Source organism: Rhinolophus sinicus, chromosome 3, assembly GCF_057876585.1.
Source record: "Rhinolophus sinicus isolate RSI-liver-muscle chromosome 3, RSI-T2T, whole genome shotgun sequence".
NCBI classification, from domain to species: domain Eukaryota; kingdom Metazoa; phylum Chordata; class Mammalia; order Chiroptera; family Rhinolophidae; genus Rhinolophus; species Rhinolophus sinicus.
The window spans coordinates 102,926,846-103,204,993 of record NC_142503.1 but is presented as its reverse complement, the minus strand read 5'-3'; the positions used below and the strand labels follow the sequence as shown (position 1 = coordinate 103,204,993).

Genomic DNA, 278,148 nt, shown 5'->3' with positions numbered 1-278,148 from the left:
CAATAATAAAATGAAATGCAAAAGGGCAGGAAGACTGTCAGGGAGAGGAGAGGGTGCAGAGAAGATGTTGCCTGTCTCCTGGGAGGGCAGCCACTTGTTTCTCCCCAGGAGTGGATAAGGAAAGCAGCAAGGACACCATGAATGGAGCTGGCGCCCAGGTGCAAGAAACTTGACTAGCAACCAGATCCATAAAAATGGATGATAGCACTTGGAACTGAAGTAAAAACATGAATTAAAACTTTCCAGGACTCCGGTTGTGCATGTAACCAGCTGATGGTATGGCTACTTTGAGGACTGTTCCAAACCCCCTTCCACAAAGAGTGGTCAGGGTACCCCAGGAAGACTGGAGATGAGGAGAAGACCAAGCATATCTGGGATGACGGAAGAATTCCTGAGAACTCTTCTGACCCCCTTGGTAGATTTAAAAACAAAACAAAACAAAACACCTCTTAGCACAAGAAGAGGACGAAGCATCCGCAACCTGATAAAGGATATTAATCAAAAACCTACAGCAAATGAGTCAGAACCATTCCTTTAAAGTCAGAAATAAGACAAGGATGCCCACTAACGCTACTTCTTTTCAATAAGGTAATGGAAATCACAGCCAGCACAGAAGAAGGAAAAAAAAGATATTGGAAAGAAAAAAAAAATTCCTAATAAAACATAAGGCAATTAATACAGAGCTGTCAAAAATGTATTGAAAATACACAAAGAAGCAAAACCATCATTATTTGCAGAATATTATTTGCATAGAGAAAATCCAAGACAATTTTTGTTTACAGTAAAACACTTAGAACTAAAAGTAGGGAAGGTGAAAATAGTCAAATAGCAATTTCATTCCTTTATAGCAGCATTAAATACTTATAAAATATAATTTAAAAATACAAGCAAAACCAGAAGGCAAAACAAAAACTAAACTAACAATTAACTAAGCATAAACCTAACCAATACACTCCATGGCCCTTTAATAGAGAAAATTATAAAACACTACTGAAAGATTTAAAAACAGACCTAAATAAATGTAGATTAAGTAGAGATATACATCATATTTATATGTGGGGAAACCCAAAATTGTGAAGATGGCAGTTATCCCCAAATTAATATCTGCAATCAACATAGTTTCAGGGAAAATCTCAATAGGGTTTTCTGTGCAACTGACCAATTTGATCCTAACATTTATATGGAATAGTGAAGGATCAAAAACAGCCAAGAAAATTTTGGAGGAGAGACTCCCCCAACCAGATTAGTATACAGCTAAGGTAACTAAGAAAGCGTGCTATTGGTATAAACACTGACAAATTGAAAACCCTATAGAACAGAGAGCCCACCCTGTCTACGTCTGTGTGGATATTTGATATATGATAGAGGTAGAATTTTGAATTGGAAGTAAGTGGTGCTGAAAACATTGCTTATCCACCTGTAACAAATTAGAACTGAGGCTCATACCATACACAAAAATAAATTCCAGATGGATTAAAGACCTCATTATGCAAAGTTAAACTTGAAAACCTTTAGAGGAAACTATAAAAGAATATCTATCTGACCTTGGAAGGCTGAAATGGCGCAAGAGCGGTGGTCAGTAGATAGGTCACTATGATAGGTGGGTCAGTATCCACCAAGAACAGCTGTGTAGCAGAAGACTCCAGAAGAGCCATGTTAACCACAAGGGGCTAAGATGAGGTCCCAGGTAACCCTTGGGATCCAAGTATGGCCCAACAGTAGGGAGAGGAGTCGAAGCCCTGGGGTAGATGTGGCGAGCGCTTCTTTATAGGCTAAAGGGTTGGGATGGTCAGAGATTGATTTATTTTGGCCTACACAAATAAATAAACATAAGACTTCTATAACTGAGGGTCATCGCTCCCATCTATGTCTATTATAAGGGCAGATCTTTTTGTTTCCATTGTTTATCTAGACCAGAGCCTACTACACAAACGGCATTCTACCTTTCCAGTATATGTTAAATGAGTGTCTGTTGACTGTTGAATGAAACCCATACACAAAGCAATTTGCACAGGACCTGGCGCACAGACATGCAGAAGTGGCTCTGGGTGCCGGTGGGAGAGATGTGAGGTGAGTGGAGGACCTCACAGACTATCCAGCCAGGGCTCAGGCAGAGAGTGTCTCCCTGATCAAACGCAGGATGAGAGTGCAGGGTAAAAGGGGAGCTCCCGCCTCCCTCCCCTTCCCTGACTCCTCTTATGCGCACTCTCTAAAGTGCGTTGGAGCCAGAAAAGTGACAGGAGCATATCCATTCACAGAGGCTGCGTCCCCTGAGATGGCTTCCCCCACCTCATCAGTATTTGCTTCTATTTCACTAAGACAATAGACACATATGAACATGTGGTTTGCTTTACTTCTTCCCCAGGAGCTGTCAGCTTGCCTGTCAGAATTTAGTCTTGCAAAACCATCAGTGATGAGAAAATACTGTGGTTGGTCGCCTTTGCTTGTCGCCTCCAACAGAACTGCAAGAAAAGCATAGATCACATCTTTTCCTCCCTCTCCACCTGTAACCCATCCCCTCTCCTCTCCATGTCCCTGCCATGGAAGATTGGCCTCTCAACTTCCATTCTACCTTCTTCAGGTTAAAGAGGTGGAAAAGCTAAAAACTATGTTTCTCAGACTCGTTGGCAGCTAAATTCCTGGATTCAAAGTAACTTTCACCAATACATGGACTCAAATTGTACTTGGAAGTAAGAAGCGAGGGGGAGGCCAGCTTACTTCTGCTAGTAGTAAGCAAGGTTGAGAGTATTTAGAGGCTATGGCAGCAGCTGGACTCACCACAAATCTCTTCCCAAAACATACCTAATTCCTTGTATTACATCTTTTTCTGCATAAAATACTTAGAGTGATTTCCATTTATTGCACAGAACTCATTGATGCACTTATCCTCTCCTAGATCCCCTGACATTTCAGTTCAGCTCAACTCAGTCTGTGCTGCCCAGTCCTTTTTTTGGAGCCAGACCTACTGCCTCCCAGGTAAAGACTCTTGTCAATCTACTTTACCTTGCTCTCAGCCCAAACATCAGTAGTGCAGTTCAGAAAGGGTTAAGCAGCACAGCTGAGAGGAGAGTATTTCTGGGTGGCTGGGTCAGCACTAGGGCAGGTGAAAAGGACTCATCTTTCCCTGAGGACGCCAGCCCCAGCTGATGGTCCAGGCCACGTTAGGAGCTAGGAGAGGAGAGTTGACCCTGCTGTGCTTTCAGATGGAGTTCCTCTTATTTGCCTGCTCTATTTCACATTCTCTGCATGGCCCTTCTGGGCCTACAAGGCCTGGCTGGTGATTTGTATATGAGATTACTTCTCAGCCAAGAAGAGAGCTACCCAGAAGATGTAGAGTAGAAGCCATATGGATCTTGTCCATATTCCCGTGTCTGGCACAGGGCCCGGCTCCAGCAATACTGATTGGTCATTTGTTGAATGAAGGTGGAGTGGTCATGTATTAAATGACCAGCCTAGGAGGGCTGTTGGGGGAAATGGAGCTGGGAGCAAGATGGGCGGGGCTGAATAAAGGTCCCATTCTTCACCCTGGGAGTCCAGGATCAGTGTATGGACTGTGTAAGCCACCAGTGTTTGGGGAAGGGAGAGATCAGTGTGGGCTCTCTGGTCCAAAATATCACATTTGAACTGAGTCTTGAACAATAAACAAGAATTGATCAGTGGGAAAAGAATGGAGACATCACAGCATGGGCAACGGCAGTGATGTGGCAAAACTGACCTACCTATTTGCGGGGCAGTGATCAGTTTGACCTCAGCAAATCATTCATGTTAGAGTTCAGATGGCGTGTCTCTCTGCCCTTTCTGACACAGCATTCTGCGGGGCTTTCCCAATGCTGCCCCCATCACAGAGGCTACTGCAGGGCGAGTCCTGCCTCCTCCTGGCGCCCCACCCCCTGCTGACCACGGGGCTTTGCCGAATGCCCTCTGACCATCAGACTCCTGTCAGCAGTATTCCTCCCGTGACCATCTGGGTTCCAGATGACACTTCTTCCAGATGTCCTGCTTGCATTTTTACACGTTGAAGCACACTGTTCCATCCTAGCTAGCCCATAGGCTCCACCCCTTCTGCATTTGGTCTCCTGGGCCCCTTATATTTTAGCAACCAATGTAATTATTGTGCTGTCTACTTAGTTTTCCTGGAACTGTGATTATGCTCAAGGTATCACAAGGCTTTTTACAGTAATTACTGGGAAAAGGCTTGCAGGGTATGAGCCGTGCATGTGGAGTGAGCTGTAATCTGGCCCTTGGACACTTCAATATTAAAAAGCTCTCCGACTGTGCCTGCCTTCATTTGCATTTCCAAATGTTCAGGTTAGAGGGCCTTTCCATTGATTGAATAATGGGTTAATGGCATTCACTCTCTAATTAAATCCAGAGTGTGTCTTTGTGAAAGTACACACTTCGTAGTCTCTATCTGGATCATCTAATTGCATTTTGAGTGTGCCATGAGGGCTGCTTTGAAAAAGTGGCTGTCCTGTATGAGGTAGGAACTCTGTTCAAGAGGGAGAGAAGCAGATGCGAGAACACTCAGAGGCTATGTAGTGTATAACATAAGACTAGGGCGAGCTGGGGCCTGCTCTGTCTTGTTGGCCACCATATATCCATGCCTGGAATAACGGCTGCTGCTGTGCTCAGCATTGGCCCTGGATGCTCAATAACTAGTCCTTTAAGAAATGAATGAGTGAATGAATGAGTGAATGAATGAATGCATATTTGCACCTATGTTGTCATACTGACAACCCGGAGGGATAGTCTGCTTGTCATTTGGATATAGTTTTAATCCCATATTTCAAAACATGGGATTAGCATAAATTGAATCTAGAGCATGAGAAGGTTCTGGATACAGGAGAAGCTAGGCTTAAGCAACTCCCACATCTCTTCAAATATATGCTCCCATAACGAGCCTTCGGTTGTGACTAGGTAGACCATCTCTCAACCAATTCTTGCCTTCCTAACTGTCGTCTCACTCCTATACCAGTTATTCCATATGTCAAAAACTTTTATATAAAATCCTCTTCTGATGTCAATTCTGGCTAATCTAAAACATACTGCTCCCTCTAGCTTTGTAGCTCTACACTTAACTCTAATATTTCTTTTTTCTTAGCTGTAATAATAATCCTTAACTTCAGAGAAAGGCTCTGTGTTATGGTGGGGAAAGTATTCTGAGTATGTCCACTACAAACACTTAGACATAACATATAACAAACATTTATTTTAAACGCATGGTCAAGCTTACAGGAAAGAAAAGGGAATCTTTCATTAGCCATCGGGGAATTCGAATCAAAACCACAATGAGATACCATTTTACACCCACTGGGATAACTATAATAATTTTAAAACAAAACAAAACAGAAAATAACAGGTGGTGGTGAGGATGTGGAGAAATCGGAACCCTTGGATATTACTGGTAAGAATGTAAAATGGTGCAGCTACTGTGGAATAGTTTGGCAGTTCCCTGAAAAGGTAAACATACAATTATTAGAAATGTGAACCAGAAATGGCTCCCAAGAGATTTAAAAAACACATGTTCAAACAAAAACTTGTATACAGATGTTCATAAGAGGATTGTTTATAATCACCAAAATCTATAAGCAACAATCAGCTCATGATTAGATAAACAAAGGTAGCATAGTCATGCAATGGAATGTTGATACACTTATCTAGGCTACGATTCCCTCCACAAAAGTTGATAACCAGGTGGGTATACTGCATACAGCTCCGTCTTCTAGGAGGTCTATGCCTTGAGTGGAGCTGCACGTGTCAGCAGTCCTTTTTTGAACCACAGCAACAAATGAAGACATTCCATTCATGAACTAGATCCAGTTTTTTTCTGCCTACATTAGTTAACAATACTGAGTTCTCCATGAGCTCTTCGGTCTGAACTGAGGGAGAGGTTTTGGCGCAACAGAGGGAGGTGGCATGGAGATTTGTAACACCTAATAGTATAAACGATTTGAACTCTCCAGTTTTGTTTGAGCTAAATTCCACCATATGATTGATTGCTGCTATGCCCCTCAAGCTTATGCCTTGGTGGATGTGACAGGATCTGATTTAGGAAGGTCAGATCCAGCTACACAGTCACCTGATGTGCCTTGGTCAAATACTCAGTCCCTACCAGGGCTCAATGACATGCTAGGAGCAGTTGCTTGCATGATGGATATCTCTCTGCTCCAGATAGCATAGCCTCACTCCAGAACCTTAACAGTTTGTGCTGTTACTCTCCTAACAGAACTTGCCAGAGATCCCACCCCTACAGACCCCTTATCTATCACAGATACCTCTAGCCCCATTGGTTCTGCTGGGTCATATGACCCCGGGGTTTTTAGCTGCTGCCTGGACCTGCTGAAGAGCCCTGTCTTACTTTAGGCCTCGCTCAAAACCAGCAGCCTTCTGATTCATCTGACAAATGGGATCAAACAACATTCCCAGCCATAACATATGCTGTCTCTAAAATCCAAGGAGACCTACCAAGTGCTTTGTCCCTTTTTTAATGCTAGGGGGTATAAGGGGCAAGAGTTTCTCCTTTACTTTGGAGGGGGTATTCCAGCATTCCTCAGACTATTGGACACCTGAACACTTCATGGGTGTGTTAGACCCCCTAAATTTTTGTAGGATTTATATCCCACCTTCTGGCACTCAGGGGTCTTACCAGGGCTTCCAGAACACTATCATTCCCACTTATCAGCTCTGATTAATGTGGTTTTATCAATATAGTGGATGAGCATGAAGTTCTGTGGAATGTCAAGATGATCTGGGTCTCTTTGGATTACACTGTGAAAGAGAGTAGACAAGTTAATCTAGTTCTGGGGCAAGGCTGTGTGTGTACTGCTCTCTGTCCCAGGTAAATACAAACTGCTGTTGATCCACTTTCCTGATGGAGATTAATAATAATGCATTCATGGCAGATTTCCAGGCAAGATGGCAGAGTAGATCAATGCTGTACTCATGACCACATCAAAATTACAACTAAACTATAGAACAACCATCATTGAGAATTGCCTAAAGTCTAGCTGAACCAAAGTCCTACAACTAAGGACATACAGAAGAAGCCAGCTTGAGACTGGTAGGAGGGGTGGAGACGTTCAACAGGCTGGTCCCACATCCACCTGTGACCATTAAAAATTGGGAGGGATACCTCAGCTGTGGAGGTTCAACCTGGAGGTGTGACAGGGGACCCACACCAGGCTCCCTACAACAGGCTCCCCAGCCCAGGATTCTAGTGCCAGGGAGAGAAGTCCCCATAACTTCTGGCTGTGAAAACCAGTAGAGATTGTAGCTGAGTGAGACGGACCATGCATGGACTTACTCACTGATGGACTCACTTGCTCTGTGCTTTAGAGGTGGGGCAGCAGTTCAAAAGGCACCAGGGACATATGGAGAGGAACTGAATTATCTGGCTTCAGGGTGAGGGCAGGAGGAGCAGCTTTCTCCCAGACGGAGGAGCTGCCAGAAGCTTTGTTTCTTTGTTGAGCCCTTCCCCCTCCCTGCATGCAGGTGCAGGCAACCACCATATCTGAGTAGCTATCAACTTGGCTAACATCTACCCCACCCTGGTGATTCCCTGAGACTCTGTCCCCCCAACTTTTGGGCAAGCCGAAGACACTTCCAGTTTATCCGTACAAATGGCCTGTCTTGGCTCATGCTACAGATGTTCCTAAAATCTCTTAAAGGTTCACAAACACACAAAAGCAGCATCTGGCTTCGGCATGTGCCATACCTCTGGCTGAGCAGCCCTACGCTTGGCACTAGTGACAGCTGGCCTTGGTTCATGGCTTGGCCTATTGAGGCACCTCCAAGCCCAGGGTGGGCAGCAACCATCTGTGGATTGCTTTGTGAATAATGCCAGGTGGCCCCAGGCAGGGCACAGGCTGCAGCTGAACTTGGCCTGCAGTGGGTCAAGGAGCCCTGGGGCTGGCATGCCTGGTGGCCAGCTCTGGACTGAGCTGGAGCAGAGCATCACCAGGCCACCTCCAAGGATGACACACTGAAAGGGTAGATTGGGCAGGCACCAGAGCCCTGCTACAGTGAATCCTGCTCCATAGGATCAGCCCCTGCACAACAGCTCCTCCACTGTAGTCACAGCCAGTCCTCACAACCAATCATCCTGAGGGTAAATCCCTCTCTCTGATGTGCAAACAACAACCAAGGCTCAACTAAAACAGCAGGGCACACACAACCCACACAAGGGACACACCTGGAGCACCCAGCTCTGGTGACTAGGGAGATGGCTCCACTGGGCACCAGAGGACTCCTACTACATAAAACCACTCTACTAAGACCAAGAGGCATAGCACCCTACCTAATGCATAGAAACAAACACAGGGAGGCAGCCAAAATGGGAAGACAAAGAGACATGTCCCAAATAAAAGAACAGAACAAAGCTCCAGAGAAAGAACTAAACAAAATGGAGACAAACAATCTATGCACAATTCAAAACATTGGTTATAAGATTGCTCAGTGATCTCAGGGAGAATGTCAACAAAGAGATAGAAAATATAAAAATGGAGATAGAAAATGTAAATAAGAACCAGTCAGAAATAAAGACTACAATAACTGAAATGAAGAATATATTAAAGGGAATCAACAGTAGATTAGATGAAGCAGAGGATCAAATCAATGATTTAGTCAATAAAGTAAGAGAAAACACCCAATCAGAACAGCAAAAAGAAAAACAATCCAAAAAAATGAGGGTAGTTTAAGGGATCTCTGGGACAATATCAAGCACACTGACATTCGCATTATAGGAGTACAGAAGGAAAAAAGAGAGAGCAAAGAATTGAAAACCTATTTGAAGAAATAGTGATGGAAAACTACCCTAACCTGGTGATGGAAATAGACATATGAGTCCAGGAAAGGCAGAGGGACCCAAACAAGATGAACCCAAAGAGGCCCACACTGAGACACATCATAATTATAACCCCAAAAGTTAGACAAAGAGAGAATCTTAAAAGCAGCAAGAGAAAAGCAGTTAGTTATCTACAAGGGAGCTCCTGTAACACTGTCAGCTGATTTCTCAACAGAAACTTTGCAGGCCAGAAGGGATTGGCAGAAAATATTCAAAGTGATGGAAAACAAGGACCTAAAACCAAGACTACTCTACCCAGCAAGGCTACTATTTAGAATCGAAGGAGAGATAAGGAGCTTCCCAGACAAGAAAAAGCTAAAGGAGTTCATCACCACCAAACCAGTATTACAAGGAATCTTAGAAGGACTTCTTTAAGATGGAAAAAAAAAAAATCACCTACATGAATAATAAAATGGCAATAACTAACTACATATCTATCAACAATTACCTTAAATGTAAATGGATTAAATGTTCCAACGAAAAGACATAGGGTGGCTGAATGGATAAGAAAACAAGACCTTTAAATATGCTGCCTATCAGAGACTCACTTCATATTAAAAGACATACACAGACTGAAAGTAAAGGGGTGGGGAAAAGGTATTTCATGAAAATGGAAACAACAAAAAAAGGAAAGCTAAAGTAGCAATACTTATACCAGATAAAATAGATTTTAAAACAAAGGCTATAACAAGAGACAAACAAGGACCTAATAATTCCACTTCTGGGTATTTACTAAGAAACCGAAAATACTACTTTGGGGAGACATGTGCATCCATATGTTCATTGTAGCATTGTTTACAATGGCCAAGATGTGGAGGCAACCTGGGGTGTCTGTTGATGGATAAATGGATAAATAATAGGATGGTACGTATATATACAGTGGAATATCGCTCAGCCATGGATGGAAATGGGTTCTTGCCATCTGTAGTGACATGAATGAAACTGAAGGGTATTATGCTGAGTGAACTATGTCAGACAGAGAAAGACAGATGCAGATGCCATGTGATTTCACCTATATGTAGAACCTAAAGGACTAAACAAACAAACAAAATAGAAACAAATTTCATGGATACAGAGAACATTTTGATGGGTGCCAAATGGCAGGAGGGTGGGAATGAGTGAAAGGGGGAAGGGCTTAAGAAAAATAAATTTGTTGTTACAAAGTAGTCCTAGGGATGTAAGGTATAGCATAAGGAATATAGTCAATAATATGGTAATAACTGTGTATGGTGTCAGACGGGTACTAGATTTATCGAGGTGATGGGAGAGGGGTTGGGGCACAGGGTGAAAAAGGTGAAGGGATTCAGAAAAAATAATATAAAATTAAAAAATAACACATTCACTAGCTCAATAGATGCATACCATGTTCTGTAGGCTGTGTTGATTTTTCAGTAAAGATATGACATTGGGCACAGTAGCTGGGATTGGGCCCACTACTTGTTTAAGTTTATGATAATCCACCATCACTTGCCTTTAATTAATTTGAGTTTTAGATCCTTTAGAGTGGCACTAATTTCTGCTATCCCACCCAGGGTACAGTATTAGTTCTAATTTACTATCTTGGTCAGGGGGCAGTAGTTTAAGGTCTTCTCCTTGGCCTTCCATACCATAATAACTCTTAGCCTACAGGCTAGGGAACCAGCTCCTAAGTATATCTATCTCAATGAGGCATTCAGAGACTGAGAAAATGGACTTGGACCAGGACTCCATGTAACACCTGGACTCCATATGCCCCATCCCTAAGCATGGGGACCATGATGGCATCTTTGGGTCCACATGGCATCAGTGTCAGCTGAGATCATATCCAAAAGCCTTCAAAGATCTGGATACTCCCCAGCACTCAGTGTACAGTTACTCTGATAAATGTCTGTGGGTCCCTTTGGAGAGACGGCTGGGAGAATATTTGCTGGATACTCTTGATGTGACATTGTAGGGTTCTCAAAGGGATCTAGCCTCCTTCAATCAAGTGCTCTAAAAACTGGCTCAAGTTCAGAAAATGGGTGAGAAATTATGATATTTTCCCCTTGCAATCAGACTTCTGCTCACCCTTTCTGAATCTATTTTGATCTTAGTAGTGAAGCAACATCCTCATTGGTTGTCCGGTTATCCCCCTCCCCCTCCCCCTCCAGAAACATTGTTGTCCATCAGTCATTATCCCGATACCCGTGGATCAAGACCCGTGATTTCCATCTGGCTTTGCCGTTCATTATGGTAGTTATACCCACATTGCCTTTGCAGTCAGGTGCTGCTTCCTGGCCTTTCTATTCCAGAATTCTGTCATCTCATTGATACTAGCGACCCCAGTGCATCAACAGCATGTCTTACGATCAATCCTTACGATCAACCCAGAAGTGGGGTGAGCTCCAGGGCTGATTTTGTTCAGAGGTTCCGCAATGCCCCTGTGCCCTTCCTGCGCTCTGATCTGCCTTCCAAGGCTCCAGCTCTCCCCCAACCCTGGCCTACAGGAGACAGACACCACCGAGCCCCCTCAATAGCATATCCCTCATTACCTTAATGAAGGAAGTGTCTGCTGCGCCTTCCCAGGAAACAGCCAGCTGGAGAGCTCTCTGGTATTACCTCCTCCTTAATACTCTGCTAAGGGATCTCTGCCTTGTTTACTATAGACTATCGCTGTTTCCGAGCTTCAAGGAGCCTCAGTATAGTGGGACAAGCTCCTTCTTGCCAGGATGTTAAATTTGAAGTCATGGAAGTATCTCCACATTATTAAATCTTCCATACCAGCCTTATATTCCAACCTATTTTGTCCAGAAATCTTGAGATCCATCCCACATGTGTTTTTTCATATGCGTGCCAAGTTCTGCAGCTCTCTTAAGAGATAACCCTTTTGTTCCATTGCAAGAATAATACTTCCCCACTGAGCCATTCAGAGACCTGACCACAGTTATCTGTATAAGGGTGGCAAGCGGGGTCGGGCCATCCTCGCAGGCTCAGAGGACTCCAGGTTCTCAAAGCCGTCTACCCAAACATCCCTATCTATGTATCAGGGTCCTGATCTCACCTCAGCAGAGCCCTGATTTTAGCACAGACTTGTCAGGGCTGTGAACTCATCTTCCTTTGCAATCAAATGTTGACCTAATTTTTAGCACAATCTGTCCTCTAGCTGAAGGGTCACATTACACATTGCCATGCAGGCTCTATGGCCTTCACAATGCATCCTGATTTGATAGTCTGATATCAGCTTGCTCTGTTTTTCTTTCCAGTTTTCTACAGCAGTTAATAGCAGCCAACCAACTTTGCTTTCAATTGCAAGAAGTAGAAATTCCAAACTGTCTTGAAAAATAAAGGGGATTTCTTGGCTCACATACCTGAGAAGGTCAGAAGTGGGGTGAGCTCCAGGGCTGATTTTGTTCAGAGGTTCCGCAATGCCCCTGTGCCCTTCCTGCTCTCTGATCTGCCTTCTAAGGCTCCAGCTCTCCCCCAAGCCTGGCCCCCTTCATGGTGCCAAAACGGCTACAGAGTTTCCAGCCTTTGCATCTATTCACCAGGCTGTCCCAGAGCGAGGACCGCACTCCTGGCAGGTCTTTCAGAAGAAGAAATTTCTTTCTCATATGCATGCCCTAGACATCTGATGCTTGCATTTCCTTGGGCATAGTGAGTCACATTGCCATCTCAGAATCACTATCCTGATTATCTCAGAATAAGCAGGGCCCACCATGGGCTACAGTAGGGAAGGGTAGATACCTGAAGAAACGCCTGGGTATTGCTTACTGCTGGCTAGACTGCTAACAAAGAGTGTACTTAAGCATATTTCAAAGTTTTACAATGGACTGTGTTTCTCTGGGAAGTTTAGAAACCATGAATGTAAATGTATAAATAAATGTATTATACACCAATGTATACATAGAGAATACATTTACTTAGATCTATAATAAATATGTTATTATGAGCTCTTTTATATTTGTAATAATAATGTTCTATATTCAGGAAAAAGTAACAAACCCCTTTCACTAGCCTTTTCCAGAGTAACATATAAAACTAGGCCAAAATTCTGAAATCAGCCTTAACCTGATGATACAATTAGGGATCATATTGAATGAGCAGAATGGCACAATTATCAATCAATCCGAGTGGTCACCCAACCAATCAGGGGGTCACTGGCCATTACACTGCATCGGTGACCTCCACCACAATTGTGGTTATGACTTACAAGTTACCGTCAACTCAGAGTCTCACATATAACCATCCACTCTGCCTTCAGCCACCAGTTCTGGGCACCTCGTAGCCAGGAACCCTCACTTCCACACAGCTGGTCACTGTGCCAGGACAAAGGGATCCCCACCGCCAGACACACAGCTTCCAAGGAGGTCAGAACTGTCCTTGTCAAACACCAAGGGAAGTATGGACTACAGAGAACAAAAACAAAACTCAGCTGAAGCCTCCCTGGTCCTCTGCTGCATTTAGTGAAGAGAGATGGCATCAGGATGAAGACAAACCAGTCAAAATGAGCTGGATCATTTATAGCTGTGCCACATTGGACAAGCTACTCCACCTCGCCAAACTTTGATGTTCACATCTATAAAATAAGTAATACAAGTTTTGCCTGGAAAATTGGTTGTGAACATTTAGAAGTAGCGTAAAGTAAGTGTCTAGCTCAGTGTTTGGCACATAGTGGGGAGTTAATCAATAAGTATCTCTTATTACCGTCTCAAGGGACTGGTTAAAAACCCGCAAACACCCAGAGGCTTGCAAATGTCCTTGTAGGAAGACTAGCTCTGACTTCTGAAGTAAGGGAACTCAGCCACTGGTCTCTCCCCCCATTTGGAGGCTTGAACTATCCATTCATCCACGCTGCCCTGTCTCTATAAATAAAGTGGGCTGACAGCCACTAGTGCTGGAAACAACTCTTCCTGAGCTGGATTTTCTGACAGCTCAACTTCCACAAGCTGTTCCCGAATTATTTCAAGGGACATATTACTGCCAATCACGTACCCGTGCAGTGGACTACCCAGGCCTGCCCTGCGCCAGGATCATGAGAAGGGCAGGGGCAACATTTGCTTCTTGGAAATTAGCACACCAGTGCATGACTTATAAAAGGAAGCTGAGAAAGGACTGAGATGCTAAACGAGGAAAGGGAACTACTTTTACCAAGAACTCTCTATATGTCAGGCACTGTGCTACCTTGCTCAATCCTCAAAAAAATAAAAAAATTAAAAAAAAATAAATGCTAAGAAGCAGGTAATGAATTCCCACCATATAGGTGAAGAAATTGAGGCTCAAAAATGCTAACTAACTTCACCAGGTGGCAAGCGGAAGAGCTGAGCTTCAAACCTAGGGCTCTTTGACTACAAGTTTCTTCCAGTATTTCTCAGAAGTGGTGCTATTGGTAATTGGGGCAAGACATTTTTTATTGCTTAATGTTTAGTAACTCTTGTCCCTGGGCATTAAAGGTCAGTAGCATGCCCAGATCATACAGCAACTAAAATTGCCTCCACACATTTTCAAACCTCCTCTTGTGGAGGGATGGGATACCCCAGGCTAAGAGCCACACGATAGATGATAGATGATAGATAGATAGATAGATAGATAGATAGATAGATAGATAGATAGATAGATAGACAAGATACATAGGTAGATAGATAGATGATAGATAGATCTATAATAAAACTATCTGTAATGTTAATAGATACTTCCAACAACGTGCTTCAGAGCAGGATTCTGGCAGAGGGTAAGAGGAGAAAGGGAGTGTAGCAGACATGGCTGTGTGCTCTCCCCAAGTGGGGAAATGCATTTGTGAGTCTGGGCATGTGTGCTAACACTCCCCTATGCACAGAACGTGCATTTGTGTGCGGAGTGCCCTTGAGTAGGCACGGGAGTGCTCAGGGCCCAGGCACCCAGCCCCCTACTGTCTTCCTCCACGTTCAGTCTCCTCTGTCATATGGAGTCCCCCTCCTAAGTGTACCTTACTCCCATCCCTACTACACTGCTCCACCTCAAACCTCTTCATCTCTCACCTAGACTGCTGCCACGGCTCTGCCTCTAGTCACAGATCCCGGTTCATTCTGTACACTGCTGCCGGCATGATCTTTCTAAAGGTAAGTCACACCACATCACCGTCTAGCGCAGAATTCCTCAGGCACTGCCATTGCCTACAGCAGCTTTAGAAGCAGACCCTGTGTCTAAATGAAATCCTCAAACAGAAGCGCAGTATTCATGCAGATAAATGCAGAACTGCTCTGTGGAATTATGCAGGCTCCTTAGCAAGGCCTTCCGCCGGTCCCTTGCCGGCCTCTCCAGCGTCGTCCTTTAACACTACAGAATCAGCGTGGCTTGGTGGCTAAGCTCTAAGACTGTAGAACCAATCTGCCTGCTTTCCAATCCTTGCCACTTACTACCTGTGAAAACTTGGGCGCGTGGTTTTACTTCTCTGTGCTTGGGTTACCTTGTTAATAAACTGGGGGCAAATAGTACTTCATGGGGTTCTTTTAAGGATTAGATTAGTTTATATTTGTGAAGCACTCGAAACAGTTTCTGGCTCATATTAAGTGCTCAGTAAATTTTAACTCTGATGACATTTTTTATATCTCACCCCAAGTTGCCCTAAACTTCTCCAAGTTCCCCAGAATGCTATGCTATCAGACCCTCCATTACTTTGCATGTGTGTGGGCAGGGCTTGGCGGCAAGACCTGGAGTCATGGGGCTACTTGAGCAAGGAAGCTCTATTCTAAGGACACATGTGGACTGGATCAGGCATCGAAAAGCTACTCAGGACCCGGGCGGACTGAGTTTCCTCTTCTCTTGGAGCACGGGCTTCATGTCCTGCTACGCTTACTGAACAGTGTAACCTGTGCTCCCCAACTTCTTGAGTGATCCAATCTGATGGGCTAAAATCAGTTTCCAAAGCCTCCTAATCGGGTAAAGCCCTTTGTGCTCAGGGCACTGTCTACCAGTCAGGAGGCCACCTCTGGCCCAGTTAGTGGCCACTGTCCTTCAAAGGACGGCTTTTCTTCTCTTCTTCCCTGAGCCAGGCCCTGTGGATGAGACGGTGTAGCTGGAAGGGGCCTCAGAATCAATCACGCTTCTAGCAAAGCATCCTGTGGCCTCCACCGGAATGGCCTCCTTCCTCCTTCTCTGCTCGGCAAACTTATTTACCTCTCAGGTTTCCACTCCAGGACACCTTCCTTGGTCTCTCTTTCCTGATCCTCCCCAGGCAGAATTGGGCACTGTCTTTCCACGTGCAGGACCCGGGTACCGCCCTCCACTGAAGGCCCTGTCTCATTGGCATCTGTATTCTGTCTGGTCATCTGTTTTGAAATTGCGACATAATTGACATGTAACATTGTATAAGTTTTAGGTTTAAAACATGCCTGTCTTTTCACAAGATTTCTTTATGTATCTCTAGCACTTGACACACAGTGGGTGCTTAATCAAAATTTTATTAGATGAATGAAAGAAATCTAGATATATATGCAAAAGAAGGTACATTTCAGACAATGTTTGTTTTCTTTGCTGAAATTGTAACTTTTTTGGAACAAAGACAAGTTCAACTCAAAGAGGAGAAACAGATGTGTTTTCTGTGACATTTCCAAACTCTCCCACACTATGCAGAGGCACAGTTGCCTCTCATGTCTGCATTCTTTGCTCTCACCACCTGGAACGTCCTTCAAATGTCTTCATGTCCACCCCTTACTGTCAACCTACTGAACTACACTGTCAACTTTCAATGATCCCTCACAGTTCACGTCTCCAGGAATATATCCTTGACCTCTACCTCCTATCCAACGTAGATAGTGCATTCCTCCCTACTCTGTGCTAAGTTTGTGTGGTGTCCTGTAGTTGCTTTCGTTACGTTTATCACATAGAATGGAGATTTATTTTCTTATATATGAGGTCTGACAATTAAGTTCGCGAACTCATCCTAGAAAAAGTGCTAGTACCTCATTGCTGAATATCACTATGGTCACCTTCGAAGTCCTCCCCTTGGGAAGCTATGCGCTGACACCAGCGCCTACTCCACCCTTCAAAGCAGTTTTGGAACTCTTGTCCTGGAATGGCCATCAGAGCTGTCATCGTATTACCTTTGATGTCTTGAATGTCATCAAAATGACTTCCTTTCAATATTTCCTTTATCTTTGGGTAAAGAAAGAAGTCACTGGGGGCCAGATCAGGTGAGTAGGGAGGGTGTTCCAATACAGTTATTTATTTACTGGCTAAAAACTCCCTCACAGACAGTGCTGTGTGAGCTGATGCATTGTCGTGATGCAAGAGCCATGAATTGTTGGCAAAAAGGTCAGGTCGTCTAACTTTTTCATGCAGCCTTTTCAGCACTTCCAAATAGTAAACTTGGTTAACTGTTTGTCCAGTTGGTACAAATTCGTAATGAATAATCCCTCTGATATCAAAAAAGAGGTTAGCAACATTGTTGCAACAAGTTCCCGAACTTAATTGTCAGACGTCAGACCTCACACGTGTCTTGTTGCCTAGAAAGGAGCTCATTAAGAGCAAGGGGAGGGCCTTATTCGTCTGTATAGGTCCTGTTCACCCAGGATTGTCCTTGGATTGGAGTAGGTGCTCAATATATGTTTGCTGAATGAATGAATGAAGTGTTCCAAAATAGCAAAAAATCCCCAAATCTTTTAGCTTAGTCTTTGAAATGTGATTTCTTGCTGCAGACCACCTTTCTTTGTGTTTGATTCAGACTGAAGCTACTTCTTTTCTCTTCTCATAGTTTTCAGATTTCCTGAGCACATTTCAACTGACTGAAGGGGGTGAGGGGATCCAAAACATTCACAAATGTGCCACTGTAGACAACCGAGACCCACCATAAACCTTCTCACAGTGTTTTTTTATGATTGCTTTGCCCAAACAAGGTCTCAGTACTCACATTTGGGTAAAATGTGAAATTCCTCCACCATCCCTGGTTTCTTCATGCTTACCCACTTCTTTTCTACCTTTCTGCCATTTTTAGGTCTGACAAATGTGCATTATGCAAAATGGCTAGATGTCTCTGCAACGAGCATTTTTAAAGCAAAGAAAAGGCTTCTTCTCAATGCTGGTTAGCTCAAAAACACTGATTCCTCACACCTGCATGAAAATAAATTCCAGGTGTATTAAAGACCTAAATGTGAAACCAAACTGTAAAACTATGAGAAAGGAAAAATAAGGAAATATCGTTATGCACTTCCACAAAAAGAAGGATTTCTTAAATAAGATATAAAAACACAATCAGTAAAAGAAAAAATAGATTTGATTGCATTAAAATAAAATTGAATTATCATAGGCAAAATCAGAAGACAAGCAAACACTGAAAGAAAATATTCATGACAAATTTAACAGATAAAGGATTAATATCTAGAATATATGAAGAACTGCTATAAATCACTACCAAAAAGACAAACAAACCCAATAGAAAATGGGCAAAGAAAATGAAGAAGCAATTCTATAAGAGGAAAACAAAATGGGCAATTAGCGTATGAAGAGATGCTTAATTTTATTGGTGGTCAAGGAAATGGATATCAAAACAATAATGAGGCTCTATGTTATCGGTGAAAATTAAAATCAGACAACATCAATATTGAAGAGAATGTGGAAAAATGGGAATTTTCAACAATGGGCAACAATGTAAATTAGTACAACCACGTGATTGACACATTAACTTGCCACATGTAATTTGGTAATTTCATATAAAATTGGAAATGCACACATTATGTGACTCAACAATTCTACTCTTAGGTTTACACCCTAGAGAGTAACTCACACATGGTCATATGGAAACATACAAAAGAATATAACAGGATTTTTTTGTAATCATGAAAAATCTGGGAACCTTTTACGTAATAGCCTAAATTTCCCCCAAACAGAGGCCAAGACAAGGGCTTGCATGCAACTAGTTTATTTTGGGAAGTGATCCCAGGAAATAGAGGTGGGGGCTGGGAAGAGTGAAAGAGGGAAGGAGGAAAAGCCAATCCAAGGATGTGTATCTGGCTGGTCACCACTATAGGCAACTCCAATGGGACTCCATACCCCAGAGATTTCTTTTAAGACCCACGTAGAAAGCACTGTAGAGTTCTTTACTCCAGCAACAACAGATGAGCACATTTATCCATGGACTCCCAGCTTCATGGTCAAGGACTGCACCAAGGGTTAACTCTGTCACATTTCCAGGTTTTCCATGTGTCAGAGTGGCTAAGCAGGGTCCCACTCGCGCTCCCACACTCTTCTTACTCCTTTTATGTCCTCTGTCTTTTTGCCTTTTGGTCCCACTTTTTGGGAGAGTTCCTCAACTTTATTTTTCAATCCTTCTATTTTATTTTGTATTTGTCCAACATACCTTTTATTTTCTGACAGCACTCTCTTTTCTCTAATTGCTGCTTTTTTCATAGCAACCTCTTCTTGTTTTACAGCTGCAATAACTTTTCATGTCTCTCAAAAGGTTTTAATTATCTTTTTTCTTCTCTCTGTTATCTCTGTTCTCTGGGGTCATTTATCCTTTCTTATAGTCTCCTTACTATGGTGGAGATTTTTCTCAAATGTCTGATAATATTAATTGTTGGTTGTTATTTAATAGTGAGGCACTAAAATAGCAATTGGAGCTACATGGTAGGCTGGGCTTTAGAACTGGTGAACTTTGCTTTAGGTTATCAGATAGGAAGTGTGAGTGGTCCCCAAATGCCACATAAATAGGTGTTATTCACTTTCTTCATGAAAGAACCTTCTGCCTAGGGAGAGATGCCCTGTGGTTAGGTGTTCTATGTTCAAGTTGTAAGACGCTATTCCTTTCATAGACTTTCAGTTAAGCCATCTGTTTTGACCCCCACATCTTACACCTACCCTCGGGATGGGGATACATGCCATCTCTGCTGGGGTTGTTGGCTTTCTTCTAGACTATATCATTCTCCTAGTATGTTCCAGGCTGCAGCTTCCCTTGCTCTAATCTATCAGTTACCTTCCTCATGAAATTTTCTCTTTGGAAACTTGTTAAAACCTCTTTCACTTTGCTTTGTGGTCATAGTCCTTTTTTTCTTCTTATGAGTTAATATCTACACTTACTAATATGACAATACATTTGGTCTTTTAAGTTATTCCTTTGTCTTTAATATTTTTTTGATATTTTACTATATTGATGTTTCACTTTATAATGTGATCATTTTTCTGAGATGTGTGTGTACTATGTGTGTGGTGTTTCATCCGAGAACTTGGATATTTTTTAGTATAATGTTCTACTTGATAACTTGATAACTCTAATTTTATATAATATAATTAATTCTAGCTTATAGCAAGACTTTAAAAATCCAATCTGATAATGTTTTTAATAGGTGAGTATAATCTATTTACATTTTATGAATATGTATATGTTTAAAATTTTAGTATCAGCTTATGCATCATTTCTTTTTTTTTTTGTACTTCAGGGAGGGATTTAACACAAGGAACTGATTACAAATGTATACAAAAACCAGAAAAACAAAAAGGAAGAAGGAATGATGCCCCCAGACGAATACTTCGTCTTCTACAGCTGGAGAATCAAAACCGGGAAGGTGGTGTTATCAAGAGCCCAGCAGTCTGCATTCTTGCTGATACTGCTCTGCATCATTTCTGTTTACCATTTTTTCTTTATTCTTTCTTTCTGTTGATAGATTATTTATTTATCCCAATCCTCCTTTTTCAGTCTACATATTTGGAAGGTATAGATCATACTTTCATTTTTTAGTAGTTTCTCTAATTTTTTAAAACATAAACACACTTAATTCCTCACTTTTCTAACAAAACTGTTATTAACTATTTCAATCCTACCTTCAGACATTGCCATAATTTTACTACTCTGTGAATACTTCTCATCTTCCATTGTATTACACTTCTCTAGAGTTTCCATTTTACATTTTTATCACAAATAGTATCTTTTTTACTGCCAATAATTAAATTTCTTTACATTTTAAGCAAATTCCTGTGCTATCATTAAAAATATTCTCTAATAATTATTTTATTTGACCGAGTGTCTGGGAGTATAAACTCTCTTAGTTATTATGCTGAAATTTTACTGTTTAAATTGAGCACTGAATTAGTACATACCAAACTATTGTCCTAGGGGAAATACAGGGTTAGGTTCCTGTGAGCTTTCGGTCACAACATTTTTATCAACCAATAACTACATAACCTGTATAATGTGTGTTTCTGTTTAAAGATACCCTTTTTAACTTATATTGTTGATCCATGAATATAGAACTCCCTGCCCACAGCACAGTAAATAAATCATGTCTGAAGGAAGCTTATCTAAAACACACATTTTCTCCATAAGGCACATCACAACTCCCTGAGCTTAGGAACCCTAGGTACCACTTCATCATCATGCTTGGGGGCATTTTAAACAGTGACATCACCAACAAAAAACACAGCATTGCAAACCGTGTGGCACTAGGTAGACTCCCAAAAGGACCCTTGTTTACAGTATGAGAGCTGAAACAGTGAGGCCAGGCAGCGCCTTGTTTGAACTCAGCTGGGACCATAAGCATCTGATGAATCAAATTTACCCCCTCAATGCATATGTCTGGAAATGACCACAAAGGGTGGTGTGTCCTGATTTGGAGATTACACATACATTTTAGTGAGTAGGAAAATTCGCAAATATGGAATCTGCAAATAATGAGGATTGAGTGTATGTATAACATAGTGACTTTTCACACAATTCAGGCATCCACGTGAAGCAAGACATGTAGGCTAGGAAATTGACAACCTCCTCCAGGGTACAAGCGGTGCTTCACTGGTTACAGTAGTAACAAATGAATGCATCCAGTACCTGCAGCTGCAGAAAAACAGGAACCACTTTCTTCCAGCGAGGCAGATCCCTCTGACCGGGGCCTGACATTTAGCTAATTATAATGTCATTATAATCTCATTTGCATTGTGGTTACTACAATGAGATGTTACCAAAACCTGTCCCCAGGAGGTATAAATACCATGATCAGGACTTCCTGGGGTGACTCTTCTCTGAGTTCTCCAGCACATTGATTTTCAATGTTACTTTCACTTTCCTGCATCTGTCTTGCTCTTGAATTCTTTCTTGCGCAGAGACAAGCACCCAATCACTGCGGCTCTGGGTTGAGTCCTCTCTTGAGCTTCCCTGTGAGCCTCTGAAATAAAACATTTCCAGCTTCCTTTTGGGCCCTCTTCGAAGGATAACCACTGTCCTGAAATCTAACATCATAGATTCGTTTGTCTGTTTTCACATTTTATCAATGTAAGCATGTATTGTGTACTCTTGTGTCTGGCTTCTTTCTTCAATATTATATTACTCATCTATGTTGTTGCAAATCATAACAGTATTTATCATTTTAAAGCATTTCTGTCAGTCTGCTATGTACAATTAATTTTGTCAGAAATGAATTCATTCATATTCCTATTGTTGCTTTGTTGTCTTTCCTAGAATTGTATTTCCTCATGTGTTTTAGACTTCTGATTTTCAAGGTCATTTTAAGGGAATCTTTCTGCTTCTTCATTTTTCCCCTTCCTTTCGAGTAGTGGAGTGGGTATGTGGCTGCCTTCCCCTAACTCCCCAGGCTCTAGTCCAGAACCAAGTCTTACAGGGCTGTTTCAGCATAACTCCTCTGGCAAAAACTTGGGGCTATCCTGTCTCAGAACCTTCAGGAGACTCGACTCAGGTTTTGTTCATGAGGCTTTGGCTATCCACCTGCCTGCTTAGGTCCCTATTTTCCTGGAAACAGTTACACCAAGCAGCAAAGGAGCAGCTTTTCTAAGCCCTCTTGAAAGGAATACCACCCCAATCCAGCTCCTGGCTTCATGCAAGGAGCCTGACTCTCGTCTGTACCTTCTGTGAAGCTGTTTGATTCCTATTTCTCTGCTGGTCAGTCTCATATCAGCACTATCTGGTTCCAGACCTGGAGCCCAGCATGCTCTGGCTTCATCCTTGCTCACCATTGTGGATTTCTGGTCCCAGAGATGCTTGCCCTGTCTTTTGGTTATCTCTTTTTATATTTGACCTGTCATTGCTATGTGTCTGGAAACGGGAGAAGTTGAGGAGGGAACTTAACTACACTATCCTGCCTGGATGTCTCTACTGCTTTGTTTTATCAGAGGATACGTAGCAAAGCCATTTTTATTCTGACATAAATAAAGTACTTTTCAAGAGTCCCCACTGAGATGGAAACAACCCAAATGTCCATCAATTGATGAATGGTAAACAAAATGTGGTATATCTATACAATGGAATATTAGTTATTCCATTATTTACCTATTTAACCATTAAAAATAATTACTGATACATGTTATACTACATGGATGAACCCAGAACACATTCTGCTGAGTAAAAGAAGCCAAACCCAAAAGGCCATATGTTGTATGATCCTATTTATATGAAATTTCCAAAACAGGCAGATTCACAGAGACAGATAGTAGATTGGTGTTTTCCAAGAGCAGGGGGAGGGAGAAACGGGGAGTGACTGCTCGTGGGTGTAGAGTTTCCTTTTGGGGTGAGGAAAATGTTCTGGAACTAGATATTGGTGATGGTTGTACAACAGTGTAAGTGTAGAAAATGCTGCTGAATTGTACACGTTAAAATGGTTAAAATCATGAATTTTATATTATGTGAATTTTATCACAAGGCAAAAAGTCTCCACCCTTCTGTACAGTTTCTTATGTGCTGCTGTTTGACTGTTATCCCTCCTTCTTTGCACCAACACAATACCAGGTTCCTACCTTTATTGAGCATCTTTCACATTATACTGCAAATTATTTGTCGTTGTGTCGGTCTGTCTACCAGATTACAAGCATTTTCAAAAGAAGAGCTGTGTCCTGTTCAGATTTCTCTGTTACCTTGCTTAATGTCTGGCACTGAGTAAGTCCAAAAAGTATTTGCCGAATGAATGAATGAACAAATTAGCTGAACTCAAATGACCATTCAAACAAAATTTTCACTCTTTCTCTGGGCCTCTCAATTTATTGTTAAAATTATTCCCCAGGGAAATTTATTTTCATTCATAAGCATATTGTGATGCCCTCAGGACTGAAGCTTTCATTCAGTGTGAGGAAACAGGACAACCTCCCCCAGCCTCTCTGGGCCCCTGTCGTGCGAGGAAGCCTGCAGGGTCTCTGGTCCCGCTCCCCATACAAGAACGCAGGATATGGTGAGGCCAAAAAGGAACACCCACGGAGCCATAGGCAGGGGAGTCATACCACTACGGTCTCACTGGAGGCTGTGTTCACTGGACGTGCGACCTGCTGTCCCTTTTGTCTGCAACCCACCGGCGACCCTCTTTCACTCTCCTCCACTCTCCTCGGCTCTCCTTCGTAGCCGCAGCAGTTATATTAGTGGCTCAATGGCTACAGCTGACGGCCAATCAGTCACAGCTGATGGCCATCTACTACCCGAGCCAGCACCCCTCCACGTGAGGCCGAGAGCCTGTAAACTACTTTCTGGGGCTCTGCCCCCACACTCCACCCCTACAGGTTCTCGCCTCACAATCTACGTGACAAGCGTCTTCCGCGAGGGTCCCTGTGTCATGTTAGCCTACTGACACCTATGGACGAAAAGAAACGGTAGTCTTAGGAACCAATAATGGCAAATCCCTCCCATCTGGGAGGATACATGCTAGCTTTTTGTCCTGGGAAAGGAGGGTCGCTGCCACTGGCACCTTTCCCGGTTTGTGGTACCAGACCTTTATGGCAGTGCTTGGGGTCCCTTGCATAGTTTCAACATGTAACAGAACAGGGGACCCCATAATAGGCCATAGTGAGAGCACATAGTTTCCTCGCAAAATCATCCCGGTATCGGGACCTCTGTATACTACAGTCACTTGAGGTGGCCACTCAGCCACCACCCCTGGCGTCACTTGCAAATCATGAGTCAAACCGGCCCCCCATGGGGCTATCAGACCCAACCACCGACAGTAGGGGCTTTTGACCTGCCAGGGCCAAGTCCATTGCTGCCGTTCCCATGCTTTCAAGCATGTGGGTGCTGGCAGCAAAATGTTCCCATTTCTGCCGTAGCCTGGCTTTAACAGAGTCTCACTGGTGGTAACTTGTAATTGAATGGGAGCGGCCGTTCGATGTAGCAGAGCTTCTACTGGCGCGGGCCCTCCCTTCCGTGGTCTCTCATTCAGGACTCTCAGGACGTCCCATAGACGCGAGGCCCAGTCACGCATCGTGGGAGGGTGTTTTGACACCCGGAGACCTTGCTTCAAAAGCCCATTATAACGTTCAATCATGCCAGCTGCTTGTGGATTGTACGGGGTGTGAAACAACCATTGCACGTCCATCCTGGCAGCCCAGCGCTGCACTTCTTGCCCCGTAAAATGGGTACCCCTGTCACTTCCAATGACTTGGGGGCGCCCATAGAGGGCGCACAGCCGTGTAAGGGCAACCACTGTATGCCGCTGATCCGCAGCCGGACAGGGCCAAGCAAACATCAACCCCGTAGCAGTGTCCACTGCTGTAAATGCATATATCGCATTGCGGGCCTTAGGCAGGGGTCCAATGTAATCCACTTGCCAGCGAGTGAGGGGCACCCTCCCTCGCGTAATCTGCTGTGTCTCCCAGGGGAGCCTCCGCCTTTGGGGGCTGTCCTGGGCACAGACGGCACAGTCATAGCAGGCATCTGCTATCTCCTGCCATTTCAAAGGCAGGCCCCAGCGTCTGCTCACCTGCCACATGGTTCGGCTTCCAGCGTGCTGCAATTTCCTATGCAGCCAATGGGCCACATCAGTGGCAGGAGCCCGCTCTAACCATCGTACCCGTGCTAGGGCGTCTGCTTCATCATTACCTGGGGACACTAAGGGGGAGTGACCTGTGACATGCATTAAGGTCACCTCCTTTTTCTGCCCTAGGTCCCAGAGGTCCTGCCACATGGCTTGACCCCACAGTGGACGGTGTCCCACCAACCAGTTTTGGTGTTTCCATGTAGGCAGCCACAACGTTAGGCCCCGGAACACCGCCCAGCTGTCAGTGCAAATAACTAGGGGCCCAGGCTCGTGGCTGATCACCATCCACACAGCCCGTAATTCAGCCCACTGGCTACTCTGGCCCGTCCCAGTATCAAACCAAATGGTGTCTGTTTTGGGCTGCACACCAATAGCCGTCCAAACAGCTGCAGCCCCTCGGCTAGAACCATCGGTAAACCAGGCATCCTCAGGTACTGGGGACTGTCCTTCCCTGTAGGGCGAGGGCTCCAAGTCCTCCCCTCTAGGCAGAGCACTTGGCTCAGCCTGCGCTACAAGCTCCACAGGCCCCAGGACCTGTTGTAGCTCTGTGCTCAAAGGGCTTGAACTAAGGCTGCTACGTTGCTCCAAGTAGGCACCCCACTTGGCGAGGGTGGTGGTCTGTGCCACCCCCGTTTTGGGTCCCTGGGTCCACGTACGGACCCACCCCTGGACAGGATACATTGTTCTAACCAACACGCGTGCCGTTCCTGTGATGGCTTCTGTGGCCACTAGGGTTGCATACACAGCAGCCAGCTGTTTCTCTATTAGAGAGTAGCGGACCTCCGCTTCTTTCCATAATTGGGACCAAAATCCCACTGGCAACCGGAGACGCTCCTGCCGTTGCCAGAGGCCCCATCCGTACCCCTCTTGGGTTACATGAACATCAAGTTCAAATGGGCGGCCGGGGTCCACTACTTGCAGAGCCTGTGCCTGCTGCACTGCCCGTTTTGTGGCAATGAAGGCTTGCTCTATAGCCTCTGTCCAATCCCATGAGGCCCCCTTTTTTATCATATTGTACAAGGGCCTTGCCATTTGTGCTAAATGGGGTACAAATGCCCGCCAATATCCTAGCAGACCCAAATACGTCTGCAGTTGGGAGACCTTGGTCGGCCGGGGAAAGGCTTGTATTTTGTCAATGATTGCCTCAGGTATAACCTTTGTCTTACCCGACCACACAACACCCAAAAACTTGACGGATAAGCCAGGGCCTTGGACCTTTTCCTGATTCACCGCCCAGCCGCGTGACTTCAGGTGGCGGAGAAGAGAGGGAGCTGCTTGCTCTAAATCAGAAAGAGAATCTGAGGTTAACAGAATGTCATCAACATAATGGAACAAGGCCACAGAGGATGGGTGATCCCACTGTGCCAAATCCTGGGCCACAAGCCCGTGGCAGATAGTGGGGCTGTGCAAGTATCCTTGCGGAAGGACTTGAAAAGTCCACTGATGCCCATCCCACGTAAAAGCAAACTGCTCTTGACACTCGGGTGCAATGTCAATGGAGAAAAAAGCATTGGCCAAGTCCACTACATAGTGATATGTCCCCAGGCGGACAGTCAGACGATCCATTAAATCATGAATCGAAGGCACTGCAGCGTGCAAGGGTGGCGTCACCTTATTTAACTCCCTATAGTCCACAGTCATTCACCAGGTCCCATCTGGCTTCTTGACAGGCCATACTGGGGAGTTAAAGGGACTGTGCGTTGGCCTCACAATATGTGCCTTCTCCAATTCCAGTATTGTACGACCAATCTCCTCCTGTCCTCCTGGCAGGCGGTACTGTCGCACTGTAACCACGCGCCAGGGCTGTGGCAACGCTTGAGGAGGGTGGTGAGCATGCCCGCGTGTCACCGCTTTCACCACCCGGATCCGGAGACGGAACTCTCCTACCGACGTCTGTAAGCTGAGGCCATGTAGCACGTCCACCCCTAGAATATACTCCGGAACGGGGGAGACATAAACCTTGTAGGTACGAGGAGGGAGCCTTCCTATACCCAGTGGTAAGGAAACGGCTTTCACAGTCACAGTTTTTCCCCCGTAGCCATCAATGCAGACTGCTGGTCCGGGGAACAGTTCTGGGTTCCCATAAACGAGACTGCAGTCAGCACCAGTGTCAACTAGAGCCAAAACCCTCTGTACATTCGAAGGGGACCAATGTATGGACAGTTCCACGTGGGGCCTCCGGTCCCTGCTCGTCCCCTCTGACCGGGTACCTTGGCCCCACCCCTAATCAAGCTGCAAGGGGTCAGCCTCAAGCGGCTGCATGAAGTCCTGGAGGGACACGGGTCGCGCTTTGCCAGACTCCTCCCTTATGTTTCTCCGGAATTGTTGTTCCGGACGCAACTGTTTCCAAAGTTCAAGCATTAGTGCGTTGGGTTGTCGGTCTATTTTCTCCTGATCAACCCCTGCTGCCACGAGATCACGCCACATCTGTGCGCGTGTTACTCTCTGAGGCCCGCGACCTCGCCCCTTTACCTTTGGTGTGGGCTTCCAGGTCTCAACTGTGCGGACCTCCTGTCTTAACTTCCTTCGCCTCCGGCTTTCAACATCCCCTAGGGTGGCCATGGCAGTTGTAACTTCATGGATCCGTCGCCCTACATACGGTGTAAGAATAGCAACCAAGGATCCAAAAGCACTCGCAGGTGCAGTGTCCAAAACCAGATCTCTCATGCTGGCAGTAAAAAGCTCGTCATCTGGGCCCTGCATGTTGAGGTTAAAAATAGCATGTCTCATACCCATTTCACGGATTATTTGCGTAAGTTCTGTATATGACTGCCACTGACTCACAGTGTCTGGCAGCTCGCCAGCCTCTCCCCATATTGTGCGTACCGCAGCCGTGAGCCACGCCATTAGAGAATGGTTGCCCTGGTTGTTGGCCAACCTATGGCAGTTTTGTAACCTTTGTCGCAGGGACGGATGCACTGTCACGAAGGCTAGCTTTTCCATCTGGCCTGGGGAGCAGAGAATGTTGTCTGCTCCCTCATCCCATAAACGTAAGAGCCAAGCCGAGACTGGCTCTCCAGGGCGCTGTCTGTACCGCCTCCCCAGCTCCTGCAACTCAGTGGGAGTGTAAGGGGTGTAGGTAGTGAACTCAGTCACAGCTGGGTTGCCGGCAGCAACCCCCCCGGGGCCCAAAGGTTGCTCACGTTTTACCCTTTGCTTCAAGATTGGCCGGGCTTGGGGGTTGGGAGCTACATTGTCTCCACTTGCTTCCTCCGCCTCTGCCTCAGAGTCTCCACCTTGGGGCCCCTGTTCTAACAGGCGGACCCGGGCTTCCAGCGCGTCCAACCGGGACACCTGGTCAGGCACCTGGGCCACTTCATTAAGCGCATTTTCCGTGTTGAGACTCAAAGCCGTGAGGAACATCCAGCCCACGCGGCTGGCTGTAGCCTTCTCCTCCTCCGGCAACTGCTCAGCCAGAGCCTGTAGGGCCCTCTCCGCTCGCCGGAGAGCCGTCCATGTCCTCCCACCCTTCCTTGGGGGTCCAACTCCTGAGAACAGTGGCCACCGGACACCATACACTGTGTGGGGGCCACACATCCTCCTGCCCAGAGTCAGACGCCATTCCTACCTGGTCGGAATCCTGCTCACCCTGCCAGGTGTCTGAGTGGGTGGAGGCCTCGGTGTAAGATGTCCACAACTCTAGGAGCCCACGGCAGCAGCAGATCAACAAAAGGAAGACGACACTTGCTCTGGCCAACAGGGCAGAATGCCATCTGGAGGTTTGAGTCTCCCAGGTAGACCGTGCCTCCCATTCCCGGTGTCGCTCTTCACGGGCCTCCCGAAGCTGAGCTTTTACATGCAAAAACTGCTTCACCATCCTTCGGTAGGCCTTGGCCAGCACCACACCCTGCTCGCTGCGCCATTTGTCGTGCGGGGAAGCCTGCGGGGTCTCTGGTCCCGCTCCCCATACAAGAACGCAGGATATGGTGAGGCCAAAAAGGAACACCCACGGAGCCATAGGCAGGGGAGTCATACCACTACGGTCTCACTGGAGGCTGGGTTCACTGGACGTGCGACCTGCTGTCCCTTTTGTCTGCAACCCACCGGCGACCCTCTTTCACTCTCCTCCACTCTCCTCGGCTCTCCTTCGTAGCCGCAGCAGTTATATTAGTGGCTCAATGGCTACAGCTGACGGCCAATCAGTCACAGCTGATGGCCATCTACTACCCGAGCCAGCACCCCTCCACGTGAGGCCGAGAGCCTGTAAACTACTTTCTGGGGCTCTGCCCCCACAGCCCCCCAACAACTTGGACTTCCCAGCCTCTGCTGGGAGTCAGTCCTAACCTACATCTGCTGGGGGTGCAGTCACAATGGCTGCAGAGTCAATTATTCAAAATATTCTCAACAACTAAGCTCAGAAATGCTTCTGCTGAGTCATCCTCCAGCACAAAGTGTTTTCTTTCCGATGCTTTCATCCGTCCTCTGAGGCATAAATTGCAAACACCGCAGCCTAGCTCTGCAGAGGGGGTTAAATGACTTCACCTGGATCGGGCAACAAATGATGGAATACGCGATGCATGAAATTGGAGGAGACTTCAGAGGGGTCTTCCCACCTATGCTCCTGTTTGACTGCTACGTATTTGCAGGCTTCAGGATTATAAATGTCCCAAATATACCAGCTATCAGATTACGATTTTGTGATACAAAAATTTCTTCCTTAGCTTTAACTCTGAGTCTTTATGATACAGCTGAAGTTCTTCCAACTTGTGTGGAGATAAGGATGGGAAAGAGTTATTGACCATTTCCCCAATGGTAGCCCTATAGCCCATCCAAGTGATTTTTAAATCATCCCTTTCACTCTTCCATATTAAAATTTGCAACTCTTTCATTTAAAAAAATTGAGAACCTACCATATGTCAGAGCTCTGGATTCCAACATAAATAAAATATAATCCCTCTCTTCAAGGCATGAGTTCATAATCTTTCTTTAGGGTTTGCTTGAAATTCTTATTTCTGCCTCTAAACCAGCTTTGTAAATTTACCAGCTGGCAAACTTTTTTTTTTTTTTTTTTTACTTAGCTTATTATTCTGCGTGTTTTTAATAAATGGGAAAAGTCAGTGTCAACCTCTCTTCGTGTTGTGCCAATAATCAGCAGCCTGGGACAGGTTGGGATTGTCTGTGCCCAGCCACGTGGAAATCCTTTCAATGACCTGAAATGGAGACAAAGTAGAAACGTGAAAATAATTGCTCTCTCGCAGTGAGTTAGAGTTCCCCAGAAGCACCCCCTTCTGACACAGCTGCCCCAGGTCTGACATTATGGAGACACCACATCTGGCTTGACTGATGCAAACATGGCTTTTCTGGGAAACCCCACGGCCACCATCAGTTCTCAATCACTCTGTGTGGTCCCCAGAATTGTTGCTGAGGGACACGGCAGGCAGAATAAGGATGCATACTTCTCTCTGATCTAAGAGACACTGAAGCCATCTCTTCCTTTCCTGACTCAGTATCCCAGGGAGAGGGGATGTACGGGATGCCTGGTCTGCTTTGAAAGGGATGTGCTAGGATGCCAAAATCAGTCCTGCAGCCCGCCTCCAGCGGTGGTGCTCACAGCTCAGGCAGCCAGCACCTCTGTCATTTAAGCCACCTGCAAAGTAGAGTTACACGGTAAAAGGATTTGAGAGCAAGAAATGTTCCATGAAGTAAATGACCTCTTTTTTCTTTTTCTTTTTTTAACTATAGGGGCTAGGTTTGTTTTTGTTTTTTTAAAACTGGTCAGGGTCTCCTAAGAGGGGGATGTGTTAGCTCAGAGTCACCGGTCATTCGTTAGTCCTGATACAAGTGCTATTATTCTGTGTGACTGGTCAGCAAGGCATTTGAGGGTCTGAATGACAGAGCGACCTCTCCTTCCTCTTAATGCCTTTTGGATCATCTTCTTGTATGTAACTAACATCTAAACATCTAATGGCTAAACATCTGCCTTGTTTGTCACTGTCTTAGTTTGGGTTTTCCCAAAAGCTGACCCTGGGACAAAGATTCAAGTGCAAGGAATCTATTTGAAAAGTAATCCTGGGAGACACTGCTAGGGGTGGTAGACAGGGAAAGGAAGTTAGTCAAAAAGGAATCATTACCAAGCAAGTTACATCATGGTAACTGGAGCCTGATCCCACTGGTGAGCTCTGGGAGACGGGGCTTCATGCAAATCTTAGAGTTATCGCACCTGAGGAGTGAGGGAATTGGGGTATTTCCATCAGTCATTGGTTGAAGGCTGTTCCTGTGTAACTTAAATTCTATAACCCTATGGTGAAAATGAACCTTGATTCCTACTTCATTTCACACAAACAGTTTAATGCAAGGAAGAGCATGTGCCTAGATGTAAAAGTTAGAACTATAAAATACCTGGAAGAAAACATAGGAGAATACGTGTACAACCTTAGGGTAACCAAAGAGTTCTTAGATAGGACACGAAAAGCACTAATAAAAAGCACCTGAAAAATTAATAAATTGGACGTCACTCAGAATGAAATACTTCTGCTATTTGAAAAACATTGTTAAGAAAATGAAAGGGAAAGTCATAGAATAGGAAAAATACTTTCAATACACATATCTCACCAAAAACTTGGATCTAGAATATGTAAAGAACTCCTACAAATCAATAATGGCAAAATATTTGAACAGACACTTATAACAGGATATACAATGGCCAGTAAGCCCTTTGAAATGGGGCTTAACATTATTCATCGTCAGGGAAATGCAAATAAAAACCACAGTGAGATACCACTATACATCCACTAGAGTTGCTAAAACTAAAAGGACTGGCAATGCAAATGACAGAAGGACAACCGGAACTGTCATATTTTGCTGGCAGGAGTGCAAATGGTACAACCACTATGGAAATCTTTGGTGTTGTTTTTTTTAAAAAATAGAGTTAGAACCCAGCAATTCCACTCCTACATATATATAGAAGAATAAATGATAGCACATATCTACAAAAATTTTCATAGCAGCTTGAAAACAAACAAAAAACAATCCAAATGTCCATCAACAGGTGAAGACCAAATTGTGATATTATCATGCAATAGAATGTTATTCAGCAGTAAAAAGGGATGAGCTACTGATACACATAACAACATGGGTGAAGCTAAAAGACAAAATTACACTGAGCAAAAGAAGCAGATATAAAAGAGCACATTCTGTGTGGTTTCATATATATCAAGTCCAGGAACAGGAAAGCTAAGCAATAGTGATAAAAATCAGACCAGCAGTTGCCCCTGGGAGTTGGAGATTAACTGGAAGGAGAAACTCCTAGGGGAACTTGGGGCTTCTGAAAATGTTCATTATCTTGTTTTGGATGGTTACTTGAGAACATAGGTGTCAAATATCACCTGCCTGAACATATGAGATCTGTGCTTTTTACTGTATAGAATTATATACCCTAAGAAATATTACAGATTTATCTTTAAGACACAAACCATTACAAATAGGGAGTAATTTCCTCCACATTCTGCCTTCCCACTAGACTGCAAGCTTCAGGAGGGCAGAAGCCACACGTGTTTGTTCCCTACTGCATCCCCAGCACCTACAGCAGCTGAGAACTCTTGAATGCTCAAATTGCATTTTTAATATCGTAGGGGATTTTTTTTTTGGTTTTTTTTTAAGAGCCTCTGTCATAAGCTGTGGCTTTCTATCTCCCTTTGCAGATATGATCTGTTCTTGGCAGATGCTGGTGGCCCCAGAAACTCAAGCACAGGTGCATTGTCTAGGAAGGGAGCTTGCAGGTGGGAACGCAGCAGGGCCCCGGGTGTCCTTGGGCAGTGACAGGAGTCCAACTGCGAGTGCCATCTGCTCCTGTGAAGGGTGTCTGACAGCATCCGCAGCCCTGGCCCTGGAAGGTGAGCGCCTCTGAGACCGAATGTCAGACTCTCGCTCCCATCCTCCTGCCTGCAGGGAGCCATAGAAAGTCATTCTAACCCTGCAAAAAGAAAAACCAACACATGTGCCACTTTGTAATTTACCTAGCATTTCCCCACATCTGATCTTATTTTTCCTTCCCTATGACCCTGTAAGGTAGGTATTTACTAACCCTATTTTACAGAGAGGTTAAGTGACTTCCCCAAGGTCACACAGCTGGCAAGTGGTGGAACAGGGATGGAAACCAAGTTTCTGACCACTTACTACTATATTAAATGCAGTACTGCTGTGTCACGTAAGGACCTTCAAAAAAGGTTTCTGAAATCTGACCCCTTCAAGCTCTACTGGACTAATGGAAACATAAGTAACAAATATCCCTTGCCTTGAATGCAGTTTATTCTATATGCCCCTGAAAGATTAGCCTGTCTGGACAACCATTATAATACTGCCACTGCCCTATGCAAATATTCCAAGGGGGGAAAGGGGTGGTAGATGAGGGAAAAGGGGATCAAATGTATGGTGATGGAAAGAGAACTGACTCTGGGTGGTGAACATACAATGTGATATATAGATGATGTATTACAAAATTATACACCTGAAATCTATGTAACTTTGTTAACCATTTTCACCCCAGTAAACTTTAATTAAAAAAAAAAATTGTTGGGCCAGCCTGGTGGCCCAGGCGGTTAGAGCTCCATGCTCCTAACTCTGAAGGCTGCCGGTTCGATTCCCACATGGGCCAGTGGGCTCTCAACCACAAGGCTGCCGGTTCATCTCCTAGAGTCCCGCAAGGGATGGTGAGCAGCGCCCCTGGAACTAAGATTGAACACGGCACCTTGAGCTGAGCTGCCGCTGAGCTCCCGGATGGCTCAGTTGGTTGGAGTGCATCCTCTCAACCACAAGGTTGCCGGTTCAATTCCTCGAGTCCTTCAAGGGATGGTGGGCTGTGCCCCCTGGAACTAGCAACGGCAACTGGACCTGGAGCTGAGCTGCGCCCTCCACAACTAAGATTGAAAGGACAACAACTTGACTTGGAAAAAAGGCCTGGAAGTACACACTGTTCTCCAATAAAGTCCTGTTTCCCTTCCCCAATAAAATCTTAAAAAAAAAAATAAAATTGTTTTTCCATGCTCCTCACTACCTACCAACTAAAATTCACTCTCCTTAGCTGCTGTTCAGTGCTTTTCTGCCCAACTCACCTTTGTGGCCTCATCTTCCTTAAAAACCTTGCATTCTGGCCCTATGTCACTCTCTTCATCTCTACAACTTTGGCTTCTCAACTTGCCCTCCATACAGAATACCGGTTTCTTTTGTATTCCCTGCCATTCCTATTCATAGATGTTTACTGCCTCTGAATCCTTTGAGCACGTGGTTTATACCTTTCACGTGGCATTAACTGTCAGGTATCGTAAGTATCTCTCCATCTTCCTTATTAGATCCTGAGGTCCTAAAAGGCTAGATGCCTGCCTTACCCATTTCTGTAACCCCTGTGGTGACTAGCATAGCTACACACTGCTGATATTTAATCAGTCATGTGTACAGTGAATAAATTATCACCTCTCTAACCATTGTCTATGCATTTAATACCCTTTGGCATGCATAGTTTTAAAAACTGTGTGCATTATAACTTTAGTTTATGAGTTTGGTTAATATAGCCTCCATCTTCTGTATACATTGCTTCTGATTTGACACAGACTGGATGAATACTTAAATTCTTTGCAAATGGGGTGGACACATTTAGAGATTGTGACGTCCACAGTTCTACTCTGGCTGTGTACTCTTGGACAAATCGCTTGTACTCTCAGGACCTTATATTGCTTCCATGTATTCAATGGGGGAAATAATCTGTTTTGCTTCTTTAATTCATCACCAAGGTTATTGGGAGGACAAATGAAATAACAGATGTAGAAGTGCTTCGTCGACTATAAATCACCCGGACCTGTCATTTAGTTTGACTGGGGCACACTTTTTATTTCTGGCAGCATCCCACCCACTTGCTCCTCTCCTTTGGAGAGAACGTGACGGTCTGGAAGCAGTTACGTCCAGGGGACTGCAGGAGGATGAGGAAATAACCCGAGTTCCGGAATGGCGGGTGGAATTGGGGCTGTGTTGTGGTGGGTGAGAAGTGGGCAGGGACGTTGTCATCTGAAAGGTGGCTGTGAGGAAGACCACACTTGTCCAGACAGCATGGGAGAGCGGCCTAGTCCAGCGTGTAGAAATTACAAGGAGTCAGCCAGTTTTTTGGAAATGCCTCAGCGCTGGACGGTGACAGGGGCTGCCTGAGGGAAGGGGAGGGCCTGAGTGCTGCAAAGGGGATGGCCAATGACCAATGATAAGCGGCACGGCCCTGCTTCAAGGTACAAGTTACCACCTCCAGTTTGCCTCAGAGGAGAGGAGCACAAAGGACAAAGACACCCACAACCCGAGAGCCCCCTGCAGGAGCTTCGGGGCCTTCCCATTGGCTTGCACTAGACGGAAGGGTGGGCCTTGGGTCATCTCGCTTCCTGATTGGTTAGCTGCGCTGATTAGCAGGCGCCCGCAGCTGCCTACGCCAGAAGGCTGGACATGGCGGAGGCGGGAAAGGAGCTGTCGGGTCTCGGCCTTCCTGGTGGAGACGCAGTGCAGTGGCCTTTGCAGCGGTATGGCCGCTTTATGCCCTCGGGCACGGGAGAGCCACCTGGGTCTGGCCTGGAAGCTGGGATGGCTTCTTCCCCCACGTGGAAGGTGAGGCCTGAGAGCGGGAAAGACCTCGAGGCTCTTAACCCCCTCCCCCAGGAAGGAGGGAAGACAGGCCGCTGTCGCCACGCTGCTAGTCCCCCAAGGCCACACGAACAGGAGGAGGTGACACGGAGGGACTGGCAGGAATGGTTAGCCGATAGCTAACATAGAACATGAGTAGATGCTGCAAGGGAGCAGCAAACATTCATATATTCAGTAGATATTTATATAGAGCATCAGTGATGTTTTAGATTTTATTCAGATGGCTGGGGATGTATCAGTGAAGAAGGTATAAGTGGTCCCTCCCCTCATTTATGTTTTTAATCTAGTGGAGAGTTTATCCAAAAACCATTATTATGTAAACCAGTTCCACATCCCTTGTGTGGAAGGGGGGGTTGAACAGTCCCTAACCAAGTTGTCAGGCTACAGGCAGTCAAGCCTTCACACAGAAGCCGTCTAAGTTTGAGCCCTGGCTTTGCCACACAATTTCTGGGACTTTGGTGAAGTTAGCCTCTCTGTACCTTGTTTATCTTAACATAGAGATCATAATAGTACCTACTTCATAAGATTGTTGTATTTTATATGTATATATATGTGTGTATGTATATATATTATATATATATATATATATATATATATATATATATATATAATATGTATATACACAAATCACCTAAAACAGTGCCTTGTATAAAGTTACATGAGGGTTTGCTTTTATCACGTTTTTGTCCTATGTTCTGTTTTAACACCACAGGTTGCTAGCATTCAGTTCCTTTTGGTCTAGTTTGGCTCTTGCACGTGGACCCTGGGGTTTTGGCTTATGCATGTGAGTGTGTGTGTTGGTGTGGTCTGGGCAGCAGTGGGTAGAAGACAAGTAAAAGAAACAAATATTCCAGGCAGAGGATCCAACATGTTCCTAGGCCTTGCACCTGGGGAAGCCTCAGCATGTGTAGCAGACAGGAAAAAAAAGAGTAAGGCGGGGGCTTATAGAGAACACAGGGAATAATAGCGTGAGATGAGGTTGTCTGGAGAGGTAGGCAGGTGCCTTATGAACATTATCCTAGAATCAGTAGGAAGCCACTGATGGGTGTTAAGTAGAAGCATTTCCATCTTTGAAAGATCACTCTGGCTGAGGTGTGGAGAAGAAATTGAAGGGGAATATGAGTAGATCCAGGAAGATGACTTAGAGTGCTATTGCCATGTGGTAGGCGAGAGATGATGGCTTAGACTGGAGGGCGGGGGTGAGAGTGGAGGATGGCAGTAGAGGTGGGAAACTGGGCATATTAAAGCTACATTTTGGAGGCCAAAAGAGAAGGACTTGGAGACTGACTGGGTACAAGTGGTGAAAGTAAAGGACTCCTGGGTTTCTAGCAGGAACAGCTGGGTAGATGGTTTGGGGATGGGAAACATTGAAGGAGGAACAGTGAGGGAAAGATCCAAGACTTCAGTTTTGAATGTATTGAGTTTAAATATGTTTATGAAGCATCCAAGTGGAGCTGTTGAATATGTAGTTGGATGTACCGGTCTAGACTCAGAAGAAAGACCTGGTCTGGAGATGTAAATGTGCAATTGGCATGTCAGTGTGAAGGGGATGCTTCTAGTTATGAGATTGTATGAGATTCCAGGACCAAGCCCCAAGGTAGCATTTGTAGGTCAGGTAGAGGAGACACAGTCCTAAAGATTGACAAGGGACAGAGTTGGGAGGCAACCAGGAGAATGCAGGTCCATCGAAGCTACCAAAAGTTATTTCAAGAGGGAGAGAACAATTAACTTTGTTGAATGATGCTGCAAAGCGAGGCAAAATGATGACTAAGGCATGTCCATTGGGTTTAGCAACATGAAGGTCTGTAGGTCTTTACCAAGAGAAGGTTCAGTATTGGGAAAAGGTGGCAGCCAGAGTGGTGGGCTGAAGAGTGATTTAGGTGAGGAAGTGAAGCCAGTGTGCACGGACAGTTCTTCTGAGGGACTGGGCTGTGAATGTGAGTAGAGACAGCTTAATGAATTGCTCACCAAATTCTAGAATATTAGAGCCAGGGGCACTATTTGAAGCTTGAAATCAGTATATCTAGGACCACAAAAAAGGCATCAAATACCTAGTTGTACTTTTGTGGAATGCTGTTATATAGGCTGCAAATGCAAAATGAGGTGAACAAAAAGTTAAATTCAAGGGTGACTAATCAATAATAGGATCTTATTTAAAAACTGGGGATGTTTGAGGGCATATGTAATTTTTGAGACTGCCCAAGAGATTCTTTGATACCTTCTCTTAACACCCTCCAAACCCTTTCTCCTCAGGCCTCTGGGTGGGTGCATTGGCTCAGAGGAAGCCAGTAACTCTTAGATTCTTATCCTGCAACCCAGAGGCCATGGGCATTTGACCATTCTAAGGAGTTGATTGTTATTGCAATTGTCCCCCTTCTTTTTGCAAAGCTCTTCATAATTGCTTATACAGAACAGCACTTTTCAACAGTTTTCAAATGTTTGGCATAAAGCCACGGCTACAGTGAAAAGAGATGAGGTTGGCTTTTGCAGTGCTTTTGAAAAGTGAACATTTGTACCTTCCTTTGAATCTATGCCGAACCATCCTACCTGCTGGGATCAGTTTCAGCCTAGGTCTGTCATTTTTTTTGGAGAAACGAAAGAGAAAACAAGATTTGTTCTATTTTATGTGCACTGTGACTATTGTGCAATAGTAATAATAGAAGATGAGCTATATAAAGAACTGCACTAAGTCCCATGTGAATTTCTTATTTTAAAAATATGTGCTACCTACAGTAAAAAAAATGTTAGGTAAAGCATAAAAATATATTGTTGTGGAGGGCAGAGTCATTCTGGTCATTGGTTTTCTCTAGGGAACTTTCAGGCTCAACCTTGGTTGAACCTGTTTTGAGTTTTTCTTTTTTTTTTCTGAAATTATGTGAAGAATCTGCTCCTAGTATTTTAGTTGTTTAATTACAGAGAAGACTTTCATCATGTGGCCATATGCTGAGGCAAAAATGTTGTTGACTCAAGAGAAAAAATGACTAGAACAACGAGACTTTTAAGACGTGAAGTCCTAGTTGAGAGGTTAGGTCAAGTCTGGGACACAAATATTTTATATAGACTATCTAATATATATGTGTCTATTGATTTGATTTATTCATCTGAATTGAATTATTATTATTAAAATGTACTATCTGGAGACAAATAAACCACCATTTGGAAGCAAATAAACTTTTCGTGATGCTAAAAGAAAGAAATCAACGGTTTAGTACTATGCTACTCAGACTTCAGTGTGTACAGAAATCACTTGGGGATTTTTTTTTTAATGCAAATTCTGACTCAGTAGGGCTAGTATGGGGAATAAAATTCTGTAGTTCTAACAAGTTTCCAGGTGATGCTGATGCTGTTTATTCTAGGACCGCACTTTGAAAAGCAAGGGTTTAGAAGACCTTGAATGAAATGGGCAGCCAGGTAATCAAATTAATAAAATGAATGCGGTAAAGCAATCAGGTTCATAATGAATATGCAGCCATTTTATTAATGGGGTTAATATTTAAGCCATCTGTCATTTAAGTGGAATGAGCAAATTTTTGAAATACAAACTTGAACTTGATTTTAATTCCTTACATCTGTTAGCCCAGCCCTTCTGAAAAAGATGATCATAATAACAGATTGGTCCATTTTTGTGTTTTTTATGTCTGAATATAATTTAGTCTACTAATTCGAGAATAATTTTGAAAGGTGGTTTTAATTGCCGGTTGCTTTTAAAGTTTTACCACATTTTTCAGATTCCACGGATTTCTCAGATATGCCCTAACTGGTTGAACCTGACAACGTCCTATTTTCAATCTTATTTTCGACGTTTTATTTTTTTCCTTTCAAAAGGATAACATTCCTTAATTTTTATAGGAAGAATGTAAAATAATTGCCCTACTTAGAAATTAAGAAACAGAATATGAAGTGTGTACTTGAAATGAACTTTTAAGTGTGAGTTCAGCATAAGATATACTTTGGGTCTTCTTAACTGTCCTTTTTTTAAATTTTATTCCTAGTGCTTACATATTTTCTAGCATATGATAGGTGCTTAGTAAATGTTTGAATGGTAACTTCTCTGAACTTCCTTTATGATAATGTAATAATTATGACATGATAGCTACTATTTATAAGTGTTTGCTTTGGTACATTTCTTATAATGGCCCTATGAAGCAAATATGATACCCATTTTATAGGTAAGTGAATTAAAACTCAGAGAGGTTCAGTGGCTTATCCAGGGACACAGAGATAATAAGTGAGAAGAAAGAATTCAGACCCTGGTTTTCCTATCTCCAAAAGATGTGCTTTTAACCACTATGTTGTTTGTCTTAGAAGTGTTAATATTTCATATGGGGAATAGCAGTTCAATTATGTGTCTCAGTTATGTGAGGAATTTGGATATTAACATACAGGGTAAAAATGATACAAATAATAGTATTTTTAATGGATAATTTAAGATTCATTAAAACTCCATGATAATTATTATTTTTTGTTTTATTTTTTTAATTAAAAATTACAAAAAATTTTCAATTACAGTTAACATTCAATATTATATTAGTTTCAGGTGTACAGCATAGTGGTTAAATATTTATATAATTTATGAACTGATCCCCTGATAAGTCTAGTACCCACCTGGCATCATACATATTTTTTACAATATTATTGACTATATTCCCTATGCTGTACTTTACATTCCCGTCACTATTTTGTATCTGCCAATTTGTACTTCTTAATCCTTTCACCTTTTTTACCCAGTCCTTAACCCCTCTCTCATCTGGCAACCATTAGTTTATTCTCCGTATCTATGAATTGTTTCTGTTTTGAGTGTTCATTTATTTTGTTCATTTTTTTTTTTTTTAGAGTCCACATATACGTGAAATCATATAGTATTTGTCCTTCTCTGTCTGACTTATTTCACTTAGCATAATACCCTCTAGGTTCAACTGTGTTGTTGCAAATGGTAAGATTTCATTCTTTTTTGTGGCCTATATGCATTCTATATACGTATCACATCTTCTTTATCCTGTCCTCTATTAATGGACACTTAGGTTGCTTCCACATCTTGGCTCTTGTATATGAACTATCCTTCATTGTCTCCTGATATAGCCTTTGTTTCAAAGTCTGTTTTGCCTGATATAAGTATTGTTACCCCAGCTTTTTAAAATTTCCATTTGCATGAAATATTTTTTTTCCATGCCTTTACTTTTCAGTCTGCATATGTGTTTCAATCTGACATGGGTCTCTTGTAGGCAGCATATGATTGGGTCTTGTTTTTTTGTCCAATCAGCCACCCTATGTCTTTTGATTGGAATATTTAATCCATTTACAGTTAAAGTAATTATTGATATATTTGTAGTTACTGCCATTTAAAAATTTTTAAAGTAAATTTATTGGGGTGACATTCGTTAGTAAAATTATATAGGTTTCAAGTGTACGTTTCTATAATACATCATCTATATATTGCATTGTGTGTTCACCACCCAGTCAGTTCTCCTTCCATCGCCATATATTTGATCCCCTTTATCCTTTTGTACCATCCCCCTCCCCCATTACCCTCTGGTAACCACTAAACTGTGTCTGTGATTTTTTGTTTGTTTTGTTCTTTTGTTGCTTTCAGTTTTATATCCCACATATGAGTGAAGTCATATGGTTCTCAAGTTTTTCTGTCTGACCTATTTTGCTTAGCATGATAACCTCAATATCCATCCATGTTGTTGCAAATAACAATATTTCATCTTTTCTTATGCCAAGTAATATTCCATTGTATATATGTACCATATCTTCTTTATCCAATCATCTGTTGAAGGACACTTGTTTCCATGTCTTCACCACTGTGAATAGTGCTGCAGTGAACATAGGGGTACATACAGCTTTATGGATAAATGTTTTCAGGCATTTTGGGTAGGTACCCAAGAGAGATTGCTGGATCGTATGGTAATTCTATTCTTAATTTTTTGAGGAACCTGCATACTGTTTTCTATAGTGGCTGTATCACTTTACATTCCCACCAGCAGTGTATGAGCGTTCCTTTTTCTCCACAACCTCTCCAATACTTGTTATTACTTGTCTTGTTGATAACAGCCATTCTAACAGGTACAAGGTGGTATCTCATTGTGGTTTTGATTTGCATTTCCCTAATAGTGAAGTTGAGCATTTTTTCATACATCTGTTTATGATTTGTTTGTCTTCTTGGGAGATGTCTGTTCAGGTCCTCTGCCCATTTTTTAATTGGATTGTTTGTTTTTTTGTTGTTGAGTTGTATGAGTTCTTTACATATTTTGGATATTAGCCCCTTATTGGAGGTGTTGTTTGCAAATATCTTCTCCCATTCGGTTGGTTCTCTCTGTTTTGTTGGCTGTTTCTTTTGCTGCGCAGAAGCTTTTTAGTTTGATATAGTCCCATTCATTTATTTTTGCTTTTATTTCCCTTGCCTTTGAGGTCAAATTCATAAAATCCTCTCTGAACCCAAGGTCCGTAAGTTTCGTACCTATGCTTTTTTCTATACAATTTATTGTTTCGGGTCTTATGTGTAGGTCTTTGATTTGTTTTTATTTCGTTTTGATATATGGTGACAGATAGCAGACTAGTTTCATTCTTTTGCATGTGACTTTCCAATTTTCCCAGCACCAGTTATTGAAGAGGCTGTCTTTTCTCCATTGTATGCTGTTGGCTCCTTTGTCTAATATTATTTGCCCGTATATGTGGGTTTATATCTGGGTTCTCAGTTTTATTCCATTGGTCTCTGTGTCAGTTTTTTTATGCCAATACCATGCTGTTTTGATTATTATCACTTTACAGTATAAATTGAAGTCAGGGAGTGTGATACCTCCAGCTCTGTTCTTTTTTCTTAGGATTGCTTTGGCTATTCGAGGTCTATTGTGATACCATACAAATCTGATGTTTTTTGTTCTATTTTTTAAAAAAACGCCATTGGGATTTTGATGGGGATTGCATTAAATCTGTACATTGCTTTGGGTAACATGGCTGTTTTAACTGTTGATTCTTCCAGTTGGATAATACAGCTATTTTAACTGTGTTGATTCTTCCAGTCCATGAACATGGAATATTTTTCCATTTCTTTGTGTTGTCTTCAGTTTCTTTAATAATATGTAGTTTTCAGTATATAGGACCTTCACATCCTTTGTTAACTTTATTCTTAGGTATTTTATTCTCTTTGTTGCAATTGCAAAAGGTGTTGTTGTGGGTTTTTTTTTCTCATTTCTTTCTTTTTTAAAAAAAATTTATTGGGGTGACAATTGTTAGCGAAATTACATAGATTTCAGGTGTACAATTCTGTATTACATCATCTATAAACCCCATTGTGTGTTCACTACCCAGAGTCAGTTCTCCTTCCATCACCATATATTTGATCCTCTTTACCCTCTTCTACCACTCCCACCCCCCTTACCCTCTGGTAACCACTAAACCAGAGTGTCTATGAGTTGTCTGTGTCTATGAGTTTTTGTTTCTCAGTTGTTTGTCTTGTTCTTTTGTCGTTTTTGGTTTATATATCACATATCAGTGAAATCATATGGTTCTCTGCTTTTTCTGTCTGACTTATTTCGCTTAGCATTATAATCTTAAGATCCATCCATGTTGTCACAAATGGTCCTATTTCATCTTTTCTTACTGCCGAATAGTATTCCATTGTGTATATATACCACAACTTCTTTATCCATTCATCTATCGAAGGACATTTTGGTTGTTTCCATGTCTTGGCCACCGTAAATAAAGCTGCAATGAACATTGGAGCACAAGTGTCTTTATGTATAAATGTTTTCAGATTTTTTGGGTAGATACCCAGGAGAGGGATTGCTGGGTCATACGGTTATTCTATTCATAATTTTTTGAGGAACCTCCAGGGAGAAATTTTCTTCACCCTAAGCTAACCAATACCTCACATGCAGTCTCTCATGTGGGGGAACAAGGGAACAAAAAGCTAACAGACAAAAGATAATATCAGCCAATGAAGGCAGATTTTCCTAACATCTTTCTCACAGTCTTTGCTTTTCATCACTTTGAATATTTCATGCCAATCCCTTCTGGCCTGCAAAGTTTTTGTTGAGAAATAAGCTGACAGTCTTATGGGAGCTCCCTTGTAGGTAATTGACTGCTTTTCTCTGGCTACTTTTAAGATTCTCTCTTTTTCTTTAACCTTTGGTATTTTAATTAGGATGTGTGTCTTGGTGTGGGCCTATTTGGGTTCATCTTGTTCGGGACTCTGTGCTTCCTGGACTTGTATGTCTATTTCCTTTGCCAGATTAGAGAAGTTTACCATCATTATTTCTTCAAATAGGTTTTCAATCCCTTGCTCTTTCTCTTCTCCTTCTGGTACCCCTATGATGTTGTACACCTGATGTTGTCCCAGAGGTCCCTTAACCAACCTCATTTTAAATTTTTTTTCTTTTTGCTGTTCTGATTGCATGTTTTCTGCTACCGTATCTTCTAAATTGCTGATTCAGTGTCTGCTTCATCTAATCTGTTGATTCCCTGTAATGAATTCTTCATTTCAGTTGTTGTATTCTGCGTTTTTGACTGGTTCTTTTTTATGGTTCCTATCTCTTTCTGTAAATTCTCACTGAGTTCATCTATTCTTCTACCAAATTCATTGAGCATCCTTATAATCAGTGTTTTAAACTCTATGTCTGGTGGGTTATTTGCCTCCATTTTGTTTAGTTCTTTTTCTGGAGATTTGTTCTGTTTTGGGGACATGTTTTTTGTTTCCTCATTTTGGCTGCCTCCCTCTGTGTGTTTCTATGTATTGGATAGATCTGCTAGGTCTCCTAGTCTTTGGTAGGTGGCCTTATGTGGTAGGTGTCCTGTGGAACCCAGTGGTACGCTTTCCCTGGTCACCCGAGCTGGGTGCTCCAGGAGTGTCCTTGGTGTGGGTTGTGTGTGCCCTCCTGTTGTAGTTGGTCCTTGACTGCTGTTGGCCATCACTGAGTGGAATTGACCCTCAGGCTAACTGTCTGTGAGTTTTGACCGTGACTTCAGAGGATAAGCTGTTGTGCAGGAGTTGACCCCACATTGTGGGATATGCTGTAGTGGGGCTCTGGTGCCTGCTGAGTCCACCCTTTGGGTGTGTCATTTGTGGAGCTAATTGATTGGTGCTCTGATGTGGTCTGAAGCCAGCCACTGGGTTTCTTGGTTCTGGAGCCTCTTGAGAGGAGCTCCAATACAGACATATGTCAGTCACTGCCTGTGCCCAGGCTGGGGCTATCTGGTTGGAGCTACAGAGTGATCTGTTTTTGGTAGCTACCTGTAGTGGGCTTGGAGGCACCTGGGAGAGGCTATGCTGTATACTGAGGCCGACAGGCACTAGTGCCGGGGGCTGCTTAAGAAGAGTTATAGGGCACACCACAGACAGCCACTGCCTGTTTGGTGTTTGTGGACCTTTGAAAGATTTTAGGACAGTCAGCAGCATGGGCTGAGGCTGGCAACTTGTAGGGAACAGCCACTGAAAGAGGTTTGGGCTGGTGCATGGGTTAGGTAAAGCAGGTTCTGAGAGAATCACCAAGGTGAGGTGAGTTTGATGGAGAATCAGACTTGGTGCCCACCTGCGCCTGCAGGCTGGATGCAGATGGGGTCAGCAAAGGAACAATAGCATCTGCCTGCTGGCTCTGTGGGGGAAGGGCTCAACAAGGAACAACGGTGCCTGCCAGCAGTTTGGTCTCAGAGAGAGGTGCCCCCCCAGCCCTCGCTCTAAAGTCAGACAAGTCAGTTCCTCCTTATAGCTCCCTGGTGCTTTCAAGTGCTGCCCCAGCACTGGAACTCAGAGCAAGTTAGTCTGTCAGCGAGTAAGTCTGCTCTCGGGCCCTTTAAGTGGAATGCATGGGACTCCAGCAGCCCTTTCTCCTCTGGATGGAATCCTTGCTGATTTTCACAGCCAGGGGTGAGGATTCCTCTTCCTGGCACTGGTAGTCTGGGCTGAGGAGCCCAGTGTGGGGCTGGGACCCCTCACTCCTCATGGAAACCTCCATAGCTGAGAATTCCTTACTGCCACACGTGGGTATGGGGCCAGCCCGTTTTCTGTCTCTGTCCCTCCTACCAGTCTTGGCATGATTTCTTCTTTATATCCTTAGTTACAGGAGTTCTGTTCAACTAGTCTTCAGGTGGTTCTAATTTAGTTGTAATTTTGATGTTGTCATAGGAGGAGGCAAGCCCAGCGTTAACTGACTCCACCATCTTGCCTGAAGTCCAACAATTATTTTTAAAATAGTAGTTCTCTACAGGCCTTGTAATTGTTGTTTGGATGCCTGATGTTGTGTATTTTACCCTGTTGGGTACAGGATATTTTTGTATTTCTATAAATATTCTTAAGATTTTTTTTTCTGGAATAAGTTATCTGAAAACAGTTTAACCCTTTTAAGTCTTTTAGGCTTTGTCAGGTGGGATTAGGGTAGCTAATCTTTTTCCCATTCCTGAGGCAAACTCTTCAGAGTACTGTACCCAAAGTCCCTTAAATTATGAGGTTTTTCACTCTGGATAATGAGAACAGGCACTATTCCGTGCCATGCGTGAGCTTCTGGGATTATTCCCTTAAATCCTTGTAGGTGGCTCTTTGCCTAGGCTCTGGGTGTTTGCTCACACACAGGTGTGCTGAAGACTTAAGGGGTCTCTGCAGGTATCGGGAGTTCACTTTCTGTGTAGCTCTCCTCTCTCTCGTTTTCTGAACTGCAGACTCTAGACACACTGACCTCCCTGGACCCGCAACTCTATCGCCTCAACTCAGGGACCCCTTGCCAGGTTCTGCCTAGGCTCCTCCTAGGACTTCAGCCTGAAAACTTTTTCGAGAAGTAATCGGGTGCAAGGCTAAGGCTCACCTCCTTTGGTTGCCATTACTTCTCAGGAATCATGTCCTTTATTACATCAATCCAGTGTCTTGAAAACTATTGTTTCCTCTAATTTGTCTAGTTTTTGTTCATTTGTTTGTTTATTTTGGGCAGGAGGGTAAATTCAGTCCCAATTACTTTATGTTGAGCAGAAGTGGAAACTCACAGTGGGTCGGTCATTTGATTCAGTTCCACTTTGTCTTTTTCCCCTTCATCAGTTCAACATAATATTATTAAATTATCTACTGGGTACTTGGCATTCACTTAGGCACTGGAGAGGCTTTGTAACTGTCCTTGTGTTTCGTCACAATCTTAAATTGGGGCACTCAAGCACAGGATTGCAATAGGCAGGGCCTTATCCTTAGACAGTGTTTGTCAAGGTGTGTTGGGCAGACTACTTTCAACAGATTCTCTGGGGGTGCTTGCTGAAAATGTAGATTCGTGGGTCCTGCTCCACCTACTGAATCAGAAACTCTGGGGTGACTGTCTAGGTCAGTGCATCCTCATGCCCCAATTCTGAAGGAAGGGCGGGGAAGAGGGAACAGTTGACAAAGTAATACTGGTACTATATAGTACTTTACACTTTCGAAAGTATTTTTATAAACCTCTTCCCATTTAATTCTCACAACTCTTTAGGTCTTATTACCATTTTAGAGACAGGGAGCTAAGGCCCTGTGTGTTGAGCAGCTTGCTGACGCTTTACATAGGGAGTGGAAGAGCTGACTCTAAAACTCGGGCCCCCCTGAAGCCAGTCCCCATGCTGCTGGACACTGCTGCTTCTCTTACAAAGACCTAGGGTGTCATCAAGTGTTATTTTTTCAAGTGGCCGGCGAACGACCGGCGACCGACTTCCTCAGCAGAGGGAGCACAAGGCTCCTAATAATAGCATGGGCCAGGGAGCTGTGTCCTACACAACTAGACTGAGAACAACGGCTTGAACCGGAGTGGAGGAGGGGCGGCCAGAGGCAGAAGAAGTGGAGGGGGAGAGTTATTCTTTCGCGCAGCTTGTGGGAAGAGTGATTAGGTTATATTTTGTATTAGGATTTAGATGGGCTCTGAGTGACAGAAAATGTAAATTACAGTGGATTAAATGAGGTGAATATTTATTACTCTCCATGTAAAAATGTGGGACTGGTATAACACTTGACAGTGTCAGGAACTGCGGGTCTTCCTGTTTTGTTCCTCTGCCGTGCGTGGCCGTGATCTCACAGTCCAGGAGAGAACTGGAGTTCTGGACGGCTTGGTGCAGGAAGGGATGGAGACGTGGGCAAAGGATATGCACCTGCTGTCTCTGAAGGAAGTTTCCGGAATTAAAGCTCATACAAAGGAAAGCACCAGGTTTCGAGCGATTATGAAATAAGGAACTGTGGGGTTATGAAATATGACATTGTGTGGCTGAAGAGACGGGGGCTGTGCAGTCTCACGTGCACTGGTAAAGCGTTATCCCCATTTACAGAAAGGAGATTGAGGCCCAAAGGTAATGCATGATTTATTAAAATGTAACTGAAAAGTGGTTGGCTGGGGTCCCACATCTCTTGATTCTCAATCTAGTATTCTTTCTGTTTCAAAATACTGGTTTTTGTTACATTTTGAAGAAGCCTGACTGTTAGCCCTTATATGAGGATAAACTTGAAACTGTAAGGGAATGATTACAGATTAAGTGGGAAGAAAGGAACCACCGGGGTAGGAATATCAATGTGAGAAGATAGTTTGGTTATCAGTATGATAAGTTTATTACTATTACAGAAATAAATCTCTCTCTCTCTCTCTCTCTCTCTCTCTCTCTCTCTCTCTCTCTACCCCCCCCCCCCTTCAAGGTTTTTGACTCCAGTGAAGAATCTGGGTATCTTGTTCTCACCATAGTTGTATCAGGTCATTTCTTCATTTCCCAAGGACAGACACTACTGGTAGGTTTTATGCATATAGTTGAATATGCAAATTTCTTTCTTTATCTTTGTAGCTTTACATTAACTTTTGTTTCCTCACGCTTCTTTAGTCTCACTGAAATCCATCAGATTCAGCAAATAAGCATTTATGGAATGTTCTGTAACAGTGGGAAAAACATACTGCATATTGCCTGCCCTAAAGGGGTTTAAGGTTTTTGTTGGGAGTTGAAGTGGATCAAAGGATTGAAATTAACCAGTGTTGAAAAGGAGTCTTAATTGGGGAGATTGTGTTGAAAACAGGCTATATTTATAGAGAAATGTGTGGAGGATTTTCCAGATAGGGTAAAGAGCATAGACAGAGGAATAGATTTGAAGAAATAGCTAAAAGAAAAGTTGAAGCATGCTATTGTTACTTGATATAGCCCTCTATCCGACTCTAATTGTATAAAGAAGCATTTGGTCTTTATTCTAAATACACACCAATACTATAGGAAATTTTTGTAATGAAGAAATATATAAAAGAAAATAAGAATCATCGTGCTTGAAAGTTTAATTGGTATTTAGAAACAAAAATGATTGAGGAAACAAGACAATTATTAACTTCCAATCAAAGAAATTGTATAAGAAAGGAAATGTAAGGGAAGGTTATTACATCATTTAGTTGTGAATAATATCTACATAGATACAAATTTCTACAAATATTTACTGAATATCTACAGAGGCATAATTTAGTCATTAAACAAATATTTATTGAGCAATTGCTATATGCTAGGCATTGTTCTGGGTGCCCGGGATAGCAGTGAACAGCAGAAACAAAAATCCCTGTCATTGTGGTGTGTCATCATTCTAGTAGGAAGAAATAACAATAAACAAATAGGTCAAATATGTTTAAAAGACATGAATTTTTGGAGACTCCCTTACATATTGTATTATAAGTGATGGCAGCACCCCACAGTCGTGCACTGTGACGGCTCATCTCTCCATTAAGAGGAATAGTGCCTTATCCTTGAATGTGAGGTGACCTGCAGAGTCACCTTTGTGTTCCTGTGACTTTCAAAACTGCAGCCCTGGTTGGACTGTTTTGCTTTATCTGCCATTGTTAGAGTTTGTGCATCAGTTGCAAGAGATAAGATTTCTCTTCAGCTTCCAGTAAAGAACATTCCAGATGGTGGACTGAAGGATGCCTAGAACGCAGCTAGTTCTCCCTGTCAATATTGTGGGTCTTCGCTGAATGGTGACATTAAAGCCATTTGGCTTCCTCAGTCAACAGGGGGCCACCCTGTGCTTTGTCTCTGCACCATCTGTTTGCACCAGTGGTAAATGTTGTTATAAAATGGTAAAGGTTTCTTTGTATCGTACATATGGATAGAATGATTTTCGCACTGCAGTTACAAAACCAAGTTTATCAAGTTATAAGATACCTACTATGAGAAATAAGAATAACTACAATTTGGAGTAGGTTGCATATGTATATATAACGTAGATATTGAGTAATATTTTTTAAAATCTTCAAACTCTACTTAAAAATCACCTTTACTGAAGTATAATTTACATAAAATAAAATTCACTAATTTTAAGTGTTCAGTTTGATGTCTTTTGATCAATGTATATAGTTGTATAACCACCACCACAATCATATGAACATTTCATTTAACCCCCAAAATCTCCTCCTGCCCCTTTGCAGTCAGTTTCCTCTGCCTCCACTCGGCACCTAGTGAAACCGCTGCTCTGCTTTCTGTCATCATAGTTTTGCCTTTTCTTGAATTTCATATATATGAAATCATACAATACGTACTCTTTTGTATCTGGCTTCTTCCACTTAGGGTAACCTTTTTGAGATTCATCCGTACCGTTCATTCCTTTTCATTACTGAATAGTATCCCATTGTATGCGTAAACCTAATTTGCTTATCCATTCAACTCTTTTACGTTTTTTATTGGGAAATATTGGGGAACAGTGTGTTTCTCCAGGGCCCATCAGCTCCAAGTCATTGTCCTTCAATCTAGTTGTGGAGGGCGCAGCTCAGCTCCAGGTCCAGTTGCCTGTTTTCAATCTTAGTTGCAGGGGGCGCAGCCCACCATCCATGCGGGAATTGAACCGGCAACCTTGTTGAGAGCTCACGCTCTAACCAAGTGAGCCATCCGGCCGCCCCTTATCCGTTCAACTTTTGATAGACATTTGGGTTGTTTACATTTTTGGCTATCATGAATGATGTTGACACAAACATTTGTATACGAGCATTTATGTGAACATGTATTTTCATTTTTCTTTGGTAAATTCCCAAGAGAGGAACTTGCTGAGTCGTATGGTCTATCTGTGTTTAACTTTATGAGAAACTGCAGAACTGTTTTGCAAAGTTACAGTCCCAGAAGCAACGATGACAGTTCCAGTTGTTTCACGTCCTCACCAACACTTGGTATTGTCAGTCTTTTTAAGTTTAACTGTTTTAGTGGGTGTGTAGTGGTAGCTCATGGTGGTTTTCATTTGCATTCTCTTAATGACTAAGGCTATCGAACATCTTTTCATGTATTTGCTATTTGTATATCTTATTGATGAAGGGTCTGTTCATATCTTTTAACCATTTTTAATTTTGTCTTTTTATATTTGAATTTTAAGAGTTCTTACTCTGATTACAGCTCTTTTATCAGAAATGTATTCTGCAGATATTTCTCCCACTCTGTGGCTTGTCTTTTCATTTCTTAGCACTGTCTTTTGAAGCAGAAACCTAAAATTTTGTAGTCCAATTTTTTTATTTTTTTATTCATGCTTTTTTGTATGCTATTTATGGAATTTTTGTCTACTACAAGATTGCAATGACATTTTCCTGTTTTCTTCTGGAATTTTTATAGTCTTAGCTCTTACATTTAAGCTTATGGCCCATTTTGAATTTTTAGTATTATTTAATATTATTATTATTAATTTGTGAAGCTTGCCTTCTTCCCCTCAATTAAAGCAGTGTGGTATTGAAATGTGGAATATAATCATGGATCTCAGGAATCTACTTCTGGAACCATTGAGTTAATTGGGTCGGGGTTGATTTTTTTGCATGCAGATGACAATTGTTGCAGCACTATTAATTGAAAAGCTAGCGTTTTCTTGTTGAATTACCTCGGCACCTTTGTTGAAAATCCATTTATCATGTATGTGTGGGTCCATTTCTGGACCCTCTTTTCTGTTCTGTTGACCTATATATCTGTTCTTAGTCCAATGACACACTGTCTCGATTACTTTAGCTTTTTTTGTAATTTTTGACATCAGTGGTATAATGCCGTCAACTGTGTTATTTTTCAAAGTTGTTCTGGCTATTCTAGGTCATTTGCATTTACATATAAATTTTAGAATCAGCTTTTCTACAAAAAAGACTGCTGGGGTTTTGATTGGGATTGCTTTTAATCTGTAAATCTTTTTTTTTTTTAAAGATTTTATTGGGGAAGGAGAACAGGACTTCACTGGGAAACAGTGTGTACCTCCAAGACTTTTTTTTTTCCCCAAGTCAAGTTGTTCTTTCAATCCCAGTCGTGGAGGGCGCCGTTCAGCTCCAAGTTGCTGTCCCTCAGTCTTAGTTGTGGAGGGCGCAGCTCAGCTCCAGGTCCAGTTGCTGTTGCTAGTTGCAGGGGGCACAGCCCACCATCCTTTGCGGGAGTCGAACCAGCAACCTTGTGGTTGAGAGGACACGCTCCAACCAACTGAGCCATCCGGGAGCTCAGCGGCAGCTTAGCTCAAGGTGCTGTGTTCAATTTTAGTTGCAGGGGGCACTGCCCACCATCCCTTGTGGGAGTCGAGGAATTGAACTGGCAACCTTGTGGTTGAGAGCCTGCGCTCCAACCAACAACTGAGCCATCCAGGAGGCAGCTCAGCTCAAGGTGCTGTGTTCAATCTTAGTTGCAGGGGACAGAGCCCACCATCCCTTAGCGGGACTCAAGGAATTGAACTGGCAACCTTGTGGTTGAGAGCCCACTGGCCCATGTGGGAATGGAACTGGCAGCCTTCGGAGTTAGGAGCATGGAGCTCCAACCGCCTGAGCCACCGGGCCGGCCCCTAATCTGTAAGTCATTTTGAGGAGAATTAACATCTTAATATTGAGTCTTCAGATCCATGAACATGTTATAACTCTGCATTTATTTATATTTTTTATTTATTCTATTTTTTTATATACTTTCTCTCAGCTATGTTTTGTAATTTCCACGATAGGTCTTGCACATATTTAGCTAAGTTTATCCACAAATACTTCATAGTTTTTATGTGACTCTAAATAGAGTTTTATAAATCTCAGTATCTAATAGTTTGTTGCTTGTGTGTAGAAAGACCATTGATTTTTTTCATGTTGACCTTGTATCCTGTGATATTACTGAACTCATTTATTAGTTCTACAGCTTTTTGTAGATTTTTTGTAGGATTTTCTACATTGATGACCTGTTGTCTGTGAATACGTGATTTTCCATTCTTCCTTTCCAGTCTCTACACTCTCCCCCGTCGCTTTCCCCACAATACAGTGGCGAGGACATTGTTTGCAATGTTGAGTAGAGATGGCAAGAGTTGCCTTCTTCTTGATGTTAGGCGGAAGGCATTGTCTTTTCATCAATAAGTGTAATGTTAGTTGTAGGGTTTTTGTAGATACCCTTTATGAGGTTGAGGAAGTTCCCTTCTATTCTAGTTTGCTGAATAGGCGTTTAATCATATTTAATCTAGTTTAATCATGACTAGGAGTTGAAATTTGTTGAATGCTTTTTCTGGATCTGTTGAGATGGTTTCATTTTTTTAGTTCTGTTGATACAATAAATTTTTAAAATATTCATTTATTAACTGAATCAACCTTTATTGAAGAAGTATTTGATTTTTAAAATTATGTACATGTATAAGTGTGACGAAAATAAAAATACACATATCTTTAAAGCATTTTAACCCCTAAATTAAAAAAGTTTTTGTCAGCTCATGCAATTTATTCATAGTATTTTTTCTGTTTCATAAGAACCAAAACTTAGAAGAACAAACAGATTTGGATTATAATACATTTCAGTTGCAATTTCATGTTAGTATTACATTTATATACCCTCTCCCCTCATACTATTCTGGGTGGTGATATATTTTTAGAATTTTTCCCATAAAAGGTAGGGACAGGACAGCCATGGAAAGTTTTAACCACTTCCGTTTTAGTAGGGGAATCCAATTGTTGGCGTGGATTAAAATATACTATATTTGTACTATCACATTTTTGTGGAAGCTGCAAAACCAAAACAAAGTCATTTATTTCAGGGAAGCTGATTGCTAGGGCCCAGTGGCAGCCACCTCTGTGATATGATTTTGCAGAAGTCCAAATAGGTCAACAAGACTTTGGGCTTTCTGCTTGGACCTGGGCAGCTATTTAACTTAATTTCCCTTTAATTTCTTAGTTTTCTGATTGCCACCTCCTAGGAGATCCATGGGAACTCAATACTTCAGATTAAACTATAGCTTCGTGTCCAATAACACCAAAGGTTTCCATTTTGCTTGTTCAGTAAGCACCTGCATTCAAGTGAGGTAGTATTTCTTTGTGGGTTTGAGTTGCATTTCCCTGCTGATTAGTGAGGTTAAATATGTTTTCATGTACTTCTTGGCAATTTGTATGTCTTCTTGGGAGAAATATCCATTCAAGTCCTTTGCCTATTTTCTGATTTGGTTTTTGAGTTGTAGGCTTTTTAAAAACTTATAATACCTGTCCAAACATAGAACACAGTACACATACACCAGCTAGTGAATGTAGCTTCTGGGTCTCATGTGATTTCCTTCTTCTCCCTTGTTTCTTTTTTCAAATTAGGCGAGGTATGTGATGAGCACTGTGAGCCCTTTTCAGGGTGGGACACAGAGGCGTGGGGGACAGAGTTCTGCTGCTTGCTGTACCCTCAAGTGTAAGATTCTCCTGCCATCTGCTGCTTTGCTTCTTTGCTGCCTCTCAGTTCTGCTTGGCCCCTCCCCCCGGTGCCGGAGCTCCGGGTCATAGTGAACTGACCCCTCAGTGACTGCCATCCATTTCCCCTTTCTCACATGCTTTTAAAAAAATTCATAACTCCTTTTGTGATGTTTCTTTAAATTTAAAAACATACTCTGTTTTTAATTGTAATTCTGTAAAGATCCACCTTTTATCAGCATCTGCCTTCTCAGATCAGAGGTTCCAAAAGTCAAAGTCTCAAGCCAAGGTTCTAAAAATATCCAAATGGGGGTAATTATTTCCTTAGACTTTAGCCTCTATTTCTAGCCATTCCTTTTTGTCTCAGTTGGTTCTGATCCAGCACAAATGTCTTCACCTAAATAAAATTATGTCTTAAACACAGAAGTTAAATGATCTTGAGACTATTTGAATTCTGTTTTCTTGGGAAATATGGGTCGTCCGGGAAATGATGGGGTTCATAGTTTTTGTTTTGTTTTCCTTTTTACTTTTCACACCCAACCTAACTATTCTCCCAAAAGAAATTGTCTTACTGTTTACCAGTGAAAATATTATACTCCTAGTTAAGTGAAATTGGAACCTTCCGACACTAATTTTAACCTAGTTAGTTTTAAAAATATTTGTCCAAATCACAGTCTCAACTTCAGAATTTTCTGTGAGGAAAGATTTAACACAAACATTTAAAATCAAGCCATTCACTTAAACTCTTTAAATTAGAACCAGTCTTTTCTTTGGCCACTTTTTCAGGAAATATTGAGAAAGACAGAGCTCTTCATAACTTTATTATCACTATCTTCCCATATTTAAAACCATCGATATCAATGAATATCCCTTTGTGTGTGCGTTTTGTTATTTCTCGTACAGAGTTGGGTTAGCAAGAGTTGAAGCACTTCACTTATCTATTTTTATACTTTTCCTAATTTAAATAAACTAGCTCTTATGCATTACTAACCTGAAAAGCTGCTGACTACCCATCTGAGAGGCGTGTGACAGGGTCCTCCGTATGCCTCACACCGCTCTCATCTCCCTGGCTTCTCAGTTCTCCTTAAGAGTCTGTGATCATCCTCACCACCTTCGTTAGTGAGATACCAGTTAATTATGCCTTAGACTATCTTAACTTTCCCCCTTTAAATTATACATTGGGTTCAACTCATCAGACGTAAAAGAATAGTGTGTAGACTCCACTCTTACGACTACTCAGAAAAATACTCACATAACTGCTCTGATCTATCTCGTCTCCACCCAGACTTCCTCAGGCAGCAGTTCCCTCACTTGCCTTGCCAACACGCCTTCCAACACTTCATACCAACAAGGGTGGTGTGGTATGTCTGTGCCAGTCTCACTTCTGACACCAAATGATGCAATTCGGTGGGTGAAAGGAGAAAGCTCACTCATACACATTAGAGTTAGATTATGTTCCTTGCTTCATTGGCAAAGGGAATATAATCTTATTAGAAGTGAGGTGACCACACATGACTGCAGCAGATACAGGGAATCTCAGCACAGCTTTCCCTAATCCTGTTGTTTGATGACACTGGTTTTTGCCAGGCTCTGGAAAAACTCACCGTTTGCTAAACCATAACCCTTTTATACTTGTGACTTATGTTACCACACTGGAAACATTTATCAGTTAGCTTCTGGGTAAGGGAATGTTTACAAGTACTGGATTCACATCTGTGTTTTTTCCTAATTGAAAGCAGTCAGTGCTCAAGTGTTTCTGTGAGCTTTTCAGCATTCTGGAAATCCACAGTGTTCTTCACATTTTCTATCGGGATACTGAGGTTTTGTTGTTGGTATTACTGGCATTTTCTCTCTAGAGTACGAATACTTACTCTTTGTATGTTGAAGTCTTTTTTCTTGATTTGTCAGTGGCTTTTTAGAAAATGAATTTTATTAGCATATAACTTATATAGAATAAAATGTACTCACTGACTTTTGATAAATGTATACAACTGTATAAACCACCATCATAATTATTATATGAAACATTTCTTTTAGCCCCAAAATTTCCTCATGCCCACCTACCTCCATTGCCAGGCAACCACTTTCTGCCTTTCTGCTCTGCTTTTTGTCATTACAATTAGTTTTGATTTGCTAACAAAGTAAATGAGATTATATAGTGTGTACTCTTTGTGTCTGGCTTCTTTTACACAGAAAAATGTTTTTGAGAATTGTCCATGTTGCTGTGTGTATCACGTTCTCTTTGATTGCTGATTAGAATTTTATTTTATGGATTCACCATAATTTGTTTATTCATTCACCTGTTGATGGATATTTGGATTATTTCTGGCTTGGGGCAATTATGAATAAAGCTGCTATGAACATTTGTATACAAGTCTTTGTGTGGACATATGTTTTAATTTCTCTTGGGTGTAAACCTAGGAGTAAAATTGCTGGGTTCCATGGTAAGTGTATATTTAATTTTAGAAGAAACTGCTGTACTAGTTTTCAACGTGGTTGTATGATTTTGCTTTCCCAACAGCTCTGCTGGATAGTCCATATTGCTCTACCTTCTTGCTAACGCTTGGTATTGTCAATTTTTATAATTTCAGGTATTCTAGTGTTGTGTAGTGGTACGTCATTGTGGTCTAATTCTAAGTTCCTGGGAAACTGGTGCAGCGCATCTTTCATATGCTTCTTGGCCGGGTTAAGAAAGAGAACTTTTTTCAAGTTATAATTGATATGCAACATTATGTTAGTTTCAGGTATGCAACATAATTACTTGATATTTGTATGTATTGTGGAATAATTACCACAGTATGTCTAGTTAACATCCGTCACCTTACATAGTTACAACAATTTTTTCTTGTGATGAGAACTTTTTAGATCTACTCTCTTAGCAACTTTCAAATATGCAAGACAGTATTATTAACTATAGTCACCATGCTGTGCATTACAGCCCAGGACTTATTTATTTTATAGGTGGCAGTTTGTACCTAAGAAACAGAACATTTGAGTACCCATGAGCCTCTCTCATGTTCCCTCCTGCTCACTACTGTATACTACCCCCCTCCCAAAGGTTAATCACTATTCTGATTTCTGACAATACAGATTAGTTCTGCCTGTTTTTGTACTTTATATAAAATGAATAGTACAGGACTTGTTTTTGTATGTCTTCTTTTACTCATTATTATATATGAGTCTTGTCCATATTGTATGCAGTTATAGATTGTCCATTCTTATTTGGTGACTATATCACAATTTACTTGTCCATTGTGTATCCATGGGTGTTTGAGTAATTTTTAATTTTTAGCTATTAGAAATAGTGCAGGGACTTCTGATCAAGATGGCAGAGTAGATAGATGTTGTGCTCGCCTCCTTCCATGACCACAACAAAATTACAACTAAATTATAGAACTTATCATTGAGAACCACCTGAAGACTAGCTGAACAGTTATATCCCTATAACTAAGGACATAAAGAAGCCATGCTAAGACTGGTAGGAAGGGCAGAGACATGGAATGGGCTGGTCCCACGCCCACCTGTGACCATTAAGAATTGGGAGGGTATCTGGACCTCAGAGGTCCCCCCAGAGGAGCAAGAGGTCCCAGCCCCATGCTGGGCCCCCTAGCCCGAGACTCCGTTGCAGGGAAGAAAAGTCCCCATAACATCTGGCTGTGAAAATCAGTGAGATTTGTGTCTGGGGACCTCAAAGCTCCTGCACAGACTTACTTGCTCACAAACTCATTTGCTCAGAGTCCCAGTGCAGGGGCAGTGGCTTGAAAAGTACCAGTATCATATGGGGAGGAAATGAATTGACTAGCTTCAGGGTGATGGTTGGAGAGGCAGGGGTCAGGGTAGCTCTCTCCTGGACGGATGGAAGTGCTGGCAAGCACCATTGTTCCTTTGTTGACCCCACCCCCAACCCAGCCTACAGACCCAGGTAGGCACCAAATCTGAACTCTCCATTAACCTGGTTAACACAATTCACTCCATCCTGGTGATTCCCTGAGACCCAACACTATCCAGCTCACACACTCTGTCCAAACATCTTTCAGCAGCTTTTCCACACAAATGTGCTGCTTCAGCTCATGCTGTGCAGTTTCCTAAAATCTCTGAAAGGTTTACAGACTCCCAACAAACAAAAGTTTTGGACCAGATAGCTTCAAAGGAAATTTTACAAAATATTCAAAGAATTCATACCTATTCTTCTCAAACTATTTCAAAAAAATTCAAGAGGAAGGAAGGTTCCCAAACTCATTTTATAAGGCCAACATTACCCTGATATCAAAACCAGACAAAGATACTACAAAAAAGAAAGGAAAGGAGGGAGGGAGGGAGGGAGGGAGGGAGGGAGGGAGGGAGGGAGGGAGGTGGGAGGGAGGGAAGGAAGGTGGGAGGAAGTGAGGAAGTTATAGGCCAATATCCCTGATGAACATAGATGCAAAAATACTGAACAAAATATTAGCAAACCAAATTGAGCAATACGTTAAAAAGATCATACATCATGATCAAGTGCAATTTATTCCTGGGATGCAAGCCTGGTTCAAAATCCACAAATCAATTAATGTGATGCACCACATGAACAAAATGGAAACTAAATCATATGATCATATCAATAAGTTCAGAAAAAGCGTTTGACAAAATCCAGCATCCTCTTATGATAAAAACTCTCAGCAAAGTGGGAATAGAGGGAACGTACCTCAACATAATAAAGGCCATATATGGTAAACCCAGCTAACATCATACGCAATAGTGAAAAGCTAAAAGCTTTTTTAACACTGGCTGAAGAAGAATTTGTATTACTTTTATGTACAGAAAACTCAACAGTGTACGCTCAGCCCAGCTTGGTGGCCAGTTCTTTAGCCTTTGCCTTTTCCAGTGTGGCAATATGAGCCCCTGATTTGGGGCCCAGGATGTTGCCTCCCCAGTGACAACAGATCTCATCATATCTATCGTTGGAATTGGTCTGGGTAGCTTCCACCAGCTTAGTCAGTGCTCCCTTCTGAGTTAACCTGTGTGAAGACCACGTGATGCGCATCTTCCTGTGGACTAGGTGCCCGTCTGGCCTTGCCCTTGATAGTGCAGAAGGGAACCCCCGTCTTATGGCCCAGGGCAGGCAGGAAGACCACCAGCTCAATGGGATCACCTCCTGTGCTGTCACCAGCAGCTGAGCCTTCTCATTCCCCACCAAAGTGGTGACAATGTGAAGCCCTGCTCAGAGGACACATGGCCTCTTGGTGGGGACACCCCCTTTGCCGGGAGTTTTTTTCTCAGCCCGAGCCAACAGTCTGCTTCCTCACTTGCTTTGTCTCTGGTCTGTACGCGTGGGCCAGCTGAAGCAGCTGAGTCGCTGTCTGGCAGTCCAAGCCCTGGGTGAGTTCATTAATGGCAGGAGGCACTTTTGGGCACTTACAGAGAATAGCTCTTTGCCGCTGCAGCCATACCCTGTACCAGGGCCGTTTGACAAAGCGGGTGAGGTCCCTTTGGGGATGGATGTCCTTTCCAATGCCAAAATCTTGGCCTTTTCTCAAACGGGATTTACCACCTTCTTGGCCTTCTGCTTCTTCATGACAGCAGGGGCTGGCGCCACCTTTTCCCCCTTAGCCTTCTTTCCTTTCAGCATCTTGGGCAGCAGGAGGAGAATGAAAGCTTTTCTTTACTATCAGGGATGAGACAAAACAGTGTCACCACTTTTATTCAACATAGTATTGGAAGTCAACAGAGCAATCGGACAAGAAAAATATATAAAGGGCATCCAAATTAGAAAAGAAGTAAAACTATAATTATTTGCAGATGACATGATACTAGATGGTATATACAGAACCCTAAAGAATCCACAAAAATGAATTCAGTAAAGCAGGAGGATGAAATATCAATATTCAAAAATCGGTTGCATTTTTATGCACCAATAATGAACTATCATGAAAGAGAAATTAAGAAAGGAATCCCATTTACAATTGCATTAAAAAGAATTAAATACCTAGGAGTAAATTTAGCTAAGGAGAGAAGAGACCTGTACTCGGAAAACATAAGACATTGAAGAAAGAATAGAGAAAGATAACAAATAAATGGAAGACTAGACTGTGCTGATGGATAGGAAAAATTAACATTGTTAAAGCATCCAGACAACCCAAACTAATCTATAGATTCAGTGCAATTCCTACCAAAATACCAATGGCATTTTTCACAGAACTAGACCAAATTATTCTAACCTTTACATAGATTCACAAAAGACCCCAAATAGCCAAAGCTTTTTTGAGAAAGAAGAACAAAGTTGGAGTATCACACTACCTGATATCAAACTGTACTACAAGACAATCAAAACAGAATAAAAACGAACACATACATCAATGGAACACAGTAATAGAGAACCCAGAAATAAACCCAAGCCTATATGGTCATATTAATCTGACAAAGGAGGCAAAAATATACAATGAAGTGACAGTCTCTTTAATAAATGGTATTGAAAAAACCGGACAGACACGTGTAAAAGAATGAAAGTGGATCAATTTCTTACACAACATACAAGAATCAACTCAAAAAGGGTTAACGACGTAAATAAATGTAAGACCCGAAACCGTAAAACTTTTAGAGGAAAACATAGACAGTAAACTCTTTGACATCGCTCTTAGTAATATATTTTTTTGGATAGTTCTCCTCAAGCAAGGGGAACAAAAGAACAAAAAATAGAACTACATCAAATAAAGAATTTTTACACAGCAAAGGAAACCATCAACAAAACGAAAAGACAAACTACTGAATGGGAGAACATATTCGCCAATGACATATCTGATAAAGGGTTAATATCCAAAATAGACAAGGAACTCATACAACTTAACAGCAAAAAAAACCAAAAAACAAAAAAGTCTGATTAAAAATGGGCAGAGGACCTGAATAGACATGTCAGGTCATACAGATGGCCAGTAAACATGAAAAGATGCTCAACATCACTAATTATCAGAGAAATGCAAATTAAAACCACAATGAAATATCTTCATACCTCACACCTGTCGGAATGGCCATCATCAAATCAACAAACAACAAGTGTTGGTGAGGATGTGGAGAAAAGGGAACCCTCGTGCACTGTGGGTGGGATTGCAAATTGGTACAGCCACTATGGAAAACAGTATGGAGGTTCCTCAAAAAATTAAAACTAGAACTGCAATACGACCCAGCAATTCTTCTAGGTGTTTATTCAAAGAAAATGAAAACACTAATTAGATATATGCATGCCTATGTTCATTGCAGCATTATTTACAATAGCCCAGATATGAAAGCAACCTAGGTGTCCATCGAAAGAGGAATGTATAAAGAAGATGTGGTACATATATACAATGGAATATTACTCAGCTGTAAAAAAAAAAAAAGAAATCTTGCCATTTAAGTCAGACAGAGGAAGACAAATACCACATGATTTCACTTATATGTGGAATCTAAAAAAACAAAATAAATTAACAGGAACAAACTCATAGATACAGAGAACATTGTTAGTTGCAATGGGAAGTTGTGGGGGAAGGGAGAAAAGGGGGAAGAGATTAACATGTACAAATTGTCAGTTATAAAAGGAGTTATGGACATGTAAAGTGCAGCATAAGGAATATAATCAATAATATTGTAATAACTATGTATGGTGTCAGGTGGGTACTAGACTTCTATAACTTCGTAAGTTATATAAATGTGTAATCACTGTGTTGAAGTCCTGAAACTAATATAATGTATGCCAACTGTAACTGAAAAATTTTTTAAAAACTAATAATATTTTTAAAAATTAAAAAGTAAATAGTGCTGCTGTGAACATTCTAGTAACTATCTTTTGGTGAATACTTGTATGTATTTTTGTTGGGCATATAACTAGGAGTGCAGTGGATGACTTTGAAGTAGAATAGATGAATTATAGGACAGCACTTCTCATATTTTGATCTGCATATAAATTACTTGGGCTCTTAGTAAAAGGCTGATTGTGAATTGGCAGGTATTGGGTGTGTTCTGAGATTTTGCTTTTCTAACAAACTCCTAAGTGCTGCTGCTGCTGCATCGCTGAGGGACAGACAGGTCACAGGTTATTCCTTTGTTCAGCTCATGCTGCCGAAGAGGTTTCCAAAGTGATTGCGCCCAATTTACACTGCCACTAATAAGGTCTGAGAATGCTCCACATTCTTGGCAATGCTTGGTACTTTGTTTTTATTTTGGCAATTTTGGTAGGCGTGTTGTGATGCCTCATTATGGTTTTAATTTCTGTGTTTCTAATTACTAAGGAAATTGTGTATTTTTCCTTATGTTTATTGGTCATCCGGATGTTCTTTTTTGTGAAGTGTCTTGAAATCTGCTCATTTTTCTGTTGGGTTGTCATTAACGTCATTTTTACTTTTGCTATTGTTACATTTTTTATTCTATTACATTTTTCTACTATTGTATCTTTTATTCTTCTTATTTCTTTCTTATTTCAGCTTCCTATTTGCATCTGCCTTGCTCTTAACCAAACCTCAATCTGTTACCCTAGATCTGATCTTTCATCTTGTTTCAAAGAACCTGTTTTTTTTTAAATGTATTAAATTTCGTGTAGTGCAATTTTAATTAAAATTTACTTCTGTCTCCAGGTTTTTTCCCAAAACTGTATGCTTTTTTATCTGTCTCGAGTGTTTTATTTTCCTCTCTTATTGTTGTAGCAGAATGATCTCGTAGACCCAGGATGGTTTTTTCTCTTTCTTGTTTTCTCCTTCTCCTCTGCTAACACCCCACCCTGCACACCCGTTCTCTTTCCCCTCCTTCTCCTCTTCCTCTTTCTTCTTCTTTAACTTTTATTCATCCTTATGCTTGGAGAAGTCTCATCTAGAGTTGAATGTGTCTGCAATTTGTGTGGATGAATGCGTCTGCAATAACCTCACTGTCCTTGAATACTAATAGATTTTCCTGTCAAGTATTACATAAGAGACTTGGTTAATAGAAATTTACATTTCTGTCCATCATCCCAGAAGCCTGAGAGGAGTGGATTGGGAGCCTGTCGGGGGTGTAAATGTCTCTAATGTCTTCTATGAGGAATGGGTATTGTGCTAGCCACAAGGCCAGTTGTGAACTATAGTTATCCGTCTACCTTCCCGATACATCTGCCCACCATTTCTGGGAGAAATTCTTAGATTTCCTAGATCCTTGTTTGATATGCTGCAATGCACATCCTGGGCAAAGTTGCTTCCAGTACCCTTGATTGCTGTTGGTCATACGGACTCCAGATGGAGGGTTTCTTATTTTTCCCTATGGCCCACCCATTCCCTAGCTTCTTATTAATTGTGTTTTTGCCAGTATCTCCTCTGCTGTCACAACAATCCTTTCTCAGGAAGATAAGTCACTATTGGCTCTTGACGTCCTTCTTCTGTCCAGATCTGTCTTACCATGTCTTGCAGAAATTTTTCAACAGTTTTGTCATATGAATGACATCCATTCCTAGTTTCTAGCATTGATGTAGTTCTGTCCTGTTTGAGGTTTGTTTTAGCATTTTAATTGTGATGGGATGAAGGCGTGAGTTAAATGCCTCGATTTAAGATATTGTCATATCTGGAAGTATAAAACATTTCAGATTATTTTTCTGATTTTCTTGTTCCACTGAAACACTTTAAGCATTCCACCAAAATGTACCTTTTCTCACCACAGGGTAACAAACAGTTCAACTTTTGCAATTTCCTGTGGTGTTTGGAAGTTCATCGTACCTCGGATGAGGTTATGTTTTAGTAATTGGGTGATGGGCTGTCAGTGGGCTAGAATATCCAAATACAATTGAAGGCCATTTATGTAGATGAAAAGAATTCACTTACTACTATAGTGGATCAGACGAGTGAGGCACTGTACTTGGGCGGTCTTTGACCTGAGCTTGAGCTGCTTGGATATGCTAAGTGGAAAGTGAGTGCACATCTAGCTTCACTGATGTGGTAATAGCTCTGGTAGGGAATTGAAGGACTTATCCAGCCTGCTTTGTTTTTAAAACTGTGATTATACTTTTGTTCTGTGGTGCTTCATTGTGGCCTTCTGTGTACTCGTTATGCTTTCTTTAGGGACTGATTCTTGACAGCTTTTAACAGAGCTTCTGTTTAGTATTTAGTAAAACTTAGAAAATCTTAAACTCATGAAGCCAATAGTATTGACCATTTCTTCTCTTTCTCATCTTTTCTCTTTTCTCTAAAGTGAGTCATAACTTGGAGATAATGCTTTTGAAAGGAGATTAGCTACTCACAAAGAGAATAATTTTGACGCTTAAGACCCAAGAGCCCCCAGCCCCCCTCCTTTTCTCATTTCCTAACATCTCATTGCCAGACGTATTTGTGAGATTTTATAGATTATGTCTTTATTTTTAGTGCTCCCATTTAGTTTACTAGATTTGTAGTTTGGAAGAAAAGTACTTCTTTGAGGCTAAATTCAAGTTGCTTCTTGTGGCTATGATGAAAGTTTGCATCCGCATGTAGCTCACCAGTTATCTGTCTCATCGGCAATGTCATCAAAACAAAACACTGTAAATACCACAGTCTTAAAATTTTTTACAGAGAAAAATCTTTGGAAAAGTTTCCTTGCTTCTCTTATTATTTTTGACTGCGACCAAATAATTCTTGGTTTAATTTGCAGCCATATTTACTCCCCTCAAATTACTGGCCTGGGTTTAGTCCTGGTCCTCAGCCAGGCACCCGGATTCCTGCTCTTGCAAAAGGCTATGGAATTGAGGGTCTTTCTGAAAACACCTTGGGTATAAGGTTTCTTTCCCTCCTTTGTTCGTCTATGCTACTTTCAATTAGATCAATGTTACTTGGATTCTTTTAAAATGGTAAATCTTTTATTATTGTTGGAAAAAAGCTGTCATTTTTTTATATCACTAGTCATTAACTAAGGGGATATGAGCAGATTTTACTTTGACTATTACTACTTAAACCCTCCTTTTTAAACCTTTAAAATGATTCAATACTTGTGAATGTTTAATCCTTTGGTGGAGCTCATTGAGGAGACAAAATCAATACACTGGAAACAAAGAAAGTCTAGTTCCAAATGATGTGGTTTAGGTTATGAGCACCAAAGCCATAATCTTTTAGAAAATGTTTTGTTTGGAAATAATTTCAAGCTTACCAAAAAGTGGCAAAAATAGTACCAGGAATTCCCATATACGCTTCACCCAGCTTTCCCAAATGTTACCGTGTCGCGCAGAACAGTGATAAAAGCCGGGCGTTACCACTGACACTGTACTAACTAAGGTACAGACCTCGTCCTATTGCTCCAGGGGTCCCCTGTCCTCTTGCTGGCCCAGGGGGTCATGGCACCCCATATTACATTTAGTCGTCGTGTCTCCTTGAGTGCCTCCAACCTGGGACAGTTCCTCAGTCTTTGTCTTTTATGACCTTGACACTGAGGCAACTGGCCAGTCATTGTGTAGAATGTGTGATAAACAGAGAGTTCAGCCTTTCCCAGTTCATCGTCTCAGGAGGTACATGATGCTGATACGTCTCATTACCAGTACTGATCACCTTGGCCGCTTGGTTACAGTGGTATCTGCCAGCTTTCTCCACTGAGAGGTTACTCTTCTCCCCGTTGTAATTAATAAGCATCTTGTGGGAAGATATTGTGAGGTGTGTAAGTTTCCTGATTCTCATTGTCCACTTGCCCACTAATTTCAGAGTCCCATGATGGTTCTTGCCTCCCACAGTGATGACTGTGGTGTTTGCCAAATGGTGATTTTTCTATTTCCATGATTCTTTCCACATTTATTAACTGGAATTCTATTGTAGGAAAGGGCCGCCTGTTTCCCTCATTTATTTATTCATTTACTTGATTATATCAGCATGGACTCATGGATATTTACTTTATTCTGCAGATTATCATCCATTACTATTATTATTTACTTTGCCACTAGCACCATTTTATGAGTTAGAATATCAAGGTTCTTTAATTTCCCTGTGTACCGTGAAATTTAACTATAGGCAAAATATTCAACTATTCTCACCTTCAGTGCCCTCAATAGTAAAATGGAAATCACATCTGCCCTGCTGTATGTAAAATAGATTTGCAAACTATGAAATATGATATACTGGTAACGTTGTCATAATTTTGTTGTTAAATGCCTATGGGTGGTCAGAGAATAGAGGCTGTTTTCAGGGACAAACTTAAGAGTTAATTCCTTGAGACTGCTCACTTACTGCTATAGGGAGGACCGAGAATGGACGTGGAGAGAAACAGTTGTATGGAGATCAGAGGCAGAAGACAGCCAAGAGGAAATCGTAGACATACAGAGCAGCACACATTCTCACATTGTGCTGTGTACAATAAATAGCTTCCTGAATTCCCTAGACTATTATGCAATAGGAAATGTATTTCTTTGATTATTCGATTTGAAAACTCCCTTGTTTCACGTAACAAAATATGTTGCCAGGTTAAATGTGACTTATAAAAATGACATTAAGTTCATTTTTTCCTGCACTTAACCTGTTGTTTGCTTTGGAAATGTTATATACCTGGTGCGCTTTACTGAGGATGTGTGAAGCACGCCACACCGTCAGGCACTGTGAGTGTTATTCCTCTTGGCTCTTTGTCCAGTTTGCTTTGAGAGTCTTAGGTACCTGTGACAGCTCTGTGTGCAGGCGTCCTTGGCGTGACTTTGTCTTACTAAGTTTCTGAATCCATACACATATCCACTGCCCGGGATCATTTTTTTCTCCATCCTGTTTGCTCTAGGTATTTAGAGGAGCTATTGAACACTAAATTTGTGATTTAAGGTTTTTTTTGGGGGGTGGGGGGCAGAGTTTGTCTTTGGGGATGTAGCTTTTCTTTCTTCCCGTTACAATCATCAGGCAAAAAATAGTAGACTAAGCTGCTGAGTAGGTCAGCACGGCTGAGCATGGTGAGGTAGCAAATTCTAATGAGACCTCCTGACTTCAGCAGTTACTAGTGATGCGGATGGGGAGGAGAGAGAGCAGGATTTGAACTGCAGAGTCAGGGAAGAGTCAGTGAGTTTCCACTTTGTCCAAGCTTTGTGACTGAGGAAACCCAAGACTTGCCACCACAGCGAGCTTTTTTTGCCTCATGTTGAGGAACACGGCCAAGTAGAGGCGTGAAGCAGGACGCAATAAAGAACATATCCCAGTGAACGATGGCATTAAAGCAGGTGGCTGTTGTCAGTCGGCGTCTTCCGGGTTCCCTTACACAGCGAAAGAGTAGGAGACCTGCCTTGTTGTGTGTGTTTACAAAAGCTAGCAGGTATTGAAGCTATTCAAGATTGCTGTTTTATGCCAGTTATTTTGAGGACGGATGTTTTGTAAAATTCACAGACACATCAAAATCAACAATAAATACTATGGACTTCAAACATTTGACTTCAGCTTAGCTTTTGCTTTTAGCTCGATATTTCCTTATTTTTTGTTGGCCTTTGGCTGGTGACTTGTCTGCATGATGACACTCTGAGCTGTCCCACTGCTGTTCTCACCTGGTCTCCCAAGTGCCTGAAACTCTCCAGGTGACCGGGACATCTAGCACTCACGGAGCACCGGCCGAGCTGTTAGCGCTCTCAGTCTATTACCCTGAGTCCTTTTATTTAGTCCCACTGAAACCCCTTCAGAGGGGGAAATACGAGAAAATATTTGTAATTGCTGCAAGGCCATGTAGAGAAATTTAAATAGAAAAATTAAATATTCACCAGGAATTCAATTTGACCATTTGCTATGTCATGCAGCCCTGTGGGCTAAATCTCTCATCTGCGTTGACAAAGAACAACAGCCTAATTTTCAATAAATCATGTGAAAAACAAAGTATTTTTAACACTGTGTTCCCTTCATCTTTACCACCATTACCTCAGTTTAGGACCTTATTATCGCTCTTCTTTTTTATTAAATTAAATTTCTGTTTTGAAATAATTATAGACTTTTGTCCCTCCTTATCTCCTGCCAGGGTTACTTCAGTAACCTGCCTCTGATCACTTTCCTTTCTTCTCTTAGGTAGTGTCTGTACTGGCATCCGAATGACTGTTGTGAAATACGAGTCTCAGCAGATTGTTCTCTTGCTTATGAGGCTTCGTGGCTCCCAGCTGCTCAGGTGGAAGGAAGCCCAGCTTCCTTAGCGCGGAATGTGAGGACCTCACCCATCCAGCCCCCGCCTGGCTTCTCGGTCCTCCTTCCTGCACCTCCCTGGAAACTCTGTAGTTTTCCTTCTCATTCTGCTTTAAATATTTCTCTACCTGGCTCTTATCTCACTGTCTTGTTGTCTCCTATTCATGCTTTACGGCACAATTTAAACTTTTCTTATAGTTGTTGTCAAGCATACACAAAAGGAGAGAGTCATATAAGGAATCCCCAGGCATCCATCACCCAACTGCACATTAGCAGCAGTTAGCAAATCTTTCAACTTGTTTTTTTCAGCGCAGTCCTTTCTGGAGTCTTATGTGACCTCCCCGGGCAAAGGGAGCAGCGCCTTTCCTGTGTTCTTGGCACCAGGACCATCTGCTCTTAGAATGCTTGTAATTACTCATTACCTGTCTCCCTGTCTAGATGATAAGTCCTTTAAGGGTAGGTATCAATCCCTTTTTACGGGGTATTCTCTGTGCCGCGTGTAGACACTGACACATAACAGGCGTTTCATAAATATGGAAACTAATAAACCAACCTCATATCTTCCTCATTCCCACGTGCCATCACCCCATCCTCCCCTGCTTCCCAGAAATATATACATAAAAATACACATTTCTCCGCAAAGAAGCCAGAGACAAAAGAATACATATGTTCGAGAAGAGGCAAAACTAATCTGCAGTGACAGAAGTCAGACGAGTGGCACCTCTGGCCGGAGCAGGTGGGGACGTTATTGACTAGGTGAGACCGCGTGTGAGGGAGCTTCTAGATCCTGGACTGGTTCCAGCTTGCTGTGGGTGATGGTTAAATCTATGTGTGTATAAAATGTGTCAAGCTGTAAACTTATTTGTGTGCTTTGCTCTATGTAATTTGTACCACAATTTAAAAAAACAGCCTGCTTTCTTCAAGTATTTTTCTGCTGGTTCCCCATTTTTTGGTTACTCGAGTTGGAAACTGGGAGTTGCTCCGTATTCCTCCTGCTCCCTCTAAATAATAGCATTTGAATCCCTGCCTGCCTGTTCGCCCCAGCACCTCTGGCCCTAGAATGCACAACAGTCTGTGGATGGGCCCACTTTGTGTCATGACGGGTTGAGGGAGGGAGTCATCGGACTTACTACCCATTTGACAGGAGTCGTAATTTTGGGAGGCAGTGATTCACTGCCCAGAAATTATCTGAGAATTTAAGGCATGTCCATGACGCCATTTTCAGGACCTGGATAAAAATATCCATGTAAATGAGATACGACGTTTGGAACCAAAAAACACACCCAAAACACAACTTTTGCTGAGAGTGTATCTTATTGTAGCCTTACGTGAGGGTATAATATTCAGTCTAATTGAGTAAATGTTAGCTGAAATGTAAAAGAAACAAATTTTTATTACATGTAATGTGGAAGTGTTTACAGTCACGTGCCAGGTAACGTCAGCGACATGTTCTGAGAAGTGCGTCATTGGGCGCTTTCGTCATTGTGCGAACATTGTGCAGTGCACTTACACACCTAGATGGCACTGCCCACTACACACCTAGGCAGATGGTGTCGCCTGTCGCTCCTGGGCTACAAGCCTGAGCAGCAGGTTACTGTACAAAACATGAGGTTCAATCAAGCACCAGAGAAAATGATGCAATCGAGACGCTGCATGAGGCTGCTGCTGGGGTAGCACGGCATTCCGTCTGACAGCAAACTTTTGGTAAGTAGAAAGAGTACTCTAACGACAGAGACTGTAGTATAGTAAATACATAAACCAGCACCGTAGTCATTTATTATCGTGATCCCGTATTATGTAATTGTGTGTGCTGTGCTTGTATACGACTGGCAGCGCAGTAGGTTGTTACAGTGTCACACAAACATGGGAGTAATGCGTTGCATGGCTGTGACATCACTAGGTGACAGGGATTCTCCAGCTCCCTTACGATCGTACGGCACCACCATCATAAAATCCTCCGTCATTGACCAGCTGTCCTCATGCAGCACGTGACTGCAGGAGAATTTAAGGCAAGATGCACTTGACTCAAATATTCCTTGTCATTTTTCTTCCATTAGAGGAAGGGTAGTAAAAGTAAAAATCTGTGGAAAGTCCAAAATAAATGGTCAGACTTCATCCTGTTGGTCTATGCTAGTTTTATTATTGAGGAAAGGCAGAATTGATACATCTTTAGGCAAGCTGGTCTTGTTTTATTTTTCAGAATAAATATTTATCAGATAATCAGAGAGCAGGTGCGAAGATGCAGTGTAATGACGGGAGCAGTAAATACTTAAATGTACACAGTCAGTGCTGTTTACTTTCCTGTGAAATAAGTTTGATTACAATCATATTCTTCTGTAAATATGCTCAGGATTTAAGAGAGTTCTGTTGTAAGAAGTACAACTCTAAGAGTGATCTTAGTAAGGAGAGTAATTTTTGTTAACATAGACTCTAACATTTGTATGCATATCATTATTGAACAACAAATCTTACGGAAAAAGTAATGAAAATAAAATATCAGGCTGAAAACTTAATTTCCTCAGTAATATCATTTTACCACAATTAAGTAATAACAGATTCCATTTAAGGAAGTTTTTAATATTAAAAATTTGTCGGGCAAAAAAAATTGAAAAATTTGTTTCATCCTGTTATCTTGCCCAACTACTGATAAGTGGCGTTCTCTCCTTGCTCATGTCACATTCCTTCACTCCTCTGTACAGTTGTATTTGCTGTCCTCACCTCCTGGAATGACTGTTTTTTTCCTTCTCTGCCTGGAAAACTCCTACCTGTTTATCTTCCTCACTCGTCTGTTAGCTCTCACTATGTCTTACCTTTGAATCCCACTTACCTTCACAGCTCCTGCCATGTGGCAGGAGCCCAACAAATGTTCAAGAATGATTTCACGTTCAGCGTGGTTGTGGTATTCCTCATGTATCAAAGTTTTTAAATTTCTTTACACTTTGGTTTGACATTTGGTCAATATAAGTTTACCCATTAAATATGTATGTGTTATCAGTCAGATCATACTGTATGTTCGCATCCAGTTTGTCTCAAATATGCTAAATCCACCAAGATTCTTATGAAGAGTTTTTTGTCCTGTTGCTGTGTACGTCAGTTTTCCGACCATCTGTGTGGTGCAGGCTAGTTGGGATCCTTTTATTGTTATTCTTTTAACCAATGCCCTGGCCCTACTAGGACCTTTTCTTTTCTTATCCAGCATTCAGCTCCAGTTCTCCTCTTAACCTGGTTATAAATTATAGAAAATTCCTAGTCTACCTTGTAGCTCTCAGAACATTGCACTCCTAATGTGAAAAGGCTTTCTTTTTATTTTCATCTCTACCGATGGAACACTTGAGGAGGGCATGCCTGAAGAGGTGGTTTGTGCAGAGCGTCTTTTCTGAACTGACAGAATTAACATCCCACTGCTTTTTTTGTTCTTACAAGCAAATATTTTCATATTGATTTAGTTCTTTTATGCAGAAAACATATAGTAGGCTCCATATATTAAAGGTAAGGAAAGTTGTGTTATTTCTTAGAAGCTGAAAGCTTTTACTTTTTATATTTGGTCTTTTGTCACACAGTTTCTGTTAATGGAAGACAGTGTGAACTGAGAAATAGGACTCTGAATTATGACCCTTCCTTCTCTTTTTTTAAAGCTTTGCCATGTTGTCTTGATTCTACTGTTAATGTCAGTTGGTGTTGTCTGACTGTACTGAAACATAAGAGGTGGCATTACACCTGGCTCAGCTGGTTCACTGCATGTTCTAATTACTACCACTTGTGAAATCTACAAATTAAAAGTTTAAAAAGATGCCTGTGGTGCTGATAACATGGCTTAAGTGCCACTAGAAATCAATGCCGGAGAACATGCTACATTTAATAATTCAAGAATTGGATCAGAAATTGATGTGAACTATGAACAATGTGGATAAACTTGGTTTGATAAGGATTATAGTTTAATTCAACCATATATGTATATTTTTATCAAAATTAAATTCAGTCATTTGTAGAAGCATTGTTGTTACAGTTGTGAATATTTTGAGGGATAAATGTAAATGAATGAATGGGTTTTATGAATCCTGCCTTAGAAGCCTGAAGAGCCAATGAGCATGGCAGACCTAGAGGCCCCGGGAACATAAGTGATACAGGGCTGAGGGGAAGGTACTTACATAAGTCTGTGACTAACTCCATAACTCTCTGACCTCAGAATGGATTTTCTAAATCGCCCAGAAAAAGATGAAGAGATACTGACTACATAAAAGTGGAAAACTTTGGGCCGGCCCGGTGGCACAGGCGGTTAGAGCTCCATGCTCCTAACTCCGAAGGCTGCCGGTTCGATTCCCACATGGGCCAGTGGACTCTCAACCACAAGGTTGCCAGTTCAATTCCTCGAATCCAGCAAGGGATGGTGGGCTCTGCCCCCTGCAACTAAGATTGAACACGGCACCTTGAGCTGAGCTGCCGCTGAGCTCCCGGATGGCTTAGTTGGTTGGAGAGCATCCTCTCAAACGAAAGGTTGCCAGTTTGATTCCTCTAGTCCCACAAAGGATGGTGGGCAGCGCCTGCTGCAACTAGCAATGGCAACTGCACCTGGAGCTGAGCTGTGCCCTCCACAACTAAGATTGAAGGGACAACAACTTGACTTGGAAAAAGTCCTGGAAGGACACACTGTTCCCAATAAAGTCCTGTTCCCCTTCCCCAATAAAATCTTTAAAAAAATAAAGTGGAAAACTTTGGTATGTCCCACAAAATACATAACCAAACTAGAAAAATTTTTAAATGTAGGGAGGAAGGCCTTTCTAAATCAGATATCAAAACCCAGAATCTATAAAAGAAAAGATTGATAAAGTTTGCTGCATAAAAAAAATCAATGCTTTCTGCGTGGAGAAAATACTATAAACAGAGGTTTTTTTTAAAAGAAAATAAACATGACAACAGAAATAAATTTCAACTTAAGACAAAATGTTTACTTCTTGGATATATAAAGAATGTCTACAATTTCAATTAATAAAATAAATTATAACTCAATTATAAATGGGCAAAGGATATAAAGAGGCAATCCACAGAAATGGAAACCCTGTGTGTATAACTTAGATAAATACAGAGGGTGCCAAAAAAATGTACACACATTTTAAGAAAGGAAAAAACTATTAAAATTGTAATACTCAATATATACCGATAACAAAAGATGAACACAAGTCACGTCTGACTTCTGCAGTTACAAGAGGTGCTCAAAGTGGTTCCCATCAGCGTCCAGACACTTCTGATTACAGCGACCTACTGCTTGAGCAACGCTGACCAAAGTGTTCACTTGTATCCATTTTTTGGCACCCCCAGTATATCATGTATACATATCTGCTTTTGTATATGCGTAGAGTACATCTGCAGGTTTCAGTGGTTGTCCAGGAGGGGAACTGAGTGGCTGCAGGACAAAGACGGGAAGAGGACTTACTCTTTACTTTGAAATGTTTTTTACTATTGATTTTTTCCATTGCATATTAAATAGATATGGTATCTATATGTATATACACACACATAAGGGTATTTTATGTTAAAAGCCTAGAAACAATATTTAGAGCACAAAATGATGTTTTATTATAACAAAGAGCTCACACAAATTAACGAAGACTAGAGGGTCACAGCTAGGTGAGCAAACATCCACAAGCAACCAGTTGACAAAACAAGAAAACAGAATGAATAAACAAACATACAGAAATAGGTCCAGTCTCAGGAGCTCAGCATGAAGCTCAGCGGCGCTTTCGGAGGAAGTTGTTTCCAAGTGCCATCTCTGTGTGTCCCTGCAGCTTCCTGCACCTGCCCCTGTGGCGGCGCTTACTTTCTGTCTCTGCCTCTAAACTGCAAGCTCTCTGAGGTCAGAGAGTGTGTCTCTTGTCATTTTTCCCAGAGTCCGTCACAGTGTCTGGCACACAGAGAGAGGCCTACTTGCTGAATGAAGGAATGAATGAATGAACAGAGTAACTAGTGGTCAAAGATGCAGGTATTAAAATACACAATGTTTTAGTTTCTTTAATAAGGGAAAATTAAGTTTTAATATACAATGTGTTGATAAGACTGTGATGAAACTAGTATGCTCATACTGCTGGTGGCACAGTACATTGTTTCCCTAAAATGTTTTCCTCATTTGCCAATATTGTCAAGAACCCCCCGCCCCATCACAGAGCACAGTTGGTAACATTTAACTCACTTCCATTTCTCTGAATCTGTCTTAAGATGACAATCTAAAATATAAAAAAACTGCACATTCAGAAATGTTCATCACAGTGTTATTCATACGGGGGATACAATGGAGGTATCTATAGACCCACCACTGAAGTAATGCTTTTTTAAAAATTGTTGGATCCAATGGCAGGCATTAAAAATTACCCTCACGAAAATGTAACAGCATGAAAAATGCTTGTGATATAATAACGTTAAGTGAAAAAGGCACAGTTCAGAATATGTGTATGCTTTAATAACACAAAATGTAAAGAAAAACTAAAAGGAAATACTTTAAAATGAGAAAACATTTGGGGTGGCCGGTTTGCTCAGTGGTTAGAGCGCAGTGCTTATGACACCCAGGTCACTGGTTCGATTCCCTCATGGGCCAGCAAGCTGCGCCCTCCACAACAAGATTGAAAACAACAACTTGACTTGGAGCTGATGGGTCCTGGAAAAACACACTGTTCCCCAATATTCCCCAATAAAATTTTTTTTTAAAAAAAGAGAAACATTTGTTGTAAGTAAAATAATTTTAAGTACAGTGGCTAAAACTCTTCTTTCTAGCAAGTGCTTGCATGGGTACTACCAATATTTGCCTTTGATACTCTCTGATAGATTTTTTCTTTAGATATATTAATCTATTCAAACAACTTACTGTGTTATCTGTTATTATTTTTAGTATAAGTTTGAGAGTCAGAGATTTCTTTTTCAGTAGCTCTATAGTATGATTATATTATTTTTAAATTTAAAAATGTTTACCTGTCTCAGCAAATATAAAAAGATCTGTATTCCTACAGGGTTGCTGTAGTTATTGTCTTGGTGACGTTGCTTATGAATTCTGAAGATGACTTTTATGGGCTTTATAGACTAAATTATGTCCATCTCTAAATTCCTATGTTGAAGCCCTAACTCCCAATGTGATGGTATTTGGAGGTGGGGCCTTTGGGAGGTGATTGGGGTTAGATGAGGTCATGAGGGTCCTCATGATGGGATTGGTGCCCTTATAAGAAGAGGAAGAGAGACTCGGGCTCTGTCTGGCTCTCCCCGACCCCGGCCCCCCACCCGGCCCATGAGAAAAGGCTGTGTGAACAAACGAAAAGAAGGTGGCTGTGTACAAGCCAGGAAGCGGGTCCTCGCCAGACACCAAGCCTGTCGATATCTTGATCTTGGACTTCCAGCCTCCAGAACTGGCAGAGAGAAATGTCTGTTGTGTAAGCCACTCAGTGTATGGTGTTTTCGCAGCAGCCCACACTAGGACCTGGACTAACCCTTTGTGAATATGGGATGCTGGGGAAGGCACGTAACAGCTCCCTTTTTATTTTGTCTACAAACCACTTTCTTCACAGGGAACTGAACATAAAGACTAGTTTCTATAGCTTTTATACTACAAGTAAAATTAAGGTTCTGATTATTAGTGTTCTAAGTATCCAGGGCTTTAGAGAGGCACCCACCCGTAACCTGGAAAGAAGAGAAATAAATTTCCCTTTGAGAGTTAAACTGTAAAATCAGAGCATAGATATGTAAAGGTTTCCCAGGGTTCCTGCCAGGCTGAATCCTGAGGAACAGAAAGTGAAGGTGGAGCAGCAAAGCCTTGGAGAGCACAGTGACGCAGGATGTGAGGTGGGTTCTGGGCCAGGGCTTCCGCAAAGACACGTGCTGTGAGAGGCGTTGATCGGCTCCAGAACTGCAGTCGTTTTCTAAGACCACATCCTCCAATTCCATTGCACCTAGCATCCAGATGGGGGAGGGCACGGAGGGGGTGGGGCTGAGAGAACGTCATCAGAATGGAAGCGGCAGCTGTGGCCATGGACCTTTGTCCTAAGAGGTCCTAACGGTTCCTTAGGATTTCTTGGCAGTTCATGATCTTCCAGAGTCTGCTAGTTATGAACTCAATATATAGATGTTTATATACTTCACCCTTCCCACTTAGTCTTCTGTAGACCATATAAAAGATTTAGTTTCTGTCCTGAGAGAAATAGGACACCATTGACGGATTCTGAGCAGGGGAGTGATAAGACCAGTTGTGATTTTAGATAAAAACAATATCTCAGTGTAAAGAAGAGGAGGTGTGTGTAAGGTTAGGCAGCCTGCTTTACGAAGCTATTTTAGTAAATCAGGAAAGAAGATGGCAGCTTCTACCAGGGTGGAAAGAAATGGACTGATTGAAGAGATACTTAAAAGCTAAAATCAAACCGCTAGTGGTGGTTTGGGAATGGGGGCAGCGAGGGGAGAGATATGAAGGAAACTTCTAGATTTCTGGCTTGTGCAGCTCCACTGAAGGGGGCGTCATTCATTGTGGTTAGGGAGCTCAGCGAAGAGCCAGGCCTGGCAGCAGGTGTGTGTGTGTGACCATGGCTCTGGTTTTGCAGTTTGAACTGGAGGTGTCTTTGAGACGCTCAAGCAGAAATGGCAGTTCCACATGTCCTCATTTACTGTATAACAATTAACCTCATGGATCTCTGAAGGTCAGAGAGAGGTTTGCGCTAGAGATACGATTCGGGAATCATAGGTATTTAAATAGTAATCGAGGCTGTGTACGTGGTGAAGAGAGCCTGGGAGAGGTTGCAAAAAATGAACAAAGGAAAGGTTGAAGAGAATAAGGGAAGGAGCTGTTAGGGGCAGGAAGAAAGCGTGGAGAGTGTGGGCTCATAGAAGCCAGGGCAGGCATATTTCAAACAGGAAAAGGTGGATAGCCATGGTGAATACTGCTAAGACATTGAGTGAGAGTAAAATAAAAAATTTGTTAATTTGTATGTTGTTAAATGAGAAGATGTGGAGTTTTTTAAATTTATTGGGGTGACATTGGTTAGTAAAATTATATAGGTTTCAAGTGTACATTTCTATAATACATCTATTTATTGTATTGTGTGCTCACCACCCAGAGTCAGTTCTCCTTCCATCACTGTATATTTGACCCGCTTTACCCTCATCTACAACCCCCCTGCCCCTCTTACCTTAAAATGGTATGGAAACTGGACAGGGAAATTTGGATAGGTAATTGAGTTGTTTAAGTGAATTATGCTTGTCTTAAGCTATGTATTAATTAAATCTGGGGGGTTGCAAATCACAGAAACTCAATATCCTTTAAACAAATAAATAACTTACTGTCTCATGGAAATGAAATGTCCAAGGATAGGAGTGGCCTCTGGCACATTGAATCCAGGGGCTCAAACAATATGATTATCAAATTCTCTATCTTACAATATCATTATCTAATTCTCTGTCTCTCAGCTCTGCTTTCCTCGGAGGAAGGATCTCTCCCGGTGACCCCTGGCAACTTCAGGCTTCTCTTATGCTTACAATCCTGATTAAAAGAGTACTCCTTCCTAGTTCTAGCAAAAAATTTCATGATTGACTTGGATTTTACTAATTTGTATCACATGCTTATCCATAAATAATCACTTTGGTTTGAAGCAATTAGATACGCTGACTGGCCAGGCCTGGGTCCCCTGCTCACCCCTGGAGTTGAGCCCCGTAAAAAAGTAGTCTTGTCTGAGTCACATGGGCTGTGAGTAAGGGAGGGGTGGCTTCCCCAGAGAAATCAAGCTGTGGTCCCAGAAGAAGGAAGAATGCACGTGTGCTGGGCAGGTGAAAACCACAGACATCTGTTTCAGCTGTGAACGATGTTTGGGGCCCACTATGTATGACTACGTGTTTCTGCAATATACTTTGTAGGTAATCTTCTTGGCCTAAAGGAAGACTGGATCGATGTGCTACTATTACTTACAGAATGAACCCCTGGGGCTCATTTTTGTGGCTAGAGAAAGGTTGTAATTATTCTTGCTGCATGTGCGACTACTGGTTTGGGGAGCTGCGTAGTAATTAATCTTAAAGACACATTGAGACCAACAAGCACATGAAAAGATGCTCACCATCACTAATTAGAGAAATGCAAATCAAAACCGCAACGGGATGACACATCAGATACAAGAGTGACTACTGTAAACAACACCAACAAAACAAAATGTTGAGGATGTGGAGAAACTGGAACGTCGGTGGGATGTAAAATGGTGCACGACTGTGGGAGACAGTCTGATGATTCCTCAAGAAATTAAAACTAGAACTGCCATATGATCCAGCAATCCCACTCTGGGCTTGTATCCAAAAGTACTGAAAGCAGGCCGCCCGAGGTATTTGATACCCCATGTTCACACTACCATTATTCACAGTGGGCAACAGGTGGGAGCAACCTGAGTGTCCATCGACAGATGAATGAATAAACAAAGTGTGGTCTGTACACACGGTGGAGCATTGTTCTAAAAAAGAAGGAAATGCTGGCACGCGCTACAACATGGAGGCGCCTTGAGGACGTTGTGCTCAGTGAACTAACCAAGTCACCAAAGACAAATACTGTATGAGGTCCCTAGAGTAGTCACATTTATAGGGACAGGAAGTAGGATGGTGGTTGCCAGGGGCTGGGGGTGGGGGAAATGAGTTGTTGTTTAGTGGGTACAAAGTTTGTTTTGCAAGATGAAAACGTCCAGATCTGTTGCACAACAATGTGAATACACTTAATATCACTGAACGGTGCACTTAAAAAACGTTCAGATGGTAGATTTGATGTTATGTACCTTTTTACCACAATTAAATTTTTTTAAAAGACACATTGACTATTTCCATAAGTTATGTACACAGATGTTCCTTAAAGACTAATGTATTGTATTTCATAAGAGCCAAAGGCAAGGGGATTTTAGGGGTTGAATTTCTCCGAAGCTGTACCTAACACCACCCCCGCCCCACACCCTGGCCATGCCTCTGAACTCCGTGATGGTTTTACTTTGCAGAGGCGTTGATTGTATGATCCGTGAAGCTTTTTCCTGGTCTTCTCTTAAACAGTCCACTTGTGTTACATGTCATTAGTAACTGCCTTTTAAAAGAGTACTTTTAATCTAGTTTCTAGGACATTTGTAATTCATCATTATACTTGTTTATAAGAAATCAACACACTTGTATGCCATTGGACATTTTTTTCATTTATGCAGTAAACATCTATAAGTGCCTATGGAGTGTCATTTTAAATTTTTTACTGAAGTATAATTGACATATAACATTATATTAGTTTCAGGTGTACAACATAATGCTTCAATATTTGTATACATTGTAAAATGATCACCAAAATAAGTCTAGTTAACATCTCTCACCTTACAGAGTTACATTTTTTTTCTTGTGATGAGAACTTTTAAGATCTGCTGTCTTAGCAGCTTTCAAATAGGCAAGACAGTACTAGCTGTGGTCACCATTCTGTACGTTACGTCCCCAGGACTCATTTCATAACGGAACGTTGTACCTTTGGACCTCCGTCAGGCGTTTGAGTGTCATACGTGGGCTAAGGGATGAAAAGGTATGCAGTGTGTTCTTTGTTCTCACGGATCTCACTGACCAGGCAGCACACGGGACAGAGTGCTGCCTGTGACAACAGTGTGAACGAGATACGGGAACAACGAGAATGGGTCTCTCTTTCAGGACGGGCCACATATAAAGAAAGTCTTCTTAGCAGAGGTAATGACTGGGCTAAGTATTTTTTTTAACATATAAAAAATACGTAAGAAGAAACCGATGAATCACCATCATAGTGGGAGAGTTTACCACACCTCTAAATAGCCAATAGCAGAGAAGATGGAAATCAGTGCGAATGCAGAAAACGGAATGAAAGCATGAGCAGCCTGATGTGACTGGTGTGTGTAGACCCCGGGCCGTTCTTTCCTCGTGCACATAACTGAGTATTTGTTGGCCTAAGTAGTGCCTAGAGGAAATTTTTAAAGGCATGATAATGGTTTTGTGTTTATGTTTTAAGAAAAGTCCTTAGTTTTTAGAGATGCACTCTGAAATATTTACAGATGTCTGGATTTGCTTCAGAATAACGCGGGCAGTGGGAGTTATGGGTGTGAGTGAAATGAAATCATACTATTTTACTGTTTTCTCTACTTTTGTGTGTGTTCGAAAATCTATATTACAGAGATAAAAGCTGATCAATTATTTCAAAATAAAAGTTTTTAAAAAATCAGTTCAAGGGTCATTTCCTCTGGGCCTTATACTCGAATGCCTCTTTTCGGTGCTTCTGTAGAAACATGTAACTTGCCACATTGATTGTTACTGTTAAGTGGTTGTTTGTTGCATTTCCTCTAGGCTGTCAGTCAGGTCCCTCCGGGACTTGGATCCTCAGGAGTCAGTTGTAGAACCTGGCACAGAGCCTGGGACATAATAGATCCTTAATAAATATTCTTGGAACAAATTGTGACTTTTCCTAACAGCGTGGTTTCTAGATGTTAAACATTCTAAAATATAGTGCTCCTCCGGGTTAACATTATTCATTCATTTTATTTATCTTACTCCTTCCGAACAGGCTGTTGCACTACAAAACCAAACTGCTTATATATCCCTTGTAAGTCAGGAAAATTCAAACTCCAAACTAACGTCGGTTATTGAATGGGCATGTTCGTTTGAGCCGTCTCAGTCCGAGGCAGGCTGTTGTTTGTTTATCTTCATGCTAAGTGTGGAGACGTCCTCTGAGTAGGACGATTATTTCTCCTCCAAGCACAATACTGTGTATTTCTGAATATAGCAGAAATACTCATATTCAAATCCAAGATCAAAATCTAATCCTCAAACCCAGCTATAAATTATTTCTTGTTATCTACCTTATTGCTCCCTTTTATTAGCTTAATAAATAACAGTTGGTGATGATTATTGAAAATTTAATTTTAAAAAACCCCAGTTCTTTTGCTTGCTTTCGTCTCTCTGCATATAATCTTCATATTCTGTAGCAGCTCCTTTATCATGGATATGTTTTTCCTGTTTTCAGTGTAATTTGAACCTCACAAACCCTGAGCTCCAGGGAAAGTGAGTCAGAAGCAGAACGCTGAAGCTTAAGCCAGGACCTAATTTTTAAATAAATCACCTGGCACCTAAACACCTCACATTCATCAAGAAGCCTTTTTGGTGCTCTGGGCTTGGGGACGACGTGGATTGTCCCTGGTTAGTCATCAAGTTATTTTTGTAACCATGCTTTTCTATACTGTTTTCCTCTGAATCAGGGTATCAGTAGCAGGCATGAACATTTCCAGTTGTTCCCATAAAAGTAAAATGCTGTTTTCTTCAAAGCACTTAGGATCATATCTGGGTATGTTTTTAAGCCTAAGGACCGAGTAAATGCCAGTGAGGCCCGTGCTGCCCCCGGGCTGCCTGCGCAAACCGGTAGGTAAGGTCAGAACTGAGAGATGGCTAAACGCCCTCAGTGGTAGAATCAACAGCAAGGGAAATGGGTTTGGTTAGGGTGAAGGCGCAGGCAGCGTTTCCCCCATCTTTGCATGTCAGATTGTCTACATCTAATCGCTGCATCCATTGTTTAGGTCTTTTTCTCCCTTCTTTTAACCTTAATTACTTATGAAAACAGAAGCCAAGGAGGACACGGATGCCTAAAATGTAGAATGGAAGCTCATAATTTATAATGCTTGAAACCAAAAGCTCACCTCACTGTATATAAAAGTATGGTGTGGCGCCTCACCTTGGAACCACGTGGCATTCTGGCCACGGCGCCAGTGCCAGGGAGACTGTGCCAGAGCTGGACGGCATGAAAGGATGGGTCAAAGTGTGATCAGAGGAAACGGGGGTGTCAGGTATTAGCACTCTTTCTTTTTATTCAACAGACAGGCAAAATACAAAGATGCAAACACAGTCCTTGCTCCAGGGAGTACACGGTACCGTGGCAGCTGGAAAGCGCGGGCAGGGCAGCTGACAGACACGAGCACAGACGCTGCAGTGCACACCCCCCTGGACGGCTGAACTCAGTGCAGACTTGTTAGACCTGAGTTTTACTGCGTCCCCTGACACTGCTGACCGTTCTCTACTTGCGATTCTCGCCCCTCTTAGCTTCCACAGTGCTCTGTCCCGGACATGATTTCTTGGCATCGGCTCCTTTTGTCTGCTGCTAATCTAGCGATCCCTAGAGCAGTCCCCTCTCTTTTCCTTCCCACCCTGTACTGTCAATTCCCAGCCCTTTTCCCATCCCAGCACCTCCAAGGAGTATAGCAGACTATCATCAGTTAACAGTGGCTTTTACGGCAGTGATTTTTACTGGGTGGGGAACCAGTACCCCCAGAACCAAGGGGAGAAGCTCCTGGGGTGATTCTGTTGCATTGTCCCCTTGGGCAGATTCAGTGCCTTTTCAGCCTCTAGCAGAGTGGCCGGCCCAGTAGAAGCTCAGTGGTGTGCGGTGGGGACAGCAGGTGCAGCAGGTCCCCAAGCTGTCTGACTGCTGGGGGGTGGGGGGGCGTCAGCTGAGCTAAACTGATTCACCAGCTAGATCAGCCTTAAAGGAGACTCAAGGAGGTGTGTTTTCAAAGAGGTGGCTAGGGACATCAGTTATTAAACCCTGGGAACAGATGAATGGCAAGCAATTAGGTACACAGGCTTCTTTACGAAATCCCAAAGCATGTAAATGAAAAAGCTCTTTCTGAATCTTGAACATAATTAGTATAAGTCAAACGGAAGAAGTCCTGTGTCATTGGACAGGTAATACATTGGTGACCCTCATTGCCCCCAAGAAATGTTACTGGCACGAGATAATTTGAATAAAGAGTTTCCTTCTTTAATTCATTCACTCAGTAAAACTTATTGAAGCATCTTCTTGTGTCAAACACTACAATAGGTGCCATGTGAACAGTCGTGAGTAAAGCAGACATAGCCCCTGCCTGCATGGGGCTAATAGTCCAGTGAGAGATAGATGTTAAGCAAATAATCACTACGCGTACACAGAGAAATGCTATGACAGAAAAAAGGAGAGTGCTATGGGAAGGTGTAACAGGGTGACCCAGTTGAGATTAGAGGTAAATGAACAATGATTAGGGGCTAATTAAGCAAAAAATCCGGGGGAAGAGGCAGAGAAAAGAGATATGTGAAGTCTGAGGCAAAATGGTGTGGACGAACTGACAAAGAAGAGCCAGAAAGTGGTTCAGCTGAGGGGTGCTGTCAGCGAGGCAGGCCCAGCCGGTCCCCACTCAGCACGGCACTGGCTCCATCTGCGTGCTGCTGGCGCTGACCCAGGGAGGAAGAAATGGAACTAGTTATAATGTAGCCTGAAGGTACAAGATCCTGAGCTGTCGGCCAACTTTGCCTTGTGAGGATGGTTGAGATAAAGCTGAGTTTTAAAAGATGTGTGAAAGAGGAAGGCCAGTTCAGAAATGATCTGGACAATGAAATCAAGGTGTGAGGAGCATGACATGTTTGTGGAACTGCAGGGAGTGTGTGGTTCTAGTACAGGCTTTGTACGAGAGCTGGAGGAAACAATCGCTCCTGAAAGGCAGAAGCCCAGTGTGAGAGATGGATATGCACTGAGGAACCTGGGCTTGACCTGCAGGTGTATCTTGTGGCGGGGTGTGGAGGAGGGCATGACGGCAAGGCAGCGACGTCACCGCACTTTGGCTTTACAAAGACTACTCTGGCAGAAGCACAGATAGATTGAAATTGGGCCTGGAGGAAGGAAGATACTGCATAATTCTGGGGAGAACTGGGGGCAACCTGATGTGGCAGTGGCAGTGTAAATGGGGGGAAGGGTCACATGAAAGAGCTGTTTGGGGGGAGATCTCTAAGACTTGGGGAGTGAATGGTGCTGCGGGAGGAGTGAAGAAAGCAGGAATCGAGCATGATACTAGGGGGCCACTGTACACAACGTGGCCCATTGGTGACCATTGGTGACCAAAATGTTATTACGCAGCACGTGACTGTACACAATGTGTGTGCCCTCCCTTTCTTACACCAAAAGTCGTGAGCTGTGGACGTTGCTCTGTAGCTTGCTTTTTCTGCTGAACTGTGTGCCTTAGACATCAATACGTACAGAACCAGGGGCCACCTGTGGCTCCTGAGCCCTTGAAATATGGCTGGTCAACCAAAGACAGAATGTCGAATTTTATTTAAGTTTTGGTTTTAAGATGGAAGCAGTATAAAATATTTCACCATTAAACTCAACTCTATTGTTTTGGTAGAACTGCATTTCACTTTTACCATGGAAAATACAGCCTCCAAATTGAGCTATGGTGTGAGTTTAAAGGCTTAATTTACATATTGTTGTACTATCTTAATAATGTTTTATACTGTTTACATGTTGAAATAATTTTTGATATCTTAAATAAAATATTAAAATTTTACCAGTTTCTTTTTGTTTTTAAAATATGACTAAATTACATATATGGCTCAAATTATATTTCTACTGGGCAGCGCTGCTAATAGACCATCCATTACATTTCACAGTTTTATAGTATTCCAGTCTATAGGGTACCACACTTTGTTTAACCAGCCCACTATTGGTGCATACTTAAGTTGTTTCTAATATCTTACCATTAAAAATGCAGAAATGCTTGACCTTGTCCACACATCCCTTCATGCATATACCGGTTGATCTGCGAAATGAATTCCCGATATTGGGGTTGCTGGATTAAAGAGTGAATGCATACGTAATTTTGCATATGTAATATGTAATGTAATGAGTATGTAATTTTGGTATTGCCAAATTGCCCTCCATAACAGGTGGACCAGTTTGCATTCCCATCATCAATGGGTGTGAGTGCAGTTTCCCCATATACTGCCATTTATAGCTACAACATTTACCTGTTTTTGGATATAATAATGAGCAAATTGTCTTGCTAATTCCAAGAGAGTTTTAAGAAGAAATCACAAATGGTTTCCTAACTTCTTTTTCTGTTAAAAAAAAAAAACTATTAATGATAAAACTCTGAGAATCAGCATTTTGGAATTGATTCTTTTTTCTAATGAAAATGTCAAGGAATTAACCTACACAGTTTTCGTGGGCTGTACATTTTGATAGAAGTTTCATCATCTTCAGATTTAGGAACAGAGATTTTTGTGAGGGTTTCCATGGGTAAGAGACAGCATTTGCTTGTTTTCCAAGACTTAGAGATTTCTCAGGTTCCCACAGCAGCCTTCCCTGGCTGGGCGGACTAACATTTCAAGGTAGAAAAGCAGTGTGCACGCGGGTTTTCCACACTGTCAGCTTTCCAGTTCCCTGGGTTATTTCCCTAAATGCCGAACACCGTCTAACTTAACGGGCTGCTTAGCTGAGGAGATGCACTGACATCATTGGAGCCATCAGCTGCCATAGCCATTAGACAGTCAATGCTGTTTATTAAGCTGCAGAAAAAGATCGTCGTTCCACCTTTAGGACCCAACTGTTGTCCCTGTTTTAAGACTGGTGTGCCTGCTACTGCCTTTTTCTCTTTGCCTTGTTTTTTTCAGATTGAAATGAAGAACTAAACATTCGGCATCTGAAAACAAATGGCTTCATTTTTCCCATTCATAGGAATCCGAAAATAAGATTCTTGTGAAGAGAAAGCTCACTCTGTAGTAGGGATGTGTCAGATAAGTTAATCATTAATATAATGGAAAGCCTTGGCTTTCAAGAATGTAAGTTCCTATTTTGGCAAATTCTAGAGGCACAGAAGAGCATGATAGCAAATATGACTGGACATTTACTGTCTCTAATAGTTTGTCGTTTTTCAATCTGAAAAGATTAAGAAAAGGAATAAAAGGTACGGGTTGGTGTGGATCGTGCAGGAAGAGCACGAGGAAACAGGGACTCACTGGAGGGGGCGGCCTCGGCGGTGTTGATACTGTCGTTTCTACTGTGCTTCAATCAGAGAACAAATCATCAGACAGCTTTCTGATGGGACGCCGCTGCCCTGCAGCGACTCTGCATGTCCCGTTTTTTTTCTGTTGCTAATTTTGCTTAATTATTTTGTTGCAGGAAGGGTTTTCACTCATTGGTAGCAAGAACTGGTTGAAGATTGTAAGACGCATGGATTGTCTGCTGTTTGGAACGACGATAAAGGCAAGATGCTGTGTGGGCGACTGCTTTTGAGCATCTTCTCCGCTTCTGTGTGCGGATGGGGGGGTGCAGGAGCTGCTTTTTGCAGGAGAAATGGGGTCATCCCAACATGTCGAGAGGAGCAAAATGAGTGTTTGGCTTCTCCAGCCTCTGTGTGGATGGGCTCATGGCAATGAACAGTGCCTGTCAGAGGTGATTAATAAATACGAGACTGTGGTATATAACAGTGCTCTGTATCCTGTTCCGTTGTCATGGAACACCATGTCACAAGCGTTATACCACGGCAGTTCTTAGTCTTTGAAAATGTGATTTTTCATGGCTACATAGCATTTTACTGTTCAGATGCGCCATGATTTTGTTAACTAATCCCCAACTCTCACTATTATAAATATGTTTTGATTTTCATAAGGGTTTATTTGGAAGTCCTAGAATTGTGAACATTTATTTTGTAAATTTTCCCTCCAGGTAGGTTGTCCATTTCTACAGCACTAGCAATGTGTAAGAATGCTCGTTTATCCAAATCCTCTCCAACACAGTGGTAAAATTTAAATTTAAAAACTAGTTTCCAATTTGATAGGCAAAAATGAGCATCTTCCTTTAATTTGCATTTCTTTAGTAACTAATGAGAAAACATTTTTTGTGTGTTTGTTCGCCATCTATATTTTTTCTGTGAATCACCTGCCTACTGCTTTTGCCTAATTTTCCTCTTCAGAGTGTTTAGATACTGTACATATGGAGATTACATGTTATAGACATGTACAGTTACATGTTACATAGAAATATGTGTTTATGTCATTGGTGTAGATACATAATTATATAATATTCATGTATTGACTATATATAACATTGAAGTAATTTTATAATCTGCAATGATAATTGTATTTATTTGCAGTAGTTTACACTTACTACAGTGGTACCTCAGTTTTCGAACGTAATCCATTCCGAAAGACATTCGAGTTCTGAAACGTTCGAAAACTGAGGCATGGTTTCCCCATAGAAAGTAACGCAAAATGGATTAATCTGTTCCAGGCCTTTAAAATCCACCCCTAAAACTGCAAAGTTAGCATGAGTTTTACTATCTAATGATACCATAGATGCATAAAATATATGGCGTTCGTAAACCGAAATGTTCGTCAATGGAGATCACTGTACTTTCTTCACCGCACTAAATTATCTAGACCTTCCAGAACACGTAGTTACATAGCTATGGCGCTGTTCTGGATACCTCACTGACCTGAATGGGCAATAGTATTTAGACATTAAGAACACTTCTGGGGCGCGTGGCTCAGGTGGCGGTTGGAGCACTGAGGTCGCCGGTTCGATTCCCACATGGGCCAGTCATTGCAATGTTCATAACACCAGCATGGGCCAGAGAGCTGCAGCCTCTGCAACCAGACTGAGAACAACGGCTTGAATTAGAGGGGGGAGGAAAAAACACTTTTGGCTGTTGATTGAGATACTCTTTCAGTTATAGTTTATTTAATAATACTTTTATCAGGATCACATATTAAATTTTATCAAAAGCTTTTAGACACCTGTCAAGATATGGGTTTTTCCCTTTGATCTATTGACTTGATATATTAATATTGAACCAACAGATTCTGCTTTTTGCCTTACCTGGCAAAGCGTATCTTTGGTGTTTCTTGCCTTAGATGACTTTAATGAACCAAGTATTATGTAACAAACACCATTGTTTCAACTGACAAATGGAAGAAGTACTTTGAAATAAAATTTTCATTCCTTTAACAGCAATTCAAAATAACTTGAATTCTGTGTGGTAATGAAGATTATACTTCTTTACTATCTGGCTGAAATAAGTAGATTGTATAAGTTCTGCCTATTTGTACTTTCTTTTTTTCAGTAATTCTGATCAAAATGGTCATGTCAGATTGGCTAATAGTTGACACATAATTCCCTTTCTGAAGGAATTTTAGTTCAAAGGAGTAAATCCAAACCACTGTCCTCTTTACTTCTCACCCCAGTAACTCACTGAAGAATTTTTTCACGATTTCTTCTGGCCTAGGCTTTGGTTTCAAAGCAAAGAATGAAAGAAAACGCTGCAGTCCCTTCTCTGATGAAGTCTTTTCTCTGTACTCCCTCCCTCATCTTCTACAATAGAGGAAGTCACTACGCGAGGTGGGAGAACTGCTCTGGTTCGGGTCCTAGCAGTGATAGGAGACGTCTTCCAGATCTGAGCGAGGATGTAAAACCCGCAGCCAAAGCTGGTGGGTCTGTGAGGTCTCTGCTGACTCCTTGGCTCTCCGCCTACATGGTGCTGAGACTGTAACGTCAGCTATACAGCCTGTGGCTTAAGAATCTCCCCATGGCCAAAACAAGGAGACAAAGAAACGTGTCCCAAATTAAACAAAGCAAAACTCAGAAAAAGAACTAAACAGAATGGAGACAAGCAATCTGTAAGATGCAGAGTTCAAAACACTGGTTATAAGGATGCTCAGTGATCTCGGTGAGAACTGCAACAGAGAGACAGGAAACATAAAAATGGAGATAGGAAACATAAAAAAGAACCAGTCATAAATGAAGAATACAATAACTGAAATGAAGAATGCATTAGAGGGAATCAACGGCAGATTAGATGAAGCAGAGGGTCACATTAGCAATTTGGAAAGTAAGGTAGCAGAAAACACCCAGTCAGAACAGCAAAAAGAGGGGGAGAGATCCAAGATGGCAGAATATGCAAATGCTGTGCTTGCCTCATCCCATGAACATACCAAAATTACAACTAAATTACAGCACAGTCAACCTGGAGAACTATCTAAAGTGTAGCTGAACAGCAGTGTTATAACTAAGGATATAAAGAAGCCACGTCAAGACTGGGAGGAGGGCTGGAGACGAGAAATAGGCTGGTCCCACACCCACAACAGTTCACAGCAAATGAATTAAAAAGTCCTTTTTACTTTTAATTATGGCATAAAAATAAATCTCATCAGGATTTTCAATGTAAGTGTCCTTTTTGTTAACCCAGGGGCAAGTTTTCCATTGTGCTTATAACTCATGTTCAGATTTTTCCTGATGTTTTATCTTAGCTCCTTATGCACTGACCTGGCATTTCTGGCTTCAGATGATAAGCTCAGTTCTATCTGAGAATTTTACCAAAGGAAACGTGGAGCAAGGCTTCAGTCAGGCTGTCAGACAGCCAGTCTCCCGTTATTGCTTGGAACTACATTCCAAAGAAACCCTAACTGTCCAAACTCATTCTTAGGTAGACGCTACTAGACTTACATAATTGGTCTGAGATTTTCGCCCTGTTTATATACTTAATTGTCTGTTTCTGCGTATAATTTGTCATCTAGCTATGAGGTATAACTTTGAATGTTATTGTTTCTCAAAAGGTTGTGTAATTACAGAATCATGATAGAAATAGCTAATATAGAGGTACTTCATATAGCTGTCTTCATACAGAGTCTGTCCTAGGTGAGTTGGAAACAGCTTAGTAGTTGTAAACAATAAACCAGCCAAGTTTCACAAAGGAAGACACACTCTCACCAGACATTGAATGTGTTGTTCTCTCTTCAGTTCTTCCGCTTCCTCAGGGAAAGGAGCTGTCAGTGATACTCAGTCATTTGGGGATTGTTCATCCATGAGAAAAGTGGCTAAGGAAATGAACAGGCACTAACTAAAGAGAAATTGCAAATGACCAATCAGTATAAGAAAAACACTCAACCTCACTTGTAATCAAAGAAATGAAATTCTAAGTTAAAAATCTATGTTAACCTTGTAGGTTAAAAACATTTCAAAGCATAGGACTCCCTGGAGGGCACCGGGAAATGGGCACAGGGATGCTTGCTGGGAGGGAAGTGGTACCAGCCTCGTCCCAGACAGGATGGCTTTGGGGACCACGACACACGGGGCCTCTGAGCAGGCGAGTCTGTTTTCAGGCATTTGTGTACAGAGATGTGTGGACGAGCGTGCTCACCAAAGCTCCGTGTTTGTAACCGGGAGAAAGGCTGCAAGTAACAGTAAATGTTTGTCAGTAGGGGGTCAGCTAAAGGAATACTCTGTAGCCAATAAAAGTAATGAAATATACTTCTATTTTTATATTTATTGTTAAATAAAAAATAGGTAACAAGACAGTAGTGTAAAATATATAATATATAACCTATATATGACATATAATATAGTTATGTATGAGTAGATATGTTCTAACATACGTATATATCAGAATATTTCCTTTCCATATTTTTTCATTGTTGGAGGGGGTAATAATACTGGGTCACTTTTATACTCGGGGGAAAAATTAAATGAATTTAAAAAATGTAGAGACTCCAACAGTGACAGGAAGGGGTAGCAGTGTCTGTTCTTCCAAATGTGACATGTGGCACCACACAGCCATGGCAGGAGTTTGCTGTGACCTCAGCACAGGCTTTGCCTGATGGTTTTATCCAAACATTTGAATAGTGTGAACTGTAAACAGGAGAATCAAGGAATGTTGGCTTAGAGGAACTTAGAGGAGTTTGCTGACTGCGGTAAGATATATTTTGCCGTTAGCAGTGATTTGTGGATTTAGTAAGTGGAAAGTGCTGTCATTATGCGAAGTGTGCATCTGAATTTCTTTACAGAAGCAATTGAATAAAGGTACACAATACATACAATCCTATTTGGAGTGGCTTTTGTGTAAACTGACTTCTCTAAAGTAGGCAGAATATTATATTAGAAAAAGAGGAAACTACTTCCATTAAAATAATGGGTTTATTGTTGTTATTGTTACAATGCAGTCCTGTTTTTAAACTTACAATCAAATAAATGTGATGTAGTTGCCAGATTTAAAACTTTTTAATTGCATTTTTCACACCTTTGCTGATTAGTCAAGGCGTGTAACTTACACAGCAAATTAAAGGCCACGTGTGATTTGTATGGTCGTCTGGCCTCTAAGCATAAAGGACATCACAACTTATGAACGTGACATCCATGAGCATCAGGCTTGTTTTCTAAATTCACAGGCTTGTTGAATGTGGCATCTACCTCTTTTATATACTCAGGTGTAGAAAATTTTTCTGGAGCGAGGTATATGTGGTATTATCTTCACTGATTTTTCACCTAAGGAATTAAAACCTATGAAATCTTTATTCCAAAGGAAGAAAACACATTTATCTTTTGCTTCAGTCAGTATGGTCACCTCCTCAGGGCCCTGAGGGAAATGACTTTAGTATGAGGAGCAGCGCCCACAAGTGGGGAGAAAACGAGTTACTGCTGGCTCTCCTTCCCCACACCGACAGCCTAGGGTCATGCTCCTCACCCCTCCCCTTCCCCTCGGAGCAAAGGGGGCCACTCGCCTACAGAACGCACAAGTGAAGTGACACGACAGGGGTCACTGAGAATAACTTCTCATTTGTCACCAGGACAAGAGCCGCATGTTCCGGGTGCAGTTTGGTGGCGCGTCGCCGGAGCGGGCGCTGGAGCACTGCCGCAGCTGTGTGCAGAGCCTGGCCCAGTACACCGCGGTCCGGGAGCCCGACGGGGCCAGCCGGCAGCTCGGGGAGCGGGGGAGCCCGGGGGCGGGCCACGAGCGGAGCGCCGCCCTGCAGCACGGAGTGAGTAGGCTCGTCGGGCGGCGGCCGGTCATCGGGGGGCCGTGTCGGTTAGCAGGTGCTGAGAATACTGAGTGACCTAGTGAACGTGATCCTAGCAGGTCCACTGGGACGGGGGCCCAGCTGCGTTCTGCCTGTCACTCTGGAGCGAGGTGATCAAAGAACTTGGTGCCCATTTCCACGGACCCCTCCCTGAAACCTTTGCAGGGCTCCACAAAGCCCATGTAATTTTTGTAATACTATTAAGACATTTGCCCTTTTCACTTTGTCCATATTTGCGTTAATGGGACAAAAGCACTGTGTGTGAACCTGCTGTCACCTTAACCCGAACGAAGGCAGCTGTTCCAGCTGTGCCAGTAGGCGCCACATTCGTCACCTGTCACCTGCAGGAAGGAGCCTTAGAGCCCTGCCTTCTGACGGCCGGCCGTCCTGGGGCAGCACCTGTGTGACTGACTGGGCTGGCAGCTCAACTGGCCTGTCTTCGTGAAACTCCATCATCACTTGAAAGAACGGACAAACTGGTTATTCAGATTTGGGTATTTGGTGGATATTGTCTCAAAAATGAATAAAGTGGCCCTGTCGTTTCAGGAAAACAACTGATAGTACTTATCAACATGATGAAACAAACCTCTCAAGTAAAAGTGATTAATAGAATCTTGGATAACTTGTATGAGCCACTTGAGCTTTACGCTTCCTAACCCAGAAAACTTTTCTGATGGTGCTGTTAATGAATTTGATTTTCTAAATGACACAACAAAATGTTTCAACATTTGGAAGATCTGTGTAGTTCAGTGAACCAGTATTTTCCCAACGGCCAAATGCATGCTGCTTCAAAATCACGCATGGATAAGAGATCCATTCAAAGTGCAGAAGAGACCACGGGTTTAATGTAAGAGTTCGTGGCCAGGATTTCAAATTCTGTGTCGCAACGAACCTTTAAGAAACTGCCACTTGCTGAGTTTTGGTGTCATATCAAAGAATGTCCACAATGATCTGAAAAGGCTGTTTTGCAATGCTTCTGTCGCCTCTGCCTGTGTATCTTTGTGAAGCCAGACTTTCTTCATGGACTTCAGCCAAAGCAACATGTGTCAGCAGATTGAAGCAGAAAGAGACAGGACATTCCACCTGTGTTCCATTAAGCTAGACACTAAAGGCGTCTGCAACAATCACTATGATTTTGGTTTAGGAAATAGTTATTTTTCATAAAAATGTTTTAAGCATTAAACAGACGGTTTATTTTTAAATAAATTAATATTTAAAATTTTTGTTTTACCTTCTAACATAAAAATCAGATAGATAGGTGTCAGACAAAAGCTGTTTGAGGGCCTCATGAATTTGTAAGCGTGTAAAGGAGTTTGTGATCAAAAGTCAGAGAATCGTGACAGAATTTCTCCCAGGAGTCCACATTCTGGCATCCTTTGGCATGGTCCCAAATGCTACTAGAGTAAGCATCTATCTCTGCTTTTGGGATGAAATTCCAGTTTCAAGCTGAGTTTTTTATTTTCTACTTTAAGAAATCATTTTCCAAACATGGCTTTCCATCACTTTATTCTGTTAGGTCTCCTTAAACTCACTGGACCAAGAGAATTCATTGTTGCTGTTTTATCACCAAGTTTCTTGTCAATCATAATTTAGGGCAAACATAAATTTACATTATCATGAAGTCCTTTTCTTTAAGCAAGTGCTATATGATTTCCTCTTGAATGTGTTGTTTGCCAAATCAGATCTCAGTGTTTTAGAATTCTTTCCCTTCGTTTGTTTCTGCATGATCTTTTCTTGTGAAGGTGTCAACGCTAAAGCTGTTTTTCTTATAAACCCTGGTCTTGTTTGAAACATTATGCGTCCTCAGCCCCTGCTGTATTCTTTAAGGTCCCTCCCTGCAGCTGGGACTGGTTTATCGTAAGGTACTTTGTTGCTTATCATCCTTTGCCCTTTGAATACATGCCCATTTTTGTAGGTTTCATTGACCCGTTGTTAGATTCAGGTTATAGTACCCAGTGCATGGGGTGCAACAGGAACCCAATAGGGTCCCAGAATTTGGGAACTGGGTCTGGGCCTTATGAAGGTCATGAAGAAAAATCAGCTGCACAATTATCTAAATATAAAAAGATAAGCTGTAACACATGTAACAAATGCAGGCTAGCGCTATGCGCTCCAGCAGCAAATGAAGGCTCCAGCTCCGATTTTAAAGGTCAGTTCACATATCCAGGTAGAAATATCCCCAAAGGGGCTGGGAAGGGGGCTGGGAAGATGTCGTGTCTTCTCTCGATTCTGTATTCAGGGACTCCTCCAAGCCGTGGTTTGCTGTTCTGAGCAGATGAGAGCACTGTGCAAAGGCCATAGGCTTTGGAATCAAAACAGATCTAGGTTTGAATCATGGCCCAGTTAGTAGCTGCATCTCATACACGTCACTGAACCCCTCCTGTGAAATGGGGAGATTGAGCTGCAGTATGTGTAGAAAGCACCTAGGATGGCGCCTGGTCAATGCCTAAATAACACTATCCATTATTCCTCGTAAGGCCAGTCCTGTTACCTCTCAGATCCGCCTTCTCTTGCCAATGAACTATAAGCATCCTGGTCAGTTAGCAAGTGTTAGCACCGGAGTCCACAGGGCGGTAGAGGGAGTGCAGCGGCAGAGCAGAGAAAACATGTCACTGGGGTGCCTCCCCGGGGTGCAGACCTTGTGAAGCTGGGCCCAGACCCTGCTCTTCCTAACGTTCCAGCCCGAGGCGTGCCCGCAGCTGCTGCCCTGCAGATTTGCTCCCTCACCAGGTAGAGCTGTGGCCAAGTTCCAGACACCTCCTGCAGTCTGCTGTCATTTTCCCAATAACTATGTATTTCTCTAAAATAGTTTTTTTGCAGATCGAGATAATTTCATGTCTATTTCAAGTTCTTGAATCATTTCCTGGCTCATATTTCGTTTTTACTTTTCATCAGTTTTGTAATCTTGCTAATTGTGGCTTAACCAGGTGTTTCTCAATCTGAGAGGGCTTCTGGGACAGCCCAGACCATGGAGCGAGGGGCAGGAAAAACAGGAAAAAGGGGGGCAGTTCCTAGGTGAACTCTTCTCAGTTAGCACAGGTCTGGGGGGGGCTCCAGCTGCTGTGCACAGAACCCTCCTCCCTGTGTGCACTTGGTCTAATCCTGGAGCCCCCCGCCCCCAGTCGCAGGTACTTTGTCACATGTGGCTTCTGTTTAGTGTTGGTGATACACGGCTTTTGGTTGGTGTCTTTCCCAGTTGTTTGAAAAACGCAATGTTAGCTGAATTGATATGTATCCTACAAAAACATCAAATATCAGAGCTGGAAGAAAACACTAGGCATTAGTCTTTTATTTTTATAGATGAGGAAACTGAAGACAGAAATGGGTCTCACCTGAGGACTCCTGATTCGTTTCCTTTTTGCTCATTTTGATTTGTGAGTGACCTTGACTAGTTTTGTTTGTTCGTTGCTTCCTCTCTGCCCCCCCCCCCATTTTTGACGTGTCCAGACGAACTTTTCTGCTCATCCTTACTGAGTAGCACCAGTCAGCGTCCATGTAGGACCAGAAACAGAACCTGGCACTTGTGACTTCTGGCAGCTGCACACATGGCTGGTAGGCAGAGGTCTCTCCCGACACCACAGCTCACACCCAGCGCGGGACACCTGCCTGGAGACGAGCACTGCAGCTGCCGCTGCCCTGGGTGTCCTGCCAGGCCTGGGGGGGCTGGGGGAGTCTGAGGGGAAGCGGCGCTGAGCCCGGCCCCTCGGGCTCCTTCTATACCTCGTTCGTGGTTCCCGCCTGCGTGCTCCCCACCCGCCCTCACCTGACAGCTTCCTCTGGAACAGCGTGCACTCTGGAACCTTCCTGCAGTCGTGCTCGGCACGGCCCCCACCAGCCTGCGGTCCTGACAGGCCTCCATCCCAGGCCTCGCTCTCCTTCAGTCCCAGCTTCCGGTCAGGCTCTCACTGCTGTGGGCTCTGAGGCCAGACCTCTGCCTTGTCCTTTGTGGCTCCCGGCCCTCTGTCACCGCAGTGGCTAAGAAATCCCTCCCTCAGAAGGTCTAATAAGCTTTTTTTCAAACCCAGTTTTATTAAAAACATATGGTTATCTGGCAATTGTAGGGGATTTTTCCCTGCTTTGCTTTTTGGCAATGAGCTTGTATTACTTTAGTAATTTCCAGGTGACAAACCATGGTCATCAGAAGCTGGGCACGTGGTCCCGGAGGACACGTGGTCCCAGAGGACACGTGGCGTGGGGCAGAGGCAGCAGTAAGAGCCTGTCAAATATGGGGGAAGCCCTGGCAGAGCAGGAGCCCAACCTAAACTGTGCGTGTCTGTGCTGTGGACAGGGCAGCACACACATCCAGGGACTCCACCATCCTTCCTGTGTCTCCTCTGTGAGCACGACGCTTGTTTCCAGTTCTTTCATGGCCTGTTGTTTATGATTCTGCTCAGCTAGGCTCCTAATTGCAGGGTGTTTCCTTAGTGCCAGCAGCAGCCGGAGCAGCAGCAGTGTGTACCGGCCGGCACGAGCGCCCCAGGAAGGACCTCGGTGACCCGTGTAGCGCAGGTAGGGCCTGTTTCCATGTTGTTGTCTTGTCACGAAACAGTGATCCTGAGGCTGTGTCCCTGTTCACTCCCTCGTTCTGGACCAGCAGCCTGCAGTCTTACCGTACAGGACGGGAAGACAGGCCATCTTCCTCTGCCTGCTGTGACTACGTGAGGTGAGACTGAACTGTGCTCCTGAGGAAGAGGAGCTATGCCCAGAGTGTCAGCCTGTAAGTGGGGGAGACACAGAATTGATCGCTTTCCCCAAAAGAGGAATAAAGAGAAGAATGTCAATTTAAGTGAAATTTGGGGACTATTTTGAGAAGTTTCGGTATGAATGTGGAGTCGGATCATTGGTGGTTTCTGTAGGGGCAAGGTTTCAGTGCTGAGACCTCAGCGGGATGTGGGGAGACCCGGGGGGATTCAGCTGTCCCCACACACCTCGCAGCGCTCACCCCGAGTCCTGCAAAACCCATCCCTTCAGTCTGTCACCTGGCATCTGCTCTGCAGGGAGCTCAGGTCCCTGCTGCCTCACTGCCCATGGCGCGGACAGCAGGCGCTTGGGCCAACAGCTTACACTTTCCACAACACTGCCCATAGGAATATGGAATTCATCCATATTCAAGGATAAATTTCCTTTTTAATGTATCAAACTGTGCTAACAGTGGTATGAAAAAGAAAATATACGTGTTTTCTCTACCTGGCTTGCCACTAACTCAAAATAAATGGACAATCATTAAAAAAAAAACACAACACTTTCAAGGTTTCTTTTAATAACTCAGCAACTATGACAGGAAAGTGTACAGGCCGCTGGCCAGCGGTAGGGCAGACATCACAGGCCCGGTCTGCACAGGGTCAGAAGTTAGCTAAACCGGAGTGGTGAGCACAGCAGACGCACAGAAACACATGGAACAGGCAGGGTGTGATTCTGGCGATGGCTGCTGCTATAAAAGGTGCATCTTAGCCTGGTTTGTTTACACAGTATAGAAGAACCATGCAAAACACGAAAAAGCACCAGACTGGGAGCTCAGACATGTTACTTGTTTGCTCTCACCTTCTGGAAAAGTCTTTCTATGAATAGAAGTCAAACGTTTTGGAAAGCAATTTAGCAATACAGGTCCAATTTAATGTTGTATCTCACTACCTGTCCTTGTTTCAGCTACAGTCCTAAGTAAGGACGCTGGTCAGTGTTGTCTGCAGTCACAGAATTGGGACTCGTTCTCTGAGAGGAGAGAGTGGTTCCAATGTGGAATGACCGCAAGTGGGATACACATGCAGTCAGTGAAAGTGATGTATATCCCCATCTATTGACATAAAAAGACAGTCACAGTACATTAAATTTTTAAAAGGCTGCAAAGCAGCATGCATAACTTGATTTTTGTGGTAAACACACACTAGTTTGGAAGGAAATAAACGGCCACGCTGCCAGTGGCTCTGACTGGAGAACAGGCTCCTTGTCACTTTCATTCTCTTCCTTCTACCTCTAGGGAGAGTCTGACAAGCTGGTTTCAGTTGAGAAAAGTACACTTCATTGTAGATTAGAGTTCCTGGAGGGATGTCAGTTGTACAGTGCACAGCAGCCCCTGCCGTCCATAGAGAGGGTGTGAAGCCACCTACCTAATAGAATTCATCTCAGGAGTAATTAAGACGAACGCAGCAAAGAACCGAGCGTAGCTGGAGCCAGACCCCAGTCGTCGCAAGTGCCAAGCACAGTCAGACTCTTATTTGAACTCTCCTAATATTTAAGTATCGGCAACTTATTCAACTGGTTTTAAAACAGTGCAAATTACCAAAGACATACAGGTGGCAAATAAATGTGAAAAAATGCCCAACAGTATGTGACTTCATTTATGTGACCGTCTGGAAAAGGCACAGCTGTACGGTCTGGAGTAGAAGTGGTCACAGGGGTAAGGGCTTGACAACAAGAGGAGGCGGCATGCAGGGGTGTTCTGGGGGGTGATGGAAATGTTTTGTGTCTCGATTGTACTGATGGTCACATGTTTTTCTCTATTTGTCAAACCTCTTGGGCAGGACCAGGAACAGGCACAGGTGAGCTGTGTCCTTGGGGTGACCGCTCGTCTTTACATTCAGAACCTGCTTCCACGTGGTGAACTGCTCACACCCATTCCCCCACCTGTGAGGTGGGGAAGAGGAACTAAGCTAGTGAAGTTCACTCCCTGACAGGTTTCTTACCAATCCACTAAATGTTAGCAGGGTATGCTCCGTTAAAGCAGGGTCTTAACTTTGCAAATCATCTCATTAATACACTTGAAATATGTAAGGATACAAGTTTATCACACTTATGTATATTTGGAAACATTATGTAAAGGAACTCGGTAAAGCTAAGATGAGCAGTCATTTGTAATGCGTGTTTCCCCAGTCTTTCCTTAAGGCAAAGCTTTTCTGTGTTCTGTGGATCCGGCTGTGGCCTCTGCCTGCAGCCTCTAACAAGCTACTCTCTGGGCTCCCACAGTCTCTCCTGACATCAGAGGAGCTGCCCCTTGTCTACGAACAACCTGCGTGGAGCGTGGAAGGGTTAGGCCCCTTCCTGCGCCTGTGCCTCTTGGACCAGCACTTCCCAGCCTTTGTGGAAGAGGTGGAAAGGGAACTGAAAAAGCTGACGGGGCTGGGGAATTAGCACTGTGTATACTGAGAACTAAAGAGCTTGAAAGCATTGAAAAATACTACCTCCTTAAGATAAGAGAAAATACTACAATAAAGATTATTCCAAACACCTTTTATCAATGTTTTATTTTTAAAAACAGGTGAATCCACTTTTTTATACATCATTGCACTTCAACAATTACACGAAACACAAGCACATGCATCCACGGTTAACAGACCGTGAGAGCCCTGCCGGGTGAGAAGTCTACGTTCACCCCATAAAATCATGTGAAAAATAGTGTCAACCCCAAAGAACAGCTAGTTGCATAGAATACCATGCTAGAACATTTCAAGGTCACTGAAAACAAAAAGTAAATTATAAAAGTTTGCCTTAATTGAATGTACAATAAGGTTCAGCACATCTGTGCAAAAGGATTTAAGAATTTACATGATTTAACAAAAGAAAAAAGAATCACTTGAAAAGCAATCATACATATATACTGCAATTCATTGTATCATTCAGTGAACTGTCCCGGCTTCTTGTCAGTCATAGGTTAAGCCCTTGAAATGATGGATTTCAGTTTATATTACTCATCTTTATGTACCAGAACCGCACAATTTCCTCTTCTGACAACATACAATAAGGAATGAATATCAGCAGCTTAAAAATGAAACAAGCTTTCATTTTATTTTGGATTTCTCCCACCCCCAAAATATAAATATATATATATATATTTATATACTGTATATATCTGCAGGTTTGCTGTACTTTACAAAAATGCATCACTAGATGGCAGCAGTGCATTTTAGACGTTGGCCAATTTAATAGCTGCATTAAAAATGGCGCATGCACGAGCCAATCCTCATGGGGCCTTTTCACTTCTATTTAAATATTTGAATAAAGGAAAAGAAAGCAACATTCACAGCACATCAAGCCCAAAGTAGTTTACACCTTCTACACTGAAGCACTGTTTACAAGGTACCTGGCGCGGCCGCCCTGCGGGAGAGGCTGAATAAGGCATGCTTTACACAGTCACTGTGGTGCCGCTCGCTTAGAGGGGACAGACCCAGAGGTCCCAGCGGAAAATTTAGCAGGTCATGTTGCCACCAGTTTCAGGAACCTGAAGTACTGTGGAGAAAGAGTATTTGGAAGTTAAAAGGGAATGTGCGCTGTTGCTGAAAACCACACCAAGTGCCACACAAAACAAAGCTCTGTCTCAAACAGCACGCTCAGAGATGTGGTGTGACACTCGGGTCTCCATGCGCCCGGCTGGCAGAGGCGAAGGGGGGCTGACTGGCCTCAGGGAATAATCCACCTAAGGTGACAATTTAATCTTTCCCTCTTTCTAAGGCTATAAGGAAACCATACATATTCTGAAATGGCATTTATATAAATATGTGCAAGAACGCAGCTGGAAAATGCTCCTTTCCAGCGCGACACGGGGCGGACAGGGGTTCCACGGGTGCGGGTCATGCAGCGTGACAGCACGCGCCGCAGAGCGGTACAAGGTCAGCAGAGGCACATTCGTGGGAGAGGAGACCTGTAAGGAAGGCCATACTTACATTCTAAGTAGGACTTAATTTGTGTTTCTCTGGCGCAAGTTTTTATCTTTGTGATTGTTGGTAGAGTTGGTTTTCCTTTGGAGGGAAAATGACAAGAGTTAAAGTCAGTAGCACTTTTGAAAGAGTAACACATGGAAACAGGACTCTCACTTATGCCATCCCTAGTGTCCTCAGGAGTTTACTGCATGGTTCCCTGTGGAAACTGCCTCCACACCTTCAATCAACAGACCCTTTTGACTCCCATGGCAGACAGCATACAGCTCACTTTCCCTCTGAGCAATAAACTATCACCTAATTATTATAAAGGTGAGAACAGTGGTTCTTCTCCACTGAACCCCACTGTCTCTCTTCTCAAGTGATCGGAGCTACTCAGTTACAACAGGCAGCGCTGTGCCCTCTGCCTGCCTCTCACTCCTTAGTCCCCCACCCTAGGAGATTCTGCTCATCTTGGATTGATCCAAAATTGCAGTTCCATCTCTTGGATACACAGAAGTGTTAACGGGGCCACATAGTTGGTTTACACTATAGCCCAGCTTGAAATTAACTTGAACAAAACCTGAAGTCTCAGATATCCTGGTCATTTCCCCACATTATCAACTGAAGCAGATGGGAAATGCAAGACTTTAAACAGTGTTTCTGCACGGTGTTCCCCTTTATGTGGCTGCCACAGACTGTGCTGCCTGGCCTGGGAGTCAGACGGCCACCGTCAGCTGCTTGGCAGGCTGACGGCCTACACTGCACCGTTCGTTTCCGCTCACTGTCCTCCCCATCGTCTCAGCTACTCCATGTCAGTAAACCACACGAGCACAATAATTCCATCACAAACCATTGAATCAATGTTCAATACAGTACTCACATTGGCCCAGCTGGTTCATCGTCTACACAGGCGTTCAGGTTTTTAAGAATCCATTGGGAGACAGGAAAAGAAAGAAAATCGTGAGACTCTCTCTGCATACGGATCACAAGCACAGCAAATGGCAAGTGGCAGACATGGCTGTTCATAGCATTTACTCAAGGCCATTCCGTCTGGAGGTGCAAAACACTCATGGAGTTATTACTTCTAGATTCGCGTTTTTAATGGCAGGTATGTTGTTTCAATGGTTTTAGTTAACACTTTGAATGCTTGTCATGAAAAACTGCAACTGTAGTGGACAGATAGGCTGCAATATCATTATATTCATCTTGTCCCCAAGTTCCAGTGCTTCACTCTTAGAGAGATGAGAAGACAAACCAACATTTCAGTTGTAAAATCCTGCTGTTTGTTTTCTTGTGGTGAATGCATGCACCATTTTAGCTCAGTCCTGCGATACAGACGGATGTGTGTGTTCTATTCATTTAGCCACATCCTCACGTCCCCAGAGGACCTGTTCTCGCTGTTTTGTAATCTTTAAGGGAGTCTTCAGTCTGGAGAATGAGACTGAGAAAGGGGAAGCCACACAGTTGTACCCGATTCTGGGTCAGCAACAAGTGCATGCACCCCAGAGGGTGTTCTGACACAGGAGAAGCTGACGAGTGGTGACATCCCTCTGGAAAGACTTCAGATACACAGGCTCACGGCTGTACCCTGGCCAGAACCAGACCCCACCCAGGTAAGCCAGGAGGCATGTTTTGTTTGTTTTAATCAAAAAAGCTTCCATTATCTGAGTTTAGAAGCCTTCTTAAATTGGTATTATGATACTGATTTGTAAGTTTTTCTTTCCTGTTTCAACTAAGGGCAACTTGGTCCCCTTTAAGCAGGGATATAACAATGGTTTGTAAAGCAAAAAAGCCCACAAAGGGGAAGGAACCAGTAAATACTCTTAGTTGCTTCTTCTTTTACAAAAGCAGGGTGGACTAACTGGTTCAGAATGGTCCAGAAAACCTGTCAGCAGGATTCCACAAGGGCTCGGTGCACATGAAGCAGTATGGAGGTTACAGTCTCAGTGGAGGCGCCCGCCGCAGGAGCACGCATCAGGAGGAATGTCTGTCAGAGGGAGACATTGCTCCACCTGGTCCTTTGAGGGAGGCAACGGAGAGGCAAAGCCACCGCCAGCACACACAGTGACGGGAGCAACAAAAGATTGAAAAAACAAAACGAAACAAAACTAACCACAAACCAATGACTGATCAGCCAAAACAATAGTCTAGCGACACACCAGTGTCTACAGGATTCTAACAACAAAAGTACACTATCAAACAGAGAACAAATTAGGACTCAAGGACACCCAAGACGTCTGAGTGCTGTGCGCGGTGGAGATCTACAAAGACTGGTCGGTAGTAAGACACATGCCCAGCCTAAATCCTCCCTCGCCATGACACCCTAATGCTGTCACATCCCGGCCAAGCCAGCTCAGCTACATGCTAGCAACCAAGCACTCAGGGACGTAAAGGAGAAGACACCAGAGCAAACTCAGAATGGTTTTAGTGCTCTGGCTGTGTACCCAGAAATACAAAATGCTAAAGCAAGATAGCTGATTCAACAGTATCACCAATCTACTCCCAACTTGGAAAGAAAAAGCAGGGGAGGGGGAATCGCAGTAGCCAGGCTAATTCTCTTCAAAGCATGACGCTATCAGCACCGAGCCCAGCAAGTCACACCGAGCTCTCCTTCCCTTCGGAGTGGGGCTGCCCTGGTGTCTCAGTGGGGACGCCACTGTCCAGCCAACAAGCCGACATGCATGGGGCTCAGGAGGGGTCAGTGGGCGGGCAGCTCGGCGTGGCTGCCATGCCTGCCAGTGGGCGCAGTGGGGATTCCCACAAGTGTCTCAATCACACGAGCCCCTCCCTCATCGCTGTCTTCCCAAATCCACTTTCACATTTTCAAGGAGCAAAGAGCTTCATGTTTCCAATTTTCCTGGACTGAACTGCTATCTGAAGAAAGCACCACTCTTCCCTTACAGGTCAGACAAAAACCAACTTGACCCCTAACGGAAATCGGGAGAGAGGGAAAGAACAGAACTACAGAAAAAAGGTACAAAAATCAAAGTAAATGAGGATTAAACAGCAAACTGAAATCCAAATTAGTTGTGAAAGTGAATGAAGTAAACTTGAAAAGTGTTAACATTATGAACTGTGCACCGTATAGACTGAAGCGGAGATTAAACAAACTCCAAAAGCATGCATATCGCTCACTTACCACCATGTTTTAAGGGTTTGATGCAATTGAGGGGGGAAAAAAAAGAAGTCATAGTAACCGACAAATATCAACATACCCCCAAACCCTCAGCCAAAAGACAGCTGCTTATTCATCAATGACTGTTCTCTCCACCTGGGTGTTAGAGCCACTGGCTAGCTGAGAGGAAGAGGACCCCGGGAGAGGGGAAACAAGATGCTTCTGGAATCCATCTTACGAGTGAGGTTCCCGGGGGAGCCGCTGCACACACACATTTATCTGAATCCCGTCTTCCCAACGGGATGCACTCCAGTTCTCACTCCCTACACCCGCCTCAATCTGGAGGGGCCTCAGCTATGCCTAGTAGATAATGGATTACCTGAGACAGTATCACCTCCAAGAACATGGCTTTAAAGTCAAAAGGACCAGGAGTGGACAGTCTGGTCAAAGCTCCTTGCTCACGGCCATCGTGCCACTGAAGGTGGGGTTTTATAGTTTCTAAACACACTTAAATTCTGTGTGATCTCAGCAGAGTAGATTAATCAAGAAAGAGGAAAGCAGTTACTTCCAATTTCCTTCCTTGTTAGGTCCTACTGTATTTTTTCCAAAAGGTAACTTGTTACTGACTCAAATGTCCCCTAGTTAAGAGACAACGAATGTGTGTTGCACATCGTTTTAAAAAGTCGCATTTCTTTTTCAATATTCCTGACATGTTGGAAAGCTTCATATGTTACCAAATATTAATATTCTGCCCAACTAATAGATTTTAGAACATTAGAACAGCTCTTAATTCAAAGTGTCTAAGAGTCTGGATATATCAGAGTGACTAAAAATGACCCCCACCAAAACCTCAAATCTCGTCTCTACCCAAAGGAACTTAAAGGAAGAGCCCCTTTGACTTGCTTATAAAAATTATCCCCCTCACGTGAAAACAGAAAACTCTTTTTCATACCAGCCCTTTTCTTAAACCATCTATTTTTTTTCATTTGCGGTCACTGAAATGTGCAGTAAACGGAAGGCCCCGGCCACTAAGCAGACCCACACCCCATCTCTGCAGGAGACTGGGAAGGGGAGACTTGAAAGCACAGGCGAGTCTCTCTCTGGGTTCAGTCAGCAGGGCCGCCACACAGCAGGTGTGCTCCCAGTGCGTGGCCAGCGAGGAGCTGCTGGGCCGAGTCCTTCACACAATTACCAGTGAGTGTTTTCAGAGAATGTAGTCAAGAGGTAAGTAAAGTGAAAAAATGAAGCCCTTATTTGGGTCCAGGATTTACCTGTTCCTGAAAACACTGCAAGTAAAAGGTGACATGCAGATAATCCATCTCCAAGACAAGCCACTGCGCACCAGTCCCGAGACCCTCAGAGGCTTAACGGGACCTGGGTGCGCCTCACTTACAAGACGTGCCGAGCACATACACCCCAGCAGACAAAAAGACGTGGGCCTTTTTTTTTCTGGAAGCAGCGAAACCTTAACTCTTAAGTATTTTCTATGTGAGAAATCTAAAGCAATATCTGCTTTTCTAGTAAAATATATTCAGACTAAACTCTGTAAGTTCAAATTTGTGTTTTCATACCTTTAAAATATTCACTTAGTACTTTTCTAATAATGGGCTGAGTTACCAAGAACTCACAGACTGCCCAAATATGAATAGATTTTTATATGAATTTTTTAATATGAATAAAGTTCTGAACACACAATGTGATACATATAGATGATGTATTACAGAATTGTACACCTGAAATCTACTTAACTTTACTGTAAACAATTGTCACCCCAATAAACTTTTTAAAAAAAATCCAGAAAAAAAAGAAAATAAAAAAGTTCAGTGAGTCAGAAATAGATCGTAGGGCTATCTTGACAATAAAGTACCTATTTGGCAGAGAAAAAGCATGTCAGGCCTATAAAAATCCATTTTCACAATGGCATAAAGAAGTCAGCACAGAGCCAGATGATTATCTAATAGGTTAAACTTCATCACCTCTAAAACTCTGAAGTTCTACTAGACATGTTTTGAAATCACTCATTCCAAAAAGGAGTATATGCCTCTCTGTAAATATGGGGAGGCGCAGACGGAAAGAAAGCATATGTGGTAAGTCCGCTCCTACACAAGCTGCATTGGAGTTGAGGGAAAACTGGCCCAAAAAGAAAAAGCCACAGCCTAAGGAAAACTCACTGAGGAACAATCAACTTGCTGTGTGCTTGTTTAATGATTACTTCAGGAGAGCAGCAGGAAAGAGGGGGAGGCAGAGGAGGAGCTGGAGAAAAGGAGGCAGAGAGACAATGGAGGAAACTATGGGATGGAAACGCTGGCGCAGGGCAGGCGTGTGGAGAGGGGCAGTGGAGCCTGGGCCATACCGGCTGCCAGCACGGGAGTGGAGGGAAGGCAAACACTGCAGTAATTCCAGCATCCCAGATCTTTCACCCCAATTCAACAACAACAAAGTAAAGGCTGCCTGCATCATTCTTCCAAGAAATAAGGTAAGGGGGTTTACTTTGCACCTACCCTGCAGTCATGTCGTTTATAAAAGCAGGATTCATCCACTGTCTATAATTTAGCTTAAAAGAGGTACCTTCCCTCCAGGAAGCTGTTCAGAAGATGTGCCGGCCACAGCTGTCTCCTAGAACAAACTGGCCCCATTTGAATTCAATAGCCATGGAGCCTGATGGTCTTGCACCCCGGCTGGGGAAGCGGCCTGGTAAACGAGGGCTTCCTGCAAGGGGCCAGCCACGGCTCTGACAGGGACCAGGGACGTGCCCAGCTGGTGCCTCGCTCTGCTGACACAGTAGGAGCCTGTCTCAAAGATGTGGTTTTGAAGCCCATCTTTGCCTATTGCTACCTGACTTTTTGCTTCTCAACCTTTCCAGAGGGCTGAGAAAGGTGGCAGTCAGCAAAACCAAAGCATTCTGACGGGGACGGAAAAGGCCTTTTTAGGAGTGAGGCACAACTACTCCAAAGAGCCGGCGCTGGCCCCAGTCAGCGGGTTCTGCTCCCAGCTCTGAACAGTGCTCCTCTGCCGTGGGCGCCCAAAGGGTGGCAGGCCCGAGAACTGGCCACATATGAGAACCCGAGAAGGCAGTTTCACTCCACAGGATCCTGGGACCGCTCTCACGTTGCAGGCAACGGGCGCTTAGTTACAGATAGGGTTTCCAGGTGGGAATTCCTACCATTCTCAGGAAGTTTTTTCACTTTTCCCATTCCCAAATCCCAAGAAAAGTTGGTTGGGAAATCGGGAAAATCAGCTTCTTGAACCCAATAATACCCAATAAACGTACCACTCATATTGTATCTCTTAGACAGTTTTCCTATTTATCACTAAGGTTTCCGGGCGGGAATTCCCGCCCATTCTCGGGAATTTTTTTTCATTCCTGAATTCTGATAAAATTTGGTCAGGAAATCGGGAAAATTGGCTCCTTGAACCTACGTGGTTGGTAGTATCGGCCGTTACTTTGTGGAAACGATTCATCATAGAGAACAGAAAACAGTTTATATCTCTGAATCTCGGGATTCAGGAACGGGAAAGCGAAAAAAATTCCTGAGAACAGGCGGGAATTCCCGCCTGGATACCCTCCTTACAGAGGCCAGCCTGAGGCATGACGCCTGTCCCTCTCCTGCATTTAGGTCATTTGCAGAGGCAGCTGGAGGGGACCCCACCAGCGCTTCCCACTCACATTGATCATCCATCGTGTTAACAAAAATCCTTCACCAGCCTCGTACGATACTGACTCTACTTAGTGCAGGCAGAGAATGCAGAGCCGCGGAGAAGGAAGGAAAAGACGGGAAGTGGCTGCTGCTCCCAGAGGGTCCGAGTCCGCAACAGCCTTCATGGCTGCACTCTGAGGGAGCGCCACCCCTACGCAGTGCTCTGCCCTACACACAGTGGCCGCTGCCGTCCCACTGGTCAGCCAAAGGGACAAGGACAACTGTGGTGGCAGGACATGGGACCAGGGCATGGGCACAGGCCCAGAACGGCCCGACTACAGCTGGCATCGTACCAGCACCCAGCTCAGCCTCCCCCTTCTCTCTAGTGACAGGCAAGTGGCGGCAATGGCGGCTGGCCCATCAGTTTGGTTTTGCTGGTGATGCTACAGGGCGGGGTGGGGGGGAGCCAGTTAGGACCTGAGGTACCTGATACAGTCCGCCATAGCTCCTGCTGACTGTAACCACAGGATTAGAAACGGAACATCCAGAACAAAAATCATACCACAGGTTCCCAGGGTTTCTGATTCTGAGCGCGTCCAATAATCTAAGAGTCTTGCTCCCCCCAAAGCTCAACAGTTCTCCGGGCCTGCTGCCACGAGCAAGCCCTTCTCTGGTGCTAGGTCAGCCTGGCGGCGCCCCTCGGGCATGGACTCAGGCGGCACTGTGTAGCTGTCTCTGTCTTAAACATCAGACACTCTCCACCATTCTGGTCTGTGAGGCACAGAAAAGTCGAACGGTAGGTAGGCGCCAGCCGCACCTAGAACCTTGAAAACCTACTAAAGGAAGCAACAGAGGGAACCACAGGCTGGCCTGTTCCCACGGCTCTTCCCGAGAACAGGCTGGCTGAACCGGGGTCACACCACGCAACCCTGTGACAACCAGTTAGATGCCTTCCATCCACCTGAGGGCCGGGTGGCCTGCGATCGTGGGGTGGCTTCTAGGCTTGACTTGGGTGCTCCTTATGCTCACTCTGCCTGATGATCTGTCCTGAAGGAGCACAGAACTGAACAGAGACTGCCAGCTGCCCGCTCCCCACAGGGGTCTGAGGGCAGACGGGACCGGGCTTTGGAGAACACCCACATGGAAGGACAAGGCTAATAATTAGAGCTCTGGGTGGCGGATCCTCGGGGAGGCGATGAGAAACCAGTGTAAGATTGCTCCTTCTCTCCTTTTGGGACTGAATCCCAACCTCCTGAGAGTCCCTTCTGGGTGCTTGGACACCACCCACCGGACCAACCCCAACATCACAGCTGTTCTGTAGGGGTGCTCTTACCGTCAGGAACTTCATCCGGCCTCTTCCTCTTCTCGTACACAACAATGATCACCACGAGAATGATGATTTCAGCCAGAATTCCCAAGAAGGGCCAGAGCGGGGCCAGGTGGCTGCGTACCCTGAGGATGGTGACGGCGGAGTTACTGCCAATGGCGTTGGTGGCATTACATTCGTATTCACCAGGGTCTTCTGTGATCTGGAGGTTCATGATGCTCAGCTCGGTGTAGTTGTCTTTGCTGACGATGAAGAAGCGGCCAGAGGTGTTGACGATATCCTGCTCGGGGCCAGGAGGGTGAGAACACACAGGACAGTGAGGGAGGCCGAGCCTGGGCCGAGGGACGCAGTGCGTTCTCAGCAGGACACTGGCTGGGACAAGGGAGCAGTGTCTAGCCCGCCTCTGCCCCAGGAACGTGGCACCCTCATCACGACCTCTCCGCAGTATCAACACGCTCCTGACAGGAGTAAAGCCCCCGCCGCTGGTCCTCCCCACTCCTTCTCTCGTCTGAGAGAACGGAGGGCCTGCCCGGCAGACCTGGGAGAGGCTGCCTCCGCGCAGGAAACACGACTTCAGAGCCCAGCAGTGACGGTCACAGGAGAGGCTAGAGGAGGGCTGTGACCTCAGGCCTGTCTGATGACTTCCGGGTCAGCATAGCTACTTCACACAGGAGAAGTCTGGAAAGCCTCCTTCAACTTCCTCTACAAACAGTGCTAGGAATGCGCTCCTAGTAATAAGAGTTTCCCTTTCCGTACAGAACTATAGGGTTAAAGGAAAGTTTCTTCACTGAACGAATACTAACATACACTACGCTCTTCATCCTGAGAAGGGGAAGGTGAGATAGAACGGGGAAAAGTATGGCACAGAAATGAACGAGGAGGATGGCTCCAAGGCAGAACCAGACCTCCAAGGGGGTGGTTATGGGAAAGGACGGAAGCCCGACAGAGGGCACGTGGAGAGCACTGTGGGGCACAGTGAGTGGCCATGGCCAGAAAGACACAGGGAGAGCTTAAGAGCTAACATTTGAACTAAACTGTGGGGAAGGAGAGCTGAGCAAGGAGGGCAGGACTGCTCCAGCACGTGGGGAGGCAGATGAGGCTGCGTAACCGGGTCTGTGTGGAGCGGGGCTGCCTGCAGCGCCGCCGGCCTCAAGGGTTACTGCAGGGGAAAACTGACTCATGTGTCAGCTGTTACGCAACGACCAGAGCCTAGTCAGAAGGAGTAGAGAGGAAACGGGAAGATGGCCCGAGTGATGTCCAGCCATAGCACACAGCATGTCTTCACCTGAGTGTGCATATGGCTGAAATGGGAAACTCAAAGCCTTCAAAAGAGAGTTACTCTGTGAAACGTCAACTCTAAGCCTTGTAAAGCTGCCACCTTTCTCTACCCCCTGCTCTCTCTACTCACTCACTAGTTCCATGTCTTGCACTTATGACCAGAGGTAATTAGTGTCATCTTTGGCCCACACGCCCTCAATGGCTATTTTTTCAATACTATCATATGCAAGAAACTTTCACCTTTTCAACCAATGCATAAGATATTGTGTGTGATTTGTCCTACTGTCACGGAATTGATGGCTAAGGAGGGAGGCATAAAAATACCCCATAATCTTAAAAAAAAAAATGGCACAAACAGGTGGTGGGGCAGATAGCCCTTCCCGGGCTTATTGAAAGGGAGCCAGCTATCTTATCCCATCATGACCTAAACCACAACACCCCTCCCCAGTCTATAAATGAGGAGACAGGACTGGAGGTAACAGGAAAAGAGTTACACTTGGCTCTGTAGCCTTCCACCCGATAGCCAAGTAGAACAGGCACCAAGAGAATCACTCCAAGACTGGGCGGTACCAAGAAGAAAACTCTCTTCCTCCAGTGGGGATTTGTTCAGGCAGGAGACTATGCCTCTCAATCTGGGAGTAAGGATGATTGGGAGAGAAGGCAGAGCAGCCCACACTCCCACATGTGAAGTCATGCTGTTCCTGTTTCCTCCACGTTAGGGGGCCCCCGCCTTCCAGGTGAGCAGCTCAGAACCAGCTCCCCTATGGCTGGAGCTAAGGAAGCATCAGAGAAGTTCCCTCAGAGTTCTCTCATATCTGAGAACTGCCATCTAAAGAACTCCCACAAGGTCCAGCACCTGACTACCTGCCACACAGAGGCCAGTCAGGTGAGGCCACAGACGCAGCAACAACCAAGAGTGGACGATAAGAAGAGTCAGATGAGTGAGACCTGTCACCCTTGCCACCCCCACAGAAGCAGAGCCCAGAGACAGAGAGAGGACAATCCTCCATGCCCCTTGCAGGGGACAGGAGGAGAAACTGGAATGAACTGGACTAAACGCAAAGGAGTCCAACAAAGCTACAGTTTGACCAGAAAAGCAAGTTAGAGAATTGCGAAATTAGTGTCTAGAACAAGTTGAAAGCATTTTATTTCAGCACTCAACAAAGTTTAGGCTGTTCAACAAAATGGTTTTCAAAGGCATCAACCTAGAAATAGCTTTTCTTTTCCCCCTCCCCCTTTCGTTAAAAGTTTTGTCTCCCAAATGATATACAGCTTGAAAGCAAGAGGAAGTAATCATGTTTTATTTTAAATGTTTCTCAAAAGAGTTCATGGGCATGAGAACAGGAGAGACGCAAATCCCCACTGAGGACTCCCAATCTGCTCTGACAGAAACTCAAGGGTCCTCCCACCTGGGCCCAGGTAAAGCCAAACGGGCCCTTCCCTGTCAGCACCTCAGAATGCTGACTGTTTTGTTGATCTTTCAGGACCTGCTCTGAGAATACTCAGCACAGCATCGTCACCTCTCCATTCCTCACCCTCCTCTCCTTATTCAAGGCTCCTGAAATCTAGTCCTTATCACCACTTGACATATTATTGTTGAGAGAGGTCATGAGATGGGAAGGAAAATGGACTTAAAATATAAAACTTGGATTTGATCCTTGGTTTTGTCCCTAATTTATACCTGGTCTGAAGAGCCTGGATTAGGGTCCCTTCTGCTTCTGAGGACTGACTCCGGGACGCCTGAGAGGTACAGTGCTGGATGTGCAAGGCCTCAGTACAGGAGGAACGCATGGCGTTCCTCTGACAGGCAAGGAGACTGGTCAAACGCCATGAAATCAGAGAAAGTGACATTCTAAAGCTTTGCCTCTCCCAATACTATCAAGAGTCACGGCACAGATGGGAAAAGATGTTTCCTTTGACCAGATGTCCAATGTGTGAGGCGGCCTGTGGGCCTCGTCAGGCTGCCGCAGCTCCTAAGCAGTACTTCCTGTGCTCCAGGAATAGTCTAATAATTGTTCTCATTCCGTTGTCTTCCCCCCAGACAAGAAAGGTACGTTAAAAACACTTCAAGAACAGTATTTTCTTTAGGGTAGAATAGAAAAAGTTTTCAGCTTAGAGTTAGCTTCCAGTATCCTTCCTGTCTTGAAGGCAAGCAGTCTGTCCCTCATGAGACAGACAGCTGTAATGCATCATGTGCGGGGATTCCATGCTCGACAGCCTGGCAGTGACCTCCAGGTTCATGACTCGAGAAAGGGTGGCCTAAGCCAGGCCAGCACGGCAGTTGCAGCCACTGGCCCAAACATCTGAACCTCGACAGGAGATATCCAGGGTTCACAGACCCCGGGCTGCCCTCTACTCACCAGGGGCGGACCGTTCTTCTTGTGCCACACCCACTCTGGGTAGGGGTAGCCCACAGACTTGCAGTACATCATGGCATCCTGCCCTTCATTCTTGTTCTCGCTCCGTTTATGGCCAGTGATATCAGGGGCAGCTGTGAGAGAGAGTGTTGAACGGTCACCATGGAAGCCAACTCTGAACAGATCCGAGGCCCCACCTACTGCTCAGAGCCCGGCCCACCCTCCAGGTCAGCTTGGATAACATGCATTTCAGGTGACAGAAGAGCAATGGCACCAACCCCACCACTGCCCTCCTGTCCACTAAAGCAGCCCAAGCGGACACCAGGATTACCCCGTGTGAAGTTCCACTAATTGCGTAGGTGCTTCTCTAACCTACTCAAAGGGCACAGGCTCAACTGCCCTAAATTATGCCATCATCTCCTCTACCAGTCATGGTTTTTCCAAAACACCCACACTAACAATAATTACGAATTATGTCCAATGTCATATACTCCCTTGAGAGAATGAGGGATCCCTGAGATCAAACAACTAAAATCAAGTCCCGCTGCGAGGTATGTGAAAACAGCGAATGCCTGGAGAAGTTATCTGACGAATATCCATGGCCAAGGCTCTCCCGAGACAGGGAACCCAGCACACTGGCCTCCTCAAGGGCAAGCAAGAAATCCACAGGAAATTCAACTCGTGTCCCAAGAACTTTCATTAACAGCTTAAGAATCTGACTGGTACACTTGATTTACAGTAATCTCAATGAACCCCATCTTGGGGGGATTTCCTGACATGCCAGGGGCTGTTGGTCTTTTCTGCTTTTAGGGATCACTTAAGAAATAAACAGCACCTGTGGTTTAAAAATTAGGTAAGCGTCAAGGATCCAAGAAGCCTGAGATGGAGGCCAATTCTTTGAACCTGGCCTTCTTTGATGTTAACTATATTTTCCACCATACCTCACCAGTTACAGTAATCTGAAAGCAACACAACTCTAAGTAGGCCAAACGTCACTTTGTTGGCAAGATAGGAAAGAGAACGAATAGGCCTGGTCCCAGTTCCAGCTTTGCTGGTTCTTAAATTACTCTGGGCTTCAGCTCTACACCTATTATCAAATGGAGATAACTCTTGCCCCTGCCTACATCCAGTGTCCTTGGATAGATGTCAAAACGTTCGTTCTGGGACTGTAAAAGCCTGTGGAATTGTCCATCCCATGCTCCCCCGTGGACTGGCCTGGCTTTCCTGGCTTAAACACAACCCAAAGAGCTGCTTTCTCAGAATGCTTCCCGGGCCAGCCCCAGGAACCCCTGCCCAGGAAAGGACTGAGCAAGCCCTCGCTGTCTCCATAACCACTGCTTGCCAACCAGGCTGCTCAGTACCACTCAGGGGGAGGTGTTTTCTAGACAGGACGTTATAAAGCCAATTCCTTTTTGTTTTTCCAGGTAAAATTCCTCAGTACAGAAGGGAGTGGGTGAGGCTGACTTCATCCTGTGCCCAGCATGCCAGACGTCCCCCACTGCCACGGGGTCATTTCTCAGTCCTACTGTTTGACCTGCTTACCCTTCCTCACAGATTTCCTCAGCCAGTAAAAGCATAAGGAGCCTCTTAAGCACTCCAAGGAGGGAGCCCATGGCCACACAGTAGCTAGCACACCACCCTGGGGGAGCTGGGAGGCACAGGCGCAGAAGAGCACCGCACGCTGCCTCTCGCTGTGGTTCCCGCCTCTGACAAACATTTGCTGAGCACCCACTACATGCCAGGGCCGACAGCTATGGGGGAAGGCCTTTCTGAGAAGGCGAATTTTAACACAGGAAGAAAATAAGGGCGTAGGCCACTCATACATCTGCAGGAAGAACATGCCACGCAGAGGGAAAAGCAGAAGCCTGGAGGCAGAAGTGTGCTTGTTATGTCCAAGGGACGGCACGGCGGAGTTTGTCAGAAACAGTGAGCAAGGGAAGCGAGCAGGAGAGGCCATCAGCGAGAACGGAGCCGGGTCAGAGAGGACACTGTAGGCCTCGGAGGACGGCCTTGACTCTGAGTCAGCTGGGAGGGCACTGGTGAACACTCAGTGCTGGTATGGAAGGGGCTGTAGGTTTTACCAAGCTCCCACTGGCTACTATGTGGAGACAGCTGCAGAGAAACAACAGCGGAAGCAAGACCAATGAGGAGGTTTTAGGGTCATCCAGGCAAAAGGAGGGTGGTCTGGATGAGAACAGGAGCAGGAAGGAGGAGGTTCTGGATATTTTATAGGCTGAGTTCATGTATTTGTTAATGGACTACACGTGGGATGTGAGAGAAAAAGGTGTCAAGAATGAACCCAAGACTTGAAGGTCACGACCCGGAGAGGAGTAGGGCTGGTCTCCGTCTGCCTTGGTGTTTAGGAAGAGAACGCCACTAGGCACGTAACGAAGGAGGAACTTAGCTAACCCATGCTCACACCGTGCAAGCCTACAAGAATGTTTTCAGCGGTGAGATCTACTGCTGCTTTCTCCTCAGTTTAGCAAAGCAGCGAGTGAAGCTTAGGAATATCCCTTCCACCTGATGTACTCAAAAGAATAACGCCCTTGTGCCCCGGCCTTGGATGGTCAAGTATCACTCACATACTGCGCAGAGACACTAACCCAGCCCACAGCACTCCGCCTACAGGGAGCGATTAGAGCGACGACCACGTCAGCCTTTGGGTCAATGAAAACTTTCTGTCACTTCTCTCGATCCTTCATGGTAGCTGCTCAATTGGAAAGCCTGTTCCTGCCCGACCGGCTGAGCAGGACAGCAGGCCCACAGCAGGAAAGGCAACCAGGCTCTCAGAGCACATGTCAGCAGTGGTCAGAGAGGCACCTTTACGGCTCAAGGTCCACCTGTAGTGACTTTCAAATAGTCCACAAATTCTGACCTCTTCCCTTCAGGAGGTGGAGCCTAAGCTCCCTCCACTGGCATGTGGACTGGACTTAGTAACTGGATTTTAATAAACAAAACAAAGACGTAAAGGTGCACCAGCTCAGACACCAATTCACAAAAGACGAGGTTTCCTCCTTGCTCCCTGTGGGAGAGGTTAGCTGCCGTGCTAGGACGAGGCTCCAACACCTCTGCGGCCCGTGTCTGAGGCACGAAGGTCTCCTGGGAAACATCCTCCACCCCAGTCAAGCTTTCAGATGACTGCAGCCCCGGCCGAGAGCCTGACAGACCCTGAGGCAGAACCACCCCCTAATCAGCTCCCTCATTCCTGACCCACAGAATCTATGAGGTGATAAGTGTTTGCTGTGTTAAGCCACTACGTTTTGGGGTAATTTATTAGTCAGCAATAGATAAGAAAACATGGCCACCCGATGAAGCAGACATTAGTCCATTTTTATAGATTGGAAAACTCAAGTTTGGAAACGTGATTTAACATCTAAAATTAGACTGCTAGTAAATGGTGAAGCTAGAATCCAAATTCAGGCCCGTCTGACTCTAGAGGCCATGCTTTTTATACTTTACCATATGAGAGGGGAAATAAACCAAACTAGAAGAGAGTCCATAAAAATAAAAATATACAACATGCATTACTGGTAAATGCACAGCAAATTGCCCAAATGTTATCTGTGCTTGTAGATGGACTAGAACACACTAGACCTGCGGCAAGACTGAGTCCCCTGTTAGAGATTAACTACTCCATATATTATAACGTAAAGAAAAGCGCTCTGGACTTTAATAAATCAGAGAGATCTGGGCTCTATGGACACTATGACTCACCAACTGAGGAACCTAAGGTGGGTCACTTAAGACCTTTGAGTTTGTGTTCACTTTTGTAAAATGGGACTATTACCCACATACGTCACAGGTCTTGAGAGGATTAAATTACATCTGTATGTCATTCTGGCACCTAACTGAAGTTCAGGGTCAAAAATACACATTTAAATTAAACTATTTGTCAGGGCATGTAAAAGGCTAGGCTTAGACTCTGGCATTCTGAGTTCTAAGAAATCAAAGAGATGCTAATTATTATGTGTTCTCTCCTTGTTTGCTGATAAAAGCAGGACTTTGTAACTCTAATAAGGTTTAATCGGGTCAGATACTGACAAATCATACTGATTAATGGCCTACTGATATTGATTAAGGTGCCTCACCTCACATGGGCTTGCCATTTAGTAAGGAACTGCTAACCAGGTCTCACTGGGCTGAAGGCAGGTCTGAGGATCTGACACAGCAAACACTCCTTGCTTCCCTGGACCCTCTCAGGAGGCACAGACTGGTGGCAAGAATGAGGATAGATGTGGTGAGGAGGTAACAAAGAGACCGTCAAAGAGATCACAAACCCACTGGGAATAAACTCCACCTTTGGCCTAACACATTAGTTAATATATATCCTTCCAGCATCCTAACGAATGGCAGCGCAGGAGTTCCAAAAGACTTAGTCACCCAGCAACACCTGACCCAGTTTTATTACCTGGGCCTTGGGCTGAGGACAAGGGCATGTTCCTCAGTACTCTCTGTTGCCTGAGTGGCCTGCACTTAGAGCAAAGCATCCAGCTTCTCTGCCAGGCTGCTGGCTATAAAAAATGTCAACTTAGACAATGGAGGTATGCTCAGCTGAAGTTGATGATGAATACGAGGTCTGACAATTAAGTTCGCAAACTCCTCCTAGAAGTGCTACGTACCTCATTGCTGAACATCACTGTGGTCACCTTCGAAGTGCTCCCCTTGGGAAGCGATGCACCGACGCCACACCTAGTTTACCCCTCAAAGCAATTTTGGAACTCTTTTTCTGGAATGGCCATCAGAGCTGTTGTCATATAACCCTTAATGTCCTGAATGTTATCCAAATATCTTCCTTTCGAGATTTCATTTATCTTCGGGTAAAGAAAGAAGTCACTAGGGGCCAGATCAGGTGAGTAGGGAGAGTGTTCCAATACAGTTATTTGTTTACTGGCTGAAAACTCCCTCACAGACAGCACTGTGTGATCTGATGCGTTGTCGTGATGCAAGAGCCATGAATTGTAGGTGGAAAGTTCAGGTCGTCTAACTTTTTCACACAGCCTTTTCAGCACTTCCAAAAAGTCAACATGGTTAATTGTTTGTCCAGTTGGTACAAATAACGTAATGAACAATCCGTCTGATAATCAAAAACGGTTAGCAACATCGTTGCAATAAGTTCTCGAACTTAATTGTCAGACCTCATAAACACAACAGAGCTGAGAAAGGTATGGGGCTCTTACATGGACTGCTTATTTGGTACTCACTTTTCAAAGTAAATTCATAATTTCGCAACTCATCTTCCAAGAAATGGGTGGGCTGTTTCCAAGTAAACATAATGATATTGGATAGATGGTCTCTCTGCTTCCTTTATGCAAAATATCAAATCCCAAAGACACCTCATCTTTGCTATCAGCAAATTAGAGGTCTGGCTAAAGGTAGAGGGGAAGTTAAGATTGACTGCCAGCCAAAGGCTAAGCCCAACAAGCAATACGAGACTGGTCAAGATGGAAGCAAGAAGGGTGCTGGCTTTTGGCTCAGTCAGACTTTTCCACAGAGTAGGTTCACCCTGGGTTGTGTAGACCAGAGCAGTCTGGGACTTGTGCTGCCTCCTGAAGCAGGTGAGGCTTCTCCCTTTCCTGCAGGTGAAACCCCTGTGTAGGAGGCACTGAAATCTCCAAGACGGTGACCCTAACCTTGGGTGTACTACAAGCACCTAGAGCGCTTTGAATGAGCCTGATGCCCAGGCCGTATTTCAGGCACATCAATCAAACCTCAGAACCACGGCTCTAACACCGTTCCTGGCACCAGTGTTTGAAATCAGGGAACTACACGGAGGGGGTGTCTCGTAAGAGGAAGATGAGTGACACAAGTGGGGAGGGGCACCAAGGTGACAACCTCAAAGCTGAAAAGCTGACAGGACCACTAGGAAAGTAGCTTAGAAATCATTTCCTTCAATGACTCAGCCTCTCGTGTCCACTGAAAGGAACCACAAACCTCACAGAGCCTTACAGAGCCTTAAAGAGCATTTATCTCATCCTACTTCATCACACACGGGGCAGCTGAGGCACAAGGCAGGGAAGACTGGTCAGGGTCGCAGTGAGTTTAATGGCAGGACCAGGATTAGAGGCCATTTCTTCTAACTCTCCGGCTGAGGCCTTTTAACTGTTATGCGCAGAATACAGCCACAACGCTTAGTGCTTTGGGGCACGGGCTCTGGCCTGAGAGCCTGAGTGAGGCCCCTTAACTCTGGGCATGTCATTTAATTCCCCTGAGCCTCAATTTTGTCACCTGGAAAGTGGCGATAATAATATTTAGCTCAGAAAATCGTGATGATTAAAGGAGAGGAAAAGAACGAGCAATGCACCGAGCACAGTACCCGGCACACAGTATGTGCACAGCCATGTTAGCCATTCTTAGTCTAATTAAGGAAAGGAAGATCAGGGTAGCACCCTGAAGAGAGGACAAGAAGGCACAGGTATGGTTATCCGAGCTAAAGTTGATGTTCAGAATGTTCCAGCAGCTTCAAGAGACTCTTACGCTTTCAAAGAGTTTTCAAGTACGGCAGTTCTGAGCCAGTATCAGCTCAGCATCAGCTCTGACCTGAAGGATATCACAACCTCTAAGCATCCCCACCTGTCAAACCAGCCACCTACCAAACGAATAAACCGCTATGAACCTGCTCTGCTCGCTGGAAGTGCTGCACAGATGTGAGATGTGCATTACCACTCTTCACAGTGACATTCGTCCTCACGGCCAGTCTGAACTCGGACATGTCACGTGGCCTTACAAGTGACAGCAGGAAACAGGGATGCAGGGCAAGTTCACTTGTAGAAACACTAACAGTTACTCAGAATATTTAAACAGACAGAAAGCTAAGAAGTAGGGAGGACAAAAACAAGCTCCATCTGGATATCGGAGCCACCAAAAGATGGAATCTCATGGGCAACGCCCCGTGGCAATGATGGGCCTGAGACGGGAGACGCGAAGCCTCCGGGCACTGGGATGACCCATTCACAGCAGGCGCCGCACGGTGCTGCAGGCCGGATGGCCACCAAAGACCTTTTCTAAAAGCAGCAATAAAGCGCCAACCAACTCCTTGCTCCTTGGATTAGTCAAAATGGCCGAGGGATGAGGACAGGGCGTGAGAGTTGTGACAGGGACTTTCTCTTTTTATCCTTGCAAATTACATAGAAAATTTGTTTGCACTCATGAGCACTTTTTTTTTTTTTTTTTTTAAGAAAAGGAAGAAAAGTGAAGAGGGAGGGAGGAAGGGTTAGAAAGGTTAAAGAATTACAGGGACGGAAAATCCAACACCTATTCATTTACAAATGCTGTGATAAGGTGTGGAGTCTCCAGAACACACGAAAAGCTGGGGAACCATGCCTCCAGTTATCCAAGCAGGTCCCCAGAGAGGCAGGAGCAGTGGTCCCACTAAGTCTAGATACTGGTGCTGCTCTCCCCAGCCAGCCCTGCTCCACATACCTCCAGCAGATGCTCAGGTCACCTGCCAAATAGCTAAGAAATGTAATCCTGAACAGTAACAGTATCTCCCTGTTTACACAGTGCCTCATTCTCGTCCTTTAAAAAAGACAAAGGGAAAAAAAGAAACCCTGCTTGAGATACACAAGCTCTTCCTCACTACACGGCCACACTACCACCCTCCACACTCTTTGCTTGACAGGGGGCTACAGGCCAGGATGGAAACGCACTGCCATCACAGGTCTCTTCCCAGACATGTGGCCGTCCCTCTGATGCCTGTAGCCTTCTTTTCTTTGGCTTCTTTTCTTTTCTATGTCATATAATGTGACATATAATGCCTGGTCCCTGGCTAGCCCAAGTCCCTCACCCCCCACAGTGCTGAGCCCAAACAACCCCTCAGGGAGTCTGAAGTGCAGGAAAGGCCACATGGGGAAGAAAAAGGCTGAGTGTAGGGCAGGGGCTAAAGAAACACATACGAGCCTGTGCGGTCTGAATTACATTGCTCTTCTGAAATGCCGATTTACTTAAAACACAAATGAAGATTCTCAGACTCCTTTCAGCAGGGTCACTTATGTTCCCTGAACTTCTCTATTCTCCAGTATAACCACCTCTCACCTATTACTCAGCAGATTGTTCAAATCACAGCTATAAAAAGATAACTATCTCTTACCCCACCCTGGAGGCACTGAAGAAATGAGAGTTTATATAAAAATGCTTTGGGTCTCTCTCTCTCTCTCTCTCATTAGAGGACAGGGAAGAGGGAAAGACCAGACTTCCTTATGAATTTCCTGACTTGGCAGACTTACATATCTGTCCAAGCCGGTCACAAAACAGAATTCTCGTAAGGTCTACAGCTTTAAAACGAGGGCATCGCCACCTGCCCGAGCTTCCTCCCAGGGCTGCTGCACAAACCCATCCGTGCCCAGTGCACAGCTTCCCCAGGGCGAGGGACCTGTGAGCTGTGACTCCCTCTGCAAACGCGCTGGCTGCAGCCTCCTCTCCCCGCCCTCCAGATCACTACTTCATGTCTGCTCAACAGAACGTGCAGAACGATGCTCTGGTGCCACTGAAGCCCACCTTCTCGAGCAGCCAAACCAATGGCCAAACCACCTCTGTTTCCACTCCTGACAGTGCTGCTTAGAAATCATTAACGCCAAATCAATATGATTATAGTGAGGACTTTCAATTGTACGAAATTATCCCTTAGGCTTGGAGAGAACTATTATTAACTAGACAGACCACTTACCTTCTCTCACCCACCCTGTTCCCTCTGCACTTGGACTTGGTCCCAAAGGCTCAGCCTGGAATGTTGCAGGGCCTCAGGTCTTACATGGAGGAGTCTCCCCATGTAGCTCAGCTCATGCCGGTGGGAAGCCCTTGGCTGGCTGAGAACATGCTTTCTCACACCTTCATCCTCATGTTGAACACATGTGGCACTCCTCAAAACAGAGAGAAACCCAGATCTCTCCAAGAATAGCCACTGAATTAATCAAATCCCAGGTTCTCTGGCCTGTGTGGACTGGAGCCACACAGTGGGGGGGAGTGACTCAACCCCTTCAGGCGTTTAGAATCCAACGTGGAGGCAACACCGACGTCCTGTCAACTCCCAGTTAGGGCTGTGTCACCAAGACACTACGTGCATGTAGAAACACCATAAAAGAGAAACTTTGAATGTATCTAAACCTTTCTTGAACTTGAATTTTTCAGTCTTCCAAATGTTTTAAGGAACACCTAAATACCTGCTATAAAGGCCCTTCCTGTTTCCTAAGCTTATCCTTCCAGCCTCTAGGGACTACCCTGAGCATTTAAAGAACAAGATTGTGTCCTTCCTAACGAAAAACACCAAAACCCTCATCTCTTTAGTCTGACGTCAAACAGCAGCCCCCAACTCCCTATGGTCATTTTATAAAAAGGAAAAACACGAGACTGGGCATCAAGACCTGAGCTCTCTGCTGGCTAGCACTGCCACAAACTCACTGTGTGAACAGAGCAGGTGGTTTCACCTTTCTGGATCTCAGCTGCTTCTTTGAAATAACACAGGAAAGCTGGGATCAATGACCTAACTTAAGCAGCTCCAACTCTTATAATTCTATTGGTCTTTCTAGAAACTTCCAGCTACAGCCTCATTTTTAAGATGCTATGCACCCAGTTTCTATTAAAATTCTAATGAATTACCCAGAAAGTTTATGTTGATCCTGCACTGTCCTTGCCAAATCCTGCTGGACCACTGGAGAGACCTATGTAGCAATATTCAGAAGGCGCTAGTCTAAGAGCTTTACATGAGGTTGAACCATCTGAAGCTGCCAACATTCAAACATTTTTAACATACAAAAACGGCAATTTCACATGGTTCAATCTACATATTAACTATTTAATCCTAACAGAGCCATGAGGTAGGTTTTACAAATGAAGACATGGAAGCACAGGGAAGTCAGTAATCTGCAGTCACACGACGATTAGGTGATGGGGGTGTGGGTCTTAGCTTCTGCGCCTGGGCCCTAACCGTGACGTGATACTGCCTCCCACAACGGAAACAAGAAGACCTGCAGACGGGTCCGGACCAAAGCAGAGCTTAGAAGAGCGAGGCCCACACGCAGCCTCTGTGCTTGTACCTTTCACTTCGATGGTGGCGTTTGCTTTAGGAGCGCTGACGAAGTGATACACACAGTGGTATTCGCCGGAGTCATCAGCTCTCGGCTTACTGATCCTGCAGAGATGAGAAAAAAATCAAGTGAGGAAGCTGAGTACAGTCAAAACATACAACAAAAGGACCATCAAGGGATCCTGCTCTCCAACTCGCGCCCCTGAACCCATTTATCTCCTCCTAACTAAAGGGGGAACCCCCGCCCGTGTATCCCAACCCGTGAATGCTTTATTCCTGACTGGGTGCCAGGAATACAAAGGTGGAGTGATACATGGTCCCTAACCTTAAGGGGCTCCAGTCTATTGGGAGGAATACACGACAAAGAAGTCATCAGAACAGAGGGCTGTACAAGCACTCCATGCTGTCTTCATACAGAGGGTGGAGCTCTCAGGAAAATTTCTTGCTCACCTGGTGGTTCTAGTCAAATACACATAAACAGGAGAAAGCCAAATCTTTGTCTGAGCTTCCTTCCCTAAAGCCTGCTTCGAGAAATGCTCTTCTTCCTACCCTGTATTTTAGCAGCATTCCTTCAATAAGTCTACCCACTATCAAGACCCAGAGATGGCCCGGGGGCAAGGGGGTAGGAGGGGGGAAATCTGCCATCCAAACGGTAGCCAGAGATGCAGCTGAACTTTTAAGGACTTTAGACACAGCTAAGCCTCCAGGCACGGCAGGATCTGGCCCTGCCAACTCCTTAGCCCCATCTCAGCCACTTCCCAGCCCCTTCTCAGCCCCCATGGTCTCTTTGTAGTCTTCCTTTTTTTTTTAAGATTTTTTTTTTATTGGGGAAGGAGAACAGGACTTTATTAGGGAACTTTTATGTATGTCCAGGACTTTTTTCCAAGTCAAGTTGTTGTCATTTCAGTCTTAGTTGTGGAGGGCGCAGCTCAGCTCCAGGTCCAGTTGCCGTTGCTAGTTGCAGGGGGCGCTGCCCACGATCCCTTGCAGGAGTTGAACCGGCAACCTTGTGGTTGAGAGGACGTGCTCCAACCAACTGAGCCATCCGGGAGCTCAGCGGCAGCTCAGCTCAAGGTGCCGTGTTCAATCTTAGTTGCAGGGGCCGGAGCCCACCATCCCTTGCGGGACTCGAGGAATTGAACTGGCAACCTTGTGGTTGGGAGCCCACTGGCCCATGTGGGAATCGAACTGGCAGCCTTCAGAGTTAGGAGCATGGAGCTCTAACCGCCTGAGCCACCGGGCCGACCCTCTTTGTAGTCTTTCAATGTGCCAAGCTTGTTCCTACCTCAAAACCTTGACACAAGAGGGTTCTTTATATCTAATGCTCTTCCCGTCATTCTTAGCCTACCTCAACTCCTTTCCACAGGTCTTGGATTACATGTCACTTTCCTCCCACCCCTAACCTAATGACATCCCCTCCCTGACATTCGTTCTCATACTACACTGTAATTCTTCACAGCACTTATCACATCATATAATTATATATTTATGTGACTGCTTGATGAATGTCCGTTTTCCCAACAGACCAAGTTCTATGTGGACAGGCACACAGCCCGGGACCTGGAATACAGTAGAGCGATGAATACACAAACAAATGAACACAAACTCCGAGTGCACAGCTGTGCACAGATTCAGACCGAGTGACAGGAAGGGCTGTAAGAAGGACGTGTGACGGCCAGATCAGCACTTCCTCCAAATCCTGCACAGCGATCCCAAACAAGCTTGCTTGCCCTGCGGACCAGCTTCGCACAAGCTCAGTCCAGTCTGGCCAATACACACCCCGAAACGTGCGGCAAAGCTGGTGTGTAATTACAGAAAACAGAGAAACAACAGCCTCCAGATCAGAGGGTAAACATAATATAGCTCGTTTGGCTCAGTGGTTAAAATATACTTGTGATGGTCACCTCTCCACTGCACCAGTAAATGTCTGAGAAAAATTCCTAACCACGACCACTGACTGGCCCAACACATTTATCCATCTTACTGTCCATTCCAAAAAAGAAAACACAGGTTAAGAGACTCTGGGTGAGGAGACACTGCCCATCCCTAGGACGGCCTCAGTGTGACAGTCTCAGAGAGGAGTCAAGAGTCTTCTCAATTTGACACAAGTGCCTCTTAAATCAATATGCTCCCAACAGGAAAAAAAGTCAGCTGCTCTAAGCAAATGTTCCAGAATTTGAAGAAAGAGCAGAAGCTCTATTTTTAGGGCTCAGACTGACTCCAAGTTCCTTGAGAAGACTGGGGAAGATGAGGCCATGCACATCTTCAACTAGCTATTGGGAAGTAACTGAAGCCAACAGAAAATGTGCACTACAGGCTAAGCAGAAGCAGCGCCTGAGACTGGCCCTATGGCTGACGTATCAGGGAGCCCAAGGGACTCATCAGTTGTTATTCCACAAAATGTGTGAGAACACAGATTCCATGAAAAACTCTGACAACGCAGAACGCCCTGGAGAGCTTTAAATAAGCTGAGCAAATTGAGGTCTTTTATAAAGTCAGGCTCAAACTTTATAAAGTTACAGTTCAAAGCTTTGTGTGTGACACAGTACAAGACCCAAGAGAACCATGACTGGATGTCTGGTACCTTGAAAGAGATTTTATTAAAAAACAAACTTGTAAATTAATGGATAGACTAAGAAATAATGCCTTTTTTAAAAAAATTGGGGAACAGTGTGTTTCTCCAAGGCCCATCAGGTCCAAGTCAAGCCGTTGTCCTTCAATCTAGTTGTGGAGGGTATAGCTCAGCTCCAAGTCCAGTGGCCGTTTTTAATCTTAGTTGCAGGGGGCGCAGCCCACCATCCATGCGGGAATTGAACCAGCAATCTTGTTGTTTAGAGCTCACGCTCTAACCAACTGAGCCATCCAGCCGCCCCAAGAAATAATGCCTTTTATTCTACCCAACATCTCTATGGAGCTAACCTTTTCCAAACTATAAGGATATAGCTAAGGCTATATGTCCAATTTTGTATCAGAAGAAACTATAGTGGAGATAGATTAACTAACTTACCACTAAATAGTAATGTGCAGCAAAAAAACAACAACAATGACCTAGATTCCCGAAAAGTCAGAAGACCTTGGTTCTGAAACTTATTAGATACAGAATTTGGCCTTGAAAGCAGTCAGGTTATTTGAGTCTTTAGTTTCCTCACCCCCAAAAAAGGGAGGAGGATCCACAAATTAATGTGGATCAGTTAAACAAGGGGTATAAAATGATCTCAATTCTGCAAAATACTGTAGAATGCCCTGCAACCACTGGGCACACGTTGTTTCCTCATCTCATCCCAGTACACTCTTCCTCTGAGCTGCACCACGCTGCCAGGCAGGATCAGCTGACCCTTTTCCAGATCAGTTTTCAACCAGGAACAAACTATTCTGAAAGGTGAGGTGCCGTGTGTTACTAGATATTCCAAAAAAGCACCAAATCTTTGGGTAACTTCGGCCGGCTGGTAACTTCGGCCGGCAAATATCTCCCTTTCTTCAAGGGTATTTCCAGGCTACCATCCTTATTCCAGATTCACTAAAAGCCCTGATCCACAGGTCCTGTGAAGGTTGTGTTTATATTAAACACTCCTAAAAGGTAATTCACTAGGAAGCCCACCCAGTGGAAAGAACACTTAGGGTGATCTTACTCTAAGAGTCCTAAAGCAGATTTCAATCTGATTCCTCAAACCACTGGATCAAGTCAAGAGACCTGCATTCTAATTGTGACTTTTCTATCAACTAGCATTGTTACCCTGAGCTAATCATTCGCTATGTCCTCAGTTCCTCTATTGTCATAGCGAGGGGATCATCTACGGCTTGCCAACCTGGCTGAATCATTTGGAAATCGTTTATCGATTCCTGGGCCTCACGCCACATATATACTATTAGGCCCTCCAAAGGAGGCCCGTATATATCTCACGTCTGTCACACAGCATAATCATAGATTATGAACGTCAAGTAAGCTCCGCCACACTCCCTCCCATCTTCCCAGAATCTGCTAGCCTCTCACCTGTATTCCATGTTGCTGGCATTCTTACGAGTGGCAGTTAGTTCTACCCCATTCTTTGTCCAGTAGCTGTATTCCAGGACATGAGAGCTGGAGGTGAGGTTACACTGCAGGATGATGGGGGGATGAGGGCTGTCTTCAGTACGAAGAATGATCTCCTCACTGTTGACAATCCTCGGCTCTGTAATAAGAGTGCACAATGATAGGGGCCACAGCCTTCCATTCTCGGCAGCCCTGGCCTGAAAGTTGGATGGGGAAGGATGGGGAGACTAGAAGAAGAGGGAGGGCAGACAGGACCACATGAGGAATTTCACTTTATCACTTTGGAGAAAGTCAAGAAAGGAAAAACAATGATTATAAGCAAATGACCACTAGCGCAGACAACAGCCTGAAGACCAGTTGGCCTAGACGTGAAAAGAATGGGAGTATTACAGGTGCTTGTACTGGCAACAATCCACTTACACTTTTGAATACCACCGTTTTATGATATAAGAACCACCAACCAATTCGGCCTCAAATAGAAAACCAGGCTCCACCTTGCAGTTCTGAAGACAAAGTCAGTATCATTTATGTAACTAATAAACTCTCTACGGAGACACTAGGCTTTGGAACAATAGTAGCAATAATCAGATAACACATGTATGGGTTCGCCCACATTTAAATCTGATAAACCTATGGCAAACCAGCCATGGCCATTAATTATACAGAAAAAGACAATGTAGATCCTAAAAGCAAATTTCCTGTTGGAAATCTACTGCATTTTCCAAATTTTGCCGAGGGAAAATTCTTAGGGAACCATCAGTTCTCTCCAGCCCATATTTATTCCCAAAACAAATTTCTTTCAGAATTATACCTTAAAACACATTCCATTCTGAGATAATTAAGTAGAACTAGAATGCAACATGTGTTGGTATCATGGGCTCCTAAAATTTTCAAGCTGAAAGGCTCTCAGAGTTCATGGAATCTCACTCTTTAAGAGCTAGAAAAGGTAAAAAGCCTTCTGCAAGGCCACAATTATTATTAGTGGCAGAGCTTGGTCTAGAAAACACATCTGACTGAATCCTCTAGCCCTGCCCCCAACCCCAATATACCCCCACACCTTCCACCCAAGGGTAAGTTACATATTTTATCTTCTGGTTCTATCCTGGGCTAAGATAACCTGGGATCACAAATATTATAACACAATGGAAAGAAAATTTTTAAGGCACACTATATCATCCCTGGAAGGTTCAACCTTAAAGCACTTTGAATTCCATCATTATATTAAATTCAAGATGTTTCTGTGTCTTTTGCTGTTGTTGGTTATCTTTAATCCTTTCCCAAGCTTAGCTCTTTTTCCACTTTGGGTCAAACGTTTTCAGGTGAAGTCTAAGTTAGCCATCCTTTCCCATCCACAATTAAAGGTACTTGTTTGCTTGCCTGTTCGTTCCCAGAAATCCCAGAACTCCCTTCCTGACTTCCAACTTCCCTGTACTGGCTGCTTGCTCTCCCAGCCTGTAGCAGCTCACTGACACGGCCTGTGAGGCCTAAGCCTGAGGACAGCACTCTCTCCCGCCCTGGAACATGCTGTGTTCACTGAGCAGGGAGGGGAGAGGATGGAGAAGCCATGGACACGTGGAAAACGTAATGCCCAAGGACGTCCTCACCGAGGTAGCACCGCTGGCTGCACAGCTCCTATCATCAGAGAGGCGTGTGACAGAGGAAGCAAAGCCTCAGGTTTGCTCCATTAAACTGGTTCTCACTATTGTCCAATTCTGGCAGGACATGGTTATCTTCCACTCAGCACTGGTCCTTATTGGTAACACCAAACAGGGTCTCTATGTACAGATAATGGAGGCGTGGCAGCCACTAAGACAGAAGCAGATGCACGTGAGCACGTTAGCGCAGTGGTGTCCCAAGGTTTCCAAAACACACTGGACAGAAGCCAAGTCCCTGGGCCGTAAGTGGAGCAGAGCAGCTGGGAACCCTGCAACGGAAGGCGCACACACACCATCAGCAGAAAGCATCACAATTCCAAGGAAAATCAAAACCAAGCAAAACAAAAGAGAAAGAGAACCAGTACTCCACAGAAATTAAAAAATATAAAGGCAACATTAAAACCCAAACACACTTGCAGGTTTTTACTGAATTTTTATTACCCAATTTCATTTTCTGTCCCATGTGGGACCCTCCCCCTGGTTCTTCCTCTCAGGCTGCACTGAGAAAGGGCAGCTCTGAGGATGAGGCTGACAGCTTCCGGATGGTTCCGTACAAGGAGGCCGATGTAAAGCTGCTCTTACCTGTGGCGATACACAGGACCACTGCGCTCAGGGACATTAAGAAGTTGACGACAGCAACCTGGTGGACTCTCTGTCAAGAATTCTTAGAAGACAAAGGAAAGCGTTTGTGCCCTTAAGTGTTAAAGATCCAGGAGAGTCAGCGGGAAGCGAGTGGGCATCTGAAATAGGTTTCAATAGGATTCTGCACCCCAGGAGGGCAGTGAGGTCACCTCCTGTGACGGTTGTATGTGGAAACCAGTGCCAGACCAACCTCCTCGGCCACGGGCCACCTCTGCATTCTGCACCAGGATGAAGGTGGGGCTTTTATTTCTGTGGCCGAGCAATGCCCATGAAAGTCCAAGAAAGATGACCATTTAGGAGCTCAAAATTTACCTGCCACAGACTCCTCCTTAGAAGCGGGGGGCAGGAGACCCTCATGCTAGCCATCATTCACATGTAGAAGAACGATGCTATGGCCTTGGTCCCTAAACATTGGACACATTTTGCTTCCTGTCCTACGTTTCTCAAGGAGCTTTGGAGCAAAGCACTGCCAGTAGGTCATTCTTGGAAGACTTCAACGTCCCCCTGGAGGCAAATATCCCTGGGGATGCTGAGATAATAAAACGATCTAGTCAGGATGCAATTCAGGGTGTTTAAAAAAAAGGAAGCAGCAGCCTGGCTCTCTCCAAATTAAGTGGGGTTAACTGACTGATAGGAAGTCTGGGGAGAGACCCAACTAGCCAGGGTTTCATCCAACCACATGCAGACCCCTGTAAGAAAGGAAGCCTATTTCCAAGTACACCAGGGAATGCTGTATACTCTTGGGACTGGTAGGTAGCTACCCCAAAGTCTTATCTCCTCCTATCCCCAAGGCATGATCTTTAACTGTGAGTTTACTTGTGTCAGGCTCCGGGAATAAATATCAAATGCCCGGCCCAGTCCATGCCTACCAACTTCTGCACACCTCTGTGGCCACTTGGGTCATTCTGCTTTTATAAGGAAAGGAGCAAGGGGGCAGGAGAAGGAGGCGTGCAAGGGAAAAAAACTGTTAAATAAAAGAAAAATTGCTGGGTTAAAGTTCCCCATTTTCACACAGACAAAGTTTTCTTTTCCCCTTTCCAGAAGCAGCTTCTCTGATCCAACAGTGCCGACTGCAGCAGCCTCTTTGCTTCATAGGCATCTTCTGAGTTACTATAAAGGGCAGATAACTAATTTGCTGTTTTCCATATAACTATATAGATTCAGAGCCCATGTCATATAACCTACTGTGTTTTTTCCAAATTCCTCCTAAATGTATTTTACTATTTTTATTTACTTTCTCTAAATCAGTGAGTTCTTTAAGCCAGAACTGGCTATAGGTCTCTGGGTCCTTGAAGAGAAGGTGAAAAATGCAGTAAACCTTTCCGTTAACTAGAGAATTCCCTCCATTAGAATCAGGTCAGATATGGGACTAGAAGTCTCCGTGGCTGGGAGCTCGGCTCTGTGATGGCTTCTCCCTCCAGCTGCTCCCACCATACAAGCAGCAAGAGACGTCCCGGAAACAAAAGAGCCTTGTCTACCGGTCGGGGTTTCCCTTGTACCTGCCACCCAGATGAGGGCAGGACTCTGAGCCAGCCGCTCAGCTCACCCTCACCGCTCAGAGGAACAGGGCTGGAATCTACTTTCCTCTTTTTTTCAAGACACAAGAAGAGGCTAATGTGAGTGGCTTCCCAACTATTTCTGGGGTAACCAGCCTCTGGAACGAGGACACGGTGCCAACCATCAGCCCTCAGAGTCAAACCGGTTGTGAACAGGGATTAGATGCAACTGACTTCGAAACAGCACGATGGGTTCTAAGAACATACTTTGCCGCTTAGAGTCCCCTGGCTCCTCCATAGCAAGACGCATGGAGGCAATGTCAGGCTGCTGCTTTTCAGAGGACAGGAGACCAGATGGCAGGACCAGTGAGGAGCGTACAGCAGTGCAGGGCTGATATCAGAGAAGCACATGCCACTGTTTTAGAAAAGAAAGAGCTGGGACTACAGGAATATCCAAGCAACATGCCACCCGACAACCAACACACATCACCACATCGCATCCACGGTGACACCCCCATCACAGACAGGATGACACCGAGTCACAGTGAGGGGAGAGGCTGGGCAGACACAAACTGAAAACCACAGAGGTGAAGGCAGCTATTCAGAGAGCTTCAAACAGATGAACAGAAGAAATAAAAAGTAGTTAGATTGGGGAGAGAAACAAAACTAGAAAGGCACCAGAGAATAAATCAGCAAAAGGATAGCAGGACACCTACTACAAAATTAAAGGGGAAGGAAAGAAACAATTCAACACTACCCTGGTTTGACTGCCTGGTTTGGGGAAGTTTTGAGTGGTTTTTTTTTTTTTTTTTTTTAAGCCTCCCCAGTATTCCCTCCCCACCTCTTCCCAATGCAGATGATTTTGATTTTGGATAGTTACGCATTTCCCCAAGTTCTTTGTTCCTGAGGAGAAAGACACAGAGAAGGGGTGAGGAGTAAGGGAGGTAAGGAGGACGGCAAAGAAGGGAAAAAAAGTTGCCACAGATGTTTTCGTACACTACAACCAGTAGGGTCGTGGGTTTGAAAAAACGAGACAGGGGTGGGGTGAGTGGTCATAGCCGGGGAAGAGGGAAGGAAGCAGAAGGGAAGGGGCATCGGGCCACCTCTAAGGACTACAGTACTGCTACTGTAGGGTGCTGGACTCACTCTGCAGGACGCTTATGGTGGCCTGGGCTCGAATCCATGTTATGGAGGGGTTTTGCCTCAAGTCATTCCTCTTGGGGTCGTTGCTGGCCCTGCACTCGTAAGTCCCAGAGTCCTCCAAGGTGAGCCGGGTTATTCTCAGCACACTCACGCCGTTTGACCCGTAGGCGGTGTTTACGGTGACACGGCGCTTCCGAGCACCGTCCCACAGCTGTCTGAAAGACTCTGCTCGGTTGACTTCTGCGTACCACCACTGGATCTCTGGCGTGGGGCTCCCGACCACGTCACAGTACAGCTCAAAGGCGTCCCCAGTGAGCTTAGTTTCTGACATGGGCGACTTGACAAACCCAGCTAGAGGGAGGGGGGAGCAGGAATGCAGTGACAGGCCAATCAGAAAAAAAAAGAATCAACAGGTGTTAATAGTAATTTAAAGAAAAGAAAAAAGCAAATGAGTTGCAAAGAACAAAAAGGATTCATTTTTAAACTATGAAGAGACAGTAAATAGCATTTCATACAAGCTTTCAGAAGAAGAACCACCCTGGGAAGCTTACAAAGCAAAGGCAGGCTAATTATAAGCTGGGGCAGCACAGGTGCTGGCCAGGCAGAAGCAAGCCCTCTAGAAAGCGGTCGAGCAATGGGCCCAGCTGGTAGAAGTGAGCAAGTCTGGGGGCTCGGGGAAGCGTCTCTTTCCTTAAGGCACAAATCATTACCTTTTCAAACTCAGACAAGCGATGAAAGATAACCGGAGGTGGCAGTAGGTTTATCCGCCAAGTCAGGAATTCTCTTTTGGATGAACATTTTGTTAGAGACACAGTGTCTTTTGTGGGCCTCGATAAGAAGTAGTAACTGACCTACTGACACACTGTCTTGGGAGTTCAAATTTCAACTGAAAGCGGAGCAAACCTCTCTCTCCTGTAGGATTCCATCCTGAGTTCAGGTTCGATTTTCCCCACATCCTGTTCTTCCCTAGGCCTATTACCCACAAACCACCCACTGTCCTGATTAGGCAGCCTCCACCTGAAAGCAGACCCTTAGGCACAGGAGAACAAGACAGTCTGTAGTCAGAGTGAGAATTACTACGGGTGTCAGCTCAGGAGCGGAACCAACAGTAACAGCAACCCGACTATGGCAGTGAATGGAGGGACTATGCCCTCCATAATCCTGGAAGTCCATACAACTAGAAAATCCTCCTGAAAAGTCAGTCTTAAAAATAACTGTGGTACTCACAGACTCTCTTTACATAGTTTAGTTGCCTGGCTCCAAGGGGCCAGCTCAAAAAGAATGAAAAATGCATAATGATGAATTAAACTCTATGGTGAAGGCTAGGCCTCAATAACATTGCCAGGCACTGCCCAGTAATTAAAGTTGAAACCTACTTTCACTTGCCCAAAATTTGCTTGAGGTCACACTTCCATAAGACAAGGCAGCAACGGCAGAAAGTAAAAAAAGACAAAAACAAAAACAAATTCCAGGCTTACATGAAGAACTTCGAGTGGGGTCCAGAGAAAATGAAATCACAGTGCAAGCGTACAGTCTCTCAGTATTTACCCCGCCTATAGTTCATTCCGCATTCCTACCAGTTCAGGCAATGTCCCATGGTACACGGCAAGAAGCTAAGACACGGTAGGTACTGAGTGGCTGGGCAATTCCTCTTGGGACCAAGCCAGCCCCTCTGCAGTGAGCAGAGCATGGGGCCAGGATCTACCAACATCAGACTGAAAACACCCCCGAGGAAAGGTACGAATTAAATGAACAGTTTTCCTACAGTCCAGATGCCAAGGATGCAACTGGGATAGCTGCAAACGGAGGGCACTTAGTGGACAATTTTCTGTTTATACCCATAGCAGTATTTGCCTCTGGAGATAAACTTCACCCCATGGACCACCGAACCCTAAGGGAGGTACCCTACTTACTCAAGTAGAGGTTAAGACCTCCAAATTCATACTAGTCTTTCAAATCACACAGCATCCAGAATCCGGGGAAGAAGGAATACAGTGACGAACAGCCTTAGACTCAGTGCTCTGCTTTGGGAATCCATTCTAAGCTACCTCTTCAGGTCAGTGTCAGCTCCTTATAAGGAGCTATCTACCAGAGCGCCTAAGAAGCCAGGAAGATGTCCTTCTCAGAAGCAGGGCAAGTTCTAGAATTCCCCAGGAGACACCAAGCCACCGCAGGAAGACCTGAGCTCACTTTCAGGTAACATGGTACCCAAGGAGTCAGGTCTGAGTCTCACAAACCGCCACCTGCCCACCTGCCAAAGTCAATACCAACTCATATAGATGAAAAGTAAAGGAAGCTGGTTTCGTTCACTTCATTACTGGTTCAAAAACCAGAGAAAACTGGTTACCAGTCAATTTCTCAAAAGCAGTAGAGTTATTACTGTTTTAATCATACTCTCGATCATTAAGTGGAAATCACAAAGGCCCTTATTCTCACATTCTCTGTGAACTGGGGGAGCTTATGTCCTCTCAAATGCTGATTAGCTACTTGATTATGTTCTAGATATATCTGTTAGTGGGTTTGTTTTGTATTGTTTTCCTTCTTCTGAATTGCACTTCAAAGCAGACAGATTTAAGCCTGTTTCTCAATCTCCTGACCACCCTAATGAAAAAGGCATGCCTGCTAATGTGCCGAGAACCACCAAAAACCCATCCAATTCCAGTGGAATCACGAATCCCACCACCACACAATCCCTAAGCAGCGGAGGAACTGCCTAAGCCAATACCCAGCGCACAGCACTGGCAACACTCCTGAGGAAGAAGGTGCTGAGTCGCCTTGGTCTCATTTTTCACCTACATACAGGAAAACATCCTTTGAATTAGTAAATTATATGATGTACATTGCAACAAATTTATCTAAAAATAAGATTAAAAATCCTTTAAAACACTATCAGACATCTATCTGTGCTCTTTGAAAGCTATTATTATCAGACGTATTATCAACAAGTAACATATTTTCTAATTATGTGTTAAACAATGCGCTAAGCACTTTATCTCAATCCTCACAACAGCCTTGTAAGGTATATGCCATTATAATCCCCTTAAAGATGTGGGAACTAAGGCCCAAAAAAGTTCAGTACTTTGCCCACACTCACAAACTAATAGTGAAAAAGTCTGGCGTGGAATCCAGGTGCATCCAAAGCCAAAGTATGGTCTCCTAACACTTTCCACAACTACAATCAATGTGCCTTACTAGACTGGAAAAGTTGTTTGTAGTTATTTGAAAGTTGAAAATATTTTTTGTCACCACTTAAAATGAATTGATTATTTATGGCGAGGAAAAGTGCGGACCCTCCATTGGAATGCACAGCACAGCGTGATCACAGGCTCCTTAAAATTATAATCCTAGTAAAGAACGGAGATAGAGGAACAGAGTTCCTAATGCGCGTTGCGCATGTGTGGGGGGCGGGGGTGGGGGAGGAGAAAAGTGAGAAAACAGAAGGTGGTTCTGAAGCAAAACTTCCCCTAGTTCTGACAAGTCCATCGCTCTTGAGAGAGCTAGCTTCAGAGGAGGAGGAGTTTTAAAAGACATTACCACGTTTCCCCGAAAATAAGACCTAACTGGAAAATAAGCCCCAGCATGATTTCTCAGGAGGACATCCCCTGAACATAAGCCCTGATGACTCTTTTGGAGCAAAAGTTAATGTAAGAACCCGTCTTATTTTGGGGGAAACACAGTAGATGCATTTCTCTGGTTTTGTGGTCAGTGCCAAATGAATAAAGGGCGGGCGGCACCTGAAATTTCTTAAACCTAACATTTTACAAAGTGCTTCCACACACACATCACATCTCATTTTGTTACATAATTTCAGTTTCGTAGGGCAGATGTAGATACAGGTTCCTGACTTGCCCACCACCACGTAAGAACACAGGTCTTCAGCTTAGTCTACACTTCTTCCCAGCACACCACACTGCCTCTAAACAAAGTTAAGCAGAGGATTCCTTGACAGCTGAGCACTCACCAAAAACATGAAAATACATCTATTTCTTCTCCTAGCAGGAGGTTAAAGGAAAAAAACAAAAGCAACCCTGGGTTCCAGACCACTGCAACAAAGTATCACAATAAAGCCAGTCAAAATCTTTTTGCTGCTGTAGGGTCTTGCCCTCAATTTGTAAAAAACACAATATCTGCCAAGCGCAATAAAACAAGGTATGTCTGTACTGTGAAATCACAATTAGCAAGGGACAGTTATTTGTAGCAACCATCTATCTCATTATCCATCCAAAATTAGCTCCAATTCAGGAAAAGAGAACCAGCCGGCCAGAGCAGCAGCATCAGGAGGCAGGCAGCTCAGAGCCTGACTCCCTGCCCACCCTGTCATTACAAGGGCGTTCACACCAATGTGAGCCCTCACACAAGAGCACACATCTGCCTCAGGCTGGGAGGCCAGCAGAAGCATCTGTTTGATCTCTGAGCCAAAGGTCATCCAATAGTTTAGGAAACGCTTAACTTCAGAAAAGCCACCTCCCGCCCCTTCCCTGCCATCATCTCTACCCACTGCAACACTTAACTGGGCTCAGATGTCAGACAGGTTTGAGAAAAATACTAGCATCAGTGCAATCAGCTCAACAGTGATAAAGAGGGACACGGTGGTTGGTCCCTGGCTTGGGGGAGGGTGGCAGGCAGAGTACAGGGAAAAGCATAATGGAAACCTGCATAACTGGGGGTGTGGGATGGGAGGCAAAGATGACAACTAGGGCCAGCAACCAGAGAAAGGAGGCGCTCCCTGGCAGGAAAAACTGGATGTGTAAATATGTAGCTGAGAGTTCTCAGCAAAAGGGAACACGGAAGAGCAAACTGAGTCCAATCCCAAGAAATCTGCTTTTACATACGCCCTAAGGAAGCAAAGAACTAGCATCACTCCACAGAGGAGGGACCATCCGTAATTTTTTACAGCCAAAATTCTTTTACCTCCAGGGCAATCACTGTCTCCTTCTCTCTCAGCTTACTACTGCCAAGGCCAGGCCTTTAAATCTAGCCCGCTTTTGTCACCTTTCACTTTTTTTTTTAACACCTGTTACCTTCAAGCCCCTCTGTACCACTAATTCCCTATAGGTGGCTTTATGCCTCATAACAAAGAGGAACTGACAGCCAAGGACACAGGAGTATTTCCCCAGCCCCCATCCCCACCTCTCTCTCTAATCACGTACCTCAAAAAGAAGACTGAGAGGGACAAACTAATATTGTGGCTATGGGCACAGTATTTCAAATCTGTCCAAATAACTCCGAACAGCTACAAGGCTGTATACACAGGCTACTACACAGCCTGCCTACCTTTACTGTTAATTTAAGAAACAAGTCACTTACAACTATTCTTAACACCACAGGCAGGTCATAAGTCCATATGCACTCATTCCGTGTGTACCCAAAAGGGTAAGGCAGGCCCGAGGTGCTGCGAGTAGATGGAAATGGGGTAACCTCATTCGCTGCCAGAAGGAGGTATATGGGTCTGATCTCATGGATTAGTCTGATCTGTAGACAGAGATGGCAGCAATTACAAAGCATTTTCCCAATTCAAACCTATTCCTTTCACAGCTGCCTCTATCAGGCAGACATAACAAAGGCTTGGAAATTAACACTGTCCTCATCACTAGCCTCTAAACTCAGGCCCACCCTTTATTCTGAAATTATACCATCGCAACAGCTAAAGGAATCTGCCGGGCATATTTTAGCCAGCCTTCTGCTTTGGAGAAATAGGAAAACCGAGTTCAAAAGAGACTACGGTGTTTCCCCAAAAATAAGACCTAGCTGGACAATTAGCTCTAATGCGTCTTTTGGAGCAAAAATTAATATAAGACCTGGTATTGTATTATATTATATTGTATTATATTATGTTATACCCAGTATTATATTATATTATATTATATTACCCAGTATTATATTGTATTATATACTATACCCCGTATTGCATTGTACTGTATTAGATTAGATTAGATCCGGTCTTACAGTATAGTAAAATAAGACCAGGTCTTATATTAATTTTTGCTCCAAAAGACGCATTACAGTTGATGGTCCGGCTCGGTCTTATTTTCAGGGAAACACAGTATGTAGTTTAGTGATTGAAAGCAGGTCGCCTGGAGATACCATCACTGTCTTAGGCAGAAGACAAACTCTCGGAGTCTCTCCCTAATCTGCAGAATGGGGCCAATGATAGCGGCAACCTCACAGGGTTACTGTGAGGATTATATTAAATAACAGCTGAAAACAGGCCTGGCATACAGTAGGCAGCCAGTAATGCCAGCATTCTTATGTCTCCAGAGAGATGATGCTTAATAGGCCACATGCAGTAGCCTTCAGACTGGGAAGCAAAAACTTCACATCCAAATGAATTACAACTTAGAATTCAAACTTCTTCAAGAAACAACAAAAATTAACCTTAGCCTGAGAACCAGAATAGAAATACTAATTGCAAAAGGCAATGAAAAGAATTCTTCATTCCATCCTATCCTCAGAGCCAACTAGAATGGGGGGGGGGGGGATGAAAACAGCCACACGACTCAGAGAGTTAACAAATGTTATTACAGAGTTATAAGCGATTAAATCTGATATTATGAACAATGTGGAAAGCCAACAGGTAATGAGAGTAAAAAGAGGCAAAATTCTCCTTAAAAACAAAAAATAATAAACCCACCAATAACAAATCAAGCTGTTCAGCAATGCTATATGGGAAGATACTGAATATTAGGCAAGCCAAACTGTAAATTCACAAAATGTAAGACAGAATGGTACTTACAGGATTTTGGATCATGTCAGATTAGTTTTGGTCTAAAACGGAATGTCAGCTTTTACATCATTACCTCCATAACTTAAACCCTTGGAGCAGTTTCTTCAAATGGCAAGGATGCCTCCTACTTAGCACGGTATAGCGTGAGCCCTGTGCTACCTGTGGACGAGTTCTGTCTGTCACTGTAAAGCTCTATGCAAATGGCAGGTTACCTTAGGACAGGTGAGGGATGCGCATCTGTTAAGGCTGTTCTTCAACAAGGATTTTCACTCAGTCCTGTTGTCGATTCCTACCCACAGTCTAAGCATGATCTACCTGGATCCTTCGGTCTAAAAGTCCATGACCAAAACAAAGTTGTAAGTATGATAAAAAGCTATGTGCTTCTTTCATCCCAGAAAACACATACAAACAAAATTTTGTATATAATACGGGGTGTCCCAGACCCCAGATTATACAGCCTGAGTCTTGACTGTCCGGCTGTTGGGTGAGTGGACAGATAGCGGAGGCTCTCTCAGGCGTAGAGCACGCCTTACAGAGAAAGGAGCCGTGGTTTACAGCCTCTGGGTTGGATTCTTCAACTTCTTCAACCTCATGGAGAGAGTCACATGAAAAATGTATGTAGAATTACTCTGTAACCGGTGCAGCTATAAATATAATATAAGATGGCCTTTTATACAAGCACGCTGCTCTGCAATTTAACAGATGGTCTAAGCCAGCCTGGGTGTTCTGTTGAGGTACCTCCAAAGCCGTGTGGGAGAAAGTGGGGTGGTGGGGACAGGGCTCAGAGACTCGCACACGTCTAATTGTGCTTTTTCTGAATTTTTCCAGCTCCCAAAAGAAAAAAAGCAATGAAAACAACTGACCCAAAGAATTTCAACAAGTTTCAAATTGAAAGTGACATTAAATAAGGTAGTTTCCAGCAATTAATTTTAAAAATTGAAATTCTGGTTTAAAAAAAGGTCTTATGAAAACAGAATTTGACACATGATCTAAGCAATAGAAGGGTCTGGAAATTTTTAACAGCAAAGGAACAATCAGCTCAGAAATGACCCCTCACATTTCTTCATGCTCCAGGGCTCAGCAACACTTGCCTGTGACCCTATATCCTTGAACAAGGGCTGAAAACTCTACTTATACATTATTGATCAGAAAATCCTAGCCACTTAGTCTACGCTTTTAAGCTTCAGTATTAAAGACACTCCTTGAAACTAAACATTTCTGCCTCAAGCCAAGGAAGAATGAGGCATTTTAATTTAATCTTGAGCAAAGAAAGTGAGGCTAAATATAGATCAGGTCCCATTTGACTGTGACATCAAACTGACCATAACCTTAATTTTTAAAAACTAAGGATGTGTCCAATGGAAAAATACACAAACTGCTGTCAAACTAGTCTTTTTAGGAAAGTTTAGAAAACCTACCTAAAAACCCCACAAATAGTACTCCAGCTGTTGGTCAGCACACAAAGGGAAAGCTAGTTTTGCTAGCCATTAAAAACCAAGGCTGTCTCATCCAAAGGAAACAGACAAATGCATGTAAACCAGCTGTATCTCAAAGAGTGTTCTTAATGAAAGGTTTGGTTTTAAACAATGAAACCCTTACATATTTAAGGAAATGCTCATACAAGCTCTCTTGTCCCAAGAGACTGTCAAAAATAGCTGTGGGCCAATCTAGAATTACACCCAAATGGAACTCTGAAGCCAGAAACAATTTTTCTTTTGTGGGGGTAGGGGGTGTAGGGGGGAGGGAACAGTTACAGAGCATTTTAAAAGTATGCCTCAGCTGACCCTCGTTAGGATTTATTAAAGGCAAAATGAAAACAATATGCTAGAAAGGCTAAATACTCCAGTTAAATAAACCATTCTCAAAGCCATGGGTAATTACTAATCAAAAGCTAATCTCCACTAATCACTTTTTGTGTGAAATTCACTTGTCTATAGATTCAGTATAATTTTTGATAACAGCTCACTTCTCTGTCCCTGACAATATATCACCAATCAGGATTTAAATGTTCAAGATAACACAATTCAGCTAATTCTTCCAGCAAATAATACAACTCATCTCATTCTTTCATCCTCCTGTATCTCACAAGCATGATGAACACAAGTAGTCCAAGCTGATAGTCTGGATATAATCTAGAAGACATTTTAACTGAAAGAGGTGGGAAGCCCCTCCCCGACCTTCTTTTAAACAACCATTCCCAGAAGTCACAGTGTCCAATACTTTGTACACAGGAAAATTCAATCTTGGACTCACATCCCAGGATGTTGGTTAATATAGTCCCAGTCTTCCCAGCTGATGAATTATTTCCAAAATACAAATAGTTTACAGTAGAAACCACACTGGAAACTCTGTTATTATACATAAAAGGCAAACCTTTTCTTAGGTGGCAGAATCCTAGAATAGTGCAGACTGCTGGGCCCCAACTTCAGAGACTCTAATGCAGTGGGTGTGAGCGCGGCCCAGGAAAGCGCATTTCTAACAAGTCTGCAGGCGAGCTGCAGTGCTGGTCTACAGACCACATTCCAACAACTAACGACTTAGCTTGAAATTAACTTTTTCAGCTTTTTCAACAGAAGGAAAGTAAAGGCTCAGGAGCCATGTAGATATTTCTGAACTATATAAAGATTCTCCTAGTAGCTGAGTCTGTGTTCATAACCAAAAGAGGGAATGTAGCTAAAAAACTGTCATTCACTATGACTGCATACTGACTTTTATCCTGTATTTGTTCCATTTATCAATCTACAAATTGAAAGCATGCTTTTAACTCAATTTACCATTTATTAAGGGCCAATTTACTAAGGACTGTGTACAGGGACAATTAAAATAAACTTTGCTCCTAAAGAGAGCACAAACTTGTAAGACATGAGACAGAAAATAATTAAAATACAACTGATAATGACCACTTTTAACAGATGTACGAAAGAAAACAGAAACAGAAGAAATAACTAATTTTGCGGGGGGAGAGGGTTCATGTGCACACAGAAAGCTTATGCATAAAATCTGGGTCTAGCCTTGTCAGTTGTGGGGAGAGGGGAGGGAGGTTGCCCTTGCTCTAAAAGGAAACAGTTATAAACACAGTGTTGAGAAGTAGCAGGAATGAGTAGTTCTAGACAAAGCTGAAAAAATCCAACGTTTTTTATCACTTTTATATGCCAAGCACCTATTCAGCACTCATGCTACTCAGAAATATAAGATAGTCTATATAGTCTCAAAACCTCGTAATTTAGGGAAAATGACAAACATCCCATAGGCTAAGCAGCTTGAGTTTTTTTCTACAGAACAAGCTGTGTGACTGATCTGACTGGTGGCATTATGAAGGACGGATGAGAAGTAAAAAGAGAGTTAGGAAACTCCTTCAAGAATCCAAATGGAAAATGAGTCTGAACCACCGTGTTTCCCCGAAAATGGACCATCAGCTCTAATGCGTCTTTTGCAGCAAAAATTAATATAAGACCTGGTCTTATTTTACTATAAGACCGGATCTAATCTAATCTAATATAATACAGTACAACGCAATACTGGGTATAATATATAATACTGGGTAATATATAATATACCAGGTATAATATTCTTATATCCGGTCTTATATTAATTTTTGCTGCAAAAGACGCATTAGAGCTGATGGTCCGGCTAGGTCGTAGTTTCGGGGAAACACGGTGCTATTAGCCTTTACAAAGACTCCTTAACCTTTCATAAAAGCAGTACACACATTCGGTTCAAAGATAATCATGGGAAATGCTTTTTCTTGGGAAAAAGTTCATACTTAATCCCAACCAAATTTTCTCAACTTTTAGTAAGGAAAATGTATGCAATCTCAGCCTAAACCCTAAGGCTATCATCCCAACTCTCACCCCACTCTACAGTAGAGTACTGAAAAGCAAACAAATAAAAAAAGCCAATTTGACACAGGCCAAATGATTCTAGAGAAAAAGTCCACAGGAATAGTACCTCCTATTTTTGACTGTGATAAAAGTTTATGAAGTACTGCTATGTTTATGTTCTGTTTCCTACTTTTCTGGTCCTCTTCAATATTTCTGTAAAGATTAACCAGACATGGTTTTTGGAAAAATAAGACCAGCAACACCCAGGAAAGTGACCAAGAGATTCCCCACTTCAACAATGCCACGGAATGGGAAATTTCTTTTACCCCTCTTGGCCCCAATGATCTCTCAATTTAAAAAATTGAGGACATTCAATAGAACTACAGAGTCTTACTGTGAACTTTTTAAAAATTATGAAATGAGACAAATTTGACTCACCTATGGGCCATACTGACAATATGCTGAAATTGCAAACTTTCTCACTATTTTAAGTCACGACACTGGCAAAATTATTTAAATGGTGAAATTAAACAAATGAGTTCAAGGAATATTTGCTTTTACACACTGTTCGCCCCAAATTCTCAATAATTTATGTAATTATAATTCATTCCAGGAATTTCACTTGCATCCCCAAAAGGGGTAGTAACATGAAGAAAGTGTTACATTTAAACAGGACAAGAAAAAAAAAGGACACCAGCAAATCCTTGTGAAAACAATAAGCAATTTCACCCCACCTCCCCCATCCCATCCCCTCACACCCCTCTTAAATGGACACTTAACATACATTCAACTTGCTGTTACCATTATGGGGAACCTGGAGGTTGTGTTGTATAAGATCAAGCAACTAGAGTGGAGCTATCCCAGAGTAAAACTCCAGGTCAATTAAATTCCAATTCTAAACATAGTATATTTGTGATTTACAAACTTTTCCCAAGAACTCTGAGCAATAATTTTCTAAGAACCCCTTTGATTGTTAAATAACTGTCTCAAATTTACATGTTTCTAGTCCTACAAAGTACCTCCAAATTCCTGAGTTGTTTCTCTCTCTCTCTCTCTCTCTCTCTCTCTCTCTCTCTCTCTCTCTCTCTCTCTCTCAAAACTGATAAATCCTTAGCCCTATTCTCCTACATTCAGTATTACCACGTTTCCCCAAAAATAAGAGCGGGTCTCATATTAAGGTTTGCTCCAAAAGACGCATTAGGGCTTATGTTCAGGGGATGTCATCCTGAAAAATCATGCTAGGACTTATTTTCCGGTTAGGTCTTATTTTCGGGGAAACACGGTATTTCATAGCTATACCCCCATTCGCTCAAATAACTTCCCCATTAACCAGAATCTCTTGCTTTACTGTAAAGTACGCAGTATATAATCAAGCCCTACTTCCCTGATTTCAAATGGTACTATACAAAGATCAATGAACCCTAACATTTGCAAATGGTAGTTTTCTATTTAGTCTGAGAATATTATCATACCTAGTAAAATTATAAACTCAGGCACAGAACAGGCCAAGACTGTAGGCTAGCACTGACTCTCTAGAACGTATTATCAGGTACTCTCTGATACTGTTTCAGAAATTAATACCAAACTGCAGGGTAATAAAATGCTAGACATATCAATTTAAATTGTGACTTTAAAAAAGGTATATTAATGTATAGAAACTATTCCATCTAATAACATACGATGCTATACATATAACAAATATGACACATATGTTAAAACCCAAAACGTCAGTTCCCTTGTGTGTACAATCAGATTGAAATCAATGATTTCTAAGATTCTTTCAGCTCTAATATTCTGTAAGTCTACATGCTATAAATGGTAAATTAATTGAAATGCAGTATTCTATGAACTCATGAAGAGCCTAGGGAATACTGAGTTTGTGAAAAAGTGTGTGTGTGTGTATATATATATATGTATGTGTGTGTGTGTGTGTGTGTGTGTGTGTGTGTGTATATATATATATATAGTTGTTGTTTTTGTTTTGTTTTTTTCTTATTTCATTGGGTAACTGTATTTTTTCCAGGACCCATCAGCTCCAAGTCAAGTTGTCCTTCAATCTAGTTGTGGAGGGCGCAGCTCAGCTCCAAGTCCAGTCGTCACTTTCTATCTAGTTGCAGGGGGCGCAGCCCACCATCCCATGCGGGAGACGAACCGGCAGCCTTGTTGTTGAGAGCTCGCGCTCCAACCACCTGAGCCGTCCGGCCGCCCACCAGCAGCTCAGCTCGTTGTCGTCTTCAGTCTAGCTGTGGAGGATGCAGCTCACTGGCCCATGTGGGAATGAAACCAGCAACCTTGATGTCAAGAGCACACATTCTAATCAAGCTAACCAGCCGCCCAAGAAAGTATATTTTAAAAGATTATAAGTTATTTGGAAATCAGGATGTCTGTAATTTTATATTCCCACAATGCCTTGCTGCACATATGCTCAATATTTGTCCAAAGAATGGTAAGAAAAACAATTCTCATTAATCGAGGATTAAGGATAAACCCTTTCATTAAATTTCAACCTATTAACTTAAAATGTACTAGTAATCATTAGTATGTAAATGAACAGTGTAATAAATGAAACCATCTTTCTTTGATCAGGGGAGTTTTTTATATCAGAGCCATTTCCTGAGTACCAACAGAATCATAAATTCTAGGAGACCAGACTACGGTATATTTGAATTTACCACCTAGAAGTTATTTTTAGAAGCTATTTTTAGACGTTATTTTTATTTAAAAAAAAAAAAAAAAAAAAATCAAATCCCTAATGTCAGTTTGTTTTCTTGCTATCCATGCACTCATCCTAACAAGCAAGAGAATAAAAACTGAGTGTAAAATAGATTTTGATTGGAGATTTTATTTTAGTTAGAATGCAACTTTCCCACTCTTTTCCAGATTAGGTCCCGATGCTGTCCATCATCAATTCTAAAGGAGAAGGAAGTTCAAATTCCCTGTAAACCTCTTAGAATCAAAACCAAACTGCCCAGAAATCTGTTTCTTTGCAAAAATAACCTTTAAGAGAAGCATCTGTGGGGCGAAGGGCAGGGAGTAGGATATTTTCTAACTGTTCTTTAAAAAAATTTCCAGATTGCTCGATACAGAAGTGAGTGTCTGTGAAAGCAAATTCATTATGACAGCAGCTACTCTGTACTGATTGTTTCCACAGGTCAGGCAGAGCCCGAAGTGGATGGTATAATTCACCACAAGAACACAGCCTCCCCCTTAGGGCTGTTACTGTTCTCCAGGTGTGCAGAGGATGCCCCCCCGGGCGGGCAGTTCTAATTCCAGGGCTCAAAACATGACATGTGCTGACTGCCTCGCTGGTAATGACGCTCTGTTTACTATGGACAATTAGAACTAAGTCATATCCATGTACATGATTTAATTCAAAAACATGTTTATCTTAGAATGACGGTCACACAGCACGTTCTACATCTTTCTCCTCAGTGTAAGCAGTTCAGGCCTCTATCACTACACACCACCCCGTTATCTAAGTTACCCATGTGGAAATTCTATGCGGGCCTGTAAGTTTAAAAAACATTTGGCATGGCTAACTGTCACCTACTGTTTTAAGCACTCCTTCCCAGTAAACCGGACCTCCAGTTCTTAGGGGCAGATCTCCAAGCTGGTTCCTAAAACCACACACCCTTAAGATGTACTTTCCACCAAGGGATGAAAACTAATAGCACTTCTGATCCTTGCCCAAGCGGGGACTTAACAGCACACTTCTGCAGCGCCCTGTCACATGTGTATTCTTGAAGTTCAACACCTGGGCAAAGGACAGACAGCTCTTCTCACAAAGAGGCTGACAAACCTTGCGATAAAAATTATTTTACCAAGTCCATTTTGCACAGGGTGATTATCTTTGTGTGCTGTTTTATAGGTTCTTCCTCAAAGGGATCATCTTTTCTTTTGGTCTTATTTCAAACATAGACACATGTATTAACGCAAATATTTTAATCATCAACTTTGCAAAGTATCTATAAGAACTCTTCCATGCAGATATCAAGACTGACCAAGCAGACTGTGAACCAAAGGTAAGAAAACATCCTTGGGCAAAAACTTCAGGTCTATAAAAGGGTCCCCCATTTTATCAATTAAAAACCCTGCTCCTCCGACCCTAAGGATTCTTCGGAACAACTAGGGGACTCACTCTTCCCCAAACAGCTCTACTTTTACCTAATTAATAAACTGAAATTCCACTTATTTTTTTAATTAAAAATATAAAAAACTGCTGCTAAAGGTTGAAAACTCCTAAATCTAATTCTTGCCCCAATCTAACAGTTAGATATACTATGGTCTAAAGAAGCTGTAATTTAGTTGTAGGACCCTTATTGAATCCTGTTCACTAATGTTCTATCCACGAAACTCTGCTCCCTCCGACTCTCCAGGAAATCGCCATATTCAGTCAACAATCCAAACCTATTACCTCTCCTTTCGTAACGACTACGTATTTGCACTCTCATAATCTGTTTCAGGTCTTCATTACCTCGTAATTCCACAGTGAGGTGGATGATTGGGTTACATTACTTACCTACGCAGTGTCCCAAACACCAGCAAAATAGCACTGCTTCTCTTGAAAAGGGGCACCAAAATTGTATCCAGAATGCTTTCACTAAAAATCAGCAGTTGTCCCAGGAATGATGCACATAGCTAACCTGTTACATGTGTGAACACTCTAGACTTCCACCAAAAAATACGCCTGAAGATGAAAGTACAGTAAGACATTGTTCTCTAACATTTAATGAAGCGTTTCCATTTGAAATGAGAAGAGGCCTCTCAGTGGGCCAATTTCTACATCAAGAATTCACTCATCATCCACATAATTCCCTTCAGAGACAATTAGCAACACCAGATGTATTCCAGAGGCTCCATAAGCTTATATAAATAAAAATATCTGACACTCCAATTACTATATTCAAAATAGGAAGGCTACCAATACCGAGATGCATTACAACAATTAATACTACTACAGCATTACAGTCTGTAAATGATATGTCTACACTACTTATTTGCTTTGAAAAGATACACAAGAAACTAACAGTGCTTATTCCTGGGAAGCGGGCATCAAGGGTACAAAGAGGAACTTTAGTATTTTACTTTAAACATCGGGGTATTACTTGAAATTATCATGCAAGCAAGTCTTTTCATAATTTTTAAAAATCCAGTAACTTTCCCCTTTTTCAAAAACTTAAATGAAATAATTCCGTCAAAATGTTGGTTAACCACTGAGACAGAAAGGTTCATTCATCCTCTGTCTGTTAATATTCCCTCCTGTAGTTACGTGTATCTATTCTTTGAAAATTCAACCCTATGAAAGCTTCACTAAATTCTAGGCAGAGATGGCTGGCAAGCTGACATATCTGGTTACTGCCTCAGGCTCACCTGGTCCTATTGGGCCTGTCAAGTTTTTCCAGTGGTGTATTTTGAGAGTTTAAGACTTGATAGAATTCTAGAGCTCTTTCAGTGACAAACGAATAGTGTTGCAGAATAGCAGTAAGATGACACCCTCAGAAACTACTAAAAACACATTCCACTCAAATTCTTTCCCATTCTGACTTTTAAAAGCTGCTAAACTATATATACCTGCTACTGAAATACAAAGGCCAGCAGGCTCATCCGTCTACTGGTAATTTGCGAGCAACTGTCACTATAGCTTCATGTTGTTCCTACAGTAAGAACAACTACTTTGGTATACACTCCAGAGGGGTTTTCTTTTCTTTAATGCACATCCAAATCTGCCCTTCCATCCTACAGCTATAAATTCGGATTACCCCTAGCACCACCCCCACCCCATTAATTGAATTTTAATGTCTACCTGTCACTGGGTAGCAAATTCTATGCTCCGTGGGCAGACATTTCAGAATGTTTCCTGTGCACGCCACAGTAAGTGGGAGCCTAGCAGGGAGGCACTAAAATTTACCAGCCGACAGCAAGTACCTCATAGTTCACCAATATTCATTACTAGTTGCCCGCCTGGAGTTCTTCCTGCCTTGATGTCCTCAGTTTCATCAGAAATTAATTTCCTTTGTAACTAGGCCTCGAAGAATAGCTGATCTCTTTCTGAAATATGGACATTATGACCCTCTGGGGATTAAAAGATTTAAAAAGCATGTTAGAAAAATCACCACTACATAAAGAGAACCATTAAACAGCTACTAGGAAACGCAAAAATACGCAGAATTCACAATATGCAAACACTCCAGCTCAAAAACCAGACAACTAAACTGAACTTTGTATTTTACAATATAATAGAATTTGCCACCCCTCTGCCTCAAAAGGATTTAAATAAAACAGGACAAAAAATTTAAAGGTGCCAAATGTTTACCTAAAAACAAAGGAAGATACCAGAAGAAGGAACAAGGCAAAGTAGGTATAGGTAAGAAGAAACTAAGAGAGGAAAAAATAGTGGAGAAAAGGACTTTATTGAAAATAATATGCATATATAACTAAAGCATGGAACTCTAAGGACTCAAAATCATGTTGTAAAGGAAAACAAAGATAAGCAACAGAATTAGAGGACAGGAATAAAGCATGTTTCTTATATTGCTTTAACCATTTAGATCATTATCTTAACTACTAAAGGAAAAATTTATTTAAACTTTCTGCTGCTAAACTGGGAAAACAAAATGTACAGAAAGCTGTATATGCCTCTAAAGCATTTTATAAGAACCAAGCAAATGTGGACCTTTCAAAACAGTCACTGGACAATTGGGAAAAAATCATACATTAGTTTCCTAGTAAAAATCACGTTGCTAAATTTCTAACTCAAGCAACAACTATGTCTTTTTATGGAATAATCTAATTTTGAAGGTGCAATAAAGTACTGCAGTACTAGCAAAATTACCTGCTCCCACAGCACTTCAAAAGTAACTACCCTGCTAAATAATGGTCATTGTTATGCTAAGGCTGAGAGCTAACTGGGAAGGACTGAGGAGGTCGATCTACTGAAATAGTTTGGAATCAGCATGTTTAGTGTTATAAGGATCATGCTCCAAGTAGCTTAAAATGATCAGGTTCCAAATGCCTTAAATGGGAGGTAGGTTGTGTGTTAATAAAAAAAAATAATTAACTACTTCTTTGCTTCTGTTAAAAATAAGAAGGTACTAATGTCCCCCATACTAGAAATTTCAATTTCATAACCATTTCACTGTAAAACACAGTCTGCTTTCCAACAGGTTAAAAATAAACCCAGATGACTGACAGGGTATTAGTGGAAGAGAGAAAACCTTAGCAAGCGTGCATCGTGCCAGGGATGGTGCTGGGTGGTGTATGCCTGCAATCTCATTCCAGCCGCCATCCTGTGGGGCATGTGTCATTGCTAACAAACAGAGGAGTCCGAGATTAACAGAACTAACATCAGGACTCCAATCTCTCGGGCTTCAAAATTCGTAATAAAATCCTTTGGTGAAGAGGATACAAAATGGGGTCCTTGTAACAGTTTTATTTAACCAGCACAGTATTTTTAGAAGTTCAACTTTCCATTTTCAATCTAAGCATATATTGTACTCTCCTGTTTAGCCAACAATACTTGCCTAGTCCTGCCCTAAATGAGTTTGCAACCCCTGCTTTAATGCATGTTAACAAAAGGAAGGGAAAAAAGGGAACAGCTGCGTTCCTTGCCATCCCATTCCTAGAAGAGGGGTAGCTCTGACCAGGGGTCGTCCTGGGGACTAGGTGCTATCATCCTGGATCAGAGGACACTTGCAAGTACAGGACAAAGGTGAGACATTTTCTACCAGGGCTACTCTGCCTTTTACGGAGCATTTTGGAAATGTGTGTATTTGGGGTGACACAATGACTGACATGGCACTACTGGACGTTAGTGGGTTGGGAGCAGGGGTCCTCAATACCCCACAAAGTAGGAAAAGTCCTGGACAACCAAGAATTGTCCCTCTTCCTATACAACTTTCAAATGGCATTCAAACTTGTCCTGAGCCTAGAACCTAACTCAGTTTTAAATGTATTCTGGCAGGGTTTTAATGATCACTCCATTTTCCAGGAATGCAATTACTGTGGAAAAGTGAGGAAAGACTGTACTTTGTTTCGTTTGGAACTTTACCAAGAGTTGTTCACCTTTTCAGAAAATTACATTATGAACAGCAATGCCACCTGTAGTATTTGAGTCACCATTATAGCAAAACGAGATCAGTCTGCATCTGCAGCTGGCACATTCTTGTTTTTTCTACAGGGATATAAACAGCAGCCTCTTCATCCCCTTCTTAGCCGCCACGCCTGAGCACTTGCGGACTGAAATAAGTACTTTATTCTAAGTTATTTCCTCCTTTACATTACGTTTAGGGCATTATTTATATTTTTCTTAGTAACGTGTAGTGAATGTCACATCGGAATAGTTACAGGAAATCACAAAAATGCGTTCTGAGCAGAGGACACAAAAACAGATACCTGACTTTACTTTCTGTCACCTCCTGGGGGAGGGAGGCCACCGGGTGAGGAGTAACAGGGAGTCCCCGTAATTCGTATTTCGATGTCACTTGAGATGAGAGCAGTCCTGGAAGGCACACTTCAAAGATGACAGAAAGTCAATACTGACCTTTCCTAACAGAGGTGCTAATTCAGTGAAAAGGCTCATCTGCTAACAACCACCTAAAATGCACATTTTATACAGTCATCATTCATCAAAACAAACTCTGAAATAATCTGGCCCTTCTCTTTAGTACTTTATTTTCCTCTTTCCTATGAACTACCAGAGCTGCAGTTAACCTGTTAAAGATAAACAAGTTGTAAGTACCAGGCCCTACAAGCCATACATACATGCCACTTTACAATATAGCAGTTTAAAAAGTACTTTTCCATACATTACCATTTAATTGCATAAAAACCTTATGGATTAAGAGTTACACTAATTTAAAAAATAGAAACCATAGAAATTAAAATGAAAATATGATTTGGGCTACTGCCAAATCGAGTGCTTTCTACTCAACTACACTACCCCACACAATGACCTTTTTAACAGTTTTTTTATTTACATTTTACATTTACAATGGTGACAGAGCATACCAATTTACTTATCCTGTAATATTCTCGGCAACTGAGTTTAGGCATCAAATTTAAACTATACTAATTTTCTCATTTCATAAAAACTGAGTTATTTTTAACATTTCTTAAAATTGCCTTGAATATATTTCAAACAAATATGTACAAGTATAGTTTTGATTATGCTTTATGTTACTTATTGTCATTCACCCTGGAACCTATTACATTATTCTACTCTTGTTATTCTTGTAGCCACCTCATCCCAGTTCACACGAAAAGGACAGAAGGTATGTCTCTTACACTGAATTAACTGATACACAGTTTGACATATCCCTGGTTAAAAGGCCTTATAATAAAGCTCATGAAACCATGGTTTTTCTTAGTACTGAAATTTAGCTGTAAAGAAATCACATACCTAGTCTGCAGAGCTAACATCCACTTTCTCTGACTCTCTAAATCAGGTAGTTATAATTCAGCAAATGAAAATCATTCTGAACCCACGAGGAGGAAAAGGGTGTGGCTAGTCACATCTCCATTCACCCTTTCGGGTCTTCTAAGCCAGGAATGCAGCCCCCAAGCAAAACTCTGAAAAAGGACCATCTTTGAACCAACAGCCTCAGAAACACCTTTTACTCTCAGCCAATAGTGCCCTAAATTTAAAAAGATTTTAGGTAAGGAGAGAAAAGGGAAATTGCTAAACAAACCAAAAAAAACCAGCCTAAATCACTGTTCATATCCTTCCTGAAAACAACTCTAATGTTTAGAGAATGAAAAACTTACTGTCAAATATAAGGTAGTACAATCGATAACATACAGAAAGGTGACGTCACCAGAATAAAACAATACTATTCTAAACTATATTTTCTCATACAAAATTTACAATGTAACAGGATTTTGCTCATATTAAATCTACTTTTAAAAGATTTATTTTAATACACAAAAACTCACCAAATTACAAGACTCTGTCATTTAAGTTCTGAAGGGGGGCCAAAATAGCAAAAAAGACTAGGGTTGCCAGATTTACAAATAAAAATGCTTTGCTGTTTATCTGAAATTCAAACATAACTGGGTGTCCTGCATTTTATGTGGCAACCCTGCAATCTCTGAACTAATTCAAGTGAGCGCCCATCTCTACCCAAGCATTACAGCACCAGCTCCCACTCAGAACAAGCTGGGGCTTCCAGCACAGCAGAATTTTGACTGACGAAGTCTTGAGAGTCTGGAAGTGTGCTTTTCCTGATAATGAGCCTTTCTTAATACCTGACATTTACCGTATAAAAGGAAAAGCCTAATTTCTAAGAATCAAAGGTTAAGCTTTTAGTAGGTTCTATCCAGTCTAGTGAATGAACTTTCATGAAGCTTATGCGTCTGTGTTAAACAAACACAGAGTAGAAATAATTGACAGTGTAAGTTTGTGGTAATAAACAAAAAAGTTGCTTATGAAGGTTATAATAAACAGAATCCTGTTTTAAGTATTACAAGCAGAATTAAAATTCATTTTAATGAATTCGGAAGTTAATCTACTTTTTTCTTGAATTCATAATCATAGAACTTTGGAGTTAGAAACAAACTAATTTCTGATCCTTCAAAACTTCTGGAAAGTCCATTTCACTTCATATTCATTTCTATACAGGTTTTTTCTCCTGTTGAGCCTCCCTCCTAAACAAGTACAGCAGTAACCCCCTTATCCACGGTTTCACTTTACATGGTTTCAGTTACCCATGGTCAACAGCAATCTGAAAATATTAAATGGAAAATTCCACAAATAAACAATTCATTAAGTTTTAAATTGCATGCCCTTCTGTGTAGTGTGATGAAATCTCGCGCCATCCGGCTCCATCTTTCCCAGGACGTGAACCATCCCTTTGTCCAGCATATCCATGGTGTACATGCAACCCATCAGTCAGTACTTAGCAGTGGGCTAGGTTATCAGATGAGCTGTTCTGGTATCAAGTGTTCAAGTGACCCTTGTTTTACACAATAATGTCCCCAAAGTGCAAGAGGAGTGATGCTGGCAATTCAAATACGCCAAAGAGAAGCCTTAAAGTGCTTCCTTTAAGTGAAAAGGTGAATGTTTGCAACTTAATAGGAAAGAAAATAATCATATGCCGAGGTTGCTATGGTCTACAGTAAGAATGAATCTTCTATCCATGAAATCGCCTAATTTATAAATTAAACTTCATCATAGGTACGTATGTATAGGGAAAACACAGTATATGTAGGGCTTGGTGCTATCCGCAGTTTCAGGAATCTCCTGGGGGTCTTGGAACATACACCCCGCAGATAAGGGAGGACCACAGTACCAGATATAAGAGATATCTCCCTTTTGATTTATGAGATTCCCCTCAACCAGCTCTCTGCCCTACTTACAATGGCTCTGACAGAGTGAGTGCAAATAACTCTCCTCTTCTGCTAGTTTCATTAAAATCACCTTAACACTGAACCTATGCTTTTCTTCCCTGTGCTCTAGGCCACTGCTCTTTGATACAGCCCATCCATCTTTGGAGACTACCTAATTCCCTTACTTCATTTACACTGATACCTTGAAGGTATTAATAGATAATCACATCCCCCTTAGTGCTCCCTTTTCCTAAATTTAGCTCTTCAGGCTTTTCTTCTAAGTCTTACGCTACTATCAAGGTAGAATTATCTGCGTCTTTTTCTAAATGTGGTTGGAAAGTGTTCATAATTATTTGGAGTTCAATCCTAGGAAGAAAACAATTACACTGTTAATAGCACCATAATTTTGATATGTGATCACTATTATTTGCTGAGGGGTAATTCAATGACAGTTCACTGCAAGTTATTTGAAACCTTTTCATAGTTGTTCTTTTCTAGGTAGCAGTTTCCTGGTGTGCATTAACGCCATTTATTTCATCTTCCTTGGGGAATGATTTGAGATTCGGCATTAACAAATGTAATTTCAATGCTGGAGATGCTTTGCTATTTTCTTCTAGTTGCTCCACAACATTTTCTAATCTACTAAACTTGTATAATCAAAAACTTATTAAATTGAACATACTTCTTCAATCAAAAAATCCGTAATTAAATTTAGCATGTATCTTCAATCTATGGATTAAAAAGTATTTCACAGATAGTTGCCAACACAGGACATCTTGTTGCGTTTTTTTCAGTCTCCAAGAAGCAATGACTACAAGTGAGAGTCTCTAGGATCTTAACATGAAAGGCAAATGCTTCTTCAGTGATGGTTCCACTTGCCCTCTCCCTCCATTCACTTGGCCAGTGTTCACGTCATCCTGTGCGCAACAGAAACGCGCCTCAGACAACAGCATCAGAGTAAGCATTCAGCTCGGACTAAACAGTAGTGCTCCCAGACCCCACATTCAACACGTAACTCACAGGCGGGGGGTGGGTGGGGGCTAGGGAATAAGGAACATAAGCTCTAATGTGAAAGAAAGAACAAAACATACTGGAAAACTTGTGCTTTGATTATGATATTCAAATTACTGTAGCCTCCCCTTTTCCCCAAGTTCAAATAGAATAAAAAATCAATAGTATATGACTAAGGGCTAATGTATTAATTCAATAATGCTACATATTTTCTTTACTAATAATGACTACTAACAGTACCTGTTGGTATTACTGATAAATCCTTACCATGTTTATAAAAATCATCAGATTGTTCCGGACTGCATGGCATATAAAAAATAAAACAAAACAAACAAAAAACAAAACTATTCAATACCTGAAAATGCTCTGTTTTTCAAACATGAGTCTCATGGCCAATAATGAAATCATTTAGAAAGACAACAATTTTCTTAAAATACACTGCAGAGTTAAGGATAGGTATTGTTTCACAAAACATTACATATTTCTGCATGACATAGTCACAAATAAAATCTGTTTCTCTGAGTCACAAACAAAAGTTTGAAAGCCTTTTTTTAAAGACCTTTTATATTTTTAAAGTCATTTCAACATGATTACATCAAAACCAAATTATTTGTTTTACTGATATTAGCTAATCTCTACTAATACATTTCAGCACCTAGAAATTTTTAGTTTGTAATGTAAACTTTTCAGGTTATTTTTAAACTAATAAGCAGCAAGGATATGGTTGATAACTAGATAATTTAATTATATGGGAGTTTATTACATTAACCACTCTTCTTTACATGTTTGAAATTCTAACAAAAATGTAAAAGAAAAATAAGCAAGGAAATGGACCTATTATTAAGATACAAGTAAGTATAATGAATAAATATTTAAATTGAGACTGACACGTCCCTTGTAAGGAATAACAATCGAGGAACTTCCTCATATTTAATTCAGGTAACACTTGGGGTGCCTTGTTCAACTATAATGGACAGGTTTAGAGGTCTTTAAAAAATACATAAGGGACAGAAGAAACAAAGTCATAACAGAAAACAAACCTCCTCAAAAGATAACATGAAAATACAATTAGTTAAGCGTGCTTCACTGTCTCTTCACTGCCTCTTCAATAGTCAACTACTTTTCAACCAACGGAGAGTACACAAAATATCTACCTACCTGGCAGTGATTTTCATTTCTTAATTGTTTAATTCACTCTGGCAATTTTCCCAGCAAGGTTAACATGAGATCTATATAACAGACACCATTCTGCCTTCCTTGAAACAAGAACTATGTATAAGTGTTGTCTGAAGTAGGTTTACAGGCAGTTGGATATCAAAACAGTGCAAGCCTCAAAGTCAATTTTCCCTATTTCCAAAAAGTTTCTAAAAACTTACTAAAACAAAATATTCTGTCTCTAGGCCCTTTACCCATTAGAGGCAGTACCTAAGCTGTAACGGCAATCGAGTTGTGTAATTTTAGAATTGGAAGGGGACTTAGACATCACCTAGTCCAGTGGTTTTCTGATACTATGAGGAAGAAAAGAAGAATCAATGGCATAATAACTTATAACATATGCAAGCACACACTTACCTTTTTTTAGTGTATCTCACTGTATATGGAACATTTTGCCTTGTTATTCTATCAAACAAGGGCTTAACATTTTGTCTTGTATTTTATATTTAATCACTTTTAGAATGTGAGTATACACTTGGATATGATTAAAACTATTTGTACAATTTGGAACTTAATGTTTTCTAGTAATAGAACCTTACATAATACATAGAACCCTGACATTTTCAGAGTGGTTTCACATCATCTCATTTATATTTCAGTCTAGTCGATTTGAAGCAATAGTTGGGTGTAATAATGATATAAACCAAGATAAAACAAAGTGAAGCAAAGCATATTCCAACTGATGTACTACTGGAAAATACCCTAAAGCATACCGTAAAGTTCCAGAAATTAAGATTATTTGGAAAAAAGGCTAGGCTTAAAACATTCCATAATTATTTTCAGAAATGCAAAAGAATACCATTCAGTACTTTTTAGTACAAGGAAGTTAACACAAGATGTTTCCATGCAAGCTGACCACAATCTGCTTCAATGAAAAGATAAGACTAGATTGTGTGCTGTTGTTTTTTAATTTGAAACACAACAAAAACAAGAAACAAAACAAAAAACCAGCAGGTGTTTAAGGAACATTAACCACGTCTCCCACTAACTTACTGTATGTAAATAAACGTAGATACTAAGGAGATTCTTTAAATATTCAGTAAACTCCATTTCCACAGAATTCTGAGCAGTCAAGTAAAAAATAACCTCAAGGCTAATTAGGCTTGATTAATAAATGTATATTTTGTATATATACAAAAGCAAGCAAAAAAGAAAATTAGGCATACTTTCAATTTTAAATAACATAGTAAGTTAAAATTAGGCACAAATCTCGATTCTCTTTCCTAAATTGAATAAACTCTTGCAAAACAGATACATTTTACTTCCTTATTTAATTTTTTAAATTTAGACATCAATACCATTGGAATAATGTTTTTACATAGGATCACCACAGTATTTCACTTTAAATTCAGGGAGAAATTTATGCCTACAAAATGTAATACAATCAACTAATTTTACTGGAGAGGTTGCCGGCTTTCCCAAAGCTAATCCTTACCAACTAAAATTGGGGATTGGGGGGGGGGGGGGGGGATGCACAAAAACCTCACAAATTTTAAAAGGCATTTATCTAAGGTACTTAAAACTAAACTCCATATCATCAATGCTATTTTTAAAAATGCATTCAAAATAATGTTGTTTTTAAAAGATCCCCTAAAATCCAAGCCAACTGTTCACAGATGATTTCGCACTATTATTTTAATTTTCAATTGTGAATTTATTTTAGAGGTCTCTGGTCTACTCTTTCTGATAGATTCTATTTTTCCAGATGTTCCTCAAAAGAAAACTCATTCCTCACTCTTGCTTCCTGCTTTTCTCCTTGTACTACTGTAACTATAGCCTTTCTTCTCTTTCTCTGTCTCTTACTTCATTCTCTACTTCTGATCCTATCCAGACTGTGTTCTCACTACAAACAGTAAATTAAATAGAATGCATCAAAAATTTTTTCACAGAATTCATTTCTTCCAAAATTTCTTTGCATAATTTTATTCAAACTTTCATTTAACATCTCCTGTATATTTAAGTCCTTCACTGTTTTTCTATGTACTTATTTATATAGATATTAGCACCTTATATACTTCCCAATTCTCTTGTAAAAAACACCTTCACATACATACATCCAGCAAAGACTCAGATTTTACATATGAAACATCTTACTTTGAAAAAGTACCTCAAACTAAATAAATGAAAAGCAATGTCCAAATTGACAAAACACTTTTCTAATCAGATCTGATCATCTTTACAGGCCCAGTTAAATAATTTTTATTAAAAAAATGAAAATAAGGACAATACAATAACATTTTGCCTTTTATCAATATCAACAGAAAATGTTTCACATCAAAATTGTTTTAATGAGAAAAACAAAAGGATTCCTTCAAGACAAAATAGTCCAATTTCTCATGAGGATTTGTATAACTCACATAAAGTCAGACCTGTAATGAACTTCAATACTAATTCATGGCAAATGTTTGGACTATGGAGCACATTTATATTTAAGAGCTTTTATTTCCTTTTGTTGTTTTAAACTTTGGTATATTAATAGGTTATGCTCTATTATGTCTGGCAACACAAAAACCCAACTGCATCTCTTTCTAATTTGGATGCAGTAACCTTGAAAAGCAACAGGTTCTGATGTAGTAACATGGCCTTTTTACCCCAGACGCCTAACCAATTTCTCATGCCTGGGTGGTTCCATCATGTCAGCAGTGACACTGGTCAGTTGCCTAAGAGACTGGAGGCTTATGATATCTTTAGGAAATGCTTTACTTCAAGGCAAACTCTTCTGGTCATTTAAATTTTTATTTGGATTTATCGTGTAAGATCTGTTGTTTGACATGTGGCATGTCATTTGTGTACAGCTGCCATAGATAACAACATCTGTTTTCTGCTGCTCACTTCAGTTCACCCAAAGAGGAGATGCATAATCAATAGCAAATACACATCTAAAAATGTACTCAGGGAAAGAAAATTGCCAAACCACTGAAGCAAACAGCACTTGACAGAAAAGGATTCATGAATTATGAAAGGATTATGAAGACACTGGCACTGTTATAACACAAAGCACAATGTTCACAACTATCTATCTAGTATCAGTCAAGCGAAATGGTTTCTTAAAATTTAGCTCATTAATAAAAAGATTCATTAGACTCCGTTTTTCTCCCACTAAACTGTGTTAATTACCCAACTTCATACTACTTCAGTCTGATTACACTTGTACACTTCACTCCACATTCATTTATCAGCTAACATATCCAACACTTCCAGCGGGTACCAGGCACTACATTCTATTTCTTATTCACAACAATGGGATTCTATGAAAAAATAGTTAGTTCACTGAAAGAAAAAGAAAGCCACAAAACCTCCCAGACAGTGAAATGGAAATACGAGCTTCCTCACCAGAATCTGAGGCTGCAGTGATGCTGGTCACTTTCCTTAAAAACTTACATATGCGAAACCATAAATCTCTCTGTTCCGGGTCTTCAAATGGCCTACTTAACTTTATTCAAGATGACAGTGAGTAGCATTAACAAAGTATTCAACATATACATAAAGAAAAATAAGTACTTAATAATGCTCCTTTTTTAAGGATAATAGTAATAGCTAACACTCACTATAGTGAGCAAACATTTAGTACATACAATATAGTACTATGATGCTACATAGGGTAGTAATGTAGCATATGTTACACTACAGTAACATATAGTAACACGTTACATATAGTAACAAGTGTTACATATAGTAAAAATTTACTCCCTGCTGTGACTCACTACACACCAGGAAAAAAACCTAGTAAGTGCTTCATGGCCATTATTTCACTTAATCCTCACATCATCCCTACAGGATTGGCATTATTATAAACCACATTTTACAGATGATAAAACTTGAGGCTTGGAAGAATTAAGCACCTTACTCAAGGTCACTTAGTGACAGAGAGCTGGGACTCCAACTCAAGTCTATCAGGATCCAAAGTCTGTGCTCTTGATGACCATATAACACTGCCTTGGTTTACACTCATTCAATATTAATTTTAGTCTAAAGCTTTTGAATGTCTTATCATTTTAGGACAAGCTTCTTCCTTTAAAATGAACATTTTTCTTGATACATACAAAAATCAACATCTTATATAAGAATTTTACTTGAAACTGTGGTCCTACAAGTTTAAATATTTGGATGGGAAACAAAATCTATCTGAATGAAAGCCTTTTATCACTATGGTTAATGGGTCACAGGTGGAAGAGACCTTGAGGGTCTAGTCCAAATTCTTCATTTTAAGAATGAGAGACCTTTTGAAAAACATCCATCTACACTCAATTTAAATTACCACATATCCAATGCAGAAACATGTAGGTTTTGGGGTTTTTTTTAAGTCATCATTTTGAATAGATAATCTAACATTTCTAACATTTCAACATCATACAGAGCATGGTATCCATTAGCGAAATACTATAAAAAAATACAAATTCCATGACATGAGGTCAGACTATTAGCTAACAGGGCTAATAGCAGTTGAAAGCTTAAATCTTACGTTGTAGAAAGCTATAAAATAGCATCCTTACCTATGTGGACTCAAACTCAAATAGCAGCTATTTCTTCCTTGAATTAAATTTACATTCATTTGGGTCAACTTCATTTCACCACTCATGTCACGTGATCGAATTCAAGCTCATTTCAAGGAAAAGGTTGCTGTATTTAGAACACATACCACTGAGAACAACCAGATGAGTCTCTGAAGGCCTATCCAAATACCTTGCTTTGGTTGCTAAGAAACTAAAATTTCCCCATATTATCAATCATTGAAAGATGCTATGTCAGCATAGAGATCAAATATGTTAAGATCAAGAATCTCTCACCTATGGAGCCAAACGAAACCATGCTATTTCCACAAATCGAATAGTTGAAATTAGTATTAGGCTTTTTTAAGGCATATTGTTAACACAGACTAAAACCTTTTCTTCCCTGAAAAAAAGACCTAGCTGAACCATCAGCTCTAATGTGTCTTTTGGAGCAAAAATTAATATAAGACCTGGTCTTATTTTACTATAAGACCGGGTATAATATAATATATAATATAATACCGGGTCTTATATTAATTTTTGCTCCAAAAGACGCATTAGAGCTGATGGTCCAGCTAGGTCTTATTTTCGGGGAAACACTGAAACTGGTAAGACAAAATCAGTCTAACTATACCCTGTCTTCCACAGTGGCTTATGCTTTGGAGAAAAACAGAAAGAAATACCCAATATACTTTACATATTCAATGCTAGAGACTTTTCCTTCCTGACCCCTGCATGGAAAATTCAAGGCCATGAAGCATACATAAGATCTGACTGGAACAATTTGGTACAGCAAACACTTATATTTAAACCGATGATGCTTTTTCAATCCTTTACTGATGTATTGTCACTATAATCTTCAACCTTTTGAGCCTAGATTCTCCTTAGGATGCTTAACACCAACTTTATTTTTTAAATTGAGTCATTTAAATTACAGCTATTCCAACAAGAGTAATTTTAAATTGTTCTAGCGTTAACAACATAGACACACTGAAGGATTATCAAAAATAACATATAGTTCCCTCTCCAGTACTGTTTTAAACCTCTTAAAGGCTGTTCCCACAAGAGCAGACACCGGTTCACCATACTTCTAGCCTCACCTCTGAAAGATCAATTCAGCGGCTGAATTGTAACACAAGCCTTCAACAATCAGAATCTTTTTTGTCTAGATCACATCCCCTATCACCATGACTTCCCACCATTTCTCCATCGTCTCTAAAGAGCTTTAGTTCAAAACCCAATTTTCTCGTTTCCACCGTTCACTGCACACATCTCAGGGACTTTTATGTTCCTCAGAAATAACGTCTCTCCTGTCTTGAAACTTTTAGATCTGAAAAACCCACGTCGTCCACCTCGCTCTCTCCAGGCCCTGTCCTCAATCCCACCGCGGCAGCCCAGCTGCGTGTGTCCCGACTTACGAAGGCCCGACATCACCGCGCTCGCCCCCACCCAGCGGCTCCCTCCCCTGAGAACCCCGACACTGCACCTCAGCATCACACCCGGCTTCCTACGTTTCACTCCCTTCCCTTATTCTGTCCTCCCACCCCCATCTCTATAACCAGGCACCCCTCTTTCTCCAATAAGTATTCCCTTACCTCAGTCTCAACCCTTTCTCCCCGTCCTCTGCTCATTTTTTCTCTCCTTATTTAGAAACTCCTTTTCGCTCTCCCAACCAGTGCCCTAGGATGCCCAACACTCCACCCTCCTCAGCAAACCCGGCCTCTTCCCTCGCACCTCGTGCGGAGTCACCGCTGCTTCCCTTTCCAGATCCCCGACAGCAGTCACCCACCACCTTAGCTTTGCACCCGCTTCCCCGCCACCTCCACACCGAGGTTTCCCGATTCTTCCCCCTCCGTAGGCTCCAGTACTCGGCAGGGTGTTCTCCGGGCCCCCTTCCCCCCAGCGCCGCCCGTAGTCTAAGGATGTCACCAGTCTTACGGGGCCCCAGCAGAGCCCGAGCCGACCCTGCGGCAGGGACCCCGGCTCTCTCGCCGATCCTGCCGACACCACTCCGGTCGCCTTAAACACAATGCCGGTCGGCCTCCTGCCGCCTTCTTTAAAAGCTGCGCTCCCTCCTCATCCGCCTCCGCTACTCCAGCTCCTCACGTCGGCTTCCTGGGTGTCCCTGCCGGCTCGGAGTGACGAGCCCCACGAGGCGGCACCTCGAAGTCAGCAACACACCTCAGGCTCTCAGCGGGCGCCCCCACCTCTCGCACAGGCGCCTCCGGTTCTCACAACCGTGCTTCCAACTCCCGACCGGCCTCTCCTCCCCTCGGGTCCGCGGCCCCTCGGACTCCCCAACGGCCCCCTTGCCCTTGCTCCGGCACCCCCTGAGGCCCCGGACGGCCGCCGGCGTCCCTCAGCCCCCGCCCAGCCCGCCCCCGGCGCCCTGCTTACCGTTCTGAGCGGCGCCTGGCCCTGGGAGGAGGGAGCCAGAAACCAGCAACAGCGAAAGGGCCAGGCCGCTGGGCAGCGACGAGCCCGACATCCTACCGGCAGAAGAGCGACTAGCGAATGGGCCGGGGCCGGGAAGGGAGGGGAGGGAGGGAGGGGGCGGGCGAGCGCGCGAGGGAGTGAGCGAGGGAGGCAGCTGGGGCTCAGCTCCGTCCTTCGCCGTCCTCCTCCTACCGCCGCAGCGCCCAAACCTCGCGAGACCTGCGCTCCTGGTGGTGGGCGGCTGAGGAGTGATGGCCTCAAGGCTCGCGAGAAGAGGCGACCTCAACTGATGCTCCCGCCCCTCGGCCGTCGCGTCCCCGCCCCTGCAGAGGCTGATTGGCCAAGCTCAAGGTAGGTCACGTGCCAAGAGCGCTTCTGGCCACGTGACGGAGCGAGGCGGGGTTCCTCCGGCTCTCTCAGCCTGGGAAGTGGGAAGTCCGCCTCCTGCTAATCCTTCGGTGGGACGGGAGCGCCCATAAATAAGAGCAAGTTTTGGGAGCCTAATGTATTTCCTCCACCCTTTCAGTTGTTGGCGCTCTTGGCTGCGGTATTTGACGCACTACCGCCTGTTTTATGCCTTCCTCATTGTCGGGTCCCAAAGTCCTGCTATTTCTTCCTTCTGGACTTTGACCTGAGACCCTCTTAGACCCTCGACCGGCATCGAGCTCCTACCTCCCTCTGTTACCTACTGCTGTAACCTTCCGCGCTAGGTGTGCACTCCCCGTGCTCGTCACTACCTTGTGCTTTTCCGCCTCACCCCTGCTCCCTTGTCGTCTATCCTCCCCTCCCCCCCACCCCCATTTGGCCTTGTTTTAGCCTCATAAAAATCTCAGGGCCTGAAGTTCTAGCCTAATTGCTCGAGTTTAGTTAGACACTAAATTCTATGAGGAAGTCACCAGGTACTAATTAATATGAAGAATATTCAGAAGCATTTTCATACCGCGAATATTTATAGTACCTGCGGTGTACCAGGTTTTCACACCTGCTGTGAAACCTAGATGAAGTTCACAACCTAGTCTCAGAAAAGCGAGGAAGAGGACGAATGACCTAGCAAAACGACCCATAGCAAAGCAGCCAGCAAAGTGCTCTGGCATTGTGTGCATGGAAGTTCAGGAAAGGATCTTTTTAAGGGTTTTTTTTTTCCCTACTGTGGGGGCAGAATCCCAGAGAGCAGTTTCCAGGCTCTCGGCCTCACGTGGAAAGGTGCTGACTTGGGTAGTAGATGGCCGTCAGCTGTAATTAGATGGCCATCAATAGGTTAGCCATTAGTCACGGATATAACTGCTGTGGCTATGCTAGGGGGTTGGTTGGCAGAGAAGTGGACAGCGGGTTGTAGATCGAGCAAGTCCTGCTTCCTGTGTCTCCAACCCAGCTGCCAGCAAGACCGTAATGGTATGACTCCCCTATCTATGGCTCCGTGGGTGTTCCTTTTTGGCCTCGCCATGTCCTGCGTTCTTGTGCGGGGAGCGGGACCAGAGTCCCCGCATGACACCTACCCTTGGTTGTCATTCCTTGGTTGACAAGGGAGTTTCTGTGATTTAGCTGATCCCTGACTCATAGAAGACACCCTGGGGAGAGTCTGTGGAGGGACACTGAGAGGAGCCTAGTTAACAGTCCTGGTGACCTGAGGGCTCTGAAAACCTGGAGGAAGGAGCACTGACCATGAGCCTCGCACACGCAAGCCAAAGTAGTCACAAGTTTTCAACATGAACTGAACAGCTGATGGCTCCAGACTGAACTTTCTAGCCAGCACTGGAACTACAGCTATGGCATGTCGTTGATTGAAATGAAAACTACAGCCTCCACAACCTCAGGTATGAGGGTGACAAAAGGTTCACATGGAAAAAGGTTGGACAAAGGCCATTCCGAAGACAGCCCTCGGTATGGAGGACTACAGAGCCATCTGTGGTGGGACCACGATTTTCAGCTCATGGAAATTTTTGATCGCATGAACTACTCTGCCTCATAATGGTAACTAACATCCCTATTTGATCCTTACAACAAGGGATCCTTACAAAATGATTATGCTCATTTTGTGGGTAGGGAAACTGAGTCTAAAAGAGGTGTGACCCGCCGAAGAGTGTTTGCTATAATCATCAATACCAAATAATCTGGGTTGCCTCTTCTAGGTTCATGGCGGGAGTGCATTTCCCTCTTGAAGTTGGGAGTGACATGTGATTTGTTTTGGCCAGTGACACGTGACATGCATCATTTTCAAGCACACTCATTGCATTTCAGTTGCAGACACTGTAGCATACTCTTGCCCGTATGGTAATTAGTGATCGTGATGATGAAAGCACGTGTGAAAATGAAACTGTCATTCTGGGGTCCCTGAGTTAATACAATAAGCCCAGAGTATTATTAAGCTCTGCCAAACTACATAGAACAGGTAGTGTCTAAATTACTGAGATTCAGAAATCTTTTCTACTACTGCATAACCTGAACTACTCCGGTCAGGGGAAAGATCAAATTCAGGTTGATCCCACATCCACCACCACCCTCTACTAAGCTGTGTAGCCTTGGACAAATGACCTAATCTCTCTGAATCCTATTTATCTGTCAAATGGGGTTGATGATAGTACCTACTTGTTCGGATTGAATCTGAGTTGTTCTAAGGTTTGTGCCTGAGAAGCCGCAAGCCCAAGGCACGCACCAGGTGGCTGAGTTAGGACATGGATTTACTGAGACTTACTGACCCGGGAGAGTCTCTGGTGGCTCCACACTCAGGCGGAGAAGAAGCCAGGTTATGCGGGTCCAGCAAAGCAAAGAGCATCCCACAGGAGGGCTCAGCTGGCAGGTCCTGCAGGCCCGCTCTCATGCACACAGCGTCTCAAGATGCAGGGAGACCTAGATTGCCAGCAAGATCATCTGCCCGTGGGCCTGGTCCCTATACTACCTCATAAGATTATAAAAGGAACAAATGAGTACATTTATGTATACTGTTTAGACCAGTTATGTTTCTGGTGCACAGTAAACACTCAAATGTTGATAATAACGATAATAAATAATATTGCTACTGCTGCTATAATTCCAACTCCAACTCTGTGATCTCCAGCACTTGCCGTGCTTCTTACAAAAGTGGATTCAGAGAGAAAAGTTTTAAGTATAGTGTTACCAATCAACTCTCAAAGCCGGAAGTTATGAGGAATCCTTTTAAAACCCAGGGGAAAACATGTCATCAAATCCTACATGACAGTAGCTGTACTTTTAGACCCCTTTTTGAGCAAAACACATGATAAATAAAACCTCATAACGCAGTAATTCTTTAAAGAAATTTACGAATTTGGCTTTTTTCTTTCTTTTTTTAACATTTACATACACTTAAAAATCTCTCTACTGTCAAATGCAGCTGTGTGGGAGGAGGGCTAGCTCCTTGCAATATCTAACAAGAGCCCTAGGAGTCCTCCGTGCTCAGGCTGAGACACTTTCCTGGCCTCCAGGGACTGCTTGGAGGTGGGCTTTCCAGTCTTTCCAGTACTGACAGCACCTCCTGGTGGCAAGACCTATGTGTGGTAACGCATTCCAAAGTGAAAGACTTCCAGTGGTTTTGTTCCGTGTGCTGCATTCAGCCATTGAAGGATGTCGGTGAAAATGATAGCAGTGTTGGTAGAGTTGATTTTGAACGTCCTAATGGTTCCCCTCGTCCCTCTTGCAAAGATCTCTGCTCCTTTGAATTTCTTTCCCTTCAGATATACCACCCTTTCCATTCAGCTATACCACCCTGGTATCTTCTGACCTCCTTACTACCTTTTTTTCCCTACCCTTTCCAACTCCTAGCACCAATCTTGAACTTCATGGATGAGTTCAATATCCATATTGATGATATATTCAATACCCTGGCCTCTCAGTCCTTTGATCCTCTCACCTCCAACTACCTTCTCCTCAACTGAGCCACCCCTTCCAAGGTTACACCTTCAACACTTTAATCACTGCCAAAATGGCTCTGTCTTTGAAATATGAAAATATTTCACTCTCCATTTACCACCTATCCTTTCCATTCCGAGAGCTAGGATCCCATTTGCTGTAATTATTCCACCTCAACAGGACTTCTAATCCGTTCATCCCGCCAGTTCTCGTTGTCCGTCCTTCATTTCCCCCGGGCCCAGCATAGAGCCCATGATTCATCATTATAATCATGTCCTTACTTACCTCAATCTCCAACACACTTTTCTGGAAAAACGACAGCCTGGCTAAACACTACCGTCTGAGATGAGATTTCGTGTCTGCGTCTGAGCAGCTGGATGTTACCAGAGAAAAGTCACATGCAGGCTGAGTGACTTCATTTTGAATTCCTGGTCTCAAACCTCAAATGGGCACTCAGCACCACCTGGCAATCCTACTCTTCCATATGCAGTAAGCAGGTAATCATGAATTTGCAATCACAATGATCACATCCAAGAAATGCTCATTTCTTTTATTTCTCTAAATCATATTTAATCATATTTAATCCATTCTGAGCACCTTTCTGCTGAGATGACAAGAAATTCCGTTTTGGTCATTATGAGCCTCTTTCCCTACTTCCCGGAAAATATGTAATTCCTGGGGTTTTATACAGCCCAGGACACCTTTTTTTCTTTTTTGAAGTGCCCTCTGGTGACGGCTGGCGTGTGCATTACCCAAGCCCACATGATCCCTTGAAGGTGAATGGTTTGGTGCTTCCCACGGCTCCCCTCACCAGCCTCACCCTACGCCACACTCCCTTTCAGTTCTTTGTGATTGTCCTGGTATCTTCTATGTGTTGACAGTGCTCTTCCCCAAAGTCCTTCTCACCTTGAGGCTTTTGCACATTCCGTTCTCTTTGCCCAGAATGCTCAACACTCTGTCCTCTTTGCCTGGTCTAATTCTAATCCTTTGGATGTAAGCTTCAAATCATCCCTCCTTAACATGAAAATTAAAACCCCAGTGAGATACCACTTCACACACACACACACACACACACACACTTAATTTAATAATGAAAAAAAACTGATGATACCAAATGATGGTGGGGATGCAGAGCAACTGGAACTCCCATACACTGCTAGTATGGTACGTATATAAAATGGCAGAACTACTTTGGAGAACTATTTGGCAGTTTCTCATAAAGTTAAACATACAAGTCTATGACCAGTAGTTCTACTCTTATATCCTCAATGCCCAAGAGAAATGAAAATATATGTTCATAAAATAATTTGTACAAGAATGTTCATAGCAACTTTATTCCCAATATCCAAAATAGGAAACAACCCAAATATTTATCAACACATGAATGGATAAACAAACTAGTATAGTCATACAATGGAGCACTACTCACTACTCGTGAGTGTCTTTAGTTGCGCTGTCATGGCTGCCTCCGTGTCCTGAATTGATTCAAAACATTTTCCTTTCGTGGTGATTTTGACTTTGGGAAAAAACCAGAAGTCGCACGGTGCCAGATCCGGTGAATAAGGTGGATGAGGACACACCGTAATGCTTTTATTGGATAGAAAATTGCTGTACCAGAAACGATGTGTGACTTGGAGACAAAATAGATGAATGCTGTTGCCGAGTGCCATCCAACGGAAAGGCAGGGACCTTTAATATGGGATGCGACGCATCAAGCCTTAGTAACTGTGTGTGACAAGTTTCAACTTGTTCGGTGCAGTCAGTCAGGCATGAGCTCCGGTTGAGAGAAAGTGTGTTTTAAAGTGTGCTGTAAATCATCCTCCATCATGACAGCGCTCCGTGTCACACATCACTTCTGTTATATAGCAATTTCTGTCCAATAAAAACATTATGATGTGTCCTCATCCACCTTATTGACTGGATCTGGCCCCATGTGACTCCTGGCTCTTCCCCAAAGTCAAAATGACCATGAAAGGAAAACATATTGATTCAGGACAAGGAGGCAGCCACGACAGCACAACTAAAGACACTCATGAAAGAGGATTTCCAGAACTGCTTCAGAAAGTGGGAAAACAATGGAATGAGTGCATTTGAAGTGAGCAGGAATATTTGAGGGGGGATTAATGGCAATGTGTCTTTTACTGTAATAATTTTTTTGTATTTAAACATTCACCATATTGTTTGATCACACCTCATATTGATAAAAATCAGATCAGTTTCAGTGGTTTCTTGGAATATTGACTGGAAAGAGGCATGTGGGAACTTTCTAGGGTGATGGAAATTTTCTATGTGTTGATCTGGGTGATGGTTACACAGATATATGCGATCTGACAATTAAGTTCACAAACTCATCCTAGAAAAAGTGCTACATCTCTCATTGCTGAAATTCACTATGGTCACCTTTGAAGTACTCCCCTTGGGAAGCTATGCACTGACACCTGGGCCTAGTCCACCCTTCAAAGCAATTTTGGAACTCTTTTTCTAGAATGGCTATCAGAGCTGTCATTGTGTTACCCTTGATGTCCTGAATGTCATCAGAATATCTTCCTTTAAATATTTCCTTTATCTTCAGGTAAAGAAAGACGTCATTGGGGGCCAGATCAGGTGAGTAGGGAGGGTGTTCCAATACAGTTATTTGTTTACTAGCTAAAAACTCCTCACAGACAGTGCCATGTGAGCTGGTGCATTGTCGTGATGCAAGAGCCATGAATTGTTGGTGAAAAATTCAGGTCATTTTTGTCTAACTTTTTTGCACAGCCTTTTCAGCACTTCCAAATAGTAAACTTGGTTAACTGTTTGTCCAGTTGGTACAAATTCATAATGAATAATCCCTTTGAGGTCAAAAATGGTTAGCAACATCCTTTTGACTCTTGATTTGGACTGACAGAATTTTTTTGGTCATGGAGAATTGGTTGACTGCCATTGTGCACTTTGACGTTTTGTTTCAGGGTTGTATTGGTACACCCATGTTTCATCACCAGTGATAACACAGCCCAAAACATCGTCTTGCCTCTCCAAAAGGTCTTGGCAAACTTTAGCTCTCCTTTGCTTTTGTTCATCGGTGAGCTCCTTTGGGACCATTTTTGCACACACCTCTCTCATGCCAAGATTTTCAGTTAAGATTTTCCTAACTGTTTCTCTATTGATGTTTACTTGGTCTGCTATGCTTCTCACAGTCAGCGAATGATTTTGACACACAATTTAATGAATTTTTGCAATGTTTTTGTCAGTTCTGCTCGTTACTGGCTGCCTGACCTCTGTTAATCAGTGAAGCGTTCTCTCCCCTCAGAAGAACGTTTAATCCATTTGAACACTGCCGTTTTCTTCATGGCATTATCCCCATAAACTTGGACTAACATGTTCCTGATTTCACTTCCACTCTTGCCAAGTTTAACAAGTTTTCATTGTTATAATTCAACATTCTCATGACAGCACACAAAAACATGCAACAACAACAATGAACACCGCTCGGCAGGACACCGCCACACGTCGACAGGAACACAGCTGTGAGACACTGATATACCAAGGTTATGAAACCTTACCCAGCTGTTTGTACAGTGCTGCCAATGTAAGTGCACGGTGGCAAGTTTGCAAACGTAATTGTCAGACATCTTATGTATATTTGTGAAAATTTATTGAAATTATACCTCATAAAAAATGCACAACAAAACCATCCCATTATCAGGGAAACCTCTTCTGGGCCCCATAACTCAGTACATACACTCATTGCTCCATGTACTTCTTTCTCATATCACTAACCACAGCTGAGATTTTACATCTATTTGTGTGGTTATTTGACTTGCATCTGGCTCCTTCTCTAGACCTCCAGGAGGAGGAAACCATAACCATTTTGTTCACTACGATATCTCCAGTGCATAACGTCGTACCTGCCATGCCGTGGGTACTTAGTGAATATGTCTTGAGATGAGTCACACAGCTGGACCCAGAACTGAGACTCCTGACTCTCAGTCCAGTGCTCCTTCCACTCTGCCACTCTGAGGATGGAGTCCAGTCCTGCCTGAAGGCCCACCTCTAATCCCACTTGTCCTGGGAAGCCATCTTTATTCACCATTCATTCATTCCTCATTCATTCAACCAATTTTGAGTGGCTACTCTGTGCAAGGGGATGAGTTTATAATGCTGAACACCTTATATTATAGTAGGGAACACAGACATTGAACAATAATGATACAATTCCTTACTTAATTATAATTTTGTTCTGTGCTAAAAGTAGACATGTCAGATGCTAAGAAAATGCAATATAGGGAAACCTGAGTCTGGAGTAGAAGAAGTTGTCACAAGAAAGACTCCCGGAGGAAGGGACAGAGAAGCTGTGCTTTGAAGGAGGCTTAAGAGTTAACCAGGCAAAGATGGAGCAGGCAGAGGCAGAGGAGGCCTGTTCCAGGTGGGTGGAACTGCACGAGTGAAGGGTCTGCCGTGGGGAGGAGCATGTTGAGGTCTGCAGAGAAGCCCAGTTGTAGCGGGCCAGCCGCCACGCCACGAGTCGAATGGTTCCTGACAAGGGGAGTGGGAATGAAAAAAAGACACTCACACATATGATGATGGCGATCACGGACTTCAGTGATCCTGAAGACGCTGAGTTTATTCTGTCCCCAGAATTTATACCTTCTGTGGACGTGCAGTTTAACAAGCACAAAAATGCATTACCTAGTTAACAGTAAATCTTTAACTTTAACACAGGAGACACAAAATTTACTGAAACTCCCAAATGTAATTATCTTATCAATTGCCCTGATAGGCATCAGCCTTCTGTTCTGGGAACTGGCCACTCCCACCACATTCCTGAGCAACATGCAAGCACTCTCCAGATGCAGGCAGAGACAATTGCTTCAGGGGGAGGAAATAGGTTAAGCATAAACCGAGCCATTCTGTTAAGGCTTTAAAGTTAACTGCAACCATGGCTCCCCACACCCAGTGTGCCTGAAACTCAGAGAGCAAGGGGGCAGGTACTGAAAGAAGGGAGGCACTGAAAGAGGGCTGTGGTGCTCCGATCAGCAATGCCCTGAAGACCATGGCAAGGACTTGAGAGTATGGTCACCTATGAGGAAACCTGCAGGTTCATTTCTTTAACAAAATCTAGTCCAGAACCTCCTTGGTTGGGAGTAAAGGAAATCTCTCCACAGAAGCAGCGTGAATAATTAACCTGTGCTCTCTAGAAGCCTGATCATTTGTTACTTTCTATCACCATTTCCTTCTATTAATAACAACTTGTTTAGCTATCCCCCTCCCCAGGCTCAACTATGCTGCCAGGAATGGGCTGGAGCCCTCTCCTACCTAAGGCCATTGTGTGGTGGCTGCTGTCTCTAAGGGGAAAGTAAGTGAAGGAAGCATAGAGAACCGAGAACAATGTGGTGGGTGGGGAGGGAGGACCAGTCCCCCCGCAGCACAAGGAGACCCTAGTGATTGCCAAGGCTGGGTGACCAGCACTGTTACAAAAATTTCCTGGGGCCAAGAGACCAAAGAAAGAAGCTGACAGCCCCAGCAGGACATCAAGAGTTTATTAAGGGGACTTACCTACGAAGCACGTCTTGGGCATCAGCAGGAGGACCTGGATATCCTCCGCACCTATGGCGGGCACTGAAAGATTATGCAGAACAGGGCAGGATGAGTAGCGTCCTGGTGCATGACCCGCCCGGAGAGGGGAAAGCACCGTACATGCTCGCCTGGAGCTGGGCAACAGTCAGTTCCAGGAACTGGCGCCATGGGACAAAGGGGAGGGCTGATTAGACCATCTCTGAGGGGCTTTACCGGAAGCAGACTTCATGAGTTTATTTGAGCCGGTAACTGAGGACATGCCCAGAAGCAAGATCTCAACAGGTTGAGAAAATACTCCAGACAATGGTAGTTTTGCGTGTGTTTTCTTTCATACATTTAGAATCAAAGGAGAAAATATAAGGAAGGATACATGAAATCCATTGGTGGTAGATTAAGGAAGTGAAAGAAAGCAAAGGGGAAGTATCTAGAAGTGGATTAAAAGTAACATGGAGAGATACATACTTGTTTTCCATTGGTGGGCACAAGATATTAGGTTGCTACAAAAGTAACTGCAGTTTAGAAGGTTAAAAATAATTGCAAAAACCACAATTACTTTTATACCAACCTAATAGTTAACATTTAACATTTACAGCACATAGAGATGGTATATGGGCAATAAGATGACAAGGAGTCGTGCCCTAATGCAGGTGGTTATGCCCCTGAGGGGTCTGGAAAAGATGGTTCCTGACATTCCAAGGGTACAGTATCTTAGATGCACAAAAACAGTGGACAGGGCTCGCTTAAGGCAAAGATTAACCGTTTATTAAGGACTCTATAGGCCTGAAATGTGACTACCCACCACCATGCCCCGTTAGGAATTTATCATCACAAAGCCTCTCAGGCCTGCCAAGCAGCCTCCTGAGTTTGTCAGGTTTGCTCCATAACCCCTCTTTTCCATCCACACCTATAAGTCTCCTTCTCTGTACCATTGAAAACTGTTAGCAAGCCTTGCACGATGGGTTAATTTAACTTATTTCCACATCCACTCTCTCCATCTAGAACAGGAACTCATCATAACAATCTCTTATATTTTTTCACAGGTCACAAAAAGTTTCCACATGTATTAGCCCATTATTTTACTTGGTTATCGGAACTCCATTTCATAAACAAGATAACTGAGGCTCAGAAAGGAGATTGACATGTTCAGTGTCTCCAGTTAGGGGGTAATTCTGCCAAATAGAATTTGAAACTAAATCCTTCAGACTCCAAAGGGCATATGCTGATGGTGGCTGCATTGCCATCTTGACAATGGCCTGTGATGACCCTCTTCCAACAGCATGAGTCTTGTCGGCTGATAAAGCAATTTCCTTGGGCAATATCTGCTGAGGTTGGTGTAAGATTGGCTCATCCCCTGGCCAGGAATTTGAGGTGCTCATCATTTCTTCAGGAAGCACCTTGGGTACCATCTCTACTTGGATGGCCAGTGCAGAGAGGGGGCAGGGCAACTCGACAGCCAAATTAAGCTCTCCCCTGTCTTAGAGATGGGATTTTTAGGGGCTAATACTAGCCCTCAACTTTGGAGCAGTTGAGACAGACAGGAGTCAGGTATTTGACCGGATAAATCTGCCAAATCAGGATTAAAATGTTATTAGCAAGCTCATCTGTCTACTAGACTAATCCATGTTCTCCAACATCACCTTTATAAGGGGATATTTTGACCTCCTAGGTAATGTTGTTCTTCCTCTGGGCATTGATATATGTAGATATTATACCTGAAATTGTGGCAGCCATCTTGCTATTAGCTTCAGGTTAAACTAATGCTAAGAGATGGCAGAGCAGAGATATGGAAAGAACCTGGGCTCCAGATCATATCACAAAGTTAATGAATCAACTAATTCTGGAATCCCTACATCTGGAGTTTCCAATTCTTTATTGCTTAAGGTAGTTTCTGTTTCTTAGAGCCAAAATAGTGTTTTATGTGAAAAACACTGTTGGCTGCCTGCCCCGTATTTTTTCTCCTTTTCTTTATTACTATTAAAATGAGAACCTCACTTTTTTCCCCCAGGGAAGGAAAAGCAATATGCTAAGCTAAAAAATGCTTTTCTCTTTAGGTTCCTTTTTAGTGAGGATGGCCATATGTGATCCATTTGATCTTAACTAATGAGACATAGATGAAAATTTCTGAGTAGGGCCTCAGGAAAATCTCTTTAATGGGAATAAGTTTGGTTTTCACACTTACTCCTTCCTTTTCTCTCTGGGAATGGAGATGTGATGTTTGAAGTTGCTGCAGCCATCTTGTGACAGAGAAGATGAAGATCGAATGCTAGAGTTGGCAGAACTGGAAAAAGAAGGTGCCTAGAAACTTTATGACATCCCTGAGCTGCTAAACCAGTTGTTAAATGCCCATACCAGGTGTTTTGTTATGTGAGAAAAATAAAACTATATTTAGTTAAGCTGCCATTAGTTGTATTTTCAGAGACTACATCAAGAATCCAACGTCTTTCTCTGCCATGTTTTTACCTTCATTTTGCTTCATTGTGTCCTCAAGATTCTCTCTCCTAAAGAGTATATGAGAGGGTAAACGTTCTTAGTCTTTGAATATCTGAAAAGTCCTTATTTTGTTCTCATACTTATTTGATAGTTTGTTACACAACTCTAGCTTGAAAATAATTTCCCCTCAGGATTGTTTAAACATTGTTCCATTTTCTTTTCAAATTTAATGTTACTGATGAAGAGTATTAACTTGATTTTCCACCAATGTAAGAGGCTTTTTTAAAGTATTTTGGAAAATTTTTAAATTGCACTTATTTTTTGGTGTTCTAAAATTTTGTGATGATATGTCAAGATGTGGATCTTTTTCACACATTATGCTCAATACTTGCTGGGATCTTTTAATTTGAAAACCAGTCTCTTTACTACTTGGGATAAATTCTTACCTTCCATGTTTTTGTTTTTGTTTTTTCCTCCCTTTCTGACTGTTTGAACTTTTGGATTGATTCTCTTTCTCTTTTTCTCTCATATTTCCCATGCCTTTTGCTTTTTGCTCTGTGTTCTAAGAGATTTTGTTTATTTGCCAATTCTTCTATTACATTTCTAATAATTATATTTAAATTTTTAAGAGCAATTTCTTATTTTGTGATTGCTCTTTTATCATAGCAATCTGTACTTATTTTGTGGATATATTATCTTTCAAAATGTCTCTGAATATGTAGCTTTTAAAGGTTTTATATTCTCTGCATTCTTTGTTCTTCTTGGGCCAATTTGTTTAACACAGAGGGTGCCAAAAAAATGTTTACACATTTTAAGAAAACTGTATTAAAATTGTAATCTCAATATATACCGATAACAAAATATGAATACAGGTCACGTTTGACTTCTGCAATTGCAAGAGGTGCTCAAAGTGGTTACCATCAGCGTCCAGAAACTTCTGATTAGGGCAAACTACTGCTTGAGCAACGTTGACCAAAGTGTCCACTTGCATCCATCTTTTTGGCACCCCTGGTATATATTTTAATCCTGATCTTTTTCTTTTATTTGTATGTGTGGTGATCTATATTTGCTTTTTTGTATTTAAGAGGGAGCAACCATGTTGGTTCTCTTTGTAGTTGGTGTGAATGCTGCATGAGTCTAGGTCTGCTTACCTGTTCAGTATCTGTCTGAAGGGAAAGGCTGATCAGAGGCTCCAGGCGTAAGCATGAGGTTTGTTATTGTAGCAAGACTGGACTTGGAGATGATTTTCAGAATTGGGGGCGTGAGGGAGGGGAAGGCCTCAAAAGGAAAGGACTTTATTCTGAGATCATTACCCACCTAGCAACCTTTATTCTCTGTGGCTAATCCTCTCTGGGTTAGCTCTGAATGAGTAGAGATATTGGGGGAGTTGTCTAAGGAGGGCTTCTTGGGAAGTTGTTTATAGAAAGACTTCCACTTAACCCCCTTTTAGCTCTCCTTGTAAGTCTTCTTTCCTCACCTGCTGACTCTTGGGCTCTGCTGGGCATACCAGCTCCCTCCTCAGCTACAGGTCCTTCCTTTGTTTATTCTGGACAGTGGACCCACTTCTACATCTCATCCATCAATAACTTTTTTCCACCTACTGTTTTCCAGAAATCTTAGAAAGTCTCTTGCTTGGTGATGGTACAGTCTCATTCTCCTAGGTTAATTTACCTTTACTCTCACATTAATGGATTTTCAGGAGGGAGAGAAGACAAGTGTGTGTGCTTAATCCACCATCTTTGCTGGTATTTTATTTTTAATTTTCATCTGCCTTCATCAATGAGATTATTCTAACCATTGTTTTTTCTCTATGTGATCTTTCTTTGGTTTGGGGTTCAGGGTTTAAAAAATGGTTGGCTCATATTCCATGTTTTTTCCATGCTCTGGAATAGTTTAAGTTCATCCAAACATTGGTCCAAGGATTTACTGCATCATAGTCATCTGGGACGCATTTTTTTTTTTTTTTTTTTTAAGAATAGATTCCATTTATCTTCAAGTAAACACAAAGACATAAGAAAGAATAAAAGAATATACATAAATGATAATATTTGTTAACTCAAAGAGTGGGATTAGGGAGGGAAATGGGGATACTTAATTCTTATATTATACATATCTGTACTGTTGTATTTTTTTTCACAATCACTATATATAACTTTTGAAATTAAAAAAAAAAAAATCTTAATGGAAAAAAGTAGGTTTCCAGCCCAAACTTTGGAGACTCTACTTCAATGAGTTGGGAGGTTAGGGAATTTATATATGTGTTTTAAAACATACACAGGTAATTTAAATGTGCAGTCAAGTTGGAAAGCACTGACATAAATATTACAGGAAATACTTTTTCCTCGAAGGTGTGAAAATACTTGCATGTAAAAATCTGTGGGCCTGAGGTTTGGTGGGGAGGGCAGGGCAAGTGAAGGGAAGGTAGTTCTTTGACTCCTTTTTTGGCATTATCTATTTGTCTAGTTTTTCTGCCTCTTCTTGAGGCAGTTTTGGTACTTTATGTATTTCCTAGAAAATCATCTGTTCTTTTAAATTTATTCATGAAAAATTATATGTCCTGGGTGGCCAGATAGCTCAGTTGGTTAGAGCAGGAGCTCTGAACAACAAGGTTGCTGGTTCAATTCCCTCATGGGACGGTGGGCTGTGCCCCCTGCAACTAAGATTGAAAATGGCGACTGGACTTGGAGCTGAGCTGTGCCCTACACAATTAGATTGAAGGACAGTGACTTGGAGCTGATGAGACCTGGAGAAACACACTGTTTTCCAATATTCCCCAATAAAAAAAAAATATTAAAAAAGAAATTATATGTCCTAAGTTCTTATTACCCTTACAATTACCTTTTTATCTTTAATTTTAACATGTTTCTTATTCTTAGTATTTGTGGTTTCTCTGTGTAAACATATTTTTATTGTGACAAAATACACATGATGTAAAATTTGCCATTTTCACCATTTTTGAAGTGTGTAATTCAGTGTTATCGAGTTCATTCACAATGTTGTGCAACCATTACCACCATCTCTGTCCAGAATTTTTCATCATCTTCAACATAAACTCTGTACTCATTAAATAGTAACTTCTCATTCCTTCCTCCCCCAAATCCCTGGTAACTTCTAATCTACTTACTGTCTCTATGAACTTGCCTATTCTTAGTACTGCATGTAAGTGGGATCATATTAAGTTGGTGCAAAAGTAATTGCAGTTTAAAAGGTTAAAAATAATTGCAAGGGGCCGACCCTGTGGCTCAGGCGGTTGGAGCTCCATGCTCCTAACTCTGAAGGCTGCCAGTTCGATTCCCACATGGGCCAGTGGGCTCTCAACCACAAGGTTGCCAGTTCGGTTCCTCGAGTCCCGCAAGGGATGGTGGGCTCCGCCCCCTGCAACTAAGATTGAACAAGGCACCTTGAGCTGAGCTGCCTCCCGGATGGCTCAGTTGGTTGGAGCGCATCCTCTCAACAACAAGGTTGCTGGTTCAACTCCCGCAAGGGAGGGTGGGCTGCGCCCCCTGCAACTAGCCACGGCAACTGGACCTGGAGCTGAGCTGCGCCCTCCACAACTAAGACTGAAAGGACAACAACTTGAAGCTGAACGGCACCCTCCACAACTAAGATTGAAAGGACAAAAACTTGACTTGGGAAAAAAAGTCCTGGAAGTACACACTGTTCCCCAATAAAGTCCTGTTCCCCTTCGCCAATAAAATCTTTTTTTTTAAAAAAAAAGAATAATTGCAAGAACCGCAATTACTTTTGCACCAACCTAATACGATATTTGATCTTTTGTGTCCGGCTTATTTCACTAGCATAATGTTTTCAAGTTTCATTCATGTTGTTGCATAATATTTTCAAGGTTCATCCATGTTATATCAGAATTTCATTCCTTGTTAAGGCCTAATAATATTCCATTGTGTGTATATACCACATTTTGTTTATTTGTTCACCTGTTGGTGTACATTGGGTTATTTCTACCTTTTGGCTGTTGTCAATAATGAAGATTAATGAACAAATATCTATTTGAGGCCCTGCTTCAATTCTTTTGGGTTTGTACCTAGAAGTGGGATTGCTGTATCATGTGGTAATTCTATGTTTAACTTTTGAGGACCTGCCAAACCGTTTTCCACAGCAGTTGTACCCTTCCCACCAATAGTGCATAAAGGTTCCAATTTCTCCATAGCCTCACTAACACTCGTTATTTTCTGAGTTTGTTTGTTTATTTGTTTGTTTGTTTGTTTGATAGGAGACATCCTAATGGGTGTGAAGTCATTTCTCGTTGTGGTTTTAATTTTCATTTCCCTAATAACTAGTGATGTTGAACATCTTTTCATGTGCTTATTGGCTATATGTTTATTTTCTCTGGAGAAATTTCTATTCACGCCTTTTGTCCATTTTTGGATTAGGTTCTTTGGTTTGTTGTCAAGTTATAAGAGTTTCTGTATTGTTTATTGATCTGATTTATTATCATGCCCTCCTGGATGCCTAAGAAGCATACAACTGACCTTCTATAGCTGTGCTGGCCAATATGATCGCCACCAGCCACATGTGGCTATTGACATTTAAACTCTAGTTAATTAAAATGAAATAAAATTCAAAATTCAGGTCTTCAATGGCATTAGCCACATTTCAACTTGTTGATAGTCACACGTGACTAGCGGTGACCGTACTAGGCAGCACAGAATGGACATTCCTATCATCACAGAAAGCTCTATTGCACAACATTGTTCTAGATCTACCTTCCACAGCTCTTTTTTTTCTCTACTATTCTGCTTCTCTATTTGTATGGTCTTCATTCTGAAAGATGTCCTTGACTTTATCATTCAGACCTTTAGCTGGTCTTCAACCATGTCCTTCCATTATTGACCTCCAATATTTAATTTTACATTTTAACTGGCAGTTAGCTTTATAAATGTCAAGAGTTTTTTTTGGTTGTTATTGTTGTTGTTCTCCTATTGCTATGTTTTCATAGCAGTGTATGCTGACTTTATAGATGCAGTTTTCCCTTGATTATCTCCAAGGACACTAGTTCACTTTTTTTAAAATATGAAGTCCAGTGTCTCCTGAATGAACTTTGTTTTCTCCAGGGTTGAATGTCCTATTTGTTCATCTTGGTTTCTCTCTTTCATGCTATTGGTTTTCCTAATGTCTAGTGATTCTTTTTTTTCTCTTTCATAATCAAGATTTTATTGGTTGTTTTGAGGATAAGCACACAGACATGTCAATTTGTACACAATTCTTAATGTACATACCAAAAACCTAAAAAAGTCATGTATATTTGTCGTGCGGGGAGTCCGGCGGGGTCTCTGCTCCCGCTCCCCACATAAGAACGCAGGACATGGTGAGGCCCAAAAGGAACACCCACGGAGCCATAGGCAGGGGAGTCATACCACTATACTCTCGCTGGCAGCTGGGTTGGAGACACAGGAAACAGGAGCCACACAATTCTCAACCCTCACTGCGCAGCTTGCAGGTTCAGACGCCATCTTCTTGCTAGCCCCCATTTGCTGCTAGCGTAGCCACAGCAGTTACATTAGTGGCCAATGGCTCACTGGTTACAGCTGACGGCCAACAAGCCACAGCTGATGGCCATCCAATCACAGCTGATGGCCATTTATTACCTGAGCCAGCACCTGTCTATGTGAGGCCGAGAGCCTGGAAACTACTTTCTGGGGCTCTGCCCCCACAATATTACATGGAAAAAAACAAAACAAATAAACAATAAGTTCTAAATTATGCACAGTTCTGCATAGAGTGAAGAAATCTCGTGCTGTCCCCCTCTGTCCCACCTGGGCATGAATCTTCCCTTTGTCAAGTATATCCACCTTGACAAACCTGCCCATTCATGAGTAGGACACCTGCCCATTCATCACTTAATAACCTTACCGGATCAACTGCTGTAGTCTTGTAGTAACTCTTATTTTATTGTTATAATTGTTCTATTTGATTATAAATTATTATTGTTAATCTTTTGCTGCACCTATTTTGTAAATTAAAGTTTATCATAGGTTTGTATGTATAGGAGAAAACATAGCATATATGAGATTCATCACTATCCACGGTTTCAGGAACGCACTAGGGGTCATTGACTGCATTCCCTGTGGATAAGGGGGGACAATTGCATAGCTTATTTTCACTCTCTTAACAATTGAAGTTCCATTTCCGCTACTGGCCTCTTTCCTTAATTGCTGGATTGATGGAATACTCTGGGTCAGGAATAATCAGATTTGCTCCCACACTTGCTAAAAAAGGCTTTACTCTAGAGGTGAGTGCTATTTCAATGATGAGTAGACTGCATTTCTTTATTTCTTTCTTCTTTTCCTTCATTTATATTGCAAATGTACAGAATTGTCTTGGGTCTAATCTGATGCTTGGTCCCAAGAGCTGACTAGGAGTCCCCCTCAGGCAGATTTTCCAGTTTGATTAGAGAGTGGTAATCCTGGCTTTATCCTGAGGCCAAACACTGCAGCCAGCTGCTCTATATATAGAGAGGGGAGACAATGACTGGCTGGTTGTTCCAGGGCAGACCTTTAATTAGTCACTCCCCGCTAGGCCCACTCGTGCTCCCTGCCCCTGCTGACTCCTTGAAGCTCTTTGAGAAAAAGCATCTCTAACTCACATTTCAAATCTCTGCTGTGTTTGTTTAGGATGTGAATTTCTTTGCTGTGCTCTCTCCCTCAATTGAATGCCACCTTCATTCAGTGTGAACCTCTGGTACATTGGATTGAATTCTCAATTCATAGTAATTATCATCAGTCTACAATGTTCTGTTATTATTATCGTCATTACTATTATTTCTTTTGGTCTTCATGCATCATCTTAACTCCTATTCTTCTGTATAAAATGAATGTATTTTTGCTTCATGTATTTCTGTCTTTTTAACTTATGTAAAAGGTACAAAAAGATTTGTTTCATTTCTTTTTTTAGCCAACATTGTGTTTTAAATATATATCCTAAATATTTGAACACATATTTGAAAATACTATAATTGGATATTCTATGGATATCCAATTAATGTTTCAGAATGCAGCTTGGTATTCCATGATAATCCTCCATTACATTTATTCATTTATTTATTCTCTGGTGTTGGATACCTCAGTTACCTCCAGCCCTCTTCAAATTCTCACAAGCACTTCATTGGGACTCCTATTTCCCCATATATTTTAACACTTGCTATTTCTCTCCTTTTTAATTTTTGCCTGTCTGATGGACATGTAGTATTTCATTGCTGTTTTATTTCTTGTGCGTCTCTATTTACATGTTAACCATTTGGATTTCCCCTTTGCAAATTGCCTATTATATTAGTCAGAATATACTAAATTATGCTGCTCTAACAAACAACCAAAAAATCTTGTTGGCTTAAAGGAAGACATGTTTGTTTCTTGTTCGTGTTCCATGGCCATATTGATTTATCAGTGGGGCGGTGGTCCTCAGCCACGCAGGAACCCAGGAGGATGGAGCAACTGTGGTCTTGGACGTTGGCCGTCATTATCCCAGAGGAAAAGAGAACATGGTGCATCTTGCATCGGCTCTGGGGCTTCCACCCAGAGATGACACACATCATTCCACTCACATTTCATTGCCATAGCTAGTTACATGGCTGTATTTAACTTCAAGAGTGTGGGAAAGTACAATCCTACTGTGTGTCCAGAAGGAGGAGAACTGGAAATAGTTGGTGAACAGCACTAATAACCGTTATCTGTCTTTCTGGTCAACAAATATTTGGTTTGTTTGTTTTTTCCCCTCATAAAAAAATACAATCTCTCCCTACCTAAGGGAGTTGTCTAAACATTTGTAGGGTAGAAACATTTTTTCCTTCTACCCTTTGAGGTTTTCAGCTGGGGCCCCTGTAACAAAAGACAGCTTAATAAGAGAAAAACAGAAGTTTATTAACATGTGTTTTTCACATATACATGGAAAAAGTGAGGGAAGAATAACTCAAAGAGGTAGTTTAGAATGCCAGCTTATACAGCTCCAACGAAGAACAATAACTTTGTAGAGAAATTACAGGACAAAATAAAATATTTTTCAGGCTTCCTAGGGTGGCAAACAGTGGGAAGGTTAATATATGGGAAACTAATGGTAGATAGAGGCTAGTTAGTAAAGTTTGTTATGTTGATTCCTCTGGTGATTCCAGGCTGATAGGGTCTAAAAGTGCCTCTGATGATTAACCTTTGTCCTTCCTGATAGAGAGGGAGGAGGGACCCCTTGAAAATTTATGTTCTGCTTTTAGGCAAATAGAAGGAGGGAAGGTAGTTTTTCTTGTATTTACTCCTTCTTGATTGCCTTCAGCTCAAAATAATCCTTATGTCAATGTGGTGACACATTCTGGTTTCCTACGAATTCCCTACCTTCTGACCCATGGATGCATATGTTCCTTGTTTTAGCCCTGATTTCCTGCCCTGGGAGTAGCTACCTTGTCCTTTGTTCTTTGTAACACCTGGCTCTGCCTTCTGAGAGATTCTTTGCTCCCCATCATCCTCTTGGCCTTATCTGACATCGCATCAGCACATTTCCTGCCCATTGATTGTTTGGGGGCCCCGGAGTCATTTTAAGGCTCAAAGGGTTACAGATTTTTAAGGTTCACACTCATCAGTTCTTTGGAAATACAATGCTCTTTTAAAGCTCAGTAGCCCTTGGGGGCAGCCAGTTAGCTCAGCTGGTTAGAGCGGGATGCACCACAGTTTCTTAATCCAAACATCTACCGATGGGCATTTTGGTTGTTTCCATGTCTTGGCTATTGTGTATAGCGCTGCAATAAACATAGGGGTGCATAAACTGTGGTACATTTATACAATGGACTATTATGCAGCCATAAAGAAGAATGAAATCCTACCATTTGCAACAACATGGATGGACCTAGAGAACATTATGCTAAGTGAAATATATCAGACAGAGAAAGACAAATACCATATGCTCTCACTTATATGTGGAATCTAAAGAAAAGAATAAATGAATGAACTAATCAGAAACAGTTTCAGAGACATGGAGGAAAAACTGAGGGTTGCTAGATGGGGATAAGGGGGAAGGTGAGGGGATTAGAAAGCACAGTCAGTAACCATAAGATGGACACGTGGTTATGAAAGTTAATTTGAGGAATATAATCAATAGTGTTGTAAAGATTTTGTCGGGTATCCGATGGACATTTGTTTTATTAGGGAGATGACCTCAGGGATGATGTAGATGCCTGATCACTGCACTGTACACCTGAAGCTGGAGCTGAACAATATTGAATGTCAACTACAAGTTTATATATATGTGTATATATATATATATATATGTGTATATATATATATATATATATATATATATATATATATATATATATATATATTAGGAACAGAGACAGTGGAGATGTAATGGCTGTGTGCAATGTCAGGGGTAGTAGATGGCAGGAAGGGGGCTGTCACTGTGCGAGGGATATAAATGATAAATGTCTAACTATTACATTGTTTTGTGCACCTGAAACTCATAAAGAAAAAAAAATAGAGTGGGATGTTCATAACACCAGGGTTGCCAGTTCGATCCCCACATTGTCCACTGTGAGCTGCACCCTCCACGACTAGATTGAAACAACTACTTGACTTGGAGCTGATGGGTCCTGTAAAAACATACTTAAAATAAATAAAAGTTTAAACAAAACCCAAAACTTAGTAGGCTTCATATTTACTTGATTCCACTCAGTTCCATATGGCAGCGCTCATCCACAGTTATTTTCTAGAGGTACTTTCCGAATTTGCTCCATCTCTTTCTCATCCTATTCCCCACCCCTTCCCTTTCTCTTAATTGCAGGTGAAGTATTGAGCTTATTATGCTGTTGTGGAATTGCTGCACATTTAGTCTCTTTTCCCAGAGCTATCTTGTCACATTAAAAGGAGTTACTGAATACCTCACCTTTAGTCGGACCCCTACTTGGAAACATCTTTGTCCATTCAAGGGTTTTAATCAATGGACGAAATGGCAATAAACTTGGTCCTCGTCAAAAGCCTGAGATTTTAACTGGTCTTTGTCCTTCCAAGTCTTTCTCATTTTTCTTTTTACTGTTAGGGTTGAGAAGGAGCTTTCACTTCCAACTCTGTAAAACCCCAATTTTTCTGGTCCCCCTCAATTTTCTTCCATTCCTGCCTAGAAATGTACCCATTATTTTCCGAGCAAATGCAGTCAGCAGAAACTAATGCTCACTATTCTCTTCCCTTCCTCTAGGGTTGCATGTTTGTTAGGTATAGATCTACCTTCCAAGTTTCTGCAGGTGACAGTTTTAGCCAATATTTTGCTGCCACATAAGATGAATTGCTATCCTTCCAACATCTCTCATAGTAGTTTCCTTCCATCTGGTGACCAGCTCCTAAGCCATTGCCACCTATTTTAGATGTAGGACCCCGCTTCTGTATAAGTCAGGATAGACTAAATGATGCCAGCGTGGCAGACAACCATATTATCTTAATGCCTTAAAATCACAAAGTCGAATTTCTGGGCCACATCGCTTGTCACCACGCTAAAGGGAAAGAAAATGTGTTAAACCCACGATAGCTCTTAAGCTTCTGCTTACATGTGACCCTGTCACTGCCACTGAAATTTCATTGACTAAGCAAGTTACATGGCCACACCTAACTTCAAGGAAGCAGAAAAGTATAATCCTATCATACACTGAGGCAGAGAATCAGAAATATTTGGTGAATGGAACTAATGACTATCTCACATACTTTGTCAATTTTTATTGTGGTTCCTATCATTTTGTTGTCGATGGTTAGAATTCCTGATAGCGTCTGCAAGCTATTGCTCCCTCATCAGTTTCAAACATTGCAAATCTCTCCCCACCACTCATCTGTTAACTTCGTCTATGGGTTTCACCACTGAGTAGCAATCCTTTATGTGGATGTAGATCAATTCACCAATTTTTCCAGATTAAAGTTTCTGCATTGGTCCTCTTGTTTAAAAATCATTACCCACCCCAAAGTCACAAAATGTGATCATACACTTTCTTCTGTTAACTCCACATTATACTTTCTACATTTAGATTTTTAATGCACCTAGAGTTCTTTGTTTTTTAAGGTGTGAAGTAGAGATCTTGTGTTTTAATCCTTAAAATAAGCCAATATTCTCAATATCATCAACTATAAAATTCATTATTTCTCCACTGATTTATGATTCCATCTTTGTCATTTCAAATTCATCACATTTGTTTCTGTTCCATTGACCTGTATGTTTCAATTCCAGTTCTACACTATTTTTAGTACTAAGGTTTTGTATGATGCATTAATATGGATTAGGGAGAATCTTTGTTCTTCCTCAAAGGTGTCTTAATTATCCATGATCTTCTATTCTTCCCTATACATTTAAGAATCAATTTTTTAAGTTTCTAAATTTTTTATATAAATTCTAAATAGAATTATTATCAATTAATTTGAAGACTTATTTACATCTTTGTGAGGTTAAAATTTCCCATTCTTTACTATGGTATATCTCTCCACAGAGATATACCATATATTCTGGTATATTCTAGTCTTCATTTTGTCTTTTATTAGAGTTTTAAAGTTTTTCTTGTACATTCTTTGATAGGTCAATTTCTATATGTTATCTATTTTTTTGTTGTTGCTATTGTGAATGGTATCTGAGTTCATATTACATTTTTCTAGTTGGTAAAAGCTGTTGTAGAGGAATGCTACTGTTTCTAGATTTTGTTAATATTGCAACAGGGCTTATTCATTCTAAAAAATTGTCTTATATTCTGTTGAGTTTTCTATGCATATGATTACTTCTATTATTTGAAAATAATGCTATCTTTGTCTCTTCTTTTCCAAACCTCAAATCTCATTCTTCACGTTTTCATTGTATTATTACGTTGCCTGGGTTGAACAGTAAGGTATTGTCCATCCCTGGCTTGTTTGTATAATCATTCTAAAGGGTGTGTGCCTTTATCAAGCACTTTTTTTCATTGAGGTATAAGTTACACTGAGTGAAAAAGAAGAATCTTCAATGAAGTATTTAATTAGTTTTGCTCGACACTAATGTTTCCTTCACCTCAGAAAGTCCCCTCATGCTCCTGCACAGTCACTCTCGCCCCCTCCAGAAACAATCACTGTTCTAATTTTTATCATTATTAATTTTGCCCATTCTAGAATTTCATGCAAATGGAATTATAACACAATGTACTTTTTTATAAAAATTCAAGTTTATTGGCGTGACAATAGTTAGTAAAGTTACATAGGTTTCAAGTGTACAAATCTGTAATACAGCATCTATACATCACATTGTGTGTTCACCACCCAGAACACAATGTACTTTTATGTGTCCGGTTTCTTTCAGCATAATGTTTTTGAGATTCTTCCATGTAGTCATTTACATCAGCAGTCTATTTCTTTTTATTACTTAGTAGTATGTCATTGTATGACTAAACCACAGTTTGCTTATTCTCCTTTTGATGGGCATCTGGATTGTTTTCAGTTTGGAATGATTATGAATAAAACCGCTATGAACATTGTTATGCAAGACTTTTGTGTACATATGTTTTTATTTCTTTAGCAGTGGAATTGTTGGGTCATAGGGTTGATATATATGTAACTTTTTAAGAAACCATCAGTTTTCCAAAGTGATTACTTCATTTTGCAATTCCACCAGCAATGCACGAGAGTTCCAGTGGCTCCACATCTTCTACAGCACTTAGTGTTATAAATTGTAAAATCTTTTTCATTTTAGCCATTCTATCAGGAATGTAGTAGCACCTGATTGTTGCTTTAATTGGCATTTCTCTGGTGGCTAATGATTTTAAGCACTTTTTCCCATCTATTTATTGGTCATTTATATATTTTATTCTGTGAAATGTCTGAGTTTTTTCCCATTTAAAAAATTGTGTTGTTTGTATTTTTATAATTCAGTAGCAAGACTTTTTTGTATGTTGTGATACAAGCCCTTCATTGGATATAAGTGTTGTGAATACTTTTTCTGTCTGTAGCTTGCATATTTATTTTTTTTTGATGGTGCTTTGTGATGAATAGAAGCTTTTTAATTTTGATGAAGACAATTATCAATCTTTTTTGTGGTTTATACTTTTTAGATCCTCCCTAAGAAATTATTGCTTACTCAAAGGTCACAAAGATATTCTTCTAGCACTTGTAGGAGTTTCATTATTTTAGGTCCATGATCCATCTTAAATTGGTTTTTGTAGTGTGAGGTAGGGGTGAATGTCCTTTATTTCCCAGATGAATATTCAATTGTTTCATCACCATTTGTTGAGGATATTTTCCTTTCCACTGAATTGCTTTGACATTTTTTTTAAATCAAAAATCATTTGACTATATACGTGTATGTGTGTGTCTAGTCTGGACTCTCTGTTTGATTCCATTGGTTTATTTAATTATCCTTTCACCAATAGCACAAAACTATTTCACCAATAGTTTTTTTGTACTTGTTTGTTTGAAAATGTCTTTATTTTGCCTTCATATTTTGAAGAGTATTTTTGCTGGAGATAGAATTATATGTTGGCAGGTTTCTTCTTTCAACAGCTTAAAGGTGTCATTTAGTTTCATCTAGTTTCCATAGTTTCGATGCAAAATTATCAGATCTTACTATTGCTCCTTTGAAAGTAAAATGTCTTGATTCTCTGGTTGTTTTTAAGATTTGCTACTTAGTTTTGACTTTCAGCTATTTGACCAGTAAGTGCTTGTGTGGTTTTCTTTGTGTTTATTCTGCTTGGGTTTCACTGAGCATCTTGAATTTGTACATTGATATTTTTTATAATTTTGGCAAAGTTTGTGGTCATTTTCTCTTCCAATTCTGCTCTGTCTCATTGTCTCTCTCCTCTCTTCTGGGACTCCAAGTGCACACTTTTGAACATTAGATAGTTTCCCACATGTCTCTTGTACTTGGTTCTTTCCATTCTTTTTTCTCTGTGGGCTTCAGTTTGGAAATTTAGATGTATTGACCTTTGAGTTTACTAATCCTGTCTGTTACTGTTAAATCCACCCAATAAATTTGTAATTTGAGATATTGTACATTGCAGTTCTAGAAAGTCCATTTGATAATTTCGTAGATTACAATTCTCTGTTGAAGTTTTCCTATGAACCATTTTGTCATAGTTTCCAGTTTTCTCTTTAACATATTTGTAAGTTATTTAAAATGCCCTTTTTGCTAATTGCAATATTTAAGTCATTTGTGGGTCTTCTTCTATTATCTTTTCTTCTCCTAAGAATGTGTGACCACATTTTCCTGCCTCGTCATGTGCCTTTTATAATTCTATATTGTAAAACAGAGATTTTATATAAATGGACTGAGACTGAAGATGATGATATTTTTACCCAGATAGATTTTACCCTTTCCTTATTAGGCAGATAAGATAAGGGGCCAATCACAACAATATGATTAGAAAATGAACTAGATTGTGGTTAGGTTGTAACCCTGTTAGACTCAGTCTCCCTCTGGTTTGATTGAGATCTAGTCAAGTCTCTACCTCCTCAGCCATAAGACACTGTGGAAAATTCATTTATGCCTTTCAGAGTTTTGCACTTAGCTTTTAAGCTTCCCAACAAACATAGCTTCAAAATTTGCGAATATCATGAGAAGGAGGCCAGATGTGTGTTTGACACCTTCCCCCCCCCCCCCAGTAGAACTTTGTCTCCTAAGCACTGTGAGTCTATGGGAAATTTCACTTTGTTATTCTGCAGCACCCCCCACCCCGCCCCCAGCTTCCTTTGCCACTCAAGCACTCAGCAAATGTTCTGTGGGAGAAAACCAGCCGTGCTTCATGGGTTCTTTTCAATCTGAGGTCTCATATTTAAGTATAGGAAATAATTGGACATCGTATCTTTAAATGTTTTATCTTCTGTTTCTTTCTTTCTTTTTTTTTTTTTTTTTTGAGACTCCTGTTAAATGGATGTAGGTACTTATGTTGTCATTCATATCTCTTTTCGTTTCTTTATATTTTCCATTTCTAAATCCTTCCTGGATATATTATTTATGTTGGTTTCTGTCCTTACTGATCTTCCAACTCTCACATCTATTCTTTGACTAAATACAGTTTGCTCTTTATCCCATTTACTGAATTGTTTTAATGATCAATGATAATATTTGCCATTCTTAACATTTCTAGGTATTTTCTGCAATTGCCCTTCTTGCTTCTTATTTACAATGCCCTCCCTTATGTCCTGAAGATACGTATTGTCCTTATTGTAAATTCTTCTTCTGCCAAGTCTATTCATTTTACTTCTGCTAGTCATTCGTTTGGTGGCTGTCTTTGGCTCTGAGCTCATGTTCATCTGGAAGTGTCAAGTCTCTTGGCCAATGATGTGTACTTTGGGAGGAGGAGTGAGATTAAAGACCAGATTTCAGCTTTGGCTTCTTTATTGGGCGAGTGCCCCAGGGTATAGAACCTCTGCGCACCTGTTCTGTTTTTCACTGTCCACAGGTAAACCCGAGAACGCTGCCTTCTAAAGAACATCTCTGAGCTTTGCCCCTGTCACTCCTTTTTCCTAAGAGCTGCCTCTCTCTGTGGGTTCACTGATCGCAACCAAGGTGTGGAAGAGGAAGTAGAGACTCATCAGTGGCTGCCTGCCTGCCTTCATTTATTGAATCTATTTCCCTCCTTAACTGCCTGCAGAACTGCCTTGAGGATACCTTTCCATTTCCAGCTGGTGCTGCCCACAGAGGTGATAGGGCAGGCTACCTACCATACACCTGGAGAATTGTGGAGGAAAGAAAAGTCCACGATTAGAGAGCCTTGTCCCAGATTCTCAGTCACTCTTTTTTTTTTCAATAAGATTTTTTTATTAAAACACAGCTGACATACAATATTCTATTAGTTTCAGGTGTACATCATAGTTATTCAGCCATACCCATCTGGCGCTATACGACGTTATTACCACATTATTGATTATATTCCCTATGCAAAGAAGTGATCACCATGGTAAGTCCAGCAAACATCTGACACGGTACCACGCTATCACAATATTATTGACCTTTCCCGACTTTTTCAATTTTTCAATTAGAGTTGACATTCAAGGAAGCCCCCATTAGACTGTCAGCTGACTTCTCACCAGAAACTCTGCAGGCCAGAAGGGATTGGCAGGAAATATTCAAAGTGATGACAATTAAGGACCTACAACCAAGATTACCCAGTAAAGCTACCATTTAGAATCAAAGGCCAGACAAAGAGCTTCCCAGACAAGAAAAAGCTAAAGGAGTTCATCACCACCAAACCAGTATTACAAGGAATCTTAGAGGGACTTCTTTAAGATGGGAGGGGGGTTAGGGGTTGGGGAAAAGGGAAAGGGATTAAGAAGTACAAACTGGCTGTTACACAGTAGTCATGGGGATGTAGGGCATAGCATAAGGAATACAGTCAATAATATTGTAATAACTAGGTATGGTGCCAGATACTAGCACCATATGGTCATCTAGCACCATACTAGCATCTATAATGATACTAGATCTATCAGGGTGATAGATGGGAGTGACGTTGGGGGCAGGGTGAAAAGGTGAAGGCATTAAGAAATACAAATTGGTAGTTATAAAATAGTCATGGGGATGTAAAGTATCGGGAACATAATCAATGATATGGTGACAACTATGTACAGTGCCAGGTGGTACTAGTCAGGGGGATCATGTCTTAAATTATATAAATGTCTAACCACTATGCTGTACACTTGAAAGTAATACAAAATAATACTGAATGTCATTCACTCTTGATATGCAGCTGTCTCCATCTCTATGCTCCAGTATTCACCCAGACTGGGACCTATCTAGCTTCTGGTTTCTCCAGGGGTTAGGTTCTAGGATATGTCACCCCTCTCTCTTATAAACAGTGTCTCCAGGGTTGAGTTTGGGGGAGGGAATCTGCAGTCCACTTAATTCAGCATCAAGATAGGAATCTGACATGCCGATCTGATTTTCATCTCTAGAAATTCCCCTGGTCTGCTAATGGTTCATCTTATTTTCTATTTCGATCATATACTGATTGCTTTACAAGTTATTTGTGTATTTATTCTGTCATTTCAAATGCAAGACTATGTTCTGAAAAGCGTCCCTCTCTTCATCTGAAGGCTCTCATACTTAGTAAGAAGTTGGGGTCTCATACTCTTTCCCCCATTTATCCCATCTGTAAAATGGGAGTGACTAGACTAGACAATGTTTGAGGGCCTTTCCACCTCCCATGGGCTGTGTTTGGCTCCTTTCCTTCTTCTTCTTTTTTTTTAATGCAGTCATTTTCATACTTTCTTTATTTTTTATTTTTTATTGGGGAATGTTGGGGAACAGTGTGTTTCTCCAGGCCCCATCAGCTCCAAGTCGTTGTCCTTCAATCTGGTTGTGGAGGGCGCAGCTCAGCTCCAAATCCAGTTGCTGTTTTCAATCTTTAGTTGCAGGGGACACAGCCCACCATCCCATGCGGGAATTGAACCGGCGACCTTGTTGTTGAGAGCTCGCGCTCTATCCAGCTGAGCCATCCCATCCGGCTGCCCCTCTGGAAGCTCAGTGGCAGCTTCAATCTAGTTGTGGAGGGCGCAGCTCACTGGCCCTGGTAGGAATCGAACCGGCAACCCTTCTCTTAAGAGCTCGTGCTCTAACCAACTGAGTCATCCTGCCGCCCAGCTCCTTCCCTTCTTTACATTTCCCATTAATTTGGAAATATGGGTGGTGGCACCATATTCTTCCTGGTTTCCAGAGAGCAAAATATACAGCTGAGAAATGAAAACTGTTTCCTCTTAGAAAAAAAATAAAAGCATAAACCAGCTACAAAAACAATTCCCATAATGAGCAACGAGACTGGATGAACGCAGGACTACCCTGAGAAATGTAAGCCTGGTGGCAGGGGGTGGGGACACAGAGTGAGGGGCGATTTAAAGATTTCTTGTTCTTCCCAAAACAAAAGCAGACTTCCATGTTACTTTGATCTTGCCCTCTGGCCTTTCAGGGGCCCTGAAGATTCCAGAAGCTGCTGATGACTAATGTGACTCTGTAGGAGATAGGGGTGCCTCTATGTGGCCTTTGATGCCAGAACACAGTGATAAACTGAAGGACCTCAAAGAATCTTGCCCTTCAAATATTCAGTGAGGTCTCTTTGTAGGGGCAGAAGCCATCGTGCTTCAGGGAAGAGCTAAATCCACTCTGAGAAGGGCCAGGGGAATCAAAAGGACACTGGATGCTCATTCTCTTCTAAATCTGTCCTTAGACTTGTATTTGATTATTCAGCCTGGGCCCCTTGGCCATAAAAGCCTGAGCCTGACAGCTCTAGAACTGAGAGGGCTGGGGTGATGGGTGGGACTTTGGAGTCTAAGAATGAGGCACAGGCAGACCTCACTCCTTGCCATCCGTGATTTTAGGTATATAAATCCATAGCGTACTGGGCAAGGACCTCCGCTCAAACCTCATAATGCAGATAGGGAAACTGAGGCTGAGAGAGGACGAAGACTTGCCTGTTGTCACACAGTGAGTCAGTAGCTGACCTAGGATTAGAACCCAAAGCCTCTTACTCCTCTGCAGGAGTCTGATACCTGTACCCAGGTGCCTCAGGTAAGTTCCTGAAGCTTCTAAGCCCCCTACTGAGTTTGAGGGAGACCCTGGGTCAGGCATAGAGGAAGGGCTAACTGAATATGCGTGACTGTGATGGATGCCGTGGTGGGCTGCCAGGACCCCCTCACGACTGAAGGACTTACTCCCCTGGCTGTTGGCAGTACCGCAGGAAGACATCTCTCAGCTGTAAGCCTTCTTTGGGAATTGCCGCTGCTGAAGAAAGTAACTGGATCACGCCATCCCCCCTTCCCAAGAGACCGCTGACTGTTCAGTGCTTGGCTATAAAAGGCCAACCCTGGCCCCAACACAGAACAACTCTAAGGAGGTCACCCTAGCTCCAGAGTGCCCTGTGGGGGTGGGCAGGTCAGTTGTTAAGACTGTATCCTTTTCCTGTGGGAGCCACCGGGTTGAGGAGAGCTGGCCATCCCCTCTCCCCGCCATGGCACTGATATTGGTGTACTCTGAAAAGGGGGAATCATCTGGCAAAAATGTCACTTTGCCTGCTGTGTTCAAGGCTCCCATTTGACCAGATGGTGTGAAGTTGTTCACACCAACTTGTGCAGAAACAATGGAGAGCCAGCCCTACGCTGTCAGTGAATTAGCCGTGCTGAGTCATGGGGTCCTGGAAGAGCTGTGGCTCGAATTCCCAGAGTTCAAGGTGGTGGGACTCATCGTTCTAGCCAGGGTGCCATGGCAATATGTGTCGTGGGGCCGCACGTGTGCACCAACAAAAATCTGCCACTGTTGGCACTGCAGACTGAACACAGCACAGACACAATATGCCATCTGCTCTGCCCTGGCATCCTCAGCCTTCCCAGCGCTGGTCATGTCTGAAGGTCATCGTATTAAGGAAGTTCCTGAACTTCTTAGGTGCTTGAAGGTAAAGTTGAAGTCTACAGAAACTAAGGAGGCTGTTTTGCTCCTTAAGAAGCTTAAGGCCTGGAACGATATCAACAAGGTCTGCACCTCTCAGTGAATGACAGCTGGCAAGGGCAAAATGAGAAACCGTCGTCGTAGCCAGCTCAGGGGACCTTGCATCATCTCTAGTGAGGACAGTGGCATCATCAAAGCCTTCAGAAACACCCCTGGAATCACTGTGCTTGATGTAAGCAAACCGAGCATTTTGACACGTGCTCCTGCTGGGCATGGCATCCATTTCTGCATTTGGGCTGACAGTGCTTTCTGCAAGTTGGATGAGCCATGTGGCACTTGACAAAGCTGCCTCCTTCAAGAGTAACTGCCACCTTCCCATGCACAAGACGCTCAGTGCAGACCTGAGCAGGATCTGGAAATGCCCAGAGATCCAAAGAGCCCTCCGAGCCCAGTGCGAGACGATTCATTGCAGAGTCCTGAAGGAGAACCCACTGAAAAACCTAAGAATCACATTGAAGCTAAACCTCCATGCAGAGACCATGCGCTGGAACCCATCCTTCACCAGGCCGAGCACCAACAACTCCGGTGGATAAAGCCGCAGCGGTGCTAGAAGTCGTGTCAGAGGAGAAGGGGGTTCCCGGCAAGAAGCCAGCGAGTGGGAAGAAAGGAATGAAGGCTATTGGCGTTACGAGACAGAAGAAGCCTTTGGGGGGACAAAAGGCTGCTGCTACCAAGAAAACAGCCGCTGAGACAATGCCCGCAGAAAAGAAACCCGCCACAGAAGGAAAGAAGCCTGAGGCATAACCTTAAAACTTGTTTATTCCTTAAAGGTCAAATCACTTTGGACAGCTCGGTTTGAATAAAAACCTGATCAAAGAGGCAGTGAGAAACATGAAAAACCACACAAACAAACAAACTGTACTGTGGCCCAACTTCTCCCTCTGCCCAGTCCTGTTTCCTCCCTTTTCTCCCCTGGCATCGAGCCTAGGACCATCCCTATTGAACTTCCAGCACACTAACCTCCATTTCAGAGTCTGCTTCCCAAGAACCCATCCCAACACACTTGGGTTGAATTATAGTCATAAGGAAGCCAGACCTTGGGAAGGAGCGGGGGTCAGGTGGCTTCAGTCACGGTGAGAGAGCAGCTGAAGAAACATGGGTCATGAGGTAGGGCACAGACTCTGGACCACACGGCTGGGGGTCCTTCGTCCCTATAACAGCTCTCTGCCCTGTCATGATCATGTCTGCAGTCCCAAAGCAGAGGGGGAGAGGGCATGTGATTATTGCTGTTCCAAACTGTGATCTCTCGTCACTGCTTAAAAACCATGCTATGTGTCCCGGAGGATCCATCTCTCCCATTGTTCACAGCCACGATCCAAAACGGTCACCCTTTTTCTTAGGCTCCTCCCACTCTCGCTTCCCTTGCTCTCAGGAGATGAGCTTGCCTTATACTTCCCAGGCCTTTTGTGGGGCCTCCACTGATCTTCCATCTCTCATTCTTATTACCCCATTGTCACCTCTTCCCTCCTGTCCAAAGAAGGAGTGGCTCTCCCCACGCTCTGAATCCTGTCCCTTTCTGTCTTTTCAAAGGTCTCTCTGTGCCAAGTATCATACCCCTTCTTATTCAGGGTACTTATCTTCTTCCTCTGTCTTTCTACCTTTCCACGAATACATAAACATATTCAGATCTTGAGAAAAGCACTGCAATCTTTTCTCATCCACGTGCTCTTCAACTACTGGTCCTTCCATTCACCCAGCCATCCACTAAATAAGCTCTAATTGAACACCTACTATGTGCCGGGCTCTAGTCTAGGTGCAGGAGCACAGTAGTGAACAAAAGAAAGTCCCAACTCTCATGGAACTTATATTGTATGGAGGGAGATAGAAAATAAATGCATAAACGACAAATACACAATATTGATAGAGAATAATTAAGTGCTAAGTGGGAAAAATCAAACAGAGTAAAGAAGTTTGGGACGACTAGGGATGGTGGTTAGGTGGGTATCACTTTATATTGGGTGGTCAGGGAAGGCCTCCCTGGTAAGGTAACATTTGAACAGAGAGACCTGGAGAAAGCAAGGAAATTAGTTATATGGAAAACTGAGGTAAGAGTGTCCCAGTCAGGAGGGAGAGCAAGTGCAAAGGTCCTGAGGCAGACAGGCCTGGTGAATTCAAGGAACAGCTGGGAAAAGAGCATGAAGTAAAGGAAAAAAGAGGGACCAGGGCAGGATATGAGATCAGAAGGATAGCAGGGGGGCAGGTCATGTGGGCTGTATAGGCCAATTTAAAGACTCAACTTTTACCCTGGAGAAATTTGAGTGGAGGAATAACAATTTGCCCATGTTTTAAAGGATCACTCCAGCTGCTGTGTAGAAAGTAAACTGTAGAGAGAAAAGATGGAAGCAAAAAGACCAATTAGGAGGCTATTGCAATACAGGCAAGTGATGGGAATGGCTTGGACCGGGGGTAACTGTGGAGATGAAGAGAGGTCATCAGTTTCTGAATATATTTTGAAGGTAGATCCAGTGGGATTGGTGATGTGGGATTCGCAAGGAAGAGAAATATCAAGGACAACTACAAGATTTTTGGCCTGAGTTACTTGGAAGAATGGAGTTGCCATCACCTGAGTTGGGAAGGCTCTAAGAGAAATGGTTAATTTTGGTTTTGTGTTGATCTGGTTTCTTTGGTGGTGGAGGGGTGAAATGGAAATTATGAGTTTAATTAGAGACAAATGGAGATGTCTAGTAGACAGTTGGAAACACAGAATTCAGGGACAGTCCAAGTTGGAGGTTTGAATTGGAGAGTTGAAGGGATGAGATGACCAAGGGAGTGGGTGTAGACCCAGAATAAAAGAATTCTGAGTGCTGAGTCCTGGGGTTCTCCCACATGAAGGAGTTGGGGAGAAGAGAAGGACCCAGCATAGGAGATAGAAGGAGCAAGCAGTGAGGTGAGAAGAAAAGCAAGACAAGGGAGTTCTCGAAGCAGAAAGTATTTCAGGAAAGAAATTGATTGAATCAGGGAAGAGAGTGAAAAGGTCGACGATGTAGGGGAGAGGGAGAGTGGCTGCAGTGATACCCTTGAGTAGTTGAGAGTGCGCGAGAGGAAGGCGGCCTCAGCAGGAGCACTCACCCCTCTCCCACAGCACTAGGGGTCAGGCAGAGGATGAGGGCCCAGACGCTTTTTCTCCCCTCCCAATTCTGCTCTTCTAAAGGGTGGTTTCCCCTTCTGCCTCTATCAGCTGACTCCTCTCCTGGCCTCAGACCCATGAAGTGTACCACAAGGACAATCTTCCCAATTGTGCATTGTCAGAGAAATGCCAGACCTGGGCAAGTCCCTGATGCTGTTCACTTGTCAAATTCTTTCTATGTTTCAAGGACAGCTATAAGCCCACCTTCTCTGGGAACCCTTCCCTGACCTCCACAGCCCAGGTCACACTGCTCCCCCCGCCCGACTTCCTCCTCCTACTCCAAGACTGGCATTGACCAGCATCTTTGTAGACCTAGGATGGATGTCCTTTTCAGCTGCATTTCCGCTTACGACCAGGAGGGGGCGAAGGGTAGTAAGTGCCTGTGTCAAAAAGAGCGGGGAGAAATGTCTCCTCAGGTCCCCTGACCATTATTAAATTGTATTGTTTGATTTTTTTGGTGTTAAGTTGTATGAGTTCCTTATATATTTTAGATATTAACCCCTTATCAGATGTGTCATTGGTGAATATCTTTTCCCATTCAGTAGGTTGACTTTTCGTTTTGTTGCTGGTTTCCTTTGCTGTGCAAAAACTCTTTAGTTTGATGTAGTCCATTTGTTGATTTTTTCTTTTGTTTCCCTTGCCCAAGGAGTCATATCCAAAAAGATATTGATAAGAACAATGTCAGAGAGTTTACTGCCTATGTTTTCTAATAGGAGTTTGAAGGTTTTGGGTCTTACATTTAAGTCTTTAATCCATTTTGAATTTATTCTTGTATGTGGTATAAGAAAGTGATCCAGTTATGTTCTTTTGCATGTGTCTGTTCAGTTTTCCCAACACCATTTATTGAAGAGACTGTCTTTACCCCATTGTATATTCTTGCCTCCTTTGTCATAGATTAATTGACCATTATTAGTCGGCCATTAAATAGAATGAAATCTTGCCATTTGTGACAACATGGATGGACCTAGAGGGTATTATGCTAAGTGAAATATGTCAGACAAAGACAAATACCATATGATTTCATTATATGTGGAATCTGAAAAACAGAATTAATGAACAAACAAACTCACAGATACAGTGAACACTTGGATGGTTGCCAGATGGGAGGGGCATTGAGAGATGGGTGAAAAAGTGAAGGGATTAAGAAATACTAATTGCCAGTTATAAAAATAGTCACAGGGATGTAAAGTACAGCATAGGGAATGTAGTCAATAATACTGTAATAACTATGTACGGTGCCAGGTGTATACTAGACTTATCAGAGTGATCACTTTGTAAGTTACATAAACGTCTAATCAATATGTTGTACACCAGAAACTAATATAATATTGTATGTTATCTGTAATTGAAAAAAATTTTTTAATTAGTTTCAGGGGTACAAAACAATGCAATACTTAGACATTTCACCCCTCACAAAGTGATAACCCTCCTCCCCCAGTCCATTGCCCCTCTGACATCACATATATCTATTACAATTCCATTGACTCTATTCCCTATGCTGTACTCCCTATCCTGTGACTATATATATATATTAAATTATAGTTGACATACAATATTATTCAGCTTCAGCTTCAGGTGTACAGTGCGTTGGTCAGGCACCTACACCGTCCATGAAGTGGTCTCCCTAATGAGACATGTGCCCATCTGACACCCTACAAAATCTTTACATTATTGATTATATTCCCCAAACTGTCTTTCATATCCCTGTGGCAATATTGTAGTTACCAATATATGCTGTCTAATCCCTTCCCCTTTTCCCTCATCCCCACCTTCTTCCCTTCTAGCAACCATCAGTTTTTCCTCTGTATCTGAGACTATTTCTGTTTACTTTGCTCATTAATTCAGTTCTTTCGATTCCACATATAAGTGAGATCATACGGTATTTGTTTTTCTCCGACTGATTTATTTCACTAAGCATAATGTTCTCTAGGTCCATCCATATCGTTGCAAATGGTAAGATTTCATTCTTCTTTATAGCTGCGTAATACTCCATTGTATAAATGTACCAGTTTTTAAATCCAGTCGTCTACTGATGGGCATTTCAGTTGTTTCCATGTCTTGGCTATTGTGAACAACACTGCAATAAACATAGGGGTGCATATGGTTTTTCGAATTAGCATCTTGGATTTCTCTGGATAGATACCTAAGAATGAAATTGCTGGGTCATAAGGTAGTTCCATTTCCAATTTTTTGAGATACCTCCATACTTATTTCCATAGTGGCTGCACTGAAAATATTTTTAATTAAAAAAATAAGAGCAGGGAATTTGGAGGCCAACTGTTAGTTCCTTCCTGGCTTTGCAGGCCACTTGTCCGTGGTGCTAGTGTGCTTCATTAGTCCTGCCTGCTACATGGCAGAGGAGGGAATCCCTCTGCTGCTCTCAGTGAGAAACAGCCGCTGGCTCAATGGGTGATAGAGGAGACTGGGGAGGACTGTTTGGGAGGAAGAGGAGGCAGAGGCCCAGAACAGCTGGCCCATACTGGGCAGGCTGGGAGGTCGTGGTTTCTAGCCTACTGTACAGTCTGCTTCCCACTCCCACCAGCCAGGGTTAAAGCATTCACTCCAGAGTTCAACTTTGCAAGGTCAAGTTTCTCAACCAGGGGTAGAGGGTGGGGGGCGGGTGAGGGAATAACAATGGGGACTTTGGGTTTCTGCCCTGAGGAAGCTCTCACGATGCCTGGGGAGATATCACCTGGGACAAAGAGAGAACACTGGGCAGCACACGTCAGAGCAGACCAGGGTTGAAGTTGACACCTGTGCCAGGAGACTTGGGGAAGTAAGTGGACTTGTCCAGTTTGAGAGATCCACTGCAGAAGTGAAAGGAATTGGACTGTGTGAATATTTACAGAGCGGGGAGAGTGATGGAAAGGGACCATATTTTGACAGCAATTCTGACCTCAATAGAATGAGGGCTGATTGGGGAATTTCTAAGCTCAGGGGAGAAACTTGGTGGCTGGGGTCATTCCTCAGGGGTGGCCACCAATCTTCCTGAACAGGAAAAGTTGTAGCTGCTGCTAAAGTCCCCATTTGGAAACCCAAGGCCCATCACCGATGGTCTGTGGAGGGGTCGGGTTTCCTTGGAGAGTCTGGTTGTAGCGATTTCTTTAGCAGTCATGTTTGCGATGATCTCATCATGGGAAATGAGGAAAGAAGATGAGCTGCCAAATATGTCATTGTGCTGACCTGCTTTAAGTAAACAAACGCAAGATTGTATTCATTAGCAACCATTAGCCACAAAGGTGGAAAAGCAGTGAAGCCAATAAGAACTAATATCCCACATCTGAGGTAGTAAGCTTGGGTGAAGTGGGCCAGTGGGAAGAGAGCCCCATGTCTGGTGGCAGAAGCAGAATGGTGAGACGCTATCAGAGGACTGAGCCTCAGCCGCTGACTGGTGACGCTGCAGCTCACACAGCCTGCTCATCTCGGACGGGGGTTCCCCCAGCAGTGACCTGCGTGGAGACCTAGCAGCACACAAGAGATGCATGGTCCAAGAGGGGCCACTTCCATCACACACTGTATTTCTCCAGAAGAGAGTGACAGTGGGCTGAGAGAAGGCAGGGAGGGTAAGGGAGCTAGGAAGGGAAGTCTGTGGTCCTGCCTCAGAAATTAGGGATTGATACAAAGAACTGTCGGATTAAGAACACCCCAGGCTGAAGAACCTGTTCTCACCATCGGGCAGTTAAGCCTTCTGTGTTCATACCAGGCCTGCGACTATGCTCAGATGTCCCGAAGATACTTGGTCACATTGTCTCAAGCCCAACTGAAAACAATATTAGTACTGATATTGCTGTTTGCATGCAGCGGGCCAGACAGGGCAGGGGAATGGTGCTGATTGGGGGGCTGATGACCTCTAGGGATGCTGGACCGGACGCAGGCCTCGATGTCCCACTCTCTGCCCCCATACCAGGAGCAGGCAGACAGACACAGCTGCTACCAAACTTACATTCAGAAACGCATGTGCACAGAGTCAGATACAGAGTTACTCACATGTGTTCACAAATACACGTACCCATGTACCACTAACACACACATACACACACACACACACACACACACACACACACACACACACACACAGCACAGAGTTAAATTTGAATTCAGCACTAACTTCAAGGGGGCAAATCCTGGTTCCTCCACTTAATAGTTGGATATCCTCAAGCAAGTTACTTAATCTCTTTATGTCTTAATTTCCTTATTTGTAAAGGTGAGAATAATAATAGCATTTACCTCACTGAGTTGTTGTGAAGACAAAATGAGATAAAATGGCAAAGGGCTTAAAACAGTGGCTGACACGCAGAGACGCATGATTCTTGCATATTTCCTAAGCCCTCCCCCATACTTCTGCTGCCACTTGGTGGTGGGTTTGGCAAAAGCACAAGGTTAGAGCCTCGGTTTTCTCATCTGCAAAAATGGGGATAATATTATCTACCTGGTGGACTGTTGTGAGGATTCAAAGAGACCAGCATGGAAGACCGGGGCCCACAGAAGCCGTTACACTGGAGCTGCTACCTACCTACCACCTGTAATGGTAGAGAACAGGTCACAGGACAGGTGCAGGGTCGGGATGAGCCCAGGGAGAGGCTGGCCCCTCTCCTCCTAGGCTGGAGGTCCAAGCCTGACCCGCATCTCCTCCCAGGCTGGAGCTGGGTCCTGTAAGGACAGAGCCCAAGGCCACCAGGGTAAGAGCTGCTCCCTTGGTTGGAGCCTGGTATGGCCAGCGCCTGGCTTGAGTCTGGGTGCAGGGCTGGCCGGGGGGCCGTGGGTGGAAAGAAAAGAGGGAAACCAGCTCCGTGGAAATTACGCTGCGGTTGGCTCAGACGCCCACGACGCTGTATTTATAGAGCGCTCCCGCTCCCCACAGCTCTTAATTCCTCGCAGTAGAGTTAACCCTTTCCAGGCCACGATACCAGTCTGATGCCTAGGGAAAATATAGACCTGAGGTCGGAGAGCGGGATCTGAGCTCCCGCTCTGCCGCCAGAAGCCTGGAGAGTGGGGGTGGGGTGTGGTGGGGTATAGGGGTGGGGCGGGGGAGTCAGGACCGGTCACCTGTTCCCCTCGCAGAAAATAAACTTTGGATCCTGGGACTGTGGGAACGGGGTGGGGGAGGGGCAGCGATTAGACCAGCTCCCCCTTCCCGAAGCGCCAGGTCTCCCCGCGTGGTCTGACTGGGGTCAGGGGCGGGGTCCAGGCCCAGTGCCCTGCCCAGCGGGCGGGCTCAGGCCTTGGCCCCAAACCACCGCGGCGGGGCCAATCCCGCCTCTGGGCGCACCCGGCCGCCTTTCCCGGCCCGAGGCTTTCTCCAGCCCGCCCCGCCCCTCGGGCTCCCTGGCCGCCCCCGGCCCCCATTCGGGCCCGGCCTCGAGGCGGCGGCGGCGGCGACAACAGCGACTCCGCGGCTCTGCCGAGTTCTGGATCCCCGGAGTGGGCGCGGCGCGGTGAGTGCTTGCGTGGCGCGGGCGCCGGAGGCCTTTGTCTGCGGCCCATGCTTGCTGCAGCGCGGCTGGAGCGGGCAGTGCGGCGTCCCCCGCGCCCCCTCGCAGGGCGCCCCCACCCCGGCCCCCTTTCCAGTCCCGGGCTGCCCTCCGCGCCGTGAGCACCCGGAACTCGGGCGGCTTCTCCGACTCCCGGGCCCAGACCAGCTGGGGGAGACTGGAATCCAACCCCGCCCCCAACTTTGCCTCCCCCTCCCTCGGGCCCAGGGGGCTGGGGCACTGTGCGACCTGCCTTCACCCCGGACGCCCTGGAGGAGGCTGCGAGTGTGGTCGTGATTACGGAGGCCCGGGTTGTAAGGGGGCATGGAGGCAGATCTGTCACTGTGTCGGTGATTCTGGAAAGCGTGCCCCGCTAGCTGGAGCTGGGAGGGAAGAGGAAAACACCCTGACCGCGAGTTCTGAGGAGAGGGAGCTGCCAGGGAGACGAGAGCGAGTGGTTCCGGTCCACTCTGCTTGGCCTGAAGGATGAAGGAGTGGATGACGGGAGGACCTCCACGGGCAGCAGTGGGCGTGAGGGGGACAGAGTCTGGGAACAGGTAGGGACAGCTGGCCTGCGTGAAGGGGTAAATAGGTGTTGGGGGAGGGGAGGAAGCAGCCGGAGGCCAAGGAACCGGAGGGCGCAGAGGTGGGGCGGTTTGGGCCCGGGAAGTCTCAGGTAGATGGTGGGTGCAGTAGGGTGGAGAGGAGATGGACACCGGTGGACGTAAGGTAGGAACCAGGTGGGGGCACACTGGAGGGTAGGGGAGTGAATCGCAGGTCCCAAGGCCCTCACTTGCTGTTTAGTCAGCGAATTGGCAGGTTTGGGGGCCTAAGGCAGTGAACTGCCAGAAAAGGGGTTTTACATCTAAGGGAAACCCGCCCTAATGAGATATGCGTGATGGGTGACTCAGATACAGGATCTGTTGTTAAGGGAAAACGTCAAACAAATAGTAAAGCAAAAATAATTGGGAGGTGGAGAGGGTTGGTTTGACTTAATTGAGAAAAACTATTTACCTTCAAATAGGCTGTAGATAATTGTAAAAGTGTCTGATTTCGTCATTCAGATGAGGCCCCAGATCCTTTTCTTACTGGTGTCTTCAGCAGTTAGCTTCTGCTTTAGAAAGTATTGAAGCCCGCTTGTCTTTAAGAGAGTTCTTTATTTAGTTCAGCCTCCTAGCTAATGCCCTCCGGCCTCCCAGAAATCCCTAGGAAATCTGATGCTGTACAGCCTTCCTTGCAGTTTGGGGGCCTGCACATAGTTGGGGCATTTTTGGAGGCTGAGGGAAATGGAAGCCTAAACTCGAAATTGAAGTTTAAACATGTCGGATGGGTCAGGTGGATCTGAGTGGCAGGGAGGGGCTGCGGGGATGTGGGGTGTAAGTGGTGGCTCATAGCTCCAGCTCTTTGGGGAATAGGACTCTTTTGGGGTGAGCACATTTCCCTGACATCTGAAGTTCCCGAGCTTAAGCAACTCTTCTGTTAACTGTTGAGTGTGGAAGTCTTTCTCCTCGTGTGACATACAGCAGAGGCTGACATCAGGACACTCATTTTTCTTCATGACTGCTCTGTGAGCGTGTTTTTGCACTGAGATGCTGAAAGGCGAGGGCACTCTGGAGGGGGTGAGCTTTGAACTTGGTGGCTTCAGCGATGCTGTTATTGGTCCCATGACTGACCTTTGGAGTTCTTTCCTCTCTTCAGTGACCTCACTGGTGGTTTCTTCTGCCTACCTGCCCTGAGTTTTCCAATTTACTCCACTCCTGTGCTCTGAGATCCCGGCCATCCAGTTTGTTAGAGATCAGCAGCCTGTGTCACGCGAGCCTGAGGCTGAGAAGAGTGCCAGACTTGAGGAGTGCTTTCCTTCCTGTCCCTGGTCCTCTTCAGCTCTGCAGGGCACCTGATGGGAGCAGGTCAGCTGGATGTCTGGGATGCTCAGATGCCTGACGTCTGGGTGCTTGAATGTTTGTGGAAAGGCCAGTTAGAGAAGTGTTGTCCCTTCTGAGGCTATATCCTTATACTGGTGAGGCTGACTTCTGAGCCTTCCTGTGGGAGTTCCCCAATCCTGTGGTCCTCTCCAGAGTCACGTAACTTCATTCTTTGGAGGAGGATTTGGGTTTCACACCCGCCCGATAATACCATTTGGGGTCAGAGATGCGGTGGGATCATAGAGCTGTGATCTGGAACTCCACAGCACCCAGAGGGCCTCCTGGGAAGTGTTGTAGGACCGGCATTGGGCCTGTGGCTCGCTGCTTCTTGCTTAGATGTGCAGGGTTTGGGCTGGTGAAGAAAATGGCCCAAATCCAGGTGGCCTCCAAGATGGTGGTCACACAGTGCCTGAGCCTGGGACCCTGACTCATGGGGTCAGGAAAGGGAAGAAAGGCAGGCAAGATGATTCACAGCCTGAGAGCCTGCCCTCTGAGTGGGTGGCAACTTCTCACTGCTGTCCTTTTCCCACGCCTCACGCCACCCCCAGGAATGACAGGGGGTGTCCACCAGCAAAAGAAGGAAGACACAGCCAAGACCTGGAGGGGAGGGAAGAGGGTGGGCACATGTCATCCTTGAGAAATTTCCTTTGGTCTTGTTGGCGCAGAATGAATCAAACATCAGGAAAAGGGCCACATGTGCTGCTGTGCCACCCTCCCTCACTTGCCACCCCTAGTTCTGCTTCCCCTGCAGTATGAGGTTCCAGATAGAAGCATGGGGTTTTCATGTTTTCAGGGTAGATGCTCAGTAGATGTCATCTCATTTAATCATTGCAGTCCTATGAGATAGGGTATCATTAACTCTGTTGTGTAGATGGGGAAACAGAAGCTCAGAAAGGGCAACTCACACGCCCAAAAGACACACAGCTGGCAAATGCTGGGGCAGGGATGCAGTCTGTCTCCAGAACGGGCTTTTTCTGCCACTCTGGAGGCAGGCGTGGGCTTCATCCCTCGTTCTGTAGCCTGGCAGATGTGCCAAGGGTCCCCACAGTGAGGCAGAGAGGACTCACCTGGGGAGCTGGGAGAGGGCGGGCCTGACTGGGGTGTCTCAGAGACTAGCCGTCCTGGAAGCCCATTGCTGGGAGTTGTTGCCCTTCCAGAAGCCAGACCCTCAGCACATGCGTGCCCCTGCCAGCTGCCCCATTCTCCCTGTCCTTCTCTTTGTGGTCCAGAGAATGGATACCTCCTCTACATCCCTAATGCCTTTGGGCGTTGGGCCTTCCCAAGGCATTGAGGCTTTGGGAGTATGTTGGAGGGCAACCCACTGGGAGTGTGGAACGAGAAGCATTTTTTGTTGTGAGCCTTGGAGCCTTGGAGCAGGGAGAGAGACTCCCTCTGGGAGGCAGGACTCCCATGTCACCCTAAAGTCAACATAGTTACCGAGGAACTGGGATCCCCCCTCAGGGGAGACACCGGAGTGCGTGCTTGAGGGAGAGGCCCTGTACTGCGGAGGTGGCAGCAACAGGGCAGCAGGGGCTGGAGCCCAGGATGTGCGGTGCTGTGACCTGGCTTCTGGAAGGAGGAAGGGGGAGAGGACCACTAGGGATGAGCTGGACACAGAGATGTAGCCGAATTGTGCGTTTGCTACTTTGGAGACGGGTGCTGGTGGGCTTCTAGGTGGAAAGGAGGTCATAGGAGCAGTAATGGTCCCAGGGACCTAGATATAATACATGGCCTGACAGAGGGAGTCTCTGCTGCAGAGAGTGAGGTGGGAGGGAAAAGGGAGGCTCAGTGAGGCCTTGCCCCAGGCCCATGGCAATGATAACAATCGCAGTGACCGTTGTTACCACTGTTGGGGTGCTGGGTGCTTTCCTAAGTCTTCTCTGTGTCTCGTCTTATTTTATTCTCTCAGCAGCCCTGTGGAGTAAGGACTGAACCTGTTTTAGAGATGTGGAATCAAGTCTCAGGGGGGTTAAGTCATTTATACCTGGTCGCCTGTCTCGCAAGACTTCTGAGTCAGAGTTTGAATCCAGGCCTGCCTGCACCTGAGCCCAAGCTGTACCCTGGGGCAGACAAGGCAGCCCTATGAGTCCATTTAACAGGAATTGAGCCCTGGAGGCACTTGCCAGCTCCCAGTCACCTCCAATGGTGACTGATAACTGAGTCGGGCCCTTGGGCTCATATTCTCATCCATACGATGGGCATGGAGGTGGGTACTGGACCAGGTGAACTCCAAGCGGCCTCAAGCTCTGTGGACTAGGGGAGCCTGCTGCACTCCTGAGGGGGAATCCCTGGAGAGCCAGAGGGGCTGGTGCTTAGGGAGACAGGGTTGGTGGAGCTGTTCTACTGGGATGAGCCTCTGTCAGGGCAGAAACCTATAGAACTTGGAGGCAGGGAGGTGTTTAGACAGAACACATCTGGAGAAAGTGGGTCTTTCCTGGGGTGAAGTTTGGAAAGGCTTCTGGAAAGGATGGATTTCCAGACATTTAGGTGGGCACCTAGAGGCTGAGTGAATGCAGATGTGTGTGCCACAGGCCTGCCAGGGATCCACCCTCTGATGTGGTCTTATGATCTCTCATCTCTTCTCTCCCTCTCTCCACTCCCCTTGTTCCCATCCCTTCTTCTGGCTGAACCTCTTCTGAGCTCAGCATAGCTTCACTTTCTTCAGGGTTCTGTGTCTCCAGTGGGGGTGTGGGTGTGTGTGTGTGTGTGTGTGTGTGTGTGTGGCCTCTGCACACACTTCCAGTTCTGAGATGTTGTCATGCTGCCTTGTCAAGTGGTGTTGAGCCCTAGAAGATGCAAACTCATTTTGGGGTGGCCTCCTAGCCATAAGAGGTGTGAAAGGCAGACCAGCTGCTGCAGGAGAAGTCTCAGCACGCTCTCGGACCCACAGAGATGGGCTGGTTCTCTGGTTTTGCCACCTCCCATTCTGCTGCCCTGACTTCAGTGTGGAGAGGGCGCTGTGGTGGGGACGTGTGACTTAGAAAGCCTAGGGGCTCTTCTCTATCCTGTTCTCCTCTCTTTCATGTTATTCTAAAGCCACAAGGGAAGCAGGCGGAGGAGGCCAAGAAAACCTTGGCCCTGCTTTGCTGGGCTGGCCCTGATGACACACTGCTGTCCTGACTCACACAAATCACTTTGAGAGGAAGAATTGATTTCTTTTGGGTGAGATCACGGGACTGGGGAGTGGTGCCCAGTGGACAGACAGCCTTGAACACAAAAGGCCTGAACCGCCTCAGGTCATCAGGAAAAGGGAAGGTCAGCATGGGGCAGTTCCCAGGGAACTCTGGAGACCTCCCTTCTCTCCCCAAACGCCCACCCATGTATAGAGCACCTATGTTCAGTAAGTCAGTTTAGACAGTTTGCTCAGTGTAGTCCTGAGATCATCCTATGAGGATAGAATTTATATTCCCTATTTTACAAATGGGCAAAGTGAGGCTCAGAGAGGCTGTTTTCCCAAAGTCGTATGACTAGGAAGCGACAGAGTCTGGATTTGAACCTGTATCTCCAAGTCCAAAGTCATCTTCTGAGACACCAGGGCTCACTTCTTCCATGAAGTCCCCTGTGACTGTGCCGGCCCAGTACGTGGTCACAGCACAGGATGGTGGCTGGGGGCCTTCTTTGATGGTTGAGGAGATGAAGACTCAGAGAGGCAATGGGTTTGCTCGAGGGAACCTAGCGCGCGAGTGATGGAGCCTGGTCTAAAAGTCACATACATCTTTGGTGTTGCTGTTTTCCTTTTGCCTTTTGTTAATTGCAAAACAAGTACATTCTCATTGTCCTAGTCACAGAAGTGTTATCGACTAGAAAAAGAAAGTAGACTTGTACCCTCATTCCCATGCCCTAGGGTTGGGTTCGCTGTCACATTTCCAGACCCTTTTCCCATATACGAGACGTGATCAAACAATACGGTGAATGTTTAATAAAAAAAATTAGTACAGTAAAAGACACATTGTCATTAATCCCCCTCAAAATACTCCCCCTCACTTCAAACACAAATCCCATCGTTCTTGCCACTTTATGAGACAGTTCTGGAAGTCCTCTTTCGTGGGTGTCTTTAGTTGTGCTGTCATGGCTGCCTCCATGTCCTGAATTGATTCCAAACGTTTTCCTTTCATGGTCATTTTGACTTTGGGGAAGAACCAGAAGTCGCATGATGCCAGATCCGATGAATACGGTGGATGAGGACACGTTGTAATGTTTTTATTGGACAGAAATTGCCGTACCAGAAGCGATGTGTGACACAGAGGTTTGTCGTGATGGAGGATGAAGTAGACACTCACGAAAATGGATTTCCAGAACTGCTTCAGAAAGTGGCAAGAATGATGTGATAAGTGTGTTTGAAGCAAGAGGGAGTATTTTGAGGGGGATTAATGGCAATATGTCTTTTTTTGTAATACATTTTTAAAATTTAAACATTCACTGTATTTTTCAATCACACCTCATACAAACATCCATCCATCCATCTCTCTATCTACCTAATCACATATGCATTCATTCCTTCATTCATTCATGTATTTATTCATTCACTGAACAATGCACTGAGCTCTCACTATGTGCCAGCCTTTGCTAGAATTAAGAATACAATAGTAAATAAAGCAGACTTAGTTCCTGCTCAGGAAGGTTCCAGTATGACAAGAAGAAAACAGACTGGGCAATGAATAACACGGACTAGAGTGGCTGAGCTCTGACCCTGCTTTTCTGCCAAGGTGAATCTCAGGATGGAGAGGTGTTGCCCATCCACCCAGGAAGAAGGAACTATGTTTGCAAGGGAACTGGAAGGCCCTTGGGGGTGGGGGTGGGGAGGTAAGGAGGGAGGCGAGTCTGGGGAGGTGAGCAAGGCCAGACCAGGTAGGGCCGTGGAGGAGCTGGGATCTTATTCCAAGTAAGAGGAACAGTCCTGGGATAAAATATTGAACGTGAGTACGTGATGCAGTTATTCTGGCTGCTGTGTGGAGTATAGATTATAGATTGGAGTATAGAATTGGGTGGGGGGGACAACAGAGGAAGTGGGGAGACTGCTGAACAGGCTTTTGTGGTCATCCAGGCAAGAGACGATGCTAACTTGTCAGACCAGAGAGAGAAGTGGAAGTGGAGAGAGAGAAAAGATTTATGAGGGTCAGCAAGCATTTTCTGCAAGGCGCCAGAAAGTATTTGCAAGTGCTTGTTCTGCTATCGTAGTGGAGAAGCAGCCGCAGACAACATGTAGATGAACGGACTGTGCTGTGTGCTGATGAAACTATTTACAGATGCTGAAATGTGAATTTGACATAATTTCCTTGTGCCACAAAATAATCTTTTTCTTTTGATTTTCCCCCAACCATTTTAAAAAGTAAAACCTTTCTTAACTGGTGAGCTGAACAAAAAGAGGTGGTGGGCTGGATTTGGTCCTCAGGCTGCTGTGGATTGCAGAGCCCTGGGATGTGTTTGGGGGTGAGGAATGGCTGTTCTTGGTGATGGATTGTAGAGGTGAGAGAAACTCAGGTTTCTGGCTTGAGCAGAAGGTGGAGAGTGGTGCCTTTTGCAGTGGGCAGCGCTGGGGAGGAACAGGTTTGGGGGAGAAATCAGGAGTTTGATGAGGCACATGTGCAGAGGGAGATGCCTCTGAGTCACTGGAACAGATGTTTAGGAAACAGTCGGGTTTAAGTTTGGAGATCAGATGGGAGGTGTGGACTAGAGAAGTTAATTTGGTAGTTGCCAGGATATAAATGATATTGGAAACCAGAGAGTGGATGAAATCATCCAGGAAAAACATAATAGGGAGAGTTGAGGAGAGAGCCTAGAAGATGTAGGGGGTTCAGCACTGGAGAAGGAGGGGCCTGCTGTGAAATATGGGTGATACCGAGAGAGAGGTGACTAGATCTGGGACCACAGGGTTTGACATTTTGTTAATACAGAAACTTGGTCATACAACTCGCGATACAGTCTGTTCACTCAACAATACGTCCTGGACTTCATAGTAGTAAATGTTCTTTTCAAAGCTGTATGATGTTCCATTATGTAGATGTGCCATATAGTTAATGGTCACAGTTAAAACACCCACGCCCCATTGTTTCTCATTTGTGATGCTATCTGGGTGACTGAAGCACTAGTGGTGCTAGTGCTTCTGTAAATCAGTTTCTAAAACTATGGCCCATGGGCCAAATCGTCTGCTGCTCGTTTTTATATAGCCTACAAGCTCAGAATGGGTTTTACATTTCTAATGGTTGGAAAAAATCATGTGATTCGTGACAATTACATGCAATTCAAGTGTGAGTGTCCATAAATAAAGTTCTATTGCAACATCTCTGTTCATCCCGTTATACATAATATACAACTGCTCCCCTGTTACTGCAAGGAGTTGTGACAGATACTGGATTGCATACAAAGCCTAAACTATTTTCTGTCCGTACCTTTGCTGACCCCTGCCTGACTCGAGCCTTCCTCTAGGGCCAGGAGTGGGGCCACATACAAGTGGAGTGGGGTGTTTTGAGCAGTTCCAGAAAAAAATTCTTTGATGACCAAAATTCCACCATCAACTTTTTCTTTCTTATTTTGCGTAAACCATTGCCCTTTTCAAATATCTCCTTCTAAAATGTAAACCTCCTCAGCAAGGTTAACATGACTTATTAATCAAGGTTGAGCCTAGCTATAGCAATAATGGTACTTCTCTGCTTTAAACCCTTTCTTTCTCATCTCTTTCGCACGAAGTCCGAAGTCCGAACAAAACGTCCTGCTCCAGCCCCCTCCCGCCGGTAGCTTCTCCTCCTCCTGTAATCACCACCTTGCGCCTCATGTCGGTCCATACTGAATTGCTTGCAGTTCCTCCAGCTCACCGTGCTGCTTCCTACCTCACTGCCTTTGCACAGGTGTCTCCCTCTGCCTGGAATGGGCTTTCCCAACCTGACCACCCCGGGGGCTGTGGGTCAATTTTCAGGGTTCAGCTTTGGGATTCCCAAGGATCCGAGGTGCCTCCAAGTAGCCGTCACTGCATCTTAAACAGTACAGTATACTGAGCTACAGTGATTTGTGTGCATGTCCACCTTCCCTGTTGGAAGGCACCCTCCTGGAGGACAGACACGTAGTTTAGTCATTTCCCTGTCCCCAGTGTCTGCCTAACAGGCACTCAGTGAATAGTCGACTGAATTACTGGATACATGAATGAATGTATATATATATATATATACAAGGATGCCTTCAGTTGCAGGTAATAGAAACCTAGCTCAGATTGGCTTAAGAAAGAACAAATAACCGGCTCAAGTGTCTGGCATTCCAGGTGTGCAGCTTGCTTCAGGCCTAGGAGCTTCGATGATATTCTCAGGGCTCTGTGTCCCGCTAGCTTTCCTCTCTGCCTCTGTTTGTTTGGGTCAATTCTTTATGTTGCCGGCAGCTGACAGATGCATTGCTAACAGCCCAGAGCACATCCTTCTTAGCAACCTCAGCTCGGGAGTCCTTTCCCATAGCTCCAGGGGGAGCACCCTGGGAAGTCTCTGGGTGCGGCTTGGCTCCCAGGCCCCGTCCCAGGCCACCCACTGGGGAGGGGGTAGGGAGGTCTCCAGTGAGTGGGGCTGGTCACGTGCTGAGGCCTGAGGCTTGGGGTCAGCCCCAGCAGCACCAAATGAACTGGGTTCCCTGCAGGAAAGTGGGGAGCTGTTATCAGAAGGAGCCAGTCTAGAACGAGAGGGAGGCACTCTAGAATAAAGGATGTGGAGCGAAATAAGTAAGAGGCTCAAGACTGGCGACTAAAGACAGAGATTTGCTGAGCATCTTTTTGCTTCTTTGTCAAGGAAAGAAGGAGCGGAAACTGCGAAGAAGGAACTGAAGTGGGTGGGGGCCCGGTGGGGAGGTGAGAATCACTTTAAGTGGGTTTGTCTTCTGGCCCCCGGGACGGCCTGGCCTGGTGCTGAGCGAACTTGGAGATAAGATCTCTGAGAAGCTGTCAGGGATATTTCAGGACAGCCTGGGGGAGACACTACGAGGTGTGGGTGTTAGCCTTGCAGTTTCCCACTAAGTCCGGACTGAACCCACGGTCCTTACCCGACCCCCGCCGGGTCCTTACGCCGACTGCCTCCCTCGCCTCAGCTCCTGACAGCCTCTCCCAGGAGTCTTGTTGCTCCCTCCTCTGTGACCCCTGTGCCAGATCGCTGAACCGCCTCCTCCTCTATGAGGCCCTCCGAAGCCTCCCACTCCTCCAGCAAATTGCTTGAGCCCCTGCTCCCACAATACCTGAGAGAAACCTGCATGAAAGAACTGGTCATATTCTATTTTAATTACGTATTTTCCCCCAAACCATTTTCCTGCTTTTATTATAAAAATGTGGTATTTCAAATCTACCACCTAGCAGCTCTGTAACCTTGGGCAAGTCATTATGACTTTCTGTGCCTGAATTTCCTCATTTGTGAAATGGGATAATAATAGTGCCTGATTTAATATGTGTAAAAGCACTTAGAACAGAAGCTGGTGCATCGTAGGCTTTTTAAATTATTATTATTTGCTGCAAACAAAATAATACAGTAACATGGGTAATTTATGAACCAACTGAAGAACGAGAACATTTATGATTGTATGTTTGTATGTCTGTCTCTCCATCTCTACTTGTAGTGCCTGGTACAATGCTCCAGGACACAAATGTCGCATGAATAGATAGATGAACGCTGGGAGACTCTCCATGCTCAAATCACCAGTTTTATGGGCAAGACAGTAGATTGTGGGAAAACAGATTGGGGATCTTGCCCTTAATCCCTGACAAAGTCCTGGAACAATGATCAGTCTGTCTTCTTCAGATGAGCCTTTCTTCTGGTTCCTCTCCATGTGATTGGTTTCCCGCCAGAAGCAGTAACACGACGCGTGACAGCCGTGGGGCTGAGACGGACAGGTAGGCAGCTGGGTGGCCGCACAAGTAGGGAGACTCAGTTGAGTAATCCCTAAAGATTGTGTGGACACTGATCCAGGGAAGACCCTAGCGCTGCGGGCTTTCCCATTCCTGTCTTCTCCCCAAGGACCTGGAAGACACAAGAAACAAAGCAGGGAGAGGAGAGCAACCATTCTGGATGACATTCATTCAATGTTTCTTTTTTCATCCACTGAAAAATTACTGAGTACCTTTTGTGCACCAGGAACTGTCAAAACAGTACTTTATAAGATCATAAGATCATGGCATGGTTACACCACACTGTGACTGTACTTAATGCCACTGAATTGTACACTTAAAAATGGTTAAAATGGTAAAGTTCGCGTTATGTATATTTTGCCACAATTAAAAAAAAAAAAAGATCGTGGCAGTTGGAGTGATGGAGTCAGCTGAACTGGATGGAATGTAATAGTAACAAGTGGAGCATCCTCTAAAGCCCCGCCTCTTCCCCAAATCACAAGAGGACGGCAGAGACGTCGATCAGCAGCAATACATGGAAAGAACTTCGGTTGTTGGCCATAGTGTTGATAGCTTATTATTTTGTGTCATGGTGGCGAAGGGTATGACATGGCTGCCCCAGGGTGACCTCATCAAGAGAGAGGAGGGTCGAATACTTGCAGGGCTGTTATAAGGGAGGCAGGGGGCAGACTGGTTCTGCATGGTCCAAGGGGTTGAATGAGGACTGACGTGGGCTGTACAAGACAGATTTTGGCTCAGTGTGAGGTAGAGCTTTCCACCGATGGGAACTGCCCAAAAGCCAGTGGACTGACGGGAGGTAGTGGGTGTCCATCACTGGAGGGGACAGAGGTTGGGGGGGGGGGTTGGAGAGAAGTTGCCTGTTTCGATATCTGACCGTTAACTTCTGCAGTTTCCCCAGAATTTGTTGGGGGACCTCTTCTCACTCCATGATCTCCCTCGGTGACCCCAACTTTGGCTTCCGTTACCACCGATGTGTGGGTGGCTCCCTTGTCCCTCTCTGTCCTGAGAGCTCCAGCTCTGTGTGTCCTACAGTCCGTCAGGCATTTTGGCCTGGATGATCCATAGCTGAAGCCCAGTAGGAACTGCTTCCCCCAAACATGCTTCGTTTCCGGTCTCCCCATCTGTTATGCATGCCCGAACGCGCCCATTTGTTCAATCCTTCAGCCAACCTTGACTCGTTCAGCCCCTCCCTCCCATACAAAGAATCCCAAGCCCAGCACATTTACCCTTGAAATATCTCTGGATCTGAGCCAGGCATCACTAAGTGACCCTGATAAGGTAGTGTCTAGTTCATATTTTGAAATACCTATTTTAGATGTGGTTTCTTTTGCTGTTCTGAGCAGTGGCCATTTTCATGGGGTGAGAAGAGTGGGGAGGGAAGAAGGGAAAGTAAAGCAGAGATGGCTTCCTGAATTAGTCACTTCAGGTCCTGTAAGACAGACCCAAAATAACAGGGACTTAAGCTAGAATAGATGCTTATTTCTCCCCTGTTTGACAATCCAGGTATGCCCAGGGCTGACACTGCAGCCTCTCAGGGCCTTCTGTCTTGCTGCTCTCCAGTCCCCAGGGTATTGTCTTGGCAGCGTGGTCCCAGACGGCTCCCCACATCTGGCTCCCCACAGCTGCGCTCCAGCCAGTGGGAAGGGGGAGGAGAAAAGAGAGGGTATGTGCCCTCTCTTTGAGGACATGAGCCAGAATTGTACATATCAGTTCCTCTCACATCCTATTAGCCAGCAAATGGTCACATGGCCATATCCAGCGGCAAGGCAGGTTGGGATCTGTAGTCCTGGCTGAGGGGTCATGTGCCTAACTAGAGATTCTAAGGCAGAGGAGGTTACGTGTAAGGGGAAAATGAGTGGTGTCTGTCACAGTGGTTTTGTATATTTCTGTATGACCCATGTGGCAGCTAAGTGGCTAGGCCTTAGGTATATAGTACACAAAGACTTCACATACTAATGAAGTCCTACTAGGATCCAGCAAAGCTCTTCTTTTATAGATGGGAACATTGAGCTTAGAGAGGGGAAGTCACCTGTTAACGTTGCACAGCAAAGTAGTGTCAGAGCTAGGACTAGCACCCCACATTTTGGGCTCACTTTCTACCTTTTCAAAGATAGCTGGCTGAGAGTCAGCCAGGCAGTGCCAGGAAGACAGGTTTCGTGGGGCTGGGGAGGGGGTCCCCTTTCTCAGTCTGTCTACCTGGGGAGTGCTAATCATTTTTCAGGACTCACCTTTCGGGTTAGCTTGTCTCTGAGGAGCCTCCAGGTAGCCTCACTGCATCTTACATACTACACTCTACGGAGCAGCAGCGATTTCTGTGCATGTCCCCCTCGCTCCTTGATTTTAGTCATCGCTCTGTCCCCAGTACCTTCCTAATAGTTAAATGAGTTACTGAAGACATGATTGGGTGTGTGTTCAAGGACTCCTTTGATTGCAGGTAATAGAAACTTAGCTCAAACTGGCTTAAGAAAAAAAAAAAAAAGATTGGCTCAAGTACCTGGGCAGTGTAGGTGTACAGGCTGCTTCAGGCATGGCTGGATCGCGGGGCTGACCTGGTACTTTCAGAAGTGGTGCCAGTTAGCGTAGATTGACCTTTCTTGCCCTGTTTGTGGGAAGTGTTGCTCAAACAGCCCCTGCAGGGATTGGAGGAGGCAGGAGGTTCAGGGGTGCTGCTGGTGAACACGGTGGGGGCCAGGAGTCCCTCTTGGGTACCCCCAGGTCCAGTGCATCTTGGTGTACAACCCAGTCTCAGCCCTTGCATTTTGGTTTGGGTTTTATGGGGGCACATCTTGGGTTATCCTTCAGGAGCTTCTCTGTGGCCCCGCCTGTGCTGGGGTAAGATGTGCCTGCTGCACCCTCAGGCCGAAGGTGGTCTGGGCCCTTCAGTCCTGATTCTCTGAGAAAGCCAAGGCACCCTGGTTTTTCCTGGCAGGGCTCCTTGGAGTTCCTACATTAGCTGGGACTGGGAAAGGGGAGGAGGAGAGAGGGTTGGCTGGTTGGTGACTCACATGTGCTGACTGCTGGGCAGGTCCTGCCTGAGGGTGAGAATTCCCCTTTGTAGAGAAGGCTGGTGGGTGGTGTGAATGCCGCATGAGGTCTGTGCATCTCTATGGGGCGTCCCCATTGTCCCCACATCCCCACACAGTGATTGGCTTTCTATTCCTGGGCCATGTTCCCATTCCCTGAGCTGTACCTCCTCTCCCAGATGTACTTCTTCCTTCTGCCCTCTGCTCTTGGGGGCCCAGCTGCCGTGGTGGAGCCTCTGGGTGCTGTGGAATTCTCAGGTCTCCTTGGTCCTGGGCTGTCAGGCTTCTCTCCAGGGTAAGCCATGAAGGTGGGAACTTTCCTGGATCCAGAGTTTAGGAAAGGAGTCAAAGGGAGCCAGCCCAACACCCCCCTCATCCTCCCACCGGAGAGGACAGCTCGGCCCTTGGGGGGGGCCCTGCTAGGTCTGATCAGGACAGGTGCTCCCTGATCTCCCACATTCACAGTGCCTGGCAGATATTCCCAAGAGACCCCAGTGGCAGGGATTAGCTTGATGTGTGGAGGAGACAGTTATAAGAAAGGTCATAAGTGCTGGGCAGGGGACTGTGGGTTAACTTGGGTAGTAAATGGGGAGCCATGGGAGGTTCTTGAGCAGAGGGCCAGGTTCTTGTCTTGGATCCTAAGAGGAAGTACTGTAGAGCATGGGGTTGGTGGTGGGGACAGAGTGCAGATAGCAGGGCCAGCCAGTGAAGAGGGCGGGAGGAGGGTGAGAGGGAGCTGGCCGCACAGGTCAGGGTGGGAGCTGCAGGTGTGAGCTCCAGGGGGACAGGAAGGGGGGGAGTGGGGAGGAGGGATAGGTCCCAGGAAGCAGATGGGACTTGGTTTGTCTGGGGGTGAAAGTGAGGCAGGGAGACTTAGAATCTGGGAGCTTCTTAATCCTTAGTCTTGGGTGTTTCCTTGGGAGGCAGGCAGGCAGGCAGGCAGGCACGGCAGGCCTAGCTTTTCCTGTGGGCCTCGTGGCTCTATAGGCAGGATGTGGTGCCGGCCAGGGGCGCCGTTATGAATGGAGCGGGGAGGCTGCTGACTCAGCATGCGCCAGGCTTTGGACTGGAAGCGTCTGGGAAGGAAGTGGCTGCTCCCGGCTTCCCCACTGTGGATAGCTGGGAGCTGGGCTGGCAGGATGCACCCGGTTTGGCTGAGGGACTCCCTCCAGCCAGCTGCTGGGGGTGTGGGGGGTGGGGGGAGGTGCCTGGCTGGGATTGGAAGGGTTGAGGTCTGGTGCCTGTGGCTGGAATCCATGTGGCTGTTGAGTTTCGCTCCGTGAGAGAGCACACAGTTGTGGTTGGGAACCCAAACCCCTCTCGGCTGTGCTGACCGGCAAATTACATCACATTATGATGTCACTTCGCTGATCTGGGCTTTAGGATTTTCTCTCCTGCAAGATGGGATCCAGTAGTGCAGCCTGTCTCCCCAGGTGGTTATATAATAAGAATGTGGACTCGTTTATAGGCTTGTCGATCTCTGTGGGACGTAAGAAACGTTCAAACCTGTAGAGAATTTTTATGAGTTTATTTGAGCCAAACTGATGACAATTGCCAGGAAGCAAAATCTCAACTGGTTAAGAAAATCTTGCAGGAAATGGCAGTTTTGCAGCTTATTTTATACATTAGAATCAAAGGAGGAAGGTTACATGAAATCCATGGGTGGTGGAGGAAGGGGGCGGGAGAAAGCAAAGCGGGGAAATCTCTGGGATTGGATAAAAAGTAAAAATGGACACACGTACCTCTTTTACATTGGTGGGTACAGGATAGCTAATAATTAACTTATACAGCACAGAGAGGTGGTATTTGGGGAACAAGATAACGATGAGGGGTTCTGTGGTCTCATGCTCAGGTGCGTTGTGCCCTGAGGGGTCTGGAAAAGGAGTCTGACATTTCAAAAGTATGTCATCTTAGATGTAACAAGATAATAAACAGGCTCAGTTACTGTAAAGATTGACCTCTGTCAAGGAAGCCACAGGCCAAGGATGTGACTACCAGCCATGGCCCCCTTTTAGTTAGGAATTTCTGTGTTCAGACCATTCTGCATGGTTACTGTCGGTCTGAGTTTGTAACATAGACCAGCACCAGCTATGTGGCTTGATGGGGAAGTGGCAGGGACAATCAGGCAGCAGCTGTGGGACGGGGACGGTGGGAGCCGCCTGCTCAGCCAGGGCTGGGAGCAGGGCTGGACCCAGGGAGGTCTGGGCCCCAGCTGAGGTCTGACTTGTGGGCACATTCTTACCTCTCACTCAGTTCGGACTCCAGCCTGGGCGGTCAGCTCCAGTCCTGGCCTCTTCCATTTCCAGTGCATCTTGGTCACTCAACCTACACGTGTTAAAGTAGCAAACATCCTCTCTCTCGGGCCCGCACTCATACACCCAGCTGCCTCCTAGAACTCGCCCTTGGAAGTTTCTGCAAACCCTGCTAATTTCACATGCTCTGCACTGACCCCTTCCGTGTTCTCTGTCTCCATGAGTCACTGGGCTCAAAACCGTGGCCCCCTGACTGCTCCCTTTCTCTGTCCGCACATCCTCCAGCGCTGTCACTCTCACCCCGACCTGCTTCATCTCCTGTCCGGCTCCTCATTCGCTTACCCTGTGGTGCCTTCAGGGCAGTCTTTGTGAAGCGCAGCCCCAGCCCTATCCTCTCCCCTATTCCAGAATCTTTGGTGGCGCCTACCTGCCTCTAAGTCTGGCTCCAGCCTCAGCTCCCCTCTCCCCAAACTGATCTGTGCACATCCTTGCACCGGCAGGCTGACCGCGCCTTTACCTGTCGCCTTGCCTCTTCCTTACAGGTGCATCTTAGTTCTGAAAGGGTGGGTCCCAGCCACCTCCCCTGGTCTAGGCTCCCCAGTGACTCAGGTCCCTCCTGCCAGCACCTCTCAGAGCTCCCTCAGCTGGGAGCCTTGTGGGGTGCGGGAGGAGGACCTCCTGGCCTGCAGGTCAGCCTCGGCCCTAGCTGGCCCGGGGAGATGAAGTGAGAAGCACCTGGGGGGGCCTTTTGAGACAAAGGCCTCACTTCCTCTCCTCACAGGCAGGGCAGCCGTTTGCCGCTGAGACCCCAGCTGTCAGCTGCCTCAGAGGAAGATGGGCAGCCCTGGCACAGGTGTGCGTGTGGCCACCGCCCTGGGAGTGCTGTGCTTCTGCCTCACAGGTGAGCAGTGCAGTGTGGGGGCTGGCGGTGGGGGAGGGGTGCACACCCCCATCCGGGCTCTGCAGCAGGGACCCTGCTTCAGCAGGGATGCAGGGTTTGGGCAAACCTCCTCCCAATCTCCCTTGTCCCCTGTCCATACTCATTTCCACCTCCAGGATCCAACAGGCAACTTACTTCACATTTCTTAGCCTCCATTTCCTCTTCCACAAAATGGTAGTGTGAGCACTAATATGTCAAATGCCACCTCCTCAGCAAGGCTTTCCTGGCTACCTGGTATAAAACAACACATCCCTCCCCATCTCTGGCCGTTCCTCACGCTTCTTCCCAGCGTTTATCTCCTGACATTTATATTTATTTGCCTTTGGCTTGCCCTGCTCAAAGAACAAGGTCTATCCCTAATGCCAGGATTGGTGCCAGTCACCATGTGGAATAAATGATATAAATCTCTCCACACAGTGTTTGGCACAGAGTTGGCATTCAACAATGGCAGCTACTTTCCTAACAATATCCTCATCTCATATTTCAAACCTTAATCAGTGCCTCTGTTCGGAGCAGGGACCACCTTCTTCCTCCATGGGGCAGACAAAGCTGAGTGTCTGGCGCCATCTCGTGGTCACAAAGAGGAAGCATCTCTAGCCACTGCTGTTCTTGTTTCTCTAGAGAAAGCGCTTTGTTTGGGTGATTCCTCAGGTTTCCTCCCCCAAATATCCCCTAAAAGGGACACCCTGGTCCATCTTTTCTCCAGTTGGAAGGCTTGGGTTTCAGTGAGAGATCCAAGGCCGGCTTAAGACCTTTAGAGATCTCTATTCACTGCAAAGATTATGATACCCCCTCTCTGTGTGTAATTTACAATAAAAATACTACCATAAAATGTTATTTTTCTAAATGCAGGAAACCTTTCTAGGTGCTATATTCAGTAAGTTTTGTGTCAAGACTGTTTGATCTTCACACTTTTGAGTGTGCCTGCTTTGCTGGTGCCCTAACCACACCCTTGATCTAACCATTATCCAAGAATGGCAATGCCAGGTTAGGGGGCATTCCTCTCCAAAAGAAAGGCTATTGGGGACCCCTGCCTAACTTTCCAGGGCTCTAGAAGAAAAGCTGGAATGGAGCCAGAGGTGACAGGGTGAGGAGGCTGCAGGGTAAATGCACCGGATGGAGGGCAGGGTGGGGCAGAGGAACATGCCATGGGGCTAGGGGGGGTGGCTGTCTTTGGCTATGCCCAGGCCCTGTCCCTGGGAATGGAGGCTGCTGGGATCCGTGCTCCTGTGTTCCCCTCACCTCAAATCCATCAACAAACCCTGTCCACTCTCCCTCCTAAATGAACCTTGAATCTGTCCCATTCTCTCCATCACCACTGCCACCCTCTAAAGCTAAGCCATCCTTACTTCTTCTAGGGACCACTGAAATAGCTTCCTACTCTATCCTCCAGAGGAGGCAGAGTGAGTTTTAAGCATTATTACACAGATTATGCCTGATTAACTACCCCCCCGCCAATGACTTCCCATTGCTGTAGAAAACCTAACATTCCTTACCAGTCTCACAACGCTCTCCCAGCCGGCTGCTTCAGCCATACTGACAGCTTCATGATCCTGCCCCATAGCGAGCTGGGTCTTGCCTCAGGGCCTTCTCACCTGCTGTTCCTTCTACCTGGAACTTTTACACTGGCTCTTTGTATGTCAGGCTCTTTATTATTCCCTTTCAATCTTAGCTTAATAGCTCCAAGAATGTGCCTTACTATCATACCTAAAGGTATGAGTATACCTTTCTTTCTTGTATAAAAAAACTAATGTTTATTTAAGAAAAGAAAAAGCACTTGTGATCCTTTCTCATCTAGAGAAAACCACTATTAACATTTTGGTGTATACTTTTTTAGACTCTCCTTTCCAATTTATAAAGAATACCTGGGTGCCAAAAAATGTATACAAGTGGACACTTTGGTCAACGTTGCTCAAGCAGTAGTTTGCCATCATCAGAAATGTCTGGACGCTGATGGTAACCACTTTGAGCACCTCTTGTAATTGCAGACAGCCAAAGTGATTTGCATTCATCTTTTGTTATCAGTATATATTGAGTATTACAATTTTAATACAGTTTTCCTTTCTTAAAATGTGTATACACTTTTTTTGGCGCCCTCCGTGTATGCGTATGGGAAAATGCAGCATAGAGAGTGTAAAGTACCTGCCAGGTTTTTGAAAAGCTCCCACCTTACTTTCTAATCCATTGGTTCCCTTTCTTCCTTCCTACCCCTAATCAAATGCTAATGGGAATTTGTGTGCTACTATGTCTCTCTCTCCCATTAAAATGTCAGCTTTGAAGGGCGGTGCCTTTGGTCTTATTCTCTGTTGCATTCCTAACTCTTAGAATTGGCAAATAGTAGATGCTTACTGTACTGGTGCTGATGGAATGAGGACAGCAGGCAAAAAAATGAAGTTAGGTCTCAGGCCTTAAAGGACGCTTGAATGGGGCTTGGAGATAACCCAAAAAGAGAAGGGGACTAGGGAGGCCGGAAGTGTCCCGCCCCTCCTCACCGCCCCACCCACCGACTCCACCCTCAGGCACCGCCTTGGAGGTCCAGGTCCCGGAGGACCCTGTGGTGGCCCTGGTGGGCGCTGACGCCACCCTGCGCTGCTCCTTCTCCCCCGAGCCCGGCTTCAGCCTTGCGCAGCTCAACCTCATCTGGCAGCGGACAGACACCAAGCAGCTGGTGCACAGCTTCGCCGAGGGCCAGGACCAGGGCAGCGCCTATGCCAACCGCACCTCGCTCTTCTCAGACCTGCTAGCGCAGGGCAACGCGTCCCTGCGGCTGCAGGGCGTGCGCGTGGCCGACGAGGGCAGCTTCACCTGCTTCGTGAGCATCCGGGACTTCGGCAGCGCCGCGGTCAGCCTGCAGGTGGCAGGTGAGCGCCGGGAGGGGGCGCCCTGTCTTTGACACTCCTCACACTTCCCAAGCCCCTACCTTGCCCAGGGCTGACTTGTAGTCACAGCCCCAGGCGCCCTGTTCCTCTGCTGTACCCCTGCCCTTGCCTTACCTTGACCTCTACTCTTTGCCCCCTTTCAGCCCCCTACTCAAAGCCCAGCATGACCCTGGAGCCCAACAAAGACTTACGGCCTGGGGACTTGGTGACCATCACGTGTTCCAGCTACCGGGGCTACCCCGAGGCCGAGGTGTTCTGGCAGGATGGACAGGGTGCGCCCTTTACTGGCAATGTGACCACTTCGCAGATGGCCAACGATCAGGGTTTGTTCGACGTGCACAGCGTCCTGAGAGTGGTGCTGGGCGCTAATGGCACCTACAGCTGCCTGGTGCGCAACCCGGTGCTGAAGCAGGACGCTCATGGCTCTGTCACCATCACAGGTAGGGGTCAGGAGAACAGCTGGGAGGGATGGAGGGAGCCACCCCCTTTTTTCTATACCTGAGCTGGAATTTAGGTGAGTTTGGGTACTCAGGAGACTTTTGAAGCACCATTTTCCTACACTTGAGGTGTCTCACACTCGCCCCCAAGAAGTCCTTAAGGAACTTGCCTTAAGAGCTGATAAGAAGTGTTTGTAATATTTGCCCTCCTAGGAGCACCTTAGGTGGCACTTGTGCTTCTTATATAGGGAACTGAGTCCCTGCCTGGAATCTGAGGTGTGAGCGGGAGTTCTGGGGCAGTCCCAAGGCATGGCCCCAGGGACGTGGGGAGGCAGTGCTTTCCTATGGGACCTTCTCTGGGGGCTGGGCAGGTGCTGTCCATCCATGGGCACCATGATTCTGAGGCCCTGCGAGACAGCTGGGCCTCTACAGGTGGTCAGTCCCCGGCACCCCATCAGTGTCAGCTCTGCTAGAATTGAGCTCTCAACCCCGGCAGCAGTTGGAATGGCTGCTGCTATGTGGTCAAACACTAGCTCAACGACACCCATTTAGCAATTCTCTCAACCTCTGGTTTTGGGGTCCTAGCCCACATATCCTTTCCCTCTCTTGAGTGCCTACCTTAGTGGGCACCCCTTGTGTCCTAGGCATTCAGGCTAATTCTTCTCTTTTAGACATTTCCATCTGGCAAGGGTGCATCCTGCCCCAAGCCCCAAGATTGACCCTACCCTCTTCCTGGGTACAGACCCCCTTGGTCTGTGCTCTTTGTGGGAAAGTCACTACCCTGGGCTCTTGGGTGTTCTGAGGGGTCTCCTTGACCCTTGAAAGGACAGCAGACAATAAGAACTATCAGAGTGAGATTGACTGGAGTGGTCATGAGAATTCTCCAGGGACCCGTGGGAGTGAGGGGACTTTAAAGGATCTGTGGACCTCCTGGTAATTGGCACACTGCGCTGGGTTGGATATTTGCCGTGCTGTGCAGAAAAGACTTATCAATATAGGAGAACATTTACCCAACCAAAGAGAAAAATCTTTATTTTAAACTTCAGTAACTAACATTTTAAGTGCTTTTGTTTCACAGAGGAGGAAACTGAAGCCCCGAGAGAAGAGAGAACTTTCCCGAGACCACAGACCAGCACAGTGGCTGTGGCTCTTCTGGGCTTCAGGCGCCTCTTTGAAAACTGGATGAATGATAAATGCAGTACTTTGCATTTAAGTGTTGAGGGTTCGTGGCCCCTTTATACTCATGCCTGGGGGCCTGTGGACCTTGGCTCCAGCACCCTGTAGTGAGCAGATGAACCAGGACCTGAATTCAACTTTTTGCCTCTCAGCCTAATGTTCTATCCTCCCCACCACCCAGCTGCCTGTGTTTGTTAGAGCAGATCTGGCCCACTTTGGAGCCCTTGGCCTTTATTTCGCTTCGGGCAGTTTTGAGCTTTGTAAACATTCTAGGATTCAGACTTTCCGTCCCTGGACTAGTCTCTCCCACACCTGCTGGCGGTTAGTGAAGTGCACAGTGTGGAGGGGGCTTCATGGGGCAGGTGCTGGATGTGAAACCTGAAGAAGTAGGTCCGAGTCCTGCTTTGTCCTTTACTGGTTCAATGAGGGTGAGTCTGACTTGTGTTCCAAGCACCAACACCAGCCTAAGAGCGAACACAGAAGGAAGCCCCTCGCTCCTTGGATATTTCTGTGGCTCTGCTCTCTCTGCTGCTGGTTCCAAGCACCGACACCAGCCTAGGGGCGAACACAGAAGGAAGCCCCTCGCTCCTTGGATATTTCTGTGGCTCTGCTCTCTCTGCTGCTGCAGGAGCCCCACCCTGGGTTCCCCCGGGGCTTTTCCCGAGTGCTTTATGGACTGGCTGGCTCTCCTGACCCCTGATGTCCGCTGCTGATCGGGGTGGTGGGTCCCTTCGCTTCCAATGTCCAGAGCGGCAGCTTTGCCAGCCATGCCAGCTGAAGGTCACATCTGCAAATGCTTGCATCTGTGCCAGGGCCTCCCTGTTGAAGGGTTCATGGCACTGCTGTCAGCACTTCTGGTACCTTCTGATGCCAGCTGCGGATGCCCTGGGCGTTCGTGGTCTCCATAGAGCACGGGAAGCAGCACTATGTTTGGTTAGATTTGTTGTCCCCAAGGCCCAGGACGCAGCATAGGTCCAGAGACTGGGCTGGAGGGTGGTGTGCACAGAACAGCTGCTGACCCTCCCCCAGCTGTGGGCACCTCCACTCCTTCCGTCTGCCGAGACAGTTAACAGGAGGGCCCTCAGTGTTTCATGGAAACATCCCCTGACAAGTCTTACTTTGGTGCCGTCATGCCTACCCTCTTCCATACGCAGGGTCTGCGAACACTTTCTATAAAGGGTTGGATAGCAACTACGTGTATTTCAGGCTTTGTGGGCCACACAGCATCTCTTGCTGCTGCTTCTTTTTCTTCTCCTTCTGTTCCTCCTTTTCCATTTTTTTGTAACCCTTTACAAATGTAAAAACCGTGATTAGGTCATGGGCTGTACAAACACAGGCCACAGGCCAGATTTGGCTGGCAGGCCTTTGTTTGCCAACTTCTGATCTGTAGGGTGGGAACTGTCACCAATGGGCAGGGGTCGTCAGGGAGGGCCTCCCGAGGAGGCGGAGCCTAAGCTAGGCGGGGAGCTGGGGAGCACTTTTGAGGTGGGGAGCTGACAGCAGTGCTGTGGAGGCCGGAAGGGGTGGTTTTCTCTGCAGACACACAGCATGGATGCAGGGAGTGGGGGTCAGGATACCAGTTCTGCTGGAGCACAGGTTCCCATAGTAGAATTGCGTACAAAGGCCAGGGGAGGGTAAGCGGCCGCAGATCATCAAGGTCCTTGAGTCATGCTAAGAAGATGGAAGCATTATTCTCGTGTCAGCAGGGAGCCATGGAAGAGTCTTGAGCATCATCAACTGCAGACCCTTCAGCCCTGCCAGGCTGAGGCGCGTCCACTCCAGCCATGGCTGGCGCAGGGTTTACAGGTGTCTGGATGCAAACTTCAGTGAGCCCTCTTCATAGTGTTGGGGCCCAGCGAGGGCAGGAGCCCCCCATTTCCACCTTGGAGCCAGAGGATGCTATCCTCATGGCCAAGGGGGCCAGACAGGATGATTTCTCCCATTCTCCCCACTTCTCCTGCCAGGACAGCCCATGACATTCCCTGCGGAGGCCCTGTGGGTGACCGTGGGTCTCTCTGTCTGTCTTGTTGCACTGCTGGTGGCCCTGGCCTACGTGTGCTGGAGAAAGATCAAACAGAGCTGCGAGGAGGAGAATGCAGGTGAGCAAGAGGGGGTGTGTGTGTGCATGTGTGTGGTGTGTCTTTGGGGGTATTGGTGTGTCCATGACATCACATGAGTGTCACTTCCCAGTGACAGAATGAGTGTGGCTGTGCAAATGGGGCTAGGTGGTATGTGTGGCCTTGAGGCTGAATATGTCTTTGTGTGTGAACAAGTGTGAGCCTGTGTGTGAGTGTGCAAATATGGCAGAATGCGTATGTATATGAGTGTGACTGGAAGTGAGTGGTGGACATGTAAGGCTGAAGTGTGAGGAGGGGATGAATGTATCTGTGCAAACGAGTATAACTGTGAGAGTGGAAGTCCCATGAGTGTGTCTGTGAGTGAGAGTACAGGTTTAGAGCATGGAAATTTAACAGCACAAGTGTGACTGTGTCGTGGGTTTGGTGTCACTGTGCGAGGGTGCATCTGCCTCAGGGGGCAGGGTCTGAAGCCGCTGCAGTGTGCTGGGCTGGGGTCAGGATGAGCTGACGTTCGTGACTGGAGGTGGTGAGATGACAGTAGATGGGTGGCTTGACCTTGGTAGGTGAGTAAGTTGACTCTGGTGAGTGGTGGGTGAGGGCGTGGACATTGGTGAGTGGGTGAGGTGACCCTGGTGGGTGGTACGTGATAAAGAGATGTCTTCTTGGGTAACAAGAAAGTAGATGATAGAGATGGGAGGTGACTGGGCGTCAGGAAGGACAGTGAATATGTGAACGGGAAGGGGCTGGTCAGGTGGCAGTCAGGTGACTGCCTGCGTAGCAGGTGGCTGGGCGGGCTGGTAGGTGGATGTGTGTCCATGTGGGAGGCTGGCGGCTGGCTGGGTCGGTGAATGAGTGCTTGGGTGAGGCGATGGGTCGGCAGACTGGGAGAGGCGAGGAGCTGGTCCTTCCCCACCCCCAGCTGGGGAAGCGCAGTGGTGAAAACAGAACTGAGAAAGTTTGTTTGCTCTTCCAGGAGCTGAGGACCAGGATGGGGATGGAGAAGGATCCAAGACGGGTAAGTCTGAGCTTGGAGCTGCCCTTATTGCTGAGGGCAGGACACAGGGACGGGGAGGAGAATCACAGGACCGGGCAGAGCCACGTTTGCTGGAGGTTTGAATAAAGCGTGTCCTGTGGACCGGCTCCCCACACAGGTGAGTCTGGTCTCTGCTCAGCGTGAGGCCTGCAGGTGGGGCCCCCCGACTCCTTCCCAAGTGCCCCTTCACCTCTCCTGCCCACCTTCACCCATCTACCAGCCGGCTCCACCCTGAGGGACCCGCACTGTGGGGTCTGGTGGCTTCCTAGGAGAGGAGTGAGAGCCCAGGACACAGGTGGCCTAAGTTCTAGCTCCCAGTCATTTAAGCCGAGTGGCCTTGAGTTGGTCACTTTGCTTCTCTGGGCCTCGGTTTCCCTATCTGTGTGTCTCAGTTTCCTCTTAATAACTGCCTCCCTTCATTTGTGTGTGGATTTAATTGGATGCAATACCGTTTCTAAAGGGCCTAGTACTATATCTGGCACCTTGCAAGGGCTCAGTGCCTTCGAGTCTGTTACTAGTCAGCCGGTTTAAGGTCGTCCCATCCTGGTGAGAGGTTGGGTAGCTCCGGTCCAAGGGCTTTGCCTGTCTGGGCTTCATTTTTGCATCTGTAAAATGTCATCCTGACCTCGCCCCAGTGGCGCCAGAGAGTTGGTTTGAAGCTCTCTGGAGTGACTGGGTAGGAAGGGGGTTTGCAAAGGTCAAACCTTTGAAGGGGGTTTGTGGGGACACAAACTGGGAGCCTAGCGTGGGGTGGCTGGCCAGGCGCTGGTGTCCCATGGCCATCTCACTGCCTTCTGTTCCTGGGCTGGGAGAGGTGGCTTCCTGCTGAGCCATTGGGGATGGAACCATTGCCACCAGTCTCCTCCCCACCCCCGCAGAAGGAAGGGCAGGAGATTGACACCTGGGACTGCTGTAAATTATGCCAATTAATTCTCTGCCCCTGGTGTCCGGATGTGGAGAAAGCTCTGGGATCAGGCCTCATTTTTCATGCTCAGAGGCAGATGTAGTTGACAGAAGGGAGGGAGTGGGGAGAAGCGGTGGCTTAGAGATTTGGTATCAGTTCCACATGATCCGCGGTCGATCTGGGGACGTCTGCAGCCTCCTCTAGCTCCTTACTTCACCCTGATTTGTAGAGCAGGATCAGTGTACCTCCACATCTCTAGCTCACTGGAGGGCAGGCAGTTGTTCCCATTCCATAGATGCAGAAAACTGAGACCCACAGAGGGGAGCAACAAGCCGCGGAATGAAGCTGGGGCTTGGGACAGCAGCCTAAGGCCCGGTCCTGGTGCTGCGATGTTGTCCCTGCCCTCTCACTACTCCCTCCTGCCGCCTCCTCCTCCTCCCAGCCCCACTCCCCGTCACTTCTGCCTCAGCTCCTGTCCCTCTGCCCCACCCCTAGCTCACCACTTTCCATGGTTCCTCACCATGTGCTCCTTCCTTTTTTGCAGTTCTGCGGCCTCTGAAGCACTCTGAAAACAAAGAAGGTAATGACACGTGGTGCTTGAGATTGTGTGTGTTTGAGCACCTGTGTGTAGGGAGCAGGGAAGGTTGTGGGCGGTGGTTACCACCCTTCCCTGGGGACCTGAGGCGCCCTTCCCAGAAGAGCAGCCTCGACCCCACCTGGTGAAACGGCAGAGGGCAGAGTAACTAAGGTCCCGGCCGCTCTACGAGGATACAGACATGACAGAGGCTTAGCCAGGACAGCAGCTCCCTTGTCTTACAGTCTAAGCACAGGGCATCCTAAGTCTCCGGTGCCCTGGAACCAGCTCCCATTTACCTGGTTTCTGCCCCCTTCAGCTCGACGCTTCCACCCCCAAGTCCAGCGTGGCTTCTTCAGCTCCCATGCCCTCTGCCCACCCCAACCAGGGGGGAAAGAAGAAAGGGAGATACAGTTGTTTCTAGGGCTTGACTAGAAATAGCTCATGGCACTCCTGCTTACACCCCATTGGTCAGAACTTACCACATGACTCCTAACGCAAGTGAGACTAGGAAATGTGGTTTTCAGCTTGGCAGCCACCTGGTACAGAGTGGGTGGTTAGTAAGTGCTAATTATTATTATTCATATTATTATAACAAGCTGTTACATTAGGAATTGGTTGGTATGCCGTTAGTTTGAGCTTCTTCCTTACTGAAAGTAACCAACAGCCACCTTTATGTATCTATGTTTGTGTGTGTATGTATATATGTATCTGCGTGTATTTTGAATAATCTATTCTTTGATGCAGACTTGCCACTAGATCTGAGTGGCTTCCACCTAGAAAACCAAAGTTGGTTGCCGCGGGTTATAGACCCCTAAATCATTTTCAGGTCGCTTGGTGTCCCTGTTAGGAATTCCTGGATGCTCAGCCCTGGTGCAGCTTTCCTCTGAGGAGGAGGGAAGACCATGGGCCCTGTCGTCAGAGAACTTCCAGGGGTGGGGGGTGGGGGGAAGGGGACCTCAGGAACTGCGCAAAATCTATGATGAAAAGCTGGGTGACAGACTGTCATGAGAGGCAGTAAGAGGTCTTCAGAAAGGCAGCACCGTACAGCAGGGAGAGTCCCCTGGGTGGGACAGGAGCTCTCGGTTCTAGTCTCTGCCCCTGACCTTCTGGGGTTGTTTCCTCATCTGTGGAATGCAGCGAAATCCCTCACACCTCCCTCACAAGATGCTTGTGAGGGTGGTGCAGAAATGCTCTGTAAAGCAAGGCCTTTCAAACGCTGTAGAATGTTCCGCGGCAGTAGTGGAGGCCTAGGCTGGGGTCCGGAGGGGTGGAGATGAGGTCCCCCTCGCCCTGTTGTTCGGAACCAAATGAAGCATAGGTGGGTTAAGTAGATGGAGATCAAAATGTCAGCTTGGTTTCTGAAGGGGTCTGCTGGAAAATGTGGCCTAAGTGTGCAGACCAGTGGCTTCCTGGTCCTGCCCTCAGCATGGCAGCCTGGCCCCCACTGTCCCCAGAAGGGAGAGCTACTTGCCTGGACCGACAGAGTCCAAAGAATGGGAGAGGGTGGGGCAGGTTCACACATGCCCAGGTCCTCCTTCTAAACTCTCCATCCAGGCCAGGAGGGGGAGTGAGGCCGGGCTATAGATCCACAGGGCAGCCATCCACATGGGGCCAGCGGGTTAGGGGAAGGAGGCTCTGCACAGCACGGCTCCTGGGGAAATCAGTGGGGGAAGGGGAAGTGGCAGAGGGTTTCCTGCTAGCGGAGGGAAGTGGGCCTGGCTGGGGAAGATGGATCACTGGACAGGCAGGGGGAGATGGGAAGGGAAAAGTGTGCCCGGCAGAGGGGCCGGTGGGAGGGAAGTGTGCAGGGTGAGTAGACCACCACGGGGACTGAGTGACGCCAGCGAGGCACGGGCAGTCCCCCAAGACACCTTCGTGGTCGGTCTGCCACTCAGCTCCTGTGTTGGTGTCTGTTTGGGTCTGTAGGGCAGCACTTAGCCTTGGGGGTGCTAGTCGGGCTGCTGTGGCCACTCACAGACCGCCAACCCTGAAGCCTGTGACCGTATGCCTGGGGTTCTGGCATACTCCCAAGAGTAGAATGCCTGCATTTAATGCTTCCCCCCCTTTTTCTTCCCATGACGAAATACAGATGATGGACAAGAAATAGCCTGACCACAAGGACCGGGGAGCTGCTGCCCCTGCCCTGGGGTCCCACCGACAGCTGCAGTGGGGCCTCAGTGTGAGCCCCGGGCTGGGGTTTCCCTGCCCCCACTAGATGGTTCCCACCCTAGCGGGCCTACTCATTCTGCAAAGGACGCCACACACAGACAATTCTGCAGCCTTATTTCTCCGATGGACACGACTCCCAGTCATCCTGCTGCCTTATTTCTCCAGTGACATGACACGTAAATCATCCTGCTGCCTTATTCTGATGGACACAATACACGGACCACCCCACCACCTTATTTCTCCAGGGGATATGGCACATGGACCATCTGGCTGCCTCTTTTCTCCAGAGGACAGAATAGTCACACTTCTCCAAAGACATGATACAAGGTCACCCTTGGCCTTGTTTCTCCAGTGGCCCTGATACACTAATCATCACTTTTCAGCCTCCCCGACCTTAATCCCGTCCCCTCAGAGGGGTCCCTGCAGCCTCAGCATTTCCTGAGTCCGTCGGCATCTCCCCTGCCTCCTCCCACATCTGGCCCCAACTTTGGCCTTGGCCTCCCCACTAAGTGAGGACAGGCCCCCTCCCCAAGCACGTGGAGACACACAGGGGCACGTGCTGGAACACGTATAGACATCCCCTGTCCTGGTCTCCTATGGCCCCTGGGCTGTGTCCTGGAGCCCCTCCCTGCCCACCCTCCCCACGGGAACTATGTGCTGGTCACACTGGGCCTCTGTCCCTCTGCTTTTCCTGCCTTTCCTTTTGTTTAGCCATTCAAGTAATGTTCACTGAGCACCCATGGGTGTCAGCACTGTTAGGTGTGGGGGACCCTTTGTGAAAAGACAAGCTGCTCCCTCAAGGAGCTCTCCCTTCAGCTGGAAACCTGTGAGGAAACAACGGTTCATGAGGGGGGCTCCTGCCTTGTTCCCTACTGTATCCCCCTTCTGTGCCCACAGCTCCCTGGGTAGCTCACCTCCATCCTCTCCCTAGGCCTTCCCCAGAGTGGTGGGGGTGGGGTGGGACAGGGGCAGAAATGCAGAGAGGGATGGACCTTCTCTCCACAACTGGAAAAGATGACGGTTCCGGGATGAGAAGGTGGGCAGGCAGTCAAGGCCCAGCAGGTGCCTAGAGCCCAGCACAGGGGACGCCTGGGGCCTCAGGGGCAGGGCAGCCCCTCCTCCCCACCACGGTGCTATTCTGGGGCCCGGCAGGACCCCCGGCTTGGCCCTGGCCAGCCCCAGCCTCCGGGGGAGTACACTTCTGACGTTCTGATCTCCTACTGACATCTCCCTGCACCAGCAAGGGAAATTAAATTTCTAATTTAAATGTGGAACTCTGAGGAATTTTGTTAACTGGGGGTGTATTTGGGGAAAAATAAATGTCTTTGTGGAAAGTGTTTTCTCTGCCAAGTGTGAGGAAACAGGGCGGCCATCAGGACTCGGCAGGAAGGATTCCCTCCCGGACATCCAGCTGGGTCTCCTTTCTCACCATCCTTACTACTCTGGGTCTCTGCGGCCATGTGGTCCCCTCCCAAGCCTCAGTTTCCTTCTTGGTAAAGGGAAGTTGGCAGTGCAGAGAGCCAGGCCCTTTGGTCGCTCTGTAGGCTCCATCCACTCCTGGAAGCGCCCCCTAATTTCTTTGTCTCTGAAGACTCCGGCCCTGGGCTTGTTGAGAGCCTCTGTTAAGGACCCATTTTGCAGATGGGGAGGCTGAGATGCAGTGAGAAGCTGACACCAGGAAAGAGGTTCTGCGGCTGTTCTTGGCTGACCCAGGGGAATGGGCACCGGGCCTGAGGCAGAGGCCCTGTTCCAGTACCTCGTTCTGCCCTGTGACCCTGAGCAAGGTGTTTAGCTTGCCTGACCCTACTTTTCTTACATAAAAAGTGGGCCTGAGGTTTTCAACCCCTTTCACCTCCAAAGACTTGAGACGAGGGGTGAATGTGGCAGGCAAGCAGGCTTCCAGAGAACCAGGTTCAGGGACGTGGGGGCTCCTGGGGTCTCAGCCAGTCAGTCCCCGAGCTGCGCAGGCTCTGGAGTGGTAGGAGGAGCCAGGACAGGGTCCGGACACGACTTTTGTTCTTGGGTCTGCTACTAACGTGTGACTAGGTCCTTCATACGTCTGAACCTTAATTCCCTTATGCATTAAGCAGGGGTGATGAGTCCTCTTCTGAAAACTATGTGACATTCTTGACAAACTGGAGGAAGCACTTGGTATAAAGTCGATGGCTCTGGGAGTGAGACGGTCCCACCACTTGCTTGTAGTCCTGCCAGTGGTATTCCTGGTGGGTTTTAGAGCCAAAATCCACGGGAGGCTCTGCCTTTGCCCCTCCCACTCCCCGTTTGTCACCTCCCTGGGCTTCTACCCCTAGGAAGTGGGGTGATAGTTCTGACTGGATCACCGTGAGGGTTGGGTAGGAAGACACTGCAAACTCTGTAAAGTGCGGGGCACACGGGAGGGCTTGTGTTTCCTTCCCTGCGGTCAGGACCCCACGCTCTCACCCAGGCGGGCGACGTTGTGATAGAGCACCATGACCCAGAACTCGCTGTCTGAAAGGCTCCGTTTGCTCATCTGTAAAACAGGCATGGTGGCCAGTGCAGCTGCTTTCAGACAGGGCGGGGTCAGGGCTCAGATGTGATGCTGTATCAAGGCTTGTGGGAGCCACCCAGCAGGTGAGGGACTTGCTGGGAAGGGTTGGGGGTGCTGAAAGGTGAGGAAAGTGGCCACTAAGTCCCCAGTGACAAGTGCCCCAGAGAGCAGTATTTTTAGCTGCCCTTTCTGGGCAAGGTTCCAACTCCTGCATTTTAATGGAGAAATAATTCTCACAGTGCGACAAGCTGTAACCTGCAGGTGTCACATCCATATTAAAGAGGGGACAGAGCAAAGGTTCATTTGCCTGGCTTGAGGTGTGACCGGAATTTACCTCCAGGATCATTTGTAACCAAGGCTGTGAAGGCCAATTAATGGCCCTGAGTCACCCTGCCTTTCCCCACCTGCTTGTTTCTTCCTTCAGAGGGCTCTGCTTCTGCTCTCAGGCATGAACGGAGCCTTGCACAGGGTCTGTTCAGGGGGAGGCACCTGACCTTGCTCCTCCCAGGAGGTGGTTGCTGAGTTCCAGGACGCTGGTCCGTGGGGGCCCATGAGCAGAGGCCCTGGCGGACTCAGCAGGGGAATGTCTACAAATCCTGTTGCAAAGCCCAAGTCTTAAACTGAGATGTGGAGCCAAAGTTTTCCCCAAGACGCCTAAAACCCAGGCCTCCACGGGCAAGGGACCCACAGAGAAGCAGGAGCGAGGGCTGGCATGGAGTGCGGAGCCAGAAACGGGGGGTGGGGGGGGGTGGGGGGGTGGGGGGGGAGTGGCGTGGGGGGGGCAGCAGAGTCAGACATTACAAATGCGCACGACAGAGAAATGTGTAAAGTGGTCCTCGCCTCCAGCCCCCCACGCAGAGGGAAGCACGATTAAAGGTTTGCTGTCTTTCCAGACTTTTCCCCAGGCTTACACATTTACAAACTGAAGTCATACATATTATTTTACAACTTTCTTGGTTTTTCTTTACCATTTTCCCAAGTCAGTTCTTCGCTTCCTTTACTTTTTTATATCCTGATGTAACATACACCTAGTGTTTAAAAGACACTAGTCTTCAGTGTGTAGCTCCGTGAATTTTCACACAAGTACCTCTACCTGTGTCACCATCACCGAGGTCAAGATATAAAACACTTTCAGAATCCAGAAAGTTCCCTGGTGTCACTTCCCAGTCAATAGCCCACGAGAGATACTATTCTGGCCCCTACACCATGGATTCTTTTTCCTTGTTCTTAAACTTCATATGCGTGGGGTCCTATAGTATATACTATTTTGTGTCTAGCTTCTTACAAAGACCTCCCTCATTCTTTTTAAATAGCTACATAGTACTACCGTTCTAGACTGTTTTGCCAGTTCCTATGTGCAGTTTGAATACAAACAACGCAGACTTCTGCTAGAATTTCTACAGTATGGAGCCCCAGAAGTGGGATCTCGGGGTCACAGGCCTGTGCATTTTAAATGTGGGTAGAGTTGCCAATTTTTTGGGCTGCCTTTTTAGCCAGTCCCTGTGGCAGCAAGAATCTGAAAGCAAAGAATGCTTACGGCCACCAGCAAAGCCAATTCTAGACACGGCAGAAAAGGTTCTGGGAATTCCCACACCAGCTGCTCAGGGACCTGACGTGGAGCCTGACTCAGCAGTGACGCCATCTCTTCCTCCCCTTCCTCTCTCTGGACCGCTGCCCCTTCAGCAACTGCCTCAGTCCCCCTGGAGCTAACTTCACTTTTTGTGGACCCTGGTTCTGCAGTGAGTCTGCCTCCTGCTGGGCAGGTGGGAGCAGAGCTGCCATCTGAGTGTGAGCTGGGGCTGGGCTGAGTCCTGCATTCTAACCTGGAACACCTGATCGTAATGGATGGGGCAGGTTCGTCAGCTCCTCGCTGGGTACAGGTGCCTCAGGGCAAATGAAATCCCCTGCACTGTGTTTGAGAGCGTTCCTAACCCACCACCTGATGCCACCAGCTGCAGGGATTTATGGTGGTGCTATTTCACCACTAATGAGGTGGTGCTTGTTATAGTTCAGGAAACCCTGGGGCTCATGGGGCAGACACATCTCATCCTGCAGAGACAGAGCGCCTGTGGCCATTGCCCCCAGCCTTTCCCCAGCATCCGAGCAGCAAAATAGACCCCTCCCTTCAACCTCCCTCAGCTGATATGATTTCTCCATCCCCTGATTGCCATGCTCTGGACATGTTTCATCATTGTCCTTTCAGATTGAAGCCCTGGCATGGATTGCAACATTTTAGCTCATAGTAGATCAGCCTCTCACCTCCTTGATCATGAGTACTATGCTCCTAGTGATATGGCTCTGGGTCCCATTAGTCTAGTGGTTCTTAACCTTGTCTGCACATTGGAGTCACTTAGGAGATTTAGAATAATAGAGGTGCCTGGGTTCCATGCCTGGAAGTTCTGGTGCAGTTGGTTGAGATCATCGCTAAATATGTCATGGGAATAGCCCAGGGGCTCTGGCCTACCTTACAAGTTAACACACAGTGGGATTTGGAGGACAGCCCTGAGCAGAGACCTTTGAGGCCGGGCACCTGAAATAAGCCAGGTGTTCTCAGGGATCACTGAATCAGACCAAGAAGGGGTGTTTGTTTTCTCACTAAAGGATGCACAGAAAATACAGGTGCAAGGAAGGTTGAGGGACACAATTGTATTTAGTGTGGAGAAGAGGGGGCCCTGTTCCCTGTTTGTGGGGCCCAGGGGAGAGCAGGAACCTCGAATCCTTGCCCTCAGTCAACCAGGCACCCAGGCTCTGGAGAAGAGATGAAGGGTGGGGTGCCATGAATGCTGGCTCAGTTCCTTTCATTCAGTATAGGAAATGGGGGGTCCTCCCCATCCTCTTCCCTTTCTCTGTCCTCTTCCTTGTCGCCCCCAGGCCTCCAGATGTGCAGTCATGCGGCTGGGTCTGGCTCCCTCCCTCCCTCTAACATCGTGTTCTTTATGACGGAAGGACCATCTGTCCTGCTCCCGGCAGCCGTCAGGCTGTGCGCGTGTGCCAGCCTCAAGAAAGCAGGCTTCGCGCTCATCCTGCTTTCTTCCCTCCCTTTCTCACACTTGCTTCTGCACCAGGATGTCCTGGGGCCTCCACTGCTCTGCAGACCTGCTGCATCCAGAGTGACCAGAGCAGAACCTCTGTCCTTCGTCACTGTCCCCGCCACCCTCCTGCAGGGTCTCTGGCCTCTCGTCCTTCTTCAGGCTCAAAATTTGTCTGTCCAGGGTTTACCTATCTAGTCCCCTAATTCATAGGCCATCAGGCTCCCCAGGCACCCTGTTTAGTTCCCTTCCTGCCTCTTGTGTTTCATTGTCCTCTCCTAAACACTTCCTGTGGCATGTGACCCTCAGTCTCGGGGTGCTGGGAGGAAGGGCCAGCATGTTTCTCTGCCAGCCCCACGGAACTGACATTTTGCCTTATTTGCTAAAATAATTTAGTGTGATTTGCTGCTAGTGAATGAACGCACTGCTTTCTTGTTCCTCTAGCTTTCAGGATTGCTTCAAAGTCCATGTGCTCATGATGGCAAACCTCCTGGGACCCCAGAGCTGGCCAGGTCGCAGAGGGAGCTCAGTGTCTCTGAGTGACCATGCCGAGGGCCTTGGTGACCCCGGAGGTCTGACTGGGGTGCTGATTTTCTTGGCGCCTCTATCAATGCTGCCCATCTGAGTGTCCGCCTGCCCGCTGAAGCCAGGAGGATCTGGGTCAGCCCAACAGGAGAATGTGCTTGCACTCAGGGATTCTGGACTCTGGGCATTTGTTAAATGGGCTCTGCAGTGCTGGGAGAAGAGTGCGTTCTGCTCTGTTAGGAGGATGGCTGATGAGGGGCACGGGGACAGAGGTGAGTGACGGAGGGAAGAAGTTGCAGGGACCATATGCAGTCTTGGCTAGAAGCCCTTGCTCAAGCTCTTCCCCTGGTTGGATCTGCCCTCTGTCTCCTCTGCCCATGCAAATCCTACACACTGCCTTCCACGCAGCTCCCGGGGTTTCACATCCACAACCAAGCGCTGGCTCCTTCATTGTTTTCTGGGAGTTGATCTCCTTCTCCCCAGAGCAGGTCTGGATTTGCCCGACCCAGCCCAGGGTCCAGAGCAGCCCCTGTCCTGGACACAGTGCAGACAGGGAAGCACCCAAACCACGTGAATCCAGTGTCTGAACGGAAAGGACCAGGCTGCTGTTTGCTTCTGCAAGTGCACTACCCCTGAAAACAGGACTTCCCGGCGAATGAGTGATGTAAACGGGTGCTTAACCTATTTTATGCAATAATCTATTTTAAAATCTCTTAGAAGCCCCGATTTGCCCAGAAACAATTGATACGGTAATTGCAAGTCATTCTCTATTTATATTTATCAGAGAAGCTTCCCTAAGCTCTGTGTGGCCGCTGGCTGCGCCTCTGTGAGGGCAACACCACCTGTTAACCCTTGGAGAGCTGGCTGCTGAATGCTGAGACCTTGCAGGCTGCGTCTGTAAAACAGGGCCAAGAGCGGTGCCCCTCTTCCCCGGCTGACGGAGATGGAAAGAGATCACCCACAAGACAGAGGCCCCACCTGCACTTACGACCCAGTGTGAGTGGCTAGGTCTGAGCAGATGGCATTAGCCTCAGCCCGGGCAAAGCAGAGAGATTTGCCCTGAGACCAACAGAACGGGGAAAGGCAGTGAAACAGGATGTGTGGGTAGGGTGGAGATGGGGTGGGAGGTTGCTCACCGTTCAGAGGACGAAAGCAATGGAGACGCTCCAGGCACACAAGGAAGCAGCCACGGCCCGGGCACCAGCCCTACAGATCAATGTCATCCCATGACCTGCAGATCGATTCTGCGTTCTCAGGCTTTAATTGGCTTGTTGGCTCTGGCTTGGGGAAGAGAAGGAGGCTCTTTCTCAAGGAGAGCAGCTGCATCGGTCAGCCATGGTGCCTCCCTCCCTGCCCCACCCCCAGCAGAGGGCAGATGGGGCAGCAGGCAGACACCATTCTTACCCCCTCCCGGCCTGAGCCGGGCTCTCCATGCCAGCTGTAGTGGGGTGAGGCAGGCCAACGTGCTCCTGGGCATGTTTGCCTGGCTCTGTGCACCTGGCTCTGCAGCTGCTGGTCTGATGGGGCCATGGATGGTTGTGAGTGGGGCAGGGGGAGTAGATGAGGGCGTGGGAGAGGAGAGCATAAGACAGCATCCACAAATCTCGAAACATCAGCCTGCCCAGGAAGGGACCTCCTGGTCTCCTCCGCTGTATCACTGAGCTCAGAGAAGCGGAGGAAACGCCCAGCAATTGGGAGCAGAGCTCAGAGGAGGACCCAGGAAGCCCCCGCCCCCTCTCAGGGCCATGTCCATAGGACTCTGTTATGCAGCCCTGTGGGGCTCCATCCAAGGACAGGAACATGGGGTTGGCTCAGCCTCCTGCAAGGGGTGGGGTCGCCCAACAAAGTGGGCTCTTCCTTTTTGCAGCCCCCACCAGGTCAGCCCCTCTGAAGGAGTAAAAGCTTTACTGGTGGTGGTGGCGGCAGCGGGGACCCCTCCTCCCACCTTCGGCAGCCTCCTCTCTTCTCCTGTGGTTTTCCTAATAAACGCCTTTAAAATATGTATGAAGGCAAATTCGACGAAGTAGCACAACATTTAAAACAATTTTCTTCTAAGAGGTAACTTTGGCATGAGCTCTGATTCCCGGCTCCTCACGGCCGGTCCACAGAGTGAAGCCCCAAGTGGGTGCTCAGGGCTCTCCCTGAATGAGCTAAGCAGTGGGGACCCCTTCCCTCGCTTGGCGGGGCCAGGCTTGGTGACCATTGGACAGGGCTCGAGGACTGGACTCTGGGGAAAGGGGTCAAGGGAGTGAGCAGTCTGGCTGAGACTCTGGAAGAGCTCCTGACCAGGGAAGAGCCTGAAAACTGGAAGTTTCTCTAAAACCAATGACAGCATGTCCAAGCGCTGGCCCTGGGCAACTGAGAAGCCCAGAAGCTGAGAGCTTGGACTGCTGGGTCTGTGTCCCCTCTTGTCGATAGGAGTGGGGAAGTGTTGTGCTCTAGAAGGAAGTGACAGATGTCATGGGTTGGGGGAAGGGGACTGGGGTGCCTTGACTGGCAGGTGGCTGAGCTGGGCTCCTCCCGAGGAGGAAAGGCTGTGATAGCAACACCTTATGTGCACATGTTGGGGAGACGGGATTCGGGATCTGTAGATGGTCCCCAGATTTGTCTGTCTGACTGTTGAAATGCCAAGGAGCCCTTACCTGCCCTTCTTGCACAAATCCCTGTGTTGGCCTCTCATGTCAGCTAGAATGGCACCTTGTCCAACCTCCTCCTGGTACAGGTGGGGAAATGGATGCTCCTGCCCACAGCCCTGCCCCTCCCCAGGGTAGAAGGAGAACCCCTGTCCTATCTATCTGGGGTGCAGATGGACGGGAGGACCTCATGGAGAAATCTGGGGAGGAGGGTTCTATCCTCACCCAGCTCATCCCCAGAAAAGTCTCTTTCTAACAGGAACTGTTTTCGTTATCATCGCCTAAAGCCTGGAGCTGCTCTAATTACGTATCAGGCTGGAATCTGACAGGAAGCATTTTAATTATTAATTTGAAGTGTGCTGAGCATTGGGATGGGGGAGGACCAGTCCCTTAAGCTCACTCATGCCCAGCCCTGCCTGTGAAACCTCCTTAGTGATGCCTCCGGCCTCCCAAGCCTCCAGCCGCAGCCAGAGCCCCTTTCTTGCCATGGCCCAGGATCTGTACCTCCCACTCCTCCTCCCTTCCTGACCCCTAACTTTGCACAGCTCTTACCTGTTTTCTATATTTCCATAAGCCCTTTGGCGCAAAGTCTACTGTTCCCACTATACGGTGGAGGAGACTGAGGCCCAGGTGGGGCAGGTGTCTGCCCAATGTTACAGATGCAACAGCCACAGAGAGGGCAGGACCTTGGGGTTTTCCACTTCGGGGCTCTTCCGTTCCTGTCTGTCAGCAGAGTTGGCCTTCTGCGGGGCTGTCTTTCCCCTATTGCATCCCCTCTCCATAGCCATGTCATCGAAGGTGGCTTGCAACGTTTTCCTTGATTTGTCGCATTCATCTGACACTTTCAAGGAACAGTTTCCTTGCCCTATTTACACCCAGATATGGGCATGCCCATCTGGGTTATGAGGCTGGACCGCTTGTCCTGTCCCAGGTGAAGTGTCTCAGTGCCTACCGCGGGTGAGGACACCATTTGGCTTGTTGCCTGTTCTGCCGCTAGTCAAGGGAGACTTACCCCTCTGTTCATTGGTTATTTTCTAGATTTGACCCTCCACACTCTCCTGTGTATGGGGACCTGTCCCTTCTGTCACACAACAGCGTTTCTGCATTCTAGATTCAGGCCCATGATGCCCCAGATTGGGCAACAGCCCTGGAGCCACAGGACGTACAATTTCACATTTTGTGTTGCCTCTGAGCCTGGGTGGTTTGTGAGGCCGAGATGGATTCCTCTCCCAGGTTTCCTTCCTTGTGTGGCTGGCTGCCTGGCTGCCACCCCTTCCCCGTCCCCGGCTGACCCCCATCCTCCCCAGGGCATGCCTGCCTCTGCCTGCATCCAAGACTCGGTGCTCAGGAAGCTGCTCTCAGCTGAGGGCCTCCTTTGTGAGAGCTCCTGTGCTGTAGCTGGATGGAGAGGTCGTGAGCCACTAGGGACATGAACATTGATACAAATTTGATTTGGAGGAGCCATAGGGTCCCGAGAAGGGAGCAAGGAACCCTGGAGGAAGTGGAGAAGGCTGCCCAAAGATGGTGACATTTAAATGGTGTCCTGAAGGATACTTAGTATTTTAGTCATTGTTGGGAGCAGGAAACAGAAGCTACTGTATTTCAGGCAGAAAGGGGTTGAATACAGAGTGCTGGATGTTCAAAAATCATGGGCATGGCTGAAGGAGCAGGCTTGAGGCTGGGTCTCTAGGAGTGACTTCCCAGAGAACGACAGACTGACCAGCCAGCAGGCTGGTACGTACCTTGGCCACAGTCAGAAAGACATGGGGTAGGTTGAATATCCACATCCTGATTCCCGGGATCTGGGAATGTTATCTTACATGGAAGAGGAGACTTTGCAGGTGTGGTTAACTAAGGATTTTGAGATGGAGGGAGTAGCCTGGGTTATCCAGGTGGGCTCAATAGAACCACAAGGGTCCTTATAAGAGGGCGGCAGAAGAGCAGAGCCAAGGGGAAAAAAAAAAAAGAGATCGGATGATAGAAGTAGGAACTGGCTCGAAGACGGAGGAAGAAGCTGTGAGCCAAGGAATGCAAGGGGTCTCTAGAAACTGGGAAAGACCAGGAAGTGCATTCTCCCCTAGAGCCTCCAGAAGGAATGCAGGCCTGCCATCCTTGATCTTAATCTGGTGGGACTGACGCTGACCTCCAGAGATTTAGGAGAATAATCTGAGTAGTTTTAAGCCTCTAAATTTGTGGCAATCCCCTTAGCAGCAAAAAGAATACAGGGTATAGGGGAGAAATCACTGGAACCATTGGTTTCAAGGACTTGGTGCTGTCGCTGCCTCTCCACACCCAGGAGTCTGAAGACTGAACACCGAAATGCTGCTGTATTTCTGCAACCAGCTTTCTTGGCAGAAAAGAGCCCACAGCAGCCAGAGAGCCCCCCAAATGAGTCGAGTCTTGCCAAATTGTCTCTAATTGCTGGAACCTGGCTCATACACAGAGCCTCAGCTGCAAAGGGGCCGAGAAGTGTTGCTTTTAGCTTTCTGGCCACAGCCATTGTTCACAGCAAGACCACTAAGAGGGGAAGGAATGGGACGTTGAGTGCCAATGAGATATGTCCAACACAATGGGGAAGCAGGAATGATTCAAATGAGTGATATGTGTTAAAACCTGTGTGTGGGCTACCCCTGAAAGCCTCACCCCGGCCCATGCATGGGCGTTGTAACTGTGCCCTGTGAGCCTCAGCGATTTGCCTGAAGTCCCACGGCAAGCAGGCGATAAAGGCAGGGCTCCTGAGTTGTTATATGATTTTGAGTTAATACATAGCCCCAGCCCTCTATTCAGTTTCTTCCCAGCACGCCCTGTGAGCCTCAGCCATTGGCCTTACTGGTAATTTACCCCCTGAGGCAGCTAGAAACAGTGGCCAGGCTTTGACTAAGCAGGTATGGGTTTCTATTAAGCTAAAACTAACACCAGGGCTTAAGCTTTGTTTCAGCTCCTGAGCCCTAAAGCAGAGCAACCCAAGGCCATGTCCCCATGAAACCAGACCGGGGGACACCGAAGCTGACCTCAAGACCTGAAATTATGATTTACTGTCCTTACCTCACTCTTGACCAATTAGCAAAACCCACGACCCCAAACTCCTGACTCATGGCAACTCTGACTTTGCTCTATGAAACCCCTTGTCTATAAACCATCATGGAGTTCGAGCTTTTGAGCAATGACTTCCTGGTCCCCTGGTGGCGCCATTCATAGTAAAATAGCCAGTCTTTCCCCACTGTGGTTCTCTGTGTGCAGTGTTCGGTTCTGCTCGGGCCGGTGGACGAACTCTTTCTGTTCAGTAACAAGGGTTTGAACCCAGCCTTGCTGGACTTCAGAGCTCGAGATTCAAACCACTACATAACACTGAGCAGGAGCAGGTCAGTCCCATGAGGGGAGACAGCCTTGGGGAACACACATGCATGAGGAGCCAGGCTCGTTAGGGCCTGCCGTGAACGAAAGCTGCACAGATGGGACACCAGCCTACGGAGGGTTTCAGATGCCCCGCTTTGCAGTCCTAGAGGCCACAAGGAACCACTGAAGTTTGTTTTGTTCACAAAAGGTTTTAAGGCAGGAAAGTGACAAGTCGTTTTGCATTTTGTATGTGAAGAATGGTCTACACTAGAGATCAGGCAACTGAGTCTGGGAGAGCCGACTGAGCTCTGACCCTGGTCACGGACTGAGTCCTACCCTTGGCCTTTCCCTGAGCCCCAGCTCTGCATGTAGACTAAGCCCTTATCTCATCCAGCCACCGGAGGAACCACTGTTCACTGGGGCCATCAGGTGAAAGAGTGATTCACTCCCTACAGCCAGCCGTTCTCTATTGCTGTATCCACAGCCCAGAGGCACATCTTTAAAAAGCAGAGAAGTGTCAGCTTCCTGGGGAAGGGTGACTGGACCATGCTTGCTTTGCATCTGATGAATCGAGGAGGAATAAAGGAGGTGGGGTTGGGGACAGAAGAAGGTGAGTTCCTAGAACGGGAAGCTCCCTTTCCCTCTCATCACAGACCTGGAGCTCCCTGACATCCAGAGGACGGTGCAGGAGCATGTAGTGACAACCTGGAGCGAGGTGTGCTTTCTGGGCTTCCAGCAGGGAGATCAGACCCCAGGCCCTCCTACAGCCACACCCCTAGAGGTCTTAGTGAGAAGAGAGCTGAGGAGCCCTGGTAAGCAGGGCGGGCCTCGCCCATCCATCACTGGCATCCACTGTGAGGCACAGGCAACATTAGATGGAGGCAGCAAGAGGCTGCAAGTCAGAGAATGGAGGCAGCAAGAGGCTGCAAGTCAGAGGATGGAAGCAGCAAGAGGCTGCCAGTCAGAGGATGGAGGCAGAAAGAGGCTGCCAGTCAGAGGATGGAGGCAGCAAGAGGCTGCCAGTCAGAGGATGGAGGCAGCAAGAGGCTGCAAGTCAGAGGATGGAGGCAGCAAGAGGCTGCAAGTCAGAGGATGGAGGCAGCAAGAGGCTGCAAGTCAGAGGATGGAGGCAGCAAGAGGCTGCAAGTCAGAGGATGGAGGCAGCAAGAGGCTGCCAGTCAGAGGATGGAGGCAGCAAGAGGCTGCCAGTCAGAGGATGGAGGCAGCAAGAGGCTGCCAGTCAGAGGATGGAGGCAGCAAGAGGCTGCCAGTCAGAGGATGGAGGCAGCAAGAGGCTGCAAGTCAGAGGATGGAGGCAGCAAGAGGCTGCAAGTCAGAGGATGGAGGCAGCAAGAGGCTGCAAGTCAGAGGAGGCAGCAGGCAGAGATGGACCCTGGGAAGGGACCCTGACACAATGACCCATTTGTCTGATGGCAGGTGGGCACAAGGTCCTCACAACACAGGGAGTGGCCCAAGGTCACCAGAGATGAGGTAAATCTCCGGTGTGTGCTAGAGCCCCTGCACTGCCCTCTGCACCCTACCTCTCCCACTTTCCCCTTCCATCTCCAGGGGCTGCTTAGGCCATGCCTTTCTGCCCCCCACAACAGTGTAGATTTCCTGTTTTGAGTCCAAGCTAGTAGGCCTCTGTCCTGTCCCTGAAGTCTCTAGGGCACAAGGGAGGTTTCTGCCCACAAGAGTGGTCATCTACAAGGTGGGGGAGATAAATGTTTTCTAACAGACAGCTTGTTAATTAAAACCCCAGGATGTCACAGGCTCTGCTGGGCCCACTTCCAGCAAAGCCATCTGGGGATGGTCTGCTCTGGTACCACCTTCCTCACGTCTGTGTGATGATATACGGGCAGGTACCATCCCCCTCTGGATCTCAAAAACTGACTCCAGGAGTAGCCACAGGAAGGTCTCACGAGAACCTCGCTCCTGAGCTCAGGTCATTTCCTAGGCCCAGTAAGACAGGGAGGCTGAGACCCTCGAGAGGGAAGAAAATATGCACTGTTGGTGCACATCCTGCCAGGCCCCAGACAGGGCCTTCACGTGTGTTATCACTGAGCCTTCACAGCAGAGCTGTTGGGTGGGTCTTATGCTGAAGAAAATAAAGCTTCAAGAAGTTAAGTAACTTAAGTCATAGCGCAAGTAGGAGATGGAGCCTTAATTCAGATCCAGGTGTCTCTGGCTGCAAAGCCTGTGACCTCACCCTGTGTCACTTGTAGGACAGCTCCTCTGGTCTGGCCCCACCTGCCATTTCAGGGTACCGGAAGTTTATACATCTGGCCGTGGGCATCAGACCCTGGACGGTGCTCTCCTGGGCCCGGGTTGCCACCGATCCTATTCTCTGCCATCTGGAATTTGGGGAGGCCGTCTCTGCCAGGGGTGGGAGTGGGGTGCGAATTATGGTCTTCTTGGGACTAGTCTGTGGCTAGGACAGGAACCCCATTACTCGCCACCCTGCCCCCTGCTCTGTCCCACATTGGAAACTGTCTGGACCACAGAGTGTGAGGTGAGGGTATCCTGGCAGCTGGAGCTCAGAAGCATGAGCACGCACTGAATCTGGGGTCTGGGACGCCCTGATGGCCTGGCCACATGTCCCTGTGGGCCCCTGCGGATGCCAGAACCACCATATCGCACAATTCTAAGGGACACCATTCCCGTGCTATACTACCGGGAGCTGTGCTGAGGGAACATTCTACACGGGATGGGTGTCCCTGGAGTTGTGCAGTTGTCCTGGCAGGTGCCCTCGACAGTCCCCAGTGAAGGAAGCTCTGAGAGGGCTGGGACAGGGGCAGAGGGGGCTAAGGGGCAGGGCTGGCAGCAGGTTGTCCCAGGGGGTCTTCTGGGGCAGCCCCCCAAAGCCACCAGCAGCGGAGAGCTGGGGAATGCAGATACTGGTGTATTTAAGTAGACCTGCTTATCTGAAGCGTCACTGGGCCTTAGACTATATAAGCCTTACGGGACAAAGGCACTTGATAAAGCAAAATTTCACTTAACTGACATCTCACAATGTTCCATCCAACACTTGAACGATGGCAATTACTTGGTGAATGAGTTGTCTCTGCGGCTGGTGCTCCAGTGGATTGATGGAATAGCTACAAGGGCTATTTGACTCCAAGATTCCTTTATTAAAAATTATGAAATCATCCCTCAGCCCTGCAATGATGCCTCTGAATTAGAAAACAAAGAAAAATGAGGTGAGCGCTTCCAATAGAGGTCAGCGCTTCCAATAGAGGTCAGCGCCTCAAAGAGCAGGGAGTTCAGCTCCCTTGTTCCCCTGAGACCCACAATGACACCCCCTCCTTTGGGAAAGACTGGGCATCATGGCCCCCACTCTGGGTCTGGAGAGGAGCTAAGTCCCGAGGGTGAAGGAGGGCTGCTGAGGGCCTGAGCATATGCACTCAGTGAGCACCTCCTGTGTCAAGCCTTAGCCAGCTCCAGGCAGCACGTCAACGATTCCTGCCCTCAGAGGGCTCGCCATCCACTGGAGGAGACAGCTGTACAGGGAAACAAATCTCGGTGCAGTAACGAGGGTGGAGGGAAGGTATATTCAAGACTCAGCAGGGGTGGAAAGGAAAGGGCACTATGAGAGATGAATTGAGGGCAGGTGGGAGCAGCAGAGGAAACAGACTCAGCCGCCTGCAGGAGCCACTGTAACTGTGTGAAGGCCCCGGTGGGCAGGTGGGAAGTGGGGGGCTGGGGGGCCACTGAGTGCCTACACCACCGGGAGGGGCCTGCTGCTCAGCTTCTGCTGACTTTTCTCTGTGGGATTCCAGCCCACTGTTGTCAGATCTACTGATTGCTTTAAGGCTTAATTTTTTAGAGCAAAAATGAGGGAATTTTCCCCAAGAAACCTGAAATTTGTGTTTTTATGCATAATTCTCTATTTTTTCACTTCGCTTTTGTATGTTTATTTATTTACCAAATACATTACAAAAAAAGATACCCAACTATTTTTATTTTTTAAGAAAAAAGGCTGTTTTAACTCCCAATGAGTGGGAAGTCTGTAATGTCAGATTAAAATGATTGTGTCCCCCACTCCCAGCCCCGGCCCCTGCCAGGAAAGGACAGCTGGTACCCTCACGTGATTCCTGCAGCCTGGGAAACCTCGTGTGGGCTGCCTCAGCCCCTGGACAGGTTCAGACCCAGGCCTGAGGAAACGAGCCTCTGGGAATAGTACAGGGCGGCCAGGTCCCAGTACACACTGGGCTGGGTCACGGCCGCCAGCACATTCACAATGCTCACGCCCATCCTTCCGACTCCGCTCAGGTGTCACCACCTGTCATGTAAGCAAGGCGGCTTCCTGCGTGTCAATCCGCCCAGTCCCACAGGCCCCAGTCTGAGAAGGGCCCCGTGGGGGCTTTAACGCTCTGCTACTGCCATCTTGAAATCTGAGCAAGAGGCCTTGCGTTCCCGTTTTGCACTGGACCTTACAGATTATGTGGCTGGTCCTGCCTCCGCGACACCTTTCTGATGTGACTCTTCACGCTCCCCTGAGCCTTCCCGGGCTCACACAGCCCTTGTGCTCACTCCCCTCCCTCATAACCCCATCACTGCACTGAGGGCCCTTCCCCCTTATCTCTCTCCCCACTGGATCCTGAACCCCTGAGGGCTGTGTCAGAGTCTACCTGTGCCCTGCCCCACACTTAATGCATAGCAGGTGCTCAGTAACGTGTGTTGAAATGAACAGCCCAGATGGGTGAAGGCCTGGCCCCGTTCCCGACATGATTCTGGCCAGAGCTGGGCTTCAAACCATTTCTCTTTTGAATTTTAAGAATTAAAAAAAATTTTTTTCAATTACAGTCGATATACAATATTATATTAGTTCCAGGTGAACAACATAGTGTGGGGGCAGAGCCCCAGAAAGTAGTTTACAGGCTCTCGGCCTCACGTGGAGGAGTGCTGGCTCGGGTAGTAGATGGCCGTCAGCTGTGGCTAGTTGGCCGTCAGCTGTAACCAGTGAGCCATTGGCCACTAATATAACTGCTGTGGCTACGCTAGCAGAGGAGAGGAGAGAGAAGAATGGGGGCTAGCAAGAAGATGGCGGCTGGGCTGGCAAGTGTGGATGGCGGTTTGCGGACAGTGTGGATCCAGCCTCCAGTGAGAGTATAGTGCCGCCAGAGAGAATATAGTGGTATGACTCCCCTACCTATGGCTCCGTGGGTGTTCCTTTTTGGCCTCACCATATCCTGTGTTATGTGGGGAGCGGGAGCAGAGACCCCGCAGGCTTCCCCGCACGACACATAGTGATTAGCTATCTACGGGGGGTACCAAAAAAATGGATACAAGTGGACACTTTGGTCAGTGTTGCTCAAGCAGTAGTTCTCCATAATCAGAAGTGTCTGGACGCTGATGGTAACCACTTTGAGCACCTCTTGTAATCACAGACGTCAAACGTGACTTGTATTTATCTTTCGTTATCGGTATATATCGAGTATTACAATTTTAATACAGTTTTCCTTTCTTAAAATGCATATGCATTTTTTGGCAACATCCGTATATGAGTGTCATGCGGGAGACCCTGCTCGCTGCGCCATTTGTCGTGCGGGATGGCCTGCAGGGTCTCTGCTCCCACTCCCCACCCAAGAACGCAGGATATGGTGAGGCCAAAAAGGAACACCCACGGAGCCATAGGTAGGGGAGTCATACCACTATATTCTCTCTCTGGGCACTATACTCTCACTGGAGGCTGGATCCGCACTGTCCGCAAACCGCCATCCACGCTTGCCAGCCCAGCCGCCATCTTCTTGCTAGCCCCCATTCTTCCTCCTTTCCCCTTCTCTCTTCTAGCGTAGCCACAGCAGTTATATTAGTGGCCAATGGCTCACTGGTTACAGCTGACGGCCAACTAGCCACAGCTGATGGCCATGCAATCACAGTTGGCCATTTACTACCTGAGCCAGCACCTGTCTATGTGAGGCCGAGAGCCTGGAAACTGCTTTCTGGGGCTCTGCCCCCACACTCCACCCCTACAGGCTCTTGCCTCACAATCTACGTGACAAGCGTCTTCCGCGAGGGGACCTGTGCGAGGAGCCTGGAGGTGAACGCAATATCCTGGACATAGCCAGGCTCTCTGGGCACAGCCAGGGTTTCTCAGGGCACCACCAGTGCTTCTGGGCACGGCCAGACTTCCTGGGCTTCTTAGGGTACCACCTGTCTTCCCGGACACAGCCAGGGTTTCTCAGGGCACCACCAGTGCTTCTGGGCACGGCCAGACTTCCTGGACTTCTTAGGGTACCACCTGTCTTCCCAGACACAGCCAGGGTTTCTCAGGGCACCACCAGTACTTCTGGGCACGGCCAGACTTCCTGGACTTCTTAGGGTACCACCAGTTTCCCCGGGCACAGCTAGGATTTCTCAGGGCACTGCCACTCTCTGTGGGCACAGCCACACTTCCTGGACACAGCCAGGGCTCTCAGGGCACTGCCACTCTCTGTGGGCACAGCCACACTTCCTGGACTCAGCCAGGGCTTTCAGGGCACTGCCACAGCCACACTTCCTGGACACAGCCAGGGCTCTCAGGGCACTGCCACTCTCTCTGGGAACAGCCCGACTTCCTGGGCACAGCCAGGGTATCTTCAGGGCTCAGCCAGACTTCCTGGACACAGCCAGGGCTTCTCAGGGCACTGCCACTCTCTCTGTGCCTCTCAGGGTACCCTGCTGGAACAACAGCGACTCACAATCAAGGTGCTTACATATTCTCAATGGCGGCCAGTCAAGAGACAAAAGCAAATATCCCCCAGTTCCACTAACAACAGTTCCCAAACAAACAGTCAAGCGGTCCATTAAATTAGGGATGGAAGGCAATTCCCCATAGCCATAGTCATTCACCAGGGCTGTCCTGGGAGTGAGGGATGACCTTGACCTCACCCTCATCTCCCACGGAGGACTCAGCAAGCGTTACTTCCTGGGACTATAAGTCCTGCATCCGGGCTGCCTGAGCAGGAACTTCCCCGGCCCACAGGGCTGCAACGACCTTCGCTTTCTCCGGCCTGTGCTGGTTGGGGAACCGTCCACATCTTTCCACCTCTCCACGGGGCTCCATCTCTCCAGCAGCTGCATGGCTTTTCCTGTGCTGGTGGGAGAACCGTCCACGTCCTCCCACCCCTCCACGGGGGTCCAGCTCTCTGGCAGCTGCTCCTCCTGGTCTTCCTCAGACTGGGTGTTCACACGCATAAACTGCTCCACCGTCCTTTGGAGAGCTTTGGCCGGCACCATACCCTGCTCGCTGCGCCATTTGTCCTGCGGGGCGGCCTTGGGGGTCTCTGCTCCCGCTCCCCACATAACACAGGATATGGTGAGGCCAAAAAGGAACACCCACGGAGCCATAGGCAGGGGAGTCATACCACTATATTCTCTCTGGCGGCACTATACTCTCACTGGAGGCTGGATCCACACTGTCCGCAAACCGCCATCCACGCTTGCCAGCCCAGCCGCCATCTTCTTGCTAGCCCCCGTTCTTCCTCTCTCCTAGCGTAGCCACAGCAGTTATATTAGTGGCCAATGGCTCACTGGTTACAGCTGACGGCCAACTAGCCACAGCTGATGGCCATGCAATCACAGTTTATGGCCATTTACTACCTGAGCCAGGCACCCGTCTATGTGAGGCCGAGAGCCTGGAAACTGCTTTCTGGGGCTCTGCCCCCACATGAGTATACCTTACAAAGTGATCCCCCAGTAAGTCTGGTACCTACCGAACACCTCTCATAGTTATTACAATGTGATTGACTATATTCCCTGTGCTGTACTTTACATCCCCATGACTACTTTTAACGGCCACTTTTTTCACCTAGTCCGCTAACCCCTCCCATCTGTCAGCCATCAGTTTGTTCTCTGTATCTATGGCTTTGTTTCTGTTTTGTTTGTTCCTGTGGGGGCAGAGCCCCAGAAAGTAGTTTCCAGGCTCTCAGCCTCACATAGACAGGTGCTGGCTCAGGTAGTAAATGGCCATCAATTGTGATTAGATGGCCATCAGCTGTGGCTAGTTGGCCGTCAGCTGTAACCAGTGAGCCATTGGCCACTAATATAACTGCTGTGGCTACGCTAGCAGAGAGAGGAAGAGAGAAAGAATGGGGGCTAGCAAGAAGATGGCGGCTGGGCTGGCAAGCGTGGATGGCGGTTTGCGGACAGTGTGGATCCAGCCTCCAGTGAGAGTATAGTGCCTCCAGAGAGAATATAGTGGTATGACTCCCCCATCTATGGCTCCGTGGGTGTTCCTTTTTGGCCTCACCATATCCTGCGTTCTTGTATGGGGAGCGGGAGCAGAGACCCCGCAGGCTGCCCTGCATGACAAATGGCGCAGCGAGCAGAGTCTCCCGCACGACAAATGGCGCAGCGAGCAGGGTCTCCCGCATGACAGTTCCTTTATTTTGTTTTCTAGATTACACATGTAAGTGCAATCATATGGTATTTGTCATTCTCTGTCTGTCTTATTTCACTTAGCATAATATCTCTAGGTTCATCCATGTGTTCACAAATGGTAAGATTTCATTCTTTTTTATGGCGGAGTACTACTCCATTGTATATGTACCACCTCTTCTTTATCCAGTCATCTGTAGACGGGCATTTAGGTTGCTTCCATATCTTGGCTATTGTAAATGATGCCGCAATGAACATAAGGCTGCAGATAGCTTTTCAAATTCGTGGTTTAGATTTCTTCAGATAAATGCCAAGAAGTGGAGTTGCTGGGTCATAAGTAAGCTCTATTTTTAGTATTTTGAGCAAACTCCATACTGTTTTCCATAGTTGCTGCACCTGTTTGCAATCTTACCAACAGTGCACAAGGGTTCCCTTTTCTCCACATTCTCACCAGCACTTGTTGTTTGTTGATTTATCAATCATGGCCATTCTGACAGGTGTGAGGTGATATCTCACTGTGGTTTTAATTTGCATTTCTCTGATGATTAGTGACGTTGAGCATTTTTTCATATGTCTGTTTGCCATCTGTATGTCCTCTTTGGAGAAATGTCTATTCAGGTTCTCTGCCCACTTTTTAATTAGATTGTTTGGTTTTTTTGGTGTTAAGTTGTATGAGTTCCTTATATATTTTAGATATTAGCCCCTTATTGGATGTATCATTGGTGAATATCTTCTCCCATTCAGTAGGTTGTCTTCATTTTGTCGATAGTTACCTTCGCTGTGCAAAAGCTTTTTAGTTTAATGTAGTCCCATTTGTTTATTTTTTCTTTTGTTTCCCTTGCCCAGGGAGATATAGCTGAAAAAAATATTACTAAGAGCGATATCAGAGAGTTTACTGCCTACATTTTCTTCTAGGAGTTTTATGGTTTGGGGTCTTATATTGAAGTATTTAATCCATTTTGAGTTATTCTTGTATATGCTGTAAGAAAGTGGTCCAGTTCCAGTTTTTTGCATGTATCTGTCCAGTTTTCCCAACACCATTTATTAAAGAGACTGCCCTCATCCCACTGTATATTCTTTCCTCCTTCATGACAGGTTAACCGACTATATAAGCATGGGTTTATTTCTGGCTCTTTATTCTGTTCCGTTGATCTGTGTGTCTGTTTTTATGCCAGTACCATGCTGTTTTGATCATTGTAGTCTTGTAGTATAGTTGGATATCAAGTAGCGTGATACCTCCAACTTTATTCTTCTTTCTCAAGATTGTTTTGGCTATTTGGGGTCTTTTGTGGTTCCATATAAAGTTTAGGATTATTTGTTCTAATTCTGTGAAAAATGCCATTGGAATTTAGATAGGGACTGTATTGAATCTATAGATTGCTTTGGGTAGTATGGACATTTTAACAATGTTAATTATTCCAATCCATGAGCATAGTGTATGCTTCCATTTATTTGTATCTTCTTCAGTTTATTTCTTCAGTGTCTTATAATTTGCCAAGTACAGGTCTTTTACCTCCTTGGTTAGATTTATTTCTAGGTATTTTTTTTATTCAATTGTAAATGAAATTGTTTCCTTAATTTCTCTTTCTGAAAGTTCATTATTAGTGTATAAAAATTCAACTGCTTTCTGAGTATTAATTTTGTATCCTGCTACTTTACCGAATTCATTTATCAGTTCTAGTAGTTTTTTGGTAGAATCTTTAGGGTTCTCTCTATACAGTGTCATGTCATGTGCAAATAATGATGGTTTTACTTCTTCCTTTCTAATGTGGATGCCTTTTATTTCTGTTTCTTGTCTGCTTGCTGTGGCTAGGACTTCCACTATTATGTCGAATAGAAATGGTGCTAGTGGACATTCATATCCTGTTCCTGATCTTAAGGAAAATGCTTTTAGCTTTTCACCATTGAGTAGGATGTCAGCTGTGGGTTTGTCATATATGGCTTTTATTATGTTGAGGTGTGTTCCCTCTATTCCCACTTTGCTGAACGTTTTTATCATAAGTGAATGCTGGATTTCACAAAATGCTTTTTCTACATCTATTGATATGATCATATGATTTTTATCCTTCATTTTGTTTATGTGGTGTATCACATTAATTTATTTGTGGATATTGAACCATCCTTGCATCCCAGAAATAAATCTCACTTGATTGTGGTGTACAATCGTTTTAATGTATTGCTGAATTCAGTTTGCTAATATTTTGTTGAGGATTTTTGCATCTATGTTCATTAGGAATATTGGCCTATAATTTTCTTTTTTTGTAATGTCTTTCTCTCATTTTAGAATCAGAGTAATACTGGCCTCATAAAATGAGCTTGAGAGTGTTCCCTCCTCTTGAAAATTTTGGAATAGTTTGAGAAGGATAGGTGTTAATTCTTCTTTGGATGTTTGGTAAAATTCACCTGTGAAACCATCGTCCAGAACTTTTATTTGTTGGGAGTTTTTTGACTACTGATGTGATTTTGTTAGTGTTTTCTTAGTATTTTTGCTCAGATATTCTGTTTCTTTTTCATTTGGTCTTGGAAGATTTTATGTTTCTAGGAATATATCCATTTCTTCCAGGTTGTTCAATTTGTTGACATATAATTGTTTACAGCATTTTCTTGCAATCCTTTGTATTTCTGTGGTGTTGGTTCTCACTTCTCTGCTTTCGTTTGATTTTATTTTTTCGGGTCCTCTCTCTTTTTTCTTGATGAGTCTAGTTAAAGGTTTATCAGCTTTATTTATCTTTTCAAAGAAACAGCTCTTGATTTTATTCATCGTTTGTACTTTATTTAGACTATTTTGTTTATTTTCACTCTGATACTTATTATTTTCTTCCTTCTACTCACTTTGGGTTTTTTTGTTCTTCTTTTTCTAGTTCCTTTAGGTGTAGGGTTAGATTATTTATTTGAGATTTTTGTTGTTTCTTGAGGTAGGCCTTTATTGCTATGAATTTCCCTCTTAGAATGGTTTTGGCTGTGTCCCACAGATTTGAGTCATTGTGTTTTCATTTTCTTTTGTCTCAAGTATGTTTTGATTTCTTCCTTGATTTTGTTATTAACCCATTAGTATTTATGGTAGCATGTTATTTAGCCTCCATGTGTTTATGTGGTTTTCAATTTTCTTCTTTAATTGAGTTGTAGTTTCATACCATTGTGATTGGAGAATATGTTTGATCTGATGTTAACCTTAAATTTACTGAGACTTGTTTTGTCGCCTAACATGTGGTCTATTCTATCCTGAAAAATGTTCCATGTGTGCTTAAAAATAATGTACATTCTGCTGCTTTTGGGAGAAATGTTCTAAAAACATCTATCAAATCCATCTTTGATTGAAAGTGTCTTTAAGGCCACGGTTTCCTTGATTTTCTGTTTAGATGATCTATCCATTGATGTCAATGGGGTGTGAAAGCCCCTACTATTACTGTATTACTGTTGATCTCTTCCTTTAAGTCTATCAGTATTTGATTTATATATTTAGGTTCTCTTATATTGGGTGCATAAATATTTACAATGATTATATCCTCTTGTTGGATTAATGCTTTTATAATTATGAAATGTCCTTCTTTGTCTTTTGTTACAGGCTTTGTTTTAAAGTCTATTTTGTCTGATATAACTATTGGTACCCCAGCTTTTTTCTTTTTCATTTCCATTTGCATGAAATATTTTTTTTTACCACCCTTTACTTTCAATCTGTGTGTTTTTCGATCTGAAGTGGGTTTCTTGTAGGCAGCATATGTATGGGTTTCTTTTTTTTTAAATCCATTGAGCCACCCTCTATCTTTTGATTGGAGCATTTACTCCATTTCCATTTAAAATGATTATTGATAGGTGTGTAGTTATTGCCATGTTATTATTCATATTTTTTATTTCTTCTTCTTCTTCTTCTTCTTCTTCTTCTTCTTCTTCTTCTTCTTCTTCTCCTCCTCCTCCTCCTCCTCCTCCTCCTCCTCCTCCTCCTCCTCCTCCTTCTTCTTCTTCTTCTTCTTCGTATTATTAAAGAAGTCCATGTAATATTTCTTATAATACTGGTTTCATGGTGAAGTCCTTTCTGTTTTTCTTGTCTCAGACGCTCACTATCTCTTCTTTGATTCTAAATTGCCTTGCTGGGTAGAGTAATATTGGTTGTAGGTCCTTGCTTTTCATCACTTTGACTATTTCCTGCTAATACCTTCTGGCCTGCAAAGTTTCTGTTGAGTAATCAGCTGACAGTCTCATGGGAGCTCCCTTGTGGATAACTAACTGCTTTTCTCTTGCTACTTTAAAGATTCTCCCTTTTTCTTTAAACTTTGGCATTTCAATTATCATGTATCTTGGTGTGGGCCCCTTTGGGTTCTTTTTGTTTGGGACTCTCTGTGTTTCCTGGGCTTGTATATCTATTTCCTTCTCCAGGTTAGGGGAGTTTTCTGTCATTATTTCTTCAAATAGGTTTTCAATTTCTTGCTCTGTCTTCTCCTTCTGATACCTGTATAATGCAAATGTTGTTATGTTTGATTTTGTCCCAGAGGTCCCTTAAACTATCCTAATTTTTTGGATTTTTTTTCTTCTTTTTGCTGTTCTGATTGGATGTTTTCTGCTACCTTGTCTTCCAAATTGCTAATCTGATCCTCTGCTTCATCTAATGTGCCATTGATGCCATCTAATGTATTCTTCATTTCAGTTATTGTAGTCTTCATCTGAAGCAGCTGAATCAGGCTGCTTGTGAGGAACAGCCACTGAAAGTGGTTTGGGTCAGTGCTGAGTTGTATCAGGTGAGGTCTCAGGGAATCACCAGAGTTAGGCAAGCAGTGTTAACCAGGTTGATGGAGATTCAGATTTGGTGCCCACCTTGCCTGCCAGCTGGGTGGAGGGAGAGCTCAACAAAGAAGCAATGGTGCTTGCCACCACTTCTCTCTGGAAGAGAGCTGCCTCTCCATCCCTAGCCCTGAAGTCAGACAATTCAGTTCCTCCCTTTTAGAGCTGCTGTCCCTTCACTGAAACTTAGGGCCAGTGTTCATGAACAAATGAGTCTGTGCTTGGGCCCTTTAAGAGGATTCCTGGATCTACAGCAGCCCTCCATCTCACTCTGATGAAATCCCTGATAATTTTCATAACCAGATGTTGTGGGGACTTCTCTTTCTGACACTGGGGCTCTGGGCTGGGGAGCCTGGTGTAGGGCTGGGACCTGTTGCTTCTCAGCAGGGGCCTCTGCAGTGGAGATATTCCTCCCAATTCTTAACTGCCTCATGGGTCAGCTCATTTCACTTCGCCACCACTCCTACCACTGTGGGTGTGTCTTCTTCTTTATATCCTTAATTATAAGAGTTCTGTTCAGCTAGTCTTCAGGTGGCTCTCCAGGGTGGTTATTTCTATAATTTGGTTGTAATTTTGATGTGATCATGGGAGGATGCAAGCACAGCAGTTACCTACTCCACCATTTTGACCAGAAGTCTCTGTATAATTCTCTTTAAAACAAAACTATGTGTGGGCGGCAAAACAGGTGTGCAGGCCACCAATTTGCAACCTCTGGATGACAGGAAGAAAAATACCCAGGAAATTGGAGGGTGAATAAGGTCAGCTTGGTCTGGGGGGGGGGTGTCTCTGGGCAAGAGAAGTTCTCAGAGTGCCCCCTGGGCTTCCCTGACCTGTCCGTCCCCCACCCTCACACACATTCCTGCACTCCTGGGTCATCAGTGAGTTCCTTCCCTTCGCCACCTCACCAAATGAGTCTGTGCTTGGGCCCTTTTAAGAGGATGCCTGGATCTACAGCAGGCGGATGTAGCCATTACTACCGCCTTTAGGACCCCTCCCACAAGCAGTCTACCACTTGGCTCAGGGAAAATTCTCCATCCTTATGGAGGTCTCTGGGGAAGGCCCTACCAGTGGCCACAAGGACACCTTGAAAAAATCAGGGCTCCCAGGCCACTTTCCACAGTTCTTCCTCAGGTTGACCCTCAACTTATCCTGCCTTCTTGAGGTAGAGCATGGGTAGAGTAGAGTGACTTGGCAGGTGAGCTGACACCTGGAGACAGGGTTTCCATGGTGCTTCTAAGATGGCCTGCTGGGCCACAGTATGGTGACACAGACCCAGCAGGGACAGGAGAAGGAACAGCGTAAACAGGGAACTGAGAGCTGCTGGCAGGTACATGAGCTTGAGCATTCCTGGCAGAGAGTCATATCTGATCAAGCACAGTGGACGGCATGGGCCTGGGGTCACCGTCCTCAATCTCCTTGGCTGGTATGGCTGTAGATAGGTACAGTGGGAGAGGCAGGAGGTGACAGCAGCTGGGCTCCCCTTTGTAGCTGGGATTTAGGACAAGCAGGTGGGCAGAGTCAGGTCTCATTAGATCTCAGCTATTTACCTGGAACAGGATGGTGTGGCCCCAGCGCCCCACCCCCACTGGGGAAAGAGAGGTCCAGTGAGAATGCGCTGCAGGAGAGATGTTTAACCTACTTGTAAGATACAATGACTTTCAAGGGCTTTAGCATATCTATTTGACTTACCAATGTGCTAATTATGTGCTATTCTTATCTGTTCATTACAGTGGGTCCCTCTCTGCTGAGCTCTCTTAAATCTCTTCTCCCAGCCTCAGACTAGACAGGAAATTCCAATTCCTTCTCCTACAGTCAAGAGGATGGAGTGGCTCTGAGGGTGCCGTGGGACTCTCACGTCCCTTGCTGCAGATGCTCATATTTTCCCGTCTTCGACCCTCTGCTTCAGCAAGGCCCCTCTCCACTGTCCACTGGACAGCCACCCCAGCCTCCTTGGTAAAGTTCCACTTGCCCCCAATGCCCTTAGTTCCCACTTCCAGGCGCCCAAGTTCTACTCTATCACAAGGGAATTCCATTTCAGATCCCTCCTCCTCCCAGAAGCTTTCCTGGATACTCTGGTCCCTAACTAAAGCCAGTTCAGTGAAGGCCAGAAAGGGACTGAGGGCAGCCTAGTCTTCTAGGGTCTGCCACAGATTGGCTGGTCATCTGGTCAGGGCCCCAGGCCCACAGGAAACCTAGGGTGGGTTCTAGGAGTCTGGGCTAATGCTTCCGGGGCCCCAGGTCTGAGTCGGAGAAGCAGGGCCTGAGCCCTGGTGAACACTGTTCAGCTGTGCGGAGGGCGAACGTGAACTCTGGCAGTGTCTCTACTCGCAGGGATTCTCAGTGCCCTGAAAATACGAGTGTGCTAAGCAAGGTGAAGTCTAGATTTAGATACTATTTCTGCACTAAGGAGCTGGTTATTTTGAGGCAGGATAGCACACCTCTCTGAGTTTCCATTTTCTCACTCGTAAAATGGTAATTGTCTCAGTTACTTGGAAGGTTGTGGTAAAGTAGGTAAGATAATTTATGCCAAGTGCTTAATGCATCAAATTGTAGGTGTTCTAGAAATAGCAGCTCTTATGCAGTATAAATAATAAATAATAACAATCTCAAATCCCCAGTTCCACTGATTTCTGACTCTGCAACTTTGAACATTCCTTGTTTGTTCATCAGCTTCCTCACCTGTAAAATGGAGATTGTGGTTCATCCGTTTATTCAACAGGTAATTACTGAGTAACCTATTATGTGCTGGGCACAACTAAATCTGTGTTAGTCAGAGGATGCGGCACAGTGCCTGGCATATACCAGGTGGTCAATACGTGTCAGTTTTTTTACACAAGTTCCAGCTGGAGGATGGGAGATAGGTGGGAGGGTGGCAGGAAACAGGGGGAAACAGAGAAAGGGAACCTAGGAGGGTGGAGGGCTGGATCTGCCTTGAATTCCCAGCTTCCCCCTGCTCATTTCCCTTCCATTAAGAGGGCCTCACTGTGTCTCTAAGGGTGGGGGATGGTGCTGGGATGTCTGAATAGTGTGCCCCACTTTTTGCCCCTCGGTCCCTTCCGACTTCTGTGGATTACATAGACTGTCCCTTGCCTATAAAATGGAGACAGTGAGGCCTCCTCATTCTCAGACATTGGAGACACTGCAGTGTTCCCACCCCATTCAAGTGGTATCAGGCTGAGGACCACTCCCCGCTCCCCACGTCCCAGAGTGGTCTCCTCACCAAGCCAGCCTTCTATCTCATGCTCATGGCTTCTTTCCCAGGGACACAGGCTAGACCTACCACCCCTCTCTGGATTCCCAGCACTGAAACCCCACACCCCTTCATTTTAACTGCATCTGGGTGTTGGGCTACACCAGACCAGACCCTCCCAGGAGAGTTGTGTGTGTGCACAAGCAACATGAGACCTGACATGTAGGAGGTCTGCAATAAAAGCTGATTGAATGAATGCTCCCTCTGCAAATAGGGCTCATTCATTCATTCAACAAACATTTATTGAACCCTTAATCCACTTAATGCCAGGCTCTGTGTCAAGGGCCGTTAATGGTAGCCAAGCTCTCCAAAGAATGAATGGCATTTCCAGGTTTGCTGCTGCCAGCACCCACACCCTGCCAACGGCTGCCTGGTTGTCAGACCCCCAGCCCCTCCCTCATACCCAGAGACCAGAGCACAGGCTCCAGCACGGATCTGACTGCAGCGGATGTTTGAGAGCCAAGGCACTGAGTTTGATGAATTCTGGTGCTGAATCTAGCCTGTGCCCTTAGGCAATCTATTAACGTCTCAGAGCCTCAGTTTCCTCATCTGGAAAACAGGCATAAATATAATTACTAATTTCATATTTGCTGTGAGGAATAAATGAGATAAGTCACATGCTTAGGTGCATAGTACGTGTTCAACAAACGTGAGCTACTATGATTACGAGTCCTCTCTGTGTCACAGCACCCACCAGCCGCTGCCTCCCCACAGCACCGGTTGTCTCAAGCCTGAGCTCAAGTAGGCGGTCAGTGAAATAAGACTTCCTGGAAACAGGGAGACCTGCTGAGACGTTCGGGATGAGGAAACCCAGAAACCGGCAGAGGCTGGAAGTGGGGAAGAGCGGTGAGGGATGTATCTGGAGGAGCAGGCAGGCCGGGGACGCCCGAGGGTTGTTTCTGCCTGCAGGACAGGGAGCTCACTACTCTAAGCAGCGTACTCAGCTCCACAGCTCTCACAGCCACAGTTCTTGGCCTAAGTGGCGACATTCTGCCTTTCGAGTTATAAGAAGGCCACGGGGATCTGCCTCTGTCACAGGCCCAGGCTGGGTGTGGCATAAACTTTTTGGCTTTTCTAGAACCTTGACCCAGCCCCCACTCCTCTAGGACACCCTCGCACCACGGCCCCATTTGGGGCAAGGAGTCAGGTGGCCGACGTTAGCATAGCCACATGCAGTCACATGGAGCAGACTGGGGTGGGGTCTCCCAGGAGAGGACAGTGCCCTACCCAGGGCCCTCTCAGACACCCCTGCCCTGGGCCTCAGTTTCTTCCTTGGTGAAAGGGAGAAATCTACTCTGTAGATTTCTTCTCCCTGACTGTTGTAAGCTGAGAGACTGTAAGTCTACAGGCTTGCCATTGGAGAGCAAAAGCAAGTCCCACACATCTCTTCTCGAGCCAGCTGTGCCCATACCCAGGTGGGACCTGCCCTCGTCCACCCCTTCTCACTGTCCTCTGGCCCTCCCTTGGGGGTCCTCAGCATTCATCCTTGAGCCAGTGTCCTATCCCTGATCAACACCAACTGCCAGAGAGTGTCCTGGGACTGATGGAGCTGACCCCTGGCTCTCAGGCCTGGGTGGGAACAGCTAGCCACACACCCCTACCCTGTAGGATTTCCACCCTGCAGGCTGCACCCTGGCTGGCTTTTTAGGGCCCGAGGGAGAGCCCTACACTGCAGAGCAGGCCTCCTAGGCCTGGCCCATCTCATCCTGACAGCACCCTCAGCATGCACTCCAGAGTGGCCAGTGCAGTCTGTCTGTCTCCCCACCCACGGGGTGGGACAGCACCTCCTCTGGCTCCATGGTGGTGCTGCCAGGCTGCTGGCCAGGCTCTCCGGGGCCCCCACGTGAGGAGCAGAGAGCCCCCACACACACACACCGACAGACGCTGGCAGGCTGTAAATCTGCCTTAATTGAATGTGCAGCAGGTACGCCCTGAGGAGTGATGCCTTCGCAGTGCCACCGCCACCACCTCCCTGCTCCGAGCAAGTGAGAGAGAACCACGGTGTGGCCATCTCAGCTGCTGTGGGGGACAAGGCCAAGCAGTGACCCAGAGACGGCTCCCAGGAGGTGGGACTGGCCTCTTTCCCACCCCACTCAGGCTCACTGTCCTGGAAGATATTGGAATCTGGGCTCGGCCCACTGACCACAATACAGGACCAGAGACTACGCATTTACCCAGTGCTTTCACACTCCCCATCTTGTCGAAGCCCCACAGCAGCTGGTGAGGTAGGTGAACACTATCAGACCCATTTTATAGATGAGGTAGATAGGCTCAGAGAGGCAAATGGACTTGTCCAAGGTCACACAGCTACTAGATAGCAGAGCCAGGAATAGCCTGGAAAACAGGCTTATGGAGGGCAGGGTGGAACCGACTCTGTAACTTTGGGCCAGTTTCTTAACCTCTCTGAACCTCAGTCTTCTCATTTAGAAAAATGGGGATAGCAATATTTCCTGTCTTGTCAGGTTGAAGATTAAATGCGATGATGCTATAAAATGACTCGGCATAGTAGTGGCATAGAGACCTGCTCAATAAATGTGAGCAGTGATTGGGATTATTATCCCGAGGATATTCAGATGTCATCCTTGTGTGGACCTGCCCCAGGTGAAGCCCTGGTACCTCTAGGCTCTCATCTTGTCCCTGTTGGTGTCATTCAAGACCTGCCAAGGCAGGCTCAGGGTCCCAGTGTGGAGGAGCAAGGGAAGAGTGAGGCCATTCCTCCCTGGGGCTGCCTGCCTGCTGACAGGGGTCAGGAGCCTCTCTGGCCCTGGCTCACGGCCCCATGGCGGCTGCTGCCTGTTTTCTCACATGGACCTCAGTAGTGTTCCCAGCAAGGTCAGGGACTGACTGAGGCTCTGCCGTGAGTCTTTGATCCCTAGAGACCAGGCTGAGCATGGAGTGGAAGGGTTTGGGAGATGTCCAGTCTCTCCAAACTCCTGCTCAGCCCAGCCTGGTCCTCCAGGATCTGTGCAGGCCGAGGTTCCCAGCACAGAAGGCCACCCCATGAGAGCAGCTTGCTCCTTCTCTGTGTCCTGGGCAACCCTGAGGTTGGGGGTAGGGGTGGGTGGGGTTGTACATATCCGGGTAGGTTTGCCTTTGGCAAGGAGAGGCAAAGCCTGCCATAGAGTAGAAGGCAAATGGTCTTTGGCCCAGCTGGAGTGATGCCACCCCCGACACTGGGTGCTATGGTCTCCTCCACTCATGCTGTTACCCCCGTCTCGGACACCGCTGCTTGAGAGCCTACCCTCCCCGGGATGAATCCCCCAGGACATGGCCCAGGCCAACAGCTAGACTCAGGAGCCCCGGGTTAGACCTCCCCCACCTAATTTACCTCCTTTCAGACACCCCCTTCAGGAGCCCTGCAATGAGTGGGGAGGGAGGGAGTTTCTGGGCACAGCATCTGGGACCTAGGAGGTATCTTGGTGTCTACAATGAACTCTGGGGAAGCTATGGGGTCTGCGGGGCTGGATCCTTAGCATTTTTACATTTTATTATGACTGCATTTGTTTAAATATATATATGTATATATATATTTATAACTCTATGTGCCCACCCTCTCAGTGCCCTCCCTGGCCCCTAGTTTTTGCCCTTGGCTTTCTGTCTGGTGGCCGTGTAGGGCAGCGTCGTCTGCGTGCTCTTGTCTGACACCGTTTGGGTGCTGCTGTTCCTCGTGACCCTTCGGGTCTGCTCAGGGGCCAAGGTGGGGCCTGAGTGGCGGCCAGTCAGTGGAGAGCGCCGCGGCTTGTAGGGGGCTGGGGAGGTCTTGAGGGGACCCGCATGGGCCTCTGTGCGGGGAGGCTCCAGGGACAGGCCCCCCTCCTCCTCTGCCGCTGCTTCCTCGCCATCGCCCTCCTCATCGTCACAACACAAAGCATGGTAAAGCACTTTGTCACTGAAGCGCACCCTTTCCCGCGTGCCCGGGGTCCGCTGGGGAAGCTGGCCCTTGGCTGGGCCAGTGCTGAAGGCCTCCTCGCTGGACGAGTCCGGGGTCTCCACCTGTGGCCCATTGGGGATGGGCAGGCCACCGTTCATGAGCCGGTAGTCAGGGCCAGCCCCCAGCCGCGTGGGCTCGGGGCCGTCCACAGAGTCAGAGGGCGTGGAGACGTCTAGGAAGGAGTGGAACTCCCAGCTGTCTGACAGCATGTCGGCCGTCATGAAGTCCAGGTGGCCCAGGTCAAAGGGGCCGCCCACGCCCACCTTGTCGCTGCTGGACGTGCTGCTCACAGTGGCCGTGGTCCAGTCATCTGGCTCCAGCTCAAAGTCAAAGTCTGACGTTAGCTTGTCAATCTGGTTCACCACCTGGCCAGGGAAGGGCAGAGGAGTGAGAGCAGCCAGGCCAGATATCACCTAGGGGTGAGCATGCACCCATCCCCGGGCTCATGACCCCACAGGATGGTGACTGGACTGGAGGTCACAGGCTTGTGTGCCCTGTGAGGGGCCCAAACTAGACCAGAGTAAATACAGCTCATTCTGGGGTCATTCCCATTTTCTACTCCTCAGTCTCTTGGGGGGACTGCCTTCCAGCCCTGCACTCCATCCATTCACACACCCTTGCCCCCCAAAGCCAGTTGCTATTCTGGGGCTAGCCTTGTTGCTCAGAGCTTTATCTTCCTTTGACTGAGAGGGGACAATTTAAAGAGGGCTGAGAGACTCCAGCCAGTCCACTCAGTGGACAGATGAGAGGTCCACCCACTCTCAGAGAGAAAATGATATGGGGTGACCAGGAAGCATCCTGGACCAGCCTGTGCAGCTCATCAGTGACTGTCCCCCAAGAGTCTCCACCACCCTACCCCCATGTACCCCACTAGAGAGCAATCTGGCTTGTTAGGGAAAGAATAAAACAAGCATTGTTTGGTAAGCAATAAAAATCAAATCCATCCTGGGCCTGAGCTGCCTGTTAAATGCTCTTGGCGTAGGGGGGCAGCTCAGCTTCAAGGTCACTGCACCTTGCCCACCCACACATGGAAGCCCTGCCTCAGGGCACCCCCTGGCCTAGGCCACTGTGAGCGCATGAATCAGGGACAAAGATAGAGAAATAGGGAGACCCCGTCAGACACAATCAAGACGAGGAGACAAGCTTCAGGCCAAATACAAAAACAGCAAAACAACAAAAGTAAACTGCGGGGGCCAAGACACCCAGACACAAAGCCATTCAGAGTGAGTCACCAAGCCCAGGGCCAGCTTTCCAGTGTTCTTACCTGGGGTCAGAACAGTCAATGAATTAATTACTTAATGAAGTCCCTAATCAAGAAAACTTCGCTGAGGACTCCTGCTGTTCAGCGATGTGCTAGGTGTTTGCAGAGGAGTGGGGGTAGGGAGTGCCCCAAAGCTAACGAGGAAAGCGAGGGCAAAACTGCAGGGCCAGGAGTCTGGGTCAGCCGGCCATCTGCTTGGTTGGGGTCAGGGGGTCCCATGCAGATGAGCTGGTCAGTCAGTTTCCCTCTTGCTCCTTCTCTGTCTCCTGGGCAGCTCTGAGATGTGGGTGGGGGCGTGTAGGGTTGTGTATATCCAGGTTTCAGTTCCTCAATCTGTAAATGGGGAGTTGGGTGAACTAGTTGATCTCCAAGGTTCCTTCCCTCTCTGAGAGTCTAGGACTCTGTTTATAGGAGCGACTTGAGGAGCTGTTTTGGGGTGTCCATGCCGAGGGATGCCCACTGCCCACAGCCCCAGGCCAGGGTGGCTGGAACACTTGGCTGAGGCCTGCAGAAAAGACACTTGGGTTCCAGACTCAGCTTAGACACTGCTTTGTGTGTCTCTGGGTGAGTCACAACCTCTCTGGACCTCAACTTCATTCGCCACCAAGTGGGTCTGATAACCCCAGCCCTGCCCACCTCACCACAGCTTCATAAGGAACAATGCGAAGGGCAGTGACAGGGCTCTGTGGGTGCTGGTGATGAAAGGGACATCATCTCCCATCTCTGAGCACCTACTATGTGTCAGGCTTTCCGCCTGAGATCATCATCTCCGGGGCACCAGGCACTGGGGGTGCTGAGATCCCTGCCTCCGCCATGTCCTGCAAGACTGCACCGCGCTCTGAGTGCTGCTGCGATTTCCAGGCTTGGGCAGGCAACGGGCATAGGGCCCCACCCTCCAATCTGGCCACCTCTTCTGACATCCCCCAACCCAGTGTCTCCCCCACCACAGAGAAGCGCACATCCCCTAGAAGCCCTCGTTCAACCTAAGCCCCACCTGAGAGCTGGTGGGGACCCTGGCCTAGAGTGGGGGTTCTCAAACTGGAGTGTATGAGATCAGCCCACTCCCCGAATTTCTGAGTCAGTAGGTTCTGGGTGAGGCTCGAGAAGGTGCAGATCTAACAGGCTTCCTGGTGTTTGGAGACACACTCTGAGAACCACGGGCCTAGGTCGTGGGGATTTTAGCTGATGAAGAACTAGTACTGGGCATGGCCCTGCACCTCTGGTCAGCCTCGCCCTCAATTAGACTCCCCTGCTCAAGCCGGCTGCTGAGCGCCTTCTGCTGCTTAAGAGGGGGCAATGCCTGTAGGAATCTGGAGCTAAATGACTTGGCTGTGATGGCAAAGTGTTCTACGGTCCTGGACACCCCAATATTGCCTGCCCCAGCCTTCCCTCCAGCCCTGGCTGAGCCCTCCTTCAAGAAAAACGCGTCTGTGTTCCATAAGGCCCAGGAGCCAGGACCGAGGACCTGGGAGTCCCACAACCTGTATCTCCTGTCCTCCCACCTCCCCTCTGGCCCCCTCCCCTGGTTTGACAAAGCTGCTCACTCCTTCCTTCCCTCCCTCCCTCCCAGGGTTGGCTGAGGCCAGTCCAGGCTGAAAAGCTGGGGTCCCAATGCCCTGTGAGGAAGACCCAGGGTGCACAGGCCAGGCGCCCTGAAGCCGTTAGGTGCAGACACACTTTCCCCAGCCAAGAGGCACTTGCTGGCCACCTGCGCAGGTGCCCTTCACATTTGGGCCCTCCCCTTCTGTCTGAGAATGCCCCTCTCTGGTTCCACCCTAGGGGTGCGGATGGAAGAGGAAGACCGGGGCCTGGGTTCAAGTCCCAAGTCTGCCACATCCTGGCTAAGCAGCCTGAGGCAGGTAATATCCCCTCTTCAGGTCTCGTTTTCCTCCCCTGTCGAGTGGGATGATGTTCTTCTCCTCACCCGGGGGCTGGGGATCCAACAGAGCTGAATGTGTATTAAGCTGCAGAGTCGGCACCGCGCACCTAAGAACCTGGGAATTTGGAACCTCCCCTAGGGTCCGGCCCTGGCTCACAGCCTACCGGCTTTGTGACCTTAGCCAAGTTACTCAGTGTCTCTGTGTGCACATTTCTTCATCAAAGAACTCTATTAGTACCTAGTGTTAGGGCTGTGTGAGGTGACTCGATGCACAGAAAGACTGTAAAACAACGCAGACTCCCAATACCCAGCATGCTAACACATGACCAGACCCCTGGCACAGGCCCAGGAGCTGGAGGCAGTCAGTTCTTCACCAAAGGAATGACGCCCTGATGGGGACATTTCCAGGGCCCATGGTGGAATTAGGGGACGTAGTGGACCTTTCAAACCTCAGCACATGAGTGGCACTACATTCCCTACAATAAGGCTGTCTCTGGACAAAAGTAGAAGAGTTTCTAAAAGCCAAATGGTTGAGGCCCAGAGGCAAATCTAGCTCAGTCCGTTAGGTGGGACAGCTCATGGCCACTTGATAAATGACATACGTAAGGATCAGAAAAGGGAGTGAGGTGGGTACCCAGATTATATGCAGGGCCTGGTCAGTTCAGTGGTTCCTGGTCCCTTATTTCATGGGGCAAGTGGGAGGGCAGGGGTGAGGCAGGCCCCATGCTACCTGCCTATTTGCTTTGGATGTCTTAAAATCTGTGATTTCTCTCTGAGATTTAATAATCATTTTGCCTACATGTAATTTGAGATTGTCTTGGAGTGCAGGGAAAATAATTATACACACAGAAGGAAAGAGAGGGGGAGAGAGAGAATGGAACCATACAAATGACAGAATCCCAGAGCTTCAAAGCCAGAGTGACTGGAGATCACATTAAGTCCACCTTCTCACTGTCTGGGTCAGTGCGCCATCTCACTGTGCTTGCTCATAGGGAAACTGAGGCCTGGACAGTAGAAGGAGCCAAGCTGAGACCAAAAGTCGGGAATCCTGACTCCTGGGCCTGGTCCCTAAGAACATGAATTACCTGCTCGAGAGGGGGCAAGAGGGACACTAGAGGTGAAGGGCAGGGCTGAGGGCTGAGACAGAACCTGCTGGGAGGTCCCAGGTCCTGTCCCAAGTGTGTCCCCATCTCTGTCCTGCTCACAGCCTCAGCTCCCCTCGCCTGAACAACTGCACCCACACCCATCTAGTCTCCCCACTGGCTCCCGCTGCATCCAGGGAACTTCCTAGTCAGCTGACAGGACCACAGCACCCCTCTGCTTCCAGCACTTCACTGCTCCCCAAACTCCTGAGCCTCCCAAACACCACCCCACACCAAATCTGGCCAAGGGCCCTTTGCTCTCCACCCCGGCAGGCCTGCCTCCTCACCGCCGCTGGACACCGCACTGAGCTCACTTCTGCTCTGGCCTCACCTGAATGCCTCCTTCCTTTCCCACTCCATCTCACTTCCATAAGGAAGGCTTCATTGAACCCCAATTGAGGACAGCTTCCCTGGGAAAAGCTCTTAAAACACCCCATTCCCATCCTTAACAGAATATCCAGTATTTATCACTGCTACCGTGTTATGAGTGTGCGTGTTATAATGTGGTTGATGTGTGTCTCCCCGTGAGACACTGAGTCCCATGGCGGGTGGGCCAGGACATGCGTTGCTCACCACCGCATCCCAGTTTGGTACAAGGATGGGCACCCTCTTTACAAATACAGCCGTTGACTGAGTGGATGAGTTGAGAAAGCTTAATACAAACTGCTGGAGGCTCCTTTTCAGAGAGAGTTCTACGGTCCTGGACACCCCAATACTGCCTGCCCCAGCCTTCCCTCCAGCCCTGGCTGAGCCCTCCTTCAAGAAAAACGTATCTGTGTTCCATAAGGCCCAGGAGCCAGGACCAAGGACCTGGGAGTCCCACAACCTGTATCTCCTGTCCTCCCACCTCCCCTCTGGCCCCCTCACCTTGTTTGACAAGCTGCTCGCTCCTCCCCTCCCTCCCAGCTCCCCAAGCAGCTGGTTACATAACTGGGGATTCTGCATTATTTATGACCACTGATTATTTTTTAATTCTGCGATTACGTTATTTATTGTCTTTCTGGGGGCTGTGGTGTGGGGGAGGGGGCGTGCGTTGACTGTGATTCATGACTCTCCTCCTGCAGTTTGGCCTAATTGGCCAGAGAGCTTCGGGAATCTGTCCGGAGGAGGAGGACAACGCAAAGGGGAAAGGGAGGCGAGAAAAAAGAAGAAGAAAAACTCCGCACAATTCTTGCTGAGCTGCGGGTGATGGAGCTGACCCACTTTGGCACAGCTCCTGGTCCCCAGCCTCTCCTGCTCCAGCTGCTTCCTGGCTGGGCCCTATTTATCTCATGCCCGCACAGCCTCTGGCTTCCCTGGCCACCTCCTATGCAGCACCTTGCCCACAGGCTGGCACAACTGCCACTGTGCCTGGTCCCGAAGCAAATCAGGTGGGGGGTCAGCCCCAGCACTCAGGCTACAGAAGGGTTGTGTCCATTCCGCCACCTCCTCAGGTATTTAGGCCACAGCCTGCAACTATGTCTTAAGCTACGTCCTACCCAAGAGCCAGTGAGGGGCGAGGGACACCAGCGGTAGACACAGGAATATCGTGAGTCCCCATGCTGAGTGACATCTTTGGGGGGGCAACCAAGAGGAGGAGGCTAAGTACTTGCTCAAGGTACGCTCAACATCTGGGGGGCCAAGGATGAGGGCCCCTACCCCTGCCCTTGGGGGCTCCTGGTTGGTAAGGGACAGAGAGAGCAGTGGGAGACAGGTTCCCACCCTGAAACACAGCCAGGAGATTCCTGGAGAGCATGTGGGATTCTCACTGAGGACAAAATCCAGATTCTGTGCCCGGCCTCCCTGCTCCCTCTGCGACCTTACCTCCCACTCTTCTCCTCCACGTTCACTCCACTCCAGCGGCACGGGCTTCCTGCTGCTCGTGACCATGCCGAGCACACTTCCCCCCCAGGACTTTTACGTTGACTACGCCCCCTGCCTGGAGGCTCAGCCCCTAGATATCCATTTGACTTGGATCCTCATTTTCTTTGGGTCTCTGTTCAAAAGCCATCTTATTGGAGACCCACTTCCCACCTCATTCTCTCTTCCCTTTCCCTGATGGAAGACGGTGGGACTGCCTACCTCAGGGTGCCAGCCAGGAGGCCAGGGTCCTGGCTCTGACCTCCCTGATCATGGCCAAGAAGCCGATGTGACTCCAAAAGAGCAAGGCCTTATAAGGAGCTGAGGAACAGGGCAGTGCTAGAATAGGTCATCAATAATATCTAACAGATATGGAGTTTGTTCTGGGCCCATCACTGTGCTAAGTTCATTTTATATAATTTCTCATTTAATTCTCACACCCACCCTAGGGCTGGTGGGGGATGGGAGGCATAAACTTCTGTACCCTCATTTCACAGATAGAAAACAGAAGCACAGAGAGGTAAAGTAACTTGCCCAAGTTCACACAGCTAAGGGGGTGGAGCTCATATTTGAACCAGAGACATCTGGCTGCAAAAAATTCCATGCTCTTAGCCCATAGGCTGTGCTGCATCTCTAAATAAGATCCACAGAATTCTGAGGAGCTTAGAGAGCGTGCTGGGTCTGGCCTGGCGTCCTGGAACACTGGGGAACCTCGGAGCGATGAGGGCTCATTAACAATTGACCGTCACATGCCTCTGCAGCACAATTTTAGCTTTCAAGGCACTTTTACATTCCTCACCTCCCTTAGAACACAAAACTACTCTCCCCACCATGGGACAGGACTTGCTCCCTGTCCACCTGGAGAGATGGAGGCAGAGCTGCAGAAGGATTTGGGAGGATGGTGGGAGATATGGAGAGGGAATTCCAAATACTTTAGGGGTGTGAGTAGGTGTTGGCCCCCCCACTGCATGCCAAGCTCCCAATAAATCCTTGTAAGATCACTCTGAGGTGTAAATTATCATCATCCCCATTTCAGAGATGAGCAGACTGAAGCTTAGGGGCCTGGGGAGGAAGGGCTTTAGTGCCTGTTATCGTTCTATGGATCTCAGGCGACATGCTCAAGGATGAGGGGGCTCTGCCATGATCAGTGGTGCCTGGGGAAGAGAGCGGCCGATGGAGAAGGGGGCAGATGGCAGAGGGGTACAGCTAAGCCGTGCCTCTGCTGGCCTTGCACCTCCGTCAGGCACCCTGTGCTGTTCCCTGGCAGTCTTGCATGTGCATCTTGCCTTCCTCCCCCCACCTGACTTGCTTGGGGATCGGAACCTGGCTGGTGAGCCCTGAGCTGGTGCTGCCTGGGGAGTGGGGTGTGATGAGACAACCCTCTCAACCTGGGGCCTCCCCACGCCCCCACCCCCATTGAAAAATGCCACACAAAGGGACTGAGCAGGAGAGCCAGGCAGGTCCAGCTTTACAGCCCCCTTGGAGGATCAAGAGCCAAAATCACAGGTTCCAGGGAGGCTACAGCCCTTTACCCCAAACCAGAGCCGGGCGCCCCTACTTAGTAACCCCATTCCCAACAAATCCCATCCCACAGGAAGTCAGCGATGGCATCTCTTCTCCTGCCTGGGCCTCACCTTCCCCAACACTTCCCTCTGGCCATCACCCCATGTCCAGACCCTGCCTAGGGGGTGGGGAAGCTCTGAGGCCTGTCCCCCCTCCCAGCTGGGTGCCATTGGCAGCAGGCATGTGGTGGCATACGGGGTAGATTCTGGTTGCCTTAGCAACCTGCCAAAGTCTTGGGTGAAGGCACATGGCCTCCAGGGGGTATGGGGGAGGGGACTCGTCTTTCTCTGTCCTGGCTCAGGCTTCTGGGCTGCACAGCCTGAACCTGAAGCTGTGCTGCTCAGGACATGGGAGTGGGTGAGGTGCACGCTGAGAAGGGAGGGAGGGGGCAGCTCAAAGATCTGCAAGTAAATCCTAGTGCTTTTGATCTTTCTGCCCCCCCCCCCGCCATGGGCCCCCTCTCAGAGCATCTGCAGCATGGGCATAAAGTATGAGCTCTAGAAGGTCCCTAACACAATGGCAAAGGTTGCCCATTAGCCCACCTGCTGAAGCCCAGAGCAGGCGCCAGGAACCTGGGTTCTAGGCTTAGATCTGCAACCTCTTAGGTCAGAGGCTCTGTGGCCTCTGCACAAGCCCCTATTCCTGTCTGGGCTTCAGATTCATCAGCAGTACATGGACAGGGCTCGTCCGGATGGCCTGTGAGATGCCTTCCAGCTCTAGCTGGCTATGCTGGGGCGGGGGGCAGATGCCTGGAAGTTGGTCACTTAGGAGTAGGCTCTGTGCTGTATCAAAGCTGACTTCCAGGCTTAGAGTCAGTCCTGGCTCTTTCTGGGTGGGCCTGCTGGGGCATAGGACCCATGCCCCTGCCCCAAACGGAAACTTTGGACAGTTCCCATGACTGACAGAACTACAAAACATCTGAAATAAGATGGGGGTGGCGGAGGGACGAAGAGGTGATGGTTGTCCTTTGGACCAATGAGGTTGGAGAGGAGGGGTTGCTCAGAGGCATCTGGCCGTGACCACCACTATTTCCCAGAGATGTTCAGCCCAGATCCTGGCCAGCCCAGTCCACACGCAGAAGCACCACCACCTCTCCACCTGCAGCAGCACCCATTCCTGCCTCCTAAAGAAGGCCTTCCTGGCAGGCTCCACAAGGCTGACGGGCAGAGGGGCTGCCACCCAACCTCAGCTCCGGTCCTGGCATCTCCACTCCCGACAACCTCCCTCCAAACACCCCCAGCTCCTTGGCTCTCGGGCCCGGCTGGAAGGCCACTTTGCCAGTCCGGATTTGGTACCCAGAGCCCCCATCTTTCCCACCCAGCTTGCTGGGGAGAACTCGAGCCCATAACTCTGGTTCAATCACTCTCCCTGCCATCTCTGCAGGGGCCCTGGTTACGAGGAGTTGAAATTTGCCTAAAGCCCACCTGGCTTGCGTAATGGTACCCAGTGTGCAAATTCAGACCAGCGGCTCAGAACGCTGGTCATGCATTTTGGGCTCAAACACAGCTCAAGGGGCAGGGCCAAGGACATGTGTACCTCATTCCCCCGCAATGTGGGAAGCGGTAATTAAACCAGGCTCCACTTAGAGAGACAGAAAGGGGCATACATCCCTCGGTCTCTTGGTAACTTTTCAGCCTTGGAAAAAACATTCAGAATTGTGGGATGGGAATACATCCCTTTAGAGGAGATTCCTGCCCCTGCCAATGTAGACATGAACTCTGATACCCACTAGCAACCCCCTGGACCCATTCCTGCCTCAGAGCAGGGAGGACACACCGTGTTTCCCCGAAAATAAGGCCCAGCCAGACCATCAGTTCTAATGCATCTTTTGGAGCAAAAATTAATATAAGACCCGGTATTATATTATATTATATTATATTATATTATATTATATTATATTATATTATATTATAAAGACCTGGCGTTATATCATAGTAAAATAAGATGGGGTGTTATATTAATTTTTGCTCCAAATGATGCATTAGAGCTGATGGTCTGGCTAGGTCTTATTTTTGGGGAAAGACAGTAGCTGGTTTTAATATTTCCAGGATCAAGGGTTCTGAGTATCTAAGATCTCTGGGGACTGCTCTGAGCTGGGCCCCCAAGCAGTGGGGACTGCCCCATTAGAGCCATCGACACTTTCCAGAGCCCCTTGTGACCAGCTCAGAATCTGGAAGGCAGATGGTGGGGTCAAAGGTCATCTTAGGTTCCAGAGGAGGGTCTTCCATAAAGAAGCTATGGTGGCACTCAGTGGTATGGGCACCCTGGCATCCGCAAGTACTAACCACAGAGCCAAGGGCCCACAACATGCTGCTCAAGCAGTCTCTGCAACATCAAGACCCTTCCAGCTCTGGGCTAGGGGAAGGTTTTTAGCAAAGTGGATTTGGGGAAAGGAGAACAAGGAGGAGGCACGCAGCAGAGTGATACGCGTGCACAGTTTGCGTACACACACGCACACACACACTGAAACATACATATGAGAGGACATTTTTGTGCCAGGCCCAGGAAAACTGGCCTAAGGTCCGTCTGGCCGCTCACTCACCTCCCTGAGCTCCGTGGCCACCTCCTTTAGCTCCCGCAGGATGCCCTCGAGCTGCCCGATGACCATCTTCATGCGCTGTCGAATCCGCTCGCGCTCACCACCACTGCTGGGGTCGTCACTGGGCTGCCCGAGGTCCGGGGTGCCCCGAATGTTCATCCTTTACCACGTGGCCGCAGGCTTGCCCATACTCCCCCCAGCGGGGCACACACTGCGTCTGCCTCCACGGAGCCCCCCTCGGCCAGGCAGAGCTCCACATCTTAACGGCCCCCCAGCCCACCCTGGCCCTGGGTGGCCCTCACCCAGCCCCTGGCCCCTGTCACTCCACCTCCTCTGCCTCTGGGTGGGGAATGGGACACCCAGAGGTAGACAGAATCTGACAGAGAGGGTCAAGGTGAGGACACAGGAGGGCAGGGGGAGGGGCCTATGGTCTCAGGAGTGGCCTCCAGGACTTGAAGTGCCTGTGGGTGTGCTGGGCTGATGTCTGGCTGAGCCTGGACACAGAGGCAGGGGGATGACTCTGCAGGGACTAAGGGTAAGAGATGCCCTTGGGTTCGGGGGAAGGCAGCAGCAATCCTCTCACAACTCCTGGGCAGTTGCAAGGTGGAGGTCTCCGGATGCAACTGACACCTGCAGAGGGATGGTGGCTGGGGTCTTCCAGAGGTGGAAGGGGCTCCAGACGTAGGTAGCTCTGGGAAGGGAACTGGATTGGAGGAGGGCAGCCCCCTGCAGAGAGAGCGAGCCTGGCGTCAGCCCTCCTAGGCTGCAGCACCAGCCAGCAATGCTGCTGCCTCCCTCCTCTCCCCAGCCTGCACCCTTCCTCTCTGGGGATTTTTTTTCCTTTGTGGGGAGGGGTGGTAGAGGCAGATGGTCTACAGAAGGCAAAGAGGGAGCCCCTGCTTTAAAGGCAGAAGTCCTCAGCCTGCAATGGGGCACCGCACTCCAGCTCCCCCCAACCACCCCTCCCCAGCTAGGCCTGGCCCGGCAGATTCACCAGAGGGTCTCTCCAGTCTTGTATTTTCCTTGGTAGTGCTCTCAGGGTGGCCCCGTTCCCAGCAGACCCTCCCTTCCCCAGTCCCGCCTTCTCTCAGAACCCCTGCGCCGCTCCAGGACTCACCGAAGGTGGGGGCACCGGCTTGCCTTCCGAGCAGCGTCGGGGGCCAAGCCCCAAGACGAGGTTGGGGGGCCCCCCAGGCTCCCTAGGGCGGGCTTCTCTCTCTGGACCCTTCAGCCCCTGCCCTCAGGGAGGTCCTCAGAACCCACCGGGGAGACATCTGGGCGGTGGGAGGGGGCGGGGCCTCTGCGCTCCCAGAATGGGGGCCGGAAAAATCTCCCCTAACCCCCGTCGGGCTCCGGGTGGGGAGGGAGCGAGGGTCCGGCGGGCCCGGGGCTCCGAGGCCACAGGTGACCCGGGCGCAGGGCGACCGAGGCGACGCCGGGCCGGTCCCAGCTCGCTAGCCAAAGTCGGAGGGATCCGAAGATGCCGGGATCCCCTCAACCTGCGCCCGGCGTTCCCCAGGCTCGGCACAGTCCGGGCTTCGCTCTGTCCAGTCCAGAACCGCCGGCGCCGGGCCCCGCGGGGTCTGCCCTGCCCTGAGTGAGCTGGCACCGCTGGGCGCCCGGGACGCGCGCTCAGCCTGGACCCAGGATGTCCGCGCTCCCGCGCCGGCGGCGTCCGGGGCAGCAGCGAGGGTCCGCGCAGCCCAGCCCAGGGCTCCGCGGGCGGCGAGAGCGCTCCCACCTCTCAGTCCACGGTCGGAAAGGTCCAGAAGCCGCTGGGCCCCTAGGGAGGGGCGGCGTCCGTCGCGGGACCGGTCCCCGCGGGGCCTGGCCGAGAGCGCGCAAGACAGGGGGCCCGGCCCAGCTGGGTTCGGGGCCGGGGCGCGGACGAGAGCGGCGCCGGGCGGAAGAGAGGAGGCGACACAAGCAAGAGGAGGAGGCGCGGCGAGGAGAGGGGAGGGAGGAGAGGGCGCGCGGCCGCCCAGCCGGGTAGGGCGCACGGGGCTCGCAGCCTCCGCCTCGCGGCCGCCGCCTCCCGCCGGCTCCCTCCGGGCTCGCTGCCTCGCCAGCCCCGGGCGTCAGGTAGCTGCCGGCCGGGCACACAGGCGCCAGCTGGAGCTGGGCCTCCCTCTGCGGCCTCTCCCTGTCCTGCCCCGCCGGGCTGCGCGGCCTGGGCCCGCTCCTCGAGCGCCGCGCCGCCCGCCGCCCGCCGCCCGCGCTCGGCAGTCCCCCGCCTGCCCCGCGCTCCCCGCCCGACTGGCCGCCCGGGCGGGCGCTGCTCCCTCCAAGGCCGCCCGGCTCCGCGGCTCCGAGCGCTCGGTGCCGGCAGGGAAGGGCCGGCCCCGCGCTCCGGGAGGGAGCTTTTAAAGCGACACACACGCCTCCGAGGACCGATCGCGAGCGCCTAGCGGGTTCTTCCAACCCCGGTGACGGGGAGATGTCCTGAGTTGGCGGAGCTAGAGACAGATTAGCTCGGTGCCCCGCAGTCAGCGGGCTACAGACTTAGTTCCTTCCTACCTTTCGAGACACCCCCATTGCCCCTTCCCCCACTGCAGTGCACCCCACGCTTCCCTTTTGGCTAAGTTTCCCACATCCAGATTCTCCCCTTCCCCCACCATACCTCAAACAACCCTAGATATTGCCTTAAATCAGATTAATTCAGAAAATAAAATACGGACAACCTTTACCGAGTACCTATGGTGCCAAGCTCTGGGCTGGGAGCGGCTGAGAGTTGGGAGCTCGGCAGATGACAGCTATGCGTTAGACACAGGTCACTTCGTTCAGTTATTCATCCGCTTACTCAACATGTATTCCACACCTTCTGTGTACCAGACCCCAAACTAACCTCTGGGGTTACAGGAAGGAAAGCAGCATTTGCACAAGCTCACAGCTCATGGGGGGACATTCCTGAGTAAACTGAGGGGTGGTAAATACGGGACAAAGGCAAGTTCTAGAAGCACTGGTAGGGGGTGGGGGGAGGGCAGGGAAGGGCAGGGAGCAACCTTTTGGCGGGGCCTGGCATGCTGTCTGAGGAGCCAACCCTGAGCCGCTTGGCAAAGGGAAGTAGGAGTCACCCTGGTGACTGTCGTCCTGGGGGAGGTAGGGTGGAGCATTCCAAGCAGGGAGGAGGGGAGAGCAGAGCTCAGAAGCAGAAGTGAGGGGAGCACGAGTTTGAGCCAATTGTGGCCCTTTAGAGACACCATTTTGACAGCTCTGTGGAAAGTGGATTAAAGGAAGACCAGATCCTGGAGAGACCCCTAGGCAAGGCGATGGTTAGGAGCTTGGATTTTCTCCTGGAGCAGAGGGGAACCTGCCCTGCTTGTCCTCCCAAGATATCCCTCCAGGGCATGTGGCTGGTGGACCTGAGGGCCAGGCCACAGTGGGGAGCCCAGTTAGGAGGCTGTTACACGAATGGAGCTGAGAGGGGAGAAGCTGGGGCAGCAGCAGGGGTGGGAAGGAGGGGATGCTTTGAGAAACAATTGAGGAGAACATGGCAGTACTTAGAGACTGGTTAACTTTGAGAGGGAGGGAGATTCCAGGATGCCCCAGGGTGATAGCTTGGGAGCCTGGGTAGATTGTAGTACCAGCAGTTGAGTTAGAGAACAGGGAGGGAAGAACAGGTCTGGGGTGAAGAGGAGTCCAATTTGGGACAGGTGGAGACATCCTGAAGACAGTTGAGTATATGAGTCTAAGCCTGGGCTTGAGAGTATTTTTTTTTTTTTTAAATCATCATTAGAGGGGATGAGCTTGAGCAGGCAAACTGTGTAGACTAGTCTGTAGAATCTAGCTTTTGTAGAAACAAAAGCAGTAGATCCAGGCTAGAGCCTTGGGGAAATCTCTGAGGAAGATGGACAGGAGCAGTCGGGGAGGTAGGAGAGTAGGACATCATACAGGTCCAGGAGGAGAGGGTTTGGAGAAATCATGTGCCCAAGTGTCCAAGGAAGCAGCTGTGAGAAAGGGATGGAAAGTGTCCACTGGCCTTGGTCCGTAGGAGGCCACTGGTAGGTTTTGGGGGGAAGGAAAGGAAAGTATTAGCAGTCAAATCACTGTACATTGAGAGCTGAGTGACTGGTGAAGAATAGGAGTTAGTGAGCAGAGGTGTCATCGTCCAAAGTTCAAATGACAGGGGTGTGGAGATCTTGAACTGGTGATGGGTGAGGACTCAAGGCCGATGGGGCTGGGTGGTGGCTTGAGGCTGGCCCACGGGCGACTGGAATTCCAGTGGCAGTGATTGTTGTGCATTTGTCACCACCATCCATCTCCAGAACTCTTCATCTCGAAAAGCTGAAACTCTACACCCAGTACACACAATAACTGCCCATTCTTGCTCCCTGCCCCTGGCCCCTCGCAACCACCATTCCACTTTCTGTGTCTGTGAGTGTGATTACTCTTAGGTACCTCATATAAGTGGAACCATACAGTCCCACTGATGGCTTTTGTGGAAGCTGTAATGTTAAGGGATGACCAACATCAAAATGGGCTGAACCTGAGGAAAGAAAATGAGTTTCTAGTCTTAGATCCATGAAACCATCTGCCCATGTCCAGTTTGGGGAAGGTGGGTTTGAACTGGGGGTGTTAGGGGACAATGAATTCAGTTTGAGAGGATGGGATGTGACTGCTAAATACCTAATTGATCTTGGATCTCATTAATAGAAGTAAGGTGTTTTTAAAAAGGGAGGTGACATTTCTTCTGTCATCTGTGTGGATCAAACTGTCAAGACCTC

At 45.5% G+C, this 278,148-nt stretch overlaps 4 protein-coding genes and 1 pseudogene across 8 annotated transcripts; 2 read left to right on the top strand and 3 right to left on the bottom strand.

Moving 5' to 3' along the window:
- The first annotated feature begins 35,922 nt into the window (after positions 1–35,922).
- On the top strand, positions 35,923–99,487 carry REC114 (REC114 meiotic recombination protein). 2 transcript variants are annotated; one of them, XM_019735926.3, is made up of 6 exons: positions 35,923–36,081; positions 48,740–48,829; positions 86,694–86,777; positions 92,132–92,323; positions 96,788–96,871; positions 99,323–99,487. In XM_019735926.3, the coding sequence occupies exons 1-6, from the start codon at positions 35,923–35,925 to the stop codon at positions 99,485–99,487; spliced, it is 774 nt and encodes a 257-aa protein (XP_019591485.3). The 2 variants fall into 2 exon arrangements, 1 of the variants encoding a protein (XP_019591485.3); XR_012494865.2 differs by lacking the exons at positions 35,923–36,081; positions 92,132–92,323; positions 96,788–96,871; positions 99,323–99,487 and adding an exon at positions 47,868–48,399 and having other exon boundaries at positions 86,694–86,844.
- LOC109449585 (large ribosomal subunit protein eL8 pseudogene) lies at positions 59,509–60,297 on the bottom strand (annotated as a pseudogene).
- Positions 99,488–99,581: 94 nt separating the features above from the next.
- Positions 99,582–163,055, bottom strand: NPTN (neuroplastin). The gene is made up of 9 exons (XM_019735938.3): positions 162,672–163,055; positions 131,695–132,042; positions 126,717–126,894; positions 122,736–122,830; positions 112,711–112,841; positions 109,079–109,352; positions 101,873–101,894; positions 101,017–101,091; positions 99,582–100,582 (listed from the first exon to the last, which is right to left on the bottom strand). Exons 1-8 carry the CDS (start codon positions 162,760–162,762, stop codon positions 101,031–101,033), a joined length of 1,200 nt encoding a protein of 399 aa, XP_019591497.1. The 5' UTR covers positions 162,763–163,055; the 3' UTR covers positions 99,582–100,582; positions 101,017–101,030.
- A 39,348-nt stretch (positions 163,056–202,403) lies between these two features.
- CD276 (CD276 molecule) lies at positions 202,404–232,167 on the top strand. Of its 4 annotated transcripts, none has more exons than XM_019736039.3 (8): positions 202,404–202,541; positions 219,422–219,541; positions 222,100–222,441; positions 222,603–222,899; positions 226,037–226,171; positions 227,124–227,165; positions 228,632–228,667; positions 230,754–232,167. In XM_019736039.3, the coding sequence occupies exons 2-8, from the start codon at positions 219,475–219,477 to the stop codon at positions 230,774–230,776; spliced, it is 942 nt and encodes a 313-aa protein (XP_019591598.1). In that variant the 5' UTR covers positions 202,404–202,541; positions 219,422–219,474; the 3' UTR covers positions 230,777–232,167. The 4 variants fall into 4 exon arrangements, with proteins under 4 accessions (XP_019591598.1, XP_019591599.1, XP_088652968.1 ...); XM_019736040.3 differs by lacking the exon at positions 202,404–202,541 and adding an exon at positions 202,805–203,134; XM_088796842.1 differs by lacking the exon at positions 202,404–202,541 and adding an exon at positions 204,319–204,484.
- Positions 232,168–262,736: 30,569 nt separating this feature from the next.
- On the bottom strand, positions 262,737–275,956 carry INSYN1 (inhibitory synaptic factor 1). The gene is made up of 3 exons (XM_019736042.3): positions 274,542–275,956; positions 273,428–274,150; positions 262,737–263,566 (listed from the first exon to the last, which is right to left on the bottom strand). Exons 2-3 carry the CDS (start codon positions 273,581–273,583, stop codon positions 262,844–262,846), a joined length of 879 nt encoding a protein of 292 aa, XP_019591601.2. The 5' UTR covers positions 273,584–274,150; positions 274,542–275,956; the 3' UTR covers positions 262,737–262,843.
- Between the last annotated feature and the right edge of the window lie 2,192 nt (positions 275,957–278,148).

What these genes read in the sequence shown, in the direction of transcription:
- REC114 (XM_019735926.3), top strand. Translation starts at nt 35,923, where the DNA reads ATGGCGGAGGCGGGAAAGGAGCTGTCGGGTCTCGGCCTTCCTGGTGGA. An exon ending in TGTTTGGAACGACGATAAAG is followed by an intron (nt 86,778 to 92,131) that starts GCAAGATGCTGT and finishes ATTTGTCACCAG; the next exon opens with GACAAGAGCCGCATGTTCCG. An exon ending in GCGCCGCCCTGCAGCACGGA is followed by an intron (nt 92,324 to 96,787) that starts GTGAGTAGGCTC and finishes GTGTTTCCTTAG; the next exon opens with TGCCAGCAGCAGCCGGAGCA.
- NPTN (XM_019735938.3), bottom strand. Translation starts at nt 162,762, where the DNA reads ATGTCGGGCTCGTCGCTGCCCAGCGGCCTGGCCCTTTCGCTGTTGCTG. An exon ending in GCCAGGCGCCGCTCAGAACG is followed by an intron (nt 132,043 to 162,671) that starts GTAAGCAGGGCG and finishes CCCTCCCTCTAG; the next exon opens with CTGGGTTTGTCAAGTCGCCC. An exon ending in CACCATAAGCGTCCTGCAGA is followed by an intron (nt 126,895 to 131,694) that starts GTGAGTCCAGCA and finishes CTCTTATTACAG; the next exon opens with AGCCGAGGATTGTCAACAGT.
- CD276 (XM_019736039.3), top strand. Translation starts at nt 219,475, where the DNA reads ATGGGCAGCCCTGGCACAGGTGTGCGTGTGGCCACCGCCCTGGGAGTG. An exon ending in GCTGTGCTTCTGCCTCACAG is followed by an intron (nt 219,542 to 222,099) that starts GTGAGCAGTGCA and finishes CTCCACCCTCAG; the next exon opens with GCACCGCCTTGGAGGTCCAG. An exon ending in TGGAGAAGGATCCAAGACGG is followed by an intron (nt 227,166 to 228,631) that starts GTAAGTCTGAGC and finishes CCTTTTTTGCAG; the next exon opens with TTCTGCGGCCTCTGAAGCAC.
- INSYN1 (XM_019736042.3), bottom strand. Translation starts at nt 273,583, where the DNA reads ATGAACATTCGGGGCACCCCGGACCTCGGGCAGCCCAGTGACGACCCC. An exon ending in TGGCCACGGAGCTCAGGGAG is followed by an intron (nt 263,567 to 273,427) that starts GTGAGTGAGCGG and finishes TTCCCTGGCCAG; the next exon opens with GTGGTGAACCAGATTGACAA.